The 288358-nt window shown below is 36.9% G+C and overlaps 2 protein-coding genes across 18 annotated transcripts; both read left to right on the top strand.

Annotated features, from left to right (window-relative positions):
* Positions 1–99745: 99745 nt before the first annotated feature.
* LOC117341986 (muscleblind-like protein 3) lies at positions 99746–278529 on the top strand. 17 transcript variants are annotated; one of them, XM_033903909.1, is made up of 14 exons: positions 99746–99933; positions 136905–136962; positions 173414–174106; positions 223773–223937; positions 230299–230367; positions 242618–242812; positions 245827–246069; positions 251723–251788; positions 252937–253090; positions 255069–255080; positions 259442–259543; positions 264168–264283; positions 267772–267856; positions 268204–278529. In XM_033903909.1, the coding sequence occupies exons 3-14, from the start codon at positions 173915–173917 to the stop codon at positions 268320–268322; spliced, it is 1518 nt and encodes a 505-aa protein (XP_033759800.1). In that variant the 5' UTR covers positions 99746–99933; positions 136905–136962; positions 173414–173914; the 3' UTR covers positions 268323–278529. The 17 variants fall into 17 exon arrangements, 15 of the variants coding, with proteins under 15 accessions (XP_033759800.1, XP_033759799.1, XP_033759798.1 ...); XM_033903908.1 differs by having other exon boundaries at positions 230293–230367; positions 252940–253090; XM_033903907.1 differs by having other exon boundaries at positions 230293–230367; positions 264171–264283.
* A 3992-nt stretch (positions 278530–282521) lies between these two features.
* Positions 282522–288116, top strand: LOC117341773 (sporozoite surface protein 2-like). Its single transcript, XM_033903636.1, has 2 exons — positions 282522–282643; positions 286064–288116. Exons 1-2 carry the CDS (start codon positions 282522–282524, stop codon positions 288114–288116), a joined length of 2175 nt encoding a protein of 724 aa, XP_033759527.1.
* The last annotated feature ends 242 nt before the right edge of the window (positions 288117–288358 follow it).

Here is a 288358-nt window from a genome sequence, read left to right as displayed (position 1 = left end):
CAATTTCATGATTGTAGACTGAATTTGGTCAATACATCTTCTACAATTTCATGATTGTAGACTGAATTTGGTCAATACAGATTCTACAATTTCATGATTGTAGACTGAATTTGGTCAATACATCTTCTACAATTTCATGATTGTAGACTGAATTTGGTCAATACAGCTTCTACAATTTCATGATTGTAGACTGAATTTGGTCAATACAGCTTCTACAATTTCATGATTGTAGACTGAATTTGGTCAATACAACTTCTACAATTTCATGATTGTAGACTGAATTTGGTCAATACAGCTTCTACAATTTCATGATTGTAGACTGAATTTTGTCAATACAACTTCTACAATTTCATTCCATATTTAACAAACTAAACTGATGTAAATAGCCCAAACAGACCTTTGATGTTTTGAAATGATATATTGACCTTTTGCATCTACATGTCACGTACGTCCAGGGTGGGAAGTGAGTCTGACATGTGACATCCAGGGTGGTAAATGAGTCTGACATGTGACGTCCAGGGTGGGAAGTGGGTCTGACATGTGACGTCCAGGGTGGGAAGTGAGTCTGACATGTCACGTCCAGGGTGGGAAGTGAGTCTGACATGTCACGTCCTGGGTGGGAAGTGAGTCTGACATGTCACGTCCTGGGTGGAAAGTGAGTCTGACATGTGATGTCCTGGGTGGGAAGTGAGTCTGACATGTCACGTCCAGGGTGGGAAATGGGTCTGACATGTGACATGCAGGGTGGGAAGTGAATCTGACATGTCACGTTCAGGGTGGGAAGTGAGTCTGACATGTGACGTCCAGGGTGGGAAGTGAGTCTGATATGTGACGTCCAGGGTGGGAAATGAGTCTGACATGTCACGTCCAGGGTGGGAAGTGAGTCTGATATGTGACATCCAGGGTGGGAAATGAGTCTGACATGTGAAATCCAGGGTGGGAAGTGAGTCTGACATGTGACGTCCATGGTGGGAAGTGGGTCTGACATGTGAAATCCAGGGTGGGAAGTGAGTCTGACATGTGACGTCCAGGGTGGGAAATGAGTCTGACATGTGACGTCCTGGGTGGGAAGTGAGTCTGACATGTGACGTCCAGGGTGGGAAGTGAGTCTGACATGTGACGTCGTGGGTGGGAAATGAGTCTGACATGTGACGTCCAGGGTGGGAAATGAGTCTGACATGTGATGTCCAGGGTGGGAAGTGAGTCTGACATGTGACGTCGTGGGTGGGAAGTGAGTCTGACATGTGACGTCCAGGGTGGGAAGTGAGTCTGACATGTGACGTCCAGGGTGGGAAGTGAGTCTGACATGTGACGTCCAGGGTGGGAAGTGAGTCTGACATGTGACGTCGTGGGTGGGAAATGAGTCTGACATGTCACGTCCAGGGTGGGAAATGAGTCTGACATGTGATGTCCTGAGTGGGAAGTGGGTCTGACATGTGACGTCCAGGGTGGGAAGTGAGTCTGACATGTGACGTCCAGGGTGGGAAGTGAGTCTGACATGTGACGTCCAGGGTGGGAAGTGAGTCTGACATGTGACGCCGTGGGTGGGAAGTGAGTCTGACATGTCACGTACGTCCAGGGTGGGAAATGAGTCTGACATGTCACGTCCAGGGTGGGAAGTGAGTCTGACATGTCACGTACATCCAGGGTGGGAAATGAGTCTGACATGTCACGTCCAGGGTGGGAAGTGAGTCTGACATGTCACGTCCAGGGTGGGAAGCAAGTCTGACATGTGACGTCCAGGGTGGGAAGTGAGTCTGACATGTCACGTACGTCCAGGGTGGGAAATGAGTCTGACATGTCACATACGTCCAGGGTGGGAAGTGAGTCTGAGATGTGACGTCCAGGGTGGGAAGTGAGTCTGACATGTGATGTCCAGGGTGGGAAGTGAGTCTGACATGTCACGTCCAGGGTGGGAAGTGAGTCTGACATGTCACGTCCAGGGTGGGAAGTGGGTCTGACATGTGACGTACGTCAAGGGTGGGAAGTGAGTCTGAGATGTGACGTCCAGGGTGGGAAGTGAGTCTGACATGTGATGTCCAGGGTGGGAAGTGAGTCTGATATGTGACGTCCAGGGTGGGAAATGAGTCTGACATGTCACGTCCAGGGTGGGAAGTGAGTCTGATATGTGATGTCCAGGGTGGGAAATGAGTCTGACATGTGAAATCCAGGGTGGGAAGTGAGTCTGACATGTGATGTCCTGGGTGGGAAGTGAGTCTGACATGTCACATCCAGGGTGGGAAGTGGGTCTGACATGTGACGTGCAGGGTGGGAAGTGAGTCTGACATGTGACGTCCAGGGTGGGAAGTGAGTCTGAAATGTGACGTCGTGGGTGGGAAATGAGTCTGACATGTGACGTCCAGGGTGGGAAATGAGTCTGACATGTGATGTCCAGGGTGGGAAGTGAGTCTGACATGTGACGTCGTGGGTGGGAAGTGAGTCTGACATGTGACGTCCAGGGTGGGAAGTGAGTCTGACATGTGACGTCCAGGGTGGGAAGTGAGTCTGACATGTGACGTCCAGGGTGGGAAGTGAGTCTGACATGTGACGTCGTGGGTGGGAAATGAGTCTGACATGTCACGTCCAGGGTGGGAAATGAGTCTGACATGTGATGTCCTGGGTGGGAATTGAGTCTGACATGTCACGTCCAGGGTGGGAATTGAGTCTGACATGTCACGTCCAGGGTGGGAAGTGAGTCTCAAATTGTGATATCCCTACTGCTGGCATTATTTAATAATACTGTTATTTAATTATGAAATCCTGGCTGTGATATAGAGATACTACAAGTCTTAGTTTATATCTTGAATTTCACCAGAATTATATATAATTGTTCCACAGAATTATAATGAGTTGCTGGTCTGAGCTGATCAAGAAGGATTAAAAAGTATAGGGACACATTATTGATTATAAAGGAGAACACATATTGATGTTTCCCTTGCATAAAGGAGTTCAACTTTTATATGATCCCCCATTTCTGTAAACAAGGGGCGGTTGTGGGTGATGAGGCTGGGAGAGTTAATTCCTGGAATCAGTTTGCTCAGCTTTAGTTCCTTCCACTAAACTCTAGCAGCTGAGGTAGCTTTGTGCTTGTCGTTTTTCATTCTTTACAATAATTTTTTGAAAGAGCCAAATCTATTTAATGATATCTTCTTGTCCAGAGTATACGAGTACTAACTCTCACAACCAATTCTTATCTGGGTGCCATGTAGCTTTTCCCAAGCTTCCGTGATCTGTGATTACCTGACAAATACTCCTAGTTTCCATGGCAATGTGTAAATATGCCTGTCATTGTCTTGTAAGTGAATGGTTGTTTTGGCAAGGATTAAGAATTTCGACTACTTGGCAGATAGTAGTCATCCTTCTGTCCGATCAGATACCAACACTCAAACATAGGATAGAACTGTGTATCTTACGTAACTATCAAAGTCAGAAATTTTAGATTAAGTAGACAGAATTGCAAAAAGCCTGATTTTGGATAATATGCAGAAGGAAGAGAAAACAGAGTCTAGGAATGATAATACACACACAGAATACTAATTGAAGTGACTTTATACCAACATGTTTTTAGAGCTAATGTAGCTGACACTCGAGGATGTAAGGTACATTTTTACCATGTTACATAATTCAGGTATTATTTCAGTATAACAATTTCCATTCACCACTCCATATTAATAAACACCTTACTGAAATATTAGGTTATACACATTTTGGCACTGTCACAAGATTTTGTTGTCAAGTTTTTTCCTGTGTCGGTGTTACTTCGCATTGTCAGTGTTACATCCTCTTCAGAGTTGCTTCCTTTGTCAGAGTTACTTCCTTTGTCCTTGTCAAACACTGTGTTTTTGTCACTACCTGTGTCTTTGTCACTTAACTTTGTCTTTGTCACTTCCTGTGTTTTTGTCACTAAACTTTGTCACTTGCAGTGTCTTTGTCACTTCCTGTGTTTTTGTCATGTCCTGTCTCCATGTCACTCCCTATGTTGGTCATTTTGCTGTGTCGTTGTCATTCCTTTTGTCAAATTCCCTTCCTGTGTCTATGTCCCTTCCTGTGTCTGTGTCCCTTACTGTGTCTTTGTCCCTTCCTGTGTCTGTGTTCGTTCCTGTGTCTGTGTCCCTTCCTGTGTCTGTGTCCCTTCCTGTGTCTGTGTCGTTCCTGTGTCTGTGTCCCTTCCTGTGTCTGTGTCCCTTCCTGTGTCTGTGTCCCTTCCTGTGTCTCTGTTCCTTCCTGTGTCTGTGTCCCTTCCTGTGTCTGTGTCCCTTCCTGTGTCTGTGTCCCTTCCTGTGTCTGTGTCCCTTCCTGTGTCTGTGTCCCTTCCTGTGTCTGTGTCACTTCATGTGTCTGTGTTCATTCCTGTGTCTGTGTCACTTCCTGTGTCTGTGTCCCTTCCTGTGTGTGTGTCATTTCCTGTGTGTGTGTCACTTCCTGTGTCTGTGTCCCTTCCTGTGTGTGTGTCACTTCCTGTGTCTGTGTCCCTTCCTGTGTCTGTGTCCCTTCCTGTGTCTTTGTCCCTTCCTGTGTCTGTGTCCCTTCTTGTGTCTGTGTCACTTCCTGTGTCTTTGTCACTTCCTGTGTCTGTGTTCATTCCTGTGTCTATGTCACTTACTGTGTCTGTGTCACTTCCTGTGTGTGTGTCCCTTCCTGTGTCTGTGTCCCTTCCTGTGTCTGTGTCCCTTCCTGTGTCTGTGTCCCTTCCTGTGTCTGTGTCCCTTCCTGTGTCTGTGTCACTTCCTGTGTCTGTGTCACTTCCTGTGTCTGTGTCCCTTCCTGTGTCTGTGTCTCTTCCTGTGTCTTTGTCACTTCCTGTGTCTGTGTTCATTCCTGTGTCTATGTCACTTACTGTGTCTGTGTCACTTCCTGTGTCTGTGTTCATTCCTGTGTCTATGTCACTTACTGTGTCTGTGTCACTTCCTGTGTGTGTGTCCCTTCCTGTGTCTGTGTCCCTTCCTGTGTCTGTGTCCCTTCCTGTGTCTGTGTCCCTTCCTGTGTCTGTGTCACTTCCTGTGTCTGTGTCACTTCCTGTGTCTGTGTCCCTTCCTGTGTCTGTGTCACTTCCTGTGTCTGTGTCACTTCCTGTTTCTGTGTCCCTTCCTGTGTCTGTGTCCCTTCCTGTGTCTGTGTCCCTTCTTGTGTCTGTGTCACTTCCTGTGTCTTTGTCACTTCCTGTGTCTGTGTTCATTCCTGTGTCTATGTCACTTACTGTGTCTGTGTCACTTCCTGTGTGTGTGTCCCTTCCTGTGTCTGTGTCCCTTCCTGTGTCTGTGTCCCTTCCTGTGTCTGTGTCCCTTCCTGTGTCTGTGTCCCTTCCTGTGTCTGTGTCACTTCCTGTGTCTGTGTCACTTCCTGTGTCTGTGTCCCTTCCTGTGTCTGTGTCTCTTCCTGTGTCTATGTCACTTCCTGTGTCTATGTCACTTACTGTGTCTGTGTCACTTCCTGTGTCTGTGTTCATTCCTGTGTCTATGTCACTTACTGTGTCTGTGTCACTTCCTGTGTGTGTGTCCCTTCCTGTGTCTGTGTCCCTTCCTGTGTCTGTGTCCCTTCCTGTGTCTGTGTCCCTTCCTGTGTCTGTGTCACTTCCTGTGTCTGTGTCACTTCCTGTGTCTGTGTCCCTTCCTGTGTCTGTGTCACTTCCTGTGTCTGTGTCACTTCCTGTTTCTGTGTCCCTTCCTGTGTCTGTGTCACTTCCTGTGTCTATGTCACTTCCTGTGTCTATGTCACTTACTGTGTCTGTGTCACTTCCTGTGTCTGTGTTCGTTCCTGTGTCTGTGTCCCTTCCTGTGTCTGTGTCCCTTCCTGTGTCTGTGTCCCTTCCTGTGTCTGTGTCACTTCCTGTGTCTGTGTCACTTCCTGTGTCTGTGTCCCTTCCTGTGTCTGTGTCACTTCCTGTGTCTGTGTCCCTTCCTGTGTCTATGTCACCTACTGTGTCTGTGTCACTTCCTGTGTCTGTGTCACTTCCTGTGTCTGTGTCACTTCCTATGTCTATGTCACTTCCTGTGTTTATGTTACTTCCTGTGTCTTAGTCACTTCCTATATCATGGTTTTTGTCTCACCTGCCATGAAGTTGCGAAGAGAGAATATGGTGTCTTTTCCTCAGTTATACAATAGTTTTTCCCAATGGGTGAAAAGCTGGTGAATATCTTAGTAGTTTCGTGTAGCCTGGCAATACATACTCTGATCTAGGATAATGTCTAGCAGAACACTTTCCAGATCGCATCAGTTGTAACGAGTTATACATATTTACATACAAATGCATACTTTCAGACAAATATGCAAATTATCAGAATTTAATTAATTTTGTATACGAGAAGTTTGTGTGCTGTTGCCCTATAAGAGCAGAAGGCTTTCATCTTGAAATGTCAAGTTTTTTGTTGCTGTGAATGCTTTATAGAGTTACATCTTCCATAGTCTGTGTTTGAAAGCTTGGTCAACTTTACAAGCCACTCATGAACAGGTTTTGAAGCCTTAAAAAAGCCCATATATATTTGTCAATCAAGTGTTTTACTTGGGATTTTATGGATGAATACTCAAAACCAAATTTTGCTTCCTCCTTGTATTTAAAAGGGTAAGCGGAGATAGTGAATATGATATGTTGGTCCACCAAACTAACCGAGTATTTTGTAATAGAGCTGTTTTACATTGTAAATGGTTCGTGATTGAGTCTCAGAGATTCACCAGAAAACATGGTGAGAATCCTTGTTACAGCCGTCTGCCTTATTTGCATTCTGAAAATTGGTTCTTCTTTTCATTTCAATCAGCTATGATTTAAAATCCTAAATGTGTTGATGTTGTGGAATTGGAGATGTCGAAGACGTTAGTTTTGGTCGGCTATGTTCTCTGTTGATGTACATTTCCTAGTGTTACTAGTAGTAACAGGAGTTTTGGTCAGCTATGTTCTCTGTTGATGTACATTTCCTAGTGTTACCATATTGGTAACAGGAGTTTTGGTCGGCTATGTTCTCTGTTGATGTACATTTCCTTGTGTTAATTACCATTGGTAACATGAGTTTTGGTCTGCTATGTTCTCTGTTGATGTACATTTCCTAGTGTTACCATTGGTAACAGGAGTTTTGGTCGGCTATGTTCTCTGTTGATGTACATTTCCTTGTGTTACCATTGGTAACATGAGTTTTGGTCTGCTATGTTCTCTGTTGATGTACATTTCCTAGTGTTACCATTGGTAACAGGAGTTTTGGTTGGCTATGTTCTCTGTTGATGTACATTTTCTAGTGTTACTAGTAGTAACAGGAGTTTTGGTTGGCTATGTTCTCTGCTGATGTACATTTCCTAGTGTTACCAGTGGTAACAGGCTTATTGCGTGTTGTATCACAGATCAGATCCTGTAAACATACATATTTTAGCGGTATTCTTATTTTGGTGAATTTTACGCTGTTTGAATTTTGTTCGGTGCTAAAATTTGAGTACATCATTACACAAAACAGTTGATACAACTATGCTAATTTGTTGTCATATTAAACATGCCAAAATGTGCCAATATAGGATTATTATTTATTATTTATATTGATATTAACTTTGTTACATACATATGTTAGGGTACAGATCAGTTCGATTCTCTTTATATTCACTAGACACTACTATAGTGCAATCATAATTTTACACAATTCTTCATTGAAAAAATTATAGCTAACTTATATCAAATAAATATGTCTGTCTTCCTTAAACAGTTAAAATGTTCAGAATAATTTTAATGACATTAGATAGGGTTCCAAAAAATGATCAACATTAATAAGAATTAAATTGTCATTTTCTGTGAAAAAATCTCAAACAAATATCAAACAAATATCAAACCTATGATTAAGACTAAGCTATACAAGGTATCATGGTGTCTATAGTCGACCAATATTGATTGGAAATCAATATTCACTACGTTGTCACGAGATGTCCATCTTTATTAGGAACATCAAGTCGCTCCCTAAGGATGTCCGCAAAGAATTCAGAATTGAATGGAGTGATAAAAAACCTGCTCTAATTTATATAAATGATTTGTTATGTTTTTATGACACTTACTTACACTTGAGGTGACTTGGTAAAAGTCACCAGTACTGGGTGTCCTTAATATCTCATTTACCATTTCTAATTAGTCCCAGGCCTGCTATAGTGTTTCGTCATGTCTGTCCTGAATTGATGTTACTACTCTGACCAACTTCATTTCTTTAGGGATTTTGATCAAACAATTAGGCACCAACTGGAATGTTTCAGATGAGGTCGTGTGGAAGAGTTCCAAAGTTAATGTCCAGGATTCTGTTACTATTTGTAGAAAAGTAAAAAAAAATTCAGACATTTAGACAATTTATTTGCCTTTCCTGTTAAAATTAGAACATTAAAAACATTAGGACACACACAAAAATAATTAAATGTTATAAAAAAATGTTGCAATTTCCAAGAAACCGCCTCTATTAGAGAGCATTAAAGCCTTTCTTTGTTTGTCACGTAATTTATATAATGACAGTTTTGAAGTGAGAATGTTCATCACCAAATATAAGAACATTTATGTCGGTAACAGCGAAGACTGCTATGTTAACAGGATTATAATTGATGGACAGTGGAATATTGTCTGGTCAAGCTAAGACCAAGGTCACATGGTGCCAGTAAGGGCCTTAAACTAGACATATTATCCGACAATTTACTATGACTTCTGGATTTGTGTCGCGGGCGTTAATTTGCGATGAAGGATTGTGTCTAACAGAGATAAGAGTAGATCCATATAAAGGCACTGTAGCTGGTGGCCGACTCCATCAGACACCATTAAACACACACAAACGCCACCTCTTCCACCAATACCCATGTGGCTTGAGTGTCGTCGTGGCGACCAGCGATTCATTTGGTCTATTATTAGTCTCTGTTACGTCAAATCTCAGGCTTTTCATCTTATAATTAGAAGATTTGAGTGACTGGAGGAAGGTTTAGTATGATTGTATGACAGACAAAATACTCTCTAAACGGAAAAAATATAATTTGTCTCCAGGAGCTGAGAGATTACACCATTGCCCTCTGAATGGATCATGTATATAAGTTATTTGATTAGAAAAGGATCTACCGAATGCCCAGAATACTGGGTCTGAGTATTTGTGGCATGCTATATAGGAAATGTCACTAGTGTGTATAGAAATGACACATCTAAAGCTATAGAAATACGGGTATATTCAAAAGTTGTATGTTGCCATAGTAGCTAGCCTTCATTTGGAAATTTTGACATAGAAATTGTAGAATAAATTGATTGGAATAAAAGATAGCTTGGAAACGATGATTTATTACCATATTGACCAAGTTATGTTGTATGGACCATATAACAAGAAACCTTTGGTCAAATCAACTACAATTATTTTATATGCTGACTGACAAATGCATGTTTTATTGTTAAGTCACATTAATGTATAAAAATGAAATAAAATATTGTTAAGGCAGACTTGCTGTTTTTCAGGTCACTAATGGTAAAGTATAAACACTAGCTGCGCTAAAATAGAAACCAATAATATGACAAAAGAACCGATCTAGACTTTACCCAGAATTCCACTGTTATACAAAAACAATGAAGAACCAATCTAGACTTTACCCAGAATGCCACTGTTATACCAAAACAATGAAGAACTGATCTAAACTTTACCCAGCATGCCACTGCTATATAATATAATGAAGAATTGATCTAGACTTTACCCAGAATTCCACTGTTATACCAAAACAATGAAGAACTGACCTAAACTTTACCCAGCATGCCCCTGTTATAATTACCTTGATGTACTGATTAGACTTTACCCAGCATGCCCTGTTATAATTACCTTGATGTACTGATTAGACTTTATGCAGCATGCCCCTGTTATAATTACCTTGATGTACTGATTAGACTTTACCCAGCATGCCCTGTTATAATTACCATGTTGTACTGATTAGACTTTACCCAGCATGCCCCTGTTATCATTACCTTGACGTACTGATTAGACTTTACCCAGCATGCCCTGTTATAATTACCTTGATGTACTGATTAGACTTTACCCAGCATGCCCCTGTTATAATTACCTTGATGTACTGATTAGACTTTACCCAGCATGCCCCTGTTATAATTACCTTGATGTACTGATTAGACTTTACCCATCATGCCCCTGTTATAATTACCTTGACGTACTGATTAGTCTTTACCCAGCATGCCCCTGCTATAATTACCTTTACGTACTGATTGGACCTTAGACTGATTAAATTAGTTAAATAAATTTTGTATATAACGTAAAAATCTAATATATATTTCTCAAGCATAATACAGTTTAGCTTGCAAGAGATAATACTGCGAACATTCACTGATACAGTAGATACAGTATAACGATTGATAAAGTTTTTACCTAATATGCATCAGTAGATACAAGTCTAGTCACTTTTTAGATAAACTCTATCATAAATGCCAGCGACTGTCTAACTGATCTTGTCTTATTTGGAAAAAATAGGAAAAAGATCAGCCATTTTCATCAAACAAAATAAAGCTGTCCATTAAAATCTTATCATAATAATGCTGTCGATAAAAGAACTCAAGTGGAAAGCAACGCTCCATAAAATACAACAATTAATACTTGGTGATCAGAAATCTACTACGCTTGACAGATTTACGTTTTCATTTTGCGTAATTTTCACTTCAGTTTTCCATGATGAGCAGAATACAAAGCAGTTGGTAATGCATCAAACATTTCTATCACACGTGATTGAAAAGTAATCAACGAATTTAAGCCTGCATGTCCCCAGATAGTGTTAGAAAACTGATAGATAAATTAGAAAAAAATTAATGTGAATACCGACAGATGACAAGGATGACTCAAACATTGCTATACTGATAAAGGTTTTTCAGGTAAAATGTCTCACAGGTTTTAGAATTGAAAATTTTTAAAAACAATACATCCATACAAACATATAGTATGGAAAACAAAGATAAGAAGTCATAAATATAGTTTGCCGTAAAGGGTTTAGTTAGAAAATACATGCTTATGATTTTGATAAGGTATTAATGTATATTCATTTAATTGAAACTGGTGTATGCTTTTTAAATATTTAATTTAATATATTTGATTTAATATTTCTCCAATTAAATGACAATTTCCATTTTTCAAATTTAGCTTGTAATAGAAAATTTAATGGCCATTAGATCTAGAATTATACATTTGGATGAGAAAGTTTAGCTGATATTACTGAATATTTTGAAATTCTCAAAAAAGGCATTTGCATGAGAATTGTTAACTTACAGCTTAGGGACTTAAGTGTTATTCCTTATAGTGGAAACATGTAAAAAATACTTCTGTTACAATCTGTTTAGTAAATTACCATACTTATACTGCAATAAACCCCCAGTTCACCACTTCAAAGTCAAAGTAGGGTAGGGACTAATGGTGTGTCACGGAACTATGAAATCCTAATTTTACTGAACTGCCATAGGTATGGGTAGCTTATTACCAGGACAGGTAATTGTATAACTATGGTTTGGTAAAGGAATCATCAACTTTAAACAGAAATGATGGTAGTTGGTTTGGTTGGTTACTGGTTTGACGGCTCCTTTCACTCCAGTTACTGACTGTTCAGGTGACGGGGGAGGGGGCCGGTGACTGGGGAGGGAGCCGTTGACGGGGGAGGGAGCCGTTGACGGGGGAGGGAGCCGGTGACAGGGGAGTGGGCCGGTGACTGGGGAGGGGGCCGGTGACTGGGGAGGGGGCCGGTGACTTGGGAGTGGGCTGGTGACGGGGGAGTGGGCTGGTGACGGGGGGAGGGGGCCGGTGACTGGGGGAGGGGGCCGGTGATGGGGGAGGGGGCCAGAGACTGGGGAGGGGGCCGGTGACTGGGGAGGGGGCCGGTGACTGGGGAGGGAGCCGGTGACTTGGGAGGGAGCCGTTGACAGGGGAGGGGGCCAGTCACTGGGGAGGGGGCCGGTGACTGGGGAGGGGGCCGGTGACTGGGGAGGGGGCCAGTGACGGGGGAGGGAGCCGGTGATGGGGGAGGGAGCCGTTGACGGGGGAGGGAGCCGGTGACTGGGGGAGGGGGCCGGTGACTGGGGAGGGGGCCGGTGACTGGGGAGGGGGCCGGTGACGGGGGAGTGGGCTAGTGACAGAGGAGGGGGCCGGTGACGGGGGAGTGGGCTGGTGATGGGGGAGGGGGCCAGTGACTGGGGAGGGGGCCAGTGACTGGGGAGGGGGCCAGTGACTGGGGAGGGGGCCGGGTGATGGGGGAGGGGGCCGGTGACGGGGGAGGGGGCCGGTGACGGGGGAGGGGGCCGGTGACGGGGGAGGGGGCCAGTGACAGGGAGGGGGCTGGTGACGGGGGAGGGGGCCGGTGTCTGTTTCCCCCTCAGGTGAGTCTTATCCTATCCATTCATATGTCCACAGCGCCGGACAGCTCTCTTGGACAGACATGCGCATGGCTATGTGGTCCTTCACTGTCCTATGTCAATCTCCATATTAGAATGGATGGTACAATGTATTACCAGACATGGGCTTATTTCTAAATGAATATTGTACAATAAAGGAATCAAACAATTCAAACTGGAAGGATGATAAAGACACTATGAAATGGAGGGAGCTGGTTATTTTTGTCAAATAGGGTATTATCCATAATTACTCAGTTAGACTGATAATTAGCCAGTTCTAATCCGACCTCATTGTAAAACAATTGTTCTTTCACTGATTGTTACTTAAATTTGAATTTCTGGATATTTTTAGAAAGAAAAAGAAAATTCTTCATTAAAAAAGTTTCATTGAATATAGGAATGAAATGTAGTAAAGTCGTATTGAAGATGACCTTTCCTCATGTACGGAACGTTGGGTTTAAAACACAGAAATGTGTGACCTTTATCTCCTAAAGTCATTAAATATTTATAACGATTTTTTCACACTCTGAAAGTATATTGAATATTTTTTAATGAGACCCTTTAAACATTATATGTTGGGACTAAAGGTCAAACTTGAACAACATCAGGATCGAGACATGTTGAACGCACCAGACAACCTGGAAAAATCTGTTATTGATGTTACTGGAATTACGTAATGTTTCATTGCAGTGTTAATGTTGATACCCGTCCCCCCTCAATATCCAATCAACAACTGTCTTACTGATGAAGACTTACGACATTTCGGTCTTTTGAAGTAAGGTCATGTTCAAGTTTGACAGAATTGCTCTCTGCTCAGGTGTAAAATTTGTATTTATTTAAATGGGCAAAATATTGGCTATAAAAGATTTGAACTGAAATGTAACACAGCAGATTGTCACACTCCAACTTGTCCGAGTCCGTGAAGTCAATAAAATGGTGATCCAATCATCTCAAAACATTTTCTTTTCCGATGCTGACTCTTGGTTGTCACAGTAACCAGTAATTATGAAAATAACACTGATCTGGTGGCTAGTAAAATCAGAGTCCTAGAGATCATAAAAAGCTCTCTTTTAGAACCTGACTGTGGTGGGAAGTCAGTCGGCCATTTCTAGTGGACAAATAAATTAAGAAATTTATGATTCTGTTTGTGTATTTTTAGGACCTTTTTAATGTGGTGGGAGGTTGACAAAGTATACATATACACACAGTATGTTATTCTCTTACAGATTTTGTATACATCAGGGCTCAGTTGTTCAAAAGGAGATTAAGCTAATCACATTTTAACAGCATTTTCAAATCCTGGTATAATAATTTCTGGTAGAACTAGCTTGTCAAAACTTTATGCAACTCTGTAATTCTTAATTCTCTTCCAACTGACATAATTTAAAGACGATATACTCACAGGGTTTGGAACAAATGAGAAATGAAATTTTCACTCATAAAGAGATTAAGCTAATCACCTTTTGAACAACTGGGCCCTGATGGTTGGGTGTTATCTCACTCGCCTTTCACCTGAAGGCAGCGAGGTTGGAACCCCCTGTCACACATGGACATCTCTGTATAGGGCTAACTCCTTGACCACGTGGGTTTTCTCTGAGTACTCCAGTTTCCTACAACAGACGAAGGTTTCCATATGGTCCAACAAGCTTGATTAACACAAGTTGATAATTACTTATTGTCGCAAAAAAGAAGTGTTGGAAAAAAAGAAAAGTCCACATTTTACATATAATTTGTACATCTCTTGTCTTAGCACATATCCTTCCTCATCCCAAAATGCATACCATTTTAAACTTTTAACATTCCCTGAATAACCCTCAATGTTCCTCTCTTCTTTCCCCTTATTGAACCCTCACTAAGACTACACATCTGCTCCAGAATACCCCTTGGAACCTCCCAATTGTGCTGTGACTGTCCATTGGGAGATAAAAATAGTGTTGTACAAGCTGTATAGAGGTTTTTGTCATTCCTTTGGGAAAGAGTTTTTGAAATAGATTGTAAATTTTAACACTATGAGATAATTTAAGTGTTCAAGAAATAATCTTTGACAACATGGAAATTGCTTCTATGTATCGTGGTATACAAACACTCAATGCATATCACTTACAATTTCGGCTGTCACACTTCAAGCATCTTGATGATCCAGAATTAGATCATAGCAATACAGGCTTAACATTAATGTCTGTTATCGGATGTGGCAACCTACCAAGAAATATTTCAAATACTTTGAAAATGTGGAAAATTTCTCAAATACACTTGAATATTTTAGGTTGATATGCTATCTGCAGAGTTTTAATTTACAAACATTGCTAAGACCAAGATATGGTTGCGGCTGTAACAAAGTTGGACAGATTGAGTGATATCAGATGTTCATTCTGTAAAAACAGCCAGTTTTAAGGACAGGGACAAACTTTCGAAATTTCAATGATTGTGAAACTATTAAGTTTTTCTTGACCCCCCTTTTTGACTGCATGTGTAGATTGATGTGGAGGAACAGTTTGTCTAAGAAACAAGATCTTTATGTTGGTTGCTCACAGAAACAGATTTAAGTTGTGATATTCGGTAAGAATATCCGCACAGTAGGAAATGTCTAAGTCAACTCAAGTATAGGGTAGTTACAGAAAATTACTTGCCTATTGAACAAAACAGCTTGTCTATAGTTATAATTGTATTATTCAGATATAAATACATGACAATAGAAATATCTTAAAAAGAGCAATATAAAGTAGATAATATGATTAGACTAGTTATATACTGAACATCTTTGAGATTAACCACACTTTTGTTCTTTCATTTTAGTTTGGATGACTTTCATGCATTGAAAGTATTATTTAAAAAAAAAAGTATTCATCTAATAGTTCATTCAGATTAGTAATTGGGCAGAATTGTATAAGGTTATACTTTTGTAAAATACAGCATCCCAACTTTCAAATATGCATGAATGATCAAAGTGACACTTGTGTGACAGTGTCCCTACAGACAACAGTGACACTTGTATGACAGTGTCCCTTCAGACAACATGACACTTGTACAACAGTGTCCCTACAGACAACATGACACTTGTATGACAGTGTCCCTTCAGACAACATGACACTTGTGTGACAGTGTCCCTACAAACAACATGACACTTGTATGACAGTGTCCCTGCAGACAACATGACACTTATACAACAGTGTCCCTACAGACAACAGCGACACTTGTACAACAGTGTCCCTACAGATAACAGTGACACTTGTACAACAGTGTCCCTACAGACAACATGACACTTGTATGACATTGTCCCTACAGACAACAGTGACACTTGTACAACAGTTTCCCTACAGATATAAATGACACTTGTACAACAGTGTCCCTACAGACAACATGACACTTGTACAACAGTGTCCCTACAGACAACAGTGACACTTGTACAACAGTGTCCCTACAGACAACAGGACACTTGTATGACAGTGTCCCTACAGAAAACATGACACTTGTACAACAGTGTCCCTACAGACAACAGTGACACTTGTACAACAGTGTCCCTACAGATATAAATGACACTTGTACAACAGTGTCCCTACAGACAACAATGACACTTGTACAACAGTGTCCCTACAGACAACAGTGACACTTGTACAACAGTATCCCTACAGACAACATGACACTTGTACAACAGTGTCCCTACAGACAACATGACACTTGTACAACAGTGTCCCTACAGACAACATGACACTTGTACAACAGTGTCCCTACAGACAACATGACACTTGTACAACAGTGTCCCTACAGACAACATGAAACTTGTACAACAGTGTCCCTACAGACAACATGACACTTGTACAACAGTGTCCCTACAGACAACAGTGACACTTGTATGACAGTGTCCCTACAGACAACAGTGACACTTATAACAGTGTCCCTACAGACAACATGACACTTGTATGACAGTGTCCCTACAGAAAACATGACACTTGTACAACAGTGTCCCTACAGACAACATGACACTTGTATGACAGTGTCCCTACAGACAACAGTGACACTTGTACAACAAGGTCTCTACAGACAACAGTGACACTTGTATGACGGTGTCCCTACAGACAACAGTGACACTTGTATGACAGTGTCCCTACAGACAACAGTGACACTTGTATGACAGTGTCCCTACAGACAACATGACACTTGTATGACAGTGTCCCTACAGACAACAGTGACACTTGTATGACAGTGTCCCTACAGACAACAGTGACACTTGTACAACAGTGTCCCTACAGACAACAGTGACACTTGTACAACAGTGTCCCTACAGACAACAGTGACACTTGTATGACAGTGTCCCTACAGACAACAGTGACACTTGTATGACAGTGTCCCTACAGACAATAGTGACACTTGTACAACAGTGTCCCTACAGACAACATGACACTTGTATGACAGTGTCCCTACAGACAACAGTGACACTTGTATGACAGTGTCCCTACATACAACAGTGACACTTGTATGACAGTGTCCCTACAGACAACAGTGACACTTGTACAACAGTGTCCCTACAGACAACATGACACTTGTATGACAGTGTCCCTATAGACAACAATGACACTTGTACGACAGTGTCCCTACAGACGACATGACACTTGTATAACAGTTTCCCTACAGACAACAATGACACTTGTACAACAGTGTCCCTACAGACAACAGTGACACTTGTACAACAGTGTCCCTACAGACAACATGACACTTGTATGACAGTGTCCCTACAGACAACAGTGACACTTGTACAACAGTGTCCCTACAGATAACAATGACACTTGTATGACAGTGTCCCTACAGACAACAGTGACACTTGTATGACAGTGTCCCTACAGACAACAGGACACTTGTACAACATTGTCCCTACAGACAACAGTGACACTTGTATGACAGTGTCCCTACAGACAACAGTGACACTTGTATGACAGTGTCCCTACAGACAACAGGACACTTGTATGACAGTGTCCCTACAGACAACAATGACACTTGTATGACAGTGTCCCCACAGACAACATGACACTTGTATGACAGTGTCCCTACAGATAACAATGACACTTGTATGACAGTATCCCTACAGACAACAGTGACACTTGTATGACAGTGTCCCTACAGACAACAGGACACTTGTATGACAGTATCCCTACAGACAACAGTGACACTTGTATGACAGTGTCCCTACAGATAACATGACACTTGTACAACAGTGTTCCTACAGATAACAATGACACTTGTATGACAGTATCCCTACAGACAACAGTGACACTTGTATGACAGTGTCCCTACAGACAACAGGACACTTGTATGACAGTGTCCCTGCAGACAACAGGACACTTGTACAACATTGTCCCTACAGACAACATGACACTTGTATGACATTGTCCCTACAGCCAACATGACACTTGTATGACAGTGTCCCTATAGACAACATGACACTTGTACAACAGTGTCCCTACAGATAACAATGACACTTGTATAACAGTGTCCCTACAGATAACAATGACACTTGTATGACATTGTCCCTACAGACAACATGACACTTGTACAACAGTGTCCCTACAGACAACATGACACTTGTATGACAGTGTCCCTACAGACAACAGTGACACTTGTACAACAGTGTCCCTACAGACAACATGACACTTGTATGACAGTGTCCCTACAGATAACAGTGACACTTGTATGACAGTGTCCCTACAGACAACATGACACTTGTACAACAGTGTCCCTACAGACAACATGACACTTGTACAACAGTGTCCCCACAGACAACAGTGACACTTGTATGACAGTGTCCCTACAGACAACAATGACACTTGTATGACAGTGTCCCTACAGATAACAGTGACACTTGTATGACAGTGTCCCTACAGACAACATGACACTTGTATGACAGTGTCCCTACAGACAACATGACACTTGTACAACAGTGTCCCTACAGACAACAGTGACACTTGTATGACAGTGTCCCTACAGAAAACATGACACTTGTATGACAGTGTCCCTACAGACAACATGACACTTGTATGACAGTGTCCCTACATACAACATGACACTTGTACAACAGTGTCCCTACAGACAACATGACACTTGTATGACAGTGTCCCTACAGACAACATGACACTTGTATGACAGTGTCCCTACAGACAACATGACACTTGTATGACAGTGTCCCTACAGACAACATGACACTTGTATGACATTGTCCCTACAGACAACATGACACTTGTATGACAGTGTCCATACAGACAACAGTGACACTTGTATGACAGTGTCCCTACAGACAACAGTGACACTTGTACAAGTGTCCCTACAGACAACATGACACTTGTATGACAGTGTCCCTATAGACAACAATGACACTTGTATGACAGTGTCCCTACAGACAACATGACACTTGTATGACAGTGTCCCTACAGACAACAGTGACACTTGTACAACAGTGTCCCTACAGACAACAGTGACACTTGTACAACAGTGTCCCTACAGACAACATGACACTTGTACAACAGTGTCCCTACAGACAACAGTGACACTTGTACAACAGTGTCCCTACAGACAACAGTGACACTTGTACAACAGTGTCCCTACAGACAACAGTGACACTTGTACAACACTGTTCCTATAATGGTTTCAGCGTCCTAACAGATACATATGATACACATAAGCTATGTATAATGACATTGCTGCTTTACCATTATAGAGACTATTTCCACTTCACACAATCTTCAACTATCGGTTAAGACTAGATTTTCTCTGTTTTATGTCGAGATTCATAAAAATGTCTGAACGTTTCTAAATGAGTTCCTGGTGAATTGTGTCCCAGGAGATAGCCATTGGTGCTCAGTAAACAATATGTCTGGTAGAGAAATCTGTCAGGGGAAGGAGAGGCTGTCAGAAGGACCAGTCGGGAAGGGGGCTGTAAAGATATCAGTAGAGTATCACTGAATTCCATCTCAACAGGTTTTTGATTGGTCTGTCTACTGAGATTGATCTGCACTGAGCTATATGTGTTTGTATGGTACTCACTGGAGCTGTTGAAGGGTGCAAAAAGGCAATGCACCATTAGATCGTCACCGTAGCGATCACAGGTCTGAGTGATATGTATGTATAGCTGCTTCCCAGAAACCCATTCCACTATGTAGCAATTTGATTTTAGATTCCATGTACTCTACAGAAGCTGTCGGTTGAAGCCATTGTTTTCTGATAATACCAGTCTCTTTCCATTTGCCTTTGGCTCCATTAAATGTTTTCGGAATATTTTTATTAAACCTTTTGATGAAATCTTACATGAAATATTTGATATGTTATGTTTTGGTAATTATACATTCTTTAACAGCCAGTATGCATGGTGATGGCAAGTACAATCTAATTTCTTGAACTAAAATCATTTTTCTGAAATAAAGTTGATTCGTGAAATGCTGTGATACCTTCCTTTATGTATGCTGAAATGATTTCTGATTGATGAAGACTATCAGAAATCATAGTTCCTCTCATTGTTGCTTTAAATGTTAATTGATCAGTGAATGAAACAAAAATAATCAAATACAACCCCATTATATATAAACTGTTGTTAACAGGCAGCTCTTCAATTTTGAAGACTGGTAAGAATGCATTTACATTATTTTTATACTGAATTGCTGATATTGAACTGTGATATCTAGCTATGGAGTAGACTGTTGCAATGCAGACTGTCAAAGATGGGTTGATCACAGACTGGTTGATCACATAATATGATAGAATTGCAATACAACTGTTCGGAGCCTATTTTGGATGGAGATTCCAAATTTTAGCTGTCGATTTTTAAATTTTCCTAGAAATTCTAAAAAGTTGGAAAGAATGATGAAGAGAATGATAAGAATATTAGCTGATCTTATACAGCGAGGATTGGCTAGGATACAAATTGATAAGAATTAGCTGATCTTATACAGCGAGGATTGTCTAGATTACAAATTGATAGAAATTAGCTGATCTTATACAGCGAGGATTGTCTAGAATACAAATTGATAAGAATTAGCTGATCTTATACAGCGAGGATTGTCTAGAATACAAATTGATAAGAATTAGCTGATCTTATACAGCGAGGATTGTCTAGAATACAAATTGATAAGAATTAGCTGATCTTATACAGCGAGGATTGTCTAGAATACAAATTGATAGAAATTAGCTGATCTTATACAGCGAGGATTGTCTAGAAAACAAATTGATAAGAATTAGCTGATCTTATACAGCGAGGATTGGCTAGGATACAAATTGATAAGAATTAGCTGATCTTATACAGCGAGGATTGGCTAGGATACAAATTGATAAGAATTAGCTGATCTTATACAGCGAGGATTGTCTAGAAAACAAATTGATAAGAATTAGCTGATCTTATACAGTATAAGGATTGGCTTGGATACAAATTGATAAGAATTAGCTGATCTTATACAGTAAGGATTGGCTTGGATACAAATTGATAGAAATTAGCTGATCTTATACAGCGAGGATTGTCTAGAATACAAATTGATAAGAATTAGCTGATCTTATACAGCGAGGATTGTCTAGAATACAAATTGATAGAAATTAGCTGATCTTATACAGCGAGGATTGTCTAGAAAACAAATTGATAAGAATTAGCTGATCTTATACAGCGAGGATTGGCTAGGATACAAATTGATAAGAATTAGCTGATCTTATACAGCGAGGATTGTCTAGAAAACAAATTGATAAGAATTAGCTGATCTTATACAGTATAAGGATTGTCTTGGATACAAATTGATAAGAATTAGCTGATCTTATACAGCGAGGATTGTCTAGAAAACAAATTGATAAGAATTAGCTGATCTTATACAGTATAAGGATTGGCTTGGATACAAATTGATAAGAATTAGCTGATCTTATACAGCGAGGATTGTCTAGAAAACAAATTGATAAGAATTAGCTGATCTTATACAGTAAGGATTGTCTAGAATACAAATTGATAAGAATTAGCTGATCTTATACAGCGAGGATTGTCTAGAAAACAAATTGATAAGAATTAGCTGATCTTATACAGTAAGGATTGGCTTGGATACAAATTGCCTTTGACTGTCTTGAATGCAGGGTATCAAGGATGGGCTGACTAAATCAAGACTGTCAAGGACTGTATAGGATTTATACAGTGAAGAACGACAGTACTGTAGGTGATTATGTCCTACTAAAGACTGGCTGCATTTGTATACATATATCCACAAGGAGTTCTACAAAGGAATATTTGACTAGATTCAATATCTACAGGGGGATCAACGAAGAAGGAGCATAAGATTAGAGTCATATATACCCACAGGGAGTTCTATGAAGGAGGAGGATTGGATTAGAGTCACATACCCACAGGGAGTTCTATGAAGGAGGAGGATTGGATTAGAGTCACACATACCCACAGGGAGTTCTATGAAGGGGGAAGATTGGATTAGAGTCACACATACCCACAGGGAGTTCTATGAAGGAGGAGGATTGGATTAGAGTCACACATACCCACAGGGAGTTCTATGAAGGAGCATTGGATTAGAGTCACACATACCCACAGGGAGTTCTATGAAGGAGGAGGATTGGATTAGAGTCACATACCCACAGGGAGTTCTATGAAGGAGGAGGATTGGATAAGAGTCACACATACCCACAGGGAGTTCTATGAAGGAGGAGGATTGGATTAGAGTCACACATACCCACAGGGAGTTCTATGAAGGAGGAGCATTGGATTAGAGTCACACATACCCACAGGGAGTTCTATGAAGGAGGAGGATTGGATAAGAGTCACACATACCCACAGGGAGTTCTATGAAGGAGGAGGATTGGATTAGAGTCATACATACCCACAGGGAGTTCTATGAAGAAGGAGGATTGGATTAGAGTCACACATACCCACAGGGAGTTCTATGAAGGAGGAGGATTGGATTAGAGTCACACATACCCACAGGGAGTTCTATGAAGAAGGAGCATAAGATTAGAGTCATACATACCCACAGGGAGTTCTATGAAGGAGGAGCATTGGATTAGAGTCACACATACCCACAGGGAGTTCTATGAAGGGGGAAGATTGGATTAGAGTCACACATACCCACAGGGAGTTCTATGAAGGGGGAAGATTGGATTAGAGTCATATATACCCACAGGGAGTTCTATGAAGGAGGAGCATTGGATAAGAGTCACACATACCCACAGGGAGTTCTATGAAGGAGGAGGATTGGATTAGAGTCACACATACCCACAGGGAGTTCTATGAAGGAGGAGGATTGGATTAGAGTCACACATACCCACAGGGAGTTCTATGAAGGAGGAGGATTGGATAAGAGTCACACATACCCACAGGGAGTTCTATGAAGGAGGAGGATTGGATTAGAGTCACACATACCCACAGGGAGTTCTATGAAGGGGGAAGATTGGATTAGAGTCACACATACCCACAGGGAGTTCTATGAAGGAGGAGGATTGGATTAGAGTCACACATACCCACAGGGAGTTCTATGAAGGAGGAGGATTGGATAAGAGTCACACATACCCACAGGGAGTTCTATGAAGGAGGAGGATTGGATTAGAGTCACACATACCCACAGGGAGTTCTATGAAGGGGGAAGATTGGATTAGAGTCACACATACCCACAGGGAGTTCTATGAAGGAGGAGCATTGGATTAGAGTCACACATACCCACAGGGAGTTCTATGAAGGGGGAAGATTGGATTAGAGTCATATATACCCACAGGGAGTTCTATGAAGGAGGAGGATTGGATTAGAGTCACACATACCCACAGGGAGTTCTATGAAGGAGGAGGATTGGATTTGAGTCCTATATACCCACAGGGAGTTCTATGAAGGAGGAGCATAAGATTAGAGTCATATATACCCACAGGGAGTTCTATGAAGGAGGAGCATAAGATTAGAGTCATATATACCCACAGGGAGTTCTATGAAGGAGGAGGATTGGATTAGAGTCACATATACCCACAGGGAGTTCTATGAAGGAGGAGCATTGGATTAGAGTCATATATACCCACAGGGAGTTCTATGAAGGAGGAGCATAAGATTAGAGTCATATATACCCACAGGGAGTTCTATGAAGGAGGAGCATAAGATTAGAGTCATATATACCCACAGGGAGTTCTATGAAGGAGGAGGATTGGATAAGAGTCACACATACCCACAGGGAGTTCTATGAAGAAGGAGGATTGGATTAGAGTCACACATACCCACAGGGAGTTCTATGAAGGAGGAGGATTGGATTAGAGTCATATATACCCACAGGGAGTTCTATGAAGGAGGAGGATTGGATTAGAGTCACATATACCCACAGGGAGTTCTATGAATGAGGAGGATAGGATTAGAGTCATATATACCCACAGGGAGTTCTATGAAGGAGGAGGATTGGATTAGAGTCACATACCCACAGGGAGTTCTATGAAGGAGGAGGATTGGATTAGAGTCATACATACCCACAGGGAGTTCTATGAAGAAGGAGGATTGGATAAGAGTCATACATACCCACAGGGAGTTCTATGAAGGAGGAGGATTGGATTAGAGTCACACATACCCACAGGGAGTTCTATGAAGAAGGAGGATTGGATAAGAGTCATATATACCCACAGCTAGTTCTACAGACAAGGAACCATGGAATAGAGTGGCATATACTCACAAGAAGTATTACGAAGAAGCACAGGATTAAAGTCACACATACCATGGAGGTGGAGCATTTGAAAAGAATTACAAATGCTCAAATTCCCTCAGGAAGTTCAACAAAGAAACATTTGATTAGAGGAGTCAAAGGGAGTTAATTGTCTGTGTATCAAGTTAGCTGACTACAGACTGTATCCAGGCTTGCTATAGTAATGACCTTGCCATAACAGGTGACCTTGGACTAAGGACCTCATCATAGTTTGTCTGTGATTCCATTTTCTGGTATGGATTGTGATCACATCATATGCTTATTTCTGTCATTGTATGTACTCAAAGCACTTAGTGGTGAGAATTAATCAAAATGAGAAGCTGGTATTCTTATCAACATATTGGAGTCTACCAGATCCGGGAGCGAAACAGCTGACCTAAATCATTGATTCCTTAATTAAGGTTAATTAAGGCTATTTCTCCAAATCCTAATATTTCCTGTCTGTTAGTTTTCATCTCTGTTCTTGTCAGTGTCCTATGAGACAGAATTTCAGATATCTAAAGAAACAAATTCCAGTATGATAATTTGATTTCTTTTAAAGCAAATATAACTATCGATTTCATGCTGATGAAACCGTGATTTCTTTTATAAAAAGTGAAATAGATGTAAGAAATAGCGATACCCGAGCCTATACCATATAAAGTGCTCTGTTAATACTCCTATAGGTTTTCAAGTTTAATGAGGTGTCCGAGCAGCATTCTGCTTTAAGGAGCAGTAAAATATGCATTCTTGTAGAACCTACCTAATTGTACTGTTATTTGTTTTGCACTGATTAAGGTATTAAAAAAACATGGTTGCACACACTTTTCGTGATTAAGGGGAAGTCTTTGTACTATAACACGTTTTTTAACAATAGTACACTTGATATTTTCTTCCAACAATGATTTTTACAGTTGTAGTTAATTTAGTGTAGAAGGAACTGTCAAAGAGGTAAAATTACTAATATTATTATTAGATTATTGTGATGCTCAGGAATCATGATAACATACTGAAAATCAAGTTTAGTATTTTTCATGTATTTTGCAGATGTGTACACAAGTACAGTATTACACCACAAAACTTTCATTGGTATTTTCAAATTCCACTTTGGAGCATTACTAGATAAATATTAAGAATGTGAGTTGGTACTACATTTTAGAACCTGCTGGCTTTTACAATGACCTTTGACATGCATTTGAAAAAAAAAATTCTGAATTTTAACCCATCTGGCAAATTATGTTGTCTTCTGACAAGTGTTATAACTGAACTCCGTAAGACTGGAGAGGTGGGCTTATTACCAGGCATTGGACTGTACAGCTGGGCTTATTACCAGGCATGAGACTGTACAGGTGGGCTTATTACCAGGCATGAGACTGGACAGGTGGGCTTATTACCAGGTATGAGACTGTACAGGTGGGCTTATTACCAGGCATTGGACTGTACAGGTGGGCTTATTACCAGGCATGAGACTGGACAGGTGGGCTTATTACCAGGCATGAGACTGGACAGCTGGGCTTATTACCAGGTATGAGACTGTACAGGTGGGCTTATTACCAGTCATGAGACTGGACAGCTGGGCTTATTACCAGGTATGAGACTGTACAGGTGGGCTTATTACCAGGTATGAGACTGTACAGGTGGGCTTATTACCAGGTATGAGACTGTACAGGTAGGCTTATTACCAGGCATTGGACTGTACAGGTGGGCTTATTACCAGGCATTGGACTGGACAAGTGGGCTTATTACCAGGCATTGGACTGGACAGCTGGGCTTATTACCAGGCATTGGACTGGACAGCTGGGCTTATTACCAGGTATGACACTGAACATGTGGGCTTATTACCATTAATTAGACTAGACAGGTGGGCTTATTACCAGGCATTGGACTGGACAGCTGGGCTTATTACCAGGCATTGGACTGGACAGCTGGGCTTATTACCAGGTATGACACTGTACATGTGGGCTTATTACCAGTCATGAGACTGGACAGATGGGCTTATTACCAGGCATGAGACTGTACAGGTGGGCTTATTACCAGTCATGAGACTGTACAGGTGGGCTTATTACCAGGCATTGGACTGTACAGGTGGGCTTATTACCAGGCATTGGACTGTACAGGTGGGCTTATTACCAGTCATGAGACTGGACAGCTGGGCTTATTACCAGGTATGACACTGTACATGTGGGCTTATTACCAGTCATGAGACTGTACAGGTGGGCTTATTACCAACATGAGACTGTACAGCTGGGCTTATTACCAGGCATGAGACTGGACATGTGGGCTTATTACCAGGCATGAGACTGTACAGGTGGGCTTATTACCAGGCATGAGACTGGACATGTGGGCTTATTACCAGGTATAAGACTGGACATGTGGGCTTATTACCAGGCATGAGACTGTACAGGTGGGCTTATTACCAGGCATGAGACTGGACAGGTACGCTTATTATCAGTCATGAGACTGTACAGGTGGGCTTATTACCAGACATGAGACTGGACAGGTACGCTTATTACCAGGTATAAGACTGTGCAGGTGGGCTTATTACCAGGCATGAGTCTGGACATGTGGGCTTATTACCAGGCATGAGACTGTACAGGTGGGCTTATTACCAGGCATTGGACTGTACAGCTGGGCTTATTACCAGGCATTGGACTGGACAGGTGGGCTTATTACCAGGCATTGGACTGGACAGGTGGGCTTATTACCAGTCATGAGACTGGACAGCTGGGCTTATTACCAGGCATGAGACTGTACAAGTGGGCTTATTACCAGGCATTGGACTGGACAGGTGGGCTTATTACCAGTCATGACACTGTACAGGTGGGCTTATTACCAGGCATGAGACTGTACAGGTGGGCTTATTACCAGGCATTGGACTGGACAGGTGGGCTTATTACCAGTCATGAGACTGTACAGGTGGGCTTATTACCAGGCATTGGACTGGACAGGTGGGCTTATTACCAGTCATGACACTGTACAGGTGGGCTTATTACCAGGCATGAAACTGTACAGGTGGGCTTATTACCAGGCATTGGACTGGACAGGTGGGCTTATTACCAGTCATGAGACTGTACAGGTGGGCTTATTACCAGGCATTGGACTGGACAGGTGGGCTTATTACCAGTCATGACACTGTACAGGTGGGCTTATTACCAGGTATAAGACTGTGCAGGTGGGCTTATTACCAGGCATGAGACTGGACATGTGGGCTTATTACCAGGCATGAGACTGTACAGGTGGGCTTATTACCAGGCATGAGACTGGACAGGTGGGCTTATTACCAGGTATGAGACTAGACAGGTGGGCTTATTACCAGGTATGACACTGTACAGGTGGGCTTATTACCAGGCATGAGACTGGACATGTGGGCTTATTACCAGGCATGAGACTGTACAGGTGGGCTTATTACCAGGTATGACACTGTACAGGTGGGCTTATTACCAGGCATGAGACTGGACAGCTGGGCTTAATACCAGTCATGAGACTGTACAGGTACGCTTATTACCAGGCATGAGACTGGACATGTGGGCTTATTACCAGGCATGAGACTGTACAGGTGGGCTTATTACCAGGCATGAGACTGGACAGGTGGGCTTATTACCAGTCAGGAGACTGGACAGGTGGGCTTATTACAAGGCATGAGACTGGACAGGTGGGCTTATTACAAGGCAGGAGACTGTACAGGTGGGCTTATTACCAGGTATGAGACTGTACAGGTGGGTTTATTACCAGGTATGAGACTGTACAGGTGGGTTTATTACCAGGCATGAGACTGGACAGGTGGGCTTATTACCAGTCAGGAGACTGGACAGGTGGGCTTATTACCAGTCAGGAGACTGGACAGGTGGGCTTATTACAAGGCATGAGACTGGACAGGTGGGCTTATTACAAGGCAGGAGACTGTACAGGTGGGCTTATTACCAGGTATGAGACTGTACAGGTGGGTTTATTACCAGGTATGAGACTGTACAGGTGGGCTTATTACCAGGCATTGGACTGGACAGGTGGGCTTATTACCAGGTATGAGACTGTACAGGTGGGCTTATTACCAGGCATGAGACTGGACAGGTGGGCTTATTACCAGGCATGAGACTGGACAGGTGGGCTTATTACCAGGCATGAGACTGGACAGGTGGGCTTATTACAAGGCATGAGACTGTACAGGTGGGCTTATTACCAGGTATGAGACTGTACAGGTGGGTTTATTACCAGGTATGAGACTGTACAGGTGGGCTTATTACCAGGTATGAGACTGGACAGGTGGGCTTATTACCAGGTATGAGACTGTACAGGTGGGTTTATTACCAGGTATGAGACTGTACAGGTGGGCTTATTACCAGGCATGAGACTGGACAGGTGGGCTTATTACCAGGTATGAGACTGTACAGGTGGGCTTATTACCAGGCATGAGACTGGACAGGTGGGCTTATTACCAGGCATGAGACTGGACAGGTGGGCTTATTACCAGGCATGAGACTGGACAGGTGGGCTTATTACCAGGCATTGGACTGGACAGCTGGGCTTATTACCAGTCATGAGACTGGACAGGTGGGCTTATTACCAGGCATGAGACTGGACAGGTGGGCTTATTACCAGGCATTGGACTGTACAGCTGGGCTTATTACCAGGCATTGGACTGTACAGCTGGGCTTATTACCAGGCATTGGACTGTACAGCTGGGCTTATTACCAGGCATTGGACTGTACAGCTGGGCTTATTACCAGTCATGAGACTGGACAGATGGGCTTATTACCAGGCATGAGACTGTACAGGTGGGCTTATTACCAGGCATGAGACTGGACAGGTGGGCTTATTACAAGGCAGGAGACTGTACAGGTGGGCTTATTACCAGGCATGAGACTGGACAGATGGGCTTATTACCAGGTATGAGACTGTACAGGTGGGCTTATTACCAGTCATGAGACTGTACAGGTGGGCTTATTACCAGGCATGAGACTGGACAGGTACGCTTATTACCAGTCATGAGACTGGACAGGTGGGCTTATTACCAGTCATGAGACTGGACAGATGGGCTTATTACCAGGCATGAGACTGGACAGATGGGCTTATTACCAGGCATGAGACTGGACAGATGGGCTTATTACCAGGCATTGGACTGTACAGCTGGGCTTATTACCAGGCATGAGACTGGACAGGTGGGCTTATTACCAGTCATGAGACTGGACAGATGGGCTTATTACCAGGCATGAGACTGGACAGATGGGCTTATTACCAGGCATGAGACTGGACAGATGGGCTTATTACCAGGCATTGGACTGTACAGCTGGGCTTATTACCAGGCATGAGACTGGACAGGTGGGCTTATTACCAGTCATGAGACTGGACAGGTGGGCTTATTACCAGTCATGAGACTGGACAGATGGGCTTATTACCAGGCATGAGACTGGACAGATGGGCTTATTACCAGAGGAGTTTTTCACATAATCCATACAGTCAGGCTTGCAAGTCTACCTCTCTACCAGTTCAGCTTATTGAGGAACCTCACCCAATGATGAATCTAGAAAGTAGTCATTATACTGTTTACACTATATATATATATAAATCATAACACCACACACATCAGGTTCTAACTCCAATGAAGCCCCTCAATTTCACATAGCTTGCACTTGGTGTGGTCAATGGCACCAAATCTTACAGAAAGTGAGAAGTGTGCCTCTGTCCTCCAGTGATCAAACCCGTGACCCTCTTGACCCTCGAATTGCCAGTCTGTCAATCTGCCAATCAATCAAAAGAGAAATTCCCCCTAGCCAACAGAAATTACTTTCTAAATATGCACTATATATATATTGCCACACAATATTGATACATACATAGATACATAGAGTTTATTCTGACAAAAGTAGGAAATTACCTTCCTTTGGCAGTCAGCTCTGTAATAAATAATGTATTAAAAATTGAAACATTCACAGTTCCATTTTTTCTTTAAAGCAATATTTCTGCGGTTGATTTTTCCAATGTTCGTCTAACTTATATTCAGATGCCTTGACAGTATTTGCATTTACTACATTCGACAGGAGAGTGTTCCATACATTGACAGTTCTCTGTGTAAATGAATATTTTCTAACAGTTAATCTTGAATTTTTTTTTTATAGATCTTGAAGCTATGCCCCGTGTTGAGGTTCAACTATCCCTGAATTTAAAAATATCTGACACTTCACAATCACATTGTACAGATAGTATTGAGAGTTGGTCCATACTGGCACTGGCTTGTTATTTGTAGCCTGTGTTATATATTTACTGTTTTGATGTTAACCAAGACTCAACTTTTAAATCTACAGATGTTTGGAATGATGTGTTGGTTTTTATGAGCGGACATGGTAATCTGTCTCACTCAGAGATTGTAGGGTCAGGCAAGCATGTCCGAAACCCAGATCACAAGGAAATGTCCATTTACTAATGGGCATCAGTCTGTGTTTTTGACATACTTGATGTTTGAATCCCCATCCCTTCTATCTATCTGTAGAACAGAAACATATTGTATGGAGCCACAATATCAACTTATCGCATGTCATTGACAAAGTTTATATGGTTCACCGTCTGAGGAGCAAAGGTACAGCATCCCTGTCTAGGAGCAAAGGTACAGCATCCCTGTCTAGGAGCAAAGGTACAGCATCCCTGTCTAGGAGCAAAGGTACAGCATCCCTGTCTAGGAGCAAAGGTACAGCATCCCTGTCTAGGAGCAAAGAACAGAAATATAAGGTTACAGTCTGAGGAGCAAAGGTACAGAATTCCATCTGAGAACAAAGGACGAAGATGTAGGGTCACCATCTCAAGGTCAAATTAATATACAGTAATGGTGTCTGAGAACAAAGGACAAAGATGTAGGGTCACCATCTCAAGGTCAAATTAATATACAGTAATGGTGTCTGAGAACAAAGGACAAAGATGTAGGGTCACCATCTCAAGGTCAAATTAATGTACAGTAATGGTGTCTGGGAACAAAGGACGAAGATGTAGGGTCGCCATCTCAAGGTCAAATTAATGTACAGTAATGGTGTCTGAGAACAAAAGGACGAAGATGTAGGGTCACCATCTCAAGGTCAAATTAATGTACAGTAATGGTGTCTGAGAACAAAGGACAAAGATGTAGAGTTTATGTGTGAGAGGATGTGATGTACCATGTGGACAGGTGAGTGATGGGAGTTTATGTGTGAGAGGATGTGACGTACCATGTGGACAGGTGAGTGATGGGAGTTTATGTGTGAGAGGATGTGACGTACCATGTGGACAGGTGAGTGACGGGAGTTTATGTGTGAGAGGATGTGACGTACCATGTGGACAGGTGAGTGATGTGAGTTTATGTGTGAGAGGATGTGACGTACCATGTGGACAGGTGAGTGATGGGAGTTTATGTGTGAGAGGATGTGACATACCATGTGGACAGGTGAGTGAATGGAGTTTATGTGTGAGAGGATGTGATGTACCATGTGGACAGGTGAGTGATGGGAGTTTATGTGTGAGAGGATGTGATGTACCATGTGGACAGGTGAGTGATGGGAGTTTATGTGTGAGAGGATGTGACGTACCATGTTGACAGGTGAGTGATGTGAGTTTATGTGTGAGAGGATGTGACGTACCATGTGGACAGGTGAGTGATGTGAGTTTATGTGTGAGAGGATGTGACGTACCATGTGGACAGGTGAGTGATGGGAGTTTATGTGTGAGAGGATGTGATGTACCATGTGGACAGGTGAATGATGGGAGTTTTATGTGTGAGAGGATGTGACGTACCATGTGGACAGGTGAGTGATGGGAGTTTATGTGTGAGAGGATGTGACGTACCATGTGGAGTGAGAGGATGTGACGTACCATGTGGACAGGTGAGTGATGGGAGTTTATGTGTGAGAGGATGTGACATACCATGTGGATGGGTGAGTGATGGGAGTTTATGTGTGAGAGGATGTGATGTACCATGTGGACAGGTGAGTGATGGGAGTTTATGTGTGAGAGGATGTGATGTACCATGTGGACAGGTGAGTGATGGGAGTTTATGTGTGAGAGGATGTGATGTACCATGTGGACAGGTGAGTGATGGGGGGTTTATGTGTTAGAGGATGTGAAGTACCGTGTTGACAGGTGAGTGATGGGAGTTTATGTGTGAGAGGATGTGACATACCATGTGGACAGGTGAGTGATGGGGGTTTATGTGTGAGAGGATGTGAAGTACCATGTGGACAGGTGAGTGATGGGAGTTTATGTGTGAGAGGATGTGACATACCATGTGGACAGGTGAGTGATGGGAGTTTATGTGTGAGAGGATGTGATGTACCATGTGGACAGGTGAGTGATGGGAGTTTATGTGTGAGAGGATGTGACGTACCATGTTGACAGGTGAGTGATGGGGGTTTATGTGTGAGAGGATGTGACGTACCATGTGGACAGGTGAGTGATGGGAGTTTATGTGTGAGAGATGTGACATACCATGTGGACAGGTGAGTGATGGGAGTTTATGTGTGAGAGGATGTGACGTACCGTGTGGACAGGTGAGTGATGGGAGTTTATGTGTGAGAGAATGTGACGTACCATGTGGACAGGTGAGTGATGTGAGTTTATGTGTGAGAGGATGTGATGTACCATGTGGACAGGTGAGTGATGGGAGTTTATGTGTGAGAGGATGTGACGTACCGTGTTGACAGGTGAGTGATGGGAGTTTATGTGTGAGAGGATGTGATGTACCATGTGGACAGGTGAGTGATGGGAGTTTATGTGTGAGAGGATGTGATGTACCATGTGGACAGGTGAGTGACGGGAGTGTATGTGTGAGAGGATGTGACGTACCATGTGGACAGGTGAGTGATGGGAGTTTATGTGTGAGAGGATGTGACATACCATGTGGACAGGTGAGTGATGTGAGTTTATGTGTGAGAGGATGTGATGTACCATGTGGACAGGTGAGTGATGGGAGTTTATGTGTGAGAGGATGTGATGTACCATGTGGACAGGTGAGTGATGGGAGTTTATGTGTGAGAGGATGTGATGTACCATGTGGACAGGTGAGTGATGGGAGTTTATGTGTGAGAGGATGTGATGTACCATGTGGACAGGTGAGTGATGGGAGTTTATGTGTGAGAGGATGTGATGTACCATGTGGACAGGTGAGTGATGGGAGTTAATGTGTGAGAGGATGTGATGTACCATGTGGACAGGTGAGTGACGGGAGTTAATGTGTGAGAGGATGTGATGTACCATGTGGACAGGTGAGTGATGGGAGTTTATGTGTGAGAGGATGTGATGTACCATGTGGACAGGTGAGTGATGGGAGTTTATGTGTGAGAGGATGTGATGTACCATGTGGACAGGTGAGTGACAGGAGTTTATGTGTGAGAGGATGTGACATACCATGTGGACAGGTGAGTGATGGGAGTTTATGTGTGAGAGGATGTGACGTACCATGTGGACAGGTGAGTGATGGGAGTTAATGTGAGAGGATGTGATGTACCATGTGGACAGGTGAGTGACGGGAGTTAATGTGTGAGAGGATGTGATGTACCATGTGGACAGGTGAGTGATGGGAGTTTATGTGTGAGAGGATGTGATGTACCATGTGGACAGGTGAGTGATGGGAGTTTATGTGTGAGAGGATGTGATGTACCATGTGGACAGGTGAGTGACAGGAGTTTATGTGTGAGAGGATGTGACATACCATGTGGACAGGTGAGTGATGGGAGTTTATGTGTGAGAGGATGTGATGTACATGATACATGGTTACTGTCTATTTACTGCTATAGTTCAGAATCCAGCTGATATAAAGTGTGTGAAGATAAAAACTGAAAAACTGAACTTTTGATTTTTTTGACTATCCATAGCTTTTTATAGGGAAAATATAAATCTAAACACTCTAAAGAATAAAATTGGAACTTCACATTAAAATCTTTCTGATGTAAAATTGAAGTCTTGTGTGTAAATTAATTTGTTAGTTTAGGATCAGGTGACAATCTGACCTTTGTAGGCAATGTGATGTGGATATAGATATCAAACTGTGTGTTGTGTCATAAAGGTCATCACTCAAAGGTCATCACCAAGGTTACAGTTATCCAAGATGTCCGCCTCTGATAGCCCAGCAAACAAATAATAACTCCTCCAATTTAATTTGACCAACAGACCCTTCATGATACATGGCCCACTGTAGACATCACTGGTCTTTCAACCATGCAGTCAGATATCAGCACAACTGTTTCTGCTGTAGGGCAGGCAAACTTGGGAATCTAGATCTGGTTTTGAACCATTTTCAATTATTCATATTCCATCATGCTAAATGAAAGGAAAATAATCAATTCATCACAGAATTAGTTTTTAATGAATAAATTTCAAGGAAAAGTTACATAAAATCAAAACTATTTTCCTTAGAAATCTCCAACGGATCAAATAGATTTGAGAAGAAATCACTTGTAACAGAAAGTTTAGGAAAAATGAAAAACACAATAAAAATTACATGTCAAATGTTTCCTATGACTAAACAACTAAAGAGTGGAGAATCGTCAACCTTGATGAATCCTGTATTCCTAGAACCTCATATTAATCTTGCCTTTATCTGCTGTTAGTCTATAGCTTCGACTCTTTAACATATCAGTTCCAGTGTAACAAAATAGGCTAGTGTTCAGAGCGGGTCGGCTGAGCTAAATATGCATTACAGAAAGTCGGTTAAATATTTTTATTGTCATTACGCTTTTTGAGATAACTGCGCTCAGAGGCTACAGTGAGGAATTGGTTACAGGTTCACGACTTAGGAAGCCATGGTGGAAATAGTTTGTTTTGAGATTATTATTTTTATGTTTTAATGGCCCATCAACACTGAAAAGGTCATTAGGGCCAATAAATGCTGGATTTTGTTTCATAAAAATAAAAAAAAGTACATGAAATATATTACCGCAAAGATATGCAGGATTTTCTTCCTGATAAATTTAGAGATTTCCCAACAGAATTTTGGCTTCATTTACCAATCCTGGCTTTAACAAGTGATTAAATTTGGACTTTTTCAAGAGACACAAGTTATTCTGAGTTTGTGCATTTTATATTTTTATAGATTCTATTTTTGTAGATTTTATATTTAAGTCAATTGCTACTCGTTCTTGGAAAATAAGAAATAATCTGTTTACTATTGAAATACCTCTATGAGGTTTTAACAAATTTGATGAAAGTATGTTAATATTTTAAAATTTGCGGCCATTCATAACATATGAGGTAAAAATTCTAAAATGAATAAAAATCAAAACGTTTCAGCAAATATCTATGGAACTACTAAAGGTATGGGTGAGTGTTTTTCTTTCTTATGAAAATAAGGCTGAAATATTTAAAATTAGGTGGAAACATTGTATGTAACTGAATTGTTTTATTTTCCATATATAGCAGCTATGAAACTATTTCTTGGCTAAATTGTGAATTAAATTAGTTGGAATTATTTGTTAACAATTAAATGTTATACATCATCTGCAGGGAAAACAAAATGAAAGAAAAATGATTTAAGAACGCCTTCATGTATTTTCATCTTACTGAATATCTTAATATATCTATGTATAATTTTATCATAGAGTTTGATATTAAAAGCAGGATGTTGGCAATCACTTGTTGCAAAGATCTTTAAATTTAGTGTTGTCAATGTGGTTCTCAAATGGTCCTATCAGAACAGGTCTTATCAGAGACATTTAATTTTTCACAACTATGTTCTTTTGTGATCTATATGGTGAGTCAGATCTCAATGTTATTTAAATATAAATGATGACATCAATCAAAAACTAGTTTCAATACAACCTTACTGAGTTTCACATTGATAATACTGACGGGTGTCCCAGGCCATCTATTGTTCAGTTATAACAAGTCGGCTGGCAATATTGAAATCAGAGAATTGTCAATAAGTCGTTTGCATTTATTTTCTTGTCATTTAGTCAAAATGAACTCATATTTGAGGAAAGAATTGTGAAAAAATTTATTGAACAGCATAATTATCTTGTACTCCTTGATTTTGAGCTGCCTTCGCCAATATTCTTTTCAGTGAAATGTCATTCGTCTATTCTTGAATTGTATATAGATCAGGCATGCAACAGATTCATCTAGATATATTGAATTATTTTTTTACCACTTGGAATATAAAATAAAGTTTTAAATGACAGACTACAGTAGGTTTGCATGTATAAATATAGAGAGAAATCCTGGTTTTTATCAGAAAATTGTTTAGTGTTTTGTTGAAAAAGATTTGGAGCTTCGCTTTCTTCCTCAGTTCAGAATTACAGCTGAATTCATGTCACTATAGAATTTTTATATTGATAAAAAAAATTCATTATAATAACATGATTATACATTTAAAGAAAAAAGTCTTATCGTTAACTTTGAGATCTTGACCAGAAAAAGAACACAGAAGAAATATTTTTAGTTTGCGTGGCCGACTTGAGTCTTTTGATCTTTGGCTGCAATGTGCCGTCAACTGAAGCATGATTAATGACACATTATAATTGAGGTATCCGCTATTATTCATCTATACCTGATGAACTAGGGTGATTTGAGTTGATTACCATTAAGTTGTATGCGATTTGCCTTTGATAAGGGGTTCTCTGTCCATTAGAAAATCGGCCAGCCAGATGCATTCCTTTGTATTTTAATATTTCGCCCCAAGCTGCAACAGGTACGGAGAGAAAATTGCCCTACAGTTAGGTCCCATAAAATTAACATGGACTGCACTGATGGTGCACCATTGCTGCACCGTTTGTTTGCAGCATTTTGTATTGATCTGTGCAGCGCTGCACCTGTCTCGTCTACAGTTGTCCTCATTGATGATTGCCGTAAATGACGTCAGTGATGGAGGAAGTACAACACTATTTCTGTTATACCAGATGTATAGACAATGAGGTCCTTATTTAGAACCTGTACGTCTTAATATAGTCTGAAATTGAATTATAACTAGAAAATTTAAAAAATGATTTTAAATCTTAATGAGGAAAGGGCTTAGGTAATTGTCATTAATTAGAAGATGCTACTAGATATCATATTCACAAATGTCCTTTATTTTGCTGAGATTCCATAACTTGATCTTAATTCCTTTTAAAGGCACTGGTGGAGCTACAGAAAATTCTGTAAAAATCACCAGCACTAAAAGTAGTTATGTATTGTAGTATATTTTTCATTTTGATGATTTTTTTTTTAGTTATACCCCCTTTAAATCATCTTCAGATGAATTTCATGTAGCAGCAAGGAGTATTATATAAACCTGAGGCTGATAGCTCTAGTTTACCGTTTCATAGCCGCATTACTTACCATATAGGCAGATGGATAGATTTTAATTGAGAATAATTTGACAACTTTGGAATGTTTTGTTCTATTGATGACAATTTTGTCATTTGTCAACAAATTTTGATGAAAGTTTTAGCGGTACAATTTTATACCTTTACTCTTCAGAATATATATCCATTATTGTCCTGTTATATTATTATCAGGTGATATGGACAGGTAAAATAGTAATTTAGGTGAAAATAATGAATATATTGGAAGTATATAGCCTCTGTGTTTGTTTTTACTTTATTAAATGATAGTAGGCAATTTTCAAAAGTTTGTGTTCAAAATATTTCTTTGTATGATTTTGCGTCTTCAGAATTTGGTTGATTTATTATTACTGACCATACTACTTCTATCTGTCCTCAGAAATCGGTGGCCGAGTGGTTAAGGTGTCCTGACATTTTATCACTAGCCCTCCGGGTACTCTGACTTACCTCCACCTTCAAAACCTGGCACGTCCTTAAATGACCCTGGCTGTTAATAGGACGTTAAATAAAATGAACCAAACCAAACCTCAGAAATCATTCCATACCAGACATATGTTCTCCCTGAAGCAGTCACATTGACAGTATTAGGCACACCAACCAACCAGCTGTAAAGTTATAGAAGAAAACCATTAGGTTTCTATATTGACCAGCCATTTCTATTCTTGTAGGTATACGTTCTTACATGTACAGACAACATATTTATTTATCACAAGTTTTATCATAGAAAAATTTCATTTTTACCTGGAGTTTCAAATTAGCTTGTATATAACCACGGATAATAATTTGTGAACCGCTTTGAGACATATGTTACAGTGATGTAGCAGAACATAAAGCTTCAAATTATTATTATTGTTATCAGTTAATGTTTTTTTGTTTCGCCTGCGAAAAGCAGGCGATATATATGTATCCCTATGTCGGTGGCGGCATTGGCGGCATCGTCCGCACAGAGGTATCCATACGATACTCAAGTTCCTGTGGGCTGATCAAACTCAATCTTCATGCGGTCTTCCTTATCACAGGTGCTTGCTTGGGATTGCTTTTCAGGTTTGAAGGTCAAAGGTCAAGGTCACTGTTACTTTAAATAGAAAATTTGTTTCCTTACGATAACTCTTGTAATCACCCAACTTTCTCTGCAGGCGACACATCCACTTCCATGGAATTATTGTTTATTAACCTAAAGACAATATCATTTTTGTCTCATTTCTACATGTATACATAGAGTCTATAAAGAAGTCACAATTGTCTAATGTTTAATTTCACATTATGTTTCCTACATTCAAAGGAGCCAGATATTGGTATTATTATGATAAAGGATTGAATTAGTATCAGACACTTTTGATGCCTTTACATATTATTAATTTATTATTATGATCATATTATGATTTGGTAATGGTCAATTATTTTCTGGAGCAACAGCCATTTTACTTTAAGAATCTTGATCAGAAATTTCACAAAACGCAGTAGGACCACAAATGGAGAGCCTTGACAAAATCCAATGGGAATGAAAAAAAAAAAGAAATAATTTCAGAAAAAATTATACTTTCCCTTAGGAGGCCCTACCACCCTTTAGGAGGCCCTACCACCCTTTAGGAGGCCGCCCCACCATTTAGGAGGCCCCACCACCCTTTAGGAGGCCCCACCACCCTTTAGGATGGGGGCTCACCTTGTTGTTGTTTATTTTTGATTTTTTTGCAGAAATGAAACTAAATATTTGTAGTTATCCATCCAAATATTCTATAATTTCACCTTGAGCAGACAATGTTGCCTAAGCTTACCTTAATTCCTACAAGGGGACTTCAAAACCCTCATTTTCTAAACAAATTTGACTTCCAAAACTTAATTCATACTGGTAGCTGAAAAGTTGGCATTTTGTGAATTTTGGGCTTTGATGTAAGGGAATAAAGAGATGTTTGTATGATCATTTGATCAGTAAAATTCTTCAGTATTATGTGATTTTCATACTTATATCTAAACTTTATTTTAGACAACAATTGTGAAAAATTTTTATGACATTTTTACCAGTGAAATTATCAACTTGATCAAAACTTATATCGTCTGTAGTATACATGAGGTTTTTGATAAGATACTCATTTGACAACAGTTTTGTAAGCAAAACTTACCAGGTAAAAATTGCATTAAGCAGCTAGTCCATTCAAAATGGAAGCCCATCTAGTTGTGAAGCATAACATTAGAAGGACTGATGTCACAGATTATGCTCCCAATTCGCATTTTTAAACAATGAGATAAATAGAAAAATGAATGGCTTCCCATTGAAAATAAGATATATTTCACGAGTATGACAGAATATATTGATATTTTTCACAGATGTTTCACACTCGTGAAAAATATTGATACTCTATCATGATTGTAAAATAAAGTCTATATTATATTCAATGGGAAACCAGTCAGTATCCTCTATATCAAATTATATTAATCTCTTGTTTTGGCCGAGATAAAAGAACATTAGGAGTCATACTGTGGAAACCAGCAAGTACCCAGAAAAAAACTCACAGCGTTTGACAGGTGATCCAAATAAGTTTTGGACAGGTGACCCCCATAAGTTTTGGACAGGTGACCCCCATAAGTTTTGGACAGGTGACCCCCATACGTTTTGGACAGATGAACCCTGTATGTTTTGGACAGGTAACCCTGTACATTTTGGACAGATGACCCCGGTACGTTTTGGACAGGTGGCCCCCGTATATTTTGGACAGATGACCCCGGTCATTTTGGACAGGTGACCCTTGTACGTTTTGGACAGGTGACCCCCAAACGTTTTCATATTTGATTGTGCCTAATGTGAAAAGCAATGAAACTATATAGTGTATTCCTTTAAAGTCAAAACTGAAAGCATTTTAGAGAAGATCAAATAGGTTTCATCTTGAAGAGTAAATGATTATGGTAATTATCCTCAAATTAACCATACTCCCTAGTGTAAAATTTCAGTCCATATTTATCCTCAAATTACCCCACTCCAGTGTAAAATTTCAGTCCATGTTTATCCTCAAATTACCCCACCCCAGTGTAAAATTTCAGTCCATATTTATCCTCAAATTACCCCACCCCAGTGTAAAATTTCAGTACTGTAAATACAATCAAATTACCCCACCCCAGTGTAAAATTTCAGTACTGTAAATACAATCAAATTACCCCACCCCCAGTGTAAAATTTCAGTACTGTAAATACAATCAAATTACCCCACTGTAGTGTAAAATTTCAGTACTGTAATTACAATCAAATTACCCCACCCCAGTGTAAAATTTCAGTCCATATTTATCCTCAAATTACCCCACCCCAGTGTAAAATTTCAGTACTGTAAATACAATCAAATTACCCCAGTGTAAAATTTCAGTACTGTTATTACAATCAAATTACCCCACCCCAGTGTAAAATTTCAGTACTGTAATTACAATCAAATTAGCCCCACACCAGTGTAAAATTTCAGTACTGTAAATACAATCAAATTACCCCACCCCAGTGTAAAATTTCAGTACTGTAAATACAATCAAATTACCCCAACCCAGTGTTAAATTTCAGTAATGTAATTACAATCAAATTACCCCACCCCAGTGTAAAATTTCAGTACTGTAATTACAATCAAATTAGCCCCACCCCAGTGTAAAATTTCAGTAGTGTAATTACAATCAAATTAGCCACATCCCAAGTGTAAAATTTCAGTACTGTAATTACAATCAAATTACCCCATCCCAGTGTAAAATTTCAGTCCATATTTATCCTCAAATTACCCCACCCCAGTGTAAAATTTCAGTAATGTAATTACAATCAAATTAGCCATATCCCAAGTGTAAAATTTCAGTACTGTAATTACAATCAAATTACCCCATCCCAGTGTAAAATTTCAGTCCATATTTATCCTCAAATTACCCCACCCCAGTGTAAAATTTCAGTACTGTAATTACAATCAAATTACCCCACCCCAGTGTAAAATTTCAGTACTGTAAATACAATCAAATTACCCCACCCCAGTGTAAAATTTCAGTACTGTAATTACAATCAAATTACCCCACTGTAGTGTAAAATTTCAGTACTGTAATTACAATCAAATTAGCCCCACCCCAGTGTAAAATTTCAGTACTGTAATTACAATCAAATTAGCCCCACCCCAGTGTAAAATTTCAGTACTGTAATTACAATCAAATTACCCCACCCCCAGTGTAAAATTTCAGTAATGTAATTACAATCAAATTACCCCATCCCAGTGTAAAATTTTAGTACTGTAATGACAATCAAATTAGCCCCACCCCAGTATAAAATTTTAGTACTGTAATGACAATCAAAATAGCCCCATCCCAGTGTAAAATTTTAGTACTGTAATAACAATCAAATTAGCCCCACTCCTGTGTAAAATTTCAGTACTGTATCAAATTACCCCACCCCAGTGTAAAATTTCAGTACTGTAATTACAATCAAATTACCCCACCCCCAGTGTAAAATTTCAGTAATGTAATTACAATCAAATTACCCCACCCCAGTGTAAAATTTTAGTACTGTAATAACAATCAAATTAGCCCCATCCCAGTGTAAAATTTTAGTACTGTAATAACAATCAAATTAGCCCCACTCCTGTGTAAAATTTCAATACTGTATCAAATTAGCCCACCCCAGTGTAAAATTTCAGTACTGTAATTACAATCAAATTAGCCCACCCCAGTGTAAAATTTCAGTACTGTAATTACAATCAAATTAGCCCACCCCAGTGTAAAATTTCAGTACTGTAATTACAATCAAATTAGCCCCACCCCAGTGTAAAATTTCAGTACTGTAATTACAATCAAATTACCCCACCCCAGTGTAAAATTTCAGTACTGTAATTACAATCAAATTAGCCCACCCCAGTGTAAAATTTCAGTACTGTAAATACAATCAAATTAGCCCACCCCAGTGTAAAATTTCAGTACTGTAATTACAATCAAATTAGCCCACCCCAGTGTAAAATTTCAGTACTGTAATTACAATCAAATTACCCCACCCCAGTGTAAAATTTCAGTACTGTAATTACAATCAAATTAGCCCCACCCCAGTGTAAAATTTCAGTACTGTAATTACAATCAAATTAGCCCACCCCAGTGTAAAATTTCAGTACTGTAATTACAATCAAATTAGCCCACCCCAGTGTAAAATTTCAGTACTGTAATTACAATCAAATTAGCCCACCCCAGTGTAAAATTTCAGTACTGTAATTACAATCAAATTAGCCCCACCCCAGTGTAAAATTTCAGTACTGTAATTACAATCAAATTACCCCACCCCAGTGTAAAATTTCAGTACTGTAATTACAATCAAATTACCACACCCCAGTGTAAAATTTCAGTACTGTAATTGCAATCAAATTACCCCACCCCAGTGTAAAATTTCAGTACGGTAATTACAATCAAATTAGCCCACCCCAGTGTAAAATTTCAGTACTGTAATTACAATCAAATTACCCCACCCCAGTGTAAAATTTCAGTACGGTAATTACAATCAAATTAGCCCACCCCAGTGTAAAATTTCAGTACTGTAATTACAATCAAATTACCCCACCCCAGTGTAAAATTTCAGTACTGTAATTGCAATCAAATTACCCCACCCCAGTGTAAAATTTCAGTACTGTAATTACAATCAAATTACCCCACCCCAGTGTAAAATTTCAGTACGGTAATTACAATCAAATTAGCCCACCCCAGTGTAAAATTTTAGTACCATACTCCTCAATTAGTCCCCTCATCTAGTTTAAAAGTTAAGTTTTAAATTTGGAAAGAGCTCATTTGTGAACAATTTCAAAATCGCTGAGAAGAAGACAGAATTTTTGTTGGTTGGTGCTTATTTGCAAATAAAGATGGTAAAGTCATTTGGTAGGTTTTCATATTTTCTGACAGTATTGTAAGTTAGGATGGAGTTGGACTACATATTTTCTGACTTTATTGTAAGTTAGGATGGAGTTGGACTACATATTTTCTGACAGTATTGTAAGTTAGGATGAAGTTGGACTACCTCATACTTTCTGACAGTATTGTAAGTTAGGATGGAGTTGGACTACCTCATATTTTGATTAGCCAGACATGGTGTTGTCTAGACATCAGTGCCTTCAGCATATTGTGAACAAGATATTAGCCATAGTAAGAATAGCTTGGCTTTATGGTAGTCTTCCATGAGTCGCAGTTAAAGCCAGAAGGGCAATCCAATACATACCATATGTTTCAAGGACAATGGTTTTTTTAATTGTCTGGTAAAAGTGTTGACAGACGTACCAGCAGAATGGAAACACATTTGGATTTACTCCTTACATGATGAAATCACTAGAGAGTGATTTGTAATAAGATGGGGAAATAAAAGAATATGTGAAAATATTGCAGTGGTTCATTGGCCTCCAGCAGTTCCCATATATGCTATAAATGTCAGAGAATAAGTGAAAGGATTTCATTTGTGAATACTATCAAAAAAATTTAACGATTTCTAAATCAAAGGATATGAGATATTTATTGAATATATAAGAATTATGTCTTACTGTAGATGTAAATTGTTCTATCTTATTTTGTTTTTGGTTTAAGTATTTATTATAACTGTTGCAGTATGTCAAAATGACAGCATGACTGTACACAAGAATATTGCATCACATAAAATATAAAAATATCCCTTTTAAACATAGTTAGTTTTTGGTTTACCACCTACATGACTCCCCCCATTGTTACCATAGTTAGTTACTGGTTTATCACCTACATGACTCCACCTGTTGCTACCATAGTTACTGGTTTACCACCTACATGACTCCACCTGTTGCTACCATAGTTACTGGTTTACCACCTACATGACTCCACCTGTTGCTACCATAGTTACTGGTTTACCACCTACATGACTCCACCTATTGCTACCATAGTTAGTTACTGGTTTACCACCTACATGACTCCACCTGTTGCTACCATAGTTAGTAACTGGTTTACCACCTACATGACTCCTCCCATTGTTACCATAGTTACTGGTTTACCACCTACATGACTCCACCTATTGTTACCATAGTTAGTTACTGGTTTACTGCCTACATGACTCCCCCCATTGTTACCATAGTTACTGGTTTACCACCTACATGACTCCACCCATTGTTACCATAGCTAGTTACTGGTTTACCACCTACATGACTCCCCCCATTGTTACCATAGTTACTGGTTTACCACCTACATGACTCCACCCATTGTTACCATAGCTAGTTACTGGTTTACTGCCTTTGCTGCCCATGGTCTGTTTTATGATAAGTTAAGCTATGAGATATAGATATGCAATATAGGCATTTAAAAGTTTTTGTCAATTCAAAATTCTCAAGGTCATAAAGTCGAAGTTCAAGGTCATTTTTATATTTCTAACTTGTAAAAAATTGTCATTATATTATGAAGGTAATGAGTCAGATCACCTCAGGAAGTCAACTAACTAATGTCCAAGGCTACAGTGACCAATTTTCAAGGTTAATAAGTCTATCATCAAGGTCAAATTTTGTATTTCTTTCAGTGAGGAACAATTTGTTCTGCCATTGTGAAACAAAGTTGATCCAATCTATGGGTGTTCTTGATGTAGAGCTACTTATCAACTTTTGGAATATCTACAACTGAATACTATTGGTTAGACTGGCCCCCTGTCTCTAGAATATCAAAATTATAAATGAAATTGAGCTTTATGATTTTGGTTCCTCGAAATTGTCTGATTCTAGAAGTTTCAAAACTAGGGGCAGATAATCTTGTATTAGAATTTAGCTTGGATATTGTTAGCAAAACAACTTACGGTCTGGTGGCCGGTCTAACTATTGGTGATAGTTGGCTGAAATTTTATGAGTGATACGTTCAAAACAATCTAAACCTGTAATAAAATATACAATGACTGATTTTGTTTTAAAGTATTGTAAAATTAATCTTAAGGATTGAAGCATCATTTTCAGTAAAAGAATGTCTATATTGTAATAGACGTATTGATTTTGCATTCTTTCTGTATTGCAGTGTTTTGTGACACTCTCTAGGCCTATTGTGACACATACATCTATAACAAAGATTCTGTCTATTGTCAAACCCTTTTAACTAGGATTTTAATTTTGATCACATGACTAAAGATATTCTGTAAATATTAAATTTCAGAATTTCATTGTAGATGGAACTTATTGAAATTTAATGTAATTGGTTGATTTAGCTCTATATCAAATATCTATCACTAGTGCAATGAAGTGAGAAGAAAAAGAAATATTTGGAAATTTTATATTGTGGAATTTGAACAAATCAGTTTGCGATTAGTCACAGGGGGGATTAATACTACAATATTTACTGACAATCAAGGGTACAGGAATTCATTTGATATAGGAGAAAGTGTTCAGCAATTAATTTAACTGTTTCAGGGTGAAAAAATTGAACATTATTCGTTAGAATACGTTTGAAATTGGAGAGGTTATAAAACAAACAATTATTCTTGGTAGACAGACAATGACCATAAACTGTTAATGTGATGCAGAGGAGAAGACAGAAGGCCACAAATATCACAATAGAAGGCCATATTGAACGCCCTTGACGAGTTGGACTTGTCAGTAAGGTTCCTGTTAGGGAGATGTACTTATCATGGTGGTGTTTCCAGGGTGACTGATCCTGAGATACAGGGAGCGACTGTGGGCTGTAGGTACTAACTGTCAGACTCAAAGTCCACTTCATAAATCAAGAAACACTCATCTTACTAGAATATGGCAGATCCCAATCAGGAGATTTTACTTAGAAATTATTACAACTGCCTCAAGTTAATGTGGGAAATAGAAATTATTACAACTGCCTCAAGTTAATGTGGGAAATGGTAACATTATTACATAAAAAAGTTGATAAGGTGTCTCTTATTTAGGGTAATCGATAGTACAAAAGGCAAACAAAATCTCTACTATTCATCTTTTGTTTTTCATTTTTCTAGAAATTGATTTATTTTCTTTACAATTCCACAACTTACACAGGTGACAAAACCCGTGATCTACCATTACAACACAGGTAATATAACCTGTATATAATCTACCATTCTACCACAGGTAATATAACCTGTATATAATCTACCATTCTACCACAGGTAATATAACCTGTATGTAATCTACCATTCTACCACAGGTAATATAACCTGTATGTAATCTACCATTCTACCACAGGTAATATAACCTGTATATAATCTACCTACCACAGGTAATATAACCTGTATATAATCTACCTACCACAGGTAATATAACCTGTATATAATCTACCTACCACAGGTAATATAACCTGTATGTAATCTACCATTCTACCACAGGTAATATAACCTGTATGTAATCTACCATTCTACCACAGGTAATATAACCTGTATGTAATCTACCATTCTACCACAGGTAATATAACCTGTATATAATCTACCTACCACAGGTAATATAACCTGTATGTAATCTACCATTCTACCACAGGTAATATAACCTGTATATAATCTACCTACCACAGGTAATATAACCTGTATATAATCTACCTACCACAGGTAATATAACCTGTATATAATCTACCTACCACAGGTAATATAACCTGTATGTAATCTACCATTCTACCACAGGTAATATAACCTGTATATAATCTACCTTTACAACACAGGTAATATAACCTGTATATAATCTACCACTCCTAATAGACTTAGAGTAAGATTGTGTAAGGCAATAACAGATTATCTGATAGCTTGTTGCATAATTTTGCCTATACTTCCTGCACTTCCTCTTCAATCTCCAGATCACATGAGCTCAGGGAAGCCATACCTACCAGCCTTTCCCAACCTTTTGTTATATATCTGTGCTATTTTGGTTTCTGTTCGATTTCTGTCTTTTTGCCCTAGGGTTTGTTTATTTATATATGCGATGCAATAGAGGAATTCCAAATTGGTATTATATAAAAGTGTTTATATAGAGAAACAGCTGCCAGAAAGATGGAGGGAATGTCTAATAACAAGCATATCTGTCAAGTGATATCAACACTATCACTTCTTTGCTTTTGTTTATTTTCTTCTCTCTATCTTAAAATACTTGGCATCAATACACCTTATGGTAATTTCATTAGCAGCACAGGTGTTAGGAGTCTAGCTTTGTATTGATGCTATTAGTCCCCTACCGATGAAACTAGGGTGACTATAGTTGTCTTCTCTCTCTTGTGTATTTGTACATAATGCGAAGGTTTGTCAGCACTGTAGCAGCTTCATTCCTTGAGGGATCTTTATCAAACTTCACATAATGATAAAGGACGATTATATCTCAGACAAATTTTAGTTTCAGAGTGTTTGGGTCAAGATAAAGGTCACTGTTACTATTTTTAGCAAGGGCTCGTAGGGGACATAATACCCAGCATGTTACTTATTGTTCTGTTTTGTTTGTGTGTAATGTTATTCCTGTATTCAGTGTGGTACAGTGTTACTTTACCATCGATATTAAACAAATAGAATTTCATATTTTTAGCCCATATCTCCATATAGTGTCCTTGCTATTGAAATCACCCTTTGTCCAATATTAATGTTGTCTGTTCTTCAACTATCTTAACAGTTCTTGTTTTCATTATTCATCAAGAAGTGTCCTTTTCATGACAGATCAGTTAAGAAAATGCCCAAAAGAGGCAGTTAAGGTTTTTAAATAATTTTAAGGTTGTTAGCCCAGTCAGTTAGAGTGCTGGCCACATATCCTCAGGTGAAGATTGGAGGTGCATGGTTTGATGACACGTGTCGGTATGTGATTCTCAGGAAGCTGAGAAATCGGGAAGTCTCTGCTGTTGTGGCTGTGTCCTTGGGTAAGACACTTTACCCTTACTGTTGTGGCTGTGTCCTTGGACAAGACACTTTACCCTTACTGCTCTGGATGGCATGGGACGTCCTCCCTTATGTTGTTTAGTGAAACAACAAGGAGACCCCGCCTTAAAATTTCCCTCACTGTTCATTGGTCGATAAACCCAGCAAGCAAAACAAACAACTTCTTTTTAGACTCATCATAGGAAGGGTACCTACAGCTGACCACCCTGAAATAGGATGTTTGGACATAGCTGTGGTTATTTCTGACAAATTGCTGGAAGGACATTATTAATCCCCTACCGGCGAATCCGGCTTAGGCTTCTTTCCGTCTGTCTGTCCGTCCGTCCGTCCGTCCGTCCGTCCGTCCGTCCGTCCGTCCGTCCGTTTGTCCACTCAGTTTTCCACACTTTTCTCAGCTATGCTTCAGGTATGTTGGTGAAAATTGGTTTGAGTAGCTGCAGTTCAAGTTGGAGTTTCAAGCTTTTAGGGTCAGGGTCAAGGTCACTTGCTATTTTTAGCGGAGGCTGGTAGGGGACATGTATTACTCTTAGAATGCTTGTTTTCTTAAATTTAAGTTGTTGAGGATACTTGCTGATCTGATTGTTATTGGAAGCTCTAAATAGCCACCAGGTATTTAGGTTTGAGAGTGACAGTTGTTCTGGGAGAGTCTTTCTCAAATTCATAGCCTTCATGTCTAGTTGTGCATGTTTGATTTTGACAATGATTGGATGAAAATGATCACTGATTAGCCAATATACATGTAGTATTCTATAGTCCATTTTAAGGTTGGAAAAATAAAATGGTTGCAAAGCAGTTTTTAAACTTACTGAATGATAGAATGAACTATTTTCGCAAATCAAACTGATCTTAGAAAAATAACTTTCCGAAATATATCAAACAAAAATTGTAAGCTTGTAGAAATACTGTAGGTAACAAGTTCATTTCAAGTGGAAGCTTGTAAACTTGATCTGCAGTAAGTAATTGAATGGTACGTAGGAATGGCGTTATGGAGATTTGACTTAACATCAAATCCCTATGGGAAATCATTCTTAGGCTTTTGCTGCCAGTATCACCTGAAAGACAAATACAAAGCTCTACTTATTAATGTTATCAAACCTTTATAAAGTTAATTACAATACTAATGAGACATATCGGGAGTCAAAGTTCAAATTATCTACATAACTAGTGGAGAATACAGTTGTGTTACGACAGGGATCGTTTAGATGGGGATATCAAATGTCACCCAAAATATTATGGTCCAGGACCATTCCTATAAATAGTCTTTAAAATTCCAATATCATTTACATATCTTGCATAGATAAAGTGTGATATAAGATGTTTATATTTTCTTGGCCATGTGTTTAGCAATGTAAATATTTGTAGATTTAATCTCGATAACAATTTCGTGTTTATAAAAACCCTGTGCCAAAGAATGGTTTAAAAATATAAATATATATATGTTGCCAGTAAATTGTCAAATTCGTTAACAAGAATTACTCACTTAATAGACATGGACTTAATGAAATTCTTGGTAATCTGACAATATTAGGGGTATAATTACACTTTCTTGTTGATATCCTGGTTGGATGATTCATGTTTCTGGCAGTCAGTTGAGTCCTGTGTTTGTGGGAGTTATTTCCCCTTGGTGTTGAGTAACCAAGATCATATAGTCTGCATTGAAATAAAGGATTTTTTTAAGTGTGCTTTTTCTGCACGCCAGCAATCACTTAATTATATCCCTTGTTTGAATTGTCAATACTGCACAGCCAACTTGTGACAGATGATGGTCTAAAAGTATTTCACAAATGGAAAAACCACTAATTTCTATAATCCATTGAGATGCTTTACTTTGATCATTATTAATGCATTAATGAATACATAATAAGTTTGTCATGAATATTTTATTGCAGGTTTTAGAATATTTGTGTATTTCTAACAGATAACCAGTTCTTTAGAATGGTTTTATTTTTGTTTGGTTGTCAATTAAATTTTCTAAGCAAATACATTTGTCATGGAACAAAAACTACTTTTTCAATAGGGAATTATGGTTTTTTTTTAAAAAGTAAAAGAAACCTTGTTTAAATATTGATGCAGATAAGATACAGTCATAACGATGATGACTAATGATGAAGTCTTTCTCTCTGGATTGTTGATATCAATATTTTCTGTCTTTGACAAAATTGAGAAAACAAAAGATATCCATATGTGTTATATATGTATATCTGATGCTAATCTAGCCTTTTTGGGGAATAGGCCACAGACCCAAAAATTGGGATTCAACAATTTGGGGAATTTACATGAGCAGTTACAGTTTCAGGAATTTGAGACATTGTATAAAGTATGATTCAATAGTTTGAGGAATTTGAGTGGTTGTGTAAAGTATGATTCAACAGTTTGAGGAAATGAGTGGTTGTATAAAGTATAATTCAACAATTTGGGTAGTTTGAGTGATTGTATTAAGCATTGATGTCATTTTTTTTTTAGTTTCATCGGAGTATGAAACAAATTTTGTTTGCAAACTGTATGAAACCGCGTAGCGGATTCTTACAGAAGTTTGCAAACAAAATTTGTTTCATACCCCGATGAAACTAAAAAATAATTGACATCAACGCTTATAATTAATTTTTGAAAATGATTTTCTAATTTAAAACATGTTTTATGTACAATTTTACTGGTTTTAAATGGGATTCTTTTTCTCAAATCAATACGCAACGTCAATTGTCGTGTTGTGATGTCACATTTTTCGCGCCATTCTTGGAATTTCTTTCATAGAAGAATGAAAAGAATTTTTCGACCAATCACATTTGAGTATTTACCATGAAAACAAAGAAAAATTAATTATTAAAGTATGCTTTAACAGTTTTAGGAAATGAGTGGTTGTATAAAGTATAATTCAACAATTTGGGTAGTTTGAGTGATTGTATAAAGTATAATTCAACAATTTGGGTAGTTTGAGTGATTGTATAAAGTATAATTCAACAATTTGGGTAGTTTGAGTGATTGTATAAAGTGTAATTCAACAATTTGGGTAGTTTGAGTGATTGTATAAAGTGTAATTCAACAGTTTTAGGAATTGAGTTTTTGTATAAAGTATGATTTAACAGTTGGGGGAGTTTGAGTTGTTGTACAGATCAGGTATTAAGTAAAGACAAATTATCAATTGATTACTTCTATAATAACAAATATAAATTGTTTGACCTTATGGTGAAATGGTACCATTCTACTGTTATAACCAACTTATTTTCAGATGCGATTGATGTACGTATTTTGCAAAAATTAAATGCCACAAAATAGTTTCAATCACAGGCACAGTAGGCCTTTTATGACTATTAATCACCTAATTGAATTGCCACAAAAGAGGTGTTAGACATGAAAACGAGAAATTTAGTCGCCGCAAAATTAAGTTGCTTTACAGAAGATGGCTTAAAACACAATCCAGAAAAAGCTGGGAAAACTCATTGCTTGTGCCTTCATTTGTCAAAAACTGTTTATCTACTTAGGAAAACAAACCTATTTCAGTTAAAAGATAAAGTTAGGAAGAAAAGAGGCCCAAGATAAGTTCCCATGTATAAACTTTTCATTATGGTACTGTGAGAAAGATAAAAAAAAAAGGAAAAATATTACATGATATCTGAAATATCCAGGTGAGTTTTTCTGTCCCTGACTGATCAAGGACTATGCTCATTTGATGATTTGAATCAGCTCTTAAAGATTTAATGCAAACCTTTAAATAAAACATTAAAACAAGTTGATAATAGCATGAGAAAGTTATTTAAATGTTAAATGTACAAGACAAGAAAAATAGTAAAACTTAACAACATGTTAGTTTACGGTATAAAACAGAAGTTTATGGTATAAAACAGAACATGTTTCTAGGCTCTAGTATACCCCTAAAATGACACTGGTATAGTTTCCCCCTGTTATGATCATTTGGAATACCTGTACCCCAGAAGATAGGAAACTCGATCTTGATCTTAGTTTCTGCCAAGAATTGGAAGATCCTCTAAAAAATAGTTTTAAGATTTGGAAACTCCCTTCAAGATTGGTTTGTGTATTTGGAAACTCCCTTCAAGATTGGTTTGTGTATTTGGAACCTCATGTCAAGATTGGTTTGTGTATTTGGAAACTCATGTCAAGATTGGTTTGTGTATTTGGAAACTCCCTTCAAGATTGGTTTGTGTATTTGGAAACTCATGTCAAGATTAGTTGGTGCATTTGGAAAGATTGGTTTGTATATTTGGAAATTCCCCTCAATATTGATTTCTGGATTTGGAAACTCCCCTCAAGATTGGTTTGTGTAGTTGGAAACTCCCCTCAATATTGATTTCTGGATTTGGAAACTCCCTTTAAGATTGATTTCTGGATTTGGAAACTTCCCTCAAGATTGGTTTGTGTATTTGGAAACTTCCCTCAAGATTGGTTTGTGTATTTGGAAACTTCCCTCAAGATCGGTTTGTATATTTGGAAACTCTCCTCAAGATTGGTTTGTGTATTTGGAAACTCATGTCAAGATTGGTTTGTATATTTGGAAACTCCCCTCAAGATTGGTTTGTATATTTGGAAACTCCCCTCAAGATTGGTTTGTGTATTTGGAAACTCATGTCAAGATTGGTTTGTATATTTGGAAACTCCCCTCAAGATTGGTTTGTATATTTGGAAACTCCCCTCAAGATTGGTTTGTGCATTTGGAAACTCATGTCAAGATTGGTTTCTGGATTTGGAAACTCCCCTCAAGATCGGTTTGTATATTTGGAAACTCCCCTCAAGATTGGTTTGTGTATTTGGAAACTCATGTCAAGATTGGTTTGTATATTTGGAAACTCCCCTCAAGATTGGTTTGTATATTTGGAAACTCCCCTCAAGATTGGTTTGTGCATTTGGAAACTCATGTCAAGATTGGTTTCTGGATTTGGAAACTCCCCTCAAGATCGGTTTGTATATTTGGAAACTCCCCTCAAGATTGGTTTCTGGATTTGGAAACTTCCCTCAAGATTGGTTTGTGTATTTGGAAACTCCCCTCAATATTGATTTCTGGATTTGGAAACTCCCCTCAAGATTGATTTCTGGATTTGGAAACTCCCCTCAAGATCGGTTTGTATATTTGGAAACTCCCCTCAAGATTGGTTTCTGGATTTGGAAACTTCCCTCAAGATTGGTTTGTGTATTTGGAAACTCATGTCAAGATTGGTTTGTGTAGTTGGAAACTCCCCTCAATATTGATTTCTGGATTTGGAAACTCCCTTTAAGATTGATTTCTGGATTTGGAAACTTCCCTCAAGATTGGTTTGTGTATTTGGAAACTTCCCTCAAGATCGGTTTGTGTATTTGGAAACTCCCCTCAAGATCGGTTTGTATATTTAGAAACTCCCCTCAAGATCGGTTTGTATATTTAGAAACTCCCCTCAAGATTGGTTTGTGTATTTGGAAACTCCCCTCAATATTGATTTGTGAATTTGGAAACTCCCCTCAAGATTGGTTTGTGCATTTGGAAACTCATGTCAAGATTGGTTTGTGTATTTGGAAACTCCCCTCAATATTGATTTCTGGATTTGGAAACTCCTTTTAAGATTGATTTCTGGATTTGGAAACTTCCTTTAAGATTGGTTTGTGTACCGTATTTGACCTAATAAGGGCGCAGGGCGCGGGTAAATGACAGTGGGGGCGCCCTTATTAAGATTAGTTATTCTGAAGTTTTATGAAACAGACTATACCTTATAGCAGAATACCCAAGGTTGTGGAAACGGTAAAATATTCAGTCATAAAAATATTCCAGATGAAGATATCTATTCATTATCATATATTAAGCTTAAACATCACTTGAATACTCCTGTAAACTTGTAAACCATGCCAGCTGATCTTTAGACCAGAGAACGTGTGTTCCACCATTTATGTTCAAATGGAACTCTTTTGTGTTCTATTTATAGAAACAGGTGATTTCCCAGATCATATCAGACATCGTTTTCTTTGACCTAATAATTGATTTACAATGTCTTTTACTAGCTTTCTGTTCTGAACAAAAGTTATTTATCAACAAGAATGAAGTCTTTACTTTATCTTCAAATAAAGATGGTAAGTTATTATTTGTATGTGTGTTTAGTTTTGGGTGCTGAGAACTTTGCACTGACATGTCATATGTAGCCTGTAGGAATACACAAAATGTGGCGAAAACATGTGTTCCAGTTACTTAATTTGCTGAAGAAAATTGAACACATAAGTAGTAAAATATTTCACATGAATTATTACTTTTTAACACCATTTTGACACTCAGTCATATATTTATTTCCTTGAAAAAAGGTAGGGGTGCCCTTATTAGGGTAGGCACCCTTATTAGGTCAAATACGGTATTTGGAAACTCCCCTCAATATTGATTTCTGGATTTGGAAACTCATGTCAAGATTGGTTTGTGTATTTGGAAACTCCCTTTAAGATTGGTTTCTGGATTTGGTAACTCCCCTCAAGATTGGTTTGTATATTTGGAAACTCCCCTCAAGATTGGTTAATGTATTTGTAAACCCTCACTGTGATTGGTTTCTCGACTGATTGAGTATGACATACATGATAGTGAACTCCTCCACATAATTTGATTAGTCTGGTTGTGAAATGGTTGCAATCATAAACTCTCTTAAACTATGTTAATTTGGTTAAAAAGAGCAGCTGTTGCTATCTGTGCCAGACTTGTTCATAACTGCTATAAAATAAAACCATCAATTATAGAAAATTGCGGTACAATTGGTAAATAAGTGATGAAGAGCTGTGTCAGAATGTTAGGGAATTTCAGGGTGTCTGTGTGAGTACTAGGTAATGACCTCAGGGTGTCTGTGTGAGTACTAGGTAACGACCTCAGGGTGTCTGTATGAGTACTAGGCAACTCAGGGTGTCTGTGTGAGTACCAGGGAATTTCAGGGTGTCTGTTTGAGTACTATGGAACTCAGGGTGTCTGTGTGAGTACTAGGGAACTCAGGGTGTCTGTTTGAGTACTAGGGAGTTTCTGGGTGTCTGTGTGAGTACTAGGAAATTTTAGGGTGTCGTTTGAGTACTATGGAGTTTCAGGGTGTCTGTGTAAGTACTAGGGAATTTTAGGGTTTCTATGGGAGTACTAGGGTATTTTAGGGTTTCTTTGGGAGTACTAGGGTATTTTAGGGTTTCTTTGGGAGTACTAGGGTATTTTAGGGTTTCTTTGGGAGTACTAGGGTATTTTAGGGTTTATATAGGAGTACTAGGGTATTATTTTAGGGTTTCTATGGGAGTACCTGTACTGTAGTTAAGTTACCTGTTCTGTACTGCATTATGAGTCACTTATAGTACATAGGATTAACCTGTAGTGATTGTATAGGATATTTCCCTGTGCTGTATTGAACCAGGGAAAGAGACGTTTGCTGGCACAGGATTACAGTGCACACCACTTTTGTTTCTCAAAGGCTAATAACAATATATGATTAAACCTACAGGAAAAACTCCCAAATCTGATAAGATGTGTGAATATTTGATCTTGAGCTTCCATGATTTCCCCTGTCAGTATATTTCAATTATCTCCCCTGAATACCAGTACCCAATCAGAAGACAAAAACACCACTAATGCTGCACAGTCAAGAATTGTGCACATCTGTTGAACTCTCCTGTGCAAAGAGTTAGAAAAGTATTACTTCTGTGTACCTGAAGGGGTTTCAATGGAATAAACTGACAGTGTGTAGACATGCTAGCAAGGCTAAATTTACTGTTAAGCTGATCTCGACCATATCAGTGAAGGTTCTGAAAATTATAGATGGGAAAATCAAAAATGATTAATTTCATGTTAGTGAATGGTAGCTCTTTGCTTCATGCTTATTGTCAAATTACAAGCTTATTGATGACTTGGAAGGACACACTTCAAGAGTTTGTAGGATCCAAAGTTTGAATCCAGTGGTACACCCATTAACTTTGTACAAATGCTGTGTTAAAATTTACGTCTTGTTTGTATCTGGTAATGGATTCCATATTCCTCATTTGCAGATGACTTTCTTCCAAAAACCCTTAGGCAATATTGGTAAAGAAGAATTTAGAAACAGCCTTTTTTGTTTATACCTGACTGGTCATTTCTATTTTACATCTGTAGATCAGCAAAATCAATGTTTATTACATTGATAATTGTTTTATCTTCACTCTGATTAATTGATATGAATTTTACTTATTTTCATTCACTAATACACTTGTAAGCCTGATTTCATAAGATTTTTCGACTGCTCAAACCAACCCTCCTGATACAATCTTTTTTTATTTCTATTTCCTGAGAATTTCTGGAAGGGTATTTCTCAAACTTCATATTTAGGCTCTCCTCAGTGGACCCTGACATTGTGCTTGTTTAAATTTGAGATTGATCTGGAGAGAAAAAAAATTGACATAGTGTGAAAACCACATACAAGTTGTACTCAGCAAGAGAAGAGAAGAACACAAAAAAAACGAAAAAGAGATTGACGTACAAAGTAAAAATTAAAAATATACAATGGTGGACATCAAGATCCATACACAGTAAAAATAAACATTATACAACGGTGGACATCAAGATCCATACACAGTAAAAATAAACATTATACAACGGTGGACATCAAGATCCATACACAGTAAAAATAAACATTATACAGCTGTGGACATCAAGATCCATACACAGTAAAAGTAAACATTATACAACGGTGGACATCAAGATCCATACACAGTAAAAGTAAACATTATACAACGGTGGACATCAAGATCCATACACAGTAAAAATAAACATTATACAACGGTGGACATCAAGATCCATACACAGTAAAAGTAAACATTATACAACGGTGGACATCAAGATCCATACACAGTAAAAATAAACATTATACAACGGTGGACATCAAGATCCATACACAGTAAAAGTAAACATTATACAACTGTGGACATCAAGATCCATACACAGTAAAAGTAAACATTATACAACTGTGGACATCAAGATCCATACACAGTAAAAATAAACATTATACAACGGTGGACATCAAGATCCATACACAGTAAAAGTAAACATTATACAACGGTGGACATCAAGATCCATACACAGTAAAAGTAAACATTATACAACGGTGGACATCAAGATCCATACACAGTAAAAGTAAACATTATACAACTGTGGACATCAAGATCCATACACAGTAAAAGTAAACATTATACAACGGTGGACATCAAGATCCATACACAGTAAAAATAAACATTATACAACGGTGGACATCAAGATCCATACACAGTAAAAATAAACATTATACAGCTGTGGACATCAAGATCCATACACAGTAAAAGTAAACATTATACAACTGTGGACATCAAGATCCATACACAGTAAAAGTAAACATTATACAGCTGTGGACATCAAGATCCATACACAGTAAAAATAAACATTATACAGCTGTGGACATCAAGATCCATACACAGTAAAAGTAAACATTATACAACTGTGGACATCAAGATCCATACACAGTAAAAATAAACATTATACAGCTGTGGACATCAAGATCCATACACAGTAAAAGTAAACATTATACAACGGTGGACATCAAGATCCATACACAGTAAAAGTAAACATTATACAACGGTGGACATCAAGATCCATACACAGTAAAAATAAACATTATACAACGGTGGACATCAAGATCCATACACAGTAAAAGTAAACATTATACAACGGTGGACATCAAGATCCATACACAGTAAAAATAAACATTATACAACGGTGGACATCAAGATCCATACACAGTAAAAGTAAACATTATACAACTGTGGACATCAAGATCCATACACAGTAAAAGTAAACATTATACAACGGTGGACATCAAGATCCATACACAGTAAAAATAAACATTATACAACGGTGGACATCAAGATCCATACACAGTAAAAGTAAACATTATACAACGGTGGACATCAAGATCCATACACAGTAAAAGTAAACATTATACAACGGTGGACATCAAGATCCATACACAGTAAAAGTAAACATTATACAACTGTGGACATCAAGATCCATACACAGTAAAAGTAAACATTATACAACGGTGGACATCAAGATCCATACACAGTAAAAATAAACATTATACAACGGTGGACATCAAGATCCATACACAGTAAAAATAAACATTATACAGCTGTGGACATCAAGATCCATACACAGTAAAAGTAAACATTATACAACTGTGGACATCAAGATCCATACACAGTAAAAGTAAACATTATACAACGGTGGACATCAAGATCCATACACAGTAAAAATAAACATTATACAACGGTGGACATCAAGATCCATACACAGTAAAAGTAAACATTATACAACGGTGGACATCAAGATCCATACACAGTAAAAGTAAACATTATACAACGGTGGACATCAAGATCCATACACAGTAAAAGTAAACATTATACAACTGTGGACATCAAGATCCATACACAGTAAAAGTAAACATTATACAACGGTGGACATCAAGATCCATACACAGTAAAAGTAAACATTATACAATGATGGACATCAAGATCCATACACAGTAAAAGTAAACATTATACAACTGTGGACATCAAGATCCATACACAGTAAAAGTAAACATTATACAACTGTGGACATCAAGATCCATACACAGTAAAAGTAAACATTATACAACTGTGGACATCAAGATCCATACACAGTAAAAGTAAACATTATACAACGGTGGACATCAAGATCCATACACAGTAAAAATAAACATTATACAACTGTGGACATCAAGATCCATACACAGTAAAAATAAACATTATACAACGGTGGACATCAAGATCCATACACAGTAAAAATAAACATTATACAACGGTGGACATCAAGATCCATACACAGTAAAAATAAACATTATACAACGGTGGACATCAAGATCCATACACAGTAAAAGTAAACATTATACAACGGTGGACATCAAGATCCATACACAGTAAAAATAAACATTATACAACGGTGGACATCAAGATCCATACACAGTAAAAATAAACATTATACAACTGTGGACATCAAGATCCATACACAGTAAAAATAAACATTATACAACGGTGGACATCAAGATCCATACACAGTAAAAATAAACATTATACAACGGTGGACATCAAGATCCATACACAGTAAAAATAAACATTATACAACGGTGGACATCAAGATCCATACACAGTAAAAGTAAACATTATACAACGGTGGACATCAAGATCCATACACAGTAAAAGTAAACATTATACAACGGTGGACATCAAGATCCATACACAGTAAAAGTAAACATTATACAACAGTGGACATCAAGATCCATACACAGTAAAAGTAAACATTATACAACTGTGGACATCAAGATCCATACACAGTAAAAATAAACATTATACAACGGTGGACATCAAGATCCATACACAGTAAAAATAAACATTATACAACGGTGGACATCAAGATCCATACACAGTAAAAGTAAACATTATACAACGGTGGACATCAAGATCCATACACAGTAAAAGTAAACATTATACAACGGTGGACATCAAGATCCATACACAGTAAAAGTAAACATTATACAACAGTGGACATCAAGATCCATACACAGTAAAAGTAAACATTATACAACTGTGGACATCAAGATCCATACACAGTAAAAGTAAACATTATACAACAGTGGACATCAAGATCCATACACAGTAAAAGTAAACATTATACAACGGTGGACATCAAGATCCATACACAGTAAAAGTAAACATTATACAACGGTGGACATCAAGATCCATACACAGTAAAAATAAACATTATACAACGGTGGACATCAAGATCCATACACAGTAAAAATAAACATTATACAACTGTGGACATCAAGATCCATACACAGTAAAAGTAAACATTATACAACGGTGGACATCAAGATCCATACACAGTAAAAGTAAACATTATACAACAGTGGACATCAAGATCCATACACAGTAAAAATAAACATTATACAACAGTGGACATCAAGATCCATACACAGTAAAAATAAACATTATACAACGGTGGACATCAAGATCCATACACAGTAAAAGTAAACATTATACAACAGTGGACATCAAGATCCATACACAGTAAAAATAAACATTATACAACGGTGGACATCAAGATCCATACACAGTAAAAATAAACATTATACAACTGTGGACATCAAGATCCATACACAGTAAAAGTAAACATTATACAACGGTGGACATCAAGATCCATACACAGTAAAAGTAAACATTATACAACAGTGGACATCAAGATCCATACACAGTAAAAATAAACATTATACAACGGTGGACATCAAGATCCATACACAGTAAAAGTAAACATTATACAACAGTGGACATCAAGATCCATACACAGTAAAAGTAAACATTATACAACGGTGGACATCAAGATCCATACACAGTAAAAGTAAACATTATACAACAGTGGACATCAAGATCCATACACAGTAAAAGTAAACATTATACAACAGTGGACATCAAGATCCATACACAGTAAAAATAAACATTATACAACAGTGGACATCAAGATCCATACACAGTAAAAGTAAACATTATACAACGGTGGACATCAAGATCCATACACAGTAAAAATAAACATTATACAACGGTGGACATCAAGATCCATACACAGTAAAAATAAACATTATACAACAGTGGACATCAAGATCCATACACAGTAAAAATAAACATTATACAACGGTGGACATCAAGATCCATACACAGTAAAAATAAACATTATACAACGGTGGACATCAAGATCCATACACAGTAAAAATAAACATTATACAACTGTGGACATCAAGATCCATACACAGTAAAAGTAAACATTATACAACGGTGGACATCAAGATCCATACACAGTAAAAGTAAACATTATACAACAGTGGACATCAAGATCCATACACAGTAAAAATAAACATTATACAACAGTGGACATCAAGATCCATACACAGTAAAAATAAACATTATACAACGGTGGACATCAAGATCCATACACAGTAAAAGTAAACATTATACAACAGTGGACATCAAGATCCATACACAGTAAAAATAAACATTATACAACGGTGGACATCAAGATCCATACACAGTAAAAATAAACATTATACAACTGTGGACATCAAGATCCATACACAGTAAAAGTAAACATTATACAACGGTGGACATCAAGATCCATACACAGTAAAAGTAAACATTATACAACAGTGGACATCAAGATCCATACACAGTAAAAGTAAACATTATACAACGGTGGACATCAAGATCCATACACAGTAAAAGTAAACATTATACAACTGTGGACATCAAGATCCATACACAGTAAAAGTAAACATTATACAACTGTGGACATCAAGATCCATACACAGTAAAAGTAAACATTATACAACTGTGGACATCAAGATCCATACACAGTAAAAGTAAACATTATACAACGGTGGACATCAAGATCCATACACAGTAAAAATAAACATTATACAACGGTGGACATCAAGATCCATACACAGTAAAAGTAAACATTATACAACGGTGGACATCAAGATCCATACACAGTAAAAGTAAACATTATACAACGGTGGACATCAAGATCCATACACAGTAAAAGTAAACATTATACAACGGTGGACATCAAGATCCATACACAGTAAAAGTAAACATTATACAACGGTGGACATCAAGATCCATACACAGTAAAAGTAAACATTATACAACAGTGGACATCAAGATCCATACACAGTAAAAGTAAACATTATACAACGGTGGACATCAAGATCCATACACAGTAAAAGTAAACATTATACAACGGTGGACATCAAGATCCATACACAGTAAAAGTAAACATTATACAACGGTGGACATCAAGATCCATACACAGTAAAAGTAAACATTATACAACTGTGGACATCAAGATCCATACACAGTAAAAGTAAACATTATACAACGGTGGACATCAAGATCCATACACAGTAAAAGTAAACATTATACAACGGTGGACATCAAGATCCATACACAGTAAAAGTAAACATTATACAACGGTGGACATCAAGATCCATACACAGTAAAAATAAACATTATACAACTGTGGACATCAAGATCCATACACAGTAAAAGTAAACATTATACAACGGTGGACATCAAGATCCATACACAGTAAAAATAAACATTATACAACGGTGGACATCAAGATCCATACACAGTAAAAGTAAACATTATACAACGGTGGACATCAAGATCCATACACAGTAAAAGTAAACATTATACAACGGTGGACATCAAGATCCATACACAGTAAAAGTAAACATTATACAACAGTGGACATCAAGATCCATACACAGTAAAAGTAAACATTATACAACGGTGGACATCAAGATCCATACACAGTAAAAGTAAACATTATACAACGGTGGACATCAAGATCCATACACAGTAAAAGTAAACATTATACAACGGTGGACATCAAGATCCATACACAGTAAAAGTAAACATTATACAACGGTGGACATCAAGATCCATACACAGTAAAAGTAAATATTATACAACTGTGGACATCAAGATCCATACACAGTAAAAGTAAACATTATACAATGGTGGACATCAAGATCCATACACAGTAAAAGTAAACATTATACAACGGTGGACATCAAGATCCATACACAGTAAAAGTAAACATTATACAACGGTGGACATCAAGATCCATACACAGTAAAAGTAAACATTATACAACGGTGGACATCAAGATCCATACACAGTAAAAGTAAACATTATACAACGGTGGACATCAAGATCCATACACAGTAAAAGTAAACATTATACAACGGTGGACATCAAGATCCATACACAGTAAAAGTAAACATTATACAACGGTGGACATCAAGATCCATACACAGTAAAAATAAACATTATACAACGGTGGACATCAAGATCCATACACAGTAAAAGTAAACATTATACAACGGTGGACATCAAGATCCATACACAGTAAAAATAAACATTATACAACTGTGGACATCAAGATCCATACACAGTAAAAGTAAACATTATACAACGGTGGACATCAAGATCCATACACAGTAAAAGTAAACATTATACAACGGTGGACATCAAGATCCATACACAGTAAAAGTAAACATTATACAACGGTGGACATCAAGATCCATACACAGTAAAAGTAAACATTATACAACTGTGGACATCAAGATCCATACACAGTAAAAGTAAACATTATACAACGGTGGACATCAAGATCCATACACAGTAAAAGTAAACATTATACAACTGTGGACATCAAGATCCATACACAGTAAAAGTAAACATTATACAACGGTGGACATCAAGATCCATACACAGTAAAAATAAACATTATACAACGGTGGACATCAAGATCCATACACAGTAAAAGTAAACATTATACAACGGTGGACATCAAGATCCATACACAGTAAAAATAAACATTATACAACTGTGGACATCAAGATCCATACACAGTAAAAGTAAACATTATACAACGGTGGACATCAAGATCCATACACAGTAAAAGTAAACATTATACAACGGTGGACATCAAGATCCATACACAGTAAAAGTAAACATTATACAACGGTGGACATCAAGATCCATACACAGTAAAAGTAAACATTATACAACAGTGGACATCAAGATCCATACACAGTAAAAGTAAACATTATACAACTGTGGACATCAAGATCCATACACAGTAAAAGTAAACATTATACAACGGTGGACATCAAGATCCATACACAGTAAAAGTAAACATTATACAACGGTGGACATCAAGATCCATACACAGTAAAAGTAAACATTATACAACGGTGGACATCAAGATCCATACACAGTAAAAGTAAACATTATACAACAGTGGACATCAAGATCCATACACTGTAAAAGTAAACATTATACAACTGTGGACATCAAGATCCATACACAGTAAAAGTAAACATTATACAACGGTGGACATCAAGATCCATACACAGTAAAAGTAAACATTATACAACGGTGGACATCAAGATCCATACACAGTAAAAGTAAACATTATACAACGGTGGACATCAAGATCCATACACAGTAAAAGTAAACATTATACAACAGTGGACATCAAGATCCATACACAGTAAAAGTAAACATTATACAACGGTGGACATCAAGATCCATACACAGTAAAAGTAAACATTATACAACGGTGGACATCAAGATCCATACACAGTAAAAGTAAACATTATACAACAGTGGACATCAAGATCCATACACAGTAAAAGTAAACATTATACAATGGTGGACATCAAGATCCATACACAGTAAAAATAAACATTATACAATCAAGATTCCTTGTTTATATAGTTGAAGAGTTAAACTCTTATATAATTTTGACATTTGAAGATTGTTATCTCTATTTCTCAAAAAGTTCTGCATTGATCTTTCTCAAAATTTATTTGTATGTTCCCCTTGGTATCTAGTTGTGCATATTGAGGCGATCTTAGACATTGCACATACAACCTTCTGGCCTAAGAAAGGTGCATATAGTTTTTTCAAGGTCAAAGCTTGAAGGTCAAGTTCACCAGAGAAAATAGTGTATGTACATTTATGCGCTGTTGACCATAGTGAAGTTTTCAGTTTTATATGAACAACAATAGTATATTGTAGTTATTTGTTCAGTTGTAACTGGCAAGCAGAATGAGAAAAGGTTTTAAGCTTGTTTTATTATACATAGTGTACTATTGAAGTCTCAGTTGTCATGGTGCTCGTATTGTAACCAAGGCATTGATTGGATAACATGTATAGCACAAGACTGATGGAGTCTGACTAGCTGTCAAATCTCCTGCTGTGGTCATTGAAAGTAGGAAGTTGTTACGAAAACGACATGTTGTGTTGTCATTTTCAATTAACGCTTTTAAATAGAAATAAGCAAAACAATCAGAAACAATTGTCTATGTGCCATTTATAATTGAAGACACGTTTCCTATTGAAAGAAAAAAAAGGAATTGTTTGAAGAAAATTTATCATGTCATTTCCAGTAAATATATCTAAGAGTGCAAATAGAGAAAAGAATATGTCCATAATGAAGTTATCCCATCTGCTTATCAGAAATTAAACTTGTGTCAAATCGATGACGGTAAATACTACCTGGGTAGGAACACCCACTTTTGAGGCGGTATGTATATTAGTATGGGATTGTGCTCTCCCTATGTGAGAAGTACATTCTCCTGTTGTAATGCATGCTATTAAAACAAACACAGCGGTGATCTATCTTCCTTTTTATATGTCTTTTCCTTTTGAATTAGTTTCTTTCATTTCCTGTGTAGTATGATGGCTCTGCCAGACCACTCCCCGTCTCTGGGAAACAACGGTATTCAAATGAACCTCTAAGCTTTCGTCCTCGGTGCATCGGGTGAAATGTGAGTATATCAACAATAGACGGCCGACTCTAAGGAATACCCTGATAGGCTTTTGATACCGTTTTATTTGCATATTACACAAGAAAATGGAACTTTTGTTAGACATGCATTGGAGGTCTAAGTAAGTGATTTAATAGTTGTCCTATATAGAGTCTGCCTTAACGGCTCTCTTGACACCGAGGATCACTCCGTTGTCGTCTGCCCATGTGACAAACAGTTTACCTTTTGACATCATCGCCAGAAATGTGAGCCTGCTTGCACTCTGCTTGGATTAAGTGCTAGGAGTTAAAGGGAGGTAATTTGAACCTCTGTGTAATACCATGATATCTTGAGCACTTTATTTGTCATGGAAATAATTGCACTTAGTTTCAAATATAGATTTTCTGTGAGGAACATTTGGGAGTAATTGAAAGCCATATGTTGATGAGAATAAAAGCACAACTTGTCTCCGTATCAGATAACTCTCTTTAGTAGGATTAAACAATTTTAACCTCACCAGCACAAAGTCCATGGAAGCTATTGCTATACCCCTGGCATCAGCGTTGGCATTTGTGGCCCTTGTCATTTGCAGATCTGCTGATCCTGAACGTGACCTTTGACCTACTTTAACTTTGGCCACAGTATGTTAACTGTTTGAGATAGGACTTCCATATCTGACATTTGCTTCTATCCATTGGTGCTACATTTGCTGACCTGTTGACCTGCTGATCTTGAATGTGACCTTTGACCTATTTTTAGAAAACTTTAACTTTGGCCACAGTATGTTAACCGTTTGAGATAGGACTTTCATGTTTGACATGTGCTCCTGGTCACAAGACCTTTTCATTGGTGATACATTTGCTGACCTGCTGACCTTGATCGTGACATTTGATCTACTTTAGAAAAAAAAAATTAAATTTCAACCCACTCTACAAGCCTTATTGTCTTCTGACGACTCTTGTTGTTCAGATTTTAGAGGGCCAAATAAGCTTATGACATTTCAAATCAATTAAAAAATTATAGTAGTGGAAGGGACCATATGGGACTAAACAGACAAGGCCCGGAAATAGAAATCATTAATAATCTTTGGAAGATTTGGGATTTGACTGTGACTTACATTGTGGAGACCTATGTGACCTTTTTGACTGCCTCCCTTGGAAGGTAACAAACTAAAGGTTTGACTGCAGATGATAGCCATTTTGATTTTTTGATTGCGGGACCAAATTTTAACTTCTCAGTTTCAGAATAAATGTATACCTTGTTGTCTGCTTATAGGTACATGTGTACTTAAAACAAAAGATTGTCAGTACTCTAGCAGACTCATTCATAGAGGGATTTTGATCAAACTTCACACAATGATACAGGACCATAATATCTAACAAGTTTGAGTATCAGAAAGGTTAAGGTCACTGTGACTATTTTTAGCTGGTAGGGGACATGCATTACTTTAGCAATACCCAGTATGCTTGTATGTAAGTATAGTGATTGTAACATCTAACACAGCAAGAAAACAATTCCAGAACATAGTCTACTGCATATCTGTGACTTGGTTTAACAGAAGATTTCCAAAATGTATGGACATAAATTGATGTATATTATTTAGTGCAATAGCAGACAGTCGTTTGTCACCAAGGCTTCTCACCTCATAGTAAAATGCCTCATGCACCACCATCAGGGCCAACAATATTTATTAGAATAAGAAATAACTTATATCACAACTTTTGTAAAATAGATAAAATCAGTTAGTTTATTAGGTTAACTAAGCAAGTGAATTTCAATTGTTGATAGTTTCTTTATAAGAAAACCCAAGATACCAAAATCACAGACAAGAATTCTGATACTATTACTGAGCAGCCAATATATTCTGATGACATGAACCTCTGCCCTGTTGGAGTTCTGTCCGTAATGGCTATTGGGAGGTAGATATAATGGACAATTCTGGTCAAATGTCTGGTAAAATAAGTCTGCATTTTTGGCAGTTTGAATTGTCTGGCTGGAAATGTAATCCTGAAGAATCGATGTGCCAGTGCCCTTTGCATCAGAAATGGAGAAATTTTAATGAATTGAATTATATATCTATAACCTGATACTGTCCGTAGTGAATAGAACCTATAAATATACAATCTGAAACTGTCTAGGATATGAAAATATCTCACAGTTACGACATTTCCCATCCAAATATAGTAATGGCAGTCATCCTGTAAATAAAAGACATCTAGCAGACTTGTTATAGGCAAAAAAAATCATTGAAAACATGAAATTCTATCGGCTAGACTACATTATGTATGGGCCTGTGACAGGAAGTTGATCAGAGTATCAATGCGAGTCGTAATTGCGTTACTACACTGCAAGGCATGTCTTCCCAGCAGCCACTTGGCTGTCATAATTTGCTTTTTTGCCCGGCCACGTTAGGATATAAATGTTTACAGATTTGTCCTGTAGTATTGAGTCTCCTAACTGGTAGTGACACCTAGCAGTGATAAATACCCTGTTGTCACGACAACCGTACACTGTCTGGACAGTCTGGATATAGAGGTCAGAATGTGTGAAAGACGCGGAGCTGGAATATGTCATACATGTCTTAGTGTCCTTGAATTATATTCTTTATAAGCCAGTAATAAGCTGAGTGGGCGAAGATGTAAAATTTTGTGTAAAGTTAAGGGAATGAGCTTATTGCAAAAGAAAGAAGCGACATTTGTTGCCAATTTATTTGAACTGCGGTAGACATTTGAGGACTTACAACCAGACATTGACTAATGTGTGTGATCAATTGTATATTGTCAAATAGATTTAAAGAAAAAAGTTTTTAATTGGAAAATCTTAGCTAGGGAAAATCATTTTTGATTGACAGCAAAAACAAGAGAGAGAGAGAAGGAGACAGACAGACAGGCAAAGAGAGACAGACAGACAGAGAGAGACAGATGGACAGGCAGAGAGAGAGACAGACAGAGACAGACAGGCAGAGAGACAGACAGAGACAGACAGACAGACAAACAGACAGACAGAGACAGACAGACAAACAGACAGGCAGGGAGAGAGACAGACAGAGAGAGACAGATAGACAGAGACAGACAGACAGGGAGAGAGTAATGTGTTTTGATTGGACAATAAACTTAGGAAGAAATTTGATTAGACTGAAATAATCTGAGTTTTGATTGGACCTTAAAACCTGTTAGACAGCAAATTTTGATAGGGAAGGGAAACCCTGGGGAGAATATTAGGATTTCATTAGAAAGCGAAGATGCACAGAATAACCATTTTGGATGGAAAGCAAAATGAGATAGAAGTTTTTAAATAAATCAGGATTTGATCCAAACAGCCCAGAATTGGTTTTGTCAAAAGCAATCATGTTCCTGTAGAAGCAGTTATGTTTTTATTCCATAGAAGATATCCATCTCGCCAGAACAAACCAAAACAATTCTATAGATGGAGCTATTTTTATTTTTGTCATAGAAAATTGCTGTCATTTTAAAAATTAGTTTCCAATTGAGTCGGTTTTATTTCTGTTTGGCAGAAAATTGTCATCTTTTTAACGATGTCTACCGACTTGATGTGATTATTTTTGTAGTAGACCTAATGGACTCCTTGCCTGTCCTCTATTGTCTAAATATACATTTCCATATTATTGATTTCAAAGGCAGTGGAAGGAAATTGGTTTTCTGTATCACATGCACAATCAGTGTGACTGGGGTGAATAGCCCAGCCTTATCAGCTGGTACTGAGACAAGTCTGTTACTGCAATTTGTGACATATCTCCCATGTCTCACTGTCTGATCAGGTTTATAGGGTAAATCTATAGGACGTCTCACTGTCTCGGGTTTATAGGGTAAATCTATAGGACGTCTCACTGTCTGATCAGGTTTATAGGGTAAATCTATAGGACGTCTCACTGTCTGATCAGGTGTATAGGGTAAATCTATAGGACATCTCACTGTCTCAGGTTTATAGGGTAAATCTATAGGACATCTCACTGTCTGATCAGGTTTATAGGGTAAATCTATAGGACATCTCACTGTCTCAGGTTTATAGGGTAAATCTATAGGACGTCTCACTGTCTCAGGTTTATAGGGTAAATCTACAGGACGTCTCACTGTCTCAGGGTTTATAGGGTAAATCTATAGGACGTCTCACTGTCTCAGGTTTATAGGGTAAATCTATAGGACATCTCACTGTCTCAGGTTTATAGGGTAAATCTATAGGACATCTTACTGTCTCAGGTTTATAGGGTAAATCTATAGGACGTCTCACTGTCTCGGGTTTATAGGGTAAATCTATAGGACATCTCACTGTCTCAGGTTTATAGGGTAAATCTATAGGACGACTCACTGTCTCAGGTTTATATGGTAAATCTATAGGACGTCTTACTGTCTCAGGTTTATAGGGTAAATCTATAGGACATCTCACTGTCTCGGGTTTATAGTGTAAATCTATAGGACATCTCACTGTCTGGGGTTTATAGGGTAAATCTATAGGATGTCTCACTGTCTCAGGTTTATAGGGTAAATCTATAGGACGTCTCACTGTCTGGGGTTTATAGGGTAAATCTATAGGACGTCTAACTGTCTCAGGTTTATAGGGTAAATCTATAGGACGTCTCACTGTCTCAGGTTTATAGGGTAAATCTATAGGACGTCTCACTGTCTCAGGTTTATAGGGTAAATCTATAGGACATCTCACTGTCTCAGGTTTATAGGGTAAATCTATAGGACGTCTCCCTGTCTCAGGTTTATAGGGTAAATCTGTAGGACGTCTCACTGTCTCAGGTTTATAGGGTAAATCTATGGGACATCTCACTGTCTGATCAGGTTTATAGGGTAAATCTATAGGACATCTCACTGTCTCAAGTTTATAGGGTAAATCTATAGGACGTCTCACTGTCTCAGGTTTATAGGGTAAATCTATAGGACATCTCACTGTCTCAGGTTTATAGGGTAAATCTATAGGACATCTCACTGTCTCAGGTTTATAGGGTAAATCTATAGGACGTCTCACTGTCTGATCAGGTTTATAGGGTAAATCTATAGGACATCTCACTGTCTCAGGTTTATAGGGTAAATCTATAGGACATCTCTCTGTCTCAGGTTTATAGGGTAAATCTATAGGACGTCTCACTGTCTCGGGTTTATAGGGTAAATCTATAGGACGTCTCACTGTCTGATCAGGTTTATAGGGTAAATCTATAGGACATCTCACTGTCTCAGGTTTATAGGGTAAATCTATAGGACATCTCACTGTCTCAGGTGTATAGGGTAAATCTATAGGATGTCTCACTGTCTCAGGTTTATAGGGTAAATCTATAGGACATCTCACTGTCTCGGGTTTATAGGGTAAATCTATAGGACATCTCATTGTCTGATCAGGTTTATAGGGTAAATCTATAGGACATCTCACTGTCTCAGGTTTATAGGGTAAATCTATAGGACGTCTCACTGTCTGATCAGGTTTATAGGGTAAATCTATAGGACATCTCACTGTCTCAGGTTTATAGGGTAAATCTATAGGACATCTCACTGTCTCAGGTTTATAGGGTAAATATATAGGACATCTCACTGTCTGATCAGGTTTATAGGGTAAATCTATAGGACATCTCACTGTCTCGGGTTTATAGGGTAAATCTATAGGACCTCTAACTGTCTGATCAGGTTTATAGGGTAAATCTATAGGACATCTCACTGTCTCAGGTTTATAGGGTAAATCTATAGGACATCTCACTGTCTCAGGTTTATAGGGTAAATCTATAGGACATCTCACTGTCTCAGGTTTATAGGGTAAATCTATAGGACATCTCACTGTCTCAGGTTTATAGGGTAAATCTATAGGACGTCTCACTCTCAGGTTTATAGGGTAAATCTATAGGACGTCTCACTCTCAGGTTTATAGGGTAAATCTATAGGACATCTCTCTGTCTCAGGTTTATAGGGTAAATCTATAGTATGTATAATAGTCTGATGTTTAATTAGTTGACCTTATGCAGTTTCTTTAATTATGGTTTGACCAAAACAACCTGGCCTTAATGTGGTTTGACTAGTTCTTGAGGTCTTAAAGGTCTTGAGACCTTGTGTCCGTAACCGAGACCAGGTGGCCTTTACTGTGAGTTGATCAGACCTGGTGGCCTTAACTGAGAGTTGACCAGACCTGATGGCCTTAACTGAGAGTTGACCAGACCTGGTGGCCTTAACTAAGAGTTTGTCAGACCTGGTGGCCTTAACTGAGAGTTGACCAGACCTGCTGGCCTTTACTGAGAGTTGACCAGACCTGGTGGCCTTTACTGTGAGTTGACCAGACCTGCTGGCCTTAACTGAGAGTTGACCAGACCTGGTGGTCTTAACTGAGAGTTGACCAGACCTGCTGGCCTTAACTATGAGTTGATCAGACCTGGTGGCCTTAACTGAGAGTTGACCAGACTTGATGGCCTTAACTGAGAGTTGACTAGACCTGGTGGCCTTAACTGAGAGTTAACCAGATCTGGTGGCCTTAACTGAGTGTTGACCAGACTTGGTGGCCTTAACTGAGAGTTAACCAGATCTGGTGGCCTTAACTGAGTGTTGACCAGACTTGGTGGCCTTAACAGAGAGTTGACCAGACCTGCTGGCCTTAACTATGAGTTGATCAGACCTGGTGGCCTTAACTGAGAGTTGACCAGACTTGATGGCCTTAACTGAGAGTTGACTAGACCTGGTGGCCTTAACTGAGAGTTAACCAGATCTGGTGGCCTTAACTGAGTGTTGATCAGACCTGGTGGCCTTAACTGAGAGTAGACTTGAATTGGTGGCCTTAACTGAGAGTTGAACAGACCTGATGGCCTTAACTGAAAGTTGACCAGACCTGGTGGCCTTAACTGAGAGTTGAACAGACCTGGTGGCCTTAACTGAGAGTTGACCAGACTTGGTGGCCTTAACTGAGAGTTAACAAGACCTGGTGGCCTTAACTGAGAGTTGACCAGACTTGGTGGCCTTAACTGAGAGTTGAACGGACCTTGTGTCCTTAACTGAGAGTTGAACAGACCTCGTGGCCTCAACTTAGAGTTGACCAGACCTGGTAGCCTTAACTGAGAGTTGACCAGACCTGGTGGCCTTAACTGAGAGTTGACCAGACCTGGTGGCCTTAACTGTAAGTTGATAAGACCTGGTGGCCTTAACTGTGAGTTGATCAGACCTGGTGGCCTTAACTGAGAGTTGACTTGAATTGGTGGCCTTAACTGAGAGTTGACCAGACTTGGTGGCCTTAACTGAGAGTTAACAAGACCTGGTGGCCTTAACTGAGAGTTGACCAGACTTGGTGGCCTTAACTGAGAGTTGAACGGACCTTGTGGCCTTAACTGAGAGTTGACCAGACCTGGTAGCCTTAACTGAGAGTTGACCGTACCAGGTGGCCTTAACTGTGAGTTGATCAGACCTGGTGGCCTTAACTGTGAGTTGACCAGACCTCGTGGCCTTAACTGAGAGTTGACCAGACCTGGTAGCCTTAACTGAGAGTTGACCGTACCGGGTGGCCTTAACTGTGAGTTGATCAGACCTGGTGGCCTTAACTGAGAGTTGATCAGACCTGGTGGCCTTAACTGAGAGTTGACCGTACCGGGTGGCCTTAACTGTGAATTGATCAGACCTGGTAGCCTTAACTGAGAGTTGACCGTACCGGGTGGCCTTAACTGTGAGTTGATCAGACCTGGTGGCCTTAACTGAGAGTTGATCAGACCTGGTGGCCTTAACTGAGAGTTGACCGTACCGGGTGGCCTTAACTGTGAATTGATCAGACCTGGTGGCCTTAACTGAGAGTTGACCGTACCGGATGGCCTTACCTGAGAGTTGACCAGACTTGGTGGCCTTAACTGAGAGTTGACCAGACTTGGTGGCCTTAACTGAGAGTTGACCTTACCGGGTGGCCTTAACTATGAGTTGACCAGACTTGGTGGCCTTAACTGAGAGTTGACCATACCGGGTGGCCTTAACTGAGAGTTGACCAGACCTGGTGGCCTTAACTATGAGTTGACTAGACCTGGTGGCCTTAACTGAGAATTGACCAGACTTGGTGGCCTTAACTGAGAGTTGACCAGATTTGGTGGCCTTAACTATGAGTTGACCAAACCTGGTGGCCTTAACTGAGAGTTGACCAGACTTGGTGGCCTTAACTGAGAGTTGACCAGACTTGGTGGCCTTAACTGAGAGTTGGCCGTACCGGGTGTGGCTAATGTGGGATGAGATCTGTATATGGATAGTTGTACTGAACATGTATTAAAGGATACATATTATTGATTTTGAGATTTACATCCAATTATAGGTAATGCTCCACAGATGGCCGTCTCTATCTACAGATACATTATAGAACCACATCCACACAAGTAAAAAACAAGTGCTGGAATAAACAACAGCCTGGGTTAGCTGTGAGGTTAGTCAGAGGTAAGGATCTACCCACACTTAGGTCAGTCAAATTATTTTTGTTTTATTTTTCACTTTTTACTAATTAAAAATTAGTTACAACCTTTAAAGACAAAGTAAAGTGATATCATGATACAGCACCTGTCAACATTGTTTAATTTGTTTTTCTACCACTGTGCAAAATCCATATGCACATAGTATGGAGCGTCCTTAATACAAGGATAATCATTTTACTGTAAGTGAAGGTGAAGATCCATATAAGATAATCATTTTACTGTAAGTGAAGGTGAAGATCCATATAAGATAATCATTTTACTGTAAGTGAAGGTGAAGATCCATGTATGATAATCATTTTACTGTAAGTGAAGGTGAAGATCCATATAAGATAATCATTTTACTGTAAGTGAAGGTGAAGATCCATACAAGATAATCATTTTACTGTAAGTGAAGGTGAAGATCCATATAAGATAATCATTTTACTGTAAGTGAAGGTGAAGATCCATGTATGATAATCATTTTACTGTAAGTGAAGGTGAAGATCCATATAAGATAATCATTTTACTGTAAGTGAAGGTGAAGATCCATACAAGATAATCATTTTACTGTAAGTGAAGGTGAAGATCCATATAAGATAATCATTTTACTGTAAGTGAAGGTGAAGATCCATGTATGATAATCATTTTACTGTAAGTGAAGGTGAAGATCTATATAAGATAATCATTTTACTGTAAGTGAAGGTGAAGATCTATATAAGATAATCATTTTACTGTAAGTGAAGGTGAAGATCCATATAAGATAATCATTTTACTGTAAGTGAAGGTGAAGATCCATACAAGATAATCATTTTACTGTAAGTGAAGGTGAAGATCTATACAAGATAATCATTTTACTGTAAGTGAAGGTGAAGATCCATGTATGATAATCATTTTACTGTAAGTGAAGGTGAAGATCCATATAAGATAATCATTTTACTGTAAGTGAAGGTGAAGATCCATGTATGATAATCATTTTACTGTAAGTGAAGGTGAAGATCCATATAAGATAATCATTTTACTGTAAGTGAAGGTGAAGATCCATTTAAGATAATCATTTTACTGTAAGTGAAGGTGAAGATCCATTTAAGATAATCATTTTACTGTAAGTGAAGGTGAAGATCCATATAAGATAATCATTTTACTGTAAGTGAAGGTGAAGATCCATTTAAGATAATCATTTTACTGTAAGTGAAGGTGAAGATCCATATAAGATAATCATTTTACTGTAAGTGAAGGTGAAGATCCATTTAAGATAATCATTTTACTGTAAGTGAAGGTGAAGATCCATATAAGATAATCATTTTACTGTAAGTGAAGGTGAAGATCCATTTAAGATAATCATTTTACTGTAAGTGAAGGTGAAGATCCATTTAAGATAATCATTTTACTGTAAGTGAAGGTGAAGATCCATATAAGATAATCATTTTACTGTAAGTGAAGGTGAAGATCCATATAAGATAATCATTTTACTGTAAGTGAAGGTGAAGATCCATACAAGATAATCATTTTACTGTAAGTGAAGGTGAAGATCCATTTAAGATAATCATTTTACTGTAAGTGAAGGTGAAGATCCATATAAGATAATCATTTTACTGTAAGTGAAGGTGAAGATCTATATAAGATAATCATTTTACTGTAAGTGAAGGTGAAGATCCATATAAAAGATAATCATTTTACTGTAAGTGAAGGTGAAGATCCATACAAGATAATCATTTTACTGTAAGTGAAGGTGAAGATCCATACAAGATAATCATTTTACTGTAAGTGAAGGTGAAGATCCATACAAGATAATCATTTTACTGTAAGTGAAGGTGAAGATCCATATAAGATAATCATTTTACTGTAAGTGAAGGTGAAGATCCATTTAAGATAATCATTTTACTGTAAGTGAAGGTGAAGATCCATACAAGATAATCATTTTACTGTTAGTGAAGGTGAAGATCCATATAAGATAATCATTTTACTGTAAGTGAAGGTGAAGATCCATACAAGATAATCATTTTACTGTAAGTGAAGGTGAAGATCCATGTATGATAATCATTTTACTGTAAGTGAAGGTGAAGATCCATTTAAGATAATCATTTTACTGTAAGTGAAGGTGAAGATCCATATAAGATAATCATTTTACTGTAAGTGAAGGTGAAGATCCATACAAGATAATCATTTTACTGTAAGTGAAGGTGAAGATCCATATAAGATAATCATTTTACTGTAAGTGAAGGTGAAGATCCATATAAGATAATCATTTTACTGTAAGTGAAGGTGAAGATCCATATAAGATAATCATTTTACTGTAAGTGAAGGTGAAGATCCATGTATGATAATCATTTTACTGTAAGTGAAGGTGAAGATCCATACAAGATAATCATTTTACTGTAAGTGAAGGTGAAGATCCATACAAGATAATCATTTTACTGTAAGTGAAGGTGAAGATCCATACAAGATAATCATTTTACTGTAAGTGAAGGTGAGGATCTATATAAGATAATCATTTTACTGTAAGTGAAGGTGAGGATCCATACAAGATAATCATTTTACTGTAAGTGAAGGTGAAGATCTATATAAGATAATCATTTTACTGTAAGTGAAGGTGAAGATCCATACAAGATAATCATTTTACTGTAAGTGAAGGTGAAGATCCATACAAGATAATCATTTTACTGTAAGTGAAGGTGAAGATCCATGTATGATAATCATTTTACTGTAAGTGAAGGTGAAGATCCATATAAGATAATCATTTTACTGTTAGTGAAGGTGAAGATCCATATAAGATAATCATTTTACTGTTAGTGAAGGTGAAGGTCCATATAAGATAATCATTTTACTGTAAGTGAAGGTGGAGATCCATATAAGATAATCATTTTACTGTTAGTGAAGGTGAAGGTCCATATAAGATAATCATTTTACTGTAAGTGAAGGTGAAGATCTATACAAGATAATCATTTTACTGTAAGTGAAGGTGAAGATCCATGTATGATAATCATTTTACTGTAAGTGAAGGTAAAGATCCATATAAGATAATCATTTTACTGTAAGTGAAGGTGAAGATCCATATAAGATAATCATTTTACTGTTAGTGAAGGTGAAGATCCATATAAGATAATCATTTTACTGTAAGTGAAGGTGAAGATCCATACAAGATAATCATTTTACTGTAAGTGAAGGTGAAGATCCATACAAGATAATCATTTTACTGTAAGTGAAGGTGAAGATCCATGTATGATAATCATTTTACTGTAAGTGAAGGTAAAGATCCATATAAGATAATCATTTTACTGTAAGTGAAGGTGAAGATCCATATAAGATAATCATTTTACTGTTAGTGAAGGTGAAGATCCATATAAGATAATCATTTTACTGTAAGTGAAGGTGAAGATCCATACAAGATAATCATTTTACTGTAAGTGAAGGTGAAGATCCATATAAGATAATCATTTTACTGTTAGTGAAGGTGAAGATCCATATAAGATAATCATTTTACTGTAAGTGAAGGTGAAGATCCATACAAGATAATCATTTTACTGTAAGTGAAGGTGAAGATCCATGTATGATAATCATTTTACTGTAAGTGAAGGTGAAGATCCATGTATGATAATCATTTTACTGTAAGTGAAGGTGAAGATCCATGTATGATAATCATTTTACTGTAAGTGAAGGTGAAGATCCATTTAAGATAATCATTTTACTGTTAGTGAAGGTGAAGATCTATACAAGATAATCATTTTACTGTAAGTGAAGGTGAAGATCCATATAAGATAATCATTTTACTGTAAGTGAAGGTGAAGATCCATACAAGATAATCATTTTACTGTAAGTGAAGGTGAAGATCCATATAAGATAATCATTTTACTGTAAGTGAAGGTGAAGATCCATACAAGATAATCATTTTACTGTAAGTGAAGGTGAAGATCCATGTATGATAATCATTTTACTGTAAGTGAAGGTGAAGATCCATATAAGATAATCATTTTACTGTTAGTGAAGGTGAAGATCCATATAAGATAATCATTTTACTGTTAGTGAAGGTGAAGGTCCATATAAGATAATCATTTTACTGTAAGTGAAGGTGGAGATCCATACAAGATAATCATTTTACTGTAAGTGAAGGTGAAGATCCATATAAGATAATCATTTTACTGTTAGTGAAGGTGAAGGTCCATATAAGATAATCATTTTACTGTAAGTGAAGGTGAAGATCTATACAAGATAATCATTTTACTGTAAGTGAAGGTGAAGATCCATGTATGATAATCATTTTACTGTAAGTGAAGTTAAAGATCCATATAAGATAATCATTTTACTGTAAGTGAAGGTGAAGATCCATATAAGATAATCATTTTACTGTAAGTGAAGGTGAAGATCCATTTAAGATAATCATTTTACTGTAAGTGAAGGTGAAGATCCATATAAGATAATCATTTTACTGTTAGTGAAGGTGAAGATCCATACAAGATAATCATTTTACTGTAAGTGAAGGTGAAGATCCATATAAGATAATCATTTTACTGTTAGTGAAGGTGAAGATCCATATAAGATAATCATTTTACTGTAAGTGAAGGTGAAGATCCATACAAGATAATCATTTTACTGTAAGTGAAGGTGAAGATCCATACAAGATAATCATTTTACTGTAAGTGAAGGTGAAGATCCATGTATGATAATCATTTTACTGTAAGTGAAGGTGAAGATCCATGTATGATAATCATTTTACTGTAAGTGAAGGTGAAGATCCATGTATGATAATCATTTTACTGTAAGTGAAGGTGAAGATCCATATAAGATAATCATTTTACTGTTAGTGAAGGTGAAAATCCATATAAGATAATCATTTTACTGTAAGTGAAGGTGAAGATCCATACAAGATAATCATTTTACTGTAAGTGAAGGTGAAGATCCATGTATGATAATCATTTTACTGTAAGTGAAGGTGAAGATCCATTTAAGATAATCATTTTACTGTAAGTGAAGGTGAAGATCCATACAACATAATCATTTTACTGTAAGTGAAGGTGAAGATCTATACAAGATAATCATTTTACTGTAAGTGAAGGTGAAGATCCATGTATGATAATCATTTTACTGTAAGTGAAGGTGAAGATCCATATAAGATAATCATTTTACTGTAAGTGAAGGTGAAGATCCATGCATGATAATCATTTTACTGTAAGTGAAGGTGAAGATCCATATAAGATAATCATTTTACTGTAAGTGAAGGTGAAGATCCATACAAGATAATCATTTTACTGTAAGTGAAGGTGAAGATCCATATAAGATAATCATTTTACTGTAAGTGAAGGTGAAGATCCATGTATGATAATCATTTTACTGTTAGTGAAGGTGAAGATCCATATAAGATAATCATTTTACTGTAAGTGAAGGTGAAGATCCATACAAGATAATCATTTTACTGTAAGTGAAGGTGAAGATCCATATAAGATAATCATTTTACTGTAAGTGAAGGTGAAGATCCATGTATGATAATCATTTTACTGTTAGTGAAGGTGAAGATCCATATAAGATAATCATTTTACTGTAAGTTAAGGTGAAGATCCATATAAGATAATCATTTTACTGTAAGTGAAGGTGAAGATCCATACAAGATAATCATTTTACTGTAAGTGAAGGTGAAGATCCATACAAGATAATCATTTTACTGTAAGTGAAGGTGAAGATCCATACAAGATAATCATTTTACTGTAAGTGAAGGTGAAGATCCATGTATGATAATCATTTTACTGTAAGTGAAGGTGAAGATCCATTTAAGATAATCATTTTACTGTAAGTGAAGGTGAAGATCCATACAACATAATCATTTTACTGTAAGTGAAGGTGAAGATCTATACAAGATAATCATTTTACTGTAAGTGAAGGTGAAGATCCATGTATGATAATCATTTTACTGTAAGTGAAGGTGAAGATCCATATAAGATAATCATTTTACTGTAAGTGAAGGTGAAGATCCATGCATGATAATCATTTTACTGTAAGTGAAGGTGAAGATCCATATAAGATAATCATTTTACTGTAAGTGAAGGTGAAGATCCATACAAGATAATCATTTTACTGTAAGTGAAGGTGAAGATCCATATAAGATAATCATTTTACTGTAAGTGAAGGTGAAGATCCATGTATGATAATCATTTTACTGTTAGTGAAGGTGAAGATCCATATAAGATAATCATTTTACTGTAAGTGAAGGTGAAGATCCATACAAGATAATCATTTTACTGTAAGTGAAGGTGAAGATCCATATAAGATAATCATTTTACTGTAAGTGAAGGTGAAGATCCATGTATGATAATCATTTTACTGTTAGTGAAGGTGAAGATCCATATAAGATAATCATTTTACTGTAAGTTAAGGTGAAGATCCATATAAGATAATCATTTTACTGTAAGTGAAGGTGAAGATCCATACAAGATAATCATTTTACTGTAAGTGAAGGTGAAGATCCATACAAGATAATCATTTTACTGTAAGTGAAGGTGAAGATCCATATAAGCTAAGACAATTCCACATTGTGTAAATTTAAGATGATAGCCTCTAGAACAAAAGGAAAATGAACTTCAAAGTCTGCTCCTCAGGATGTTTAGTTTAGTTTAGTTTAGTTTAGTTTAACGTCCTATTAACAGACAGGTTCATTTAAGGATGTATCAGGTTTTGGAGGTGAAGGAAAGCCAGAGTACCCGAAGAAAAACCACCTCAAGAACAAGCTAACAGATTTAAACTCATGACTACAACTTTCCTTCATCTTTCTCTTTGATGATGAGCCTGTGTGATCCCTTGAGCAGACTCTGCTGATGAGTAGGAATGTTTTATATGTTTATCACAGTTCTGATTACGTAAAATGTATCATTTTAGGTGGTTTTAGAATTTTCTTTTTTTTTCTTCTTTTATGTAAAGGTTTCAGCATTGAACTCAACAGACCAGGTTATTCTTATTTAGTAATTAAAGGTGTAAAATATCTCTATGTGCCAGAGAAATTTCTTCATAACCTGATTTAAGATGGATGTTTTTAGTGATTAAGTTGACTGATGACAGATTATCATATTTTGAATAAAATCAAGGTTAATTTTCAAGTTCAAGGTCATCATCAATATTAGACCCAGTGTCATTCCATTGTTTCAGAAGGAAATACTTTAGTGTCAAAAACAACTGATACATTTTTTTTCCTGAATTCATTTCACTAAAAGCCCATTATATTGATTTTCTTTTTGTAATCTTTCATCTCTGTCCTATAGGTTTGTCACAATTGTCTACAATTGTTTCTCGATTGATTACGGAAAAAAATAAATTTGATGATTGTCTACAAGCTTTTTCACTTTACTTGATAGATGGAGACACATCTACACGGTGTGGATTTAACATGATAGACTATGTAAATGCCACATGTGAAATATCGGAGTGAGATCTCGTAGGATCTGATTGCTGGCTCTATACAGTAGAAATACACATTACGTATATAGGTTATGGTGTCACCAGACGTTCTGTTATTGAGGAACAGATGACATAATTGTTTTCAGTGAATTTTCACATTTGTAATAAATTTCCATGTTTTTAGTCAGCAATAATCTGATTTTTGGCAGTTCAAATTGACTGTCATTTGTAGTCCGGAGTCCATCTGTAAACAATTTCTGATATCACTATTTCTTGAGTACCAGACGAATATTTCTCAATTTTCATATATAGCGTCCCCTGTGTGTATATACTGACAAGACTATATAATTGTTGAATTAACTAATCCTCATTTGGACACCAGTATCAACTCTGTACAGTAGACCTATTGATATCAAGATCAGAAGGAGGCAATTGATCTGACCAAAGAACTTGTCATTTCAGAAAAGATCTGATAGAATAGAATTAAGAAACTATATTTTTTATTGAGTCAGAAACTGTATTTATCTTTTATCTGACCATACTTTCTCCACAGCCATTTGAAAGGGGGTGGGTATTACCCCTATCCATCCATCCTGTTCCAAATTAATGATATATCTTGAGAACCCCTCAACAGATTTCATTTATGTTAACACCATAGTATCATAACATCTCGTTCTACTCATCATCACATTCTGGTGGTCATTGGTCAAGGATAAAGCATCAAAGGTCACCTTTGACCCCTTCTACACAGAATGAAATGTTCCAAACGATGTAATATTTTGAGAACTCCTCTACAGATCTACATCATACTGGTCATATCCTATAATATCACGTTATACATTTGATAAACTTCTGGGCCCAGTTGTTCAAAAACTGATTAGCTTAATCACTTGATTAGTGAACATTTCATTTCTCATTTATTGCAAAACCGTTGAGTCTATTATCTTTAAATTATGCCAGTTAGAAGAGAAGTAAGAATTACAGTATTTCATAAAGTTTTGTCAAGTTAGTTCTACCAGAAATTAATATATCAGGATTTGAAAAATGTTGTTAAAATGTGATTAGCCTAATCACCTTTTGAACAACTGGGCCCTGGTGCTCATCAATCAAGGTTAAAGGGTCAAGGTCATATTGTATGACTTCTGCAATAAAAAAGTTGTGAGCAAGATATTTCATGACACTCCTGAAAGATTTGAAGTATTGAAAGTCAGTTTGATGGCATGTCCTGACTGACCCAAGGAGCTGATGGACGGGCCAGAATGTGTCCTATTGTCATATAAGAACTCGGCCAACCACTATGGCCTCTTTTTCTTGATGCAGCTGTGACCAAAGATACTTGCACAGGCCCACGGCTATTTTTGTCTTACAAACATTTTCTTGTTGTAGGCTCATACCCTTGTTTTAAGGATCGTGTTAAAAACATATGATATGTACACCTAATGTATAGGAAGTGTATTGATACTTACAGACATGTTGTAACACTTGGATGTTACCAGACCAGACAGATCCTTCTCCAGAATCACTACTTCTAGACAATTGTTCTTTAGTGTCAGACAATTGTGGTTGCTGAATGTCGGACATAACATGTGCAATTATTCAAGGTCACATGGTCAAAGATCAAGGTCAAATGATATTCTGAACAGGCAAATTCTATCTCAAAAAGTAAAATTGATCCTTATGTTTAATCTGCTATAGTGTCATGGCCAAAGTTCAAAGGTCAAGGTGACAAGAGATATGTACATTTCCATTTGATTTAAACCAAGCTATAAATTCTTTTCCTGCTTTGTACTTAGATTGAAGGAGTTCACAGTTCAAGATTTTTGTGTGACCTTGACCTTGTTCTCTGTCATTGGTTAATTTAACGTTTCAAGATCCGCCGCCTTCCTGAATGGTAAGGTGGGTGTACCATACAGTTTGTGATGATCTTTTTACTTTTAGATTAGATCACATGGCTTACTGTAAGCCTTCAATTCTATTCACACATTTTTCTGTAGTTGTAATTATTGTAAAAGATATCCAAAAGGTTCTGTTTTCACATTACTCAAGGACAAATCAATTGATTTGATACTGAGAAAAACATGATATGTTTTAAGATAATTCTAAAGGTAAATATCAAAATAAAATGAAAAAAAAAAAAAAAAAAAAAATCCTTTACAAGCATATCAAGAAAAGAACCCTTGGACTTTGAAGTTGCGTCAGCATGTTCTGTTCATTAAGATTTAAGACAATGTAGTGGTAATTAAAATAAAAAAGATGATCTCAAAATAATTCAAAGTAGCATCGGAACAACAGCAATACAGATTACAGTTTAATACGGCCTGAAATTGTCAGAAGAATGTTACCTTACACAACAGCTGCATCCAATCAGATCTCAAAGGATTGTGAGCCAATCAAAAATTAAGATTTTTTTTAAGTATGATGACATCGGAGTCAGGGCTGTCATAGTAGGCCAAGATATACCTTTGTGACAAAATACGGCAACAAAGGTTTCATTTCTTTTATCATTAGCTGCTGTAAATGTTGAACATCAGATTAGTGTTTTTGGTATAATCATACCTGTAATATATTTCAGAAATAAAATTCTTAGTGGAAAATGCTCATGATCTAAATAGGTGTCAGCTTGTAGTACAGCTTGTACTTGTGTTTATATGTAAAGATTCAAATTTTATGAAACAAAACATTTCTTTAGATAATAATTAGATCTAAACATCTTTGCCATCATTAAAGCTGAGGATTTAAGGTCAATGAAGATTGTCATGCTGTTAACCTTATGATGTAAAAAAAAAAAAAAAAAAAGGTCATGCAAGGGTCATGTCAAGGTCATACAATGATTGATTCTTAGGGCTTTAAAGATGACAGAAGTGCAAGCTATAAAGCATTCATATTATATCAAGAAATATAACACAAATTTCAGTTTTCAGAAAGCTTTTAACATGTTTCCACCATCGTAATGATTTCTTCTGGTCATTGTATCTAAGGAATAGTACACTTTTTAATTTGTGCCTTGCTTGGATTTGCAACAATTATGCAAGGGAAAAAAAAATGTGTGCAACTGACGAAACCAGTATCATTATATCAGAAGAAGAGGAATGCAATTTGTCTGTACAATCATATAATTTCTTGATTTCTTCACTTTTCTAGATGCAACACTTATAAATAGATTTTTCAGTGTCCAAGCTCTTAGAACTTAACTTTTTTTTTTTTTTTTTTGTAACTTATATTTTTATTCAATACAATGAAACAAGTACATGTTAAACAGAGCACTTTTTAACTTATATTTTTAGGTCACCTGAGACGAAGTCTCAAGTGACCTATTCTAATCGCCTTTTGTCCGTCGTCGTCCGTCGTCCGTCGTGCGGTGTGCGTCGTGCGTCCATAAACTTTTTACATTTTCGACTTCTTCTCCAAAACCACTTAACAAAATTCAATGAAATTTGGCAGAAAGTTTCTATGGCTGAAGGTCAACCAAAATTGTGAATTATATGGTCCCCACCCCCCAGGGGCCTGAGGGGTGGGGCCAAAAAGGGTCAAATTGACTAAAACTTCAAAAATCTTCTTCTCTACTCTCAGATATGGTGGAGTCAAACACTCTTTATAGATGAAAGGGTCTTGTGGTGCTTTACCAAAATTGTGAATTGCATGACCCTGGGGTCTCACGTTTGCCCCTGGGGAGGGGGTAAACTTAACTATAGTTTATATAGGGAAATCACATTTTTGACTCTTATTTGTTGGATTTGTATTGGAATTCATTCTAACTTGTATCAAATTATCAGCATGGGATGACACTTTGATGGTATGTACATGTTGGCCCTAATTGACCCCCAGGGGCTGGTGGGCGGGGCTAAAAAAGGTCAAATTGACTAAACTTTCAAAAATCTTCTTCTCTACTCTCAGATATGGTGGAGTCAAACACTCTTTATAGATGAAAGGGTCTTGTGGTGCTTTACCAAAATTGTGAATTGCATGACCCTGGGGTCTCACGTTTGCCCCTGGGGAGGGGGTAAACTTTACTATAGTTTATATAGGGAAATCACATTTTTGACTCTTATTTGTTGGATTTGTATTGGAATTCATTCTAACTTGTATCAAATTATCAGCATGGGATGACACTTTGATGGTTTGTACATGTTGGCCCTAATTGACCCCCAGGGGCTGGTGGGCGGGGCCAAAAAAGGTCAAATTGACTAAAATTTCAAAAATCTTCTTCTCTACTCTCAGATATGGTAGAATCAAATACTCTTCATAGATGGAAGGGTCTTCAGGTGCTTTACCAAAATTGTGAATTTCATGACCCTGGGGTCTCAAGTTTGCCCCTGGGTAGGGGGTAAACTTTACTATAGTTTATATAGGGAAATCACATTTTTGACTATTATTTGTTGGATTTGTATTGGAATTCATTCTAACTTGTATCAAATTATCAGCATGGGATTACACTTTGATGGTATGTACATGTTGGCCCTAATTGACCCCCAGGGGCTGGTGGGCGGGGCCAAAAAGGGTCAAATTGACTGAAATTTCAAAAATCTTCTTCTCTACTCCCAGATATGGTAGAATCAAATACTCTTCATAGATGAAAGGGTCTTAAGGTGCTTTACCAAAATTGTGAATTTCATGACCCTGGGGTCTCACGTTTGCCCCTGGGGAGGGGGTAAACTTTACTATACTTTATATAGGGAAATCACATTTTTGACTATTATTTGTTGGATTTGTATTGGAATTCATTCTAACTTGGTTCAAATTATCAGCAGGGGATGACAGTTTGATGGTATGTACATGTTGTCCCTGGTTGACCCCCAGGGGCTGGTGGGTGGGGCCAAAAAGGGTCAAATTGACTGAAATTTCAAAAATCTTCTTCTCTACTCCCAGATATGGTAGAATCAAATACTCTTCATAGATGAAAGGGTCTTAAGGTGCTTTACCAAAATTGTGAATTTCATGACCCTGGGGTCTCACGTTTGCCCCTGGGGAGGGGGTAAACTTTACTATACTTTATATAGGGAAATCACATTTTTAGGTCACCTGAGACGAAGTCTCAAGTGACCTATTCTAATCGCCTTTTGTCCGTCGTCGTCCGTTGTCCGTCGTGCGTCGTGCGTCCGTAAACTTTTTACATTTTCGACTTCTTCTCCAAAACCACTTAACAAAATTCAATGAAATTTGGCAGAAAGTTTCTATGGCTGAAGGTCAACCAAAATTGTGAATTATATGGTCCCCACCCCCCAGGGCCTGAGGGGTGGGGCCAAAAAAGGTCAAATTGACTAAAACTTCAAAAATCTTCTTCTCTACTCTCAGATATGGTGGAGTCAAACACTCTTTATAGATGGAAGGGTCTTAAGGTGCTTTACCAAAATTGTGAATTGCATGACGCTGGGGTCTCACGTTTGCCCCTGGGGAGGGGGTAAACTTTACTATAGTTTATATAGGGAAATCACATTTTTGACTATTATTTGTTGGATTTGTATTGGAATTCATTCTAACTGGTATCAAATTATCAGCATGGGATGACACTTTGATGGTATGTACATGTTGGCCCTAATTGACCCCCAGGGGCTGGTGGGCGGGGCCAAAAAGGGTCAAATTGACTGAAATTTCAAAAATCTTCTTCTCTACTCCCAGATATGGTAGAATCAAATACTCTTCATAGATGAAAGGGTCTTAAGGTGCTTTACCAAAATTGTGAATTTCATGACCCTGGGGTCTCACGTTTGCCCCTGGGGAGGGGGTAAACTTTACTATACTTTATATAGGGAAATCACATTTTTGACTATTATTTGTTGGATTTGTATTGGAATTCATTCTAACTTGGTTCAAATTATCAGCAGGGGATGACAGTTTGATGGTATGTACATGTTGTCCCTGGTTGACCCCCAGGGGCTGGTGGGTGGGGCCAAAAAGGGTCAAATTGACTGAAATTTCAAAAATCTTCTTCTCTACTCCCAGATATGGTAGAATCAAATACTCTTCATAGATGAAAGGGTCTTAAGGTGCTTTACCAAAATTGTGAATTTCATGACCCTGGGGTCTCACGTTTGCCCCTGGGGAGGGGGTAAACTTTACTATACTTTATATAGGGAAATCACATTTTTAGGTCACCTGAGACGAAGTCTCAAGTGACCTATTCTAATCGCCTTTTGTCCGTCGTCGTCCGTCGTCCGTTGTCCGTCGTGCGTCGTGCGTCCGTAAACTTTTTACATTTTCGACTTCTTCTCCAAAACCACTTAACAAAATTCAATGAAATTTGGCAGAAAGTTTCTATGGCTGAAGGTCAACCAAAATTGTGAATTATATGGTCCCCACCCCCCAGGGGCCTGAGGGGTGGGGCCAAAAAAGGTCAAATTGACTAAAACTTCAAAAATCTTCTTCTCTACTCTCAGATATGGTGGAGTCAAACACTCTTTATAGATGGAAGGGTCTTAAGGTGCTTTACCAAAATTGTGAATTGCATGACACTGGGGTCTCACGTTTGCCCCTGGGGAGGGGGTAAACTTTACTATAGTTTATATAGGGAAATCACATTTTTGACTATTATTTGTTGGATTTGTATTGGAATTCATTCTAACTGGTATCAAATTATCAGCATGGGATGACACTTTGATGGTATGTACATGTTGGCCCTAATTGACCCCCAGGGGCTGGTGGGCGGGGCCAAAAAGGGTCAAATTGACTAAAATTTCAAAAATCTTCTTCTCTACTCTCAGATATGGTAGAATCAAATACTCTTCATAGATGGAAGGGTCTTAAGGTGCTTTACCAAAATTGTGAATTGCATGACCCTGGGGTCTCACGTTTGCCCCTGGGTAGGGGGTAAACTTTACTATAGTTTATATAGGGAAATCACATTTTTGACTATTATTTGTTGGATTTGTATTGGAATTCATTCTAACTTGTATCAAATTATCAGCATGGGATTACAGTTTGATGTTATGTACATGTTGGCCCTGGTTGACCCCCAGGGGCTGGTGGGCGGGGCCAAAAAGGGTCAAATTGACTGAAATTTCAAAAATCTTCTTATCTACTATATGTTAGAATCAAATACTCTTCATAGACTGACCCCATTAGGACTGATGGGTGGGGCCAAAAAGGGTCAATTTAGTTGACCGAAATATTTCAAATCTCAGGTGACCGTTAAGGCCCTTTGGGCCTCTTGTTGACTATTATTTGTTGGATTTGTATTGGAATTCATTCTAACTTGTATCAAATTATCAGCTTGGGATGACAGTTTGATGGTATGTACATGTTGGAGTTTGATGGTATGTACATGTTGGCCCTGGTTGACCCCCAGGGGCTGGGTGGCGGGGCCAAAAAGGGTCAAATTGACTAAAATTTCAAAAATCTTCTTCCCTACTCTCAGATATGGTAGAATCAAATACTCTTCATAGATGGAAGGGTCTTATAAGGTGCTTTACCAAAATTGTGAATTTCATGACCCTGGGGTCTCACGTTTGCCCCTGGGAAGGGGGTAAACTTTACTATAGTTTATATAGGGAAATCACATTTTTGACTATTATTTGTTGGATTTGTATTGGAATTCATTCAAACTTGGTTCAAATTATCAGCATGGGATTACACTTTGATGTTATGTACATGTTGGCCCTGGTTGACCCCCAGGGGCTGTGATGGGCGGGGCCAAAAAGGGTCAAATTGACTGAAATTTCAAAAATCTTCTTATCTACTATATGTTAGAATCAAATACTCTTCATAGACTGACCCCATTAGGACTGATGGGTGGGGCCAAAAAGGGTCAATTTAGTTGGCCGAAATATTTCAAATCTCAGGTGACCGTTAAGGCCCTTTGGGCCTCTTGTTATTCAATACAATGAAACAAGTACATGTTAAACAGAGCACTTTGTAACTTATATTTTTATTCAATACAAAGATACAAGTACATGTTAAACAGAGCACTTTGTAACTTATATTTTTATTCAATACAATTTCTTCACATTTCTAGATGCAACACTAATAAATAGATTTTTCAGTGTCCAAGCTCTTAGAACTTAACTTTTTTTTTTTTTGTAACTTATATTTTTATTCAATACAATGAAACAAGTACATGTTAAACAGAGCACTTTGTAACTTCACTAATGATTGTATTGTGCTGAAACTTTGTACACATCCATCATCTCTTGTATGAGTTTGTGTCTCAATCACTCTGGGTCTGAAACTTTGTACACATCCATCATCTCTTGTATGAGTTTGTGTCTCAATCACTCTGGGTCTGAAACTTTGTACACATCCATCATCTCTTGTATGAGTTTGTGTCTCAATCACTCTGGGTCAAAAATGAGGTTACAGTTACTATAAATTGATTTTTAAGTTGCATTGTCTGTCGGGCCGCGGTGGCCGAGTGGTTAAGGTGTCCCGACACTTTATCACTAGCCCTCCACCTCTGGGTTGCGAGTTTGCAACCTTCGTAGGGCAGTTGCCAGGTACTGACCAACATAGGTCAGTGGTTTTTCTCCCGGGTACTCCGGCTTTCCTCCATCTCCATAAGAAGGCATGTTCTTAAATGACCCTGACTGTAATAGGACATTAAACAAAATAAACCAAAGCATGTCTACTCTAAGGACTCGATAAAATTTTTAACAAGGTAAAGTGAAATTCAGCAGAAGATTGTTTTAAGATTATTTAGAAAATAATAAAATAACAAGGTCATGTGAAGGTCATTTTATAGTCAATTCTGAACTAAGATTCACTAATCAATTGTGAGTGAAAGCCAGACCAAATTTGTGAAGTACAATGTATTTGGTTATAAAGCCAATGGTACTGGCAATTACAGTTACTATTTCTTAATGTCTGTAGCTGAGAATTGATCACGTATTTGTTAGCCTGACATTCAAATGTGCTGTGGTAGCTGTAACCATTACAGACTTATTTCATTTAGATTCTGTCTCCAGTTCCATTCCATGATAAAATCATCTTCATTATCAATGTCTTGTATCATGTGATTGTCGTCCTAAAGAGTCTGACTTTTAGATTAGAAGTTTTGTTAGCCAAATGTCTATCTTCCCCTCACACTCTGGTTGTTACAAGGTCTTCTAGATATAGCATGATTGAAACCAGAATTGACTACCCTTCAAACTCAGACTATCACCTGTTAGAACACCGCCTTTGCTGACACCAGATTTATCTTCAACTTATTTCCCTACAACATTGTAAATATTAATTAAGCAGACATAGGCATCAGCATACCAATTTCTATTACCAAGCAGATATTTCTGTTACCCAGCAGACAGAATCATCACCATACCTATTTCTGTTACAGACAGAATCATCACCATACCTATTTCTGTTACAGAATCATCACCATACCTATTTCTGTTACAGACAGAATCATCACCATACCTATTTCTGTTACAGAATCATCACCATACCTATTTCTGTTACCAGACAGAATCATCACCATACCTATTTCTGTTACAGACAGAATCATCACTATACCTATTTCTGTTACCAGACAGAATCATCACCATATCTATTTCTGTTACAGACAGAATCATCACCATACCTATTTCTGTTACAGACGAATCATCACCATACCTATTTCTGTTAGACAGAATCATCACCATACCTATTTCTGTTACAGACAGAATCATCACCATACCTATTTCTGTTACCAGACAGAATCATCACCATACCTATTTCTGTTACAGACAGAATCATCACCATACCTATTTCTGTTACCAGACAGAATCATCACCATACCTATTTCTGTTACAGACAGAATCATCACCATACCTATTTCTGTTACAGAATCATCACCATACCTATTTCTGTTACCAGGCAGAATCATCACCATACCTATTTCTGTTACTAGACAGAATCATCACCATACCTATTTCTGTTACAGACAGAATCATCACCATACCAATTTCTGTTACCAGACAGAATCATCACCATACCTATTTCTGTTACTAGACAGAATCATCACCATACCTATTTCTGTTACAGACAGAATCATCACCATACCTATTTCTGTTACCAGACAGAATCATCACCATACCTATTTCTGTTACAGACAGAATCATCACCATACCTATTTCTGTTACAGACAGAATCATCACCATACCTATTTCTGTTAGACAGAATCATCACCATACCTATTTATGTTACAGACAGAATCATCACCATACCTATTTCTGTTACAGACAGAATCATCACCATACCTATTTCTGTTACAGACAGAATCATCACCATACCTATTTCTGTTACCAGACAGAATCATCACCATACCTATTTCTGTTACAGACAGAATCATCACCATACCTATTTCTGTTACCAGACAGAATCATCACCATACCTATTTCTGTTACAGACAGAATCATCACCATACCTATTTCTGTTACAGAATCATCACCATACCTATTTCTGTTACCAGGCAGAATCATCACCATACCTATTTCTGTTACTAGACAGAATCATCACCATACCTATTTCTGTTACAGACAGAATCATCACCATACCAATTTCTGTTACCAGACAGAATCATCACCATACCTATTTCTGTTACTAGACAGAATCATCACCATACCTATTTCTGTTACAGACAGAATCATCACCATACCAATTTCTGTTACCAGACAGAATCATCACCATATCTATTTCTGTTACAGACAGAATCATCACCATACCAATTTCTGTTACAGACAGAATCATCACCATACCTATTTCTGTTACAGACAAAATCATCACCATACTTATTTATGTTACAGACAGAATCATCACCATACCTATTTCTGTTACAGACAGAATCATCACCATACCTATTTCTGTTACCAGACAGAATCATCACCATACCTATTACTGTTACCAGCCAGAATCATCACCATACCTATTTCTGTTACCAGACAGAATCATCACCATACCTATTTCTGTTACAGACAGAATCATCACCATACCTATTACTGTTACCAGACAGAATCATCACCATACCTATTTCTGTTACAGAATCATCACCATACCTATTTCTGTTACCAGGCAGAATCATCACCATACCTATTTCTGTTACAGACAGAATCATCACCATACCTATTTCTGTTACAGACAGAATCATCACCATACCAATTTCTGTTACAGACAGAATCATCACCATACTTATTTATGTTACAGACAGAATCATCACCATACTTATTTCTGTTACAGACAGAATCATCACCATACTTATTTATGTTACAGACAAAATCATCACCATACTTATTTCTGTTACAGACAGAATCATCACCATACCAATTTCTGTTACAGACAGAATCATCACCATACCAATTTCTGTTACCAGACAGAATCATCACCATACCTATTTCTGTTACAGACAGAATCATCACCATACCAATTTCTGTTACAGACAGAATCATCACCATACCTATTTCTGTTACAGACAAAATCATCACCATACTTATTTATGTTACAGACAGAATCATCACCATACCTATTTCTGTTACAGACAGAATCATCACCATACCTATTTCTGTTACAGACAGAATCATCACCATACCTATTTCTGTTACCAGGCAGAATCATCACCATACCTATTTCTGTTACAGACAGAATCATCACCATACCTATTTCTGTTACAGACAGAATCATCACCATACCTATTACTGTTACCAGACAGAATCATCACCATACCTATTTCTGTTACAGACAGAATCATCACCATACCTATTTCTGTTACAGACAGAATCATCACCATACCTATTTCTGTTACCCAGCAGTCAAAATGACATCTTATATACAGTAAATATGTATGTTTTGAAAATATTTACTTTGAGATTAAACTTTAAAAAAACAAACTGCTATCATTGTTCTGAAAATGAGGATGTAAAAGTGTGATTATTATTTCAGTGACCATAAACATTGCATGTTATTCAGTGTGTGGTTAATTTAATCTACCTGAATCAGAACCAAACCTTTTACCATCACAAGCTGTTGCTGATGCGATTCAATACTTTCTAACAAACATTCCATAAAAAGATTGTTTATTGCTATCTGGTGACAGGACATTGCAACATGTACACTCCTAAAGTCTGGTTTGTGGATCAGGGAGACAATTCATCAGTCTCCTCAGTCAGGGTGTGGTGAGTTTATTGTAGTTAAAGTATGGGGTATCAAAGGGAGATAATTCATCAGTCAGGGTGTGTAGGGTGATTATTGTAGTTAAAGTTGGGGTATCAAAGGGAGATAATTCATCAGTCAGGGTGTGTAGGGAGATTATTGTAGTTAAAGTTGGGGTATCAAAGGGAGATAATTCATCAGTCAGGGTGTGTAGGGAGTTTATTGTAGTTAAAGTTGGGGAATTAAAGGGAGATAATTCATCAGTCAGGGTGTGTAGGGAGATTATTGTAGTTAAAGTTGGGGAATTAAAGGGAGATAATTCATCAGTCAGGGTGTGTAGGGAGATTATTGTAGTTAAAGTTGGGGAATTAAAGGGAGATAATTCATCAGTCAGGGTATTATGAAACAAAGTTGTTCCTTTTTACATTTAGGTTGAACTGAGAGTCATACCAAAGTACCAGTGAACAGTCAACATATTGCAAAACTGAAGGTAGGTGTATTTCTCATCTGGATACTTCATACATTTGACCTCTAATGAACTTCATTATGACCTCTAGTTGAATTTTAGATAGATAGGTACATGTGACCTATTATTGATCTCTAGGTGAACATGATATGTATGCTGCATCATACATATGCTCTTTAGTTGTGCATGACACCTGTATCTGACCTCTTGGTTTATATGTGTCCTTTAGTTACATATTTGACCTCTATGTGACTTTTATTGTGCATGTGACCTCTAGATGTTTATAACCCCTGTATTAGAGCTCCTGATGTACCTGTGACCTCTACTGTACATGTGACCCCCTAGTTGTACATACTTCCTATATTTGACCTTCTAATGTGCCTATGACCTCTACTGTACATGTGACCTCTATATATCCATATCCCCTGTGTTTGACCTCTTGCTGTGCCTGTGACCTTTACTGTACATGTGACCTCTAGTTGGACATTTCTCCTGTATTTGACCTCTTGTTGTGCCTGTGACCTCTAGTGTACATGTGATCTGTAGTTGGACATACCTCCTGTATTTGACCTGCCCTCTATGACCTTCAGTGTTCCTGTGAGTAGTCACTATTTGGTGATATTGCTGTATTGTTATCTATCTACAGCACTGTAATCACTGGTTTGTAGCCAGGGCTGTAAATACACGTAACTTTTAATGACTCCTCCAGGCACCAAACACCTTCACAATCATTACAACAAAAACTACTTTATGGTTAAATATACATTATTTTTCTTTTTTCTGTCAGTAAATCCAGGATGCTTTGTCTGATTTGGTTCCAATCTCCTGATATATATCTCACCCTGGTCCCTCTTGTGATCTAACCCTGTAGAAGAGAATGCTAATTAAGTCTTATTTAATGTGTACATTTTTTCTCAATCTCATAATAAATTCTTTTACGCGGAATCATGACCAAGCATGCTACACCGTATAGTGGAAGAAACATAGACTAAATCAGTTTCTTGTTTTCTCTATGCAAATCATGCCTTATACAGTTTCATGCAAAAATGTCTTTAATCTTAATGGTTTTCTAGGATCTGTTTCCATAAAAATTGCTTCATTTCACTCTTTGCCTTTTCCGGTTTTATCTGGGATTTTTCTGTGGTTATGTAAAAACAGCGTTATCTTTTGTGTCATACTAAGAAATATATAGCTTTACTGAGCTTAGTGGCGGCAGGTTTACTTGCCAGTAATTGTACAGTGTCTCATTTTGGGAAAAGGGACTGATGTTTTTGTAAAAAAACATTGATGCAGAAAAAATCCCCCAGGAAATTTACTTCTTTTAGAGCACAGATTTCTATTTGTAGATTTAAAAGAAGCGAAACTGAATAAAAAGCTAGGAAATAGCATGTTCAAAAAAAGATAGAGAGAAAGGGAAACAAAGAAAGAGAAGATTCTTAAAAAAAGTTTCAGAGACTGTAGGTCAGGTTTTGTTCCCAATAATACTATGGAAGACAACAGGTTTGTACTTGATTTGAAAGTTTATGTCACATTGTATGGGGTATATCAACAGATGGTTTGACGCTTCCTAACTGAGTGTTATGTGTTTCTCGGGAATCTGAGAAACGGCCAGTCTGATGTCATGGTTGTGTCCACGTTATGGTTGTGTCCATTAGCATGACACTTTATCCTTATTGTTCTGGATGGCATGCAACAGGCCTCCAATATATTGTTTAGTGAGGTAGTCACCAACTACTACAAGAGTATCCTCAAGATGACACTGGCTGTTCACAGAGCAATAAGCCCAGCAAATGTGGTATATCTCATATAATTGTCACATGCATGTGTATAGGAGTTCAAAACAAGGTGTCTTCATTACATACAGAACAATGGCCCTTTGTTTACAGTGTTTCATATTGTCAGGACTATATGCCATGTACTGTCGCCTAAAATGGCTGAATAAATTTCCCTAAATCATGTGCCTTTCCATACAGAGTTATGCTTCTTCAATAGTCCCCTACTGGTGTAACCAGGGGTGGGGAGGGACTATAGATTTCCTCTCCATCTTGTGTACATACGTAATGTCACTTGTCAGCACTGTAGCGACTTCATTCCTTGAGGGATTTTGATCAAACTTCACACTTCACACAAATACAAAGGACCATGATATCTCAGCAGGGTTTTTTCGGTCAAGGTCATGGTCACTGTTATTACTATTTATATGGGGGAGGGGGAGGGGGAGGGCAGTTTGCTTCAGCAATACCCAGTATGCTTGTTGATACAATATATTCTAAGAAGGAAAGGGACAATATTGAAGAAGATGACGGACTTAAGGTCCTGTCACATTGTTCCAGGCAGGCTACACGGGCTTGGTGCTAATATAGGGATATTCTAAGGCCAGGCCAAGATTTGGCCGAGTTTCCTGTGGTATCTGCGTGGTACTTGCGTGTGCTTTGTGTGACTTGTGTGCCAGGCACGTGGAGGATGCATGAGTTTCCAGACAGGTTCATGGTAGCTTTAGGCCACCTGTATGTAGGCTCTACAAGATTCCTGCATGACAGCTACATGATGCCTGAATGGAAGTTCTCTACAAGGCGTGAGTGCATATCAATACAGAGATGTCCTCATTTCTCACCAAATTTCATAGTGTTAAGATACTTGCCCGTCAACTTCCAAGTCCCCATGTACAATTTTATTGATTCTAATATGCAACCACAATTAAATTCAAAAGGACATTGAGAAGTAAATAGATGTCCAGCTGATACTGAAAGTGTGCCCTGTATGGAGGTCCTCTTCAAACTAATAACTAAAGGAATTCCTTGGACTGGACTAATTGTATGGCAAAGGTCCTTCCAGAATGCTAGCAACTTAACCGCAGCAAGCCCTCATATTATTGTCCCTGAACTTGCCCTCAATTTCCTGGTATACCTCGCAACATGCATGCAGAAAATTAATGAATTAGGCCAAATGCAGGTTGGCAGTACCAACACTGTTCACTGCCCTCAGAAGACTGGTGTCATGGATAATATATACCTCCTGCATAGAAAGTATCTTGGACCAAGGTAAATATATGCCATAATGTGGTGTCCAGCGTCTGTCCGTCTGTCTGTCCATCCGTAAACAATTACCTTGTGAACGAGATAACTGGGGTGAATATCAACCAAGTTAATGAAAATTTGAGAGGCAGTTCAAAATATAATTTAGAATTTTGCCATAATTATTGAAATATCCAGATGAGCGATGCAGCCACTCTTGGCCTCTTGTTCTACACAAGAAGTACCCGGATAATTTCTTTGTCCCTACCAAAATGTACCCCCTTGCATAAAAAGTACCCCCTACCAAAAATCTTCGATTTGAGCTTTAAATGTCAACAGAATGTCCGCAGCTGATGCAAGGTTGAAGGCAATGGCCACAGCTCATGTGAGTTGTGGTTGCTATGGGTCTCCTGCTGGGGTCCTGTGTGGAGCTTTTTGGGAACATTCCACGTGAACAACTTTTTGAGCAAATTCAAAACTTGACTGCGGCTATCTTGGACTTTCATGTGCATATATGGGCAAGTCCTGGTAAAATACTTGTGAGATACTAACAGGTCTGGGAAATCTTGGGAGGCTCTGGTTAGTAAATAATGATCCCCGCACGTAGCAGGTGAGGCCTACCCACAACATAGTGACAAGGCTGTGTGGGAAAAACCAGTAAATATAATTTACTGACCTCACACACTAACTACCAGGTCTGTCAGACTAACAAGGCTGTGTGGGAAAAACTAGTAAATATAATTTACTGTCCTCACACTAACTACCAGATCTGTCAGACTAACAAGGCTGTGTGGGAAAAACCAGTAAATATAATTTACTGACCTCAGACACTAACTACCAGGTCTGTCAGACTAACAAGGCTGTGTGGGAAAAACCTGTAAATATAATTTACTGACCTCACACACTAACTACCAGGTCTGTCAGACTAACAAGGCTGTGTGGGAAAAACCTGTAAATATAATTTACTGACCTCAGACACTAACTACCAGGTCTGTCAGACTAACAAGGCTGTGTGGGAAAAACCTGTAAATATAATTTACTGACCTCACACACTAACTACCAGGTCTGTCAGACTAACAAGGCTGTGTGGGAAAAACAGTAAATATAATTTACTGACCTCGGACACTAACTACCAGGTCTGTCAGACTAACAAGGCTGTGTGGGAAAAATAGTAAATATAATTTACTGACCTCAGACACTAACTACCAGGTCTGTCAGACTAACAAGGCTGTGTGGGAAAAACAGTAAATATAATTTACTAACCTCGGACACTAACTACCAGGTCTGTCAGACTAACAAGGCTGTGTGGGAAAAACCAGTAAATATAATTTACTGACCTCGGACACTAACTACCAGGTCTGTCAGACTAACAAGGCTGTGTGGGAAAAACAGTAAATATAATTTACTGACCTCGGACACTAACTACCAGGTCTGTCAGACTAACAAGGCTGTGTGGGAAAAATAGTAAATATAATTTACTGACCTCAGACACTAACTACCAGGTCTGTCAGACTAACAAGGCTGTGTGGGAAAAACAGTAAATATAATTTACTGACCTCGGACACTAACTACCAGGTCTGTCAGACTAACAAGGCTGTGTGGGAAAAACCAGTAAATATAATTTACTGACCTCAGACATTAACTACCAGGTCTGTCAGACTAACAAGGCTGTGTGGGAAAAACCTGTAAATATAATTTACTGACCTCAGACACTAACTACCAGGTCTGTCAGACTAACAAGGCTGTGTGGGAAAAACCAGTAAATATAATTTACTGACCTCACACACTAACTACCAGGTCTGTCAGACTAACAAGGCTGTGTGGGAAAAACCAGTAAATATAATTTACTGACCTCAGACACTAACTACCAGGTCTGTCAGACTAACAAGGCTGTGTGGGAAAAACAGTAAATATAATTTACTGACCTCGGACACTAACTACCAGGTCTGTCAGACTAACAAGGCTGTGTGGGAAAAACCAGTAAATATAATTTACTGACCTCAGACATTAACTACCAGGTCTGTCAGACTAACAAGGCTGTGTGGGAAAAACCTGTAAATATAATTTACTGACCTCGGACACTAACTACCAGTTCTGTCAGACTAACAAGGCTGTGTGGGAAAAACCAGTAAATATAATTTACTGACCTCACACACTAACTACCAGGTCTGTCAGACTAACAAGGCTGTGTGGGAAAAACCTGTAAATATAATTTACTGACCTCAGACACTAACTACCAGGTCTGTCAGACTAACAAGGCTGTGTGGGAAAAACCTGTAAATATAATTTACTGACCTCAGACATTAACTACCAGGTCTGTCAGACTAACAAGGCTGTGTGGGAAAAACCTGTAAATATAATTTACTGACCTCAGACATTAACTACCAGGTCAGTCAGACTAACAAGGCTGTGTGGGAAAAACCTGTAAATATAATTTACTGACCCCAGACACTAACTACCAGGTCTGTCAGACTAACAAGGCTGTGTGGGAAAAACCAGTAAATATAATTTACTGACCTCGGACACTAACTACCAGGTCTGTCAGACTAACAAGGCTGTGTGGGAAAAACCTGTAAATATAATTTACTGACCTCACACACTAACTACCAGTTCTGTCAGACTAACAAGGCTGTGTGGGAAGCCAGCAAGTATAAGATACTATCCCAAGAGACTTGTTATTATCAGTAGAGCCAAGCTGACAAGTAAATATAAATTACTGTCCTCAGACTCTGTAGATTATTTAAAATGGCAGACTTGCCTATGGTTAATACACATGTTGGTTGATCACATATTTCTGCCCCAGGCACTGGATTAGAATAGAATTTTAAAAATGACATCTTCATCATATGCACATACTGGAGTGCATGGCTTGAATTCCGATGCACTATGTATTCTTTAAAACCAGTAGGACCAATCAGAAAGCTTGTACTATTTATAGTTTGTTGACGTTGTGTCTAGGCGGAGGAACAACCGACTGCATCCATGCTTTCTGTCTGTGAGATATTTCCCTACTTGAGTGTTTGTTCTCTGTACCGATAGTCCACATAGCTATCTCCCTGCACTACTGCCCTCAGACACCGTCCACAGCCCTCACTGGTCAGCCAGACTGGACATCACCAAGTGGACATCAGGATGGTCTGGTTATGACAAGGTAGGTGAATTTTGGTGTATCCTCCAGTTCCCAGGCTACATAGGAGGTGACCTATTTCCTTCCGGGTCTGTCTGTGTACTTATCAACGGTACTCATAGGCTGTCTGGGGTCATCTCAGGTCACAGGTAGGAATGACCACAGGTGTATATACACAGGTGCGATATCAGGCCACACAGGTACCATACACCCTGATTATCTATAGAAATGTCTACGGGACCTCTGGTAAACAATCTCTTGTATTTATTAAAATTCTTTGTTTGATAAAATATTGGTCTGGCTTGGTTGGTTATGGGAGACAGAGATAGGCTTTGATGACGGGTGGTCAAAAGGTAGTGACCTGTTGTTGATGAGGAGATTGGACTGGACACACAGGTAAATTTTCTGGACAGTCTTCCTTCTCCACGTGACCTCAACACTGGCACAACACTTGTACATGCGCACTGAAAATTGACTGTGGTTATAAGATTGTCAGAGGTTTTTGAAGTGATGTGACAAGATCGTGGTTGTGAATTTGGAATTGCCTGAAGCTGTGTTAGACCATTACACCCGAGGACATCGGCCCGAGTGATCATCTTCTTCACACGTGTAGAGAAAGGCACATGTGATTGGATTCGTAGCCAGACACACACAGACAGACTGCGTGACAGAAGAGCCCTCATTCCTCATTCACATACACACAGTCAACATCAATAAGAGAAAGGCTGAAAACCCTGTTCCGTCTCCCTAATTGATGCGTAGAATTGTCCGTTCGTTAGGAATATACTGAGGATGTTATCTGGAAAGTAAGTGTATTTCCTGGTTTTTATAACAGCTGTTGTCAATGCTCCACGACCTGTCATCAATGATACACCTCCTGTCATTAAATTGCAACATTTTCATTTCAGTGATTTTGTATTTCCTCACTGTAAGTGAGATTTAAAGATGTGCTTTTAAATAAGGGGGTTGTTTTTGGTACATATGGACTATGTGACTCTGTATAGTTGCCGCACTCAGAGCCCAGTAAATAGAATCATCCAGACATCCTAGTTGCATTTCTTATTTTGAGTTTATCATGTGATGCAATATTTGAAATTTTTTTAGATAATATATTCGACCATATGTTGCATTGGTTTAGGATTTAGAGTTGGATTTTGACACAAACAAGCTCATCAGGATTGTATAGCTGAGTATTAACTGAGGAATTCAGGTGACAGCTGCCTTGTTAGATCCCGCTAGGTCGTATCAGTTATAAGGGACTTACCGGCAAGTGCATTGTCATCGCTACACAGCCGCCATTGCACATGCTACCTATTTCTTGTGTGTCGTTATTTCATTTTGGTTTTTGTAAATTATTCCGACAGCTTTTATAGATGCAGAATTTTAAATGGGTGTAGCATAATTACATGAATCGCTGGTAAAGGTGACATCCAGTTAGACCGAGCAGATTGAAGCTATTTGACCTGTTAAATTACTTTTGCACATTTTAAATCATACCATCCATCACAATATATAAGTAAATGAGTTTTTGCTGTCATGTAGATTAGAGATAGGCATGTTTAGTCACTTTGTGTGGGTGTTGTTTGGACCATTAAATATAGCAGTTTGATTGAAACATGCAGCGATTAGGAGGTGTCTCTTCTTTTATTTGAGAGCTTTGTCACATGATTCCGTCTACACCAATATGTCACCTGACAGTATCTAGTCACAATTAAGTCACAAGACATTCCCCAGCAAAAGTCATATGACAATTCCACGGCAACAAATCACATTACATTACCCAGTCACAAGTCATATGACAAGACCCACCAACAAGTCACATGACATTTCCCCACCAGCAAGTCACATGACATTTCCCCACTCACAAGTCACATGACATTTCCCCATCCATGTGCCACATCACAGTCCCCAGTCACAAGCCAGCTACATGTCACATGACAATTTTCACCCAAAGTCACATGACACTCCCCAGCCACATGTCACATGACAATCTCCATCTCTGACACTCCCTAGTCCGTTTTGAATGACAATCCAGAGCTTTTTCTCACTGGTTTGGGAAAGGGCCTTTTTGTCTCATTTTGGGAAGAAAATTTGTGAATTGAGAAAGATTTTTTCAGGAGTAAACTTCAAATTTTAGGAATTTGGCTTAAATATGAAATAATTTCAATTAGGAATGAGGCCTATTAACAGTCCCAAAAAGCCCCCAGAAAAAAGCCCTGCAATCTCCATCCAAAGTCACACAACACTCTCCAGCCACGTCACATGACAATCTCCATCCAAAGTCACACAACACTCTCCAGCCACGTCACATGACAATCTCCATCCAAAGTCACACAACACTCTCCAGCCACGTCACATGACAATCTTCATCCAAAGTCACATGTCACATGACAATCCCAAAGTCACATGTCACTTAACAATCTTCATCCTAAGTCACATGTCACATGACAATCCCAAAGTCACATGTCACTTGACAATCTTCATCCTAAGTCACATGAAACGCCCCAGCCACATGTCACATGACAATATTTTAAACTGATACTACATCACATTATTTCTTTTATTATTCTCAGTTAAAGAAAAATCTTTTTTTAGTTTTCTGACAGATTATGTAATGTTAGAACTGTATATATATATATTGAGTAACTTTATTGGTGTATAATTTAGGTAAATGACAAGTTTCAACATCTATATAATATAAAGGAGGAATACACTCTCCTGTCCTTACTTATTTTCTAGTTTCAAGTTGAATTGATGTTGATTGTCAAAGAGAAAATACTGGATTTCAAAGTATTACTAAACATTGTTATATTGGATGGAATAATATTGATTATATGTTTTAGAAATTGAAGTAGTTCTGGGAGTCTCCAGAATTTGTCATCAAGTAATATCAATTTAAGTTTGCCAATATTTCATGTGACATTTGCTGCCGAAGTTATTGACTTGGTCTAGTGGTGTTGGACTGTTAAAATACTTGAGTTATTGAATATCTGTATTTGTTTTATGTTTTATGAGAAAAAGCACCCAGTTAAATTAATAAATAATTTTTATAGGTATAATAATAAATGATCTGCTGAAATGTTGTAACTGTCATCAATAACCGTGCTGGCAGGGAGAGTGGGCGTATCCGCGCATGTCTGGTGCAACATGCGTCATACCGTGGCCAGAAATAAGCAAATATTCCCATCACAGGTGAAAATTTGTTATCTGTCTGCTAAGTAAATTTTACCAACTGAAAAATGTCTTTTTTCAAGTCATTAAGTACAATATCATCCACTTGTGTTAAGAAGTAAATTTCATCAAATTGGTGATATTTTATTTGACCCTGCACAGTCATGGTCTTAGTCTGTCATGTTGAGACATATACTTGATGATGAAGTGTTTTCTCAACATTTATAAAGTGAAACATGCTTGTAGTGAGAATATATATTTTAAAATGAAATAAACTTACTTCAAAATTTAAATAAAAAATCTCAAACATGATTTATAAAGAGGTGAAATAGTGTGAAATGTTCTTTATTTGAATTCAAATTTTGAGAAAGCCGAAGTACACTTTCATGTAAATTTTTAAATGCTGTTTTAAGGCTCAAACAGACTGAAGATCACATATAGAGCAGCTCAATATTTACTTAATTAATATATATACTTTTTATGAAAAAGTAAAAAAAAATAAAATAATTGGCTATAAGAATATTGCCTGTTATACATACATACTTGTGCCTGGGTATGATAAGGTTATGAAATATCAACAATATATGATAAGTGCTAGGATTCAAGTGCTCTTAAAAATTTAATGTCAATCTTATACATGGGTATGGAATGATTGTGGATGTAATATGAGTGATAGAGTAACGGCCAGTCTACATCAGCAGTGTTCCTGGATCAGAACACCCTACCATCACTCAATGCCCGCTTTGATGATGTTTTTATCATATTTAGATAATTTACAACTTCACAGTTGTAGATAAGAAATACAACTTCACTACCAGAATTTTTGGTCAGTAATCGCAGATGATTAAGTAGATTTTAACAACAATATTCCATCGTGTAATCGGGGATCTTATATTTTGGTATGATATGTTTCGCTGTAATCCTGTGTTACTCCCGGCAGACATAATGCTGGACCCCACATGCAGTTCCTGTGATGTTCTGTTTAGTTCACGCCTACATGCCTCTAGTTCCTCTACTGACAAAGGGAGGGAATGGAAAAACTAGCAACACAGAAGAATAAGGGGGATTGGAGGGGGGGGGGGGGACACAATGTTCTGTCAGCTGGATTCATTGACCGATATCAAGGGTGTGATTTCAGGAGAAGATAATTTTATGCAGTGTAAGTGTAGCACAGTAATTTAAATCCACCAACTGCACAGCTACCCTTTCAGCGATGGTGTCGACTTCCAAAAACCCACAATATTTTGAAGATTTAAATCTTCATTTTTGCAAGCAGAAACACAAAACTTGCGAGTAATACTATTATCCCGACATGGAGCGCACCTTATCATGTCTATCTACCCCCAGGACAGAAATTCTAGTTTTCTTTTTACAGGAATATTCAAGAGAGACAATTGAATTTTATCTAGATTTTATTTTCACTGCAATTAATAAAATAAGTCCCATTAGCCAAACTGTTATTTCCAATGATTTTACTGGAAAAGATATCAATTATTGATAAGGGAATAAGGGTTTTATTTCATAGGATTGTAATTATTTCCAATGCAGTACATGTATTTAGAAATTTCAAGGTATAAAATATTTTTAGCAAAATTTAAAAATTGAAATGACATTTTACCTTGAAAAAGAAAAAAAGAAATCTTCAGGGTAAGTGTAATACATATATTGTAATAGACTACATGTTGGTGACCATGTGTGACTGCAGTATCGTAATGGGTCCGACTTCCTGTTTGATCAGACAGATAACACACCACATTTATATTTAAATGTCCCACACTTTCTCATAAGGTTCATAGCCAGTCATTTTCACTGAGATGCATGGTTGAACTTTTTATTCTTTTTTTTTTTAGTCGTTACACATTACATAACAATTTAGTGGTGCAAAAAAGTCATTTAGACACATCTACAGTCAACAACAAGATGTCGGACAGAATTTTAAACAGATGTTATCTGGAATAGTCGAGTATTACAGTCATATATTACAGCATATTACTTAAAAAGTAATTTTCAGTGTCCATGTGCATTAGTGCGAATTTGCCTTGTGGTATATCGTTAAAATTGTTCTTCAGCCGTATGTATAAGAATGTATATCATACTCCAAAGAAAGAATCGCATATACATAAATTTGAAATTCACAACAATATATATCATTTGGAAAATTCAAATATAACATTTTAAAGGAATTACTAGTTAATTCCAGATTTTCACTAAGTTGTGTATATTGTTGGAAAAAAGCTGTTACTTTCTGGACAAAAATCATTGCATTAGTGTGTTGGGGATGCTTTCATATATTACTGCCAAATTCTGATTATCAGTGATTCTTTTGATTTATCTCATTCCTAACTCTATAAAGAGTTATTGCCCTTCATTAAACATTTGTCATTTTGTTTTGAGCATGTCATGTGGATTATATGTCTAGTGTTACTTATTAAAATTGGGTTATATATTTTATATATTAAATAGAGTTATGGCCCTTTTTCCTTTTTGTAACCTAATGTAGGCAAGAGATGTGGGTTAATATGGATTGCCTCCAATAATTTGATGTCTTTGTCTCTTATTTTGCATAATTATGACAAGGTTTAAAATGGTAGCCATATGATGGAAACTTGTAATGTCATCACTAGAAATACATCGTCCAATGACCATGATTTTAGGAGAACATTCAACCCCATCAAATAGACACTAGCAAGACTTTGTGTTGTCACCTCATGTAACTCAATAACAACTCCTTTTCATTACTGTAAATGTGGTTATTTTCATGGGGGTTTAATTTCGCAATTTTGATATATAAACTATACGCGCAGGGGTAGTTTTCGTGATTGACCCACCTTCGTTAGTAGTTCAAGTTTACTCAAATTAATATCAAAATAATACACGTGGGGAAAATTTTCACAATCAAAAGGGTCCGTGTAATTAGTGTAAATTTCCCCCTCGCATAATTTTCCATGTTTTGGTAATACCTTGTGAAAACATTTAGAACTGAGTATCCTATAGTTAACTGACTAAAACATGGTCCACAGTCTTGTCAACGAAATGCTATGTCATGAGTAGATTGAATAATCGAAAATTTCAAACTTTTTATGATTGTATGTTTGGACTGTTTATTGGATCATGTATGATATTGTTCTGTTTTCTGGGTCGTTACATATTCAAGTGTCAGAGGTCAAGAGGTCGGGACGTGTCAGACTGCTACCTATTTACAGATTTCCTTATATGGATATATCATGCTTAAGCCTAAATCTGGCCTATATAATGGAGGAACAAGGCATTCATGTCCGCCAGGAAATAATGAATATTTTACCCACAGCATTGGTTAGTATAAAAAAGTCACTAACTGATTGATTGAACCTGGTTTCATTTTTCGGTCACTTATGATCTCGAGTATTTATGCTAGACAGACTGGGTAAACATAACATCATAATAATGAGATTGTTCCCTTACCAGTGTGTGGGTGGGGTGGGGGAGAGGGGTATGTAGTGGGGTGGGGGGAGGGGCATAGGGGTGGTGTTAGATGATTGGGGCAAGGAGTATAAATGGATGAAAGAAAAGGGGGAGCAGAAAGGGGAAATGATAGACATTTTGGTAAGAGACAGGAAGGGGAGTGATAGACATTTGAAGTAAATAAACCTGTAAACTTATAAAAGACGCCATTCCATGTAATTATGTCAACTCTACAATATATTAAACAAGAACTGCTATAAAGAGATCTCATTGTCTTCAGGGCTAATTCAAAATTATTTTGTTACTGGCATGCATTTATCTTCATTTTATCAATGCATTTGTGTAGATATTTAAAGATATATTATCAATTTGAAAACAAATACTTATAATATTTTGCATCAAAACTATTATATGATTGATAAGCTTGTAAATATGTATAACTTATATTGAGAATGAAATATTTCATTAAATTTATCACTATATTAGAGAGCAATTGATCACTTAACATGGTCTAAAATGTATGGAAACTGGTCAATGTATTCTTGTGTGTAGAAGATTAAAGGTCATTGTGAAGGTCAGGGTTGTAAGTTCACATGACAGGGATGACTAAGGAAAACGTCCTCATCATCAAGGCTGTACTCGTTCCCGTCAGTTTATCATTAGGCATGGATTTATTCAGTAATTTACACAAAAAATAATAACTGTTATCCAATGATGGTGCTGGAAAGCTTCAATAAATGTGACAAAATTATTAACCACATTGGAGTCCTTCGTGCCTGTATGAATAGTAGCCGGCATTAACACAACAAACGACAGCCATGTATTGCTCATGTGTTTGCAAATTACTTCACAAGACCAATTTATATGCATACTGCGTTTCTAGACAAGATAATAATTGTACAGATCTGTTTACAACATTGTCACGTATGTCTTCTCTCAGCCATGGTGGTCTTATTCTTATAGTTAATATTTGTTTCTCAAATATAATACATTTGGTATTTTGAACCATACTTGTAGATTGTTTTATATTTGTTTCCATTTAAAAAATTGGTATTTTTATCCATATTTCTAGATTGTTTTACATTTGTCTCCATTTAAAATCAATTGTATTGACAAATGTTAGATAAACTAGCGTAATGTAGTAAATCTGGTAGATATTTAAATGTAACAGGTATAAATCTAATTCACTATTTGTCTGTCAAATTGCCCTAAAATTGAAAGCCAATAGAGAACAATCTTCAGAGGCCTCCCAAGAACTATTGTCCAGTATGTTCATGTATATATGTATGTAATAGTTCATTTCCAAGGTTCCAAGAGGTTTCAATGTCTGCTAGATGATAGACATGTGTCTAGGAAAGAGCCAAACCCAAACCCTCCCTATTTGCATACTCCACTTTTTACATATCTTCACCTGGATAAAAGCATATGGAAATAAGCAGATTCCACTGTAAATATGTAAAAGAACACATTGTATCATTAGGTTCAAACCTGGGACCACTGGATTAAGCTCAACTGATTGAGTTAAAGAGGAATTCTCTATAACTAGTATTTACCAGGGTTGTATTTATGATGTAATAGTTCATCTCCAAGGTTCCAGAAGGATCCTGTTGGGATACAGAACCCTGTGTTATATATCAAAGAGAAATGAGGAGTTGCTCCTTTCTGTTTCAAATTGTACTAGATACAGTTATTCCAATATGACAGCTGTCTGTTCTGTTGTTAACAATTAAACTATGTCATGACTTAGTGACTGAAGTTATAAACAAAATTGTTTTAGCTTTTTCAGCTGTGGTTGTTCTCCTGAGTTTTGTATTGTATAAGCCAGTGTTTCATTACTGTATTACCCGTAATGACCATATCTGGTAACAGGCCCACCCGTGTCTATAGCAGTACTGTTAAAATACCTCTGTCTGGTAATAACCCCATCCATACATATAGCAGTACTGTTAAAATGCCCCTGTCTAGTAATATGCCCAACAATGTCTGGTAATTAAATAAGCCCACCCATGTCTAAAGAAGTTCAGTTAAAATACCCCTGTCTGGTAATAAGCCCACCCATGTCTATAGCAGTAAGTATGCTTACAAATGCTACTTTAGTTTCCTACAATAAGCCAACCTCCTGCTTTGAGTCAGAGTTTAAGCGTTGGTCCCCGGGGCTACAGGATAGGTAAGGTATAACATGTAAGTGCTGGCCACATCAACAGTTACATGTTAGAAATTTGAATGTTTGATCTATGTATAGTGGAACATGGAATCAGACGAGGGAAATAGTTTTTGCGATCCGTTAGTCTCAGATCAACATCGTTTTACAAACATTGAAACTGGAAAAACCGGTTTGGTGAAAACTGATTGCAGGTTTGACTGTAACCCTTGAGGTAAAATGCACACCTGGAAGTAGATCAAAGGGAAAATACCTGCTCTCACCTGCAATATTTATTTGTACCAACATGACTAGTGGGTGTTACCATGGCGAAGCTCTTGTCCTTCTTGGTGACCTTGACAGAGGTTAGATATTTAAATCAGTGTTCAAAGGATGTTGCTGATGTTCGTGTGTCTGCAACATGCTATTCCACTCGGGTCCTACCTGCGTTCATATCCGCTCAGATGACTTGTCCAGCCCGATATTAAACAGACATTTGAATGGGAAATTTCTTTTGTTCTTTTCAAAGGCTTGATCATATTTTATAGAATTTCTGTATTTTCACAAAACATTATATATATATATGTCCATCTTTATCATGTATCCATGGTTTTGTTGGTGATCACAAGATTTCATTCCAGTTCCCTAGCTAATGTCATATTTCAAGTGAGAAAATATTTTTTTAATATTATTGTTTCAGAAATTGTGCCATGTGCAGTTGTTCAGATTTTAGAATATGTTGCAATGAAGTATTTACTGAATATTGGTTGAGAGCGATTTTATAAATACTCCGATGGTAAAGAATCCATCTCGACCTTATAAAGGATTCGGGAATATACTAGTGTATAATATTGCCTTCCACACAACTCTATTGTCTTTGTCTTCCACAGCTCTGTGAGGGTTTTTTTATGCCACAATTTTATAGGAACTTTATTATCACAGGATTATGCGTAAAGTTCAAAAGTTCAGTTATATGTAACTGTTCGGAGCCATTTTGAAGAATATTATTTTGATAATAAGCTACAAAAATACCTGGTACTTTATATATTGATCAACAGGAAAAATAATTATTTATTTGAAGATAAAAAAATCTGTATAAAATGGAAATTGTTAAGCATGGATACAGTGTTTTGAGGAAACTGTTTATACATTTGTTGGCCCACCAGGGACGGGAGGGTGTGGATAAGTGTCCTTGTATATAAACATTTGTTGGCCCACCAGGGACGGGAGGGTGTGGATAAGTGTCCTTGTATATAAACATTTGTTGGCCCACCAGGGACGGGAGGGTGTGGATAAGTGTCCTTGTATATAAACATTTGTTGGCCCACCAGGGACGGGAGGGTGTGGATAAGTGTCCTTGTATATAAACATTTGTTGGCCCACCAGGGACGGGAGGGTGTGGATAAGTGTCCTTGTATATAAACATTTGTTGGCCCACCAGGGACGGGAGGGTGTGGATAAGTGTCCTTGTATGGCACCTTATAGTGGCCTCTTCAGACATTAGTGTTTAGCTTAATGGCTTCACTCAAATTACTTTGTTTACCTGAAAAATGTCCATTTACTCATTAGTTACCATGGAAACAGCAGGTGAGAGGAAATAGCAACATGTGTAGGTCATTGCATGCTACTCCTGGAGTGCCACAGCCATTCCTTATAGTGACAGCCATAACAAAGCTTTTACATTGTCTTCTGTTTAAATCTATAACAAATTCTTGTTAAACAGAGATCTACAAAACACATGGTAGATAAAGTGACCATTGTCAGAGGTCGGGGGTGACTAGTGCCCTTTTACCCTAAGGTCAGAGGTCACAGCACATAACAATAGGATAGTTTATGGGTGTATTTTCTGTCTTGTATCATACAACATCCATGTGGTTTAGAATCTATGACAACTATGATTAGTCTGTTTTTACCTTCTAATGTAAAACAAAATACATAGAAGATATAACATACTGTATATTTGTTAGATTACATGTAATTCTTGTTATTTTCGCGCTGTATTTGATGACCGTTAATTTATTGAAATTAAATTTACCAGCAGTAAGACATTTGTATCCATTTCACTAAAGAGTTTTTCTTCAGATTTCTAAAATAACTAACAGATGAGATCAGCTAGTAAAATTCACTGCCAAAGCCTCACCAAGGAGAAATAATGAAAGTTGTGAGCAAAAAAATACAGATAAAAGGCAATTTGTAATGGATTTAATATACTCATCTTCCTGATTTCTTACGGAGATTTAAGTACAGGACAGCAATTCATAAAAAACTAATCTCACACTTTAAAACAAAGAAATTATTTTTTCTGAACATCAAGGTGTGGTAGTAATTTGTCATAATTAAAGAGTCAGAGGTCGCACTTAAGCATTTAGACTAATGGCTACCCATCTGCCTAATGCAGCTTGAAGGCCTAGAATTCAAGTCTTAGTCTGATTATTATCTTGTTCCTTTCCTGTTACAAACTTTACCATATTGGGTACAACTTAGTGATAAAAATGTGGGTGATTTAAACATTATTGATATAGTAGAGCAGAGATATACGTTCTTTGGAATTACTCAATCAAGGGAGATAACTCCAGTGGGAATTGAAATGTATCTTTGTTTATTGATACGGTGCACCTGGTCACAGCATTGTGTTGCATCAGGTGTAGGTATAAAGCGTGTCACTGCTGCACAGATAAATTATACCAGGTGCCCACGCTAACGTGATATCAGGAGTCACCCTGACGACAGGGGTTAGGTCGGTAAGTGACAGCGCTGATGTGTGGATTGTGTGTGGGGTCTGTCATCAAACCCTGTAACATGCATCTTTTGTCTGGTTTACCAATATCATCTTTTCAAAGTGGTGTAATTTCATTCTGTTGCTGTGCTACACCTGTATGTATCCTACAGTTAATAGAGGTGGGGATTAGGGGAGCTATGTTAACCCCTATAGCTCCCACAACAGGGAACGCTGTGTTATAAATCTAAATCCCTCAAACATGAAAACAAAATACAAGACAAAGAAACTTTTTATACCATCATTTTATCTTTATTGTATGGAAATAGAAAAAGCAGTTTTTATTTTAACAAAATTGTAAGTTTGGACAGGGAAGAAGACGTTTGATAGTCATCATGAATTTGTGTTAAACTGTATCAATGGTTGTTGGAAACTTCCTGGTCACTTAACACAAGTGAAGTTTATGGTTTTATGAACAACGTGCTATTTTTAGATGTGTGTATGCATTCTACAAACAGGATATCAGTGTTTTATTTGAATAAATTAGAATTGTGTGCCTGAGGAAATAAATCACTTTATTAAACAATGTAAGTTTTCTATATACTGTATTGTTTCCCTGTAGTTGAGGGTTTCTAATGATGGTTGTAATAATAAATACTTCCCAAAGCAAGCAATATATATATCTTCAGTCTGCTAATGAACGAAGAGACTACTTTTAAAATACCCATTTTATTCTTATATTCATGTTAACTGAATAAATATATTGAAAGACCACCTGCATTGAGACCTGTGTTAAGAGACTATCCAGTTAAGAGGCCACCTGTTGTATGAGTAACTCTGTTAGGAGACTGCCCCTGTTAAGAGCCAACCCATATTAAGAGATCACCTTTGTTAAAAGACCACCTCTGTTAGAAGGCAACCTCTGTTAAGAGACCATGTTAAAGGAAACCTGTGTTAAGAGGTCAACTCTTTTAAAAGACTACCCCTGTTAAGAGACCATCCCTGTTAAGAGACCTCCCCTGTTAAGAGACCTCCCCCTGTTAACAGACCTCCCCCTGTTAAGAGACCTCCCCCTGTTAAGAGACCTCCCCCTGTTAAGAGACCATCCCTGTTAAGAGATCATCCCTGTTAAGAGACCACCCCTGTTAAGAGACCTCCCCTGTTAAGAGACCACCTATGTCAAGAGACCAAACCTGTTAGGGACCCCTGTTAAGAGACTACCTCTGTTAATAGACCACGTATGTTATGAGGTCACCTGTATTAACAGATCAGCCATAACACTGTAAAGAGACCATCCTCTTTATGGAACCACCACTGTCAACAGACAACCTCTGTTAATAGACCACCTGTGTTAACAGACCAGCCATAACACTGTAAAGAGACCATCCCCATTATGTCACTGTCAACAGACAACCTCTGTTAATAGACCACCTGTGTTAACAGATCAGCCATAACACTGTAAAGAGACCATCCCCATTATGTCACTGTCAACAGACAACCTCTGTTAATAGACCACCTGTGTTAACAGATCAGCCATAACACTGTAAAGAGACCATCCTCTTTATGGAACCACCACTGTCAACAGACAACCTCTGTTAATAGACCACCTGTGTTAACAGATCAGCCATAACACTGTAAAGAGACCATCCTCTTTATGGAACCACCACTGTCAACAGACAACCTCTGTTAATAGACCACCTGTGTTAACAGATCAGCCATAACACTGTAAAGAGACCATCCCCATTATGTCACTGTCAACAGACAACCTCTGTAAAAGTACCACCTTTGCTAAGAGACCACCCCTGTTTAGGCATGACCCCAGTTATGTGAACACCTCTGTTGAGAGACAACCCCTGTAAATGTACCACCTTTGTTAAGAGACCACCCCTGTTTAGGCACCACCCCAGTTATGTGAACACCTCTGTTGAGAGACAACCTCTGTAAAAGTACCACCTTTATTAAGAGACCACCCCTGTTTAGGCACGTCCCCGGTCATGTGAGCACCTCTGTTGAGAGACCACCTCTGTTTAGCACCACCCCAGTTATGTGAACACCTCTGTTAAGAGACCACCCCTGTTTAGGCACGACCCCAGTTATGTGAACACCTCTGTTAAGAGACCACCCCTGTTTAGGCACCACTTGAACACCTCTGTTGAGAGACAACCCCTGTAAAGGGACCTCCTCTGTTGAGAGACCACCCCTGTTTAGGCACGACCCCAGTTATGTGAACACCTCTGTTAAGAGACCACCCCTGTTTAGGCACCACTTGAACACCTCTGTTGAGAGACAACCCCTGTAAAGGGACCTCCTCTGTTGAGAGACAACCCCTGTTTAGGCACCACCCCAGTTATGTGAACACCTCTGTTAAGAGACCACCCCTGTTTAGGCACCACGTGAACACCTCTGTTGAGAGACCACCCCTGTTTAGGCACCATGTGAGCACCTCTGTTGAGAGACCACCCCTGTTTAGGCACCACCCCAGTTATGTGAGCACCTCTGTTGAGAGACCACCCCTGTTTAGGCACGACCCCAGTTATGTGAACACCTCTGTTGAGAGACAACCCCTGTTTAGGCACCACGTGAACACCTCTGTTGAGAGACCACCCCTGTTTAGGCACCATGTGAGCACCTCTGTTGAGAGACCACCCCTGTTTAGGCACTACGTGAACACCTCTGTTGAGAGACAACCCCTGTAAAAGGACCTCCTCTGTTGAGAGACCACCCCTGTAAAGGAACTTCCTCTGATTATTGTGACTTTAGGGTATGCTTACTTTAGCCAGTAATGTTACATCAGACAAATTCTCAAGTTTTTCAAACTCAATCGCAGAAAGCTGATATAGTTTATTTCTCTTTCTAGCTACTTTTATTACAAATGACAATGGTGCTGTAAAAGATAATTAGAAATTTTCACCCAAAACCAACAATATGCAAGCAAATCTTCATAAAGCAAATTTGTTAAATATGTCCTTTGCATAATTGTGCTGACAAAACTAAACAGGATCTACATTAGGACAGTGATACCTAACCACCATTGTAGATTGTTTCTGTCTGAAATGTTTCAGGTTTTTCACTGTAAAATAGAAAGAGATTATTAACTGTTTATCAGAAAAATGACTGGTCGGACCAAAGGTTGTCTGTGATCAACTTAAATGATAGTAATTCAATCCAACAGTACAACTCCCACATCATTGCTGTAAGCTCTTGCTGTGAGTAGCTACCGGTTCTGTCCTACCATTATGTCGGCTAGATGACAGCATTAATATACATACTGTGACAGGCGAGAACTTACCTGCCAATGTAAGATAAACGGGTGTTTTTATATCAAGTTACCGGAACACATTGGGAAAGCCGTTCAATCATAGACGTAACACAACAAACACTTTGTGCACTCCGTTCTAATGGTGTGTGTGAGAAAATCATGCGTCTGTAGTCTAGATCTACTTCTTTTTAAATTTATTTTATTTGCCATTATCGTTTTTAGGTAAATCACCGATCACAGTTTCCACATTTAATTACTCCTTTGTGTTGTGAACACAATAACGTTTTTTTTTCATTCATCAGTGGCAGAACAGTTTATTTAGAAATTCATTGAAGGCTATTTCCAATTACAGGTCCCCAAGGTACAGACAAAGTGAGTAGAGAAAGGCAAGTGTTTTACAGTTTACTCAAACAAAATGGCTTTAGTGATTTGTACTTTAATATTGAATTTTATTTTTTTATTTTTTAAATATTTTTAAATTTCAGCTGTCTCATATTTTTTCAATGGTATTGATTGATCAAAACTTGTTACAACTAAATTTAACTTGAATAAAGTTGAAATAAATTTCTCTCAATTTTTTTTTCTTTTCATAATTTTGATTTTATTTCTTTAATGTTTTATGCCACATATGTTTATGGTAAGAGAAGACATAAGTCCAACACAGGACATCCCTCTGATGAGTTCCGGGTTCCAAGGTCAAGGTCATCACTACTATTTATAATTCAGAGTCATCAAGAGTAAATCTTGGAAAGAATGGTATTCACAGTGCCCTGATCACTGCCAAGATTACTTAGAGAAATAATTTGTCAAACAGTGACACAGTAAATTTCATAGGGCAGTCATGTCTGAAAACAGCTGCATATTTGTGATCATCTCCTTTAGGTCAAGGTCACTGAAACAGCATAATAAGGTCAAGTAACTTTTTATGGTACTAGGAACCCTAGAGGTCAAGGGTTACATAATGGTTAAATGATAATGTTTTGATCAATGATAGAAGGGGCCGCGGTGGCCGAGTGGTTAAGGTGTCCCGACACTTTACCACTATCCCTCCACCTCTGGGTTGCGAGTTCGAAACCTACGTGGGGCAGTTGCCAGGTACTGACTGTAGGCCGGTGGTTTTTCTCCGGGTACTCCGGCTTTCCTCCACCTCCAAAACCTGGCACGTCCTTAAATGACCCTGGCTGTTAATAGGACGTTAAACAAAAACAAACCAAGCAAACCAAATCAATGATAGGAGGATATTCCGAGAAGAAGGGAGCTCAAGGGGGATATTCAGAGAAGAAGGGAACTCGAGGGGGATATTCAAAAAAGAAGGGAACTCGAGGGGGTTATTCGGAGAAGAAGAGAGCTCAAGGTGGATATTCAGAAAAGTAGGGAATTCAAGGGGGATATTTGGAGAAGAAGGGAACTTGAGGGGGATATTCAGAGAAGAAGGGAACTTGAGGGAGATATTAAGAGAAGAAGGGAACTCAAACTTCTTGGGAGGTTAATAGCTATTGATAGGTTGATGTTTAGTGATAAATTTGTGGCTTAATGATTTCAATTTGGCAGCCATTTTGAAAATGAGCGACTTGGTTGCCAGCTTATCTATAGCTGTACAGAGGGTGAGTGAAGTAGAGAAAGAATTCACAGAGACAAAACACGGGGGTAATCATGGCACAAAAATGTTAAAACTGCTGAAATGGATTGCTCTAAAACGAATGGTATCTGACCTCCAAGGTCAAGCAGAGAGGTTTCCAATCATTCTTCAGAATCAATGGATTCGGTTTCAAAGAAGTTATGTGAAGAATGGATATGAATTGATGAGTTAGTCATCCTTATGTTTATAACAAAGTGCCGAGTTGGTGGAAGTTTTTAGTTACATCAGGAACAGGGAAGCAGGAAACTCCACAGTGATTTATTTGGTTAAATCATCTGGTTTTAATCGCAACAGTCAAAGAGTTTGTTAATATATTGTAAAAGTTTTTGAAATCTTGATTTAAGTCAGCACTAATTACACATGAAATAAAAAAGTTGCATAAAAAGTTCTTTCATGCATAAAATCTATTGGAACTATTTTCATTCTATAAAGTTCTTGAAGTTAAAGTTTTTCGTATTCTTATCTTTTTGGGGTTTTTTTATGAATAGAAAACTGTTTTAGACTCTGACCCATGACCCCAGTGTAGCAGTCAGTTCTTTCCCCATCCTGAAAGTCTCTCCAGTTTAAGAAATGGCTAGCTGATTCTTTTCCTGTAGAAACTTTCAGCAAAAGGTCAAGGGTTAACAGAAAAGGTCAAGGGTTAACAGCTTGCCCACTACATCAGTTCTGCCCCTGGTTACTCTATTCTGTGGCAACACAATAAAGCATACCTCTACCCCCTCATTTCCTCTCCGTTCTACGAGATAACAGCCCTTCCAGCCCCCCACCCCCCCACCACCCACCACCACCACCACCACTCTTGTCCCCTCTACTTGGAGACACAATATGTTGATATACTCTCCACCGACACCATCTCCCTCCCCCCCCCCCCCCACCACCACTCTTGTCCCCTCTACTTGGAGACACAATATGTTGATATACTCTCCACCGACACCATCTCCCTCCCCCCCCCCCCCCACCACCACTCTTGTCCCCTCTACTTGGAGACACAATATGTTGATATACTCTCCACCGACACCATCTCCCTCCCCCCCCCCCCCCACCACCACCACCACCACCACCACTCTTGTCCCCTCTACGTGGAGACACAATATGTTGATATACTCTCCACCGACACCATCTCCCTCCCCCCCCCCCCCCCCACCACACTCTTGTCCCCTCTACTTGGAGACACAATATGTTGATATACTCTCCACCGACACCATCTCCCTCCCCTCCCCCCCCCCCCCACCACCACCACCACCACCACCACTCTTGTCCCCTCTACGTGGAGACACAATATGTTGATATACTCTCCACCGACACCATCTCCCCCCCCCCCCCCCCACCACCACTCTTGTCCCCTCTACTTGGAGACACAATATGTTGATATACTCTCCACCGACACCATCTCCCTCCCCCCCCCCCCCCCACCACCACTCTTGTCCCCTCTACTTGGAGACACAATATGTTGATATACTCTCCACCGACACCATCTCCCTCCCCCATCCCCCCCCCACCACTCTTGTCCCCTCTACTTGGAGACACAATATGTTTGATATACTCTCCACCGACACCATCTCCTCCCCCCCCCCCCCCCACCCCACCACCCCCCAACCACTCTTGTCCCCTCTACTTGGAGAAACACAATATGTTGATATACTCTCCACCCGACACCCTCTCCCTCCCCCCCCCCCCCCCCCCCCACTCTTGTCCCCTCTACTTGGAGGACACAATATGTTGATATACTCTCCCACCGACACCAATCATCCCTCCCCCATCCCCCCACCCACCACTCCTTGTCCCCTCTACTTTGGAGACACAATATGTTGATATACCTCCTCCACCGACACCATCTCCCTCCCCCCCTCCCCCCCCCCCCCCACCACTCTTGTCCCCCCTACTTGGAGACACAATATGTTGATATACTCTCCACCGACACCATCTCCCTCCCCCCCCCCCCCCCCCCCCCACCACTCTTGTCCCCTCTACTTGGAGACACAATATGTTGATATACTCTCCACCGACACCATCTCCCTCCCCCCCCCCCCCCCACCACTCTTGTCCCCTCTACTTGGAGACACAATATGTTGATATACTCTCCACCGACACCATCTCCCTCCCCCCCCCCCCCCCCCCCCCCCCACCACTCTTGTCCCCTCTACTTGGAGACACAATATGTTGATATACTCTCCACTGACACCATCTCCCTCCCTCCCCCCCCCCCCCCCCACCACTCTTGTCCCCCTCTACTTGGAGACACAATATGTTGATATACTCTCCACCGACACCATCTCCCTCCCCCCCCCCCCCCCCCCCCCCATATGTTGATATACTCTCCACCGACACCATCTCCAATGTGTCTTAACATCTTGATAATGCTCTTGTAATCCACAGAGGAAGCCCAACTATTGTCAAATAGAAAGATTATAATTCACAACAGAGGGCGCTGCTGTTTGTTGACACGACACAAACATGGAGACATTGACGCATTTGCTCAAGGTTAGCCTTTGACCTCTGTGAGAAGCAGGGCTGTTACAACTGGGAACTTTAGATTTAAAATGTGCAGCTGATCTTTGCAGTTTTATTGTATCCAATGTGTGAAAAAGGCATTGAATTTTACACATTTACTCCCTTAAATATGCATAAATATTGTTTTTATATGTAGTGATTCCTCGTAGGAGCAGGTGATGTTTTTTCCATGTTTTTTAATGCCGTAAATAATGTTCTATCATGCTGTGCTGTCATGAACAGGACGTCAACTGCAGAAAATGCATGCACAAGAGAAACACAAAACAAACATGGAGATTCTTTGTTCCATGTGTGTACCGAAAGTGTATTCAGACGTGATTTACTGATAGTAATTTACTTAATGCTGAGTCAATTTTGGTGCTTAAAGTTTATTGTATTAAACTAAACACTTAAATTCAAAAATGATTATAATATTCAAATTTCATTTTTGCTGCAGATATGTTCAATATAAAATGAAAAATTTCAAATTCCAGAGAAAACAAAAATCCAGTTTGTATTTTTCTTAAAAGATCAAAATTTTCTATGCTGTAATGGTGCATTTGAATTCATCTCTAAAGTGATGGTAGAGATAAGAACATCATCAGTTTTTCAATAGCTGTTAAGTTAACTCTTACTGTTTTTAAACTTTACTTAACACCATTTGCTCTGTCTAGACAGGAAATCTTTATATTACTGGTCTGATGGAGATGCTTTAGCAACAAAATAAAAAATGTGTTTTCCATATCCCTGTACTTGTTTCCCAAAGGTTCATTGTGAAACTGTTGCAATTTTTAAACCACAGACACAAAATTACTTTGGTTATAGATATTGCTGTTCTCTAATTTAAAACTTAGAGGCAGTTGAAAATGTCAGTAAAAGTGTCTTTACTTTTAACTCATAAAAAGTAAAATAATTTCCTTCCGTGGGACAAAAACTGATAGTGTCTCTGATGGTTGTTTCAAATTACACAGCTGCACATATTTTGTTGGTATGCAATGAAGGCTCGTCTTACCAACATTATTACATCTTAACGACCATATAACCAGGGCCGTAATGTGGGGGTAATATATATATCGTATATCTAAAATGTTTGTTACAAAATTTTGCAATGCCAGAAAGAAAAAATTGTTTATGAACTAAAGGAATTTAAGGAAAAATCAGAATCATTTGTTTACTAGTAGATATAAAAACTTTTAAATTTAGTTTAATCTATATAGCCACTGTTGCCATATTCGACCCAATAAGAGCATCTGCCCCTCCATTTTCGACCCAATAAGAGCACCTGCCCCTCCATATTCAACCCAATAAGAGCATCTGCCCCTCCATATTCGACCCAATAAGAGCACCTGCCCCTGAATATTCAACCCAATAAGAGCATCTGCCCCTCCATATTCGATCCAATAAGAGCACCTGCCCCTCCATATTCGACCCAATAAGAGCATCTGCCCCTCCATATTCAACCTAATAACAGCACCTGCCCCTCCATATTCGATCCAATAAGAGCACCTGCCCCTCCATATTTGACATAATAAGAGCACCTGCCCCTCCATATTTGACATAATAAGAGCACCTGCCCCTCCATATTCAATCCAATAAGAGCACCTGCCCCTCCATATTCAACCTAATAAGAGCACCTGCCACTCCATATTCAACCTAATAAGAGCACCTGCCCCCATCAGCATGCTCCTCCGTTTTTCAGGAAAAGAGTGTATTTTTGTTTATAAAAAGTTCCTTACCTCACAGATCTGCCAATATTATCTTCAGTATTTTAACCAAAGACAAGATTATTTTCACAGCATATATATAAATATATAAGTAAATGAAAACAAAAAAGCTGTTTTTTTCCAACCAGATTTCCCTGTGCATGGTTTTATTAAACACACAGACCTTTTGTGTTTTGTAAGCACACGGTACACTTATTAGGTTGAATACAGTATTGTGAAAACAATAGAACATACAGGGGCTATCCATATTGTCAGCATTGAGTGGACTCAACTTGTAATTGTGGAGCACAGAAATGATTATGTTGAATTTTACGTTATGGTAATTTAATTATATTTAGTCTTTCAGTATTTGACATCATCTTAAAAAAAAGCTGGCACTCTCATGAGTATTTAATACTGAAGTAGTAATGGTTGACATGTTGGCAACTTTATGGTCCAGTTTTCAATTTCGATTGTTAACAATATTTTCATATCATTATGAGTAAGATTTGTATAGCCTGTTACCAAAGGCTCTCAAACTGGACAATCAGGTTTGTTGAGTTTTTTCCAAAATATTATCGGGAGATGATTCAGTTATGTATGGTCATATTTAAAATATGTTTGTCTACACGAAGGTAATGCAATTATGCACCATTTATTTTAATGCAGATTTCTTCTGCTTAAAAAAAAGCAAGAATTTTTTATAGCATTACTGAGACGTGTATATTGGAAGATAATGATAAAAAGGCATGGCGATGACTCACAACTACAGCGCAAACCACAACATGCTCATATTCTATTCATTAACTTAGCAACCTTCATCACATGATCTCGGTCATGACGATGTTTTAAATCCTGATCAGTAAACAGCTTTTTAATTTATTTTTTTGAAACTTTTATTGCATTTAAATAGCTTGCTTTATGTTTTTGACAGGACAATCTTGTTGGAAGAAGTATGTGATGATTTTCTTTCTTATATGTATAATGGTATTACAAATTCTTGTTTTTATCTTTCTGGAACTTTACGAATTAAGCGTTTTGTATATTTATTCAACAGGAAAGGGAAAATGTCAGAATTAGATAGAACTAATACAATTTTATTTTATAAATATGCCAATTTTCCAGACTATTTTATCTGTTATAGAATGTGATATGATAATTTTGACCATTTAATAAGAAAAAAAACACCACCTTGGTTCCCTAACTGAATACACAATGTTATCAAAGTGTTGGCATATATTTTAGTCATTTCTTTTTTTTCTTTATCAAAAACTTCTTATCTCATGCTTTTCACTTTTTGGATTGATCTAAAACGTGTGTATTTATATATAAACAAGTTTAGATAAAGGTGGCCTGGTAAACATATAGATCGGCCTGGGATCTTTGTTTGTGTGACTTATGACCATGAAGTCTAAACCATTAAATTACACACAAGATGGAGACTTTATGGATTCTGGGATGACCCCCAGCAGTAGTCTTCTGACACTATGGCTCAATGGCTGGGAGTCCTGCTGGGTCAGCCTCAGATATCTGACTATGTCCCCAATACTGTAGAGTCTCCTATTTCTAACTTGGTGGGACTACAAAGGGGGCCATATAGGTCCAAATTCTGATTCTTATCTCTGCCCTCCACCTCAAAGTCCAATTTCTAACTTGGTGGGACTACAAAAGGGGCCATATAGGTCCAAATTCTGATTCTCTGCCCTCCACCTCAAAGTCCAATTTTTAACTTGGTGGGACTACAAAGGGGGCCATATAGGTCCAAATTCTGATTCTTATCTCTGCCCTCCACCTCAAAGTCCAATTTCTAACTTGGTGGGACTGCAGACTGGTCATGTAGGTCTGATTCCAATTCTTGTGGGGGCCGCGGTGGTCCAGTGGGTAAGGTGTCCCGACACTTTATCACTAGCTCTCCACCTCTGGATTGCGAGTTTGAAACCTACGTGGGGCAGTTGCCAGGTACTGACCGTAGGCCGGTGGCTTTTCTCCGGGTACTCCGGCTTTCCTCCACCTCCAAAACCTGGCACATCCTTAAATGATCATGGCTGTTAAAGGGCTGTTAAACAAAATAAACCAAACCAAACCGATTCTTGTCTCTGCCCTCCAACACAAAGTCCAATTTCTAATTTTTGGTGGGACTAGAGAAATGGTTGTTTAGCTCCAAATTCTGATTCTGGTCTCTGCCCTGTTACATATAGTTCAATTTTTAATTTGGTGGGACTACAGAAATGGTCGTGTATATTCAAATTCTGATTCTGGCCTCTGCCCTTAACCACATATTTCTATATTTTTTTTTTTTTATTTTGATATTTTAACCTTCAGTATGTGAACCTCTGTTGTTAGATAGTGTCTCTTATGAATCACAATTTGTTAAATTTGCTTGAAAATCAAGAAGAATTTAAAGAATGATATATAGCATTATGGTTCTATAGAAGATGTTCTTGGATGGAAAGCAATGCTAGTTAAGAATCAAGAAGCAGATATATATGATGGTGAAATCTGGTACAGATTGAATAAGGCTCAAATCAATTGGTGTTGGGTGTCTTGTCACTTGGCTACTTGGTTCATAACAAGGTTTAGATAGCCTTTTTAAAACTGTAATTAATTATAATATTGTATTTATCTGCAAATAAGGCCCTGCCAACATATAAGCAAAAAGTGGTCAACAAATGAGGCCTCCACAACTTTACAAAAGGGAGGGGGACTTTTTTGAGGATAAATATGGAAATTTAACCTCAATTTCAAGGTAGATGAAATTTAGAAAAGGTTCTCTTCTTTCCCAAACCGATATATTATGCTATTTTGAAATGAGATATGGAACATAATAAGTACGCTACTGATGTTGTGGACATCATTATGTGACCTAATTATTGTCACTATCTGTGCTCAAAATAAAAATGTTTCTTTAACACTAAGATTTGGCAATTTTCAACATAAAGTGATACCGCGGTATGTAAGGTTGTGATTGCGACAGCCTAGTTACATTAAGTGCTAAGAATAGTTAAACTGTCTGACCTAGTGGCTTGTACAGCGACTGATTGGTATTTAGTCTCAACTCGACATAAAAACCAAATTAACATGATCGAATTGTTAATAGATACTCCACATTACCACTAACAGCTTACAGGCCGTTAAAGTACTGTATCCAAAACTGATTTTATTATTGGCCCAGCTGCTGGTCCGGAGGCACTTGACCTTATTACCAAGAATTTATCCACTCAAAGGTGTTTCTTCCATTTTGGAATTAACTTTGTTCAACTTTCTCAATCTTTTGCAAATAAACCCATTTTAAGAGAGAGATATTTAATTGTATCTCAGATATTCAACAAAGCTTTAAATAGGCTTTGCTATTGTAGAGGCATTTTGCCAGAGCGAATATGCATACAGTATTTAGCAAGAAGACATGTATTTTTTTCCAGTGCTATAAACGATTTGTTTTCGAGTTTTATTCGCATATGGAGAACATATACTTGTCTGTAAGATTTACATGGTGAAGTTTTTCCATCTGAAATGATGACATTTGCAGCCAAAAAACCATCTTAGAGGTGTCATGCATGGCAGACTTGTATACCTATATGCAGAATAGTCCGACTTCTTTACACAGACTTCTTGAGTGGAGGAAGTCTTGTCGGGGAATTTTTCATGTAAAGCCCATGGCATATTGAATTAGGTTGAGTAATGGGCCCCATAACTTTCTAGCTAGCCATTTCAGTAATCATGAAGCTGTGAGTCTTTATCTAACCCACTATTCAAGGGGGCAGTGATAAGCAGTGGCACAGAAAATGTATTTTGAGCTGACAAAGGTTTGCCTTTCTGCAAAACTTACTGTCACACTTTCTGTATCTCTCTATCTTACATTGATGAAATTAATTATCCATAATACTTAGTTCTTGAGATTTAAAGCAAAACATGTATCTTTGAATTGTAAAAATCTGATGTTAGAGTAGTCCCCCTTTGTGGACCTCTCTGGTAGTAAATTGTTTGAACTGAAAGCTTCACTTCTCATGTCATTGCTACATAACAGTTTGACTGATGGTGGAGCTGGGCCAGACTCTGTATGAGAGGCATGCTGGCAACCTCATTAAAACGCCCCAGGACTCCTCAAGTCATTCCCAGGTTGTGTTACCTCACAATGTACCAGAGTATCTTCCTCCCTCACAGCGTGGATTTACCTATCTAACGACACTTTTATTTCCCTAAGTCTACTAATAAAAAAATATATAGGATTAAAGCCCATCTCCCTGTGCTATCAACTCAACTCTTCACACTGATTTTAATATCATGTGAATATTTTATATCATTATAACAAGAAAGCTTTAAAACTACATTTCTGGTACATGTATTTGACCTAATGAACACTTTAGCCCAGTACTTCATCAGTCCCTGACCATATGTACAACATAGTCAATCTTCACAATCAAGTTTTAAAGTTTGGGGAGGTCTTAATTGTTAAGCACTTTTAGTTAACTATTTTAAAATTGATGGTCCTGCAAAACTGTAGAAAGAGGCTTATTTAGTGGGCGGTAACTTATTTGGCAGATAAATATGGTCAGGAAAAGCATTTCAAACTTCATCTTTTTAATCTGATAATTTTTCTATATATTGCTGAATTTCTAATTCTGTTGAAATGGACTGTCACCTTAAAACTATAATAACCTGGATTGGTGAAAGATTCATCATATTTTGTCAGTAAAATTTTTAAAAAGTTGATTTAAGGAGACAGTATAGTGATGATCTGAAATATAATTGATATCAAATCAAGTTAAATTTTTTATTTTCTTACCTAGCTGTAACCAATGACCGACATTTTCAGGATTTTCTCAGGAACTTTCAGTCTTCCCACAATAATAACTCTAGTGTTATAAAAGGTTTCTGTGCTGTTGTCCTTGTTAACGATGATTCAGACAAGGTAAGGTAAGAGGGTTGAATTAACCTGTCATTCATTACCATGTCACTTTCTGATGTAACGCTGTTGGAGACTAAACAACTCAACAATTTCTGTTCCTCTGGGCCAACAGTAAGGAGGAGCATTGAGGGGACAGCAAGTCTCTCAAAATGGAATACATGTTTATATTTCATAGTTACTAAATCTATGATTCTGATTTGTGATGTAGACCTTCCAATGACACAGATAATAACGATTAGTTTGATTAGAATTTCTCTACTTTTCATGAAGATGTTGGAATGCCAGGTTGTGTGGGCTTAAGATAATTGATAGATATAAAATCTGGGATGGTGTCTAATATAGCCTTCCTCCTGATTCTACAAACTTGTCCATTGCATAAGATGTGTTACCATGGTAACATTGATTCAAATTAATCAAGTCCTGAGGATGTATGGTTGATTGAAAACATCTCTCTGACCAAGACATTTGTCTTTTTCAGAAGGATGCTTAAAGCCATTAATATCCTCCAAGATCCATAAAAGCATGTGAAGTACCATAATTTCTTCACTAATTTGTTGTATAAAAAAACAACAGAATTTAATGTACATGCTTGCACACGTAATCACTCATAAAACCAAGGAGTGCCAACCCTGTAATAAATTAGCTAGGTTTCAAACAAGATTTTGACATGCGCGTAACAAATGTGTCTACAGAGTTGTCACCCTTTGCTGCCCTCATCATCCCTCGCTCTAAGAACATTTGGAAACACTTGATGTCCATTTCCAACCTTTGGTCGATCCCTGGATGCATATCTATGACTGTGACTGTGCAATATTTTTTTCAGGAAATTGCGCGGTGAGAATTATGGGTCCATGTCTAGCAGCCATCAGTTCATGCCAAGTGAAGTATAAAAACATGGATTCCGATCCAACTTACATCAATCTGTCAATTGACATAGCAAGACCTTTTATCGAATAGGGTGTATTGTTCATTGTTGGCTGATCCATTGATCACAAACCTGTTTTTTATTTTTCCAATACATAGGTGATTAGCTTGGCTGGAATGATTCACGACCTCAAACATGGTCTGGGTATATTCATCAAAACATAGGTTGCATTGATCGTTAACGCTTAAATGAATTTTATCAAAATTAATGAATTGGTGATAGCAAGAGACTGGTGAAACAAAAAAAACCTGTCTGAATCATGCAGAATGTTTGGAAACATTCCGGATGAATCTAAAAGGGAAAAAAAATAAAAATTTAAAGATAAAAATAAAATTGGAGAAAGGTGAATCATCGCGCTACATGTTAGTGGTTTGATTGTTGCTGCGGACATTCTACAATGTTGTCGTGAAATTTCCATTTACGGTAATTTCCCATAAATCACTTGGATTATCGGCTATCCCCAGATCGACTCGGGTGATTTGCTTTATGTACAGTCAAAGGAGAAAGGCACATTAGCATTATGGACTGGGATAACAATCGCAAGTAAATTGATATTTTTCAATCAGCTTATTGCAGAATAATGAGTTTTTTGTGTGTTCTGTTACCGGGGTTGATCCGACACTTGCTTTCTGTTTCCGCTGAAAACTATGCAACATTTGACACTAGTAGAGTTATGTTGAGGGCAAGTTGAAAACCTAAGGGAACTTGATCACAATTGTCACAGCTAAAAGGATCTCTGCCAAGAGATTGCTGGAAATGAGGATCAATATCTCAGATCATTAGTTTAACTTTGGAATTTATACACTAGAAATTGTCTGAAATATCCAGCCTTAACCATCTCAGCACAGGAATGCAATTGACAATGCAGAATGATACATTGTGGAGCTATAGAAGAATTCCCTTCCTCTGCTGGCATGTATTAAAGCCAGGATGATATATCGTAGGCACACATTGTCTTTTTTGTTCTTCACACACAAAACATCTCCAGTAGGTCAATCTGTGATATTGGCATTTTGTGATGGATCAGTTCTCTGCCCTTGTTTGGAACTCTCTAATGATGTTGAGGTCGCCAATGTTGATTACCGTGGTAACTGAATGTTTCCTCTGGCTGTGAGCCTGTGTCTTGGTAAGCAGCCGTGATTTATGCGCATTCAATAAAACCTAATCAGATGGGCTTGTCTGTAGGCCTGGATTAATGTCTTTACAAAGTAGTCTTCATAATGGTGTCATTAATTAGGGTTTAAAGTCTCCAAGACTGTATAGATGGTGGGAGAAAGTGACAGGTTGGCTAGACTGTGATTTGTTCGATAATGGATTCGTTGAAAATAATATAATTAATTTGGTAACTATATATATTTATTAGAAGTTGTAGAGCTCCAGAAATGTACTCCAAGAATCCTGAATTAAGGGGAGCTCACTCTATAAAATCTCAATGTAATACATTTAATTTACATACATAAAACCTCAATGTAATACATTTAATTTACATACATAAAACCTCAATGCATTACATCTACATATACTACCTAATAAACGAATCTGTCGCTAAAAAGAAGAAAAGAAGATGGGTTTCCTAATTGAAACAGATAAAAAGTTTATTAATTACCTAAGTTATCTGTCAATATAATACAACCTTTAGTCTTTTACCAAAGACTAGAGATTGTTTTCACTGCATAAAATTTAAATGAAAAAAGAAGGGTTTTTTCCCCTCAAATTTCATACAGAAAATCTTTCCTAGTACATATTTTGGTTTCATAAAGCGCACCCCTTTTGTGTTTGTGTAAGTACAGTGCAATTATTAGGTCTAATACATCATATAAATTCAGTAAATTCGATAAAAGGGTCCACTACTATAAATGCTACCAAACCTTAAATTTCAGGTAAGGTCCATTTTGCTTGTTTTTCTTATCAATCCCTCAGTTTCCTCTCAGTCCTGGTTTAATGTTTAATCACACGGACACACCAGGATGAGTAACGTGTGTTCATGATTATCACACGGACACACCAGGATGATTATCACACGGACACACCAGGATGATTATCACACGGACACACCAGGATGATTATCACACGGACACACCAGGGTGATTATCACACGGACACACCAGGGTGATTATCACACGGACACACCAGGGTGATTATCACACGGACACACCAGGGTGATTATCACACGGACACACCAGGATGAGTAACGTGTGTTCATGATTATCACACGGACACACCAGGATGAGTATCACACGGACACACCAGGATGAGTAACGTGTGTTCATGATTATCACACAGACACACCAGGATGAGTATCACACGGACACACCAGGATGAGTAACGTGTGTTCATGATTATCACACGGACACACCAGGATGATTATCACACGGACACACCAGGATGATTATCACACGGACACACCAGGATGAGTAACGTGTGTTCATGATACCACCGGATGATTATCCATGGCACACTGACGCACCAGGATGATTATCACACCCGGACCACCAGGATGAGTTCACACGGTCACACCAGATGGATATCACAAAAGGAACACACCAGGATGATTATCACACGGACACACCAGGATGATTATCACACGGACACACCAGGGTGATTATCACACGGACGCACCAGGATGATTATCACACGGACGCACGGACACACCAGGATGATTATCACACGGACGCACCAGGATGATTATCACACGGACACACCAGGATGAGTATCACACGGACACACCAGGATGATTATCACACGGACACACCAGGATGATTAACGTGTGTTCATGATTATCACACGGACACACCAGGATGAGTATCACACGGACACACCAGGATGAGTAACGTGTGTTCATGATTATCACACGGACACACCAGGATGAGTATCACACGGACACACCAGGATGAGTAACGTGGGTTCATGATTATCACACGGACACACCAGGATGAGTATCACACGGACACACCAGGATGAGTAACGTGGGTTCATGATTATCACACGGACACACTAGAATGAGTAACGTGTATTCATGATTATCACACGGACACACCAGGATGAGTATCACACGGACACACCAGGATGATTATCACACGGACACACCAGGATGAGTATCACACGGACACACCAGGATGAGTATCACACGGACACACCAGGATGATTATCACACGGACACACCAGGATGATTATCACACGGACACACCAGGATGATTATCACACGGACACACCAGGATGATTATCACACGGACACACCAGGATGATTATCACACGGACACACCAAGATGAGTATCACACGGACACACCAGGATGAGTAACGTGTATTCATGATTATCACACGGACACACCAGGATGAGTATCACACGGACACACCAGGATGAGTAACGTGTGTTCATGATTATCACACTGACACACTAGAATGAGTAACGTGTATTCATGAGTATCACATGGATACACCAGGATGAGTAACGTGTGTTCATGATTATCACACGGACACACTAGAATGAGTAACGTGTATTCATGATTATCACACGGACACACCAGGATGATTATCACACGGACACACCAGGATGATTATCACACGGACACACCAGGATGATTATCACACGGACACACCAGGATGATTATCACACGGACACACCAGGATGATTATCACACGGACACACCAGGATGATTATCACACGGACACACCAGGATGAGTAACGTGTGTTCATGATTATCACACGGACCCACCAGGATGAGTAACGTGTGTTCATGATTATCACACGGACACACCAGGATGAGTAACGTACTGTACATTTCTGTGTTGGGATAGGTGCTGTCATTACTCTCATGATATATGTATATATATATAAGGAATATATATCAATCAAAACTGGAAAAGCTTTTGTGAATTTAATACCATATATAATTAAAGTATTGTATAACACAGAACAGCATCAGTAGTGTCAAATTTATTTGTAAGACTGATTACATAACTTTTATATTTTTCAAAGCTTTGTTAGTTTACAAGCCCTTTGCACAAATTTTCAAAATGCAGCTTTTGAGAAATAGTTTGAAAATTTTGTGATTTTATATTTCCTTTCTTGATAATAATTTTGAATCACTGCTCATGAAATTTAAGTTTTTAATTATTTTGTCTTTCCTTTTTTTCTAAATGTAATAATATTGAATTAGAATTTAGTGTTAAGTTGATTTGTATTTGAGCTACTGGATCCAAGTCTTAAATTTATCCAGTTGTCTTTAATGATCCAGATATACTCATTTTGGAGGTGGAACAGGTTTATAATTTCAAAAATTCCATCTGAAGTCTTTTTTTAAATTCTGGCAAAAAATTTAGCTTCATTATTTTCTTCACAATAACCATGTGTACCTGTAAATAAGTTACCTGATATTTTCCAGCTAGTTATGACATTTACCTGTGAATAAGTTACCTGATATATTCAGCCGACCATCATCAGATTCAATTTGCCCTGTATCCGTAGTCCCTCCATCGTCTATCCGTAAATAATCCTCGTTATCGCTATTTCTTGAAAAGTACTAGAGTGCTATTTCTCAATCTTTCCCCTTGGTCCCTAGTTGTTACAGTTCAATTTAGAATTTAATCAGAGAAACAAAATGGCTGACAGGCAGCCATCTTGGATTTTGAGAACCTGAAGTTTGTTATAGCTATTTCTGGAAAGTACTGGAGGGACATTCCTCAAACTTCATGTGTATAGGTCCCTAATTGTGCCAATACAATTTAGATTTTTAATCAGAAAAACAAAAAGAAGATCAGTCTGACATAGAACCAATAAAGATCGTTCAATGGTGGGTACCAAGTCTGACATAGAACCTATGAAAATCATTCAATCGTGGGTATCAAAATCCCTCTGGGATCTCTTGTCTAGTTAGTTATGACATTTACCTGCTTCATTCCCATTGGTATTGACGATAGTCTTATAATAAGGACCTGTACATTCCGACATACTGTCTTATCCAGTGTAATTATGTTATATTTCTGACAATAAAAATCAAATAAGATAATACTCTGTATTCCTGTCTAATCTGACCAATACTTTTGTCAATATGTCGGATTAAACAGGTTTTTACCTGATGATTCTGTTAGATATTCTGTGGATTTTACGTGTTATTTATATCAATAGATACGCTATAGGTTAAGTGTTGTCTAGGGATGTGTATAATCCTATATACACCTGTAATGTTGCTGTCGTCTAGGTGAGAATTCTTACACTGATGGTCTCCCTGGGCTTGTATCTAGACTGGTCAATACTCCTGTACATCACCAGCCATATCGTCTTATTCTACCATCATTAAACAGTTCAAATATTTATGAGATAATAATGATGTGCGTCAATTCTCATCGCTGTGCGAGAGGCTTAGAGCTAATACAAGGCCAGAGTCCATTTAAACTTCCTAGATAAGGCAATGCATCACAGCCTTATTCTCTTGGCCATGTTAATCTATTTATAAATTTAACCCTTATGTTCCTTTTTGTCTTAACCTTTCAGTAGGTGTAGATTTTAGTTAAGAATATAGGTTCACTGAAGATGTAGAACACTGGTAATTTCCCCTTATCATACTTTCACTGGTGTATTGGTCAGTTTGTGGTCAGTCAGTTAGTGGTCAGTGTGAAATTGGTCATTGATGTATGTGCCAGTAAGGCCTGGGGTGGCACAGAGCTGTCTGCCAGAAGTCCAGGTCATGTCCTCATGTGACCTCTGGAATGACTTTAGTTGTAAACAGATCTCAGAGTGACCTGACCCTACATACAGCCAATAAACACTGGTCAAATTAAGCCACACCAGATCTGCCGTTCTATAAATAAACATTAGTCAAATTAAAGCCACATCAGATCTGCTGTTCTAATTAAACCAAACATTAGTCAAATTAAACCAACATTAGTCAAATTAAACCAACATTAGTCAAATTAAACCAACATTAGTCAAATTAAACCAACATTAGTCAAATTAAACCAACATTAGTCAAATTAAGCCACATCAGATCTGCTGTTCTATAAACCAACACTAGTCAAATTAAACCAACACTGGTCAAATTAAACCAACACTGGTGAAATTCTGCTGTTCTATAAATAAACATTGGACAAATTCAACCACACAGTATATCCTTTACTAGAAATAAGCATGGGATGCTCTCTAAATATACAAAGGTACTATATATATATATAAAGATGGGTATTCCTCCATCTAACCTTAGATAATCTGTAATGCTATTTATACATGGGGAATTCCAGTTATCTTAGTCATTGACTTGTATTCTATGTATGTGAGAGGGGAAACAGGAAGTATTTATCAGTCTCTGTAGCATGGATTTTTTTTATCTCATTGCTTCATTAAAACAAGACAACTTTCGGTATGACCTTGCTCTCTGCTTCAAACAGTTCTGACCTTGACCTTTTTTTGAAGGATGTAACCTTGACCTGTGTTTGTAATATGTGAACCTTGACCTGTGTTTGAAAAAGATGCAGTCTTGATCTCACCTTGATACAATTTGTAATGTTGGCGTTGAGTTGACTGATATGACCTTGACCTCTTTTTTGATTCTTTGACATCCTATCTGGCCCATGTTTACCGAACTTTCTTATCCTTGACTGCAGCTTGGTGTAGCTAGGTTATTCGGTTATCTGACAGGAATGACAAAAAATTGTTGCAGCTTCCTGCAGATGAATGACATTTCCAGGAGTCTGCCATTTTCAGGATATGCATATTTCCGCGTTGTTGTCATTGTTATGTTATGATGCCATTGATGTTACAATTACGTGGTCCGTTAATTTGGGTACCGTTCTTAAATCAATCCTTGATGATTTGACCTTTTACATTGCTGCATACACGTTGTGCATATAGATTACAAGAAAGTCAGCGATCCAGATTATTTTTGTGTCTTTTAAAAGAGTTTAATTGACTCTGATTGATTCCAGTTTAATTTCTTTATAATTTGACATGAACTGTTTAAAACACACCCTGTTTATAGGCAGTCGATTTGTTAGTTACTGAAACATTCATAGTGTCAGTATGTGTAGTCATACTTAAATATATATCAGACAAGAAAAATATGGCATATGTATACCAAATAGGAACTTATACAAAATAACAGTAATCATATGACAGCTCAGACAAAATATATATATAATACCATATATACCAAAATGAAAGTTTGTACACAAAATGATACCATATAACATACAGTATTTGAGGGACCATACACAAAATACTTCCATATAACATACAGTATTTGAGGGACCATACACAAAATACTTCCATATAACATACAGTATTAGAGGGATCATACACAAAATACTTCCATATAACATACAGTATTAGAGGGCCGGATCATAAACAAAATACTTCCATATAACATACAGTATTAGAGGGATCATACACAAAATAATAACATACAGTATACGATAAGATCTTATACCCAAAACATTATTTTATGGCATACTAGTTTAGTGGATAGCTCTCCAGACAGTTAGCCAGATTCCTAAATCTGTCCCAGCATAGTTATATCTGACAGCTCACAGCCAGGGGTTGTCAGATCTGCTGGTATTATTGATCCTGGTCTGGAGTGGTCAGTGGCTGTCCTCAGATGGCTCCCTGTGGTCACTGTCTGGGTCATTATGTCACTTTACTGTAGATAGTAGAATGTATGTCCTAATGAGAGGATTATAACACAATGGTCAATATATGTGGTCAATCTAAATGACCTTAGGTGACCCTATACATTGCTGTCCCCAGGTGACCTGCAGTATATACATGTATAGTATTTCTTGTGACTGGTCATGCCTGAATGATCAGCACTTTGGCATATAACCTGTATATTAGGTGATTGATCATGCCTGGTTGATCACCACTGTATATAGCATGTGGAAAAGGTCATGCTTCATCAACTAACTGATGTAGTCAGATTGGTGACCAAATCTAGTGATCCCTTCTAGATCCCTTCTAAAGCCTTAGAACTAGTGGTCGGTATTGATTGGGTGAATAGGCTAAGCCAGGCAATTCAATCTCAATATTTATAATGGTCAAGGATTTGGTCAGTTTTACTTCAGTTGTCCAAGATAGAGATCTGCAGTATCCTATTTATGGAGAGAATGTGGTAGAACAAAGTCATGTGGATCTTCATGTTCTGTTCAATTTAGATCTGGCCTAATATAGAGATACGTTAGTTAGATTGTCCACAATGGGCCTAAATGGTCAGATATATGTCATTGTAATATGGTGGTCAATTCCTGGTCAGGGACTGGATCCTAGTCAAGAAGACTATATTAGTATCACACCAGGCCTAGCTGGTTTATACTCAACATTACTTAATTGAAAATTTTCCTGATGAAAGCATGATTGGATTTAAGGGAAAAAAACTTTATTAGGGAACATATATATTCCTTAAATTCAAAACTTAATTCTTTCCTATTTTCAGTTAAAGGGACATTCCTTCGTTTGAATAAAGTTTAGGTTGTAAAAATTAAACTTACTGGAAAATACATATTTTCTCCAAGTTGTAAAAGTTATAATCTTTACATTAATAAGGCAGTTTTACTCTCGAGATAAACCAAAGCTCTTTCGAGTATTGAGTCCTGAAAATTCTTAATTTTACCCGAAGTATCACTAATTACCACAAATACAGACAGTATTTGTATATAAGGATACACCTTTTTCTTGTACATTTCAGTGTTAATTTCATTACATGTAGGCACAGTCATTCATATAATCATTGTTCCGACATGGATTTCATCGAAAGAAATTGTGCATGTTTCTGATGTACGAACGAAGGAGTATCCCTTGAAGGACATTGATGAAACTTTGGCCAGAAAGGAGCTGGTCAATTTCCTTATTAGACTTATCAGTTCAGTATAGTACAAGTCTACAGTGTATATAACTGATACAACAAGGAATCTCTGTAACATAATGGGGTATATATATGGTCTGATAAGGATGTATCCTGTCCAGATTTTACTGTCCTGTAATTTCTACGAATGTTACATGATGGTTAAAGCTAGCGATCCCAGCTGGTACATGATGTTTTAGCGAGCTATGGCATCTCTCGCAGATTATCTACTCAATAACACAGACAGTTCTTCTGATAACATATAATTATTGTTATAAATATTTTACATTTTCAGTAGGGAATGGCTATCTCCGACTATAATCCTCATCTCATAAAATATATTTGTGTAACAGACAGATGATAAAAAACCATTTCTCAATACAAAACCTGTCCCGATGCAGTGATAAGAATGTGTCTATATATTATATAACATGCTGGCTGACTATATATATATATATATATAAATAATGTATGTGTAGATGTACACCTGTATATATCATTCATCGATAGTGGAGCATTGGCCTGGAAAGTCTGCAGGGTCATAGGTTCAATTCCCAGCGGATACTGACATATTTTTATTACCCATATATATATGTACACATGGGTATTACTTCATTTTTTATATTAATTATCGACCAAGCGGATCGTTCTCACAAACATAACAGTATTTTTGTCGTTTATCTACTAAATTTGTGTAACTGTTCCATGTTCTGTGTCTATATATGTGATAATTTGTAATTATCTTGATTTGCCTCGAAAAATTGACAATTTACTTGTCTGTTCTATGGTTATTAATTACTACTTGACAAAATATGTACACTTGTGTATATGTATCATCATAATATCAAAGTTCTTATCGTCCTTGTGATAGTGATTATATATAGGGAAGATAAAAAATATATTCTAGCATGTCTCTAGATCTCTCATTCAGATCCTGATGAACTTCTAAAAAAGTATGAATGAATTAGGGAGTTAATTGATAGCCTGTCCAACTCATCTGGACTGTCTGGTAAAATGGCCGTCATGATTTGGTAAAATAGTGAAAAACGTTGGAATCACCTGATACCTTATTTATTAAATTTGATCGCAAATATTAAATAGATATTAAACAGAAATCGTTTTTGGGTGCTTTAATGACTAAAATAATGTTTTAAATGTCATAGGATTTTCAACACCTAAAGTATGCAAATGTAACAACTAGATGATAAATGTATAGGGATTTTTTACTGATAATTAAACCTTTGAGACAACCTGATTTAAGAAAGGCTAATAAATCATCAGTGATCATTTTCTGACCCTAACAATTTTACATACAAAACAAGACTTCAGGTAATGTCACCAGCTGAGTCTAATAATTTCCCCTGATATATAACATGTAAAACAAGAGTCTTGGTGACCTAGATACAGTCAGTTTGACATGGGATCATGATGAGACAGTTCAGGTCATACATATTCAATAGTTACAATTTTTGTTTAGTGTTCAAACAGGAAGTAGAAACTGCCACTGGTGACAAAAAACTTCCCAATACCTTAAACTGATAAGGATGACTGACCCGTATTAAAGGCGAAGGACATGCTCATATCTACTCTAAACATTTGAATGAGAAACTGAAACCTTCCCTGTTGTAGGTTCATGAGTAGATACCCAGAAATGCTGCACTTTTGTACCTGTACGTGTCACAGGGAAGTCAGTCTGTGTAACCCAATCGTCTATCTTCCTTGTAAGACAAACGGTGTAGTTTGTATCTTGATTCTAAACGGAGTTTTCTTGTGTTACAGGGGACCATATCAGTTAAGACTGGAATCCCAGTGAAATGCCAGTATAACCAACAGAAAGGTGAGTACTTTTGTTATTCTAGATCGACAATATTTAACTGATATTTCATCTATACTTCAGGAATCACATTTCTACATGCTGCACACTATCTACTTTCAGACATTGATTACTGTATAGTTGATAATACCAACAGGGGATTTCTCCATATCCGCGGTCATTGAATATATATTACATGGTAGTGTGAAAATAAAAACCTGGCAAAATATTAATACCAAGAATTATAAGTATGAATTATCTATTAACAAAAATGTATAAATGAATTTTGCTTGATGGCTGCAAAGTTTGTATTAGATGGAATGTGTTATGCAAAATTTGATACCTGAATTTTCTTCTTAAAATTACTTCAGGAAATTTATTCATAAGGGAGTAAACATTTCATAGGTCAGCTGCTGGCTCTTAAGCCCTCTTATTATCACCAAAAAATGATTCAAACTGATATAATTTTGTTATCCGTGCTGAAACGCATTAGTTCGTTAATTTATTTCACCAGCAGTTTTACATTATAACCACCGGCATTAAAACTATGCCGTTTATCTTTTATAAAGATATTTCTTGTTAACTGTAACCTAGCTGATAACACAAAGCTGACCACTGTATAATATTGGTCAGGTGGTAACCAGTGTGTTGGACTACCTGTATAAAAGTTATAGATTTTATACAAATAAAACTGTCTGCCAACCAAAAATATTAATAACATATTTATAACATATTAATAACATATTTACATATTAATAACATATCTATAACTTAAAATTCTCATCAATAGATATATCTGGGACTATAGAGTTTTATTTTTAATGTCTTTTTTTAAACATGATCAAACTGTCAGGTTTATATACATTCATGGCTGTATTTCACATTAATGAAATGTTCAGTACATACTTCCTGACTGGACAAGTGGCCATTTCCTTCTTTGTTGAATTTGAAAATCAAACTTTTTTGCATCAGTATAAAGCTCTGTTAGCATTTAGAGGTAAAAATTAAATTAATATCACAGTAAAAGTTAGAATGGAAACAAAATTAAATAAAGAACATTTTGTCCAGTTTGTTATTAAGATATGAATTATCTCCAGATAAATACAATGTTCTCATATTCTTACACCTAATTATTATAACTGTTTTTTAATATAAAAAAGGGAACATTTTCAACAACGATTTTGCTGGCTGGATCCTAAATAGGGTAATGTGTAGTATTGTAGTTCTCCAGGATTCTGTAACTCAACATATTTGGCTCCTGGAAAAATGATAATTGTCAGTCAGATACTAACAAAAATATAGTCAGTGTTAAAAAACAATGTAACCGTAAATGTAACGAATCCTGTTTACTAGCCGACCAGAGGAACTGACCGCTGCTTTAAAATGTGCCGTATTGGAGTTGTTTGTGGACTTTTAAATGTCTTGGTGTCGTTCAAATCACATGAATTACCTGGACGGGTTAGTAGTGCCCTGGCAGACTATCACCTGGGTTAAGAATCTTATAGTCGTATCAATTTGTGGTCAGTACGGTTTTAGTGGTCACATAAATCTGCATTCCTAAGGCTGCAAAGAAAGGAAGCTTGGATGGGCACCAGTGACCTTTGACCCAAGCGATGATCTATTGAATTTCTGGGTCATTGATCTCAGTCCAATATTTCCCATGGTTAGATTTCAAATAACTTAATGTCAAGTTTTCATCATTTACTTTATGTGAAAAATATTACAATTCAGACTTATATATAACAGTATTTACTGGGCTGCAATATGATCTAACTGGGACAGTACAGACATTTGAAATTTTAAAGAAAAAAGCAAAAAATTGAATGATTTTTCTTTGAACACAGATTAAGTGTATTATACTTTAAACCCCTGTAAAACATGGTAAGGTTGGAATATATTTCCCCATTTCAGATATTAAGATTTATTAGAAAATGTTGGCATCTCTTTAATTTATCCAGACAAATTTACTGGTTCAGACAACACCTGTCTACTACAAAGCACCTTCTGTGTATCAATTACTCACAATCAACACAGGTACTGACCATTTACCTGGTCACCTGTTAACTGACCAGAGTTAATAGCCACTATAGGTGGCAATTATTGACCTCCTTTATCTTGACCAGTTCCATCTGCCAATTAACAGACTAGGTGGGTAGAGTACTCCACATCTCCCTGGACCTCACCTGGACTAGATAGGTAACCCCCCTCCCCCTGGACCTTACCTGGACTAGATACGTAATCCCCCCCTCCCCTCCCCCTGGACCTTACCTGGACTAGATAGGTAACCCCCCTCCCCTGGACCTTACCTGGACTAGATAGGTAACCCCCCCTCCCCTGGACCTTACCTGGACTAGATAGGTAATCCCCCCTCCCCCTGGACCAGATAGGTAATCCCCCCCTCCCCTCCCCCTGGACCTTGACCAGATAGGTAATTTCCCCTACCCCTTTATGTATTTCATTTGGAAACTTGTAAATGATTGCACCCTTCTAAAATTTTTGTTAGCAGTTATTAAGTTTTTTCTTCCATCAAATCTCAGTCTTTTTGGTTAGTTTTTACCTTCCCAGATATTTTATAATTACTGGTAATTTTAAGCTAACTGAGCTGGCTCTAATCTTCACTCATCTGGTGCTATCTTGTGTAACAGACTTTATGATCAGCTGTAGAAGTTAGAACAAATTCTCAATATATTGACCTAAGCTACTTCTAGGATGAGTATTTATTTTATCACTGTTTTTTATTTGAACAACTATGGTGGCATTGACTTAGTAAGGACTGTGCCATGCAAATATAGCCACAGGTAAATCACCGGTAAATCACCGGTATTGTCAGGTAATTGTGGAGGGTTATAAACATATGCTGAAGTGAGAGGTAGAAGGTTGTTGGCCCGAGTCTCTGGTTACAGACTTTGATAATGATTTGAACCGTCAGAAACTGTCAGGAAATAGAAACTATTATTTTATGTATTGTTTTTCAGTATGTGTATTTTTTGTTTAAATCTTGCTAAGACAATTATTGTAAATGTCTAAAATTTACATAAATTTGAAAATTTTGAGTTTTCGGAAGTTAAAATGCCCTGTATAAGGAATATAGTTAACTATTTTTTATGTAAAGGCCAGGGAAATTAAAAACAAAAAAATGCTATACTGCAATAATTTATATATTTCCCTGTAGAAATATAAGACTTTTTAGCTGTTCCATACTTTTGACCTCTACTTTTGAGGCAAACCCGATGACTTTTTATAGTTGTACATTTGAGGAAGGAGGATGAGGCACAGAATCTTCATCTCTCCTCTTAACAGAGTGTACATGTGTAGTTCAGACCTGTTTTACCAGGGTACATGACAGAGGTATACAAAGGAAATCATTCTAGATAAGTTCTTAGATTAATCTTATCAATATCATTAGAATATATATGATAAAATGACCAGGGAATCAACAGAGGTAAAAGCCAGATGCAAATTGGAGCAAATAATACGAAAGAAGTAAATTTTCGGACAATCATGGAATCAATAAAATATTGCCCTCTACTTAAACGCTGAATTGATCATGAATATGTACGAACTCTAAGAACCTTGCTTGTCTGCTAAGCGTCAGCTTAATCAAGCAGACTTCACAAGTAAAAATATCATGAAGAGGTCATGAAAAACTTGCATGCATAATCAATGCCGAGGTATGGCTGCGTGTCACGTTAGCGCGGCACTGTGCTGTGTCTGAGAACTTTTAAAAATGGCCCACTTCAGCCATAGTCGACTCTGATCAATCAGTCCAGTACGTTTGATGTTGTTAATTGAACGTAATCTTGAAATGTATTGTAAATTATGTAATTAAAGAATCTGTGTGTTTTGGTTAATGACTCAAAGTGCTATTCGTAATTAGTCAAGAATTGATTTTAACCAATTACAAAATACTTTTATTCCATGGAAATGGTGCAGGCTGTTAGTTGCAGAGTTGATGAGCAGCATTTTCTCAGGATACTTTTAGATGTAAAACCTCATTAAAACATTCATCCGCAATATTAAAAGTGTTTCACTTCTTCGATTTAAAGTAAAGAATATGGCTAATGTAATTTCAGCAGGCAACCGTTTAGAAAATAAAAATGTAACGAATTCTGCACTATGTTGGGAAGCCTGGAAGTTTTAGACAATTTAAATGAAAATAGAAATATTTAATGATCAATTCTAAAACTTTCTGAATCTACACTTGAGAAATTTGAATAATTTTGTTATTTATTTACAATTTAAGTAATATTAATTCAAAATAAGATTAAAAATAATTCACCGTTAGATTAAATCTAATTATTTTAAGGTTGATCAGTAAATCTCCTAGTGATTGATAAGGTAGAAAATTAAAATTGCTTAAATTCCGGATAATTTCCTAAGACCTTTATGATGCATTGGGAGCTGCTCATTCTGGGTATAATCCTTCACTGAGGAAAACGGTAGTAACAGAAGTCGCATCACAGCTACAGTTTGTTAATGGCGTTAAAAAGGTATGCATCGAGTCCTACAAATGTTTGGGATTGTCGAAAGATTTTCTAAATGGCAAATGCTTTCACACTGAAAGTACACACTGCCATTGGTAATTTAGGCAGAAAATGACACCTTGGAAACAAAATTGGCTATTACGAAGAGGACAGAGATTCGAGACGGAGAATACATTCTGTACTCTTCTTATTAAAGTGCAGGTGGAACAGTTTCCACACGTACATCACACCATCCAAAATTTTTATTGGACAGCTATCCTAGTACATTTTTTTCCTTTTTAAGTATTGAAGATAAAAAAAACCTGTGTTGCCATGACAACCTGTTTGAACCCTTCCATTTCTATTTCCTGTTTATTCTCATGTAAATCTCTTGACTAAATGTAATGAATATTTTCTTTTTAAATGCGGGATCACTCTCCAAATGACCCAACAAAGTAGCTGGTATTTTCTGAATGTAGTATTACTGTGGACTATAAGGAAGCAAGGACGACGACGACAATACCATGTCTTGTTGTGTAAGGATATAACAAATAGAATGGCAGCGTTTAAGGAAATAAAGATTTAAGTGCATATATTTTAGGGTTGGTTAACAGACGGAAGAAGTTGTACAGAAAGTTAAATTTTCTATTCACTGTATATTCATAGGGTAAAACAAAATGTCTGAACGTCTTTTCATATGAAGATTTCATTTCAACAGCAAATTCAATATGAGATCGTCACCGAGCAATCAGATTTGTATAAAACATTTGAACATGACAGAAGATTATTGGCAGGTTTTGTTCTCATGTCTGTGTTAGGTCATTGTAATTTTCTTCTACACAGTACGGTGAGGAGATTTCCTGGCAAGGTCAAATAGAAATCTTTTATTTTTCCAAAGACACCAAACTGTCAAAATAATTTGATTATATGTGTTCGAGCTAAGGTATCCTGCTAGAAAAGAAAGAAAGTAATAAATTTGTTTTTAATTTGTATGTTCATTCACGTGCAAATCTGTCTGTCATCACGGCATTAACTGCTCTAGACATAATGAATACAGCAATGTATTCTATAGAAAATCAAACGATTTGTCGGAGTGTTGAATTTGAAGATATATTTAAACACTATTTGTAGGTGATATTGCTTTCATTTTCTGTGATATTGTCTTTTATTTTCTTCCTAATCTGAATCTTTTAATTTGTTATTAGATAACTTCTAAAAGCTAGAATTTAGAAATTTCGTTTGGTTAATTAATTGTTCTAAATTGCTATAGTTAAACTTTGTATTATCATAATGAAATATCTTCTATAAACTAGACTATATATCACTTTCCTTGTTAGTATTTAGTCACAATTCCAACTCATTTTCAATTTCCTTGGTTTTGTAAGTAAAATTTCTCAACAAGATTCTTGTGACCATTTTATCACGCATGTTGACATTGGTTCGTGTACTGATAAAAGACACTAGCGTCCTGGCTAATAGAAAAACTGATCGGTAATAAATTGACAAGACATTATGATGTTTGTAAATGTGATACAGGTTATATTCTTGTGATTTTGAGGAGAGGGGAACTCGGAGTGCTACGGAATGTAACGAATATGACTCATGATGGGATAGCACCATTTTGGAATAAATTGTTGTCTGGCCAACAAATTGCTTATATTCTTTACATTGGTGTGAAGTCGTGTATTCAAGGTATTCTGATTGGTGTAGGACTAACTAAAGTAAAGGGTGAGAGGAATGTAGAGCAGGCTGTAGAATGACATATTGTCAGATGGACTTGTCGTGTGAGGTTGTATCTTATAATCATGTGACTTGTTAGTGGTGATATATAGCACCGTGGGAGTCGAGTATAGGGTTTGTACATAACACCTAATAAGGACACTAGTGATGGGTTTAGTGTTAACTTTACCAACATACATTGTTTTGGTTATTTTCCCAATAAACCAAGAAAAGAGAAACAAGGGTAATTTTTCCTATTTCCAAATTCCTTATATATGAATAAATTTTCTAGTAAATCCATCAAATTGACTTGGTAAAATATATAATCTTACACTGAAATAATGTTAAATTTTATAATAGATCATGATCATAGTATGTCAAGTATGGTACCTATCTAGGGACCCCAAACAATTAGTATTTGTACCTGTCTATGATATTGGGCCAAGAGTCATACAGGTACATTATATACCTGTCTATTGGGTCCACAGTCATACAGATACAGTATACACCTGTCTATTGGGCCCACAGTCATACAGATACAGTATACACCTGTCTATTGGGCCCACAGTCATACAGGTACAGTATACACCTGTCTATTGGGTCCACAGTCATACAGGTACAGTATACACCTGTCTATTGGGCTCACAGTCATACAGGTACAGTATACACCTGTCTATTGGGTCCACAGTCGTAACAGGTACAGTATACACCTGTCTATTGGGCTCACAGTCATACAGGTACAGTATACACCTGTCTTTTGGGCCCACAGTCATACAGGTACATTATACACCTGTCGTTATAATTGATATATATATGTAGTTGGGTTATGGTTTTTTATTGTTTTATGGACAGCCCCTGTGTGTGAGATACATGTGTGTTGTATTTGTCTCCATGTCTGTCTCCTTGTCGTAGTGCAGAACAGATGCTTACTGCAGAATACACCCAGCAGGACACACCACCAGTCATAACAGGCAAATCAGTCTACCCAGTCCCAAAGTGCTGAGCGCTAAGCAGGTTTATAGACTCTGGTTTGTCTTGGCCAGCTAGAGGACAGAACCCAAAGCCTTCCTTATGGGACAAAAACTAACTTATGGGCCAAAAGTGAGGCCATGTCAAGGGAGACATTAGGAAGAAGGAAGCTGTAAACTTACATTGTAGGAACGAGTCAAATGATTATGAGTCTGGTGAATACACATTATATTACCCTTACATTTAGTCCCTGTGTATGAGAACCTGTGAATACACATTATATTACCCTTACATTTAGTCCCTGTGTATAAGAACCTGTGAATACACATTATATTACCCTTACATTTAGTCCCTGTGTATAAGAACCTGTGAATACACATTATATTACCCTTACATACATTTAGTCCCTGTGTATAAGAACCTGTGAATACACATTATATTACCCTTACATTGAGTCCCTGTGTATAAGAACCTGTGAATACACATTATATTACCCTTACATACATTTAGTCCCTGTGTATAAGAACCTGTGAATACACATTATATTACCCTTACATGCATTTAGTCCCTGTGTATAAGAACCTGTGAATACACATTATATTACCCTTACATTTAGTCCCTGTGTATAAGAACCTGTGATACCCTGCGTATAAGGACCTAGTGACTTCCTGATCCCTTGACAGCCCTTTGAAGGACAAGAGCATCATCTCTCACCCCTAGGCCGGTCTGACCCATCCCTGAGCCTGCATAACTCTCCCTGAATCAAAGGCCTCCCTATGTGTGTGTGCTATAATGACTTCATTAGATGTAGATAAAAAGACTTCAGGGCCTCCAGTATTAACAGCTTCCCAAGGATCCATTTAACATATTCTCTCATTTAACAACTTTACATATCTACTATAACATTTAAGGGGAAAGATCAACATGAAATCACTTATATTTAATATTATTGGATTTAAAACAATAAAGTTCAGTTTTGAAAATGGATTTTCATATCCGTTTCTGAGATGTGATCTGCTGTTGAGCCGGTGTGATTGAGGCTTAGTAGCTATCAGAAATAAGTTTTCAAGATAGCGCCCTAATGGAGACTTGTCTGATTATTCCCAAACTTCATAGACAGCTAGATATGGACCTTAGATCATTGAATAATATGATTTGAATCTTCAGAGATTACTTACAAGTCCAAATCTACAGGCATGTTGAAGAGGTCGTCAGAAGCGGGTCGAAGGCCACTTCAATTTTTTTCAAACAAGAAACATAAGAGATTAATGTATATGTGTATTTGGTGTAGATAAAAGATGTAATGTTAGCATAGGATCGCGTTGAGATAACGATACAGATGCGTACCTGTACTATTACAGGTAACTGCATGTAAATTGAGGTAGATATTTATCTTGCTATTTACTGTTAGATTTCCATGCGGCTGGATATATGCAGTATGACTCACAGCAATGACTATAGGTAGCTTGTTCCAGCCACGCTTTGTCACTGATGGTTTTAAAAAATATAGTCTGAGTCTATTGAGTGTTTGAGTCACATGCTGTTTTGTCTGGAGCTGTTGTGTCGTCTTGGGACCTTGTCATCATTCTTGCAGGGCTTGGCGGTTGCTTCGTTTCAATATTTATTCCTCTGCTACAAGTGGATCTATATCCTTGTGTTAGCTGACATCACGAATGTGTGTCCTTTTACAAGAAATCTCTCCCTCTAGTCTGTAAAGCATATTGACCGTGACGTCACAGTGTACACCTGAACAACGAGATTTGAACTGGGACAGCTTGATAAGACAGACAGACATGTGCGAGGAAAGGTGCATCCAAGTATGGTCCGTGTGAGACATTTTTACAAAAGTTGTGATAAGGAAAATTAATGGTCTTCTGCATGTCTGCAAGGTAAGGTTTGTCTGGTTGTTAATCGTGTATACATAAATATTCAAAAAATATTTTAAAATTATTTCATGGGACTAGAATTTTTTCACACGGAGCAAAAGCACATGATTGCTAGCAAGGGGGACACATCTTATTCAGGGTACAGGTATCAATATGTACCATACATTTAATTTTATAATTTTCAGTTGGAAAAAAATTCCATATCACACGTTCGTTTTAAGTTCTTAGTCAGATATTTACAGATAGAATGCATAACGGCATGCTCCGGAGTTTGATCTGATCTAATGATGTAGTGTTATATTCTTAATACATTACAGTAAAAAAAAATTCAAAAAGAAAAATATATCTTTCTTAATATACATTGATATACACAGTGTGCAAGTATTTTATAGTTCATGTACATGGATGTTTGTTTCAAATTAGAATCGCAGGCTTTTTGTTTTGAACATATTTTTTCATTAAAAAAGTCTATTGTAATTTTGTAGCACTATTATAATGAGAAGTGTCAAGTAATTCAGTAGGAAGTGTCTTGTGTGAGATATCTCAGTGTCTTAATAAAATCGGATATGATAAATATCTCCGACTGCGATATTGATTTGAGTTAAAATTATGAACGAAATATAATGGATCCTGGAAATATCTTTCTGTCGATGTTACGTAATATTAATAGTTCAGATATCATAACGTTTAGTTTTCAATGAAAACTATCAAAACAGTTTGTTCATAGAAATGTATTTCATTACAACACTGACAAAATACTATTAGCGATATTAATTCTGAATCTGTTTTATTGGTTGGAAAATGAGTGAAATATAATTATAGACATTTTCAGTATGTTATTCCTGGAAACTACATCGCCCTAATAATCACATAACATTTTCAGAAATTTGATTTCCACTAAAATTTAATTACGTTTCCATTTGTTGGCTCTCTCTACGCCCTTTCCTTGGCATCTAGATATGTTGTTGACACGTCTTTCTGCACTCTAACGCTGTTCCTGGGATTCCAAGCCAAAGTACAGTCAGGCGCATATTTCTGTAATGGTTTTTCACAAAATATTCATGTATTTTCATTTCCAAGCACTTTCTTTATCCTTGGAATCCGATGCAGGTCTGCAGGTTTCTATCCAATTATGTTCTTAACTCAAAGTCAATTAGATTTCCGAATGTATTTCTGGAAAAATGGATTTTAAATATTTAAATATGAATATAGTATTAAGGAGGTATATGACTGTAAGTAGATATATATCGCTATTTACTTTTGCAGATGTAGACACCTTTTAAAATAGGTATCAGCTTTTATTGCAAACCAAGTCCTCAGTATGTTTAATTCTAATAGAGAATGGAAGAAAGTATTCCATTCCTGTTGATTGCATGCTTGCATGCCCTTCTCCTGGCTAGGGAGAAGAAAGAGTGCCACTGACCCGGACTGTGGCCACCCAAGTTTACAACAGTTACTCCTTAATGATGGGAATATTCTATTTAAGCCTTATCACTTCCCAGAAGTCAATTATGACTTATGATATGTTTATTGATAAATACATGTACTGGGTATGTGATGAGTGGTTTAGAGTTTTCATTTTTGTTGGTAGTACCAGCAAAACAACCGCAGTCCAATTCACCCTTAATGCTTTCTAAAAGTAATATGGACTTGTATATAGTTAAAGACATATGATTTCGGTCCAGTCTAACAAATTATCTCTTCGTGAACCTCTGCATAAAGAACACCTGCCTATATGGACCACTTTCCCTGCTCCCTTGAGTAGCCTTTGTAAGTTGACTATATTTGTAATTTTTTTATCAAAATCGACAATTGTTTTACTTCACATATTTGTCAACCTCCAGTTTTGGAAGGATACTTCTTCTCTTTCAGTGTAATCATTTGATTAGTTATTTTTGTTGAAATTTAAAGACAGCGTAAAGTATGGCATTTAAGGGGAGATAACCCTACCAAATTATGAAAGTACTGTATATTTGATTATTTTGACTACTCATAAGTAAGAATAGTGGGACAACCAGGACAATGATATCCTTGGTGACTAGATAAAGACCAGACTTAGGCTGTCTTCCCTTCCATCCTAAGAACATTTTAAATATTTTAATGTTTCATTGTTAATTGTCCGAGAAATAGATTGTTTAAAGTAATGATAACTGTAGATTTCATACAAACTAAATGGTGATTTCTTCATGCAAATAGGTTTAAAATATAGCGATGTGCGAGCGTACTACAAAAAATATTCTATGATTATATGTTTAAAAGTTTTAAAACACTGTTGTTTGTAAAGAATGCTACACAGAGAAAGCCAAATGGAGTCACGTGGCTGCATGTCAGTAACGAGTCTGCTCAATGTTCTGCTTTCGAGCGGTAACACATGCACTCTTGAAGGACCTACCTAATAGTGATGTTTCTGTTTTCACTGATTTCGGTATTAACAAAACCAAGTTGTGGACACTTTTAATTTTTGTAATTAAGGGGAAAAATTATACTTGATAATACTTTCCAACAGTGATTTTTACTATTATAGTCCCTTTAAGTTCAAACTTGGGAGGGTCTGTCTGTGGTGATTAATTAGTGTTTTATTAGATATTGCTTCCTTGATGGGTTCCCTGTATATACAAGCTGAACCATCCATAGTGATCTGACTGTCATTGCGTCAGATACTGAACCTTTACTGACAGATCTAATGAACACAGGTCTCTCTTTCTTCTTTACTTCTCCTCTTAACACAGATATTTTAATTCGTTTTTTTCTTAAATGTGATTGCTGCAAGTTTCCATACATTTTTTCCTTTGATGATGTTTTTGAAATACCGGAACTTGAGTGCTACAAGGTTTGTTGAGTCAATAAATATACAGAGTTTGCACCAGAAACATGTTTATAATGTGAATCGACAGTGTGAGAAGGGTCAGCATTCTGTGAATACTTACAGTACACATGGGGTGTTATTGCGGTTCCGTCATCATATTGGTACAACAATAACTACTGTTCTGAACCTAGTAACAGAGGGCGCCACAGTCACATCATTACATCATGTCTATAAATAGATTCTTTAATGTTCACCTGCAGTATGTGCAAATGTTGGTCTGGGCTTGGCTAGAATTATCATATATTATCTTTGATTGGTTTGGATTTTGTTGTCCCTGATAAGCTGAACAACATGGTCTGAATCTCCGATTTTGTTGTCCCTGATAAACTGAACAACATGGTCTGAATTCGTCTGAAGTGACAGGTCTAGATCTGGACTACACTGAATCAGGTCTACATTGGGTTTGACTATAACCTCGATGATAAGGATTGGTCTGGGATAGTTTAGACTATCAGTATTAGATTTCACTTGGATCAGACTACACTGGTCTGGGTTTGACTATAACCTTGATGATAAGGATTGGTCTGGGATAGTTTAGACTATCTGTATAAGATTTCACTTGGATCAGACTACACTGGTCTGGGTTTGACTAAAATCAGATATATAGATCGACCCAAGACTGGTCTGAATTGGACAAAAATTAGCTAGTAAAGATAAAATAAGGGTCTTGATTAGACTATGTCTGGGTCAAACTGAGATGGTCAGACTGAGTATCAGACTTAACTGAGATGATGGTTACATGTACTCTTTAGTGCATTACTGCACTACACGGCACCGCACTGCGCCATGTGGTGTGAATGTTTTGGTGTTACCTGAGTTTGAAGTACTTTTAAACACTGTTGTTGGCTACTGGTGGTGGGACTTGTGTAAGTTGTAGGTAAAGGGCTGCTTTGTTTTGGGTGATACAATAGCTGGTGTTAACAGTAGCGGTATTGTCCATTGTGTTCTAATCTACAATAATGAGTGGTGTAGATATGAGTAAGAATGTGTCACTATTGTGGTACATAAGAACACTCATCGTTACATTTGTATACACAAAACTGGTCACAATTTTTTTTTAGATCCTGGCTGTTTTAAATACAGTTAACTACTATATATTAAACACCAGACTGGCACTGTGCACTATAATTGGGAAAGTCTTTGACACTACATGCTGGTCCTGGATGTATGTAAATGCGGGACGGATACCGTAGGATATCGTTCAGGTATCCCAGGTAATACATCATTCTTTCTGTACCCTATGGCTTGTCGAGTGTATGGATCTACAGTTCCAACGTAATTTATCACCAAATCTATAATCTAGTGTTATAAACATCATTCCAGGCTCGTCAACCCTGGCATTTTCAAATTCTATAATTTTTTGATAATCTTAAAATAAATTTCTCGGACATCGTTCAAACAAAGGAATAAGTTTGAACTTTGTTTATGTTCACCTGAAAATACAGGTGTTTCTAATCAATGGACTAATTTCTGATGTGTCAAGCAGGCTAGTAGGAAGTCCTATTTTATTATTGCCTGTATCAATGTATCTATTGATGATTGCATGTCAAACTGTCATGTTTCTTAGCTAGATGTAAGTTTTTGTTTTGTCTTGGGCCACTCCATCCATATCCAGCCATCAGTGACGTTCATTACCTGGTAAACATCACAGGTCCTCTCACGCTGTTATGTACTAGTACTTTAATATACATACAAGATGTACATCGGAAGAGATATCGTCCTTAAATTTACATGAGTTATTTATGGTTTTCTACATATATTTTTCGGGTGAAGTATTTTTATTGTTTTGTATTATTGTTAAGACTTTAAGTTATACTTTTTGACTCCCACATACATTAGCTTATGACATTTATATACAATTTATTTAGGATCGAAGGTCACAGTCAGAACTCAGGGATTTAAAGATTGGTTAGATTGACAGCAATCAAATGTAAAATGTTCACTGTGTATATGTTAAAATATTGAAATTCAGACATTAAAATTACTCGTATTTGAATCAAAAATTACTATTTAAAAACAGGAAAAACAGATATGGTTTTAAAATTACAGAGTGTTCCTAAAATCTCCTTTTTAAAATATTCTTTTTTGTTTAGCTAAAGCTTACCAGGTATTCTGGAGTTCTTCCTGTCATCAGCAGGCTACTACCAGTCACGGCAGCTTAGATTTTTTGTAAATGCAATTGAGCTGATTATCAGAAATGATTGTTAGTAAAAAAAATTACAAACAAAAAGGATTAAACTCCAGAAAGAATTAAGTTGTGTAATGATAACTGTTAATCTAGTATATCAGACTGTCTGTGACAAGATGTACAGTTGGGCAGTTATGGGATCCTGGATGATGTAATGTCTACTGTGAAGGCGACAGGGCTATTCCAGATCGTTGATTAATGTCCTATTAAAATTGATAGGGAGCAGTTAAGGTTATCTTGTCTTAAGGAAACATGAAATACATGTTTTTAAAAAAATACTTTGAAAGTTTATCTAATTGTTTTAGGTGTAAAAAATTCTTTTTTGATGGATAGACTGACTCAACCATCCATCATTTTCCACGATATACTTCCCTCCCCCTCTCAGCTTTTTGTTCTGCTTGAGTTGAATCCTAAAGTGTCTCCTGATGGATGGACAAGGGACAAAAGAAAACATTTGTATTAAATGGTTTATCATTAAGAACTGTAGCGAACTGTAAGGGAGAGTCTCACTGATTTAGTTGGTACTTATATATTACGGTAGTTGATTCTGACACCTCTCCCAAGGTACTTGTAGATTCTGACACCTTTTCATTGGTACCTGTAGATTCTGACACCTCTCCCAAGGTACCTATAGATTCTGACACCTCTCCCAAGGTACCTGTAGATTCTGACACCTCTCCCAAGGTACCTATAGATTCTGACACCTCTCCCAAGGTACCTGTAGATTCTGACACCTCTCCCAAGGTACCTATAGATTCTGACACCTCTCCCAAGGTACTTCTAGATTCTGATACCTCTCCCAAGATACCTATAGATTCTGACACCTCTCCCAAGGTACTTGTAGATTCTGACACCTTTTCATTGGTACCTGTAGATTCTGACACCTCTCCCAAGGTACCTATAGATTCTGACACCTCTCCCAAGGTACTTCTAGATTCTGATACCTCTCCCAAGATACCTATAGATTCTGACACCTCTCCCAAGGTACTTGTAGATTCTGACACCTTTTCATTGGTACCTGTAGATTCTGACACATTTTCCTTGGTACCTGTAGATTCTGAACCCTTTTCCTTGGTACCTGTAGATTCTGACACCTTTTCCTTGGTACCTGTAGATTCTGACACATTTTCCTTGGTACCTGTAGATTCTGAACCCTTTTCCTTGGTACCTGTAGATTCTGACACCTTTTCCTTGGTACCTGTAGATTCTGACACCTTTTCATTGGTACCTGTAGATTCTGACACCTTTTCCTTGGAGATTCTGACACCTTTTCCTTGGTACCTGTAGATTCTGACACCTTTCCATGGTACCTGTATATTCTGACACCTTTCCATGGTACCTGTAGATTCTGACACCTTTCCATGGTACCTGTAGATTCTGACACCTTTTCCTTGGTACCTGTATATTCTGACACCTTTTCCTTGGTACCTGTATATTCTGACACCTTTCCATGGTACCTGTAGATTCTGACACCTTTCCATAGTACCTGTAGATTCTGAACCCTTTTCCTTGGTACCTGTAGATTCTGACACCTTTTCCTTGGTACCTGTATATTCTGACACCTTTTCCTTGGTACCTGTATATTCTGACACCTTTTCCTTGGTACCTGTATATTCTGACACCTTTTCCTTGGTACCTGTAGATTCTGACACCTCTCCCAAGGTACTTGTATATTCTGACACCTTTTCCTTGGTACCTGTATATTCTGACACCTTTCCATGGTACCTGTATATTCTGACACCTTTCCATGGTACCTGTAGATTCTGACACCTTTCCATGGTACCTGTAGATTCTGACACCTTTTCCATAGGTACCTGTAGATTCTGACACCTTTTCCTTGGTACCTGTAGATTCTGACACCTTTTCCTTGGTACCTGTATATTCTGACACCTTTTCCAAGGTACCTGTAGATTCTGACACCTTTCCATGGTACCTGTAGATTCTGACACCTTTTCCAAGGTACCTGTAGATTCTGACACCTTTTCCTTGGTACCTGTATATTCTGACACCTTTCCATGGTACCTGTAGATTCTGACACCTTTCCTTGGTACCTGTAGATTCTGACACCTTTTCCTTGGTACCTGTAGATTCTGACACCTCTCCCAAGGTACCTGTATATTCTGACACCTTTCCATGGTACCTGTATATTCTGACACCTTTCCATGGTACCTGTAGATACTGACACCTTTTCCAAGGTACCTGTATATCTGCTGATTCTGTCTCTTGTCCTTTACTAAAGTATCATGGTATGGATTATGTACCAAGCCACATATTTGCACCTGGAGATAATGTATAATCCAAGGGGAGGTAACTGTAGGAAGATTCACACATAATATGAGGAAATACCTGTAGGGTATTAGTTAAGGTTATCAGTCAGATTGCCATATTTTAGTGTCTATTTTTGACCTTCGGTCACATTTGAACTGACCTGTGATAGCGGAAATAATAAACCTTTCATCTCCCACAATGGAGAGATAGGCTGACCCACTGAGGAAATGGATCAGTCCATTCTGTCCTTGTGGGGTATAGACAAGTGTCCAGCCATGATTTGTTGTCCTATATCTGTTTAGACACTGGTCAGTGCTATCATGGAGTAAGTTTACACACATCTTCAACATGGAGGTCACTGTGCAGGTAAGTTACTTACATGTCCCTGATTTACCTGTAATGGGAGGGGACAGAATGGGATATAGGGAAAACAGTTGTATGAGCTTCTACCAGATTCCACAGAAATTTACGTTGTACATGCCAATTGAAGCATAGGGATCGGGGATAGGGGGTTTCCCAATTCATTATCCTAACAAGGTGTATTAGTAGGAAAGATATGGACATTTCGACTCGGGGTTTTTATAGAGGCAACCTATAGCAGATCCTGACTGAGCTAAACACCAAGTCCTGGTCTGGTCGGTGTATAACAGCTAGCTGAATGTCAATTGAAAAAAAAAAAAATGTTATAAAATTCTATCGTTTACACACTTGTATAGTAGAAGCTGTGAACCCAAAATCATATTAACACTGTACATTAGTTTATAGATCCCAACATACAAACATTATCAGTGGTAGGAAAAAACTTAACTGTTCTCTCACTAGTTGCCATGGATGATGAAAATTTGTAAAACTGGTGGCCCAGTTTTCACTGATAGTATAAAATGACAGCTGATATTTCCAGCATCAATTCTACATATTCCTCATTTACATATTATGTAGCACCTATATATATATAGTATATATGTTTCTCTGTGTGATCCAAGTCGTATCCCAATCACCCAGAACTTCCTCCTACCAACCCAATCAAACTGTAGTCTGAGATACGATCAGATCATTTGTGTTTTGTGCCGTATTTTCAGTCACATGATTGTATATCAGCGGGTCCATACATATTTAATCGGCAGTATGTCGCTGTGTGGATTTTAAGTCCGTAGAACTTATCCATAGTTCTGACAGCCTCCTGTCAGTTTTATAAGAAACCTCACGTGTAATCTATTTCACGCCGTTATCGAGTGTTCGATTTTGTTTTAATGTTTTGTATGACGATGTTAAAATGTTGATCCACACATGGTCTGTTGGGTTGTAATCACTCGCTACATATCACTCCATTATAATCTCCTAAAAATCTACGTTCTTTTCTGTCTTTCAGTTCTCAGATGATATATATTCCTCATGAGGAGGAGACCTCTGATAACTCTTTAAAAAAATTAAGATAATTTAACTTTGAAATTGGTATTGTCCTATTGTTGTAGAGATTTTAATACTGATTAAGTAAAATCCATTTGAAAATTTTAAAAATCTTAAGATATACGAAACAGCAAGTCTTACAAATTTACATTTTTGTTGCTATTTTTTTAAATTCCATTATGTTTCTGAAAAAGTGATACTGTACCAGAATAAGTATAATTTGTGCTTAAAAAACACAAGGCAGGTTTGCTAAAAAAATTCTTACCGTGACAAATTTCCATGTGAAAACTCTGAGGTGTGTGTTATAGATACAGTCATACTTATATGAGATAAAATATGGTAATAGTCAAAGGAAACTTGAACAATTACAAAATAGCCATCATATGTAACCTCAGATGATTCATTTATAATATTTAGAAACTTCTTAGCTTTTTAACATTATAGAATATATCACTAATCAGCTGTCAATTTACTGGTTTAAATCTGTAAACTGCAATTTAATAAGTAATGTTTTCAAAGTCATTTGGGCCACCGACATATATTTCCTCATTGGAAAGTGATCCTCGATCTTAAAAAAAATAGTTGTTTTTCAGATTTATCCTCATCAACTCCAGCTGGGATTTCCAATAGAAACACTTCTATTGTTTTAAAGAGATTTTCTTTAACTTTATGATTGGCCATTACTTCTCTCTTGTAAAGAGAAAATTCAAACCAGGTTGGTTCACCTGAAGATAAAGGTGTGTTATACAGGTGTGTTATACAGGTGCGTTGTACCTGTTGGTGTTACCTGTGCATACCTAGACAGGTAGTGTTAAAGCATGTGCAGAAAATCTCACTTTCCAAAAGTAAACACCGATATGGCGCGACTTCTAGATCTGTGGTTATATACACAGTATGTTTTAAAAGTTTCTTGGTAGTTTCTGTCCCCTGACAAAGAACTACTTATCAATGTGTCATCTGTCTCCAGGTAAAAAAAATTCTTGTATCCTGTATGAGATTGTTTGCTATCACTTAGTTTTAGTTAACGAATCAGACATGTCATTTTTGAACACCCACTCATTAAATCTTGACAACAGAAGATTTTTTGGTAGAAATCTAAACCTTTCAAAGCCTTGTTTCTGTTGAGCACACACAGGAAATTAACACAGAATTTTATGCTGATCATGCTTGACTCACTAACGCAAGTCTATCAAATTCAAATGGTTCATAACTGGTGTTAATCCCTGTGATCAGGTGAGTTTTACTCTTATATTAGGTAAGGTGACGCTGCTGTATTAGGAAGATGACGTATAGTATCCCTCCCTGTGGTCAGATGAGGTTTTACTCCTGTATGAGGAAGGTGGTGTATAGTATCCCTCCCTGTGGTCAGATGAGGTTTTACTCCTGTATGAGGAAGGTGACGTATAGTATCCCTCCCTGTGGTCAGATGAGGTTTTACTTCTGTATGAGATAGATGGTGTATAGTATCCCTCCCTGTGGTCAGATGAGGTTTTACTCCTGTATGAGGAAGGTGGTGTATAGTATCCCTCCCTGTGGTCAGATGAGGTTTTACTCCTGTATGAGGAAGGTGACATATAGTATCCCTCCCTGTGGTCAGATGAGGTTTTACTCCTGTATGAGGAAGATGGTGTATGGTATCCCTCCCTGTGGTCTGGGGACAGGATATTGAAAATGATAAGACTGTTGACACACAACCCCTTTTATGTTAACTCAGTGATCCCCAGGGGACAATATAGCCAGGTCATAAAGCTAAAAGGGAGCAAACTCATGCTTGTCATCTGGAGAAGCTAGAGGACTGTGGCTAGTAATAGTGGTCAGGGAGGAGACAAAACTGACATCTGTTGATGGACACATTCCAGAAAGATGAAGATTTATGGATGTTGGGGCTTTAAGCTTGGTCATGGTATCATCAACCATCCCCCCACCCCTCATTAATTCCCTCATCTTACATATAAACCCCCTACCCTCATCCCACGCTCCAGTTACCAACTCCCAAATTAAACTCAACAAGTATCAGAACAGGCATGACCCAACTGCTACACACTGGTGATTCTGGTCAGTCTGATCTGGTTAAGGACATGTGTCCTTGTTTGTGGTCTATGTGTATTAGCTGGACAATAACTTGTGTGATTAATACAACCCCTAATGGTCTTTATTTTCTATGTGGTACAGTGTCCTGACAACCTATAGGTACTCTTTATATACAGGCAACCTTAACGTACATGCCCTTAGTAGACAGGTCTATATACAGATGTCCTTTATAAACAGGCAGCCTTAACGTACATGCCCTTAGTAGACAGGTCTATATACAGATGTCCTTTATATACAGGCAGCCTTAAAGTACATGCCCTGAGTAGACAGGTCTATATACAGTTGTCCTTTAATTAATAGCAGGCGTTTTGTATAGAGGTATAGGCTGGGTACTAATCTTTAATACAAGACTGATAGCTATAAGGGATGTATATTAGGACATGTTGGTGAGATATTATGTTGTTACAGTTACATTTATTCATTATTGGAATACTCTGCCATAAGACTTTAGTGTAGTTAAGTTCCCACTTCCTCTAGAGGACAACATTGCTCAATTTATACAAGTCTGTCTGTGGGCCACAAGAAGCTACAAAGGGGCGGAGCAACAGCACAGACCGATCAATACCAACAACCTATAAATCTCTTCATTATGAAATCCAAAATAACACTGGCCTTGCGTACATCTAGTTCAGTTCCCAGAAAATTAAAAATAATTTACATATCTGGTTCCCTCGATCGTACATTTAAAAGTCAGGGTCACTTTTTTCTCTGTTATATTCTGTTCATTTTCATCTAATTTGAATTTCAAAAGGTACTATATCTTTAGAAATTTAAATTTAAATATTCTTGATCACAAAAAGTGAGTTAAAGTCGAGTGATTCATCTGGTTTCCAGGTAATTCTATAGGAGGTCTATTTACTTAACCAATCAAAGTTCAACATGTTGTGTAAAGAAATTTGAAATAATGATATAGAAAGATACATGATAAATTTAATTCAAACCTGCTTGAAATCAATTAACTTTTAAAATAGATTAGAAGATTGTGATAAATCTCTAATAAGGTTTTCTTTGTATATCTTATTAAAGAATAGTATGGTATTAATGATCTCTTAACCTAGGCTTAAATGGAGTAAACGCAAAACTAAATGGAAAATCTATATATTCATTTTAGAATTTGATGTTAAAGTACAGTCCAACTGCTTTAGAGAAAAGCTTTCTGTACCTTCCACCTGTCTATAGCTAGTCAAAGCTGTCTAAAGGACAACTAGTCTGCAAAAGTCAAACCTAGAGTCAAACCTGCCTTAGATACCACCTGTCTATAACTACAGTGGAATCAGCCTTACAAACCATATGTTAGACAAGATCCTGAATCAGTTTTCTTTGATTTCAACCTGTCTATAAAGCCCACCTGTCTATAACTACAGTCAAACCTGCCTTAGAGACCACCTGTCCATAACTACAGTCAAACCTGCCTTAGAGACCACCTGTCTATAACTACAGTCAAACCTGCCTTAGAGACCACCTGTCTATAACTACAGTCAAACCTTGCATAGAGATCACCTGTCTATAACTACAGTCAAACCTGCCTTAGAGACCACCTGTCTATAACTACAGTCAAACCTAGTCAAACCTGTCTTAGAGACCACCTGTCTATAACTACAGTCAAACCTGTTTTTAGAGACCACCTGTCTATAACTATAGTCAAACCTGCCTTAGAGACCACCTGTCTATAACTACAGTCAAACCTGCCTTAGAGACCACCTGTCTATAACTACAGTCAAACCTGCCTTAGAGACCATATGTTAGATAAGATCCTGAATCAGTTTTCTTTGATTTCAACCTGTCTATAAAGCCCACTTGTCTATAAATATGACCATTTCCTTTAGACAGTGATTATAGCCAGGGGTGAATACATGTCGAGGTGATAGAAATATTAAATACCAAATATTATTTGATATCAATCCAAATATACCTGTCCCTTTCCCAGTAGTGGTGTAATCCATATGTTATACTGGCAGTGTATGTAAATTGAAAGTTGGTGATTACAAGTTGTACAGATAACTGTATGGTAGCCCTAGGAGTCTCTCGGGGTGAGCTGGGGCCAGGTTTGACAGACACACAGACAGTATCACACATGTGTGACCGCACACACACACTAACAGTGGGGGAAGCCATATTGAAATTAGAATCTTGGGACTTTTTTGTTGAGAATACAAACGACACAGCTACCACCACCACCGCATGGTTGAGTAAGTCGTGGCTGTGGCGGTGTATAGCAGGCCGTGGGCTCAGTGTGTCGGTGAGGAGCAGACCAGACTACATGTGTTTCCCTGTGTCTCTGTATACAGTCTGACCCTCGTGGTGGCAGTCGTGTTATATATAGGTGCTGGACACACTGAAACCTAAAGAGATTTTGAACAGTTTTTATTCATTGAGGCTTGTTAATAATGACACACTGTTATTCGGGGAGACTAGTGTCCTACAGGCTTTATCAACACTCTACGCAAAATGTAAAGGTGAGCACACAGATTTGATTATTTTTACCTGTTCATCTTGCCTATCAGTGTTCGTTAGTGCAGGTGTTACAGGAGTAAGTGACGATGGCAAGGTTAGGGGGGCTTTGTCCGTGTACCATACAATGGCGACATGACAACACTCACTATCAAGTCGACTGATACTAGAACCACAGCTAATTAGTTTTTCCTAGAGCGTAGTGTCATTTTATGGTGTTTCTATCTATGCTACCAAAAATCAATGACAGAAAATTAATCCGGCCAGGCAAGCATGCTTATCAATATATTTATATATATACACTGTACAGCAGTGATATCATTGCAGGAAAACCCACCGAATATACTATGAAAATATCTTCCTATATAAGCTTTAAAGAAACGAGCAACACATTATTGATAATGATTTTTTTATGATGGTTTGACTGTCGTGGTCTGCCAAACAGCACACATATCAGCCAAGCAGTTCAGTCTGTGGACTGACACCTCACAGGCTTATAAGGTAAGGAATCTTATATCATAGGTAGATTATTGATAAATTCAAAAACTGTATGGAATCTTATATGAAAGATGGCACAATTGTTTAAATTAAGAAAGATTTTAAAACATTCGGAGAAATAAAATACTAAAGGGTGTTTCATGACGTAGAAACAGATGTTTTGAGAACTGAGATTCTTAGCAAGTTAGAGATATGATAGAAATGTTTGAGGTTGAAGATGAGGACATTTCCATGAGGATGTGGGAGTTTGAGGTTGAAGATGAGGATGTGGGAGTTTGAGGTTGACAATGTAAAGGTTGTGGGAATTTGAGATTGATCAGGAATGCAGGAGTTTGAGGATGAGGATGTGGAAATTTGAGGATGAGGATGTGGGAGTTTGAGGATGTTGGGATTCGAGGATGAGGATGTGGGGATTTGAGGATGAGGATGAAGATGTGGGAGTTTGATGATGTTGGGATTTGAGGATGAGGATGTGGGGATTTGAGGATGTGGGGATTTGAGGATGAGGATGTGGGGATTTGAGAATGAGGATGGATATGTGGGAGTTTCGAGATGAGGATGGAGATGTGGGGATTTGAGTATGAAGATGTTGGAGTTTGAGGATGAGGATGTGGGAGTTTGGGGATGTTGGGATTTGAGGAGAGAGGAGACTTGGGAGGTAAGATTGAGAATGTTGAAGGATGTTGAAAGTTTAGGATAACAATATTTGAGGACGTAAAAGGTTACAGATGATGATGTTGAGGATGCGAGCGCTCTTTAAGCCAAAATATTTTAAATACGCCCAAGACAGGTAGGTTTGAGACTGAAATTAGTGAAATGTCAATGAAATTGAAATTTTGACACTAAATTAATTTCTCTGAATAAGTAAGCCTTTAATAAGTTATGATAGAGAGATCATTGAAATGGGCTCCAATTTTCTGTAAAGAACATTCGAGAAACCCAGGCCACATGATTTTTGGATCGAGATCGAGGTTCTAACTGTTGGAAATTTGGTCAGACAGTAGCTTAAGGACAGGAAGAGATATGTATTCAGTAGAATGTACGTTTATTGTCGGATGTATTTAGGATAACACAGATCTTTTAAAAGTAAAATAGATATGGAATGTTGATATTTATTTACTCGTAATGTTCATCGGTTAGCCAGTTATCTGATTGTGGTATACATCTTTAGAGGCGATAGACGAGGTCACTGTTAACATTACTCAACAAGTTTTCTAGCGAGTGAATAAATATTAACTAATGTTTGTCAATAAATAATGCATGCAATCTAAACGACAACAATTGACTCGTGTTAAAAGCTAAGAGCTTGCGAGATGTAGAGGCCGGCGATATATACTGTGGTGAACATGGACACGGCCCGCTGATGGAATCAAGCTTCTATTGGATTATGATGAAGTCAGCCATTAGTAAAGTGAAACAGATGATTACCTATTGTCTGCCCACTTAGTACGGTCTGTAGAAGTGCATTTATTCCATTGTCACTTGTGAACGTCTGCACTTACGACAAACACAGACCCATTGCTTATGTCGTCAGGAAACTTGCAATATTGAACACCTCATTGCACAGATCTCGTCTGATAGACAGTCCGGAAAAGTTCAATAATATTAGAAGTTCTATTTTATTTATGGTCTGATTAGAAGGTTGTGAACCTGTATGATAAAAAATTAACGGGTCACACCTTTATGTTATTAATCATCTTATCTTAAAATGTATTATTATATATCAGCTGTTATTGTATCTGTGAAATGTAAATTTTAGTCATAAATGATTATGGTAATATAAATATTAGTTAATCGTAACTATGTAATATAAATATCAATTATCATGATTATGTAATATAGATTTGATCATAAATTATGTAATATAAATATTTAAAGTTATTATAACAATGTTATTCAAATTTTAATTATCGTTGCTATGTAAAATTAATATTAGTTAATTGTAACTATGTAATATATATTGATTACCATAACTATGTAATATAATTAGATCATGGTAACTATATGAAACACAAATACTAGTTGATTGTCCATACATAAATGTAATATAAAAATTAGTCATATCTACGTGATATTAATGTAATGTAAGTGTTACTTGTTGTAAAATCTGTAATATAGATATTACATAATTAATATGTAAAGTTATTAGTTATTGTAGCCATGGTATAAAAGATATTAGAAGCCGTACGTTTATAAAGATAAAAAGTCCTATCTTTACATTAGATGGGTTATTATACCTTTGGAACATTAACATGTAAAGTAGGTGTCATACACTAGAACAGATGGAATATATTATGTAAAATGTTGATGGTAATCAGTGTAGGTACACCTGAGGCGTCCTCACCTGACGAGGCTGTGACGTAGCGTTAGCTCCTCCACCTGTAGGTTACCACAGCTTCACTCTAAAGTGTAGTACTCCTTACCTGTAGTCCTCGTTACCTGTAGTTCTATTTAAGACGTTTACACCATTGCTATTCATTGCATTCAGTTTAAACATTTACATTTGATTTGAATTTTGTTTTACCTTTAGTGGGAACCTTTAGAAATCCAATCACAGGTATTATGTCTATCTGTTGTTGATGTCTGGGCATATCTTAACCTAGTTTACAAAGAGTCTGTTATGTGAACAAACCCATTAATTACATACTGACATATATGTTTTAACCAAGTAAGTGTCTGACCAGTCTTTGTCGATATATTTTTCTCCTCTATTAAGTATGCATATCATTTGGTTTACTCTCTAGTAAGATGTCTATAGCATAGAAGTGGATTTATGAAAGAATGATGAAAGCTGAAAAATTTATTCAAAATTATTGAAGACTGATATATTTTTGTTCGGAATATGGTGATGACGAGTGTATCAATATTGATAACAGAAATAGGAATTGGAATTCCTGAGACAATATATCCCTTAGAGAAGTGTTGGGATATATTATGGTTAAAAGTGCATCATTTACAAATTGCAACCTGTAATTCTAAAATGTCTGCCATCCAGCCATGTGGCAAAGTGTATCAATCATGCATGGATTCCGTCTAATTTTCAGTAATTATTTCAGACAGTTATCATTGAAGGTCGTACTATTGTGTTTTATTGTAATTAATATCGTATTGTTTTTGCGTTTGTGCCGTGTGCCGACACATCTAGTGACTTGGCTAGGAGATCACATCAACACATGAGAATACGGTTTGAATTAATTTGAAAGAATTCCATGGCTGTTGAATTATTGATAGAACTTTTACGATTTCCTGTCATAAAATGTGAAAACCCCATTGATTAGTAGCAGAAAGTTTTCCATTGAAGTATTATGGTCTTGTATAAAAGGCTTTTCTATTCATTTTAGCTAGGAGTTTAAAAAAACTGGTTCTTCGATGAATATCACCATGCAGGGTTAATGATCTAGAATAGAAACGACTGCATTTTACCTTATTATGACAATTTGTTTCTTCTCATCAAATATTCCTCTGTGCATAGATTATCAGATTCTGTATATTGGTGAAATCTTGCTCCTATTTTACTTGCTGAAAATAGATTATATATTAATTGGCAGATTATCTTCATTTGTAAAATATTGCTTCTTATCACTCACAGAAAATAATAGGTTACATATTTTTCAGTTGGAATTTTCATTCAAAAAGCTAGATTGCATCTTTATTTTCTGATAATATTAAATTGGTGTAAATGATGAAGTTCAATCTGATTTTATTTACTCTAAAAATACTCTAAAAACTTTAATTTTCAGATCATATTTGAATGTGAAATAAGTTTTACTCTCACAAATGAGATTGAATATTGAATTTCCATATCATGTTTCTGGGTGGAGTGTAAACTGTATACGGGTAGATATTGGGTGACCAGAATACCAGTCTTTAATATCTGGTTTGTCAGAGTGATGCTACCAGGAATACGAACAAGCCAACATGTGTTATGACACATACTCAGGCCTATAATTGTTCAGGATATTGTCGGCAGATCTGCTCAACATCATAAGGTTTGCATGTTGCGAAAAACACCAGTATTTAATGGGAGTTTCAGGGGAGCTGTGTTTTTTGATAACCTGGTATTGGTAGTTATCAGAAAGGTGGATCAGTCTGCTTCACTAGACAATACACATGATGGTGGTATTTGGTGAAATTTTACAGCGAAATAAAAAGTGTTTAATTGCTAAGGCCACCCCTAATGCAGAAAGCGGTTGAAGGATGGTAGTCTAGCCACACTATTACATTAATGAAAATTACGTTTTATGTGGAAAAGTTGGTGAGGCATCTGACCCACGAGGTATCGAGGTATTGTGATGGCTTGTTAAGTGCCAAGTAGAGGAGTAGAACTGGATTTGTCTGCGTGACAAAATAGGACTCAGTATTGAGTTGTCTGACATATAAATTGAACTGAATTTGTCTGCCAAGTCAAAGTGGAATTGGATTTGTCTACCGCACAGTAAAAAAAAAACCTTTAATTTGTCTACCAAATAGAATAGGGCTAAATTTGTAAGATTTGTCTCCTAAGTATGATTTGTCTCCTAAGTAAGATTTGTCTCCTAAGTAAGATTTGTCTCCTAAGTAAGATTTGTCTCCTAAGTAAGATTTGTCTTCCAAAGTTGGACTTCTTAGATTTTGTCCTCAAGATGCTAGAACAGAATTTGTCAGACAAAAATATGTGATATTGGATTTGTCTTTTCCAGACAAAATAGAATGTGGTTTTTCTCCAAAGAAATAGGACTCTCACCATTATCACAACCAAATGTTTAAGTGTCGGTACTGCTGTGAGGGACCCTAGGGTGCTGTGTAGTGTTGTACCTAAAGTTAGGGGCAGGTACTGCTGTGAGGGTCCCCTAGGGTGCTGTGTAGTGTTGTACCTAAAGTTAGGGGACAGGTACTGCTGTGAGGGTCCCCAGGGAGTTGTGTAGTGTTGTACCTAAAGTTAGGGGCAGGTACTGCTGTGGGGGTCCCCAGGGAGCTGTGTAGTGTAGTACCTAAAGTTTGGGGCAGGTACTGCTGTGAGGGACCCTAGGGTGCTGTGTAGTGTTGTACCTAAAGTTAGGGGCAGGTACTGCTGTGAGGGACCCTAGGGTGCTGTGTAGTGTTGCACCTAAAGTTAGGGACAGGTACTGCTGTGAGGGACCCTAGGGTGCTGTGTAGTGTTGTACCTAAAGTTAGGGACAGGTACTGCTGTGAGGGACCCTAGGGTGCTGTGTAGTGTTGTACCTAAAGTTAGGGACAGGTACTGCTGTGAGGGTCCCCAGGGAGCTATGTAGTGTAGTACCTAAAGTTAGGGACAGGTACTGCTGTGAGGGTCCCCAGGGAGCTGTGTAGTGTAGTACCTAAAGTTAGGGGCAGTTACTGCTGTGAGGGTCCCCAGGGAGCTGTGTAGAGTTGTACCTAAAGTTTGGGGCAGGTAAGGGTCCCCAGGGAGCTTTGTAGTGTAGTACCTAAAGATAGGGGCAGGTACTGCTGTGAGGGTCCCCAGGGAGCTGTGTAGTTCTGTACTTTAGGGTAGTAGGCCCAACACTACTGTGGTAATCCCAAGGGAGCCAGGTAGTTATAGCTAGTTAGCAGCTCCCCAGGGTGCTACAGGAGACATGCAGTGTTTCGAAGAGAAACAGTTTTATCACCTCTGATCACCAGACATGCAAAATAGCAAGACCACTACTGCAAATGTAAAGCAGTTTGAATTTGCATTTATACAATAAAACTTGGCTACGCTTGTGTGGGCCCAGTCTGGCGGTAAAGAAAGTGAACATGTATGGATGAGGTCCAACAGTATGGATGGGAAATGAAATACACCGACAAGGATACAAGTATCTTTCGACTTAATTTTCCCACTTTAGTAGCTTGTCTGCCAGAGCTCACTTCCTACATGGAGTTAACTGGATCCTTCCATAGACATCACTTCTGTCCCCAACTACGGGATTTTTTTTCTCCAACCCCTGAACTCCACCAGTCACAACCAGTAAAGTTTACCTGTCTAAAGTTTGTCCCAGAGATTGGTTGTCCTCTCCCTAAAATTCTATCCCTGGAGGATACCTCCACCACACCACCAAGAGCAACTTGATATTAGTCTTCATTTCCCACACATATGAATTTTATAATAGATTATGTGTTTGATCTCACATGAAGGAATTTCCACTGTGAGAAATTCCCTCTATCCACCAGACATTAAGATATATATATATGGGAAATACTAAGAAGAGCAATGGGATGCTAGTTTTTACCTATTTTAGTAAATACCAATATAAGACTATAATCTTTGGCAGTTAACTGAAGTTTTCTGTTTTTAGAGACTGATTGGCCCAAAGTCCTTCTAGCATTTCACAGAGCTCTGAAATGTAAAGCTGTGAAGGACCAACTTAATAAGAAATGCTTTCGAGGGGAAACAGAACATTTGACATGAAATCTTCTCGGGGTATCACATTAGGAGATCTTTGTGGAGGCAGTGACTGGAAAGTACATCCATCACTCCCCTGTCTATAAACTATGCACCTGTCATGTCATATTCAACCAATACATAGTAAGATATAAACCATGCATGGTTTGGTTTTAACTCAACAAGATTATCATTAAAGTATTCCATTCTTTATCTCATCAATCTGTCTATATATCATCGTATGTCTCTTCATCTTTCGGTCCTTTATATTCTCACTTTCTCCTTCCTCATTTCTCTATATGTTCAATCTATGTTTCTGCCTCTCTGTCATTCATTTCTATTTATCCGTTGATCAACTCCCTCTCTCAAGCCTATCACCTGTATCTCTATCACCTACACAAATTCCCTATCTCTGTACCTGTCCTTTATCTCTATTCCTCTCCCTCGTTCCATATTTCTCCTCTCTTTCTATCTCTGCACCATTGTCTCTACTACCTTCTATCTTTATCTGTGTTCCTTATTTCAATCCTCCCTTTTCCCCTTTCCCCCTGCTCTCCTTTAGAAGTTTCTAGACACTGCACCTAAATGTTGCCCTGAAATAGTGACTTGTCATCACTTTCTGTGTGTAAATACCCTGTCATCACTTCTCGTGTGTACGTGTGAATACCCTGTCATCACTTCTCGTGTGTACGTGTGAATACCCTGTCATCACTTCTTGTGTGTACGTGTGAATACCCTGTCATCACTTCTCTGTGTGTACGTGTGAATACCCTGTCATCACTGTGTACGTGTGAATACCCTGTCATCACTTCTCGTGTGTACGTGTGAATACCCTGTCATCACTTCTCATGTGTACGTGTGAATACCCTGTCATCACTTCTCGTGTGTACCTGTGAATACCCTGTCATCACTTCTCGTGTGTACCTGTGAATACCCTGTCATACTTCGTGTGTACCTGTGAATACCCTGTCATCACTTTTCGTGTGTACCTGTGAATACCCTGTCATCACTTCTCGTGTGTACCTGTGAATACCCTGTCATCACTTGTCGTGTGTACGTGTGAATACCCTGTCATCACTTGTCGTGTGTCCATGTGAATACCCAGTCATCACTTCTCATGTGTACGTGTGAATACCCTGTCATCACTTCTCGTGTGTACGTGTGAATACCCTGTCATCACTTCTCGTGTGTACGTGTGAATACCCTGTCATCACTGCCCATGTTTGCTCATGAGTAGCCTGATTGTGTCGTGAAGTTGGTAATGTCTTTGTACCAGGAGAAGTCTGTCCCGCACTACCCTCTGTGGTCAGGAATATCTAATCCACGGCATACAATGGCGGAGATCATGTCGCTAAGGAAGTCTTTAGATCCACTTTGAAAGTGATTACAGATATTAGAGAGTGGGCTTACAGCCTGCATCAGCTGTTCATTTTATGTACAGCTACCACAAAAGATCTATATTTTCTGTGAAGCATAGCAACATGCAGCCATTTGCAGGGCTTTCTCTTGATAAATGGTTTATCCTAATGAATATGTTTTGACGGGCTTATCTCAGGGTTTTAAACTTTGTAAGCAAGAAAGCTTTCAAGAAAATAAGTGACTAAGATTGCCTGCCAAAAGGATACAAATTGATCGAGTGTTAGGCGAAGGGTGTTTTTTGGGCATCACAAACTGATCGAAGACTTTGGTGGGGTGTTTAACCCTCTGGCCTTTTTCATGCCACAAACGCAAGTTAGTGGGTACAGGAGAGTTGAAAGTTAATCATAGGGAGACAATAGTCACATCCATGTATTTTAAACTTAATGCTAGTTTTTAAACAATTTTTAGCTTGTATGTCTGAACATTATTTTAAAGTATAAATCCTTGCATGAAGTGGAAAAGCAGTTCTAACATATTCAATCAAAGTGTTTTTCACTTGAAAAGAAAATTTCACCAGACTTTTACAAAGATATGTGGTTTTAAGTGACTGTTAGGGACAGAAACTGCAGGTTGATATACAACACATTCGTGGGAGTGGATATGTCAAACTTTCTAACCAGATGTTATCCCTTCCTCGACAACCAGGCAGTGGTAGGGGCCACACTAAACACTGTGGGAATGTAGACCCAAAATTATATAATGGGGGCCACCTTTAATTTTTTTATATGGGTGTTGTCTTAAAATGTCATGTTGAAATTTGTTTGCATTGACATTTATATATAACTGTGCTGATATTAGGCTGTATAATAGTTTTCAAACTTCAACATTTTAATCATATTTCAGTTATTTATAAAATCAAAATATTCATTGTCGGGACAATAAAGAAAATTTCTGTAGTCATTTAAAATTTTCACCAGACAGCAATTATTGTCTATGTAAATCGAAATGGTATGTAAAATGTAAAAACTTCGGTTCTAAAATACATGCCAACTGATCTGATATGCCCCATTATACAAGTTACATTCAAATTTTGAAAATTCATGATGCATGCGGGCACATATTCAAATTCTGAAATTGAAAATTCATCTTGAGGGATTTGATTGGCATGCACGACTATAATTATTCCCTGAACCAAATGCAGCACAAGGGCCGAAGACATTTTCATTTTTTGACTGCATTCAGTAATTTTTTGTGTTGTCTAATCAGACACTATTTACTGCTAGTCTGTCCATTAAAAGTTACATCATTGCATTAGAGATGATTAAACAAACTGGTCTGTTTGGATCAGGTTTTCTACAGGATTATGCAAATGAAATGTTTCCATGGTTTTTTCACAGGATTGTCATCTCTGTTCATTGTCCTACCTCCTTAGTACTCACTCGGGGTCGCGTGAGTCACGTCTTGTCTGTGTGTCTCCCGCTGGGCACATGTACTGTCTGTCTCACCTTTAAAGGGCTCCAGGAAAGTGAGAACAATCTCTGAATTTGAGCAGAATGTGCAGATAGACTGTTAATCGTGTGTACAGGTTTATAATCTTACAGTGGGCTATGATACTTAAGTTCTACAGGATCTATAAAACCCGTTCTCTACATTATGTAAGATCACGTTCAATGCTTTGTACCTTACTGATTTGTTTGACTTAGTAGGGCGGTGCAAATCATTTTGCTGTAAATGAATGAGCATTGCTTTGCCTTTTTGTACCTGTCGTTTTAATATTGTACAGGTAATGTGTGTATGCACATCAAATAACCACGTAGGTTGATCGGCTTGTTTATGCCGTCTTCCATTTTCTTATCAATCTTAGGAGTCTTTATTTAAGCAACGAGCAGGATGTTTTCTCAGTTGGTTACAAGATTGACAGGGAAATGTTCTGAAAATTTGATTTGTACTTTTTGTGTCGTAGAATGATTGATTGTGTTGTGTCAGTGTTATGGTGTAGTAGCCGAGGGACTCCAGACTAATCACCACCGCACACATCTATATTTGCTCTCCAAATCAAAGTTGAAGATTACTTTCAAGGGAGATAACTTGGAATGGAACTGCTTAATTTGAAAAAGTTATAAACTGGGATTACGTAATATATTGCTCGTTCAACCTAGTAAGTGAAAGTTTCAAAACTATAGATTATTTTATATAAAAATCAGACGTTAAAAGATCCTTGTTTTAAGTATTTGAAATAGACAACATGTAATTTGACCCTTTTCATGCTAAACTTTCTTGAAATGAGATCAGTTATACAACATTTGGAGATTTTGTTGTTTTTAAAATGTATATACAGTAAAGTTGGTAATATTTGTGGGAAATTTAATTTAGCTATAATCGCAGTCATTTAATATAGCGCAAATATTTATGTACACAAACAAAGTGTTTAAAAGTGTTTAATGTGAAAAGTGTACAAGACTTGGTTTAGTGATCTGTGAACTAGATCTGTCTAAGATAACTGAGAAGTATTAGCCCCGTGAAATTTTATACCTCTTATGATATAGGTGATTGTATGGTTTGGATTGACTTCTCTCGACCAACATATGATTTTCAACTACAAATGATAATCTAAATGATTGTATAGACATTGACAATTTTGTAATTTTTTCCTTTATTTTGGATAAATGAAATATTATACATATATCTAAGGGAGGCAACAAAAAGGTCACATATGACAGATGGTCTCTTAACTCAGGTTCTGGTAACTAGTATAGTATTAATAGTATTAATAACATTGGGAGGGGAAAACAGTGTCACATATAAGAGGGAATCACTTAAGGCAGGTGGTCACTAAGGCAGGTGGTCACTAAGGCAGGTTTGACTGTATTGACATTATAATGAGCCTGGGAATGTCACCCCAGTAGTGATATTGACTCGTACCGGACTCAGCTGTGGAGGAGTGTAAGGGCTCTCGTTCAATCTCCAGTGGAGGCATCAAAATAAATATAATTTGAAATAATCTTTGAAACAGTAATTTAAATACATTGACATTCATTATAATGAGCATGGTAATACTGACATTCATTGTTATATACTACTGGGTTGTGTAACACAGGTGTATAACCTGTCTATAGTTGGTGACTGAACTTATAGCACTTATAGGTCTACACAGTCTGGGTTCAGGGAGTGATGATGATTTCTTCACCCTGACTGAGGTACAGAAAGTGACTTTGATTCCCTCATCCTGACTTAGGTACAGAAAGTGACTACGGATTTTCTCAACCTGACTTGGATACAGACAGTGACTTCGACTTGCTCATCCTGACTTTGTCAAAAAAAAAATACTTCCTACTTTCGCCTCCTCAGCCCTCTTTCTACTAACCTTCACCCTGGGGAAAGTAGGTGGGTGGGGCACCCTCGCAGCTACATACTCCCCCCCCCCCCCCCCCTCCCCCTCCCTGTTGTCCCCTCCCAACTCCCTACTACCTATATGCTTCTTGCAAACATTTGCTTATCTCATTAAAATTATGGGGGTGAAGGGTATGTGGATATGAATGTTTGTGGCATAGAGTGTAAGCTAAGAAAGGCCTGTGTCTCTAGCACTGTCTTACTCAATCAAGCACTGCTTATATTTCCACTGTTTTACTGCAGGAACTTGACAGATGAAAAGGAAGGCTGGGGGTCGGTTTCACTTCTTATCTGATAAATGCTTGCTAGTGAGGGGAGTAGAAATGACAAAAACAGGCTGCTTATTGCCGAAACTATGCCAGTAGGAGGCCAAGTATCAGAAATTCCTTTGCCTGCCCCCATCCCTCCCCCCATCCCTCCCCCCATCTCATTTCCATCCTGGAAGGCTGTAGAGCAATATAAGTATGCAAGAAAAAAAAACCTTTCTACTATTGGTGGTGACGGTACCTTTCTCCTGTGGCCATTATGCATATGCTCCTGCCCAGCCAACACATGCAATGCTTGCGCTGCCATGAAGTAAGTTTAATTGTGAAGTGTTGAGCGTAGGCATTAGTGGAAGGATTGTATGTCCTATGGTAATACAGGATATATGGTAGTGCTAGGATCACACACCAATCTCTCCAGAGGCTGCTCCTCAAATGTGCTGGAGGTGAATTTTTGTTAAATTTTTAGTATCAATTTTCACTCTGGATTTCTATGTATTTTGTGAACAAGCTTTTCTGCACGATGTAAGGTGAGGATTTGAGTATGTTGTATATAAATAGTTTGTTTATCACCATCATCTACAATTATTGAAAGAAATTACATAATATTGCATCCCTCCAATTTTTCGGAATTTCTTTTTATTAATAATGATATGGGGAGATCGATCTACATATCCCTATACATATATAGGTTCTAGGAATTTCAACAAAAACAGGAGACAGTATCGGTATAGGGGAAAGTTTAGTCAATAATTGAGGAAGAATTACTGCTCCGAGTGTCGGGACTGTGTTATGTCAGTTTGTACTTAGAAAATAAGATTGCCTGTTCACACTATGGGGAGAAATTAACCCGAGGAATCCTAATCTTATCAGATGTGGGGATCAACTCAACCCTCTAGGCACGGTGTTACAGGGAGTCCCAGGAAAGGTGCTCATGTTTTTGTAAATGATTTTGCCTTTTCTCCCCACTGGGTACGACACACACTCCACTAAAATCTTGATTGGATTGAGAGCCGAGTTGTTCTAGGAAGCTGTTCCTCTGGCAGATCGTCTGGGAGAAACTTCACTCCAAACATGCTTTATTACATTAAATGTTGTATTCACAACGCCATCCCACTAATAAAACAATCTTTTGTGTGTCGGAAAGAGATGTTAGACTTTCTTTTACCATGGATGAGAGTTCTTACAACTGTTTTGGAGAGAGGTTTCATCAGCTGATAGGAATGCCTAAAAGTGTTAGGGACATTGACAAACAGTTTACGAGAACTGTAAATGCTGAGAGTGACAAACAGTTTACGAGAACTGTAAATGCTTAGAGAAACATATCAAGTTTGTATAGAGAAAAAAAAAAAAACATGGAACTTGTTGTGAAAGTCAAAGACAAGAAATAGACGTGAATTGATATATATATATATATATATTTGGATTTGATTTTTTTGTAAGATATTGATAAACAATGAGAAGCCACCATTTTTCTCGGTCTGTATCCAAGTAAAGTTTACAAACATGGGAAAAATAAGATAGATGTTTTCTGTTAAGATTTACCATAGATTAATGTTGATAAAAAGATATGGAGTGTATGGATGTTTAGATCATTTCTATATTCAATATATGGATAATAAAAACAAAAAAAATGTATGGTATTCATATAGCTGATTTGGTCTTTATTCTATTTAAATTTAATTCAAACAAAAATTAGCTCTGATATAATCACAAGTGCTTTTTGATGCTAAAGTACGAACAATTTTGAAATAATAAGATATTTAACTGCTGTACACCAAACAAGATGTTGAGTTGGAACTCTTGTATCAGAGAAGTAATTATCAAATGTAAAGAGAGCCTTTGTTTGGTTAAAAACTCATATTTCTGGTTTGCGATGTTCAATAATTACACTTTCATGTTTGAAAGAAAAGTTCCCTTTTTGGTTTTCCCTGTTAACATGTGGGAAATTTACAGGTAATTTTTGTGATTTATAATTTGGAAATATTTAATTCCAACACCAATCTTGTTATTAGAATGATGGACAGTTTGAATGACAATATCTGTTTCTCTTAAAACTAAGCTCAATTATTTTGTAAGATATCCTCGAACCATTTATTTCTTGTATCTATTAAGATATATAATCCTTGCAGTGAAATAGATTACTTAACAAAGAAATAAGATTTCTTAATACAATGTCTTAAGTTACATTACAATCTATTTGGTATCTATTTGTATTACAGTTTGAAAAAAAAATTTAAATGTTTAATTATTATTGCATGTTTTCTCAAAATCTTGTCTCTTTCTGTCATTGCAGGTTTTCCTGAAACTGTGGGAGATAGAACTACACCATACATCGCCATCTTGCTTCGTTCACGATATTTAAACATCGGAGCCTCCTATATTTCCCGGCATTTGTACATCTCCAAGTGTCTACATATTAATTCCATTGATTCTTGGATTTTTTAAAGTTCGTGTTACCTTTCCTGGAATTATTCACTTCCGGGGAAGTTGTTTTGTTATCGTAGCCAGAGACTAGCGTATTTATACATACGCATTTGTGTGAGACATTTAATATATAGTTATAATTGTTTATATTTGTATTCATTTAATATTAAGTATTCTTGTTAATTATATTGATGAGAAAGTACAAGAAGAAATATTTGTGAATTTTTCGTGATAATATTTTTTACGAAATATTTAAAAAAAGACTTTGTAATATTTGTAACAAACAAAATACAACCAACGTCTTTCATATTTACGGAGCATCTTTTTTCCGGGGAATTCTCGGCGTTTCTATGTATTAGTTGATTTTGTTATGGCCATGGTGAATACGATGCTGAATCTGTCATCTGCTGTGAAGGACTCGAGGTGGCTTACACTTGAAGTCTGCCGGGAATATCAGCGCAACAAATGTTCGCGAACAGAAAATGAGTGCAAATTTGCACACCCTCCGCCCCATGTTGAAGTCCAAAATGGTCGTGTGACGGCTTGCTTCGATTCTATAAAGGTAGGACAATTTTCTTTCTATTATTTTTGTCATTTTTTAGTTGTGTCTTTGTATCCTAGATTTATTTCCATTTTAACAGTTCCCCTTCACTAGATTTATTTTTATTTTAACCATTCCCCTTTAATAGATGTATTTCCATTTTAACTGTTCCCCTTTAATAGATGTATTTCCATTTAAACTGTTCCCCTTTAATAGATGTATTTCCATTTTAACTGTTCCCCTTTAATAGATGTATTTCCATTTTAACCGATCCCCTTCAATAGATTTATTTCCGTTTTAACCGATCCCCTTCAATAGATTTATTTCCGTTTTAACCGATCCCCTTCAATGGATTTATTTCCATTTTAACCGATCCCCTTCAATGGATTTATTTCCGTTTTAACCGATCCCCTTCAATAGATTTATTTCCGTTTTAACCGATCCCCTTCAATGGATTTATTTCCGTTTTAACCGATCCCCTTCAATAGATTTATTTCCGTTTTAACCGATCCCCTGCAATGGATTTATTTCCGTTTTAACCGATCCCCTTCAATGGATTTATTTCCGTTTTAACCGATCCCCTTCAATGGATTTATTTCCGTTTTAACCGATCCCCTTCAATGGATTTATTTCCGTTTTAACCGATCCCCTTCAATGGATTTATTTCCGTTTTAACCGATCCCCTTCAATAGATTTATTTCCGTTTTAACCGATCCCCTGCAATGGATTTATTTCCGTTTTAACCGATCCCCTTCAATGGATTTATTTCCGTTTTAACCGATCCCCTTCAATGGATTTATTTCCGTTTTAACCGATCCCCTTCAATGGATTTATTTCCGTTTTAACCGATCCCCTTCAATAGATTTATTTCCGTTTTAACCGATCCCCTGCAATGGATTTATTTCCGTTTTAACCGATCCCCTTCAATGGATTTATTTCCGTTTTAACCGATCCCCTTCAATGGATTTATTTCCGTTTTAACCGATCCCCTTCAATGGATTTATTTCCGTTTTAACCGATCCCCTTCAATAGATTTATTTCCGTTTTAACCGATCCCCTGCAATGGATTTATTTCCGTTTTAACCGATCCCCTTCAATAGATGTATTTCCGTTTTAACCGATCCCCTTCAATAGATTTATTTCTGTTTTAACCGATCCCCTGCAATAGATTTATTTCCATTTTAACCGTTCCCTTTCAATAGATTTATTTCCATTTTAACCGTTCCCTTTCAATAGATTTATTTCCAATTTAACCGTTCTTCTGCAATATATTTATTTCCGTTTTAACTGTTCCCCTTCCGTTTATTTATTTCCGTTTTAACCGTTCCCGTTCAATATATTTATTTCCTTTTAAGTGTTCCCCTTCCGTTTATTTATTTCCGTTTTAAGTGTTCCCCTTCCGTTTATTTATTTCCGTTTTAACCGTTCCCGTTCAATATATTTATTTCCATTTTAAGTGTTCCCCTTCCGTTTATTTATTTCCGTTTTAAGTGTTCCCGTTCCGTTTATTTATTTCCGTTTTAACCGTTCCCGTTCAATATATTTATTTCCTTTTAAGTGTTCCCCTTCCATTTATTTATTTCTGTTTTAACCGTTCCCGTTCAATATATTTATTTCCGTTTTAAGTGTTCCCCATATAAAGTTAGTGGACTCTATTTTCTCTAACAACCAATACTTTATTACTTTATCAAGCTGTTCATTAAAGCTTCACTCATGTATTACATCTTTATGTATAATGAAAGAATATCATGGTGTATATGTAAAATTATGTAATATGAAAAGGAAAAGAGTAAATAAAAATGTTTTAAAAGTGTAAAAGAAAAATTAAATAAAACATAGTAAACTAATTTCAATATTTAAAAGTCATCAGCACAAACCAGTTGCCAGCTCAGTGCCTCCATCCCTAACTTGTAATAAAAAAGTTTAAATCAAAAATCTTCTCCAATATGGTTTGCTTAGCAAAAATGGAAATTTTCATCCCAGGGGTTTAAAATAAATTCCAATGGACTCATTTTGAGGCTTCAATTAAGCTGGAGATGTTTCCATACTTTCATGGTGGCTTCTTATTGAGGAGAGAGAGTGTTCCGTCCTCAAATCACTGGTAACACCTGGCGGGACTATAAGTAAGAAGCACAGTGGTATATAGGATAAACTGAAATCGTATTTAGAAAACAGCATATCAGAGCTAATCTCTCTAATTTACACCACTTGAATTTAAAATTGAAAAGGTGTTTTCTTTAGACTATATCCTATTTATACAGATTTCCTGCATATTTGCTAGTGTTATATCTACTTATATACAGAAAGTCACAACTTAAGTCCTAACTTCTCCAAAACACCTTGGCCTGGTTAAGCTGTAGTATAAATGCTTTTTCCCTGGTGTTAAGCCGACAACAATAAGGTTGGTTTAATGTTTATTTAGCCCTGATAAGAGTATGTCTAGATTAGCCGTAGGTTGTCTGTGGTTAGGTAAAATACTATGTAGCTTTAGGTAGAGAGTTTGTTTTAGGTATAAAGCCAAGGAAATCTGTGTTAGTATATAGTCCACACAACTCCTAGTAATTATGTTTAGTCTGCTCGGATTATATGGACAACAGTAGACAGTTGTCTCCCTTTAAAGCCAAGTCCAGGAGAAGGTCACAGTGTTAACACTGATATATGTAAAGTAACAACTGGAATTTCCTGAGTAATAGACTCCATAATGAGAGCATTAATAGGTACATAATTATCAAATTTAGCTAAATTGCAATGGAGATATACATGGTATGACTCTGTTCACTAAATCACAAGCTGTTTAGAATTATAATATGCACATATTAAATATAAGTGCAACTATAAAGTTAAAAATACCGATTTTGAAATCTGTAGACTGAAGAGTAAATCTTAACATCTCTCCTGTTGCCTTAACAATAAAACTGTCATTAGATGATTATACAATATAAAATGTTCAGATCAAAGAGATTTTTTGGCAAATATTTAATGATTATCTCCCTTTAAAGAGAATTCTTCAGTTTGGCTGGTATTTTGTCTGGGAAGTTATCATAATTAGTTATTAGGTTACCCAAGGTAAATGTGATGAAGAGAAAGCACTATCAGCTGATGTTTACCCAGTCTGTATCACCACACAGCTTGTATTCCGACTGTTCTTTTAGAAAATCTCTCAAGTTTAAAACAACATGACATCCCAAGCTCCAAACTGAAACACATTTACTTATTTCTGTGATTATGTGGTCTTATCACAAGTACACTTGGTGCTGACATATCATTAGTCAATGAAATCGGGAGATGTATTTATTTCGGTCAGGCCAATGGTAAGTTTACTAGTCTTGGCTAACTTGGTTACCTACCATGCGGATCTTACAAGCTAGCACAACTGGTTTTCATTATTTGTGTATGTCTAGTACCTCAGGATAGGTGTAATGAAGCCCACATATCATTACTTCCGCAAGCTCCAGTAAACCATCAGAAATGCCTACAAAATTAGGCCCTTACCAGAATGTTATGATCCTAATGACTGACTGTACTGTAGTAGTGTTTAAGTAGGAACATAGCCACTCCATATCAAAATGGCTTACACTGTGTTCAAAAGCAGATTAGGCTAATCACAGTTTAACAACAATTTTAAAATCCTGATAAAATCATTTCTAGTAAAACTAACTTCACCAGATTTTATGAAACTATAACACTTGTCAGTCTCTTCCTATGGGCCTATTTTTTAGGAATACACACATTCAGGTTATAAAGTAAAGGAGAAATGAGATTTTCACTAATCAAGTGATTAAGCTAATCACCTTTTGAACAACTCTGCCGAGACTGTAATATCAGGGACACTTTAAATCAGACTCGGTGTGCACTATGTCATAATCTATAGATATGTGACTAAGAAGCTAAAACTGAACAGTACTTAAATATTTCTGATACTCAACCATAAAATATAAATCAGTTTCTTAGAATTTGTCACCAAAATTCATAGAAAATTTTCTAAACAAATTCCATAGAAATTCATTTACTTGGGTAGTCGTTATGAAATTATAAAATTTAGTGTTTGAAAATTAAAAAAATTCAATTGATTTTGAAGTACTGGATATTACAGATCAGATTGAAAAAGGAACTTTAGACATTTTTTTCACAAACACTTGAAGTAATATATATATATATATGTGATATATAAACTTCCCTGTGATAAAGTATTACTTGGCCAGAAAATAATTTTAAATAAACATCATATATATTATCTGCTCTTTTCTAAAGTGGATCACATTTCAATTAGATGTGTGTTTCCTGTTATCATCCGTCACAGACAACATTTTGATTTATAAAGAATCAGAAATCTACAACTGTATATTAATGAGGGTGACAATACAATAAATGTACATATTTGTATAGAAACACTTGATAAGTCCTACTGTATTGAATCAGTGCTGTATTAGACTCGGTCCTCCGGACAAAATATAATGAGAATTGAGGCGTTGACTTGGACTTTGCAATTGAATTTAACGTAATCTTAAAATTTAATCAAAACCCTTGAGTAGGTCTGTTGAATAGGTTTGTGTAATAGTGTTAATCTGCTTCCTCTGACAGTCTTTGTGTGAGTATTGTCAGTCGAGGGTGACAATTGTCAATTGCAGGTGACAATAGGATCGACATAGTAGAACAACCCCGCACAAACATGACCTTGACCTCACATTGTTTGAAGATTGATCAGTGTTAGATCTAATTAATTTATAGATCATGGACTTTATTAATTGTCTTGTCGGAATCTTTGTGACAAACTGATAAATCTACATGAATTTCTCACATAAGCTGTATGCTTCGTATGTGTCTAACGTGACAGGAATCTTACGTAACATATAACATATTGATTAGTAGATTAAAATTATCAAAACTGCGTAAAATCTTTATAATAACTGCTTATTATATACACATGTTTCTCGTTGGTTTGTCTTATTATGGCCAATAAATATTTATTATCCTGATATAATATCGAGTACCTGTCAGATAAAAATGTTAAAACGATTTCAGGCTTTAATTCGGTCAGATGTTCAAGTTGTGTCCAAAACTTTCTGGTTCAGTTTTGATATCTAGTTGAAAGAATTAATAATTTTAAAGAATATTCATTCTTATGTGAGAGACGCGGAGCATTGTCTGATTTTTTGTATGATGCTGAGAAATCATACTCGTACAACATTCGGATATTCAATTCATAGATATAAGAACGAAGACACATACACGATGCCCTGATCAATATGGTGAGCAGAAACAGGATAGGTTGTTGTCACAGCAAAAAAAAAACGTCCCTAAAGCAAATAAATGTCCTGGCAACCTTTTCCTTTAATCAGTCATTATTGTCTGTTAGTTGTTATGGGTTCTATCAAATTAATGATGTTGAAATGAAATATTTTCCCTGACACATAAACTTCTGTGTTTGTAGTTTTATGTATCACAATTAATGACACCAACGTCAGGCTGATATACCATACTCCCAGATAAATGTTAGATTTAAGAAAAATTATCAGCTGGTTATGCAAGGAATTGTAGAAATGTTGAAACGGTGTGACATTTACGAGGTTTTTCAGTCCCTGTAGGTGATAGTATAACTACATAGACATTGGTTATGAGAATCTTGCTTTAATTTTCTTGCAAATCCTGAAGTCTGTATATAGAATTTATCCAAATATACTGAATTTGAAGACTTACGACTGGGGATGGGTTACAAGTTTAAAGAACATGGCAAAATGTTCTATTGATGGAAGTATGTAAGCTGGTAGTCACAAAATAGATAAAATTAACACACATGTAATGAGTAAATAAGGAGTTAGTATAGACAGACCTGTTTAAAAGTGTTCAGTACAAGGTTTCTCTCTGAGTATTGAAATATCATACTGAATACTAGAGAATGAATTGAAAGACAACAGGTACGCAAAAATTCTAGTGATACTGAAAGGCTTCTCCTAAAATGTTCTAGATGGGTACTAAAAGGCAAAACACAGAATATATTAGAGGCTAGGTCCTTGAGTCTAGTATAAATACTCTCAGTCGGAGAAAGAGTGTTATAGCACACAACATCATTAAACCTTTATTACTTCGATTCTTTATACTCCTTGGGAAATGCAGTTTTGATGTAGGAATTAACCCAAAGTTCATTAATGGACTAGTCTTTGTTTGATGTGGATGATTCCAAACCATGTCTGCAGGTAAATGAATGTTAAATTAGCTGAAAGGTGAAATTCCTGTCCTCTTACAGTAAGGTACTTATAAAATAGTTAGGTTGTCGAGAGCCTTGACTCATTATCACTCCTATCCATGATGACTTGTTTCCGTGGTGACCCCGCTGGTCAGACACAAAATGCATAAACACCAAGTGTTGATTTCCTCCCTCCCTCTTCGGTCACACACACCACACACATGATGAATGCACAATCATTCAAATTCTCCGACAGCTTCGGGGCTAAAAATAAACACTGTCTTCATTTATGCAGGGAAAATCAAACAAAAATTTTGATCTGAATGCACAGTGTTGTGTGCAGAAGGATTATGTGTTTGTTTAAGTTAATAACTCTGTATGAGAAAGTTTTTGATCGGATAAGTCCAAAGGTTATCAGCCTTGTAAAATATAACACACGCATCATGATCTGGATAAATAAAAAAGTTATGTGAAAAAGGTCACCCTGGCCTGCAACATGGAACTTAACTAGATGAAAGCAATCATAAATGTGGATTACAATGATGATCCGTACCGATAAAGACTTTGTGTCTGGTGTGTAGGAGGGCCATTTCAGCAAAATTAAATCAATTTTAGATGTGCATGGTGTCGGCCATTAATCAATAGACCCCATTAGTCTCACCTGCTTCGATGTCAGACATTTTTTTGTGATGAAAAAAAAATTTGTCCCTTGCGTCAGCATGAGAGGCACCTTTGTACATTGTTATGGTGAGTTTCGTCAATAATTAATGTGGACAGAAGGTCTAATTATAGAACCAAGTCAAGCATGGTCTAATTCAAACCTAAGATAGCCAATCACAGCCTTGCCGGCTCAGTAGGAGAGTTCTCAACATTCGCATCTGCAAATGGAGTTTTAATCTTGAATGCACGCGATCAGCATAATCCCATCGGGGAGGATCATGCATTGTATGACAAGGCTTATATCTGTGAGTGGGATTACAATAGCTATTTCTGAGGCATCTAGAATAATTAAATGTTCAATATGAACCATAAAGTTACCGTAACAGTTTTGGGAAGCGATTACTAGTAATTTCAATTTTATACTTTAAATGAAACAGATTTTTTTTCATGCAATAGCGTAAATTGGGTTATCATGATTTCAATAACATTACTTAATTAGGGATCTTGCTTTCAATGCTTAATTATGATTATGAAATCAGATCATTCTGTTGTGGAAGTGAATCGTCTGGTAGCAGTATTAGGGAGATTTGTTCAACAGCAGCCTAGTTCATTGTTGTTGTTTTTTCAAATTAGAAATGCAAATTTTCAGTGATAATTAGTGGACTCTAAATTGATCAATTCTAGTAGCAATTAATTAGTTCTATTTTGATTGGACAGCTTTTATATGAACTGTAGAGTTATAACAGGACTGTACTGTTGATATCCTATACACCTTCACACACCTGGAGGTTAGTCCTAATACCCAATGACCAGGAGTTTTCACGATAGACCAGTTTGGGAGTGTAAAACTCCCGCAGGAGATGGAGATGGATCGAGTCAGCATTTTCATACATGATGTCCCTCAGCAGAATTATTAAAGAGAAATGTCACTACACCACTGAATTTCTCGGATTGTAATCAAAATCTGTCCAAGGATTATTTAAATGTTAATAATTTGAACCTTAACCTAAGGTGTTCAATAGGTGAATTTTTTATATAAGGCCTGATAAAAAACGGTGAGAGACAGTAACAACTTACTGAGCTAGATGATTGGTGTAGGACACTTGGATGCCTGCAATTTGATTGGTGTAAAATTTGCTCTTAGTTGAACTGCCCTCTGGTGGGACAACAATTTATATCTTACATAATACCAGGGGCTAGTATCCATCTGATGGTGATGAATGATAGTCTATGTTTAAACGCCTGAAGTGTGGCATGATGGATCATACTTGAACCCTATCAGAACTTAATGCATGGCAGACCTAAACACACGACAAAATGTTACGTAGAAAACAGGATACAAATTTTAGATATGGCAAACTTGAAAATCCATGACAATCTGAAATAATTAATGGTAGACTGAAAACCCATGTCGAAGCATGGTAATTTGGGAGAAGGACAGATATTGTGTACAGATAACATTAGAATTTGATTGTGACTATAAATTTGTAGTAAAATCTTTATCAGTAGTAAACTTGAAGACTGTCAGCTAATTCCTGAGGCTCACTAAGTCATAGTATGACATATTTAGTGGAGTCGTAAAATTGAAATGAATTTACAAGTTAAAAAGTGAACTGAGTAATTCAGACAAAGAAATAGTCGTCTCTTTCTTAGTTTACCCAAATTTTAATGTTAATTTCAAGGCAACGAAAAAATTTGCGCTTTTAATAGATTTAAAACTAAATCTGAATCAATGATATTTATTTGTAATACGGTAACCACATACATTTACGGATAAGTTTTGTAAGATTTATCTCCCTTGAATTAACCTTAATTACCTGATTTCCTATAATGATTTCATTGTTATACCTACATGTTTGTATATACACATAACAACAGTTGATAAGATAAGGATGGAATTAGGGTCTACAACACAGCATTTACAGTTTTTGTGAGGTGATAAGTTGGAGATAAACAATGCATTAATATTCAGTGGCATCACCAGGCAGTCCTGATACTGGACGATCGGTATCACTGTGTGTGTTTGATTAGAATAATTATCTAACTAATAACAATAATAGCATGGGCAGGTTTCTACCTATCTGTAAAACAACTTCTGCAAGTCTAAACAACTTTCTATTTCTACAATATGGAGTTTCAGAGTACAAAGTGACTTATACCGGTGTTTTCTTGCAATACCTGCCAACATATAGCCTCTAACTCAAAGTCAGGCAGTAGGCATATTACCAGACAACTAATAACCTTTGTTGGTAATTCCATTTAACAAAAATAAGTATGGATGGGGTTATTACCAGATGTAAACAGTATTAGGCCCTCTTCCATACAGATTTTCAGAATCCTGAAAACATTTTTTATTAGAACCTTGTATACTATACAATATTGACTCCACATTAGAACCTGTGAAAAAAATATTCAGAGAATCCTGGCTACTTACTACAGACCCTGTGTACTACAGACCCTGTGTACCACAGACCCTGTGTACTACAGACTCTGAGATCTCTGGCTACTTACCACAGACCCTGTGTACTACAGACCCTGAGATCTCTGGCTACTTACCACAGACCCTGTGTACTACAGACCCTGTGTACTACAGACTCTGAGATCTCTGGCTACTTACCACAGACCGTGTGTACTACAGACTCTGAGATCTCTGACTACTTACCACAGACCCTGTGTACTACAGACTCTGAGATCTCTGGCTACTTACCACAGACCCTGTGTACTACAGACTCTGAGATCTCTGACTACTTACCACAGACCCTGTGTACTACAGACCCTGTGTACTACAGACTCTGAGATCTCTGACTACTTACCACAGACCGTGTGTACTACAGACTCTGAGATCTCTGACTACTTACCACAGACCCTGTGTACTACAGACTCTGAGATCCCTGGCTACTTACCACAGACCCTGTGTACTACAGACTCTGAGATCTCTGGCTACTTACCACAGACCCTGTGTACTACAGACTCTGAGATCTCTGACTACTTACCACAGACCCTGTGTACTACAGACCCTGTGTACTACAGACTCTGAGATCTCTGACTACTTACCACAGACCCTGTGTACTACAGACTCTGAGATCCCTGGCTACTTACCACAGACCCTGTGTACTACAGACTCTGAGATCTCTGGCTACTTACCACACACCCTGTGTGATATGAGTCGTAATAACTTGACAATCCATGTGTTACAAAACTTGTATAATGAGACTAGTCTTGAAAAACAATGTAACTCTACATATGGCAGTTAGATTGTCAGATTCAGCAGTCTCACAAACAATAGGATTACATTGTAGAGATACTATCAGACCAGGAGAAGACCTGCCATGTTAGGCCTATACCCAGCCTTTGAGGAGTAGTACTGATACAGATCAGACCAGCTAACTAGCTAGACAGCTAATACTAGATCAGAGAAAGTGAAGATAGTCATCAATCTGCTCCCTAAAACAGATTACATCTTGACAAAAATCTGGCCTGACATAGCATCCAATTACGGCACCTGACACAAATTATATATCATCTTCTGAGGCAGCTGCTGTAAAGTTGGTCAGCTTTCATAAGGATAAATAAAAAGGGGGAAAAATAACTTTTTTTTACTTTCAAGAAAGACTAATTTTAATTGATATGTTCAATTTATCCACATCACCTGCTGAGGATTAAAATAAGATTTTTTAAAAATAATTAATTTACCATGTTTTTAGAGAGAAAAAAACCAACACCTTTAAAGCTAGTATGGTATACTAACCTGACTTTTTAGCAACCTCAGTCTCACTATGGATGCGGAAGCTGAAGGGTATGATGGAGTAAAAAGCAACAAATGCAGTCCTTACAACATTGCAAACTTTTCCCCTGGAATCTACCAGGGCCGGACTAGACAGGATTGTTGTAGAGCGCCCTCTATAATGATGGAGCTCTCTTGGTAATGGAGGCCCTGAAGCTCTTCCTAATATTCAGCACTCATTAAGACTGTGCAAACCTCCAGAAATACACTAGCAGTTAGCATGAATGTTTTTGTGAAATATTTCAATATTACATTTCTAATATGTTTAATTCTGAAAAGCATCTTCTGGCTGAGTTCTCTCAACCACGTCTAGAGGGGATCTCATTATAACAGGAGATTGTTAAGTTTGAACTTAGAACAGATGCATTTTGTTTTTTATTTCTGATACAAACAACTGCAAGAGTGCATTGTCTATGGACCCTATTGCTCATCTGGATGGCAATCATTTTGGTAATAGACTCCGAAGTTTGACGAGCACGGCCATATAACCCTTTCCACTCTGCCCTTCCGACCATATTTGGGTGTGCCCACATTCTGACTACTTGGGGACTTGTCAGAAAAACAGGGGCTGATGCATTTTGTGGTCAGGTTGGGTGGGGCGGCCATGATTCATCAACTTGTATTAGAACATTTAGCGGTAATAGGAGAGGTGTGTTATTATAGGGGAGTCTGTTAATTTCTCTTTCACTTTATTTACATGTGTTTTAACCTGTAGTGTTCTGTTTTACACAATGATATCCTGAAGTCTTTTTGTGGATAATTTATACTGGGAAATGTTTTATCAGCAGACAGCAGCGTACATTTTAACCTTTTCTGTCCCACATAATGAAGGAGAAATGATCCGGACACCTGACCTTTTCACCTAATAAAAAACACTTCATTTGAAAGAAACTGGTAATAACTGTACAGAAAATGTATCTATTTATGGCTATTTTCCTGCTTTTCCCCAAAACTACCCATGGGTATTTAATTGGCAAATATGGTGCTGCATAAATTTTCCACAGTTACTGGCAAATAGAAATTTAGATACTTTCTGGCGACACTTTCGGAGACAATCATTTTGGTATAAAATCTACACTTAATTGTCAGATTGAAATGTACAACTATAAAGTAGCCATACACAAATCTTGAGGAAGTCCGTTCTAAATATAGTAACAAGAAATCCTGTTTTCACATGTCGTGTTGTCATGGTTACAACTGCCCGAATCCGAATCCTGAATTGCCCACAATGGTCATAGTACTTATGGGTTCCTGTAACACGATAAACATCACTTGGGGACCTGTGGTAGCAGGGACCAAGGTACAAAAGGCCTTTAATCTGAGTATAATACTTTTTATCATTAGTCGGATGATTAAACCTTTAACTGAATGTCAAAAGACCATTGTAGTGTAATCTTTAAACTGTTGTGAAGATATAAGATACCGAACAAACAAGTTATTAACCCGATATTGACCTTTACTTACACTAAAACAGTATACAAATTTGTCACCTCTTCTCCTTATATATAATATGGTAAGTTTTGAATTTTCAACTTTAACATTTCTTGTGCATATTTTTGTTTTGATGTCTATTCAATAAATGCTCATGGTTCCTTGGAACGAGATAAATCAAGTTTGATCTAAGATGTACTGTGCGTTGAGGGAATAAGAAGTATCTATATTTTACTAATGCACACATATAGCTGGTATTAGTTTGTCCTTCACTTGTCACTGACAAACCTCAACACTTACTCTGATGCTGTTGGCGAGTTTCCATGGCAGTGCACTTGTTGTCATAAAGTTTCAAGCATCTTTGTGATCTTGATGTCTGCCCATGTCGCCCAGAGTGTTTTGCACCATTAGTCTGGAGACATCTACAAGTCCTGTCAGAATGTGTAGTGGAGTTGTGTTAATATTTCTGATTTAGGATACAAGCTTCTCAGTGATATAGATGCCCTAGGGGAACATTTGTTTTCCCTCCTTCTTTTGTTGTTATGGAGATAAAACACACATACCTTGCTGTCCTAGATCTGTATCTCTGTGAAGCTTTATTCTCATGTTACATAAGGTTCACATAAGATCAGAATGCAAGAATCCAGTACAGCATTCTAACATAACCAGAAGAGGGGAAATGTGTTCTTATTTAATAGTTATATCCCCAGTCAGTTTTTATATAAAAAATAATGTGTTGAGAAAAAAAAAGAAAAAAAGTATTATGACAATATCAGCCAGGTTTTGGTTGATCTTATGATAAATCTAGGGAACCTTGTAGGAATGTAAAACGTTTTATTTTGGAAACTAGACCGTGCAGTCTGTTATGTTGCTGGCATCAGATCTAAGTGGGATGTTAGTTTGAGTTAGGTGTTGTTTTATATAGAAATTTCCAGTGATCAACATTGTGATATCCTTATAAAACATCTGGGAACAAGAAGAGTACACTCTCTGTAGTAAAAAAAAGTATAATTGTAGCAGATAGCTGTTTAGCCTGCATTTTGTCTCTTCATTGATGTATTTGCTACAGGTCTTGTAAGATGTACGTGCCTGTTTGTGGTTGCTTGCGATATTTCCAGTTTCGTTTAACATTAAACTTACTGTTTACAGAAAACATGTGCTTTCCCTCAAGTCTCCGAGTGGAATATCTCTCTGCACTGTCCCATGCTTTGTTGTGTGATTTTGAATTTTGCGGCGAAAGTTCAGTCAGATTTTTGGGGAAAGTTATTGCATAAATATAGAGGAAGAAGAACATAAACAACCTGGCTTTCACGCATTGTAACCAGATTGTCCATCAGAATAAATGTTTTATCAGCTTTGATCAAACCCCACATGCAGAGAAGGCAGTAGACTGTTTCATTTTTCATTCTTTTATTGAAATAGAAAAAACAGCATCAAAAAGCCAGTTTCTCACAACAATGCTGTATAATTTCACACAAGATTCCGTTCCTATTGTTCCCATGACGACCAACAGAGCAGACACAGTGCAGGACCAACGCTGCAATATTTCGTAGAGATAAAAAAAAAAATTGAAATAATAAAAATGAATTATTGAAACAGATGCATTCAAGTTCAGGGTTAATATAGGGGAGGAGTGGGGGGGGGGGGGGGGAGAAATGGCACCAGAAAGTGTGTGACTGTTGGTAAACGTAGTGTTATTTAGTAAAGAACACCAAACTTTGGTAACATTAGTGCCAAACTCTGGTTCGTACATGTTAACACGGAACCCCACGACCAGTATAGCATGTAAAGACCAATTGTATAAAATTGGCAATGCATTTTTAAAGGCAGGAAAATAAAGTAAATTTTGCCAAGTTACTATCTTGGACTCTGTTTCTATGTGGTCTATATAGGGATCGACATGTAAGTAACTTAACCTGCTATCAGGCGGCCATTGTTTAAACCCTGTTTATATCCTGTGCTTGACCATTATATAATCCCAACTCTAGAGATTGCCTATCTACACATATCATAAAACTTGTCAACATGTGACCCAGCCATGGTGTGTAGGTGAATGTTATCAAGTGTTTGAGTAAGGCCGATACCTAACACAGGTACTCCGGTCTGATCAACTCCAGGTACTTACTCCTATCTGGCCTTTCCACTAGTCGACTCCATATTGGCCATAAGTCTCCTGAATTTTATTTCTGAAAATTTCATTTTGAGAAATCCTAAGGAATTTTGTGGTGGAAGAAAGTTTTGATTATATATTGCTGAAGAGTGTCAATTCTCAGAGGTTGAAAACGACTGTTGACCAAAATCTGAGTGTGACTGCCCATTTGTAGTTGACCAGTAGACCAGTGTCAGAAGAGTCAGGACTTTCAGTCAAAATGTCTGACCCTTCACTTGAATCCTCAGTAAGTAAACCTGTTGTGTGTTTTATATTGATTAAGGAAGCATGGCTGTTCCTGATGATTTATAGCATTGATTTCACTGTTATCCTCCACATGGCCATATGGCCCAGTGTGTGGTGAACCAAGTATTACATAGGTTACAGGTCAATATTTTGTTATTAACAATCAGTAATTTGGATACATCCTTTGTTGTTTGGTATCAACAGAATTTTATTTGTTATTGATTTTAAATCTTTTTTAATATATTGTTACATAGTGTATATCGATAAAAATGTGTCAATTTTGTAAATTTTCGGCTATTTCCATCCTCAGGCAGATAACCATACAACAAGACAGCTATTAATTAGTCACATCTGTCTTGAATCCCACTTGATTCAGACACAATGATTTTTTTCCCTTTGGAGGATGTTGATACATCTTATCTTATTATAGTTACACAAGGTTTACTTAAAGACTGCAGCAGCAGAATCTTTGACTTAAAGTCGACTCTTTTGGAATTAATAGATGAAAGCTTCTATTAAAGAATTTAAAATAGTACCCATTTGATGGTTACGTATGGGACTTCTGTTTATAATACGCTAGTGATGCCAAGTCAGTGTTATTCGGGAGAACTTATTCACACATCTGTTTTCTTCTCGTTCCCCAGACATTGTTTTTTTGCTGCATGTTAGCCTGAAGTCATAATATAATCTGCCTGCTCAGTATCTTAAACTCAAGTAAATTAACCCCACAGTGTAGATGCATGATATTTAATACAAATGTACAGAACTGCCAGCTATGCTGGTATTTTAAATTAGAATTCTTCCGAAATGATTTGCCGCATGCATGAAATTTATTGTACCTATATTTCTGCCTGTGGAATATGGCTTTTTACGTAAGAGTTTCTTGGGAAAGATTTACCGCATTTTGATTGTATATGAGGTGGAAAATGGTGGGCCTTGAACATACGAACAGCTGTAGTTCGGAGGATTATGCCGCTCAGTTGCACTTTTACTTGAACATATTTGCGGGTATATCTGAGCCGGTAGTGTTGTAGTCACATATGTGCGTAATATAAGGGCGCTTTTGATCGTCAGCCTGGCATTGTACTGGCTGATGTTATAATCCCGTTTCCTTTACACTCCAGTAACATTTGGGTTTTTCACAAAGTGTAATCAGAATAGTTTTATAAGCATTTATTTCTCATGTGGAGATTCATCTCAATCCAGGCGTACAGTTTAGAATTTGGGATCAAAATCCAGTTCAAAAAGTTTATCAGAGGGTGGAGTAGGTTGATAGTAGAATACATTTCATCTTCAGAAATTTACATTTTATAGAATTAGTACAATTTGTATGTCATGAGAGAGAACTCCTATAATTCAGGGTTATATTGATCTACAAACATTTGCATTTTTACATGTAAAATTTATACTTAAAGTAACAAATTGATGTTACATAAAGGGTTAATGTCTGGTTATTTCTAGTTTCATGCTGCATGCACTAAGGTTAAAATAGTCTGGCTAGGCAACAAAGTAATTTGCATATTAATGAGATTTGAACTACAATCCTGTATGTACTCGCACATACATCTAGAATCATGCGCTTCCTGAAACGCAAATTATTGGCTCGGCCCAGTAGGCTCAGATATGCAAATGCTTTTCCATGATAAATTAACCGATAAAGAATATCATAACATTTTGTATAGATTTTTTAGCACAGAACATTTTCTGGTACAATTTAGTCTCTGGTTCGAAGTACTAAATGGATGGTATTTTCGTGACTGCCTTAAAAAAACTGGCTGAGATTTCCCATGAGTATATCTGTAGTGCCATGCCTCTAGTAAATCAAGGTCTAAGACATGTTTTCTGTTAAGTGGATATCTTGTTTCTCTTTACTAGACATACAAGCTTTTATAAGACCTGACTAGTAAGAAGGTTGATGGGCTACAGTGATTTATGACATGATGGTTGTAATATCTTATTGCTGAAGTACATGATGGAACTAATAACTTTCCACTAGAAGACATGATAATCAAACCTAGCTTGCCCTTACATTCAGATGTAGAAAAAATACAATGAGCCAGGCAGAAAAAAACTTAATATTTCCCTGACCTTCCAAAATATGCTTTGAAGCATCATTCTCCTGAACCTTCTAGCTTTACCCTTACAACTCACAGAATGATAATAACACTAGTACTACCAGGACTAGGGGATGAACCGTCATTTGACAATATACAGAGTTATGGCCCTTTGTCTGCAGTACTTTGTCCATGGTGATTAATACATTACAGTGTATAGAACAATATTTATCTTATATTTTATGGAGCAACAACTTAATTAGCGACATGTTACAATTCTGGTCTTAATTGGACATATTTAACTACGGATGAAAGATACAGATAAAAATATTACAAAAAAATCCCAAAAGATGGTTACAATAAACCTTTTACATCTAGGAAACCTTAATTTTTTTTGTAATTGGTATGTTTTCAGTTTAACCATGTACTGTGTTGTCCAGTTCCATCAGACATTTTTGTCAGCAGCATTGTGGTTTAAGTTCTAAGTAATGACAACAAGAACCTTCTGGTCATTTTGTCAGCATCTCCCAATATGATTTTTAATGTGATCTGTCTGGGACCATCCACTAGACACACGACTACACATAATCATTGATCAGTTGGCCGGGAGTGAGACTCACTTTTCCGATATTGCTGAATCAGCGAAAATTCCTCTCAGACAGATCCATATTTTTGCCATGTATGATATTGCTGGTGAGTTTTTGAGCTACATGCTTTCACAGATCTGTGTTTGTATATCACAGTTTCGTCTAGAATATGCCCTTAGCTGGCTGGCTCTTCTCAAGCTGGATTAGCAACCTATTATTGCCCGATAATAAAGTTTTATGGTCCGTAAATGGGTTCTATTCTGTCCTATTATAAAGTAATTATACTGTCCAGCGGTCAATGGCTACTTCATCACCATCTGGACATGTGTGTTCAGACTGGTCAAGTCCAGACTGGAGTGGTCATTAGGACCATCTCCATCACCAGAAGAAAAGAAAAAAATTATAGCTGTTGTTACTTGAAAGACAGGGCACCTAAAGGGATTTAAAAAAAAAAAAAATTCTGTTATATTAAAATTATTTATTTTTAAGGAATTTTTCAGTTACAAATTTTCATTTTAACATAATCTTATAAAACTGCAGAATGTTTTTTTAATATTATGTATAAATTTGTTATTGAAAGTTTCAGCATATGTGTTGAGTGAGCCTCTCCTTAACGAGTTGTTTTGGAGAATTATCCTGTAAATCACCAGTGTCTGTTTGATACCACCAATCGTAATTTGTATATCACCTTACCTGTGACAGGTGGGATATATCTTCGGGAGACTTTTAGAGACATGACATTTATACAATATTTATAATCAGTAATATGGGTTTTATCTTCAGCCTTCATTCCGTTTATGGCTATTGATACTAAATGGTGATCATAAAAATAGGAATCTTTTTCAGCACACACTGTTGTTTTTTTTATCCCCACCTCCCTTGTGGATGAAAACCTATAGGAAGGGATAAGCAGTAATTTAATTGTATATAGAGATAAGGGGATTCAATTGTTTGCCTTTACAATATGTCCACACTATGTTACATATGACAGCCAGTCCTCAGACAAACCATCACTGATAGGTCACTCCATGTCCTACTTCACCAATCATGTGATTGGACATAACTTGTAGACCAGAGGGACCTACATGTACTGGGCTTCCATTCCGACAGGCCTATGATTGTCCGGAAACACTATGGATGTAGGAACACCATTTCAATACATTTGGCAAGCTCCCCTGTGATGAAGCCTGTCATCATATTTGGTTTAGAGGTCAATTCATTGACCCTGATTGCTCATTTTGGCTTATTCTCTGTAGACTCTGGAATAGGAACCATCTGAGTGTGATGGATGGTGTCTAGGCCAGATCAGGATGGAAGTGTCTGGAGGCTCCAGGAGGGTAGTTTAGGGATGTAGGCTCTCTGAGTATGTGAATGGTCACCATTGTATTCTGCTGAAGACTATGGTTTCTGGAAATTGAGATTCATGAAGCTAAAGCACCTGCAGCATTGGCTTAAAAGGATAGCATAAAAAGGCTCATGAAGGACAGAAAAGAAAGGCTCAAGATGGATTGCAAAGGCAGATTAAATAACACCATTAATCTCATGAAGGATAACATAGAAAAGCTCGAGAAAAGTAGCACGAAAGGCTCAAGAAGAGTAGCACAGAAAGGTTTCATGGATAACACAGAAAGGTTCAATAGAACCAAAAGTCTTATGAGAGGGTAGCAACTGACCAATCTAATATAATGGTAGAAATAAGGATTTGGCTATATCTGGATTTCTGTGGATCATTACTGGAAGATATCTGTCATCAGGATCAGTTAGAGGTCATTCAGAGGTCAAACATGACACTACAACTTTATTTCTGTGTTTGTCTGTCAGAGACGTCCAGTATGGTCCCTCTTTCTAGCTGGACCTGTCAGCACAGTACCCATGTATCCCAGTCCATTTCCTGTGTAAACCTAGAGGAATGTTAGGGCCATTTTCTCCCTCATCACTTACACAGGATATACATTATAATTCACTTAATAGTGTCTTTCATAAATAGTCATGTCCAGGGTCAGTAGTCAAAAATCTCATCAATATTTTATCACATGATACTGTATTGCCTGTTTATCACCACTGTAGAGATCTGTAAACCTGCCTTTCTCTCCATCCCTCACACCAGGACCTGGGTTACAACATGTAGGTTTCACATGGATTTCTACACTGTAACCTGATCTGCTCAGCTTGATTGACATATTACCCATGATGACCTAGAACTCGAGTATTTTATAAATATCACCAGACCCCAAGAGGATTCTAAACTGTGTGGCTATACCTAGTTTTATGTCAGAAATGTTAGGATCAATTCAAGGGGGGAGTTGGGGTTATTTTAATGTCTGGTGTTCAACCATTTCCAGTCAGGACCGACGGATGTGATTAAGATGAGGACATCATTTCTGTACCTTTCAGTATGTGTTGTGTATAGTTCTATAAGATTTATGTTTAATTTACATATGATATGGTGTATATTCCTTGTGTTTTTGGTGCTGTTATGAAAACAAGCTTAGGTAGCCTCATTCAAAACATCTTGCTGATCAAGATATGAGCTTATCAAATCTGTATTAAGTTGTGTTGGAATTAATGTCCACTTTTCTCTTTGACTTGAAAATGAAAATTTGTTATCTAAAGAATTACAAAAATAGGACCGTTTTTAATTATCAGAAGCATCTAATCCCTCAGCAGTTTGAAATTACAACAAGTTTTTGATAAAAAACAATACGGTATGTTGGTCGTTTTGATATCTAATCTTAGTTCCAGCTGAGCAGTGGTGCTTGCCTGTGATTTGTGTGGCGTACTGGTGGTGTGTGTTGATATTATCTCCATATACGGTGGTGTAAGACACTGATAGACGCCATATTTTTTCGCTGCCTGCTTTGTCACTCACTGCATTCAGCCGTTACACCAAGTCTATCATAGCTGGGACAATGTAGCCATTTGTCGACTCAGCAAATCCAGTTATGTCTGCTTCTCCGAGAACAACATTCAATAACGAGCAGTCTTTCTGCATGCACATGTACTATAATATGTCTCGGATGTGTTGAATAGATTGACACACAATGGAACATGGAACAACGCCTTTGTGTAAAATTTTGTCGCAATCATAGGCCACAATGGCTTTTAAGAGTTGACTATTTTTATGAAAAATTGTCGCGATTGCAGATATGTGACGCGATTATTTATGTGAACAGAAATACAAACCACCCGTACACACTGGTAGATATATCTTAGGTGGGTATTGGCCATAGTCAGTGAAGAATTGTCTGCCCTACCTGTCTGTTATCTTCATGAATCCTATCACTTTAAATGTACACATTTGGGCCATGTAAACATTGTGTGACCTCTGACCTTGACAAAGTTGAGTCAATATCAACTATTTGTATATTGGAGATAATAAGTATACACATTCATATAGAACAAAAAAAATTGCAGCTACCCTTACAAAAGTTGCTTCAATATTGTATTTCCTTCAACAAATAAAAAAATATATAACAGAATTTGACTGAATACCATCTTTATCCTGCAATAAGCCCATGCATGGAGTAGCTAGCTCGAGTAAGATGACACTCCTGCACATCAATTATCATACAAATTACTGGCAAGTCACTATACATAAAAGCCCACTCCCTCCTTTGAGAGTATATGTTCAGCCCCTGGGCTTATTGCCGGATGAATGTGGCAGCTAATACTCAATATACCTGTATAGATATTAGAATCCCTGCTTGGAAGTCCAAATCCAGTTTTTCTGATGCCTGGAGTTGAACTCCTTCACTGGGATTCAGCCAATTTGGGCTGGTACAAGTATTAATACCTATCAGTGTATGCCAAGTCCATTTCAGATAGACATGTTAGAATGTATAGAGAATTCTCCATGACTGTAGAAAAAGGAACAGACAAATGTAAAGAAAGTGAAAAATGGAAAACTTCACATAGAAATTCCCAGGTTTTAGGATAAGAATCTTTTCTGGCAGATATAACAGGCAGCATCGTTAATCAGCCAGGATTCTTTACTTTGACTTTGTGTGTTTTGAAAACTGGATATGTCTGTTGAGTGGAACACATGGGTGCTGCAGTTGGCATGTAGTGTTTACTTTGTTAGTCACATTGTAAGAGGAAGTAGCTGAAGGAATGGTGTTGTAATAGATGTGTATTTAATCAGAAGGACTGCCAGTGGGAAAGGTATTACTCAAACGGCTAACTATGGTTACTTCGTTAGTGGGAGAAAGTCTGGTTAGTCTGACACAGTGTGAGAAAGTCTGGTTAGTCTGACACTGTGTGAGAAAGTCTGGTTAGTCTGACACTGTGTGAGAAAGTCTGGTTAGTCTGACACAGTGTGAGAAAGTCTGGTTAGTCTGACACTGTGTGAGAAAGTCTGGTTAGTCTGACACAGTGTGAGAAAGTCTGGTTAGTCTGACACTGTGTGAGAAAGTCTGGTTAGTCTGACACTGTGTGAGAAAGTCTGGTTAGTCTGACACTGTGTGAGAAAGTCTGGTTAGTCTGACACAGTGTGAGAAAGTCTGGTTAGTCTGACACAGTGTGAGAAAGTCTGGTTAGTCTGACACTGTGTGAGAAAGTCTGGTTAGTCTGACACAGTGGGAGAAAGTCTGGTTAGTCTGACACAGTGTGAGAAAGTCTGGTTAGTCTGACACAGTGTGAGAAAGTCTGGTTAGTCTGACACTGTGTGAGAAAGTCTGGTTAGTCTGACACTGTCGTGCTCTGATTGAGTATCGGGCAACTGGCTCCTTATCTACCACATAAAACAACAAAAACCATATTGGCTTGATACATAATGAAGGAAATGAAATATGAACACACTTATATATATTTTTTATATTTGCCTAAAAAATGAAATTTGAAGTCCAAGGAGCTCACATATGTTGCTTATCAGTGTGGATTGCGTGATTGGTAGGTTGGGAGGTAGGTATATAGATATACAGAGGTAGATAGGAGAGGAACCAGATGTAGTACAAAACCTTACGTGTACTATGGCAAGTATGCTTATTTACGATTTCCTTCCTGGTGCATAAGGTGCGATGACTGATCGCAAGCTTGACTAGGTGGAAGGTTTACTATGATGGTAAATAGAAAGATGTGGAAAAACAATCATAGCAATTGTAAGTTTGGGACAATGACACTGAGCATTACAACAGTGATATGTGACATTACTATAGTGACACCCACATCACAGCAATGACACCCACACTACAGCAATGACATCGAACATTACAGCAATGACATCTAACATTACAATAGTGACACCCACATTACAGCAATGACACCCACATTACAGCAATGACACCTAACATTACAATAGTGACACCCACATTACAGCAATGACACCCACATTACAGCAATGACATCCACATTACAGCAATGACATCGAACATTACAGCAATGACACCCACATTACAACAATGACATCCACATTACACTAATGACATCAAACATTACAGCAATGACATCGAACATTACAGCAATGACATCGAACATTACAGCAATGACGTCGAACATTACAGCAATGACATCGAACATTACAGAAATGACATCTAACATTACAGCAATGAATCGAACATTACAGCAATGACATCTAACATTACAGAAATGACATCTAACATTACAGCACTGAATCGAACAATACAGCAATGACATCTAACAATACAGCAATGATTTCTAACATCACATCAATGACAGCTAACATTACAGCAATGACATCGAACATTACAGTACCTAGCAATATGTACAGTGATGTTAACAAAAATTACAGTAATCGTACAGTAATGCCATCAACCATTATTCAATGGTACTTAACATGAGTGTCACGGTACATTTGTATTTTATATAAAGTGTGTAAACTGCCATGAATATGGTACATTTTTATAATAATGTGTGAATTGCCACTCTTCAGTAAGTTGACAGCTGTGGGGTACAGATGACAACTACCATATTCAACAACACACATGACACATAATTACCACCACATTTTCTGTTGGGTTCTAAATGGCGGGAATTTCTTCCTGCCAGGCAACATGTAGATTCTTCTCTGAAAGGTAATTACCATTTGTATGGGGTCCAAAATAATCAGCTGTTTTTATAGCTTCTTGGTGAATATACCCTGCATTTTCAGCAAATGTTTGGAGGTGGGAGGTGAGCATATTGTCCACTATCATGTGACTGGAATTTTTTTCTGATCTCGGTTGACTGTGTGAGTGTATGTATATGATTGGAATTGGGTTAGGGAAAGTGATGCTAAGTCTTGGTGCTATGGCGACTTGTACTTACATATAATTCTGAGGAAATTCTCGAGAGCTAAGTACCTACTTTCAAGTGTTGTGTTAATTCTGGTCTCAAGTGCTCAAGTGGCAGGTAATAGCTATAGGTACTTTTGCCTCTGTACTCAAATGTCAAGGTCACATGTCTCGTTATGATGTCATACACCATTGTCACCAAGGTCAATGTCATCAAGGAAAATCCTATTTGAATATTTTAACACTTTAAGCTTATTTTATTCGACCAGTATATTTTTCTTAATGTTGCCAATGGAAACCAAACTGTTTAGCAACCAAGGGATGCCATGTGGTTAGTTCCAACCATTCCTGAATGTTTGGTATCTTGGGGAAATACTAAGATACATAGGACCTACAAATATTAACACCAATGACAGATGCCTTACAACTTTCTCAAACTTGACATAAAAAGCATCAAATTGTATGTTCCCTTCAAATAACATTGATATCATTTATTGTTTAAAAACTGAAAGTCCTTTATTTGTTTCATTGTTTAATGCCGTAGTGAATTTAAACCAGACTTTTACCAACCACATCCGACCATGTCCCTTGGAATGGCGGCCTGCTCCACTGTCCTTGCCTACACTGACTTTACCAACACACGGTCTCGGTTCCACAGTGTGTCGGTAAAGTCAGGTTTCACTTGATGTCAAAATAACTAAAAGAGATTAAAGCTGTGGTATTAACAGGTAGAACAATGATGGATAACATTAAACATCTTCTTGTTCTGTTATCAGGTAAAGTGAGTTAATTAGCTTTGTAATTAACAATAACAGGTGAGATGAATGAAGGCTGGGATTACTTTAAATCATAAACTTTGTGTCAGAGAAGTTAAAATATGGAAGCATAATTCGTGCAGAATATGCATGAAGTATATATATGTATGTATGTCATGCCCCAGCTCTGATCGACAGCACAACTGAAACTTGAAATAGGTTTTACCTTCCTGCGTTGCAGAATCCATACTTTTTGTCTCTCCATGTTATTGTCAAACTGTAAAACCGTGATAATAAATTTTTGATGATTTCATGTCATTTTCCGACATTTAATGGGAGAGTGAGTGAAACGAGGCACATAATCATTTCTGTTAGAATGTAGGATAACTATGTGTCATAGGCTAGGTCATTAAAGGGAAACTTTGAAATATTGAGTATTTGCAGTGAATGACGTATTTTCTGTAAGTTTGTTACACGCGGAGTGCTACAGTGTTTTTTGTAATCCATCCATTGTGTCATGTGACATGTACTTGGGGACTAGACTCCGGCCTAAGTAAAAGCTGTGACGGACAGGTATTTGTGATTAAATTATCATTTAATTGTTTTGTACTCTGTTCTTCCAAATAAAAAATGAATGGATGTTAGACTAGGTGATGAGCGTTTACCCTGCGTTGTCTGAAAACGCCCATAGTACTCTTGACATATAGCCATTTATTTTATCCGTGACGACTTTATCAACAGTGTTAATATGACACATACTCTGCTGTTGTCCCATTTAACTTCAAAATACATGCATATTACACATACAGTCCCATACTTGAAGATTATAATTAAATAAATATGATCGTTATTTTGATTAATCAGTATTATTTGGTGAAAGATTTGCCAGCCCTGTGGTGTGCCTCTCTCAATTAGGATTCGTTAATTAGCCATCGTTAGCTGTGGTATGTTCCGAGGGTTTCCCCTGACAAGAAATCAAACTGCTCCATTCTCAGTGTGTCCGGATGTCTCAAATCCTTCTCCATTTAAAGACCCCCAACAACTACATTGATTGTTCGTAAACCGTTTGACTGGACTTTTAAAGTTGGAATAAAAATACGTCTTTCATGATTTCAAAGTTTAAACTAGATTAAATAAATTCAAGTCTGCCTAGGACTTTTAAAAACTAACAAAAAAGTGTTTCTTAGGTTTTCTATGGAATTATCAGCCCAGCAATAAATAGCGTGCTGGAAACAATGACCTGTTATGGGTTTAGGTACTAAAACGGAAAATAAGGCATCGTTAATCACCAGGTAGAGAAAAGATTGGACGTGAAGAGGTTAAAAATCAACATGGTGTTTAGTTGTAGCAGACACTTTGCATCAACACTTGGAGGGAGATTTTCCCTTGACTTTTGTAAAACCACAATATAAAAAGAAAGCTGTTATTTAAAAATCAAAACACATTCATTCTATTTTGCAATTTTATGGGAAATTGAGCCAAATCGTAATGAAATAACGGTAGAAATCCACTTCCTTTATGGCTGTAGACTTTTTAATGTGTTCTGAAGGACAATTAGTTTTGGATTTTTCTCTAGAAAATAAACTACTAATGAAAATCTGTAATGCTAATCGAAACAGTATATGGACAGCCAGTAATTTTAAATGTCTTTTATGTTTAAATAAACTTTCTATTTAAAAAAGATGGAAAGATGTCAATGTTTTGTGATAAAAGATATACTGAAATCCTTATAAACAATTGGAAATATACGTATATTTATATATACCAATTAATTCAGTAAATCACTCTAAATCAAATGATACTGAAAGATATTTTTTAATTTACAAAAAAAAATAAGGTTAATTGAACCATGTTTTTACAGTATCACAACCTTGGATGTAAATTAGATTTTAGAACAATTCCTTTGTAGTAGGAACATTTTTTGTGAAACTGTGTGTTTAAAATCTTAACTCAATTTGATTTTTAAACACTATACTACTTTGTTTAGGAGAAAGTGAGATGGCTGTACTGTGATATTTAAATGATCTTTGGTAACATCAGAAGATTTGGATGGGTAGCAAACCGACATATATATATATAGTGTTGGCATCCCAGACTGACAGACATTACCAGGAATTGAAAAAGACAAAGAATCGTAATTTTGCTCGGTTTAGTTTGTCTAGAATAGTATGGCAGATATGATCTGTGGCCTCTGGAGAGAGTGAAGAAAAAAACTGGCATACCAATTGATTTATACCAAGTCTGGGTTGCGGGAGTATATCAAGTCTACATAGATCATACGTCTATCACTACTCTCACTGGTAACAGATTGGTTAGTTTTTAAAAAAGTTACTTTTTCTTGGGTTTTTTTGTTTTTTGCAAGCATTGTAATACCAATGATAAGTAAGAGAAACAGACAAGGAAGGTTACTCTTTATTTCTACAAAGGTGTTAGCATTTGATGATAACAAATGATATATATAGGAATGATATATGGAGTAAGTATGTGATTGTCCTATTCCTCAGTTTAGTGTTTTAAGTATTCAAAGAACAAGCTGTAATTTCTATGTCACTTCACAAGTCTGGAGCTACGCCTTAGCAACAAATATCTATCTGTAGCACGAGGGAATATAGGAAACCAAAAGGTGATTTAAAGCTGTCACTAAGCAGGAACAGAAAGAATGAGAAAAAAGTTTAATCTGAGAGCTAGGTAAGACAGATGATGAAGTGGCATGCTTTTATTGTATTATCGAAGAATTCACACTCTAAATTCAATAGATGGCAGCAGTCTCTTTCAAATTTGAACAGAAGATCACTGAGGTGGCTGATAGACTCCGGTGAAAGTCCGGAAAGTGAGGCTCGTGGTGAAAGTGAGGCTCGTTTCAGCATCAATTGTAGAGATTATACTATCAGCATTTATCGGGTCGCTGAAGGTAAAATCTGATTCAATTAACACATCTCCCATGTGTGTTACTGATCCTTTCATTACTTCCAAACATTCGCCTGACTCTGATTTTTTTAAATTCTTTCCTCAAACGATATACACACCACTTTATACACCAGGAATTCGTTTTCTAGGTAAATGAAGCAGCTGTCACAGAGATTCCTAAAACTGAAGTGAAGGTGTATTTATAATCTTTAACATTTCTTATCTAAGTTTAGGTCTGAATTCTTGTGTTCTGTGGCTGTAATGCTTTCTGCATTGACAGGTTAATGTTTTGCTGTAGAGAAGGGATAGAATGATATCTAGTAGACTACGATGTTATCTCTTGTTGACTGGAGGTGAAGAATTCTGAAACGGAGGCATAATTGTCTGACATTGATAGGAAAGCCAGGTGCTGTGAAAACACTATTGGGTGAGAGGTTTCCTTGCCTTTTTATATAAATAAACAACGTTCCACTGATGATGGCCGGTGGTATCAAGATCTATAGGTGGCATATGAGACAGTGAAAACATATTACTGTTGGGTAATTATTTTTGAAACCATATTTTCCTGACAGTAAGGCCATGTCCAGTAATAAGCCTGTTCATGTCTAATGTGGTTCAGTATAAAATGCTACCAGGTGCTAGTTCATGGTCATGTTATATGTCTAAAATTTTAAATGATGTAAAACCTTTATAAACTGAACATTTAATAATCCAACCTACAAATTTATGTGTAGTTTGTCTGTAATTCCTGAACCAGTACTAGATGATAGTGGTTCCTGAACCAGCACTAGATGATAGTGGTTCCTGAACCAGTACTAGATGATAGTGGTTTCTGAACCAGCACTACATGATAGTGGTTTCTGAACCAGCACTAGATGATAGTGGTTCCTGAACCAGCACTACATAATAATGGTTCCTGAACCAGCACTAGATGATAATGGTTCCTGAACCAGCACTAGATGATAGTGGTTCCTGAACCAGCACTAGATGATAGTGGTTCCTGAACCAGCACTAGATGATAATGGTTCCTGAACCAGCACTAGATGATAGTGGTTCCTGAACCAGCACTAGATGATAGTGGTTCCTGAACCAGCACTAGATGATAGTGGTTCCTGAACCAGCACTAGATGATAGTGGCTCGTGAACCAGCACTACATGATAGTGGTTCCTGAACCAGCACTAGATGATAATGGTGGTACCAGGTTATTGTGAAATCATTACTGTTATTCCACAAAGGAAGAATTAGCTGTAACGACATCAGTCTGGTGATGTAGAGTCACAGCTGTTCTGTTATATATAATATTAATGAAAAATATTGCAAACTTTATTGTGTTATGCAGAAACAGCGATGAGCCATCCATTTCTTTTGATTTCATTTGTCAAGATTGAATGCCGACAGAAATTGCCACACACACGTTACAACCTTACACATTTCTGACATTTATCAATTCTTATGGGGTAAATATATCTGTATTCTGAAAAAGTAAGGATTATGTCTCCTCTGTTTAATGTAATACATATTGACATTTCCTTCTCCCCTGGGTGAAAGGTCAATTCAGCTCACTCTCTATATGAAACGCGATAACTGGCTTTTTATAAAGGAAGATCAAGTATAAGGGTCACGCAAAATGTAAAGGCATTGCTAGGGAATTTCCAGTTTCTGGTGTTTGGAATTACTCAGATGTAGAGGAAACTTAAGCTTGTGGAGGATGGAGATTTTGCTCCTGTGTTGATGATGAAAATTAGGCTTGTTAGTGATTGGGATAACTCTGATGTTGAAGAGGAAACTCCAAGCTTGTAGATGATGATGATTGATCCAACATTGCAGGGAAATATCCAACTTGTTAATGATTGTGAAGTTCTGACCGGGATGGGGAAAATCAAGCATGCAAATGAATGTTAAGTTTCACACTCTTAATTTAAGTAGAAATAATTCCAAAGTGAATTTTTCTATTACCAACTGTCCTTGTTGATTTGTTTTCTCTCTGTCCTGAATACAGATATGAATGAATTGACAAATTAATGAGTATCACTCTTCAAAGACTATATAGGGATCATGTGTAACTCTGGATGTCAATCTGTCCACCTGTCTAACCTGTCCACCTGTCTAATCTGTCCACTTGTCTAATCTGTCCACCTGTCTAATCTGTCCACCTGTCTAATCTGTCCACCTGGATAACCTGTCCACCTGTCTAATCTGTCCACATGTCTAATCTGTCCACCTGTATAACCTGTCCACCTGTCTAATATGTCCACCTGTCTAACCTGTCCACCTGTCTAATCTGTCCACCTGTCTAACCTGTCCACCTATCTAACCTGTCCACCTGTCTAATCTGTCCACCTGTCTAACCTGTCCACCTGTCTAATCTGTCCACCTGTCTAATCTGTCCACCTGGCTGAGTAATATGTATACCCAAATAACGAATAATCCAGGTGTACAAATACTTCATTGGCTTTCTACATCAATAATGTTTTATAATTAATATCATGATCATTTTGTGAGGAAAGTTCCATAAGATGTTTACTTTTCAACTCAATGACCTGTACGACCTGTTCATCGTTCACTAACTTAAGCTGTTAATGTTGTCCTGTTCAAGTTCAGTGACACTAACCACAAGATACGCCAGTGAAGGCTCTCCATCATTTCACAGAGAAAAATTGCTAAAGGACATTTCTGTACATGTGGTCATCATTGCTCATTATCTAGAAGGTGACTGACCAGCCGAGGTCTGGTCACTACCCTGAGGTCAGTCGGGACATACCTGTAAACCCAGGTGACCATACAGTGACGTTTTTTCCCATTTCAATCCATTAGACACCAACAGACTATGAATTATTGATATGGCTACTGCTTTGGGTTCGACCTTGACCCAGTCCAGAGAGGGTTTACAAATATGATGGGGCTTTAATTGAATTAGACCACAGGATTTTCTATCCTTGTGTCCCTAAGGTATAGAAGTGTATCTCTGTTGGCCAAGCTTAATACAACCTTTCAGTGATGGGATATTTCTAGAGTGGACCGCTAGTCCTTCAATTCGTAAATTGTCCATCAGCTGTCCATCAGTGAGGATTTTCTCTGGAGCGTAACCACAAACTCAGGGAAGCATGTGATGACCATTATAGTAGGATTTCAGTGTGAATAATAACTTTACTGATATATATAACAAGGAGAGACCTGAGCCTTTCTGAATATAATGTCAGGTTCACAAAAGGTAGAACAAGGTAATAAGGTCATCTCTACTTACACATCTACCTCAGTCGGGAATTAATGTTAAAACAATGTACATGAAACTAAAGGGCCATATGTATTATAAAACAGGGTTAAGTGGATGTGGACCCAAAAAACCTCAATGTCCCATTGTCTGTGGGGAACCTGAATCACCAGAAGCTGTGAATATGAAATAACACACATTAAACTTCCATGTATCAGCTAATTTTAATTAATGTGTTTATTTATAATTTGCATTTGAATTTGTGATATGAATTGCTTAAAATCTCAACGAGTTAATTGGAATAGAAGCCTTTGGTTTCATTATCAATGCTTTGAACATTGAAATGAAATGAAAACCTTTGTAATATAACACTCACTCCAGGTCTGTGATTTATAATGGAGATTTAAAACTCATATATCTGGTAGCTCTACAGCTGTTTCACTATACAGTGATGTATAGATTAGAAAATAAAATGTTGAATTTGATTAATATATATCGAAAAACCTGCCAATTACTGATGAATAATTGTACTAGTATTTTATTCAGTTGATAGAAATTTCCTGAAACTCATTAATGCATGTGTATTTGATGGTCAGGAACAGTTCTATAGATTATGAACAAAGTGACATTGCAAGTTAATTAAGGTCGAATTATTCAAGGTCAAGGTCACAGGGGTCTTGTTTCTTGAGGCCTATTCAGGAAGTAATTGAGATTTTAAATTGGTTTTGAAGCCATAGGGGTGTAATTCGGACAGTACAGATTGCCGAAAGATAGTGTAGCTTTCTTCTTTATTAACTGCAAGCACTGTCATCTGACTCATGTCAATTGATATGCATAAATCTCATGGACACCCAGTCATGTATTGTCGCTGACCTTGGCACGTGATTGGCAGGGACATATCCACCATTAGCACAGGGAACAGTGACATAATTCAATTCCACCCAAGGACAAACGCTGTGTAAAATTTTGATGTCAATTGAAATGGTTTTATTCCCAAATTTGTACATATATTTGTTACATAATGTGGCTTCATCAACACTATAACTGAGTATGACCCAGTTTACTGTGTCACTAAAGAGGACTGGATTGTCTCATCCATCAACATAAATAACAAAGTCAGCAACATAAATAACAAAGTCAGCAGATTTATTTATTGATCCACCGTGGCAAATATTTTTATTTTTTTTTTTTTTTGAAGGATTGAATTCCAAGGACAAGTGATTGAATAAGATGGTTGGATTTGTATATTTAGAAAACCATGATGAGTCAGCGAAGTAAAGGCTTATTTTGAGAAATGGTGGCCATCTAATGTGCTGATAGTTAATGCTTGGTAAAAGTTTTATATTGTCTTGTATGTAAGTAAATTGAGGGGTAAGATTGACCGATTAGCTGTTACTCTTAGCTATCAGAGGAGGGGGGCAGACAAGTGACGGATCAGCAGGCTGAGGGGGTAGACAAGTGATGGATCGGCCAATAGTAGGTGCTGTTTTTTGCACCAATTGCATTGCCCAGCAGCCATTAACGGAACGTTTTGGATACAGACACGAGAGTTATTCTCAGTAAATCACCAAAATTGAGATAGATTATTGTCAGTAAGTGCGAATTATCTGGGCCGATATCATGTGTTTCTATCAATAAAGCTTGCCTACTTAGTGTGTTGTGGTCGCTACAGTGATCCCCTATTACATCCGCTAACAATTACCAACTCATCTTTTTCTCTTCAAGTTTTTGTCGCTGTAGTCTCAAGTATTCATGGCTACAAGCCTTTGAAGTTGTATATGTTTAAAACATTATTTTTTTCTGTAGACGTTTGGTATAGAGTCATCGAGCATATGTAATAATCAAGGCCAGAACACAAACTGGTCAAAGAAATATTTTGGATCTAAAGGACAATTTCTTATTGATATTTGGAAGAGAGTTCAAATACCTTACAGTCGGAAGGTAATACCATGTACAGACTACAGGGGACCTGGCTATATTCAGATTTTAAATGCATCTGAAATTCTATTGCTATAGAATTTTTTATTATGTATTTGATATTACTAGAATATGTGTACATGCACCTGTATATTTAAATGCATAGAAGACGTGTTTCCAATTTCATATACTCTCGGAGATAAAATCGGTTTTAATGGCCATATATGAAAGATAACTTTGATGACAATCCTGACAAAATATGTAATGTAAGCCACATTAGCATATTTATGTATTTTCACTTGAATCGCCTACCTTTAGACCGAGACCATCCTAGCTGAACATATTTAAATTTATCCCTGGAAAAACAATCATGTCTAGGTGGTTTTTGATTCGGATGTGAAATATTGATCTTTTGAGAGCATAAAGCCAATCAATTTAAAGTTATGACAGGCCCATCACACATTTCAAACCGTTATGGCCATGTCTAAACTCAACTGGAAAAAATGTTAGGATAAAAGTGTACTTTGAGGTAAAAGTTAATTAATAAAAAATTGGATAATAACGACACCATTAAGTCCTGCTGGGATGATAGGCAAGTTTTCACTGGAAGCCAGCAGTCGGTCCAAAACGTCAGTGCTGAAAGGCTAATGTGATGTAGGAGATGGGGGAAGAGGAGAAAGGAATATCAGTGGAATGGAGGAGGGGGTGATTAGGGGGAGGGGGTGATTAAAGGGGAGGGGGTGATTAGGGGGAGGGGGGTTAACATGAAGTAGGAGGGGGTGATTAGGGGGAGGGGGGTTAACATGAAGTGAGATCAGTAAGGAATAACCTGTAACTAGGGGAGGGGGGATGAGGAAACTGAACTGGGGGATCAATGCTGACTAACCAAAGATATATTGTACCTAATATTGGTACACTTCTAACATTAAAAACTGCCGAATTAGACAGATTGTTGGGCAGATTGCACCCTAGTAGGCTACAAAGTTAGGCAGATCATACCCTAGTAGGCTACAAAGTTAGGCAGATCATACCCTAGTAGGCTACAAAGTTAGGCAGATCATACCCTAGTAGGCTACAAAGTTAGGCAGATCATACCCTAGTAGGCTACAAAGTTAGGCAGATCATACCCTAGTAGGCTACAAAGTTAGGCAGATCATACTCTAGTAGGCTACAAAGTTAGGCAGATCGTACTCTAGTAGGCTACAAAGTTAGGCAGATCATACCCTAGTAGGCTATAAAGTTAGGCAGATCATACCCTAGTAGACTACAAAGTTAGGCAGATCGTACTCTAGTAGGCTACAAAGTTAGGCAGATCATACCCTATTAGGCTATAAAGTTAGGCAGATCATACCCTAGTAGGCTACAAAGTTAGGCAGATCATACCCTAGTAGGCTACAAAGTTAGGCTGATCATACCTTAGTAGGCTATAAAGTTAGGCAGATCATACCCTAGTAGGCTACAAAGTTAGGCAGATCATACCCTAGTAGGCTACAAAGTTAGGCAGATCATACCCTAGTAGGCTATAAAGTTAGGCAGATCATACCCTAGTAGGCTAGCGAAGTTAACACAAACATAGGATGATATTATTGGATTAGCCTATGTTAAAATTGTATCCCAGCTCAATGTTTGATCATTATAGATGTGTTACTAGCCAGGAATGTCTTATACAAATGTGAAATGACATGAATATGTCCAATTATATTGACCAGGGCTTGATAAGATCCTGTAGTTCAGCTGTTACAGTTCAGACTGAGGTCACTACCCAGCCTGTCCTCTGATTATCTCTACTACAACTGTTGATAGGACAACAAGCAGCATTTATTGAAATGAAATGTGTCGCCTTCTGTAGTCACGCATGAAATCACACTACTGCCAGGGGAAGTCCTTTTGCAGATTTCCGATATCTTTAGGAGTCCTAAATTCTGTAAGCATCCTGTGAGATATGAAATTGACATGAAAATAAAACCCATCTGAGATGTGATTTGATAAAAATTGTTTCCTCCCGTTCTGTATAAAGGTATCCTATGTGCCTGTTGATCTGGCCATTCCTGTTGAGCCCTCCCAGCCTGACTAGCTACAGTGTTGAAGGATGTACTCCAGTGTCAGCTGGTTTTAGTAGTAGCCATCATGTATTAGTTCGGTCTCAGACACCATAGTCTTTAAAAAGGGATAAGATATTTTTTATGAGTCTGTATTGTCATCTTTTACACCCAGGCACGGTGATTAGAAATAGGTAACTATATAGCAAATGTCTCTAAAATGTCTAACGCCATCTCCCTCCTCCTCTCTATCTTGCAAACTCTGTGTCCCTTAGGAGTCAGACTTTAAGTCTATCCCCCTCCCCCAGTCTTCATCTGACATCCCCCTCCCTCAGACTTCATCTGACACGGTCATTTCCTCTCCTGACCTAATATTCCCAAGTCTAGACAAAAATTATATATCTGAAAATCAATATTGTCTAAAAATACTTGTTGGAACAAAAGGTTTGGCTTATTTAGGAATCTAGCAGCCTTCCATCTCACATCTCCTCAGAATTTTAATGAGCATGGTTCTGAGTTGATCTGAAGTAATTGAAGCCTTTATCAGGGCTGTCCAACAGAGTTTTTTCCAGAAGTCTATCATTACTTATGTCAGAACTACTACACAGATTGTTACTGTAGTGCTCCCTACAATATTTGCCAACACAAATTTACTGTAGTGCTCCCTACAATATTTGCCAACACAAATTTATTGTAGTGCTCCCTACAATATTTGCCAACACATATTTGCTGTAGTGCTCCCTACAATATTTGCCAACACAAATTTACTGTAGTGCGCCCTACAATATTTGCCAACACAAATTTACTGTCGTGCTCCCTACAATATTTGCCAACACAAATTTACTGTCGTGCTCCCTACAATATTTGCCAACACAAATTTACTGTAGTGCTCCCTACAATATTTGCCAACACATATTTGCTGTAGTGCTCCCTACAATATTTGCCAACACAAATTTACTGTCGTGCTCCCTACAATATTTGCCAACACAAATTTACTGTCGTGCTCCCTACAATATTTGCCAACACAAATTTACTGTCGTGCTCCCTACAATATTTGCCAACACAAATTTACTGTAGTGCTCCCTACAATATTTGCCAACACAAATTGCTGTAGTGCTCCCTGTGATATTCACCATTCCAGACTTCAGAGCTTTTCTATATAAAGCAGTTTGTCGTCTCCCTGGGGTAGCCCTTGACCACTTACAGATAAATATTTGTAATTTTCATTTCCACACATTGAGTCAATATTTAAATGATTTGCTGGTTAGTGAATGTTGAATGTTAAGTGGTCTGTGATTATCCCAGTATTGTAGACTGCTTTCCTTGGACAATGGTCAGTTGTGGTCAGTATGGCCACACTAACACACTCACACATCCTGGTGGTGGCTAATGATTTCTGACTGTGTGTACACACCAGTTATCACAGGGCACAGAAGGGATATATATACCTTAGATTCTGACACATTAACACAGAAGGGATATATATACCTTAGATTCTGACACATTAACACAGAAGGGATATATATACCTTAGATTCTGACACATTAACACAGAAGGGATATATATACCTTAGATTCTGACACATTAACACAGAAGGGATATATATACCTTAGATTCTGACACATTAACACAGAAGGGATATATACCTTAGATTCTGACACATTAACACAGAAGGGATATATATACCTTAGATTCTGACACATTAACACAGAAGGGATATATATACCTTAGATTCTGACATATTAACACAGAAGGGATATATATACCTTAGATTCTGACATATTAACACAGAAGGGATATATATACCTTAGATTCTGACATATTAACACAGAAGGGATATATATACCTTAGATTCTGACATATTAACACAGAAGGGATATATATACCTTAGATTCTGACATATTAACACAGAAGGGATATATATACCTTAGATTCTGACATATTAACACAGAAGGGATATATATACCTTAGATTCTGACATATTAACACAGAAGGGATATATACCTTAGATTCTGACACATTAACACAAAAGGGATATGTATACCTTAGATTCTGACATATTAACACAGAAGGGATATATACCTTAGATTCTGACACATTAACACAGAAGGGATATATATACCTTAGATTCTGACATATTAACACAGAAGGGATATATATACCTTAGATTCTGACATATTAACACAGAAGGGATATATATACCTTAGATTCTGACATATTAACACAGAAGGGATATATATACCTTAGATTCTGACATATTAACACAGAAGGGATATATATACCTTAGATTCTGACACATTAACACAGAAGGGATATATATACCTTAGATTCTGACATATTAACACAGAAGGGATATATACCTTAGATTCTGACATATTAACACAGAAGGGATATATATATACCTTAGATTCTGACACATTAACACAGAAGGGATATATATACCTTAGATTCTGACATATTAACACAGAAGGGATATATATACCTTAGATTCTGACATATTAACACAGATAAGTGTCTAATACACTTATGTGCTCTCTTTTTTTCAAAGATTTTAAAAATAAAATTTGATAAAATGCGAAAAATATTGAACAAGATAAAAAGAAATTCATCTATCCGACAATATATGGAACTGTTAACTATATGTATGTGGACTTTAGTCTTATTTTAGACATACAAAGTAAATACAAATTTGTTATCACTCAAAATCTTTAAAATGTATCAAATAAGTCTACTAGATAAAATCAGTCTAGAATATGGTTTAGTAAATAAAATCATTAAACTGCTAACTCAACTATTTTATGTTAATTAGAAAAACAGTTTGTAGTTTAAATTTCAGCAGTATAGTGTAGTCACTTCCTACTTAATTTATCAGTTTCATATGACCCAAAAGCCTTATCAAATGACTGCAATGAAAAAAGACAAATTGAAATCAGAATGTGTATTTTTACAAATCTCATAAAAATTTTCATAAACCAATTTTTTGTTTTTTTCAACTCGGTATTTCTTTTGAACATATATCCAGTTAATACGAAGCGATTATTTAGCTAATACACAACTTGTGTTTGTAGTCTGTAAATGATGGCCAATGGCTCCCAAGAATAACTAACTCCAGCCCAAATATTATACATACAGCACATTTCTTGTTTATATTTAGTCTATAAAGGAGAAGCATGCTTGTATAATAGAAATTCCTTAGTAATGCAAAAATATATTTTCATTGGGAAACATACAAAGAAACTGATTATTAGGGATTTGCAGCAAAAAATGCTTCTGTTTGCTACAAAGGAAGTGGTTTTGGGAGAAAGGGGGGATTGAGTAGTTCCTCATTGCTTGAGCCAAGGGCCTACATGTGTTGGGGGGGGGGGGGGGGGGGTTAGAGAGGGGGGAGGGGAGAGTCGGCTAAACACATGGCAGACATTGTGTGTTTACACTAAATTAGTGCTGTTGCTATGTTTATGGTACAAATTAGGCTTTCATTATACTAATTAATTGTAGGCCATAATAACAGCCTTTATGATACACACACTCAGGTGTATAGCCGTACTGACCGAATCATATACAGTAACAATACCGCCTCAAAAAACAACTTCAGTTCATTTTCTGACCTTACGCTGGTTAGAGGGGGAAGAGTAAGACTGAGTTGAGTTGTAAGAATGTACTGGTACATTTTTAATGGTGCACCAAAATGTTACAGAAAAAAAATATCCTCTTGAAAAATTCCTAATCCCATGTTTCAATTAAATGTGATCCATTTCTCGCGGAAGTTACAGCACTGGTATTTATAGTGTTGAGGTATAGACCGTATACATCTCCGATTTAAAAGCTTCTGTCAAGTCGTGTAAGAAGTTCCTTCCTTGAAATAAGGTAAACTGACTGACGGGGTTAATTATGTTCCTTGGTTAACTTTCCTCCCGATGCAGACCGCCAAAAAAGTCAGTGGAAAAGTTTTGTGCGTGTCAAGTTGAATGATTTACGGGAAAGTCGTACCAAACCTTGACATACCAAACATTGTCTGGTATGCAGATCATAAAGAGAACATTTAGCCTATTTCGTAATGACTACAGATGATGCATTTACCCAGAAAGCACTTGGTTATAATTGAAATCACTAGCTTGAAAATGTCTGCATAATGTACAGACCAACATATAAAAACGTTCACAGTAGGCGGAGCTCCGTGCATTTTGTTTCTGACTGAAAACGAAAAATAAAAAACCTTCAAGGGCTACTTCCTGTTTGTTACTTTGACACTATATATATGTTTGTAATTTAATTTCATAACAACCATTTCCTACTTAATTTGATTAAGTTTTTGCCAAGCAAATGCTTTTTAAGGTTTACTGAAATTCATTGTTTTTAAATATAGTGAAATCTGTCAATAGCATATGGTCAGAGTCTTATATTAAGTACTTTACAGTAAGACATGCTTATAACAAACTCATGGGAGCTCAGAAGTTAGTTCCTTAAAGACGCTTGGAATTTGTTTTAGACCTAATTGATGTCAATGTCTATGACCCAGTTACTTGCCAGGGACAAATAAGCTTGTAGGTAGCTGGGTTTTTTTTACTTGTTTGACATTCCCTTAATTAGAATAGAAAAAAACTGATATATACTGCCACAAATTGTATATCCATATTTTGGCATTATTATGTGAGGGCATGGTGGTAATAAGGTTTCTTGTCTGACAAACAAGAGTCAAAGGTCATCATATTAAGGTTTTCAGACAGTAAACATCAAAGCGAATGGCCATGCTAATTTTAATGTTCTTTTGCAGAGAGAAATTTTCCTCATTTAAACAATAGGTTCGTTCCTTTTTCTTTTCTTGTTTAATGATTTATCATCTATTGTTTTCCTAAGAAACTATAGCATCAACAACTAAAAAATGTGTTGCCTTTGCCTCAGCTTTTGTTGAGCTTATGACCCCAATCTAAGTAAGGCTACAAATTGGTCGTCTATAGTTGCTGTGTTTTAAGATAAAATATTTATGCATATTTTGTTATAATTGCTACTGTTTGTTTAAGTTCCCCCCCCCCCCCCGGCAGATTCGTGGTAAGATTAAGTCAGGTCCTGTATATGTATATAACACTTGTCCGCAAACATGTTTGGCATGTAAAGTATATGGGCGTCCATTTATAACGGGACTACACACACTTATGATACAGGACCTTAGCTGTATAACGGGACTACACTCACTTATGATACAGGACCTTAGCTGACTACATGTCATACATAATTAAAATCAAAAAATCTTAGGCCCATTATTTATCTTTGAAACATGATTTTCCTCAAATCCAAGATTTGACATTTTATTAAAACTGGACTTTTGTTCCCTGATGATAATATAACAAGATGGGTCAAGTCTGTAAAGGTTTTAATTGACATCTGTTATGTAATTAGTTTTTATGAAGCATTGATAGAAACAAAAATGCAATAGAAGCTGAAGAAAGCAATTAAAGTTGATATTATGATGTGTCTGACACACTTCAGATTCTATAAACGAAAAACCAAGAATATATTGTATATCAGTGATACTGGGTATGGAACATGATGGAACAGCTGTTAGAATGACTTGGGTAGGTATTATATTCTGTAGACTTTTCACATTACATACAAATGTCCATTAATCACACTCTACAGCTGAAAACTGTGGACATACATACCTCACTGCAAAAGCAATAAAACTGTCCTATCCTTATAAAGGATTTAGAAAGCTGATGAAGTTTACTGCAGTATGGGCAATTCCTCTATGAGATCAGAGCTTACATTTACGCTGAAACAGACCTAAATGTGGATATAAAAACTTTTCAAAAAAGTTTAATCGTTTTAAAAGCGCAGCTTTTAGAGAGTAAGTGGGAAAGGCTGTTTGATATTTAGCAGTAAAAGTGATGGTTTTGTGTAGCAGTGTGAAGTAATATCGGCCACGTTTACAGGACTTACGATATGATCCTTCAACTAAACCTTTGCGCTTGAGTTCAACTACATAAATCCCACTTACCACCCATGTTTAGGTCGATTGTTCTGTGCACTAATTGACATCAACAAATTGATAATGTCTAACAGGGCTGTAAGGAGGCTGCAACCTCTAATTAATGCTGTTTACTGCCAGGCAACATGGAGTTATCTCCCCTGACAGCAGGAAACTGAGTGGATTGTGTGTGTGTGATTTCTGTTATCCTGTGACTGTAAAGTCTAGATCCAATGTTAGATCTTTCTATCTTGTTGAAGCTTTCCGACACTGCTCATGTCATTAGATGTTACCATGGTTATTACAAAATATCATTTTGCTAAAATTACACAATATATAACTATGAAAATACTTGGAATATTTGCTTATTATTACTACGAATTGATCTGGATTTTAGAATGATATTTTGTAGCATCCCATTTAAGGGTAAAATCTCAATTTGGATTTATTCCAGCATATAACCTTTTTACAGATTTAAATTGGTTTCAATCACTAACAGGAAATAGAGTGTATTAATACTGAGTTCAGTAATGAGGCAGAAATAATATCTGTTAGGATTGTGGAAAAGTTACAACAACTAAATTGACTCTTTGAATTGAAGTTATGATTGGAAAAGGAATAGGATCTCTAAAGTTGTGTATAAAACTATCTAGACAAGAACCCATTACAATTGCATGTCCATTCCTCTACCACCTAATCCTAATAAATCTGATTCAGTCTGGCGAGCTAATGTAGAATGATAACTCGAAGAAAAAACACAGTAACTGTCGGGTTTATGGTTCCCTCGGGTTTAACCTGCCTACCTAGCCATGGAGCAAGTTTATGTGACGGTACATTTACAGAAATGATGAGGCGTTCAGTTTAAAGAAGACAAAGCACCGTTGTCAGAAACAGAATACGTTTCCACATGCAAATTAGCGTCTGAGCTGAAATAGCTTGCTTTGCACCGGTCTTTTATTTCCTACGTAATTAACTAATCGTTGTGGAATTGTCCCCCACTGAATCAGGAGATATGTGCTTTCTCTGTTTAAATTCTGGCTTTGATACCCTAACGCTTTCTCCAGGGAACCTGCGACATCATTTACATATTTGGGCGCCAAGCAGGACTTAACTCTATGGGATGTTTCCACGAATACTGCAAAAATATTGGCTTCCGTTATGAGTGTCTTTTGAAAATCTATTTCAAGAATTTAGAGACAAATATTTTAATTGGATAAAAAACTAGCAATTTGTGCTCGGTAGACAGTTCTTATATAAATGATATGAATTGAATTAAGAGAATTAGACAAGTAGTTGATGTTATGGAGAAAGTTTAGCAAAGTTTTGTGGTTGTTTCCCCTCATAAGAAGCTATTATGTTAGGCTATAGAACTGTTTAACACCATCATTCAGCCTTACTCGGGTTTTTGATTCTTTAAGATTTAACATTATGTTGTTCAGTAAAAAAATAAGTTAACATTTGTACAGGGGTTGGTTCGATTGTCATGGCAATCCTTTCAATGTGAATTTCACTAAAGCCATAATGCTATATTTTGCAGAAAAGGATTTTAGATTAGTTTCACTGCATACCACATGAGGTAATTAGGAGAAACAGTTTGCTGTCATTATTGTTGGATCAGTTGATGGTGCCTGTTGTATATCATCCTAAGTCGGCTGTTAAGATCCGTCCAACACCTAGCTTTCCACATGCAGGCTGCACATTTTGTGTGCAAGTGGTGCAATTCCGTTGCACATTCTCACAACAGAAAATAAAACTGCAACATAACATTTACATGTCTGTTGAACAAAGCATCACATGTTTGCAAATGTTTGAGTAGATCAATAAGATAGGAGACTATGGGGATGGCCTATCTCTGGGTAGGGGGACAGAGGCCTTGGGGAGGGGGACTTCACTGACTAAGAAGTAGGGTATTTCTTTACATACCAGGGTAGGTATTTTTACAAAGGGAACTGAATTAAGGCTGGGAAGGATCACATGGAAGATTTGGTTTATTTTGTTAAAGTCCTATTAACAGCCAGGGTCATTAAAGGATGTTCCAGGTTTTGGAGGTGGAGGAAATCCAAGTATTACAATACCTGAGAAAAACAACTAGCCTACGGTCAATACCAAGCAACTGCCCCACATGAAAGAAATTTTGTAGGAAATATTATTGAGGCTGAGGGGTCTTAAACAATTCTGTTGTGTACTCTGGGATAGGGAACAGGGTTAGTTGTTCCTATCAAATACAACCAGTGAATTAATTTTCATCATAAATAAGTCACTTCCGTTGGCCCAGATGGTATCCGAGAGGAAACTGGATTTTTGGAAAAATTCAATATATTGGGACATGTAACCTCATACCTTTTTAGGATCACAGGTGACCTACATTTTTAAGGTTACAGGTGACCTCATGACTTTTCAGTCGGAGAATTGAACTCCAGCCCTGTTTGTGAAAGACAAGCGAGTTATCTGCTGGGCCAAACCCGACCTCCTGCCAACCACTATAGAAATTTGGATTAGTATTTTAGACACTGGTGACAATGAATTTTTTGTAACTGGAGAGTATTATTGACATTCATTTATTTAACATTCAGATATCATCCATATACTGATGGATTGAAAAGCAATATCAAAGTCAAAATATGTACGATTTCTATATTTATCAGATTGGTACAGGTTTACCGAGTAACAGATGTTAGACACTCCAGGATGGCAACAGATTGCATGTATTTTAATTAATAATATAATTTCTCACCAGAAGTGCAGTTTTGATACGGTAATAGGACATTATCAATGAATGTGATAAATGAGCTTGGATATCAGGCAATAGACTGACTCCATGAACTCAGTATCATTAAGGTCGATATATATAGGTCTGACTTTTACATTTTGGTGTCAGTTATGTACTAGTGAAAAAAACTGTGATTTGATTGACAGAGAAACGATTAGGCCTCACTGCAATGTATATTATATAATCAACAACTGTACTTATATATGTGTAAATATGACGGTTCTGATGACGGCGATTTAATGGTCTCGTTTATACATCAGCAGCACACATAATTAGGGTGTATCCTTTGAAGGGCCGCCTGTATCAGACTCCATTAAATTAATGGTAGTAATTTTGCCTGAATGCTGAATAATTATATGTTTGGATGGGAAAAACCTGCCTTTCAAAATATGCTTGATAAAACACTGTTTTGATGTGGACTTTGGTTATATTATGGATACAAGTATATATACAAACGGGGAGGAAAACATTGCTTATTAGAGAATATCTCTGGATTACATTCTGGAATTTTGCTATTAAAATTGAAAATTTCTCTCACTCTTCATGATAATTTGATACAGAAATCCCACTACATGTCATACAATGCATGGATGTGTATGCTGTGTGAGGGCTGGAATTGTCTATCGGACTGAAAATTTTTATGCCCCACCATGAAAGGGGGGGGGGGGGGGGGGCATATAGTATTACCCTTGTCCATCCTGTGGTGTTCCTTCCCATCCCAATGTAACTAGCTAACCTCAGGAACTGCTGATGCAATCCTCGGCCAAACTTTTTTGGGATGTCACATGACAGTTGGGGCATTTATGTCTTACAGACATTTTCTTTCTTTCTTTTTGAAGTACAAAAGTATTTTTTTTACCAAATGAAGTGTACGTCCGCAGGTAAATTTCTTCAGATTCATTTTGATATTGTGATATTTTTGTAATAACAGAAGTTGAATGTACCAAAATTCAGAACAGAAAAGCACTTGAAAATTTCTTTGAACCAAGTCTACATACTGTAACATGGTCAAGAAATTTGATGTTTCCCATTTTTTGTCACAATGCTGAACAGGCAGTACAGCTCAAGTCAGAATTCCCTCAGTGCCATATCTCTGACAAAAATGTACTAACCCATTGGTTTGTCATATTTGAGTTCATCTAGAACCATTTTGAGTGCTGTTTTGGAATTTCATTGACATTTTTGTTCACATAACTGTCGTTTCAATTATTGGAATACAAGTGAGCCTAGACAAGCTCAATATTAATCATCACACTTGTGGTCTGGGAGTGTCTCACAAACTTCTCATGTTTCAAGGCTGTTCTGCTCGGAGGTAAAAAACTGACCTGAACTTCCCAGGGTTTGATGAGTTTCGGTTGAAGTGTTGGATCATGCGATTGCATCTGAAGTGTAAGATCATGCTTAATTATGTAGTTACGTATTCATATTTGCTTTGGACAGTGTAATCTGTCTGATGGACAATCGATAGCTGTCTGATGCAAGGGCCAGCTATCTGACAGCGATGTAGCTCAATTTTGACAGAAATGAAATGGATTGAAATAATTTGAGCTGAGTAATCACAGGTTATAGCAGCCAAAGCGTTCTAGAGTGAAAACGTTGATGAATGATTTTAAATTGAAGAGAAGTGAGCCAACAGACTAGAAAATAAAAAAACACAAAGTGCACACTAGCTTGGGAAGCATTGCTGTAACTTCCAATATCCTATAGACAGGATTGATTCAGTAACGGAAGTTCTCGCATAATTTGATAAAAGAGATTTGTTTGCAAAATATAACCCTGAAAGGCTGGGTGTCTTCCGCTGGCAAGATGATGTCAAGCATGAAGACGACAATGATCAATACTTAATAAATACATCGTCTCAGAGTTCTTGTAATTGACATTGTCGATGCCTAAATCCTTGCTTATTGAAATGTTCTTATCGATTTCTCTCGGCTTAACGAACATGCATTGCATTTTGTGTATGCGTTTTAATTTGACATGGTTGGAGATGTATTTGGGTGATCTGACAAGCAGGTTGTGATATTGCAAGCCTCTATGTGATTCTGTCACAGTAAAAGCCTTCGTCTGACTCGGATCAGGCCAGGAAATCACTTGTGGATGAAGATATACAGACGGCAGTTATTGATTACTCTGCTCGTATTGTCCCAGGTCCCTGAATGGCAAACTCTTTTTTATTCTTTTCTTCAACATTTCTGTATGATTTCCTGTTACAACTGTAAGAGTAAATCAGGCAATATCAATAAAGCTTATCCCTTTTAAAGTCTGCGTACATGTAGTTAGCTTCTAGTTAGCAAAGGCTGCCAAGGAACGAAACACTAATGAAACAAAATATTAAAGAAACTAAGGATACCTCAATATGTCGAATTCATAGATTTAATTGTGGTGAGCAGTTGATACGCGAGTATTATAACCATGGTGAGTGTCACATGTTGCTATAGGAAGTTCAAACACAGTATTGATCGATATTGTCTGGACTGACTCCTTCAGACCCTCATTATCAAATTTATCTCATATGATTTTCATTTTTTGTTAAATGTTGATTTAATTTGGTTAAAGTTTGACAGCGTATATTGGAGCATATTTGATATTACCCTAGACTCACTCTTCTAGTTGAGTTTAATTTGTAAGTATTGTATTTAACATAAGAAAATGTCCCCATCTCGAGCTAAGTCGACTCCTAATGTATACACAAGTGTGTAACAAATAGCCGATATCATGCTGTGGTGCACGTCTACATTCAGTGTCATTAATATAACCAGTGTGAATTTACACAAATACTGTGATGGGAAAGATAAGCGTGAATACCCATAAGGCTTGTATAGCAGTTCTCTATCCTAATATGGCTACTTAATCATCAGTATTCCAACCAGTTGTTATTTCTAAATAGGTATTAAATTGTATGTTACATTATGATGGACCCATATAAAAGGAGAACCATGTTCTGAATTATGAGCCGTAAAGTCTGTCTATATAGAATATTTCAAAGTCAAGGTTATCCTTGGGTTTATTATGGAAAAAATTGTCAAATAGAAATTGTGAACTCTTTAAAAAAGGAAACCTCAGCTATTTAAAACATGGTTCTTTTGTGAAATTGTATAAACTGCAGATGGAAAATGTCTACAAAATATGAAATTAGGAAATAAATGTCTGACAAACCATTCAATACATTAATGTTGTGAGTACATGCATGCTGCATACTGATTTTTCTGTCAAAACAACTCGGCATTAGTCAATCTGTTATAAAGTGCCAAACTCTAATCTAAGTCATGCTGTGAATTTATAAGTAGATGACTTTTTTAACCAATAGCAAACCTGCCAAGTACAGTACATACAGCACTTGACAAACATGTAAAAGATGTTGATTTATCAAACTTGTCAGCGACCAAGATTTCAGTTTTAAATTAATATGTACACTGTATTATAAATCCAATTAATGTTTTCAAGTGGGTTATTTTATGATAGCACTTTCCAGAATGTAATTAAAGTTGAGATAAACAGAATAAAAATATTATCAAACAATCAGTGCAGTTGCGATGTGTGTAGCTACATGATGGCGCCACCTTTCTTGTCTAATCTCTTTCACATTTTCGTGATCAATTTCGGAGAAATGAAGTTACCTCATTTCGATGTCTGGCATAATAGTTTTTTGCAGTTCTATATTTATATTATTTTTGGTGGTCAATGTTGCAAATGGGAGTGGAAATGATAAACGGAAACTTTTACTGATTTTTTGCCGTTTAATGGCGGAATAAAAAACAACTTCATTTTATTCCCGTTACACACATGGGGATGTGGATTTATTCAGTGTCGTGAGATGAAATTGGCAGAATCTTCAAAAAACTAGCACATGATTACCATAGGACCGAGACAGGCTTGGTTGTCACCACTGTCTCGGTATTGATCGAATCATGCAATGGCGGTGATGCGGGCGGTTATTAAATACGTACACCGGTACAGCCTGATAATGCTGTGTTGTGCATCTGTAATAAATTATGGGGGTCTTTAATACAAGCCCCATCAGGACTGTAATTGTTTTGTTTCTGGACTTAAACAAAAACCAACAGTAGTTGTTACATTCAATTTCTGTCCTAAAAACGGTTAACGTCAGCGAAAGTTGCAATTGAGGCTGTCAGTATCGACAGGATGAGGTACATGTTTGTTGACATGGTAACAAACCCTTTCGCCTTTCTTGGTATTTTAGAAATGCCAGTCTCAAGGTCGTGATTTGTATAGCGAGTGAACCTCCTTGTTAAATTTATAGAAGTGCTGTGGTATAAGTTTCTGTAATAGTAGGATACTTCTTCCTTGTGGGCGATATATCAGAAATAAAAAAAACACAAACAATGCGGCTTTGTTCTAGATGCCCTTACTATTTTGGTAGGTATTGCTAGGTGAACCTGTGGAACTCTTTTTACAAAAAGTCAGAAGGGGTGCTAGACAAGTGTATATTTAAGGAATTCAGGAAAAATCTATTTTGGTATGGATTTAGAAAAAGCTACAAATTACTAGTTGGTGTAGGACTTAAATTCTCCTGGTGAGACGTTTCTTTTAAAACCCAGTTGGAAATTCTTTGTTTATCCAATTTCTGCCCAATCAACGAAAACGACAGAGTCCTGGTCGTAAAGACAATAGGAAGCCTGCATTGATAAATATATTGTACTCTGTTTCACTTTAACTTGATTAAGGAGGTAAAAGTTTAAAGAAAAAAAGTAACGAGGATTCCTGCAGGCAATACAAGTTTAGATAGACAAGGAGTCGCATATATACACACTGTATGTAAATAATGATGTCACCCAGTGTTATCTAAGGTCAAAAGGTCATAGAGTCTAGACAGACAAAGAAATTTCCTTATAAGGGGATGTAGTGTACCGAGTGGAGACTCACCTGCCATTTTATATTGTTGTGTTGACAGATCTCATCGCTGGCAGTTGTGATGGTGACTGTCAATGGCAGTAGGCATGTGTGTACAGTCAATTCATAGAGATAGCACTTACTAGTAAATTCACAAAAAAAGAAATACAAATACATGTACATAAATGTATTGATAGCCCTTTTAAGAAAGAGGGCAGTTGAATCGTTTCAGCGACAGGGATTGTTTTTGGGAAATGGTGGCTAGATTTGTCCATCATAGTCGTGGGCCATGTCAATCTCCCCACAAATCCAGACATTTTTACAGCTAAAGTGGACAAAATCCTATATAAGATGGATGTAATATATTAATTGCTAGCTTTCTCTTGATGTCAGGCCATTGTGATACTGGCTACAGATTTAAAATGTCCTTAGAGGTTATGTTATGTTGTAACCAAAGTGTTCTGATCTGAGGATTAAAACAAAACAGGCGTGAAGATGGGACAGAATGTCGGGCATTAATTGTACAAGTCAGTGATAGTCAATGTTGAATGTCCCAGTACTGTGGAAATTAATGCTTTGATGTTGGTGAACTGAAACATGCATTGTGATTTGCTAAAAGAATTTTTAGATAACAGAACATCTATAAATCATATTATGTTGGTGATCAAATGGCAAATCTAGAGATTAAATGTCTGTAGTCAGAATATAAATCTTACATTTTTTTACGGTGGTACCTCCTAGTCATTAGAGTGTTTGATGATAACAATATCGTTTATAGTCATTTTATGCTTTAGAACAGTTTAACTAGTTAAATACAACTAATTATTTTATGCATTTAAAATTGCTTCAACTTAAGTTCCAAATAAATCGGTAGAAATTAAAATTAATAACATCATCAGATTTATTTATTTGTCACAATATTGAATGAAAGAAAAAATAAAACTGCATGGTCTCAACATGATCCTTATTACAGTAGGAATTAGTGAACAAGAGTCAGGTTATACCTGACAATTAGAGAGGACCATATTACTGCTTGTAAAAGTGTATCCAACTCAATTACAGATATCAGGATTATGTTACCTTGATTACAGTAGCTTGGTTATCAAAAAAAAGAAAGAAATATCGCGCAGGGTTTCGAGATTGAATCAGCGGTGTGGTTATCAGTGATCTGGCCTAAGCAGTTTGTACAGCTGGAAATAGGCAAGTCCTCTAAATATGGCATAAAATCAATCCAGTTATGGTTTTATCAATGAGAAAATAGGTCACATGGAAGAAGTAGGGACAAAGCAGCTCTGTTCTGTGAAACAAGAATGTATCAATGGCTTTCTCTCAGATATCCAAACTGTTTTACTGCCTTCTAACTAAACAATGGTTTTGTTCTGCTAATTTTGTGGTCACTGATATGGACCAATCCGGTATATTTCTCCTACTTCTGATTTTAACTCTTTCTATCTTGGTTAGTTTTTTTCAGTCTGTGGTTGATGATTTGTTTTTTGTTTGTAATCTTAGAACACTCCAACTCCCCATTAACAAGTTAGTAAAACTTTATCAAAATCATGGCATTTTTTCTTAAATTGAAAATTAGTCTTATAGAAATAAAATTTAATCAAGTATTGATCGCCAAGGCTTCCTCTCAAAACCAGTTTTGTGATAAATGCACTGATTGCCTCGATCACAGTATACTGTTGTACACTACTAGTTTATACTGACTGACTCTCTGATCACAGTATACTATATATACTAGTTTACTGATTGACTTAATTCCTTGAAAACACATGGAACCTTAAGCCTGCAGAGGGAATCAACAAAAAATGAGTTGTGCTTGAATTAATCCATCTGGATTTAATAGAAATTTTGTTCTGCATAATAAAATTATCATCTTCTCAATTGCATAACCATTACCACCTTTTTGTTTATTTATTTTCATGGTAGGTTATTTTTGTATTTTCCAGGGTAAATGCCAGAGGAAGGATCCCCCCTGTAAATACCTACACCCTCCACAACACCTACGGGAACAGTTGTTACAGAATGGCAGAAACAACCTGATATTACGTAATCTTCAGATGCAGGCTGCCCAGCAGGCAGCGCTACAGCCCCTGATGCCTATACAGACCATGGTAAGTGTCATGGCCGCCCTGTAGCACCCTCGTCAGTGTTCTGCTGTGTTTTTGTTTTGGCTATTGAATATGGCAGTTTGTATTTATGCAAAGTAATGATGCTCATCAACTGATGAATGAAAGCTATTTTTGACGGGTTGTCTTCAAAGAAGAATTCTCAGGGAGGGGAGGTAATTTCTGATTAATTTTAAGTACCTCCCCTTGATGAAAAAAGGGGAAATAACTCTTAGTTATTGAAGATTACCTCTCCTTTATTTGGTCATTCTAATTTAATGTATAGATTAAATTTATTCTAATCAAAACATTAGGCATGAAAATCTCCAAAACACTGAAGCGTATGATTAAACTTCATTGGTTTTGCCAGTATAATGAAAATTGTCTAAATTTTGTTTTTGAAAAAAAAAGTTAGCTGTACATTGCTTGAGCTTGTAACCTGTAAAGAATTCATTTGAAGACAACTTTTGCTCTCACAAAGAATTCTTTTCAATGCAATTTTTTTAAGATGCTATCTCATAAATATATCTGCTTACATGCTTGTGTTATTTTTCAGCTTACAGCATACCCGTTTAATGTTTTTGCTGAGATTTTGCCTTAATATTAGATTAGGAAAAGGCTGATTTGAATTTATGATTTTGTATTTTTTTTTTTTTTAGCTGTGACAATTCGAGCATATTTTATAAGCTTTATATGTTGACACTGTTAAACTAACTACAGGATATTTTGGGACTTGGTAACCAAGGAAACCAAGCTTTTTCGTTGGTATAGTAGTTTGTACATTTTATGTATTGAACACAACATGTAGTAGGTTTGTCGTAATTCTGTTTTTATATATGGTATAGAGTAACACATCTCTTCCTCCTTCTCTCCATCTCTTTCCTGTACAATACAAACCATACATATCAGTCGATCCATATTTTCATCACAGATCTCAGATAATATCAGTTAAGGATTTTTAGGTTGGACAACATGTACCAAAACAATTACATGTACACATTTCTTGATTGGTTTGATATTAATTATGTAATCAATAACGAAAAAAGTTATTTATGCACTTTTCTGATTTGACTATACCTCAATTATTTCTTCCACAAGTTTTGGAGAAATAATAGTTTTGTAGACAAGGAGAATCAACTTTCACAAGATCCTGCTCATATCTTAGTAACATTAAAAATCACCTGTATCCCGAATCTGTCATGTCCCCCATAGTTAGATGCAACATAATCCAATTGTGTTAAATCAATCTGAAATAATTAACTTTCTCTCGACAAATGATAGACGCTAATTTGGAGAAACTGGCCATATATATTTCCAATCACCACCCAGTGTCTTGGAAGTGTTTAAACAAACACCACATAGGGTTTACAACCACCGTTTAATTCTATCATCCTACACTTCAAAACCAATTTAGAGACACAAGTGAAAAGGGAAATCTAACTATAAATACCCATTGGCTAGTCTGAGTGGATTGTCGCCACAGAGATGGCTACCAGCAGGACAATATGCGGACATTTACTACAGTATCCGTGGAGACAGGTTCGGAGTGGATAGTCATAACGAAGAAACCTTCAGGGATATTTAAAAACTATTGCCTTATGGCCCACCCATCCTTGTGCGTGTCAAACGATGTGTTTGTCAAATGCAGCTTAGCTAATGACTGTAGTATTAGGTGATTATTGGTTTCCATAGCAACACACCAAAATTGGTGGAATCCATTCCTGTCTGAGAAGATGAAGCCCTTACAATGTTTATTGTTACTCGGTCTCAGATTAATGTGTAGTAACTATAGAATACTGTGACATAAGTTATGTTTAATCATCCCAGGGATGTATAGATATCTGTCTAAAGAGTTTTAACACCAAAATATATCTCCATAATACCACAACACAACTCAGGACCATGATGATGTTTTGGCACATATACAAGATTTTAGCTGAAATGTGTTGGAATCTCTCTTGACTTCCCAAGATTGCCTCATTTAAGAGCTTCCACCATATATCCTGGTAGCAAAAACAAGTTTCACTTTTACATTGAGGAATAACAATATAGTTTTGTTACAACTATTGGTTGAACACTTAAAGATTTTTCATGGTGTTTGAAGACACCAAGCATTGGATGGATAAAACACAGCTAAAATGTCAAATTAACATATGCAGGAACAGCTCGTGAAAATTTCCAGTTAAAGAGTTATAACGAGAATTTGTGTAAATATGAACAGGTGAAGTGCATTCAACCATTCGGAGACTGTCTGGAAAATTTGAGTGTTCCAAATCTGATAAATACAGTATACATGTACCTGTATTGGTAAACAGGTCTATAAATCATTCAGGATTCCCAAGCCTTACATGGAGGGATGTTATGTAATATGAAAAGGTAGTTTAAAGTTTCCACTGGTTTAGGCCAGATATTGTAATGTCACGCACCATAAACTGTCTTGTGATACATTTCAACAGATGACTAGTTGAAAGAGAAAACAGTTTTTTAGCTATCTTCTAAAGAGGTATCAAAAAGGGAAATAATGGCTAGGTTAAATTGATAAAGGTTTTTGGTGATTAAAAGAATAAAGGGATATCAAGCTGCATAAAAATATTGTTTCTAAATATAGCTGTCATTAAATGCAGTATGTTTTTTTTTAAATGTTCACATGTGAATAAAAATTGTGATAGATCTAACAGTGACGTTTACTTCCTGGGTAGCCACACTAGAGGAGACACATTAACTTCTATGTGAGACACATTAACTTCTATGTGAGACACATTAACTTCTATGTGAGACACATTAACTTCTATGTGAGACACATTAACTTCTATGTGAGACACATTAACTTCTATGTGAGACACATTAACTTCTATGTGAGACACATTAACTTCTATGTGAGACACATTAACTTCTATGTGAGACACATTAACTTCTATGTGAGACACATTAACTTCTATGTGAGACACATTAACTTCTATGTGAGACACATTAACTTCTATGTGAGACACATTAACTTCTATGTGAGACACATTAACTTCTATGTGAGACACATTAACTTCTATGTGAGACACATTAACTTCTATGTGAGACACATTAACTTCTATGTGAGACACATTAACTTCTATGTGAGACACATTAACTTCTATGTGAGACACATTAACTTCTATGTGAGACACATTAACTTCTATGTGAGACACATTAACTTCTATGTGAGACACATTAACTTCTATGTGAGACACATTAACTTCTATGTGAGACACATTAATTTGCTATGAGCGATTTAAAAATTAAATATCAAGAGTTGAAGCCCTATTGTGAGGGAATCTTTTAATATTTAGAATGGATATCAAGAACAACCCTCTGATGAGAAATTTTATAAAACATTTTTCAAAAGGTTTCAAAAACAAATGGTATCATGAGACTGATTTGATTTCATCAAAGCTATTAAATTAAACCAACAAGCTACCATTTATATCATTTTAAACAAGACATATTACTCATGATTTCTCTCAGGTCATCCATTCTAGATAAATAAACATTGCAGGAGTAAAACGAAAGATAGAGGTGGCATGACAATGATTTATAAAAGTACGTGTTCACATCCATGTTCACATCCGTCCTCTGATAGCAGCCTAATAAACGTGTTCACATCCGTCCTCTGATAGCAGCCTAATAAACGTGTTCACATCCGTCCTCTGATAGCAGCCTTATAAACGTGTTCTCATCCGTGTTCACATCCGTGTTCACATCCGTCCTCTGATAGCAGCCTAATAAACGTGTTCTCATCCGTCCTCTGATAGCAGCCTAATAAACGTGTTCACATCCGTCCTCTGATAGCAGCCTAATAAACGTGTTCTCATCCGTGTTCTCATCCATCCTCTGATAGCAGCCTAATAAACGTGTTCTCATCCGTCCTCTGATAACAGCCTAATAAAGGTGTTCACATCCGTCCTCTGATAGCAGCCTAATAAACGTGTTCACATCCGTCCTCTGATAGCAGCCTAATAAACGTGTTCTCATCCGTGTTCACATCCGTGTTCACATCCGTCCTCTGATAGCAGCCTAATAAACGTGTTCACATCCGTCCTCTGATAGCAGCCTAATAAACGTGTTCTCATCCGTGTTCACATCCGTGTTCACATCCGTCCTCTGATAGCAGCCTAATAAACGTGTTCACATCCGTGTTCACATCCGTCCTCTGATAGCAGCCTAATAAACTTGTTCACATCCGTGTTCACATCCGTGTTCACATCCGTCCTCTGATAGCAGCCTAATAAACGTGTTCACATCCGTCCTCTGATAGCAGCCTAATAAACATGTTCACATCCGTGTTCACATCCGTGTTCACATCCGTCCTCTGATAGCAGCCTAATAAACGTGTTCACATCCGTGTTCACATCCGTGTTCACATCCGTCCTCTGATAGCAGCCTAATAAACAATGTATGAGACTATATCGCCCTCAGTAATGAGACTATTGGCTTCAATTATGTAAATTTGAAGAAGATAGTTTCATTGTAAAGATAAGAACTAATATCTGTTGAAATCATGTCTGTAGGTTTATCTTGTAAATCAGCGTTTCCTCATATCCACAGATCTGCTGATTGATTCACTGCCTGTTGAATAATTTAATGGCCACTGCAAACAAAAATCTGTCGTTATTACACAAGATATCACAAATGGCCAACATTAAGGGCGTATTTGGCTGGCTACTTTATAAGTTAAGAAAAAATCAAATTGAAATATTATCTTTGAAATTCAGTCTCTGGATTAAATAATCACTTTTTATATGGATTTTTAATATCATTTTGTGAATAGAGATTAAATGTGTGATTCATACATATGAATTATTTTGATGTCAGCGTGAAATCCTGCTCCAAGTTTTATGTGGGTTTGACGGTTATAAATAAACCTGTTTTGTAAAGATTGTTAACTTATCAGTAAGTCATTAACATATCGTCACGTGAGTTTTGTCCCCTACTACCTCCTCACCTGTCAGTCATTGTTACCAAACTCCCACCATTAAGCCACTCAACACATTAAAAAAATATCTGAAATAAACTTAAGAAACATTTTGATCTCATTTATTTGACATTTATTCATATGCAGTTTCATTGATTTTTTTCCAGTCAGAAATTAAAAAAATATTCTATTTTTAAAGTAAAGAGTAAAGTCATAAGCTGACCACACCCAATTAATTTGAACTGTACAAGCATTAGCTGACCACACCCAATTAATTTATACTGTACAGGCATTAGCTGACCACATCCAATTAATTTATACTGTACAGGCATTAGCTGACCACACTCCATTAATTTATACTGTACAGGCATTAACTGACCACACCCCATTAATTTATATTGTACAAGCATTAACTGACCACACCCCATTAATTTATACTGTACAAGCATTAGCTGACCACACTCCATTAATTTATACTGTACAGGCATTAGCTGACCACATCCCCATTAATTTATACTATACAAGCATTAGCTGACCACACTCCATTAATTTATACTGTACAGGCATTAGCTGACCACATCCAATTAATTTATACTGTACAGGCATTAGCTGACCACACTCCATTAATTTATACTGTACAGGCATTAGCTGACCACACTCCATTAATTTATACTGTACAAGCATTAGCTGACCACACCCAATTAATTTATACTGTACAGGCATTAGCTGACCACACTCCATTAATTTATACTATACAAGCATTAACTGACCACACCCTATTAATTTATACTGTACAGGCATTAGCTGACCACACTCCATTAATTTATACTGTACAGGCATTAGCTGACCACATCCCCATTAATTTATACTATACAAGCATAAGCTAACCACACACCATTAATTTTACTGTACAAGCATTAACTGACCACACACCATTAATTTGTACCATAGGTACCACATCATACAGTAAAAAGAGCATATGACTATCTTATGAACACTACCTGCTAATGAAAGTATAGATTATATACTCCATTTTATCACTGTGGATTCCTTCAACAATAATTTGAATTGAACATCGATCATAATTTCAAAAATAAAAATAAAAATTACATAAAGTTGTATACAGAAAGTCGATCACACTCATTACAAGTTATATAAGTAATCTACAGAAAATATCTCAGTAAAAAACAATGCATTTCTTCTCTTTTTGTACTAAAACCTACATATTACATATACTCAAGATGTTTCCTGTCGTTAGACAAATCTATATCTTAGACCTTTTTTTCTTGCTAGATGGCGCTGGTTTTTCTATTTACATATTCTTTACATTTTTAAGTTCTAACAAAGCATTTGATTGGTTGTTTGTGCACCACTGTTTGAGACTGATACTAATTTGTTTGCATGTTTTTATTTTTGTTGTATGAGACTGCGAGCAGCAACAAGCCAACCGTGACGGCATATCCTACTCTTGTGCCGGGACAGTACCCAATTGTGGTTAGTGGTCAACCAATAACATGAGGCGTGGAACAAACCGTCGCTAGGGACAACCAAGTTGTAAAGTTCAAGGTCTTGTTTAAGTTTGGAGGTCACTGATAGCGGTACACGGTTGCAGGGTTCAAGGTCTTTGCGATGTTATGAAGTTATCATCACCCTTTGGGGTAGCAGGTTGAAGAGTCAAGGTCTTTTTAATGTTTGGAAGGTATGGTCACCAGTCAGAGCTACACATACTTAGGGTCCAATGTTTGATGTTTGGAAGTTAAGGTCTTCACTTATGAAGCTTTGGACTTGGAGGTCTTAAAACTATAGAAGTTGAATGTTTACTGCTGGTTGTTAGGAACTTACAAAAAATAGCTTTTTAGATCTTGATGTGTCAATCTTTTCCATGTAAAAAGGGCTTATGCTAAGTTTGTTTTAAAACAATGACGTTGATTCATTACAATACAACTCTTTGTGGAATTAATAGAGGTCAAAGTGTATCACTTATCTAAATGTACAGCAATACAACTGTACAAATTGTCTGCTGACTTCATTGTCCTTGGTTTTATCAGGTCCTGCATGGAATTATTCTAAGGCCAATGCAAGTTTTTTGTTTGTGTAGAATTTATATGATGATGGTGCCTGTATGACTGCGATGTCTGGGTAGGGATAATCATTGTCTCAGGCAACACTGGTCCCTGTAGTCGACAGTTGTATTTGAATTTTTGGCTCTGGAAGAATTTTCCATTATTTTTGGCACAAGTTACAGTTGTTCACCAAGCCTAAGAGACAATCTTGACAAGGAATCATTGTTCTCATATCTTGCTTGGATTACCTTGCTCTTTTAAATGCAAGTCTTAAATGCATGTGGTAAGAATGTGCATGTGTATTCTGGGTTTGGCATGATCATTTTGTGTAGCTAGTCATCAACCGGTCCATGTAGTCATTGTCCAGTCTGACAGGGTCACTATTGGTCACTTCCCTTAAAGCAGGACAAACTCCCAGCTCTTGATTTAGGTCCTGTGTGGTTGTCTCGTGTCACCATTGTAGGTATTGAAGTGGTATACAGTTGTGGTATATTTAACCTGGATCTTTACACCTAGATCAGTATAATGGCAATACAGTATTACTTACATCTTTAATTTGTGCCAGACCAGGAGCAAGTTGAAGTAGTTTATGGCTTGTGTCTTCGTGGTGAGATAAAGTAGTGATATAAATACATCTGATAAAGTAGTTACCTGCGTCGTTGGATAACGTATCGATTATATGACATACGTCTTTGTTCCACGCCCCTATCGTAGTGTATGTATATATTGGACATGCTTGTGCTCCCTCTATGCTTACAATGCTTTAACACTAGCTCGGCTGCATCACCCCAGGGCTTGGGTAGTATTTTTATGTACCATTTCTTTTTCTAATTATTTGCTGTATTAAAAAAATTATATTAAAATTTTGTGAACTGTTTTTGAGCATATAGCAATGGATAATTATCATGCTTTGTAAAAAATAATCATGTTTTGTCTCTTATTTTCAGTTTGTCTGTCGCAAATTTTTTTAATGAAATTCTTTTATAAACAAAGAGTCTTCCAACTTAACAATACAAAGTGTATGTGGTTGTCTGACTTGAGACTTGAGCAGTTCTTTTTGTTGGAATACAATTGTACCTGTCCACAGGTGAGTCTTAATAGATATTAAAGAATAGCGAGAGTCCCATGAGTCAAAATAAATGACTTCTGTTGGACAAGGTCAAAGTTAGACCCTTAAGCTTAATTCCCAAGTGTGGTGCCAAAATGGTCCTAAAATCCAGGAAGCAAAACTGTAAATGCAGAAAAGGTGCTCTCTTTTATCTACTGCTGAAATATCTATAGTACCTCCTGGCAATGCAAAAGGGTCATGCCTTGTGCTAACATTGTGGTTAATGGAAGCAAGATGGTCTTGTCTTTTGCTGAAATTTTGTTATCTGGTGCCAAAATTTGGTGCTGAACTGTTGTTACTGCGTTACAAACAGTACAATATCGGTACTAAATATGGACAACAATCTAATTGGTGTCTATGGGAACAGACAAATGTCAGAGGTGACATAATGTCGAAGATGATATTTAAGCCTGTACACAAGTGTTATATTAAGCGATGGTGATAGAACCTTATGATCTGTGTTCTAACAGGCCTGTGATGGTCAATGATATCTGTTCATTTCAGTAAAGCTATACAAGGATACCCTAGTCATTCAAATCCATATAGTTATGACATTTTATAGACCTAATACAAGGTTTCAGTGCCCTGTAAAACAGTTTAAATAGACACAACAACTTTTACGCGTGGGTATCATACTGGAGATTTCACCAGGGAACTATAGGATTATCAGAGGGAATGGAAAATTGATCAGGGTATCATTTAACATTTAACAAGATACAAATTCACTTTATAATTTGACTAAATGGTTTCACCAGCTAAGTTTGCTTGTAATTGAATTTAGTTTGGTACAGATTAATTTCAAATGTCACTGAGGTTTAAAAGCCATTTGAATTAGAGCTGTATGCTATAGAGGTATATCTTGACTATAGTACAAACCATTGGTTTCATTGTATGTTTACATAGGTGGTATTCAGTACATTAATGATAATTCTCTGGCAGTACAGTTCCATCCTATTTGTGGTGATGGGAACATAAACTTGCCTTAGTCACCATTCTGTATACTGTCACGTCTTTGACCAAAACAATTTCCAGCTCATTCCCCATTCTGATTTAGGGTTGAGAAAATGTACTGTATTATTTTTAAGTTAAATATAATTTGTTTGAGTTTGTTGGACCTGACATCTGTGTCACCATAGTGATAGTGGGATTAAGTTACGGTTACTGCTACTGGTAAAAAACTATTGATGATTTGGAATTTCTCCAACATTACTGGTATAATTACACAAGTATAAAACAAGTTTAATTAATTTACATTAACTAAGTTACTCTTATTTCTATGGATGGTAATATATAGGGGTTTTAACCCAAACGAGAAAACACTGGAGTTCCCCAGAAAAAAAACATTATCAGGCTGGTAACCGACACCTCCTCATATCCGATTTGTACACATCGATATTGAACAGTTGGTGATCTTGCGAAATGCTAGTGTGTTGTCCACAGGGGTATTCTACCATTCCAATAATGCTAATATAGTGAATGTTTTCTCTTAGGAGCATGGAGACTTTATGTGTTGGCTCACTGGATCCCTATTGGGTAGTGTGACTCTATACTAGTGAGGTTTCCCTCAGGAGATGGTATCAGTGTATTAGTTGGATAAAAAGCATAGACAACCTTATATCAACTTTATCATATGATTATGTACAGATGTTCACAAACCTGATCTACACCATGTCAGAGTATGGCAGCTTTAACTGGAAAATGGTTCATTTTTTATCTGATATGTAACAGTATGGAAATAACTGTTGACAGAAAGTCCTCTACCATTCTCAGACAGAAAGTCCTCTACCATTCTCAGACAGAAAGTCCTCTACCTTTCTTAGACAGATAGTCCTCTACCATTCTCAGACAGAAAGTCCTCTACCATTCTCAGACAGAAAGTCCTCTACCATTCTTAGACAGAAAGTCCTCTACCATTCTTAGACAGAAAGTCCTCTACCATTCTCAGACAGAAAGTCCTCTACCATCCTCAGACAGAAAGTCCTCTACCATTCTCAGACAGAAAGTCCTCTACCATTCTTAGACAGAAAGTCCTCTACCATTCTTAGACAGATAGTCCTCTACCATCCTCAGACAGATAGTCCTCTACCATTCTCAGACAGAAAGTCCTCTACCATTATCAGACAGAAAGTCCTCTACCATCCTCAGACAGAAAGTCCTCTACCATTCTCAGACAGAAAGTCCTCTACCATTCTTAGACAGAAAGTCCTCTACCATTCTCAGACAGAAAGTCCTCTACCATTCTTAGACAGAAAGTCCTCTACCATTCTTAGACAGAAAGTCCTCTACCATTCTCAGACAGAAAGTCCTCTACCATTCTCAGACAGAAAGTCCTCTACCATTCTCAGACAGAAAGTCCTCTACCATCCTTAGACAGAAAGTCCTCTACCATTCTCAGACAGAAAGTCCTCTACCATTCTCAGACAGAAAGTCCTCTACCATTCTTAGACAGAAAGTCCTCTACCATTCTCAGACAGAAAGTCCTCTACCATTCTTAGACAGAAAGTCCTCTACCATTCTCAGACAGAAAGTCCTCTACCATTCTCAGGCAGAAAGTCCTCTACCATTCCTAGACAGAAAGTCCTCTACCATTCTCAGGCAGAAAGTTGTAGTATTTGTACAACTTACATTAAAATCATGTAAAATTATATATAACAAAAAGTGTTAACATTTTATTAAGATGTGAATATTAATTTTTGAATTATAGTAAAGAAAATATGCATATATAAATTAAGCAAAATAAATGGGAAGCATTGAAAGCACATTAATTTATGATGTATATATGTGTTAATTGCTAAATTTGACATTAATATAACTATTGGCTCCTGCGACCTAATTCCTGTTATATAATCATTCAGTATGTAGATATATTTCAGCAATTAAAGACAAAAACTTAAGAAAAAAATGCAATATGTATATACATATGAGGGAGACCCGCGATATTTTCAGACATAAATTGTCAAGTATAGATATCATATTTATTGTTGATGAAGGTGAAAACCTACGATTTATTTGTCAACCAAAAATGCAGCAGTCTAATATGTCTTTCTTTTAAACAAAATATTTTGTAAAAATTGGGTGTATAAATGTATTTTCTGATCAAGGCTTGACATTTTTAACAATTGCCATATTCCCTGTGGAGGTTCATTTAACTTGATGGTATGTGTGAAAATAAAATATAAACGTGCAGGTCGTACTTGGAAACTATGGAATTCAACTCTTAATACTATAATTTATAATTCATGGAAAGTTTTATTTTACTAGAGCAATATACATTTGGTGTTTTAACAAAATATAAGGAAACTAGTTGATGTGATTATATATCTAATGTTAAAAGCCTGAGCCCTGTCCCTTTGGGGGGAAATTCTGTCCTTCCTGGGATGTGATATGTGACAATAAACAGACATTGGAATGTTTAAGGTGACAGAGCATGTGTATGGAAACAGTTCTGGTGAATAATTAAACACATAGGCAGTCATTTACAACACAACATGGACATTTACCCATTTAACTTTTAATAATTCATGTTTTACCCATTTTCTAATGAATAGTTTTGTCACCAAACTGAAGATGTACATTGGAATATAAAACTTCATAATAGCCCAGTTTTGTCAGGTCTTTGAAATACTTCATAGCAGCCCCAACATTTGGCATATAGAATTCATGTGGATTTAGGAAAGTCTATAATATGAGAACTATTTTACTGAAAAAGGAATAGATATATGGTGATAAATTGTTATATTAGCATTGCATGTCAAGATACAGCAGGATTATTGGTGGTCAGGAGACTTTGCAGATAAATAATCTTTATTTTACAACAAGTTATATCGGTTCATAAAACCATTTGGACCTGTAAGGCTAATATATGTATCTATCACGTCTATCATCATAAGTGGAAACCAACAGGGGCCGGCATAAGTGGCAACCAACAGGGGTGGGACAAAATGGAAACCAACAGGGGCTGCCATAAGTGGAAACCAACAGGGGCCGCCATAATTGGAAACCAACAGGAGCTGGCATAAGTGGAAACCAACAGGGGCCAAGGAGAAACCAACAGGGGCTAGCAGGCTTAAGTGGAAACCAACAGGGGCCAAGCAGAAACCAACAGGGGCTAGCAGGCTTAAGTGGAAACCAACATGGGCCAAGCAGAAACCAACAAGGGCTAGCAGGCTTAATTGGAAGCCAACAGGGGCTGGTTTAAGTGGAAACCAATAGGGGCCAAGCGGAAATCAAATAGGGCTGGTTGCGAAAGTGGAAACCAACAGGGGCCAGCTTAAGTGGAAACCAACAGGGAGTTGAGCATATATGGAAACCAAGGGCATGGGCATCAATGGAAACCAACAGGGGCCATGTCTAATGTAGGAGGAAATCAGAGAACCAGAAGAAGAACTGAATATAAAGCTTCCTGGTAAAAAACAAGTACACTGTACACAGTCGTTTGTGCCACCCAATCACACAAGGCAGATTGAGGTTGATGCATCTGTTGTCTTTGCCACCCAGGGAGGGTCCCTGTAACTTTAAACTGTAGGGAGTCCATACACAGTTTGTAGGCATGTGTTTCTGGTTTAAAACTGGTCAAACTCTCTTGATTGACAAAAATATAGAACCAATCGAGTGTTCTACTGGGGAAAATTTTAAACATGCTACTCCATGGGGATAGTTTCAAAATGGTTGAATCTCACTAAAATGACCTAGAACTTCATGTTTGTATGTCTATAACAGTAGATAGTCTATGTAGCAGTGAAGTAACTTGTACCTGTACCCAGTAGGAGTCTATAACAGTAGATAGTCTATGTAACAGTGAAGTAACTTGTACCTGTACCCAGTAGGAGAGTATAACAGTAGATAGTCTATGTAACAGTGAAGTAACTTGTACCTGTACCCAGTAGGAGAGTGGTGGGACTAACCTAACAGACTACAACAATGCGGAATGAAACGTTTCTCCTTGGCAGAAGAATGTGTGGCATTATGTTATCGTACATTGCCACTGACATTGGTAGTCGGGGAAATATGATAGCTGCCAATGTCATTGTCGGTAGGAATCATGACTTGTCATGGTGTTGGTATTTCATCTTTTCTATCTTGCCAGAGTGTTTCCTTGTTGTAGGTAGACCACGACAGGCTAACGTGGTCAATTCTGATGTATAGACAGACAATGGCAGGCTAACGTGGACAATTCTGCTTTATACATAGACCAAGGCAGGCTTACGTGGTCAATTCTGTTTTATACATACACCAAGGCAGGCTAACATGGTCAATTCTGATGTATAGACAGACAATGGCAGGCTTATGTGGTCAATTCTGTTGTATTTCCTTGTGACTACACTACTGATGGTCGGTCTTTCTGATTACTTGATCCTGTGGAAAACCTCTTTGTAATTAAAGCAATTAGTGCTCGGTACATCACTAGCTTTCCTGGGGTTTAAAACAACCATCTGCCACACCTGTCCAGCGGTGTCACGGGTCATTGATATCATCTACACAACACATTAAATGTTCGTACTATAGTTCACTAATTACAAGTTGCAGGTAACTCTATCAGTAAAAACCCTAATTGCTTTCATTGCTGTGGACACCAGAACAGGCTCGGGCCATGTACCTTAATAGGGGACTGAGAATCTGAGTAATTTGTCTACAACATTGTTACACCCGTCACAATAAACGCCCTCTTTATCCACTCCGCTCAAAACATATTGTAGATCTGAAAAATATTTAAAGAAATAGAAATTTCCAAACTTAGAATTTTATCAAGGCACACAAGATAATAGTATGTGTGTAGAAGACAAATGAAGGGAAGGAACTCTTTGATGAATCAATAAATATTATGGGCCAATGGACATAGTGTGACCGTTTGAATCAGTGAACAATATCAGAGGATACACAATGAGAAAATCATTGAAATGGCAAAGAATGTACTACATGTATTTGTAGTGATTTCTCTGATGACAAAGCTATCTGAAACATTGGGGCTGCTGAAGCAGAATCATATCCATGATTAGCGTGGTCGTTATGACGGGAATCAAAGCATTACATCTAAATGGCGACACGGTTCATTCAGGACGAATGGATCTGATGCCAATATTGTACAACAAATGGTTTTTTTATGTGTTAGCCTATGTGACACATTAGATGTGAGGCTACAGATTCCATTAGGGTGCGACTTGTCATCCGAGCATTGGGGGAGGTCTAATCTTGATCGGATTCACACGTGACCTACACACTTGTTTCCGTCTCCTACTCTTGTTAACAGATCTAGTGATACTCACTATACATAAATCATTACAGATTTCTTTTTTTAACAGATTTCTGCTTTATTGAATAAATGCAAAAAGTTTTACCATTTTGATTTTTTTTTTACGAGGTCCATGTCCAGGAGCACATGCATCCTTAGACAAGAATTTTTTGAAATGTATGTTTTTAAATTGGGTAAAATCATTCATTTTGATTTTTTTCTTCTTCTTTTTTTCATGGTTATTAAGTTTTAAAATAAGCCAGATTATAGTCTATTATTATAAATTATTAAATATTCAAGTCATAACAGGTATATGTGCGGAATTATTGAATCAAATGCATGTCCTTTGTATGAATGCCAATGACCATCCAGCTATGTATGAATGCCAATGACCATCCAGCTATGTATGAATGCCAATGACCATCCAGCTATATCGTGGAGGCAGACGTGATCTGGATCTTCCTTTGACATCATGCCATGAGATTCCCACAGCCCCCCCTATCTAGACAAACAACACTCATAATGAGATAGATTCCTAGGAACTGAGCTCATTAGACAAAACTAAAGATAAGCTGGTTTCTAATTGATAATAATCTTAATGGATTAAATTCATTTTTTTATTTTGCATTTAATCTGACCCACAGTTGAAATTTGAATAGATTTCTGATTTTTTATTTGATAAAAATCTTAATGTGTTTGTCTCTTTTTTATACAGATCTTCTCCAATTTCCATTTCACCCCCAAAACATTGTGAACCTCCTGTGCTGCTATCACACAATACTTACACTTTCAACTTAGAACCTAATTAGTCGATTGTGTCGAGATTTTTTATTTTCTTTTTAGCAACTTCCACTGAAAAAACATATTCAACTCGGATAATTCTGCATGCAATGAGGAAAAAATTCAAATAAATGTTTTTGGCTATAATTTGATAAATTTACAAACTAACAATCTGTCTTGTAGGTGTTGAAACTTAGAACAGTAATGAAATGTAATAAAACCAAAATGATAATTAATAAACTTTCATTTCCCTGATTGTTGTGCGGAGTGATTGTGGGGCGTGTTATCAGACGAGTAGCCAGGGAACATTGCTGCATAGATCTGTCAGGAAGCCTTGTACTGAGGGGCGTGTTATCAGACGAGTAGCCAGGGAAGCCTTGTACTGAGGGGCGTGCTATCAGACGAGTAGCCAGGGAACATTGCTGTATAGATCTGTCAGGAAGCCTTGTACTGAGGGGCGTGTTATCAGACGGGTAGCCAGGGAACATAGCTGTATAGATCTGTCAGGAAGCCTTGTACTGAGGGGCGTGTTATCAGACGAGTAGCCAGGGAACATTGCTGTATAGATCTGTCAGGAAGCCTTGTACTGAGGGGCGTGTTATCAGACGAGTAGCCAGGGAACATTGCTGTATAGATCTGTCAGGAAGCCTTGTACTGAGGGGCGTGTTATCAGACGGGTAGCCAGGGAACATTGCTGTATAGATCTGTCAGGAAGCCTTGTACTGAGGGGCATGTTATCAGACGAGTAGCCAGGGAACATTGCTGTATAGATCTGTCAGGAAGCCTTGTACTGAGGGGCGTGTTATCAGACGAGTAGCCAGGGAACATTGCTGTATAGATCTGTCAGGAAGCCTTGTACTGAGGGGCGTGTTATCAGACGGGTAGCCAGGGAACATTGCTGCATAGATCTGTCAGGAAGCCTGGTACCTAAGAGTTATAGTCATAATTAAAATCATGGATGTCTGAAAAAATCCCTTCTCTGGGACATCGTCATTATGTTCGCATATAGAAATGATAAGATCTGCATTCTATAAATCACGTCTGCGCGGAAGAATGAGAGAGAGACCCGATAAAGGATAATTAACGTGCCCAAAGCACCTGTCTCTATCCCAACGCTCACCACTAATATCATATAGCAAGCCATTCCCGAGCTTTCGACATGTCTTTTTTTATTTTTGATATTAAAACAGTCTTTGTTCACATATTTGAATTGATAAATCAAGTTTTTAAACATTTTCATTTATCTGTGATGTGTGTTGAATGTGCAGAGAATTAAGTAACAAACTTGTTTTTTTAAAGATGGAAAAAAAATTGATAAAATTGATTAAAATTGTGAATTGATCGGACATTGATTTAAACCATAAAAGATATTGATGACATCATCATTGCAACTTTGATATTTGAAAAAAAAAATTATTTTTATTTTCTTTTTGATTAAAGTTTAAATTGTGTAAAAATTGATTTTTTGAAATACTTCACATAAAATCAAAACTTTATAATTATACATGTGTAAACTGTAACACTAGTGAATTATGTTAAATCTGTACTTACCAGTACTACAGAATATTCCAGACTTGATTTTAAAACTGCAATTGTTCATGCAGAGTTTGGAAAAGTTACCTTTTTTATCAGAAATTAACTTTTTGAATCACCGAACCTGAACTCCACTCGATGTTTATCATATTCTCCATGCTAATTTAACTGCTCTGCCTTATGATTACCGTTAAATATTGAATTACAGTAATGCTTTGCCTGGATGCAAATATGTTGAAAAGTTTCACTGATGCATAAGAATTAGGATGCATTAATATGTGTGTTTACTGAATGCATTTTAATAACGTTTAAACTGACTAATTGAGTAACTAATTACCTGCTATAACAATGTATCAGGTTAAATAGGAAAACAGGGAAGTGACTGGGAAATTGTCTGGTGTAGTTTTCACAAAGCAGAGAGTTTGAATACATGTGTATTCATTTAAGGAAGCAATCTCGTGATAAAACATTTTGTAACAAATAAATTTTCATCTGCTTATAAATATGATGAGAAATTACAGTAAAAATTAGCACAATAAGGACGTATTACTGTAAGGATAAGCTGATTTGTAACATACACATTATATCTGTTGTATGGTATCAAGTCTAAGTGTACTAGTTCATGTTACAAACCTCTACCCACACAAATATTTGTTAATCCTGGGTTTCGTCCCCTGTTGGGTATCTAAGTGTGTCCCTTTGTTGGGGGGTGGAGGCTATAGACTAATTCTATCAGTCAAAACCGGCAGATTTTTTACATAGGGTTTTTAGTAGAGTCCTTCTGCCCTTAAGTCTCTCCTTGAATTTATCTATATACCAAACGTTTCAAAAACATGTACATCAAAAACCCATTCTGACAAAAGAAATTGTCGATAGCAATGTTTTCTATCCTTGAAGCAGCAGAACTGGGATGTTTTTGTCTCCCCTTACGGCCTCTTCAGTCCATGCACAGGAACAGCTGCAAAGTCTGTCATTACATAACTGTGAAAATGCAAAATGCATACTTAAGCCACATAAATAAAGACACCATTTGAATACAGCTGTTTTGAGAACACTAGAGAAGCTTTAGGTAAATACTCAAGTGTTCAGCCAAAACATCTTAACGCAGCCAATTAATTGGGTCCATTATTGTGTATGCCAGATATTTTATATAAAAAACCTGATGACTGCATTTCAGGTCTGGTATAGCGGACATGAATACTGTTTTGTTACTGTGTATGGTGATGTCAAGTAGCAAAGCTCAGTAAAGTTGGAAGACTCTTGTATAATTCTTTGCTATTCTAATTTTTTTTTAACTTTGTTGATTGTACATTTTTCAAAAATAGACTTACAATGTAAAACTTTATATAATATTCTTTATTTCATCTTCTACCCAAGGCTTGCCTCCCTGGCTTAGAGCATTTACATATTATAACTCTGATAAAGTCACAAAATCTATGTGTGTTTATTACCACTGTTAGGTGTAAAAGTCAACTGTATGGTTTAACACTGACACAAATTGCCCTGCTTCTATGATACATCTCAACTTTTTAGATTTTCGCATTAGCTTGGTGACATTTGGTCATTAAAATTTCACAAATTGAAATTTTACATTGACACTTTTTGCTCTCCGAAGTTTACATTAATTGATATTTTATGCTTAAATTTCTCACAAAGTATCTTACTTAAGATTTGATTTTAGCTTTGACTTTTGAATTTGATTTTTCATAAAAGCAGGTCTTTTGTGGTATACAAAAAATTAGCGTTCCATAAATGGAACAGTATTTGGAAGGGAGATAATAGATGTAGAGTTCTCATTGTATTGTTATCTTACTTATTACTGAGAAATTGATTATATGCAATAAAAGTTAGGATCAAGGACATTCAGTTTTAAAAAAGGAAGGTCAATGTTACCATATCATTACAGAGGAAATGTTTATATTTACAGATTTCGGAAGACAGATTCGCTTTTCTAAATCTATAAATACTCTTTGATCAATGCTGTTTATCACTTTGCTTTGGAGAGTAATCGGATGACCTTGACCTTTGTAGGCACACCCCTATTTGGGATCAATACCAACGTCCGTGGCCTTCAACCCTTATGCCACCATAAACCAGGGCAACGTACAAACAGTGGCGGTGCCCGGGGGAGGGGATGCCACCATGGTAACAAGCCCACTCCAAGGAGTCATCCAAGCGATTCCATCCCAACAGAAGCTGGCATCGTCCCGGCCGGACAGACTCGAGGTAGGAAGAGATTTTATAACCAAACACTTTTACAAGATAACGCCTCTCCCTCTTTCTTTTACATTTTCGTAAAATGGATTGACTCCATTTTTCACTCACAATTTTCTACCTATATTACACACTCCTGTATTTCTAATGTCTTCTTTTAACCCTCTCACCCCTGCCAACTACAGTCGACTCTGCCAGGACACTGGAGGATTAGTCCACTGTGGAGAATCAGGGGTTGCAGGGTTACAAGTCTGTATATTGTTACAGCTGTGTAATACTGTCTTTATATTAATATTTTACTCGGTTTTGGACTTCTATCATGATGATGAGGTGGCTTATAAATATTTTTTTAAGTCTGGCTGTGAGCGTAGTCTCTATGGTTGACTGTATTATATTCTATGCATTTCATATAGCTATGGTTGTTCACACTGTGATGTGTAAGTATTTGCTATTGTGGAAAAAAAATGCACATTTGTCTCAATTTTAAAATGTCACATCTTCTATAGAAGAAATTTATTCATCATCCTCTGAAATGTTGAGAGCTTCAAATTAAAAACTAATGATTTTCTTATGAATTAATCATGTACAGGATTGTCTAAGATCCTTACATAAAATATGTATATGTTTAAGATCTATATTTTTTAACATTTGGTAGGTATTTATAATTTTTGGTTTTTGTTATTATTTAGTAAGCAGCTATTAGGTTTTATTTGTATATCGTTATGCCCATTCCGACTCCTTTACCCAGAATTCCCAATTTCAACAATGACCAATCAATGACACACACAGCACCCCGTTTAACCCTGCCAAAGACTGCATCAACATATATGACATAAGGGAAGTAACTCCTCCTAACCCTATGTAACTTATTAACGTTCAACACGTAGCACTACTTCTGCACTCAATATAAAACATAAATTCAATATACATTTAAGAATAAAATATTTTTAATGTGAATTTGTTTATTATCATAATTTGAACTTGGGGATAGAAAATGATAAATGTTTTGTTTTAAATTTTGACATTTTTCATCACTCAGAAAGATCTGGAAGTGAGGCTTATTATTAGAGACTAGCTACACAGGTTCTTGCAGTAGTGATATTTGAGCCACGTATGTATAATGTACAGTTTTTAGTAGGCTTGAAGGGGTGCTGCTTTTTTGACACAACATAATGAGTGTATGTCGCCCGAGTCGAGCTTTCACATTTACATCTACTATAATAACAGCTCTTGGATGGCTTTGTTGGAAGAAGTGAAAAGTCCGAAAATTATAATCTGCCCATTTCTACCAATGAAATCTTTCAAGAGATGGCATATATTTATGTAAAGTGAAGGTCTTAATGGTAATCTGCTTGAAGTGTTTGGGTTTTTTTATTTTTATAAAAAAATTACTTTTAAATAAAATATGAATATTATCAAGGTGAACATGAGTTATCAAATTTCCTGTGTATTTGTTAGTCACAAATTACAATTGTAAGCAGATTACCAGACCAAAGAGTTGTCGCCAGCAAATCTGTATGCAGCCAATACTAGCGAAACTAAAACACAGTTCATGAAAAGTACCTAGATAGCTTTAACCATGGAATTTTTCTTTGGGATTTTTTTTACGCAATTTCATGATGTGTGATGTGTTTATGAAGCTAAAATTTAATCCAAGAACGCTATATAACCTGTTCATTTTGACTGCAAGTTTTAGCTTCAAGTTGAGGCTGATTATCAGATTTGTTGACAGCAGCCTAGCTGATCTTGGCCGACATTTTGTTAGACGCTTTCATTAGTGTACAACGCAACCTAATATTTTATATTTACATGGCAATTTTACACCAGCTCCCAAAATCAGAATTATTGCCTGATCACTGTCGTCTAGAGGCTTGAAAGCTTCTTATATACACAGATTTGTCCTGCCGTCCTTGCCAATATTTTATAATGACCGTGTTGTTTTTCTGTAGGCTGCATGTGGAGGCCGTTGTGAAACCAACGCTGAATTGTGCCACACGTTCATCTAATTCATCTTCTTTCAGAGACAGATAATCAAAATCACAAAAGAAAGGCTTACATTTATATATATTTAATTATTGTGTGTATTTTTTTTTTTATTATTATTTATTTTTCTGTCAATATATGTATATGTATTTTGGAAGATTTGTCGGAAGGTCAAAGATAGCTACAAATACCATTATTATAATTAACACTATCCAAACGCATGAATAAGTCTTAGAGGTTAGGAATATTTCAGCTAATTTACACTGGATCGTGTGAACATAACAACATGCAGTTTATCTATTCAGTTTCATGGGATAGCACTTCATCAGTAGGTCCAGAACCACGGAAACTTATGATGCTTTGGTTTGAGCAGAAGCAAATTTGTAGCTGATATCGGCCATTGTGTACTGAATTCAAAAGGAAAACACTTTTCCTCCGTTTATATGCCGACTTGATGCCAATGAAGTAACGTAATGCTTGTTTTATAAACCTTTAAAGCATTCAGTTGAATAAGGTTATGTGAGAAACTTCAGAAACTGGAAACTGAGAACCAAACATATCTTCAAGTAAACATATTCAAACGAAAAAAAATTCATCTAACTTCAACATAGAAGTTTAGAATTCCTAAGTAATAACCATATGTATCAATTTAGAAACTAAATTGCTGCTTTAATGGTAATTGCTTAATTTTTTTTTACACTGGTATCAGATTTCATCCATGGACAATGTAGTATTTAAAATATTCAAAAGTAAATTTTAAAATGTATTCTTCAATTTTTCTAACATTTTTATAAGCTGTTTAGTGATAATTTCTTCCAGTGTCTTCAGGCATTATTGAATCATCAACGAAGAAATCTCTATCTTAATTAACAGGTCTTTACTGTCTCTTCCCTAATTAATGAAATACGTCACAATACTGAAATCTAACTCTAATCAGTACAAATCAGTGTTGCTAGCTCTTTTTTCTTTTTTTTTTCTTTTCCTTTTTTTTCCTTTTTTTTTCTCTCTTCCCTTTTTTTCTGTCATACTCTGATTGTTTTCAGGTTTGTCGAGAATATCAAAGAGGTACTTGCACGCGACAACCTAGTGAGTGTCGCTATGCACACCCTCCAGATAATGTAACAGTCGACACGGCCGAGAATCAGGTCACTGTTTGTATGGACTTTGTAAAAGGGAAGTGTACACGGGATTCGTGTAAATATTTCCACCCACCTGCACACCTCCAGGCTCTGATCAAAGCCACCCAACAACGATCTAACACCACTGCCGCTCAAGCTCAAGCTCTGGTAGGGTTTCTACTTCTCCTCATAGCTACCTCTCTCTAATTCCGCTTTATTTTCTTTTATTTTTAATATCTATTATGTTTATTTTGTTTGATATAACAAACTTTCCTGCTTGATCTGTTTATCATTTAACAGTTTTTTTTATTTTGATGATTGCTCAAACTGACAAGTTTTTTGCTTGATTATTGTTATTTTGGAATTTTTTCTGCTGTTTTGGATTTTGTTATTGTTTTAACTAAATTTCTTAACATTTAAGTTCCAATACCATTGTCTATTTTGATATGAAAAAAATATACTTTCTTTTTTGTACTGATAAAGTTCTACAAAAATATTGAGGATGTATTTTTGGTTCCTACTGACATTGGATTAATTTTTATCTGAAATAAATCTATTTTTGATTTTTTCAATTTATTTTATTTCATTTATTCATTTTATTTATTTATTTATTTATATTTATTTATTTATTTATCTATTTATCTATCAATCTCATATTCTTTATGAAAATCTTAATTCCTTTTTCCTTCATAATAATTTTAAAAAATTCACAAAAAATGCAATATATATCAAGAAATTGTTTTGTTGCTCTTTAGATTTTTTTTTTCTGTGCAACATGCATATTGCTAGATGTTCTTTTCTGTTGTGCAATTCCTTTGTATTATAATAGTGCCTCACCTATGTTTGATTTCTGTATCCTCACTTAACTTGTTCCTTTCCTACCATGATGTTCGTGCCAGAACAATTTAATAATAATCAACAACAGAAGGAAATTTTCCAAATGTCATATAGAATAGATACATTGCATATTTTTTTAATATTTGAAAGAAAATTACTGCTGGATAATAAAATATGGAAAAATGTAATTGAAATAATTTAATATAAATTGTTAATGATAAATAAAAATGATTTGACTGTTTAGAAAAAAAAATAAAGATTTTTATATACTTTCCTTCTGGGGTTGTTTTGATAATCAGAAAATACTTTTACCAGAACCTGTTTAATTTTCAAAAAGCATAAATCAGATAAAAAAAAAGTATTTCATTTTGAAATTCTGGAATGAAAAATACCATTGGTGTGAAAAATGGCATTTTATGTAATGTACATGGGTTTGAATTTCCAAACATTTATATTTCTTTGCACCTCAAAAATCTTCAATTTAATACTCAATTTGTATAAAAAAAAAATCCTATTCAAAAATGCTACTGTTTATGAAAACATGTCTAGTTGAGTTTTCAAGATTTGTAAAGAAAAAATATCAAAATTCTATATATTACCAGAAGGTAATACAAAATGCACAAAAACCAAATTATTTTAGCTTAAAACTTTGATATTTAAGAATTTTTTTCTCTTTTTAAGAAATCCTGAAATTGTGATTAAAATGTTATATTAGCACCATTTTGGGTGTATTTAATTCTTGCAGGCACCACACTAGACATGTAAGCTAAACTGACCGTTGTCCAGCTATACTACATTGGTTCATCGGTCAGTTTACTGATCTGGCATGATCATATATTGTTTTGCCTTAGTAGACAGTTAACTCTGCGTCAATATTTCAGCCGGTATTAACATTATATAACGGGTCACTTCTACTTGCCCTCTGTAACCCACTTCGAGCTGAAAATCACTCCTTTGTAAGTCAACCTGTTTCCATGTATGGAAATTTGTTCATCAAAATTCCCCAATATATGATTTCTTTTGAGTGTTTCTACAAATTCCTTGATATTAATTTTCCACCAAATTTCTTCCCTCCCTTTCAGATGCTATCTTTTGCTTCAAAATTTCACTTTAAATTGAGAAAGAAACTGAAAAAAATGAAGAAAAAAACAATACCTTGCTTTCTATAACCTTTCTTTGTCCTTTGACCTTGACCTTTGAAGGTCAAGTGATGAGTACAAGTAATTGCGCTCCCATTTAGTCATGCTGTCGTAGCAAAGTAGATATCTCTCTTGCTTTTTTTGTCTAAACTCTCAACTAAATTAGTAGCGATATATCAGATTAAAACTTCCTGATTCTGTATATTCAAAATTCTTTGCTTCACTATGCTTCCAGTTAACCGACATTTCTGTTCAGACATAACTGTACTGAAACAGCCTCCTAGAGTTGTCTGCCCTTATCGCTTGTCACTGTATCCCTTGCGAAACCCTATGCAATTTTCACACCACGAAGCACGTGTACATTCTACATTGATATGTCATATGTTCTTAATTTTCAAGGAAGAAAATTGAACATATGATGTTTTATGCAGATTTCGGAATTTTATAAGGGAAGAAAAAAGACCCTGAAAATTGAAGAAAAAAATTTAATTGCAGAGAGAGAAAAAATGTTTGATTCTACTGTCAATACTGGAAAATAACAATACCAAGATTGACATATGCAAATCTCGACTGTTACAGACTAAACTTCCTTAGTCCTTTGGTTTCTACCAGGGGGGTCAAGTCAGTGACTCACACCGTATCGCATGTCTGACAGTTGATTGGTTAGTGCCTGGAAACAGTTTTATTGGCTGGTTTTACTTATATGACGAAAAGGTCAACACGGGTATGTGCTTAGATGTTGGTTGAACCTGACGGTGGAGATACTGAGAGGGCCCGCGACTTGTATGTACAACAATGTGTTCTATTTATACTTTAATTGCCTTGTTATTTTATTATTATGCAAAATGTGATTAAGGTAAAAATGCTTTTCTGAAACCAAAAATTGCTGAAAGAAATATTTGCTTAATTTTCATGAAGATTTGTGTAAATAGTTTTTCATTTACTTGGAGTCAATATTAAAATAGATTATTTCAGATACAATTTTATATATATATATATATATAGAGAGAGAGTACATTGGTTCCTTTTGTCTGTAATGGACAACAAAGACATCTTTGGAGAATATCATTGTAGTTACCAGATTTAATTTTTCATCAGATTAAAATAAAAAATAAAAAACATTTTTCTAAATTTCTACCAATTATAGGTAATGTAATGGTAACAGGTAATGAAAATCTAATTTAATTACAGGTAAATATCTAATCAAACCTGTATTTTAATCAACACAAATAAATTTGCTTACAGGTTAATCTCATTCTGATAGTCACAGAGCAAATCCAGATGCATTTTCTGGAGTATCAGTTCCAGAATTCTGGTACTTGCAACATCTTTGATCTTTGATTCTAAAATCACAGACACATTGCTGGAATGTTTAATTACTGTGGACGAAACACCTTATATTTCAGATGGATTGGCTTGAATTTGATTCACATATTTGTCACTTGTCACATGAAGTGTTCACCCTTTCACCTCCCATCACAATTACCTGTATTAAATCAGATTTCTCACTTCTGTCTACCTGTCATCATCTTTCCATAACTTCACATTCTCTAATAGTCTATTTGGCAAAGATGTTTTTCTGGAGTAGATTTTGTTGCAACTAGTTTGGAAAACATGACACAAATAATTTCAATCTAAGGCACTGTGAGACACTTTTTGTCTGTATTTTTATATCAGAAAAGCAATTTTACTGATGTTTCATGTCTTCTGCAATAAGCCATGTCTTTTTAACACAACATAAATAACTGTGTTAAATAAGTTTGAATCAGCATCCCAATAAGTTTGAATCAGTGTCCCAATACGTTCGACTTTGTCCTTTCAGTAAGAATAGCTGTATAAAGAATGTTAGATAGACTTGGGGTGAATCTTATGACATTTCACATGGATGATAAATGGAAAATATGTTTCTTTAAAAAGATACAGGCTTATTGTAGAAATGTATTGGACACTGAAAAACATTTGTGGTGAAAATGAGTTCTTCTTGTGGCTTTGATTTTCTAACCTTGACAGAAAGCTGAAGTATGCTAAATGATTTCGTATTTTTTATAGAAGGTACAAATTCAGCTCATTAGTTTTGATGAAAAAATTGTGAAAGTAATTAACATATACTATTTTCATTCTTTTGTTTAAAACAAAACAATTATTGTTTTATATTCAAATTATATATACTAAAACATATTCAAAGATATTTTTCTTAAAATTAATTTACTTTGGTTCCAAGTCAGAAGTTCATTTGATTTTACAAATAATGTAGGTTAATCACACGCTATATCCCAGGTTGTTTTGGAATTTTTCATGTTATAACTGGAAATGAAATTAATGAAATTAATGAAATTGTACTATTTCTATGAACATTCCTTAACTTAAAAGAAAACTCCCTGAACAGTTATCATGTTTGAGGTCATTGCTGAAGTTTAAGGAGTTTTTGTTAAAAGTTATATTTCTCCTTAAATCCAGAATTGATTTTAAATGAAAAAACTGTAAAAAGTTAAGGGATGCTTATGACACTAATAAGAAATAGAAGTTTAGAAAATTATAAGTTTTCCAGCATATATGATATTAATTGTGGTCAGGGCTAGGGTTTAAGGAACTGTGTCGCATGTCCCTTGTATTCATACAGATGTATTTATTTGACGCTTGTGAGGGGTAATTGTGACTATGGACGTGGACAAGCATGATTCCGTAAGCTAGGCTATGTGAATGGTAGAATTGTGTAGAATATATTATGATGTCAGTAGAGTGTACTAAACGCACATATCTTTTATTTTGCAGCCTATATCACACAACCAGTACCTACATGGTTTTTTCGTTTCAGCTCCTCAAGATTATACATATTAAAAACAACAGACTCACATTTTCGTATTATTTCTGTTTATTTCAGCATTATAGTTTTCTCCTTTCCTCCTTGAATCCTCTCCTGGAGACAACCAATGGCTTAACACATCTCAACAGCAAACCCCCTCCCCAAAATCCCATTTTTTTTCATAAAATATGAGGCAAAATTGTTAAAATAAATGATATTAAGAATTACTGTTCAAATTTTTAAAATTGTAAATGTTTAAAATCATGGAATATTTTTTTTAGTATTTTTTACTTATTTTTAAAAAATATTTTTTAATTAACAGATTAATGTTTATATATTGATTTTAATAATCAAAAGTATGTTATTAAGAAAATTAAACCTCTTGTGAAATTTGTTCAAATAAAGTCATAATTACTCAAAACTAAAGTTGATGTGAATATTTTGCATGCAGTCTTTCCTGTATCAGAATATCTTTATTTTATTACTAAAACTTATCTATATAAAAAGATAGATATTAGATTTTTTGAGAGTGATAAAATGAATAATATAGATTAACACACATAGCCTAGTAAAATCTTTTGCACTTTCCTTGTGCTTCTAATAAAAGATCTACCGTATATTGTATATCTATATCTAATCACAGCTATGGTGTGACCGTAACTAATCTTTTATCTATTTTTTAATATTTGTATACATTTTTACAAAAATACATTTATGCATTTAAAATGCATGAATCTAAACAAAACAGCTTTCTATTTTGTTTTCTAATACAAACTTTATTTATTTCTTTTTTATTTATTTTTATTTTTGATAATCTTTATTTATCATTTACTATAACTACTACTATCACCATTAATTCACAGTCTGTAAAGATCAAAATATATTGATGCATGTTGATTGAACTTTTTTACCGATGGTGCTATTTCTTTTTTATTTTCATCTCCCATCATGCCTTGTTGCTGCTTGCTGTTGTCATGTGCTGCCATCCCTGCCATGCCGCCATTTCATTGGCCGATCGCCATGTGCTCTGCATACTAATTAGCCGCAAGTGGTTGAGGTCATTCCAGGCAAGAAGCGGCCTCGTGACCATGCCGATGACCTCGTTCTGGTACTATATCCCATGAAGCTTTGCATGTAGCTGTAGTCTGCTTAAGGACAAACTTTGCACAGTCACATGACAGTCACATGACCTTGTCACATGACCATGTCACATGACAATGACGGCCCACTCCCCAAGTATTCCAGTATTGTAACTATCTTACAGGGACTGTGTTCTCTAAAGCCTGTTTGTGACACTATTAGATTTTTTTTCTATGTTTATAATAATATGTTCAACACATATCAAATTTGGATGATGTCTACTTGTGCAAATTTGGATGTATGTTGAACTCTGAACGGATTTCTTTCCAACACTTTGTTTTGGCCTCACTTACTGCTGTGCAGTGCATGTTTGTATGGTATATATCTACTACTCCTATTAGTGTGGGAAATTTGCCTGACCTAGGACAAAAAATAACACGTAAAACTGCAGGAATTCTGTGGGTTTTGCTTTCCAAATCACTAAAATGCTTGTTTGGACTTTCTGTGATGTAAATTAGGTCTACTTCATGTCATGTGATTCTGCAAGTTACAAAAAAAAAGAAAAAGAAAAAAGAGAAAAAGATAAATATAAGAAACTTTCTGATATTTGATATATTTTTCTGATTAATCAGGACCTTTCGGACTATATCTACATACATATACACTTAATCCTTGGTGTAATTCAGTACAAAATTATATATTCAGTATCTACATGTCTTGTATGAAGCTTGTGTCTCACAAACTGTCGGTCTTGTAGAATGTATATAAACTCTTATTTAGATTTGCTTGTCAACTCTCTAGATGTGTAGTTCTTATATCACTTCTGGTGATTGTCTCCTTCTGAAAAATGCATCATGGGATTTGGGAATTATTCGTATAGACAGTTAACCATTTGGTTTGACAGAAAAAATATTCACACACAAAAAAATCTACTTTGAATGCAGTTTTTCTTTGGCCAGGGGATATTTTTGGTTTTTAAGTTTTTTTTTACCATTTTTTTGCAAATTTTCTCTATCTTATAACAGATGATTTCATTATAATTGGCATGATATTGGCTGAAAAGTCAAATATTTTTATCCTATTTTTGGTTTCAATTTTCACATGCTTATTTTCATTGCACCAGCCCTAATCCAACAGCCCTCTCTTACAAGGCAGTTTTTTCCTGATTTCCTCTAGCAGGGTGCGTTACCGGGGGTGATACCGTACAAACGTGTAGCGGTTGCTGACGGCAAAAGTGGATTACCTATGTATCATCCAGGCGCAAACTTCGCCTACCAACAGGCGCTAACGGCCATGCAGTTACAACAGCAATATGTGCCAGCAACAAGTTGTAAGTATACAAACATTTTGTCTCTCGTTCATTTTTAATTTTCAAGGTCACTGATCAAGGATATTACTTGTTGTCAACCCAAGATGTAAGTATGGTATCGTGTCCTGCATCCAAAGTTAATGGATTTTTTTTTTCTCACTATCCACCCTTCCCTACTCAGGGTTGTCAGCATGTTATGGTGAGCTTGTATAGAATGGAATAGAAGGCTTTGTTGTCATAAACAGATGATTGCTTCATGTATAAAAGCCAATACATATCAATTGTACAGGGTAAACTCAACAGTAGGATCAACTAAATCAAATAAATACAGTTTCTGATGTTAGGTGAAAGTGAATGTAACATAGATATGCCCAAACTTGAAACTCATCTAAGCAAGTACCCTGTAATTCTGTGATCCTGAAATAAGAAAAAACTGGACATGAACCCTACGGGAAAGTAGTGTTACTTTTCCCCAATGAAATCAGATCTAGAGGTCAGAAATCTTTTTTTTTTTTCCAAAATATTTTTTTTTAAATGTGTTTTCATTAGATTGCTAGTTTTCAGAACTCTCAGTACTTTATGATTGCAGATCACATTTAATGTGGTCTTAATTCTATGATATGGTTTTATACATCCTCAATTACATTAAATCTGTTCATCCATGACTGATACTTAAATGGAGGACAGGGCTCTTTATAGAAACAAAAGTTGTTTCCATTGACAAGGTATCACCCTATATACTTTCATGTAAAAAATATTAAACAAATTTCTCCCTACATTTTTTTTACTTCACACCTTAGAAATATTTCAAAGAAATAAGCTGATGTAAAACATTCTATATCCCTTAGTTTAGAATTTTGTTCACTTTCCTTTTAATTTGGTATTTTGCTGAAAGGACATTATGGAAATATTTTGAAAGTTAATTCATAGATTTAGAAGATGAATAGACAGACAGGGCATAGAAGAACCAAAATATGGGAATTTTACAGAATCTTATAAATCAAAGTACTGAACGTACTTATAGCTATACTAAACTTACATCAAAGTACTTAAGGTATGAACCAAACCATTATCAATGTACTAAAGTACTCGGAGCTAAACAAACCAAAAATCAAAGTACTGAAAGTCGTAACCAAACTAACATCGAAATATTGAAAGTCTGAACCAAACCAAAAATCAAAGTACTGAGTACTTAGAGCTAAGCCAAACCAAAATCAAAGTACTGAAAGTACTTGGAGCTTAACCAAACCAACATCAAAGTACTGGAAATCGTTAGAGCTAAACCAAACCAACATCAAAGAACTGAAAGTCCTTATAGATAACATCAAAGTACTGAAGGTCTAAAGCAAACCTACATCAGAGTACTTATAAAGTGATAATAGATAAACCAAACCAACATCAAAGTACTGAAAGTCCTAACCAGACCAACATCGAAATATTGAAAGAACATCAAAGTTCTAAAAATCCTTAGAGCTAAATAAAACTTATATCGAAATACTGAAAGCATTTAGAGCTGAACCCAACCATCATGAAAGTACTGAAAGAACTTTAAGCGGAACCACTAGAGCTAAACTAAGATCAAAATCAAAGTACTGAAAGTACTCAAAGTTTTAACCAAACCAATATCAAAGTACTGAAAGTACTAAGAGCTTAGCCAAACCATCATACAAGTCCTGAAAGTACTTTAAGCGGAACCACTAGAGCTTAACTAAAAGCAAATTACTGAAAGTACTTAGAGCTTAACCAAACTATTATCAAAGTACTGAAAGTACTAAGAGCTTAACCAAACCAACTTCAAAGTACTAAACCAACTTCAAAGTACTGAAAGTACTTAGAGCTAAACCAAACCAATATCTATGTGCTTTTAGCTTAAGTTATTTGATTCACTGCACCATTGTCAAGGTAAATTATATCACATACATTCATTCATCTGCTTCTCAAATATTTTCATCTTTATGGATTGTTTCTTTCAAATTTCTGTAATTTTTTGTTGTTTTAGTTTATGTTTCAGGTAAGTTGGTCTTTATTATCTCCTCATTAAAAACAATATAAACATAAATTACAAACTATAGAAAGTGAAGTGTAAAGCATACAGCTTTGGCTAAAACTTTACTGGGGGAGGATCTGGTTCTTAACTATACAAGTGTCTTTCCTGCATTATATGTACGGTGTGACACTATTTTATGCCAATGGCAAACTGTTGCAGGCAAAGCTTTATGTTTGCTAATAGTGCTGAAATCCTTCGAACAATGACAAGCTATCAAATATGAATGAACTCGGGCAGAGATGGGAAGCTTTTAGATATGTATTTTTTTATTCTAATACAAATAAATCATTTAATTGTCACATGACTTTATATTTCAACAAATTGGGAATAGTGAACTGCAAAAGTATTATTTCATAAATATAGAAACATCTGATATAGAAGGTTAAAAGGGATTTTTTTTTGAGGGAATATTCACAAAAATGAAAACATAAATAAAAAATTATGAATATCAGTTACAGATAAATTAGGGTACTAAAGAGCGTATGTTATAGAAAAAATGTATTGCCTGAGTTTTCTTGCTTCTGTTGAGTCGATAGCCCTTCATTTTCTGTTTCGGATTCACTAAAATCAAGTTAGAAAATGAAGGGTGAATGCTACTGTTGCAGCTTGCAAATTATACATGTGCTATTTATGTCATTAATACTCTATACTGAAGCAAGATCACTCGTGGATTCAAATATGTACAAGGCCATCAACTCTCTATTTACAGTGAATGTATCCATTTATTTCATTTTTTGTTTAAATCTGTAAATTTCTCCAGAAGTATGGTTGCAAGTACTATGTACAATTAATGGAAATAGCTATGTCTTCAATCTTCAGATTAAGGTACACAAGTATATAATGTGTTCATTTATACTGTTTTTTTGTAATGCAGAGTTATATGCTCTTGTGAGCAGGTATTGATAAGTTTCATTTGTTTGTGAGAGTAACATCATTATTTTGTGAGAAAACGACATAATTTTCTCAAGCAAACTAATGATGTAACGATAAAAACCTGCTCACAAGAGCAGATAACTATGTGTTATGAAAAGACAGTATCAAAAACATAATTGACAAAGGTTAACAATATATATTTCTATATATTATTGTAAATGGTTCTTTCCAAAATAGTACAAATCAAGGTAGACAATGGAAGTTAGTGTTTTATGTCTGTATTTCACAAATATATGTAGACAACGGAACTTTTAAGTGTTCAGACCTTTTATCACAAATTAAAAAAATTACTGTTTTATGGTTTATTGTTAAATCTGTCAGGATATGACATTGAATTTAGTAAGTAGAGCCACATAGTTTACTCTTTCACTCAGTAGTAGTTCAAAATACCACCTAATAAATCTGGCAGAAACCACTCCCCTTTTTGTTATAGCTCAATAACATAAACATGTATTAAAGTTAATCCTTAAGATATTAACAATATAGGAGAATACTACAGGGTGAAGTATCAATGAAAATGTTTACATGCCAGACATATCGGGGAGATGCTACTTAAAGGATATTAAAAAACCATTATTTACTACAAAATTGTATCAATGAATTGTTTACAGATGTGTATACTTATAGGATTTTAAGGCAATTATTGTAAGCTTAGCATTAAATACCCTGTACAAGTCTGCTTCAAGTAAAGTTTGAACTCAATTGCAACATCTACTTATCAGTAGTTCCAAGCCAAATGTTACTGATCTGTATCGATGGCTTATATACATTCTGCTTCAAGCTAAAGCTTGACTGAAGTGTTACCTATTGCCAGTATACTTTGTCTTGTGATGCATTTGTAATTGATGAGTTGAACAACGTCAAAGCTATCTACCTACTTCTTGCCAATGCTTTCCTCATTTCTTATGTTTGATTTGTTCGGAACTTATGTTATCGTTCCACTTTAAGAGGGTATTTTCTCTTTTTTATTCTAGGTTTTTCATTTTTCAATAAAATTTGAAAAATCCTTTTTATGGGATTGATATGTAGTATTTGTCATGTTTATCCAACAATTTAAGGGACACCTATTTATTATGAAATTGATTTCTGCCTCTGGACACCTTAACTGGATCACAAGGATGTATGTCTAAAGCTGATTATGTTGTAGTTCATACATGACCCTGTTTTGCCACATTTTTTTTCTAAAACAAAAATAAGAAAACAACTAAGTCTGTGTCTTCTCCCTACAGCTCATAAAGCTTGATAAAAGAGCATTCTTCCCCTCCTCTCCTTCCCAAAAGAATTCACTCCAGCGACCCTTCTTTTCCCCCTTACAGATAGCCTATTTTCAATAACCCATAAAAAGGCCACTAGTCACTTGCCCTGTGGATATGTTCGCTGTCATATATACTTACTGAGAATGCTTGTAATGGCTGCCTCTGATGATTGGCTGTCTGTTATCGGCTACTCCTCAGCTTTTTCTGTACAATGTGTAAATATCTGCATTTGTTATGACTTGTGTTTGTCGACTTTTGTTTATTGTTTACAGCACATTAATTAATAACATTATATTACAGCTGAACTTGTATGTTATATAGACTTTTGTTCTGTTTACACACATTTTTCGAATGAATGCAATAAAAAAAAGACCAATCTTGTTTTTGTGGATCATTTTCACTTTCTCATTTAATTGACAGTAATGAATTTATTTTGTATTCATTATAATTTACCATGATTCTTCTTGAGAATTTTATAGTTTACACAAACAGTATTTTAAATTTTTTTCAACCCTTCAACTTACTGGATTTGTAATATCCCTGAAATCAAAGATACAATAAGTAAAGTTATCAAGAAGAGAAAATGACAAGAATGGTTAGACGAGATATTGTACTTCCAGTACAATATGTCAATAGTGAGCAACTATTTGGTGCAACATGTTAAAAAAGTACATAAATGAAATAAATTTGCATAAATAAAGTAATTTAGAATATTCTATTAGTAAAAATGTGAAAATAAAATGGATTCTTGGAAAATTTGTTGCCATTTTACATTATATGTATCGTCTGAGTAATCGAGTAACAGGCTTTGTCGGAAAAGTTTGCATGAGTATATATTGATCTTAGGAATATACTTCATTTGTATCTAATTGTAATGATGCTATTGTTGGGTGAATGTTTGCAACAGTTTATCCCATTCACCTTGGTGCTGAGAAGTTTTTTTTATGAAAACAAGCAAGGAGAAACTCATGTTAACAAATTCTAAATAATTTAGCTCTCCCGGAATTGTTATGTAAGGAAACAAAATAATAATGATAATTTATTTTTATTCATATTTGAAATAAAAAAAAACACATTTCTTTGATATTGTGATACTCTGTGACAGCCATTGTACAATCGTTGACCACTATTAACTTGATGTCATATCGGTGAGCGAAGGAAGGATCAAACAGCTGTTCAATGCCATTTTTAATTTATTATCCAGCATATAGTATATGGTATCTATCATCAAGTTCTTTATTAAATGTGTTTTTCCTTTCACAAATATTTGGTTATATCTACTAAGATTAAATTTAATACTCAATATAGTAGAAATGTTCCCCATCTTCAGGGATTGGTCTTTTTCTAATATGTTCAACAGTCAATGCATTTTATAGAAGCATGTTGGCCTTTTGCTTCAGTAGAACATTTTGTTAATCTGTCTGAAATGTGTTTTGTTCAGTTCATTTGGTTAATTTAAACTTTTATCATTCATTTTTTTGAAACATCGAGTGAGATTCCATGTGTAAGCTCTATTCCCAGAAAACAGTTTGCATAATTTTTATGCAAATTATCATATTAAAGTTCTTACATTTTCAGAGAAACACTTGAAATTTCTCGATAGATTGCTTCTTTTGATGTTTGAAAATGTTGATTTTGAATAAATATACAAAAAATCAAGATTATATTTTCCATTATTTTATTGAATTAGTACTTTATAAATGTAATCTTCTTGTATATTTGTGAAAAATTCAATTTTACACTAAAATCTTCAAACAAAGCAATACACTTATAAAGTACCATCATGAACCTACAATCCACTTTGGATTTGGTCCATGTAGCTAAAAAGTACTGTTTCTGGGATGACTTTATCAGGAAATCTTGTTGAACCCACTAGATTACTGATAGGAAACCAATATCATGTTTTCTTTCAGTTGTTTCAAAGATATCAGTTTAAAAGCTTTTAAAACCATTTGAATTTAGATTTCAATCCAGAAAAATCTTTCGATTATTCTTAAGAACAGTGGTGATTTTTTCGGTAAATTAATCTCCAACTGATCTTAATATTTGATGTGATATAAAGATATGTACGTGAGAGAAAGAAACATTAATATATGTTATAAGAGACAATGAATATGGCCACTTTTGATTCCCCAGATACAAATAAAAGTGGCATTCCAGTTCCTACCCAGATATCACAGTCAAGTCCCCTGCCGCAGACCATGCAGATACCCCAGCAACACCTAGTTCCAGTAACACGTGAGTGTGACGCTAGGCCACTGTCATCACCAATTTCCACCATTTTGTCATTTACTATTCTCTTTTACCTGTCCTTTAAAATAACACTCATTAACATTGTATAGATGGGAAAGGATTGTCATAAATAGCAAAATTAGAGGGGGGAATCTTAACATTTAATGTAATACCATATTTGTCATGGAATACACCCAGACCAAGTCACTTCAGTGTGAAATAGTCTATTAGCTGTTAATAGAACAACCTTTATAAAGATTTATGTTCTGGGCTTATCACATGGGAAATATGGTACAGTATTGCTTTTTTGGATAATTACTAATCCACAAGTTGTACTACAGCAAGGGAACTAACTCTTGTTGCAGTACAACTCCCATATTCTTGCACTTAGCTTTCTTCTGACCTGCTTTCCCTATAGTCAACAATGGGCTGTTTTCATGATAAAGCAAATAGGACATCCCATTGGGGTTTGTAGGGTGGTCAGGTTGGGTAATCACCCTTGATAATCTTCACAGATCCACATCTTTATAAGCTTATCAAGCACTAATTGCAAAACATACTTTACTATGTAGCTGTCTTTCTTTGGATTTCCTTAAAAATTATTCATTTTTTATTTGAAAAGAATATTGTTGTCCTTTCTTTTTTTCTTTCTGCATGATTTGAATGCTTAAAAATGACATGTCAGAAGTTTTGATGCAAGAATATTGTATTAATTTGAATATCGGTGTATGATTTGTGTTTTGAATGTATGTAGTGAAACTGCTTCAGTGTAAATATTCTATATTGTGGTTTAACGTTTCCGCCTCAGTCGGTGTTATCAGACATGTCAGAATATGTCGGGAAGGCAATAGATCTGTCCTGCTGACGTCTAATTTATATATTGGTTACGTCCAAATGTCTCTAGCAAGAGAGTTTGGTAGGACAAGCTAGATAATAAAATCTGCCTGAAGATCCGGAATTGGCCAATCAGTTGGAGGTCAGGGAAGAAACTGACCAATCACAATTTAGGAGGAATTTATTTGGAATAAATCAATAACAAATCATTCAGAGTGACAGAAATTGACCAATAAACAATTAGTATAACAATCAGAAATTGATCAATCATAAATCAGATGAAAATTCAGAATAGGAACCAACCAATCAGTAGGTCAGGGCAGACACTGGCCAATCACAAATTGGGTCGCAAATCAGAAAAAAGTCAATAACGAAATCATTCAGAAAGATAAAATTGACCAATAACCAATTAGTATAATGATCAGAAATTGATCAGTTATAAATCAGTACCAAGGCCTGAAAAGCAAACAGCTATTAGCAAATTGGTTCAAGTTATTTCTAGATGATGACAGAGAATAATTTTTTTGTCAGTTTTGAGAGAAATTTCTCCCTGACAAACACCAATGGGGTAGCAGTTCTCTCTGTGATAAACACAGACAGGGTAACAGTTCTCTCCCTGACAAACACAGACAGGGTAACAGTTCTCTCCCTGACAAACACAGACAGGGTAACAGTTCTCTCCCTGACAAACACGGACAGGGAAACAGTTCTCTCCCTGACAAACACGGACAGGGAAACAGTTCTCTCCCTGACAAACACAGACAAGGAAACAGTTCTCTCCCTGACAAACACGGACAGGGAAACAGTTCTCTCCCTGACAAACACGGACAGGGAAACAGTTCTCTCCCTGACAAACACAGACAAGCTAACAGTTCTCTCCCTGACAAACACAGACAGGGTAACAGTTCTCTCCGTGACAAACACGGACAGGGAAACAGTTCTCTCCCTGACAAACACAGACAAGGAAACAGTTCTCTCCCTGACAAACACGGACAGGGAAACAGTTCTCTCCCTGACAAACACGGACAGGGAAACAGTTCTCTCCCTGACAAACACGGACAGGGAAACAGTTCTCTCCCTGACAAACACAGACAGGGTAACAGTTCTCTCCCTGACAAACACAGAAAGGGTAACAGTTCTCTCCGTGACAAACACAGACAAGGAAACAGTTCTCTCCCTGACAAACACGGACAGGGAAACAGTTCTCTCTCTGACAAACACAGACAGGGAAACAGTTCTCTCCCTGACAAACACAGACAGGGAAACAGTTCTCTCCCTAAGAAACACAGACAGGGAAACAGTTCTCTCCCTGACAAACACGGACAGGGAAACAGTTCTCTCCCTGACAAACACGGACAGGGAAACAGTTCTCTCCCTGACAAACACGGACAGGGAAACAGTTCTCTCCCTGACAAACACAGACAAGGAAACAGTTCTCTCCCTGACAAACACAGACAGGGTAACAGTTCTCTCCGTGACAAACACGGACAGGGAAACAGTTCTCTCCGTGACAAACACAGACAGGGTAACAGTTCTCTCCGTGACAAACACAGACAGGGAAACAGTTCTCTCCCTGACAAACACAGACAGGGTAACAGTTCTCTCCCTGACAAATACGGACAGGGAAACAGTTCTCTCACTGACAAACACAGACAGGGAAACAGTTCTCTCCCTGACAAACACAGACAGGGTAACAGTTCTCTCCCTGACAAACACAGACAGGGAAACAGTTCTCTCCGTGACAAACACAGACAGGGAAACAGTTCTCTCTCTGACAAACACAGACAAGGTAACAGTTCTCTCCCTGACAAACACAGACAGGGAAACAGTTCTCTCCCTGACAAACACAGACAGGGAAACAGTTCTCTCCCTGACAAACACAGACAGGGTAACAGTTCTCTCCCTGACAAACACGGACAGGGAAACAGTTCTCTCCCTGACAAACACGGACAAGGAAACAGTTCTCTCACTGACAAACACAGACAGGGAAACAGTTCTCTCCCTGACAAACACGGACAGGGAAACAGTTCTCTCCCTGACAAACACAGACAAGGAAACAGTTCTCTCACTGACAAACACGGACAGGGAAACAGTTCTCTCCCTGACAAACACAGACAAGGAAACAGTTCTCTCACTGACAAACACAGACAGGGAAACAGTTCTCTCCCTGACAAACACAGACAGGGAAACAGTTCTCTCCCTGAGAAACACAGACAGGGAAACAGTTCTCTCCCTGACAAACACGGACAGGGAAACAGTTCTCTCCCTGACAAACACAGACAGGGAAACAGTTCTCTCCCTGACAAACACAGACAAGGAAACAGTTCTCTCCCTGACAAACACAGACAGGGTAACAGTTCTCTCCCTGACAAACACAGACAGGGAAACAGTTCTCTCCCTGAGAAACACAGACAGGGAAACAGTTCTCTCTCTGACAAACACAGACAAGGTAACAGTTCTCTCCCTGACAAACACAGACAGGGAACGGTTCTCTCCCTGTCAAACACCGACAGGGAAACAGTTCTCTCCCTGAAAAACACAGACAGGGAAACAGTTCTCTCCCTGACAAACACGGACAGGGAAACAGTTCTCTCCCTGACAAACACAGACAGGGAAACAGTTCTCTCCCTGACAAACACAGACAGGGAAACAGTTCTCTCCCTGACAAACACGGACAGGGAAACAGTTCTCTCCCTGACAAACAGACAGGGAAACAGTTCTCTCTCTGACAAACACAGACAAGGTAACAGTACTCTCCCTGACAAACACCGACAGAGGCGGAATGTATAACACGTTATTGCATCATGGCATGGTATATAATGGGATACAGGATGTGATGCTGGTATTGGCTTACCCAGTCTATATTTATATCTGATATTAATATCACATACTTTATCTTCCCTTAACAGTTACTGGTAATGTTATAATTTTGGTTGCCTGGGTTTTCCTTTATTTGTTGTTTTTGGTTATTAGATTGCCGCACATACAAATATGTATCTGGTTTGCGTATTATGATTTTGTAGTTGTGTAACATGTATTTGACCATATTAACTGGCTGTGACCTTCATTTGCTAAAGCTGTAAGGCTGTTAGTGGGGATACAATTTAATATAGCAGAAACAGGAGAGGACAGTAGAGAGAGGGGAATATTCAATAGAATGGTTAAATAGATTAATAAGGGACATTGATTAGGTCAGCCATATCAGGTGAATTAGGTCAAATGGTTTAATTGTACTAATAAAAACTCCTGGCAATAATAAGATAAGCCATATATACTGTATTCCATGGTAATAAGCCTACACTTAGTTTGAAAATAGAATGTTGGCCATTCACTTACTGCAGGATCAATATGGTAATTAGGTCATCTATTTCACCAGGAAAACAGGGGGGTATAAATTAAATGTAATTGGGACATTAATTAGGTCTTACAGGGTATTAATTAGGTCAAGTATTAAGCTAGACCAGCCAGGGAAATTAAACCTGATCCAGTCAACTTGAAACAATGACCTTGAGATATTGATATGATAATTAAAGGATATAAAGCAGGTCACTAATGGATGTTAATTAGGTCAAATGCATTATTAACAAATATCTATTTTATATTTTGCCTTTTCAGCACAATTAACCCATTATTAATTTGTATTTTTTATATCTTTTTTGTTGTTTCATTTCTTTCATGCTCTAACTCCTGTGTGCTTTTAATTTGCTTTGGTCACCTGCATGTGGTGTTCGAATGCTTCGACAACATCTGCACAATAACTGGTCCCCTTACTGTTGCCATAACAACACAATGCCAGCAGTGCCATTGGTTGTCTCCCCTGAAGCCGCTGCATCCACAGCTATGGTGACGGCACCAATTGGCGTACCATCTAATAACGCCTATACCGTAAATTACTTTGACAGCAACCAACAGGTAGAGTGCTCCATAGTTACCATGACAACTGCTAATGTTTTTTTGTAGTTTATGTATCATAGATACATATTAGATTAAAAGTGTGAGATGGCATTCATAAATAAATACAAATATCACTTTAATTAGACTTTTTTTTATTGGATTGTAACAAATTTTCATCGAGTTTCTAGGAAATCAGAAAATCATTAATTTATATGGGATGTAGTTATTATAAATGTCTTGATTTTTAAAGAGGTTGCATTTATAGTAGAAAATAATCATTGGAGTTTACACCAGGACGATTTACCTAAAAGTGTTTTTTTGTATTATATATGCAAATTTAAATTAGTTCATACATAACTATTTTTATAAAATCAATCATTGATATGTTTCTTTGAAAAGCAGAGATCGAATCAGGACATGTTTTGACTTGTTTTGGTTTCTGGCCCTGTTCCTGTATAGGGTGAGGCATTCAGGCCCCTGTCCAGCTTAGAGGCAGAATTAATAGCTAGTTCACATCCCTCCCAGTGCACCTTGTAGTGAAAGGATTATCTTCTCCTCTCTGTCAGCCAGTAGCTTCTAAGTCAGCAGGTTATATATATACCTACAATTGGAAATTGTTTTTGGCAAAAGTTTAAGGATATACATTTCTTGCTATCTGAATTCAATAACTTCTTTTTAAAGCTACTTGGGTTTCTAGCACTTCTTTAATTAGCAAAGATGTACAAATATGGAACACACCACAGAATCTAAAAGGTTGTTCAGCTTTACTGTCAGAGGACATTACTGTGGTGAAGTGTTGGTCAGTTGTCTTAGAAACTTTGTACTGTAGGGTCAATGGTCACTGTTTCAAGGTCTAGCATAGAGTCAGTTTGTTACTTATATGTAGTATAGATCGAAGTCAGTGTGTTACTGTCTATATGTAGTATGGAGTCAGTGTGTTACTGTCTATATGTAGTATGGAGTCAGTTTGTTACTGTCTATATGTAGTATGGAGTCAGTGTGTTACTGTCTATATGTAGTATGGAGTCAGTGTGTTACTGTCTATATGTAGTATGGAGTCAGTTTGTTACTGTCTATATGTAGTATGGAGTCAGTTTGTTACTGTCTATATGTAGTATGGAGTCAGTTTGTTACTGTCTATATGTAGTATAGAGTCAGTTTGTTACTGTCTATATGTAGTATGGGGTCAGTTTGTTACTGTCTATATGTAGTATGGAGTCAGTTTGTTACTGTCTATATGTAGTATGGGGTCAGTTTGTTACTGTCTATATGTAGTGTGGAGTCAGTTTGTTACTGTCTATATGTAGTACAGAGTCAGTCTGTTACTGTCTATATGTAGTGTGGAGTCAGTTTGTTACTGTCTATATGTAGTACAGAGTCAGTGTGTTACTGTCTATATGTAGTACAGAGTCAGTGTGTTACTGTCTATATGTAGTATGGAGTCAGTCTGTTACTGTCTATATGTAGTATGGAGTCAGTTTGTTACTGTCTATATGTAGTGTGGAGTCAGTTTGTTACTGTCTATATGTAGTACATAGTCAGTCTGGTACTGTCTATATGTATTATGGTGTCAGTGTGTTACTGTCTATATGTAGTACAGAGTCAGTGTGTTACTGTCTATATGTAGTATGGAGTCAGTTTGTTACTGTCTATATGTAGTACATAGTCAGTCTGGTACTGTCTATATGTATTATGGTGTCAGTGTGTTACTGTCTATATGTAGTACAGAGTCAGTGTGTTACTGTCTATATGTAGTATGGAGTCAGTTTGTTACTGTCTATATGTAGTACATAGTCAGTCTGTTACTGTCTATATGTAGTATGGAGTCAGTGTGTTACTGTCTATATGTAGTATGGAGTCAGTGTGTTACTGTCTATATGTAGTATGGAGTCAGTTTGTTACTGTCTATATGTAGTATGGAGTCAGTCTGTTACTGTCTATATGTAGTATGGAGTCAGTTTGTTACTGTCTATATGTAGTGTGGAGTCAGTTTGTTACTGTCTATATGTAGTATGGAGTCAGTTTGTTACTGTCTATATGTAGTATGGAGTCAGTGTGTTACTGTCTATATGTAGTATGGAGTCAGTGTGTTACTGTCTATATGTAGTATGGAGTCAGTTTGTTACTGTCTATATGTAGTATGGAGTCAGTTTGTTACTGTCTATATGTAGTATGGAGTCAGTGTGTTATGTAGTATGGAGTCAGTTTGTTACTGTCTATATGTAGTATGGAGTCAGTTTGTTACTGTCTATATGTAGTATGGAGTCAGTGTGTTACTGTCTATATGTAGTATGGAGTCAGTTTGTTACTGTCTATATGTAGTATGGAGTCAGTTTGTTACTGTCTATATGTAGTGTGGAGTCAGTTTGTTACTGTCTATATGTAGTGTGGAGTCAGTTTGTTACTGTCTATATGTAGTATGGTGTCAGTTTGTTACTGTCTATATGTAGTACAGGGTCAGTCTGTTACTGTCTATATGTAGTACAGGGTCAGTCTGTTACTGTCTATATGTAGTACAGAGTCAGTGTGTTACTGTCTATATGTAGTACAGAGTCAGTTTGTTACTGTCTATATGTAGTACAGAGTCAGTCTGTTACTGTCTATATGTAGTACAGAGTCAGTCCTAACAAACGTTTTTCAGGGATATCCATGTAAATCTATATTAATTGCAGTTGTTTAAATTGATTGTTTCAAATTGGAGCTGAACTTTTGTTGTTGTTTTTTTTTGAGTCCATGACTGATGTTGAGTTATAAACATAATAAGTGTACTATTTGAGCCAATTTCCTTTGGGTTAATATTGAGTCAATGTTCTATGGGTTGATATTGAGCCAATGTGAGTCGGTTCAATTGAGTCAGTGGTTGGTATGGTGGTAATATAATTGTGACATTTGGAGTGTAACCATGGTTTGTGTGGAGCTAATGTGACTCTGTGTAAAGGTCTGGTTTATGTTGTTAATGGAAGGTCCTGTGCTTCAGCATCTGGGCAGCATTTTTGGAAGATATGGCTAGAAAGCAAAATATCTTAACTTGTTGCTTCACCCGCTTTGAACAATGATATTGACACAGGAAAAGTATGATATGTGAAGAAAATAATATTTGGCTGGAAAGAGAAAATATACCAAGATCATTACTAAATTTAAATGTTTAACATGACTTAATGTTACTAATACATGTACCTTGTAGATTTATCAATTAATGCTTTTAATTAAATTATAACAATGGTTAAGCTGATTAGAGCTAGTCTAAGGAACCCTAAATGTGCAATTCCTCCTTACTTATTGGAAGCTTGATATTTTTTAAATTTCTATTTCACTCATTGTAAAGTGTTTCTGTGACAAATGTAGCAGATCTAGATTATCAGTTACACTACACAATGCTTCTGTAGTGTATTTATTACTAAACACTGCTAAACTTAAATAAACCAATCAAATTGTATGTAACATTTACATGTTTGTCCCTGTTTTTACAGCAGTAATGTGGATTTGATTGGCTGTTGTACTTTCAGTTGCTGGACACCCTCCCAGTTTGCCGAGATTTTAAATTGGGCCGGTGTAACAGGCCTGAATGCAAGAGTGTGCATATTATGGAGGGTAAGTTGCTCACAGGTCAACTTATGTCACCAAGCTCAAGGTCACATAATATCAGATTAATGTTATATACATGGACAGCTCATTGAATTTCATAAAAGGTCATATACCCTACTTTAACTTGACATTGTGACCTCAAGATTTACAAATTCATCTGGAGGTACGACTATACAGTAAGATTGGTAAGCTATTCATGACTTCATCATTTATATCAATATATCTTTAAAACTACAAGAATGCTGATATTGAATCATAACTTAGACAACTGCGGGACAAAGTCTATGTTTCTTGGTACTTTTTATCAGCGTTCCTAAATAATCAGTTCAAGGTTACTTTCCAATCTCTTTCAGATTATGTTGAAGTGAAGGATGGACGGGCGGCAGTGTGTCGAGATGCGGTCCGTGGAAAGTGTACGCGTGCGATGTGTAAATACTACCACATCCCCATACCACTTCCTCCTTCCAAGTAACCACGGCCACATTGCATTATGATTCTTTTTCATTTAGTTGCCATGACAACCAGGAGGGATAAAAGTGGGTCATTGCGTTCTCAATATGTTTGTTTTTTAATACAAATGGATTTTAAGTGTTTGTATTCCACAAAGTTTTATGAGGATTATCATGTAGGTGGGCGTGGCCTAAGTCGCGGGGATGATTAATTTACTGATGTAATACAGTGATCTTGAAATCGTGGACTTTGACCTTGTATTCTTCCTTGCCAATGGATTTTTCTACAAATGATTCCTGCCCAAGGAATCATGGTGCTATGGAAATGAATCCGTGAAAGGAATCCGGTGATGACCTTTTCTCTGACCTTGACAATGACCTTGACCTGTGTATAAAATGTGAAGGAATCATAGTTAAGTGATTATGTTAGAATTGTCGAAGGCCTGTTGTCAAGTTAACAGCAACAGCTTCAAGGAGTTTAGTGGCAAGACTATACTTGCGGAAAAGGAGAAGAAAAAGTCGCCGAAAAGGATAATGCATTTTTTTCCAGATTTCAGAAATTTCAATTTTTTATTTACATTCAAGTGATAGATTATACAGCAAAATTGAAAAAAAAAGTTTTACTTGTAAACGATATTCTCCACAATATTGAATATTGCTCAAATATTTTTTGTTGTTTTAATCCTTTCATTCAGAGAAAAACCCTGTTGATAAATATTGTTATATAATAACATCAATCAGTTTAAAAGATTGCCCTAGTTGCTAGACGATAAAGTAATCTTGACACAACTACGCAACTAATTTTTTAGCCTAATTTTAATTTTTGAAATTTGGGCGTTAGTGACGGATTGATTTGTTTTTTAATCCTTGCTTAGCCTGCCACTTCCTTGCTGTTTTCCCCCATAATGCTATATACAATATGGCGACCCGGAGTGAAGCCCTGCCAGCCTTCAAGAGTTTTTAGCAGCTATGATTTTTGAAGTGTTTATTTTGTACCCATATGGAGATGCACGTTGCGCACACGACAAGAGAATACGTTTGATATGTATAGATTACATGTGTTTTACACTTAATGCATGACTGTTAGAGGAACAGTGGGGAGTTGTGACACATTTTAACAACAGAGTTATGTCCCTTGATCACTTCAACATGGTACTCGGTAAACTTAAAGGTGTAGAGGGGAGATGGTTCTTAGTTTTTTTTCTGTACTGTTTGTAGACATTGTTTTCTTTCTGTTAGGCCTAAAATCCAGTTTGTCTACTGGTAGATATGTGCTACTTTGCCATTGGTTGGCCCTACTTGACAAATCGGTATGCTCCGGATATTGTTATTAGTCGGTAACTTGTATCTATTTAGCAAGTCTTATCCAATCAGAGCAGTATAGACCAAGTTTTTGTAGATTATTTGAATGCCAAATGTTAGGCAGATAGTGAATTTCTGAACAAGAAGGACCATCCCCCCTTTACATGATAACCTATTCTGTGTACCTGATGTTTGTTATGAGTGTAATTTTTTAGTTAAAGATACTGTTGTAAATTATATATTTTGATGAAAAAGGTGCAATTTCTTCTACAAGGTGCACACTAAACTAATTTGTTATGATGAACAATTGTTTGTTTGTTTTTTTCTTTATAATTTTTTTTTCAAAACTGTGCCATAAAGTTTTCTCTGCTGATGATGGTAGGGAGATATATATATATGTATACCCTTCTGTGCTGAAGGTAGTAACCAACACTGTTCCATTGTCACTGTTTTAACCAATTGAAGATTTGTATGTATAAAAAGACCTGAACCAAGGTCACGTGTTCCAAACATTTAATGTTCATATTCTAAAATTAACCATTGTGAGTGATAGTTGATCGATACAATTTAAAACAAATTATATAATGGATTAATTGATGACTATAAGTTAGGTCGTCAATTGCGAAATTGTCACAAATCCATGTTACAAAACCTGTAGTGTTACTTTAACCTAAATTACTATTTGACTGGACAAAGGCTTTTTGTTCATACAATTCCTTACATGTACAATATTTTTTCTTATATATTAGAGTATCATTATCGGTGGTAGTTATATAAGTAGTATTTAACCTTTCTTCCCCACTTACATAATGGTACAACCCTTTTGACCCAACTCCTCTATTAGAAACCCCTGTTCCACTAATGGGGAGCATCCAATAAGGAAAGTTGGTGTCAGACAGGGCGGCCATTCTCAACTTTGTTTTTGAGAGACAAACGATGTAGCCTTATCTGTTATATGTATGTGATTTTGAAATAGACATGTTGTTACGACCATTTTAATTGGTCAATTAAGCATGCCATGTGACTGATTATATCCAGTTAGTACAAATGTCATTTTTGGTGGATTATCATACCATATTTGGAGTGAGATGCGTGTTGGATGGATCAGAGGGTGTTAAGAGGACTGTTATAGATTTTTTGTGTATATATATTTTACATGTCTCAAATTGAAGAAAAAACCAAATATGTTTACTTCATCTGTTGAATGTCTACATATCACTGTCCATGTCATTTGCTGAGTTGTTGCCCAAAACGGGGAATAATTTCGGCTGAGAAAGCCAGACCTTTAAAACAGGCGATGGGAAAGGTCACATACACAATTCTAAACCATTGGGGAACAGTTACAGCATTAACAGATATGTTCCGATCTGTCGCTACATTACCCTGTTTATATCTGGGGAATTGTACCTAATATATAAATATTTTACAAGTCTTTGTAAGAAAACAATAGCCTCTGTTTACCCAGTTATATACAATTCTTTGTTAACCATTTTGTTGTAACGGTTACTCTGAAATATCCACACTTTGACCTTTGACCTTTCCCATTCGGTTATAGGTTTCCATCTGCTGGTAGCATTGAAACTATTGAACCCATCATTTCTTCCAAAATGTGATTAAATTCAATAATTAAATATGCAAGAAAGACTATTTTTTCCAACAAATTTTTCAAATTTTTGAGAATTAAATTCTCGCCATTTGGGCTATTTTTATCTCTTTTTCATTTCTTTTACTCAGTGGATTTTGATATGCGATTTGTATTTTCTCATTTCGTTCTATATATATTGTTTGATAGTCTATGACATAGCATAATAGCATATTCGGCTCGTCCCGTTCCACTGCTACGCACGGTTTATGATGTCGCAGCCACAGTACAATGAAAATGTCAAAGTTATCCAATCAGTTTCGCTGTCGTTTTCTTAAATATATTATTTTTATTGGACAAGACTTTTTTCAAGAAATAGTTTTGGTTAATTGGTTTTGTTGGTGAATTTCCTGGATTTGTCTCTCTTGTTATCTAAATTAAGTGTCTGCAGCGATACCTACATAGGCAGTGTTTTTATGAAAGGCACCCAAGCCCGTGAGCGGCGTGTTCATAACTTCATTTTAATCGGTGTGGTTTTGTGATAACTTGTTATGTATGTTACAAAACCTATTTTATCTGTAGAATACTAGATGATTTTACAGTACCGGGGTGATCTGTAGATTCAGTGTCTCTATATGTTGTTTCCTAGTTCCTTCTGCCCAAACGTACATATACTTGTGATATTTCTTATCGCCAGTTGACGTATTGAAATAACCCCAGATTTTTCAGAATCTTGCTTAAGGGAATTTACGAATTTTTTTTATAATTTCTTTTTTCAATTTATAATAGAGTCAAACTCTTTTTTATTGTGATTAGGCAAAGAAAAATTGATAAGATGGAGGTGATTTGTTTTCTTTATGAAGAGATGACCTTGTTGAAATAGGTGTCAAAATGAATCTATTCTGACTTGTGATTGGTTGTTGGAAAATTTTGAAATTATATCTTATAGTTCAATTACTGTTGTTACAGAAGTTCAATGATTTTACAAAGCAACATGTGATGTATAAGAAATGACATCTAATAAGGTTGTTGTTCTGTGGCCAAGACCACTTCAGTGTGTTGACAGTTAATGGGAAAAGTACGTAATGTTATGTAGATTTTTAGTGTTTGGGTAGGTTGTGTTTCAGCGACAGGAAGTCTATTACAAAGGTTAGTCCTGGGGGTAGGTTGTAGTTGTTGTCCAGGAAAGGACTATTCCTGCATGTAAAGTGCCATAACAAACATCGTTTTCTCAGGCCACTTCAATGAAGGCATTTATTGTGTTCATTACCATAAAGACAAATGGACATACCCCGTTTAAATTTGAAAATTACTTTTGGAGTTGGGCTCAGGTTCTTTTCATCAATCTGGTTTCAGCTGAAAAAAAATGTGTTCAAGAAATCCAATATAGAGAGTTTAAACCACTTATAATGTTGCATCGAAATTGTTGAGTCATTTAAGTGCCATATATCTTAGACTAACAAATCAATTTTCCAGAGAAATTACTTGTGTGAAAAGTAGTTAACAATATACAAATAGTGCCACCTCTTTACACAAAATCTACTACAAAACTTTTACAGTCAGTTGGAAGTGCTGCGCATTGATGTATTGCATGAAATCCATTTTGCCATATTAAACTTATACTAGTACTTTGTGGTATAAGACGCCATATTTTAAGTGCTAAAAGATTATATTATATGTATGTGTGTATGTGTGAGGGTGTGCGTGTGTGTGTATGATTCAAATTTTGACCTTTGACATTGTATGGTTGACCTTTGGGCAGAAGTTACTATGAACTTAACATTTATTAAGAACATGTTATATGTAGTTGATGACTTGTGTATAAAATAGTATGTAATGCTTGTGGTTTCATGCCACAGGGCTGTGATGTGAGAGTTCATACTCCAAAGAGCCTTTGTGTCAGGCACAGCGATTGTTCCAACACATTACTAACCAGATTTTTTGTGTTGGATGCACTGCTTGGTCCTTACTGTTTTTGTGTCATGCACAGTGATTGGTCCATTAAACCAAGCACTTCTCATGTCAGACATGATGATTGGTCCATTACAGTAACCAACAATCTTTGTGTCAGACACAGTGATTTGTCCATCACACAAAACCCAAACAGTCTTTGTGTCAAACACAACGATTGGTCCATCACATAGTCACATGTTCTGTTGTATTGTTGTTGTTTATATGGTGACACGTTACTGTGTGTGAAATGGTTGATGTCCTTTGACGAAAAAGAAACATTTTTTTATTGATTATATCATTTTCTTTTGGAATGGTTCGAATCTTTGATGATAATATTTCTTGTATTAGATATATTGGTTATTAGTTAAAGCGTTCAGTTTTAAAGTCTAGATATTGAGCCATGACAGCATCTGATGTTGTCATAGTTTTTTTAGTCAGAATGGTATCGGAGTCACAAAACAGTACAATAAAGATCCTGTTACTATATATAGACTGTTACGATAGAAGTAGGTCCTGTTTATGTTATGCCCACGGGGAGGGCAAGATATATCTTAGTTGTATGATGATTGTGTGGTACGGTAACTAAGTCACATATGTGATAACATGTGACAAAAGTGGGCGACACACACGATCGTGTGTGTGGTTCGTGGTGGTGACAGGGGGATGTGACACCCATTTTTCGCTTTGTAAGCTTTTGTGTGAGCTGTTAATTACTTAACCAAAGGGGTTGTCTAACAACTCCTAGCAAAGTGCCCAAAATGCCATATGCGGATTGCTGAGTTTAAAACAGCTGATTTCTTAACTATGATCAAGTTTAACAAGTTTGTGCCATGCTTCTAATCTTTGAAATTTTCATAGTAGGTTGTAAAATTTGTGCAGGAAATTGCAGGAGTTTGCAGCAAGACTCAAATTTAATTTTCAAAGATGTGTAAGATGAATATTTCAAAATTATTCATTTTTTTTCTCAAAATTATAGAATAAATTTGCATTCTTGCTTTGTCCAATGGCATATAGAGTATGTTTTCAGAGAAATACATTCGTGCGTGACACAAACTTTTTATACTGGATTGTAGCTTTTAGAATTAACATTTTCCAAAAAAGCTGAACTCGCCATAGGTTTATTTTGAAAGCAGTTGAAAACTGCACCAGCGAGGTCATGAGTGTTCAAGATCAGAATTACGAAAGAAAAGAATGTTCAAACGAATGATTTGAAATATTGATTTATTGAAATTGATGGATTTTTTAAGTTCCTGCTGAGAATTGAGGGAATCATCCACAAAATGATTGGGAAACATTGTTATTTTTGGGATTTTATTGTATGATACATATTCTTTTTCATTTTTGTGTTTAATATTGATATAAATTGTCAAAAACAGTATGGTTAGTTCTCAACTGTTGTAAATTTTTCATTAGTAACCATGGTTTCAAAACCACTCTCCGGTGAAGGTCTTTATAAGCCACAGAGACTAGCAGATTCGTTTTATAGAAGTATATACATTCAATGTAGATTTTCAATGGTTTAATGACCTTACACTGAAATCACCTCCTATATATCTTTATAGTAGATTTGCTTGAGCTTTTCGCCAGACGACATTGTAAAGTCGTCCAACCATGCTTATATTTGTGTCATGTCTGCCTCCGCTTCTGACTCTTTAAGAGATGCCCAATAAACACAAACCTCGGAGTATAATCCAATATACATAATTGTAAAACAAATGTGTTGTGCTTTTTTGTCCTTGCATGATCTCACTTCTCCTTTGACCTTTCAACTTTCAGACTGGCCTTGACCTTTGAATATAGGGTTGAGATCACCTGTTTACACACGTTCTGCCAGCCATATGTGTATGTACCGACACAAGCATTTAGAGAAGGGAGTCATGTTCACGTTAGCAATATTGTACCATAGTATGTCTGTACAATGATGCGTGTGTGTTAAGGTCAACAAAATTTATACTTTCTGTATAAACCATCTTGCCATTGCTATTTAAAGGGGATAAAATACATCTTTCTACAAGGAACCGTCCAAAATAGTTCACATTTTTCTTATAATTGAATGACTTATTGTATAGATCTTGTTTTTTGCCATATAACAATTGAATATAAGAACAAGCTTTTTGGAAATGGTATTGCAGCTGCATTATGGATCATACTGGCTTTAAATATTGGCGGGCTTGGCTGTAGCCCTACAACAGAACCTGATTGGTCGACGCCACTATAATCAAACTTCGACATTTGTGTCACGTAACACGATCTCTCGCGATAGTGTTAGCACTAACCTCTTTAGATACGTGTACATTGTATGCTTTCTCTTTCCTGATAAATCATGGTATCTTACTTTAATCAGTTTTCTACTGAAATGGTAGTGGCACTTTGTCAAATTTTCAATTACTAATGACAAAACACATTCAGATATTTTCCGGGTCAATTTCGCCTGTGAAAATATCAATATTGTATTTCACAAATTTGATTTTTAATTGCTCTCTTCATGTCAGCAGTCAATAAGAATAAAGAAAAAAAAACACAATAGCACATTGGCATAAAACAACTATGGCTATGTTTAAAATATAATGTGGACTCAAAGCTGAGCAGATGAACAATGTTCCATATATAAGGAAATAGAAAATGGTTACTATGGTGCTGGGAAAGGTCAAGGACAGTTTAATGGTATCACTGCACGTCGTCAATCAGATTGATGAGCTGTGCTCTATTTCTGTTTTCAAACAGTATGTCTTATATATTGTAATATAATTTTAGGTGCTATTAAAACTAGACATTTACAACCGAGCCAAGCTCCCAATCATCGTAGGTGTTAGATCTTGTCTGTATCATTGTCGTTAGTAAGTGGAAGGTGTTTAGTTACGTAGTTATAAATAGTATCTGTCTTTCCTACAAACAAACAGTCATTTAAGAATAATAAAAGATCGGAGTCCGGGAAAAGTTTTAAACTTATATTAATCCGTTTCTTAATTAACTGAAGAAGAAACACAATAATACAACAATTTGCAATAATGATAATCGGAGCAAATGATTCGGCGGAGTGCACAAGACCAGGAGGTCACCCTGAAAAGGCCTACAGAGAACCTGACTAGAATTCAGTCATGGCTGACACTCTGTGCTGTTCTCCAAGCATCTTGTTGAATTCTGCACATTTTAATATCAAATTGCATACGAGATTAATCACAAATTATTCCTACTTTAAATGCATTTATTGATACCATACCATAGTACAAGGAATCTTCAAAAGATTTCCAATATTCACAAAAATTGCTCATCATCGTCCGAATTCTTATCGCATTTACACTTTGCATATAATCAGATATTTGTGGTGTCCATGTATAACGATGGTCGTGCGCTATGATTCCTACAGGTAGCCTTTAATCTTCTGATTCTGGTGGATTTCATTTTCATATTTGAAGTTTAAGCATTTTCATAAACTATATAAATTAGATTTTATTAATGTCTATGTACAATTGATACACCTCATGCAAAAATTTAAAGATTTTTTTTTTTTTTTTTTTTATCTGAAAAATGAAATGATCAGAAACAGAAGAAGAATCAGAAACTCCAGCAAAAGCACAAAATCAGGACAATGAAGAGGGGCTCGTGTTTTTGCAACATAGGTCTCACTTTTTAGCATCAAACATTGAGACGCCATTACAGTTTTACAACCAAATTTATCATGTAAGACTTTCGGACTGAAAATAATGATGAACTCTTGATTCTTGTTTACAAAATCAGTTTTTGAAATTCATACAAAAAGCATAATTGATTTATACCCAATAAATAGTGATTTTGTTTTTATTGGGGCTCTTCAGTCTGTACTGGCGTTCTTAATTGTTTGATGATAAATTCCTGTTTGATAAAGGCCGCTGGTTGGTCCCTGGCACTAGGAGGTACTTTGGGAGATTGCTTGTTAAAATCTGCTGGCTATTATATTCCGATCACTAAGTGGCTTGACAGGTGCTTCAATTAACGCAGGTAATTAATTATAAGTAGTGTACGTTTTGTTTTTTCATTAGAACTTGTTTTCTTAGATTGGCATTAGGTGCCTTTGTTAAATTTGTGTTTTCGTTTTAAATTAATTCAAAGATATATTAATGTAATTTTAACCTAACTTTATTCATGAAAAATCTCTAAAATAATAATGCATGATTCTTATGGTGCTAATCTGATGTTTGTTTTTATCCCACCGAAAAAATAACAATTCTTCAATAACATCAATTTTTATTTTTGATTATGTTTTGTTTTTCTTCATTAATTTCAAAGAGAGAACAAGAAGCTGTAAATTAGCATAATAGTTACTATCATTTTTTTTTCTACCCGAAATCTATTATATCTTAGATGTTTTCATATTTTTATGAAAAGAAACCAGCATGCATTTGTTATGATAATGATGCCCTACTTTTGATCTCAATATTTTTAACTATTTAGGAGTATTTTGGTTTAGTGTTTCCCAAACTATTTCCTATGTGCCAATGGAGATTAAGGAAGAGGAAGAATAGAAAACATACCCTGATAATCTATATGGCCACAGTGGTCAGTGTCTTAATACAGCTACGCCATGGAATGACATAATCCTCTAACCCAACAGTTCAACATTTTAAAACCAGATTAAAATAGACAAATATATATAATCATAATTTAAACATACTAGTTAATTCTCTTTTTTATTTTATTATTTTTTTTTTTTTAAATAATTTCCTTAATAAGATATCAAGACAACTAGGAAAAGGATATCGTTTATGATGTCATTGGTATAACATTTTAACAATACAAGGATATGTCATTGGTTATGCTGTGGGAGACCTGATCATTGGGGTGTTCCATACAGATCAGGGTATATACTGACCACAGTCTTAGCTATAAATACTTGGTAGTTTTTTTTTATTGGATCTTCGCGGTGGATGGACGGCTGTGCGCTAGGCTGGGCTTGTAACATCACTGAAGCTTTGCTGCTTCTACCCGTCAACTAATCTTTTTCCAGGTTAGCCTGACAGTCCATCTACTATCCCAGCATGCAGTTGTGTAGTCTTGCACACTTTCAAAAATGGCAGCCAGCCAGCTAGCATAGTGCGGTGCGAGGATCTTATTTTTCCTGCACGCATACACTTAAAAGAAGCAAGACAGGGGAAAACTCACCAAAGTTGTTTATATCATTATATGCCAAAGATGTCTTCCAGTTATTTCCGTGGAAATGAGTGTAACTCATAAATTTGTTTATTTATGAATAAATGTGGTGAAGTGTCTAGTTTTGTTTATAAAGAAAGACGCAATTGTTTATAATTTTTTGTTAAATCTATTGTAAATAGGTATTTTTTGGTTAAGGATATTCCTTTTCGTTCTTTTAAAAAAAGTTTAAGTACGTAGTCAATAAAATATTTTTCAAAATATAACCCTCATTGTGTTCAAACTTCCCATTCATCCATACATACTACACAGCGTGAATCACGTGACAATTAAGTCTGACCACAACAATACTTCATCAAACTAGCAAATCAAGCGAGTGTCATTTATTCAAAATATGACCAAACAGTTGTAGGCCGATCATACACAAGTTGATGGAGGTAATTACAATATTGTGTGAGCGCTCAAGGCGAATGTCCGTATAGAACATGAGCGAAGGAAATATTGAATCATTTTGAAATTGTGGCCATGTAAGATTCATTGGAAGCGATTGCTAAAATTATTGTCTTGTCTCAAATTTTGGTTACATTTTCATTTATGTGTACATTAGATATTTAAATAATGAAAATAAAATCTATAATAACAACATGCAAACAACTTAATAACTTACCAAACCTTCCAAATATCAAGAATGATGAGACGTGTTTACTTAAGGTACATGTATATGAAAACTTATAAAGATATGAACCTAAAAAGGTTGGCTAGGGCATGCATAAGGCATACCCTTCACGCGCAGTGAGGATATATATGTACATTTCTTGTCTATCCATCAAAATGTTGTCGCTCAAATGGTAATTTTCACAGATCTTATAATAAATCAATAAACTTTAGACGCACTTTATATTGCACATACCTAGGACAAATTCGAGCGCAGGCGTGGTCACCCAAATGATTAAGGACAATATATCATTAAAATGGAATACTGTCGTCACATCATGTTTGTTACTATAGCTGTAGTGTTTGTGACAAAGTTTGATGGAACTTCATTTGTACGTCTGCGCAAGTTTGGATATTGAATTGGTAGGTTTGAGTTCAAGGTCATATACCCAAAATAGAATTTTGTTGTCGCGTCTCTGACATCACTTGGGTGGCTGTTTTTGGCAACATACACATGTATTCTGATAAATTGGTTCATTTCATGGCGCATACTATGTATAATTTAAATAACAGCGTTATTGGGTATAAAACAGAATTGTACCAAAACAACAGATTTTATAAACGCCATTGACAGACCTTCTCCCGTCTTACTAAATGTCATGATAAAATATCTATACAAATTTCTACATAAGTCTTTCTTTTCTCAACCAATACGACTTCAAACAGGAATAATACTGTAACCTGACAGTCAAACATTAGACTTGGGACATTGTCTTACTCACTTTCTTCTGTGTAAGTCTGTACAGAACGTATCGAGGCTTTTTATGCCTTCTCGTGTGAAATGACTTCTTGGCTTCGTGCTTTGTTGTCGTATTTGCCATGACAACAGATGTCACCATTCTGGTCATTTTCCGATACTTCAGGAACAAAGGTTTGTGGTCGGTCATTCTTCCTTTATCTATAATATTGAACGTGGTATACCATGATCAGATGCCAATTTTCAGACAAAAATGTTTTCAATATTGTTCCTCATTCATCCTTATTAGCTCACCTGGTCCGAAGGACCAAGGTGAGCTTATGCCATACCGTGGCGTCCGTCGTCCGTCGTCCGTCCGTCCGTCCGTCCGTCCGTCAACAATTGACTTCTTCTTCATAACCGCTGATCAGAATTTGAACAAATTTGGTCAGAAGCATTCCTATGGGTAGGGGACTCAAAATTGTACAAATGATGGGGCTGACCCCCCAGGGGCCTGAGGGGTGGGGCCAAAAGGGGTCAATTTGGCTATATTGATATAAACGACTTCTTCTCTGGAACCGAGCAATGGATATCACTCATATTTGCCTGGTAGCATCACTTTGGGGTGGGGATTCAAAATTGTACAAATGATGGGACTGACCCCCTAGGGGCCTGAGGGGCGGGGCCAAAATGGGTCAATATAGCTTATTGATAATACCGACTTCTTCTCTGAAACCGAGCAATGGATATCACTCATATTTGCCTGGTAGCATTACTTTGGGGTGGGGATTCAAAATTGTACAAATGATGGGGCTGACCCCCAGGGGCCTGAAGGGCGGGGCCAAATGTGGTCATTTGGGCTATATTGATATAAACAACTTCTTCTCTGAAACTGAGCAAAGGATATTGCTCATATTTGCCTGGTAGCAACACTATGGGGTGTGGGGATTCAAAATTGTACAAATGGTGTGGCTGACCCCCGGGGGGCCTGAGGGCCAAGAGGGGTCAATTTGGCTAAATTGATATGAACAACTTCTCCTCTGAAACTAAGCAATACATATTGCTCAATTTTGACTGTGAGAATCCCTTTGGGGTAGGGATTCAAAATTGTACAAATGGTGGGGTCTACCTCCCTGGGGGCTGAGGGGCGGGACCAAAAGGGGTCAATTCGGGTAAATTGATATAAACAACTTCTTCTCTGAAACTAAGCAATGGATATCGCTCATATTTGCCTGGTAGCAACCCCCTAGGGTAGGGATTCAAAATTGTACAAATGATAGGGCTGACCCCTGGGGACCTAAGAGGCGGGGCCAAAGGGGGTTATTTTGGCAGAATTTATATAAACAACTTTTTCTCTGAAACTAAGCAATGGATATCTTTAATATGTGACTGGTAGCATTCCCTTGGGTTAAGGATTCAAAATTGTACAAATGATGGGGCCGACCCCCTGGAGGCTGAGGGGCTGGGCCAAAAGGGGTCAATTTGGCTAAATTGATATGAACAACTTACTTGAAACAGCTCATATTTGACTATTAGCATCCTTTTGGGTAGGGATTAAAAATGTTATAAAGGAAGGAACTGACCCCCCGGGGTGCAGAGGGCGGGGTCAAAAGGGGTCAATTGGTTTAAACAACTTCTTTTCTGAAACTAAGCAATGGATATCACTCGCATTTGTATGGTAGCATCCCTATGGGGTTGCGCCAAAAGTCAATTTCATTTCATGGATTAATGCATTTTTTGGCTTAAAAACCTCACGTACCCATATAAAATGCCCATGATATATTGACATAGCAATACCAGTGACAAATATACTTAATCATCATTCTTGTTTCATATCTCATGAAATCCAGGTGAGCGATACAGGCCCTCTGGGCTTCTTGTTTTAAAGACGAAATGGTGATCTGGCCCGGCGATAAAGATACACACTGACATTGGTTTAGATAATATATAATTAGCTCTGTATCTTTAAAACATAAATTATAAAACTAGTATTTCAAATAAACATCACTACAACTTGTGTCACACCGGACTATCACCAACATTGTAAGAACCTTAATTCACGTAGTTTCTCTCCCAACTTGTCAGAAAAAAGTGCTTTATTGTCTTTAACCGTAAGCCTTTTATGATACTGTAGGTACTGTATGTATGTCATCGATAGGTTGTCATTCTGAGGGCGGTATAGAAAATGTCATATCGGCCTCAACAAAAAGAACGCAAACCCCATGACTTAACCAATCGATGTTTCATTGTTATTATATCGTTTTAATGAACTAAGGGTATGCATTCCGAAAACTTTAATGTGACAGCTGCAGACTCCCGTGGACTAAATATTCTCCGGTAGCAAGATACACACATTAAATCTTTACAAAACAAGTTATATTAACTTATGTTAATCACGCTTGTTGGCCCAGATGGAAGCGTGCGAGGGGTCTTACTGTGGGAGAAACCGGAGTACCCGGGGGAAGCCACGTGGTCCGGCAGGTGACCCCATACATTTTCACGTCCGATCGGGGAATCGAACCCCGGTCGCCTAGGTAAAATGCCAGCCGACCACCACCAATGATGTGACACGCATATTTGTATTCCACCTTGAAATCAATTTAATAACTGTTTCATACAGCCGTTTATCTTTCTTTGACACCTCAGTAGTGTTATAGACTGAAAACAAACTCCGAAACGCCAGGAACAATGGAAGTTATGAATGTCTACAACGTCGGCCTGACGGACAGTGGGTGATGGTGAACGAAACCCGTGAATGAATCGGTTACTACCATACAATAGTATAACAGAATATCAACGGTAATTTTCCGGATAACATTGGATCCTTGCAAAGGTATTCTGCAGGATGCAATAATTTGAAATGTTTATATGGGGCAAAGAAGTAATTCCAACAGTGTGGACGATGGAAAATGTCAATATTTCGGGATATTTTCAAATGTCTGTGTCGTTGGTCGCATCATAGAACCGCCTTCGGCCCACCTCAGCCGAAGGTACTGTGTATCATGTCATTGCATTTGTATTCTTTGTGTCTTGATAAAGTGGCGGATTGCCTCGAAAATTTGACATTTTACGTTGTCAACACTGTTGTAATAATTTCTTTGTCCCATTTATATATATAAATCGAGCAGGGGTGAGATATTTAAGTCGCTGCATTGAGAAAATATGACAAACTGTAATGTTACAAAGTATCCCGTGTTCAGAGTTACCTGCCGAATATTTGTAAAAAAATAAACCACTTATTAACGTTACCTGTCTAACTATTGTACAGATTACACCAGTGTTGACCACTAATTAACGTTACCTGTCTAACTATTGTACAGATTACACCAGTGTTGACCACTAATTAACGTTACCTGTCTAACTATTGTACAGAATACACAAGTGATGACCACTAATTAACGTTATCTGTCCAACTATTGTACAGAATACACCGGTGATGACCACTAATTAACGTTACCTGTCCAACTATTGTACAGAATACACAGGTGATGACCACTAATTAACGTTACCTGTCCAACTATTGTATAGAATACACAGGTGATGACCACTAATTAACGTTACCTGTCCAACTATTGTACAGAATACACAAGTGATGACCACTAATTAACGTTACCTGTCCAACTATTGTACAGAATACACCAGTGATGACCACTAATTAACGTTACCTGTCCAAATATTTTACAGAATACACCAGTGATGACCACTAATTAACGTTACCTGTCAATTAACGTTACCTGTCCAACTATTGTACAGAATACACAGGTGATGACCTCTAATTAACGTGACCTGTCCAACTATTGTACAGAATACACACCAGTGATGACCACTTATTAACGTTACCTGTCCAACTATTGTACAGAACATACAGGTGATGACCACTAATTAACGTTACCTGTCCAACTATTGTACAGAATACACCAGTGATGACCACTAATTAACGTTACCTGTCCAACTATCGTAAAGAATATACCAGTGATGACCACTAATTAACGTTACCTGTCCAACTATTGTACAGAATACACCAGTGATGACCACTAATTAACGTTACCTGTCCAACTATTGTACAGAATACACCTGTGATGACCACTAATTAACGTTACCTGTCCAACTATTGTACAGAATACACCAGTGATGACCATTAATTAACGTTACCTGTCCAACTATTGTACAGAATACACAGGTGATGGCCACTAATTAACGTTACCTGTCCAACTATTGTATAGAATACACAGGTGATGACCACTAATTAACGTTACCTGTCCAACTATTGTACAGAATACACAGGTGATGACCACTAATTAACGTTACCTGTCCAACTATTGTACAGAATACACAGGTGATGACCACTAATTAACGTTACCTGTCCAACTATTGTATAGAATACACAGGTGATGACCACTAATTAACGTTACCGGTCCAACTATTGTACAGAATACACCAGTGTTGACCACTAATTAACGTTACCTGTCCAACTATTGTACAGAATACACAAGTGATGACCACTGATCAGCATTACATTGTCAGATTTACGTAATGTCACCTGGTGAGACATTGTATCACGGAATGACAAACTGTATCTTAGAACATGTTATAATTGATCCGTTACAAGGTAACGATACCAGCTACAGAAGAAATATTGTTCTTTGTCGATATGGACATAAAAAGAAGAATGCTGATCAATTAAAAATTTCAACAACAAAAATTTTATATCAAGAGAAGGGCAGTTCACAGGAGCAAACTGTACGGATGCCTCAATTTAATTCATTCGAATGGTGCCACGGTTCTGATATACGTGTGATCGACATTCTTGAAACATATGAAATTGCGGGGCTATAACGTCTCCTCATTTACATTGTTGTAATTCTTTTTGAAATTCCTCAATCGCCTCTTATCTAAGGTCACTTTCTGTCCATACCATCCCTAGAAGGACGAAAAACAGCCGTATGATAGATTTTTGGCTCTACTGTATCTAACTCTCTACTGTATCTAACTCTCTACCTTATCTAAATCTCTACTATATCTAACTCTCTACTCTATCTAAATCTCTACTGTATCTTACTCTCTACTGTATCTTACTCTCGACTGTATCTAACTCTCTACTGTATCTAAATCTCTACTGTATCTAACTCTCTACTGCATCTAACTCTCTATTGTATCTAACTCTCTCTACTGTATTTGACTCTCTACTGCATCTAACTCTCTACTGTATATAACTCTCTACTGTATCTAACTCTCTCTACTGTATCTAACTCTCTACTGTATCTAACTCTCTACTGTATCTAACTCTCTGCTGTATCTAACTATCTGCTGTATCTAACTCTCTACTGTTTCTAACTCTCTACTGTATCTAACTCTCTTCTGTATCTAACTCTCTGCTGTGTCTAACTCTCCACTGTATCTGACTCTCTACTGCATCTAACTCTCTACTGTATCTAACACTCTACTGTATCTAAATCTCTACTGTATCTAACTCTCTCTACTGTATCTAACTCTCTACTGTATCTAACTCTCCGCTATATCTAACTCTCTCTACTGTATCTAATTCTCTCTACTGTATCTAACTCTCTCTACTGTATCTAACTCTCTACTGTATCTAACTCTCTACTGTATCTAACTATCTACTGTTTCTAACTCTCAATTTATATTAAACGGCGGCCTTTTGTACAATTTTGAAAACGCGGTGGCCGAATGGTTAATTATAAAGTGCCCCAACACTTTATCACTAGCCCTTCACCTTTGGGATGCGAGTTCGAAACCTACATGGGGCAGTTGCCTGGTACTGACCGTAGGTCGATGGTTTTTCTCCGGGTACTCCGGCTTTCCTCCACCTCCAAAACCAGGCACGTCCTTAAATGACCCTGGCTGTTAATAGGACGTTAAAAATAAACCAAACCAAATTGTACAACCCTTCAACACTTACTTATTAACAATAGAAAAGACTTCTCGATTTTATAATAGACATATCAAAGAAGTAACATACGCAATACAGTTCATGGCGTTATACTATTTTAGCTCTACAAAGATGAAGTCTCGATTATTTGCAAAATGGCGACATTTTCAGAATAAATGCCGTTAAATGGATGATAACTTTTCCGTGAAGAAGATAGCGAGTTGCAATTGTAGGAATAAGACTTTCGAAGTTAACAATCAACATAAATTCATGTCAAACTTAAACCCTTCGTTTGGTTTGTTTTCGCAGCTGTTACACAAGGGTGATATGTTTATAAGTCATTATCATGCAAGCATCTTTTTCTGTCTTTCGAATAAGTAAATATTTCGAAAATAACAGAATTATGGGTGACAGGAAATCGACTAAAAATCTATCAATCAACATTCACTGGAATCAAAAGTAATTTTATCATGATCTCATTTGAAATGAATTATATAAAACTATGAACATGCTTTAAAAGCGTTACCAATCCTAGTATTGTAAGCAATCCTAGTAGTGTGAGCAATCCTAGTAGTGTTAGCAATCCTAGAAATGTTAGCAATCCTAGCAATGATAGTAATCCTAGTAGTGTGAGCAATCCTAGTATTGTTAGCAATCCTAGTAGCGTTAGCAATCCTAGTAGCGTTAGCAATCCTAGTAGCGTTAGCAATCCTAGTAGTGTTAGCAATCCTAGTAATGTTAGCAATCCTAGTAGTGTTAGCAATCCTAGTAGTGTTAGCAATCCTAGTAGTGTTAGCTATCCTAGTAGTGTTAGCAATCCTAGTAGTGTTAGCAATCCCAGCAGTGTTAGCAATCCTAGAAATGTTAGCAATCCTAGTAGCGTTAGCAATCCTAGTAGTGTTATCAATCCTAGTAGTGTTAGCAATCCTAGTAGTGTTATCAATCCTAATAGTGTTAGCAATCCTAGAAATGTTAGCAATCCTAGCAGTGTAAGCAATCCTAGTATTGTTGGCAATCCTAGTAGTGTTAGCAATCCTAGTAGTGTTAGCAATCCTAGTAGCGTTAGCAATCCTAGTATTGTTGGCAATCCTAGTAGTGTTGGCAATCCTAGTAGTGTTAGCAATCCTAGTAGTGTTAGCAATCCTAGCAATGATAGCAACCCTAATAGTGTTAGCAATCCTAGTATTGTTAGCAATCCTAGTAGTGTTGGCAATCCTAGTAGTGTTAGCAATCCTAGCAATGATAGCAACCCTAATATTGTAAGCAATCCTAGTAGTGTTAGCTATCCTAGTAGTGTTGGCAATCCTAGTAGTGTTAGCAATCCTAGTAGTGTTAGCAATCCTAGTAATGTTAGCAATCCTAGTAGTGTTAGCAATCCTAGTAGTGTTAGCAATCCTAGTAGTGTTAGCTATCCTAGTAGTGTTAGCTATCCTAGTAGTGTTAGCAATCCCAGCAGTGTTAGCAATCCTAGAAATGTTAGCAATCCTAGTAGCGTTAGCAATCCTAGTAACGTTAGCAATCCTAGTAGTGTTATCAATCCTAGTAGTGTTAGCAATCCTAGTAGTGTTATCAATCCTAATAGTGTTAGCAATCCTAGAAATGTTAGCAATCCTAGCAGTGTAAGCAATCCTAGTATTGTTGGCAATCCTAGAAATGTTAGCAATCCTAGTAGTGTAAGCAATCCTAGTATTGTTAGCAATCCTAGTAGTGTTAGCAATCCTAGTAGCGTTAGCAATCCTAGTATTGTTGGCAATCCTAGTAGTGTTGGCAATCCTAGTAGTGTTGGCAATCCTAGTAGTGTTAGCAATCCTAGTAGTGTTAGCAATCCTAGCAATGATAGCAACCCTAATAGCGTTAGCAATCCTAGTATTGTTAGCAATCCTAGTAGTGTTGGCAATCCTAGTAGTGTTAGCAATCCTAGCAATGATATCAACCCTAATATTGTAAGCAATCCTAGTAGTGTTAGCTATCCTAGTAGTGTTGGCAATCCTAGTAGTGTTAGCAATCCTAGTAACGTTAGCAATTCTAGCAATGTTAGCAATCCTAGTATTGTTATCAATCCTAGTAGTGTTAGCAATCCTAGTATTGTTAGCAGTCTTAGCAATTCTAGTATTGTTAGCAATCCTAGCAGTGTAAGCAATCCTAGTATTGTTATCAATCCTAGTAACGTTAGCAATCCTAGCAATGTTATCAATCCTAGCAGTACTAGCAATCCTATAAGTGTTAGCAATCCTAGCAGTCCTGGTAATACTAGTAGTCTTGACAATCCTAGTAGTGTTAGCAATCCTAGCAATGTTAGTAATCCTAGTAGTGTTAGCAATCCTAATAGTGTTAGCAATCCTAGTATTGTTATCAATCCTAGTAGTGTTAGCAATCCTAGCAATGTTAGCAATCCTAGTAGTGTTAGCAATCCTAGCAATGTTAGCAATCCTAATAGTGTTAGCTATCCTAGTAGTGTTAGCAATCCTAGCAATGTTAGCAATCCTAATAGTGTTAGCTATCCTAGTAGTCTTAGCAATCCTAGCAGTCTTAGCAATCCGAAGGTTCCCGCTGTTTTCTTATCGGCCTTTTAAAAATCTGACATGGGCCGACTTACATCAAAAGTCATGTCATAATGAAAAGGGGGAGGGGATGGCTATATTCGTTATGTGAATCGCGTGATTATTATTCTCACTGAAAACTATTTTCAAAAGGAGGATTGCCCTGTGTCACGCGAGATCTTGTCAGGTTACATGAAACATGGATGCGGGAGTTTTTGGAAATTCGGAGTTGGATTATAAAACGAGTGGATTGCCATGTTATTTATGGTGACATC

The sequence above is a fragment of the Pecten maximus genome, chromosome 14 (genome assembly GCF_902652985.1).
Source record: "Pecten maximus chromosome 14, xPecMax1.1, whole genome shotgun sequence".
NCBI lineage: Eukaryota > Metazoa > Mollusca > Bivalvia > Pectinida > Pectinidae > Pecten > Pecten maximus.
Note: the sequence above shows the minus strand (reverse complement) of the source record. Positions and strands in the feature narration are given on the sequence as shown.

What these genes read in the sequence shown, in the direction of transcription:
- LOC117341773 (XM_033903636.1), top strand. Translation starts at nt 282,522, where the DNA reads ATGGGGCAAAGAAGTAATTCCAACAGTGTGGACGATGGAAAATGTCAA. An exon ending in TCGGCCCACCTCAGCCGAAG is followed by an intron (nt 282,644 to 286,063) that starts GTACTGTGTATC and finishes ATGCTTTAAAAG; the next exon opens with CGTTACCAATCCTAGTATTG.
- LOC117341986 (XM_033903902.1), top strand. Translation starts at nt 173,915, where the DNA reads ATGGCCATGGTGAATACGATGCTGAATCTGTCATCTGCTGTGAAGGAC. An exon ending in TGATGCCTATACAGACCATG is followed by an intron (nt 223,938 to 230,292) that starts GTAAGTGTCATG and finishes TTATTTTTGTTG; the next exon opens with TATGAGACTGCGAGCAGCAA. An exon ending in ACTTTGACAGCAACCAACAG is followed by an intron (nt 264,284 to 267,771) that starts GTAGAGTGCTCC and finishes TTGTACTTTCAG; the next exon opens with TTGCTGGACACCCTCCCAGT.